Here is a 288,358-nt window from a genome sequence, read left to right as displayed (position 1 = left end):
TTGCTGACCATTCTGAAATGAAAAGCAAACTGCAAACATCTGAGTCTTGGTTCCTTGCAGTATATGGGATTTGTGGGATGAATCCATTTGTGAAACTGAATTCACCACAGTATGACACAAAACTCTACCCTTTTCCATAAAAAAAAAAAAAAAAAAATTACACTTAGTGCTTCAGTTCAGTGATGTGGCAGTCAAACTCCAAAGGATCCACCACCTGTCCCAGGCTACAAGCACAACTGGCTGCCTGGCTTTTTTAGAGGCAGCACAGCTGTCTGCAGCAGGAATGAATTATTCTTGACGTTTTGCGTGCATCCATTATCTTACTTGTGGGAAAACAGCAGGAGTCCTTTTGGGGAAATTGTTCCCTCAGTTCTAATCCTTGCGGAGGCATCAACAGAAGACTGATGTAGTTCTCTCTGAAGAAGCAAATGGAGCTGTGCTGTCATATCTCTGCTATAACATGATGCAGCACAGAGAATTTGAAAGGACTGAAGAGAGACTGCTGCATTGAGAAATCACTGTGCTGGATGGGTAACACTATAGACTGAGAGCAAAACATGTCCTTAAACTGTCTCACCAGGAATTGCTTATCTACAAAGATATCACAATATATTCACTTTCTATATTTATTTTTAGCAGCTTTCTCTAATATAACTTTAGACCAAAGCATGAAACAGAGATGCAAATTGCTTATTCTGGCTGCACATGTGTTCATTCTCCAGTCCACAATGATTACAATCTACCATACAGAGCTAAAAATCACATGAAATTCTTGCTTTGTGCCAGTACTGACATGTAGCTGCAATATAGGCAGCGTTGTTCACGTACCTGACAAAGTACTTTGTGTATACCCGAAGGATGAAAGCGCATGACCACTCAGAAGTAGGTCAGGGCCAAACCGTCTTTAACCATCACCAGATATCTCCCCTGAAAAGGGGGGAAGATCTTACCCTGCATTACAGAACTGCTGGGTAGAGAAGTTCATTCACAATTTGCGCTTTATTAAGTTTGGGCTCAGGAAAGATGTATGGCCGTGCTTTGCTGTGTGCCACAATGTCTTTTTTTGATACAACCTCTAGAATTCACAGGAGGTAGGATTTTCCATATGCTTCACATGGGGGCTTTCAATTTGAGTCAAGAAAATCAATAGGATTCATCAACACTGAATTCAACCCATTGGTTTTCCCAATGCATTTCTATAGACTTACGTATGGTGCTGCTCTGAAGCGATACACCTACATTAGGAAGGACATTTTCTCACAATGATATAAAACATAGCGACTGCCACATTATGTAACTGTATGTTATCTTGTGTGTTAGCTGCAAATTTAACCAGTAGCATGCTTCTGTGTACCAGCTTTGCTTTTTTTAGCTCTTCGGGGCTTCTAACGGTTGGCGGTTTGCTAAACGGTGTAATAATGACTCATTTGGCCCAGCTGTTTAGGCAACGCACAGAACTATTGTTAGTACTTTTCCTCATTGCCAGGCTCATGTAATCACTTGAAAAGCTAAATGATAGAGACTCTCCATAAAATCCAACCTTCACAGAACTATTTCTCAGGAGATTTTTACTGCTGTTGGGAGTGGTTTGTAAAGAGACTCACGGATAGCAGCTGTGAAGATATTTTTAATTTCAGCTGTTGAACTGAGTGCTCATAAAATGAAATGAACAAGTCAGCCCTCTTTGTTATAGCACAGCAGACTATAACACTGGTTTGATATGCATTACTTTGATAAAATAAGCATTTATATTTATGAATGCTTCTCATTCAGTAGCCTCATATATACGGAAATGATTTCAAAGTGCCTGTGAATGCACAGACCGCTGTCCACGCGCCGTGTTGTCAAGAAGCTACTGATGTAGTGGCAATGAAAAATGTTCATTTCTGCAATGCTATTTTCAGATGCCGTGTTCATATTTTCAGCCATCTCTGTAATAAATCATGAGGTCATCATGCCATGCAATGCAGAGAGCTCGCAGTGAGAATAAAGCAGTTCTAGTCCACACCGGACATGAGATGGTTTTAAAAAGATGGACTATGGCTGTTCCACGTGGTGCTCTTCTCTTTACCTTTTGGCCTCTTATTTATTTATTCGATGCCTGGTCCATACTAGCAATGTGTATTTTAAGAATAATAGTGAATGTCAGCTGCTCTATATAGATTTAAACATGTACAGAAATGAATTACTTGATTATTACTTGCTTTGATTTTATTATGATGTTTATTTATTCTTAATAAAATAAGACTTTATATCCATATGTTATTTCAGTTACTTTGCAGTAGCAAAACAAACTGAAAACACACCATATGATGTGTTGTGACCTTATAACCTTATAAAGTTTTATGTGTTAGTAAACATTAAGGGGGTTAAAGCACAAATGAGCTGCTGGACCCATTTAATCCCCTGTTCCTCCTCCTCTCTGTAGGCTTCAAGATCAGGTAATAAACCCAGACCCAACTTAAACCTTATCATGCCAGGTGATATTATGCTTTAGTAGAGCTTATTCCCATGTTTCTAGGCTAAGTTACAATTAATGAAATTAGCAGAAACCAATTGCTGCATAATGAACCTGGGGCTTGTGGGGTCTTTGTGGATCTGGGATCCTTTTACTGTTGCCCTTTTTGCCTATTTGATAGTCTGGCCTTGTCCAGCAGACAAGGAGCAGCATGTCATTCATTTGAGGTTGTGTTTGAGGCCACTGGATGAACATATGGCTTACATTCATTCTACTTGTACCTCTGGTCTGGTCTCCACCAACTCCTGAGGGAAGTATCTGGGTCTTTAGCAGCTACATGTTTCACTTTCTTCACCAGCTAGTTGCTAAATTTGTCTGTCTGCTATTTGGTGCAAGGCAGGTAGTGTACACTGGGTCTATCAGAGCTTTTACTTTTGTTGTAAACAGCTTCTGCATCTGGACACAGATGGATGAGAGAGGAAGGGCTGAGAAAGTGTTAATTAACAGTGTGTTAGTCAGTAGCAGTGACCCTTTTCACATTGCTCATAAAACACAAATGTTGATGTGGACCTTGGATCTCGGATTCTTACTCCACTTCTTTGGTGTATTCTGAGAACTCAGTGGTAGTTAGACTAAAGATGAAAATCACGTGAAATAGCGAGGAAGGAACTTCAGCAAAGACAGCGAGGCGATCTTTTCTTTTCCTAGCTTTCATATTCTAACCTGCCTTTGATGTATGTATTTTTATTTTTTCAAAGATGTCATCTGTCAATAGCAACTGTGCTTTAGGCCTTGTATCTTTGATGAGCAGTCAATGCCTGCAGGCTACAAAACATATATTACCAGGTACTTGAAGAAATGTTTGCAATTCATTTTTGAGTGAGAGTTTCATGTTTACATTTATAGAGTCTCTTGATGCAGTTAAGTGCTGTATGTTAAACAGGATATCTGCACCACGCAAACCTTGGTTGAACTTGTCTTTCGAAGTCTGACATGTCTGAAAGGAAGTTTCATTTCGAACTTTATTGCAAGGCTGTCTTGTCTGCAAAGATTTGTGATCTGGAATAGCAGTGAAGATGGAATTCTTTGTTCTGAAAATAATTAGACCGTCCCTTTGAGGCTGTTGTTTCTTGTGGTGATTGGCTCATTGTTTACAATAATTACCACACTATCAAAATTAATTTAACAATATCACACTGATGTGAAAATTCTGCATTCAACACATTAATTTTGCTGAGAAATTAGTTTTAATGACATGAAAAAGCTAACAAAATAAACGCTGTTGCAGTTGGAGACAGGGGTCTCATTCTGCTTGCCTTTTCATTTTGGGTGAACTGGGTAATTTCCATTTCCTGGAAAAAACCTTTGTCCGAGACTTAAACTCACAGGGCCAGTAAAGTACTATGAATAGCTTATCTTAATTAATTCGACAATATATTTACCCATAGGTGTCTTTAATATTCTTACAACTCCCTTGCCAACTCTTACATTGGTAACATTTATTTAATGCTGTGATGCTCAGTGCAGATCAGGTCATTACTTTGTTGTGAGGAGTATTTTTTATAATCACTTTTCTCATGACTCTCACGTGCAAGGCCAGTGCATGCCGAAAAGTCTGCATGGGCAGTAGTGGTGCAAAGACACAGTGCATGTGTGTGTGTGTGTGTGTGTCTGTGTGTCTGCATGTGTACATGCTGTAGTATTACATCTCTTCACTCTTTGAATAGTGCTGCACCACTGGGCAATGCGGAGAAAGAGGAGACTGATGTCCTTGTGCCGGAAGCTTATCTACAGCACAGAAAATGAGCCACTGAGGCCAGATGATGGTAAATTAGCTTTGAAGGAGGTAACAAATGGTTAAATGTGGCTCTGGCCCCACTCAAACAGCAGCCCAATATATGAAAAGATTTAATGACATGAGAAGCATAGCCGGAAATACGATGGCAGTAAATTGTAGGAGCAATTTGGTGACAGGGTTCCTCACTGATCTCACACAACTGCACCAACATCCCAACCCAGAGACTGGAGAGGTTTCCAGGAGGGAAGTCTTGTAAGAAATAAAATTAAACAACAGTTTATCAGTGGTGAGCAAAATAATGTTTATAAAGTAAAAAGTTATTAAACTAAAAACAGTTTTTGTGCTGCTTGTTCGCATGAAGACATTACATCTAATCCTTTTGTTCCACCTGAGGAACCAGCAGGGCCACAACAGCTTCAAGAAGAGAGGAAATTAGAAAGAGTGCAGGAGATTTATGTGACCATCCTTTGACCTGACATCGTCCTTCTGTCACAGTCCAGGGAAGAGTTTAATCAGTAAAAAAAAAAATGGGTGTACCATGGGTGTTTAGGGACTTTATCTGCAGGAAAGGTGACATTTAGATAAAAATGTATTAAACACGTGTGGCTAAGTTGTTAAGACTGCGTGAGTAAAATAAGAATGTGGATTTGTATAACTAACAAAACATCAAATCTCACATGTGTTGATCTCAGCTTTGATAGACTAGGTAATGGGTGGATGGTAGTGGTTTAGTCGTTGACTTTGATGCTTACATTTTTCTTTGTACAGAATCTGAGAGTTATACACCTATACACCCACTTTCTAACAAGGGTATTTCCATATTTTATGAATAAGGTTAAAGTTAAGAGGGCAGTAATAGTTCACCCCTTTGCTCCACACCTCAGTGATTTTACACATTGACCAGTGGTTCATCGTGTTTCATCACCCTCCACTACCTCAGTTCTGTGTTTGATAAGATGTGCTCTTCATTTGGCAACCTCTCAAAAATTCACAACCCCCCCATCCCCATGCCTAGAGTCCACAGTCAATCCATTTTTTTTCTAGCTGTGCTCTGGCTCATTTTGAACAGGCTGTGCAATTCTGACCCATCTTTCTTGAGATAATACAGACTCATCTGAAAAATCCTTCCTTTTTTTTGGTCTCATTACATAATACAGAATGTTGTCTGGACTTTTTCAGGAACATGTTTGTTTCTCTTTCTTTGTAAGGGAGTCTGAGATCTTTTGCATTTCTTTCTTACAGTGTCCCACAGGGATCAGTTTTTTGTCTTATCTTGTTTGACTCGTACATACTCTTTCTTCCCACAATCCAAAGACATGCTGATGAACTGAAGACCCTAAGTTGCCTAAAGTCCTGAATGTGACTGCTGATGCGTTAGACTTAAAACCACGACTAGCAACTTGCTCATGCTGCTAGTCTGTTTTTCACTTAGTGCATGCTGGGATGAGCTCCAGGCCCCCCTCATACCGTGAACAAATGGGTACAAATAATGAGTGGAAAGTTGTCTCCAACTGTGAAGATCATTAGTAATTTCACTTAAACCAAATCAGCCTGACAACTTCACTTTGCTAATTAGCTGCTTCCAGGGAATGGATGAGTATTGTTACAAGTATTGTGACCCTTTACACCACCAGAGGTAAGGCTGAGCGTTCACCCACTATCCATCCACACAGTCATCTATCAGAAGGTTATGAGTTGACTCAGAACTTGTATGCGAAAACTAAACCACATGTCAAGTTACTGACCTGTGCCTAGACATGGTTACGCCCATATATGGCCATAGTTGGGGGGAGCCAATGTAGAAAATGTAGAAAATATGTACGAGAATCTCTTACAGTAAATGTGACTAGATATCTTTGGTGACATTGAGTTGAATTGAGGAACATGCTGAGTAGGCCAATACTGTATGGGGTGTTTTAAGAACATTTAAGGCTAATTGGAAACTGACAGAATGTAGACATTAAACTTGTACAGCTATTTGTTTTGACAGTGTTTGTTGTATTTGCACAACATTATAAATCTGAGAACAAATGAGCAGCAACAGGGGAAATTTCAGCCATTAAACTGTGTTTTCCGTCAAGCCACACTTTAGACACCACCATTAATTTTATTTATCCAAGCAGCCAAAATGTGTTTCGTGTTTACACTACCATAACAAAAGCAACAAAGCAATGTCTTTTCATACATAAGCCTGCTGTTAATTCAGTTCTGAAATTAATCAGACAAAAAGAAACACTTGAGAATGACAAAGAAAATAAAATGGCAAAATATGTCTTAAATGCGTTAGGTCATGTTCATACTAACAATCACCCTCCAGCAAAACACAGCAAGGGGTTGCACTGGTATGGGTGCATGACTTCAGGCTACTGTTGTGAAGGTTAAATATGAACCAGGAAGTCCACTTTGAAGATTTATCAGATGCCAAGGCTATGCTACCTGGTGTGTACCCTTGCAACAAAGGGCATTGTTAGATGAAAAAGAGTGGCCCATATTGGTCGCTTGTCCCTGTACCTCGGATATGAGTCATGGGAGAGTACCAGTGGCAGGCATACTGGACCAATACCAAAAAAACACACACACACACACAGCTGAGGTTGTGGGATGGTCACAGCTTGATTAGGTATCGGGTTCACATGGGAAACAAACAGAAAGTCCTGTCGACCCATCCATCCACCCCAGTCTCCTCCTGACACAGACTTTCTCAATCGGTACACAATGTCACCCGACTTCCTGCTTTGTTCCTGTCATAATTTCTCAACTGAGGTTTCCTAACAATAAAACTTAACTATGGGTCGTTATAAGCAGCTTTCACAGACGACCTGTGGGCTGGTTTTTTACAGGACAGTTTTGTATTTCAGTACGTTTTGTCAGAGGACCTCAGTGCACCACCAATTAGCTAAGTTATTATTAGAGCTCATTTTTACAGGCTGAACATAACATTAATTATAGGAAACTGAATGGTCTATTGCCATGCTGTCAACAAGGTTTCACACACTCTGAGGGAAAATGGATGAAATGGATATGAAAGTGGAGTTAATGGCGTAGAGCTATTAGAAAAGGACTGTGAGGAACAATGGCAACGTCCTGCAGGTCCCTGGAAGCAGAGCAGTACCAGTGTCTCTGGAGCCTCAAAGGACAAAAAAAAACCACAGCACTGTTGTCACGGACAGGAGTTTTGTAGCAAAGTGGAGCAGAAAAGTGGAGAAATGCGGCATGAAAATGTTGAACATGCACATAATGTCACGACTTGAACAAGGACTTGGACCCAAACACACAACCCCACAGACGAAATCAAAAATAACAGATTTTATTCTAACAAAGTAGCAAACAAAGATCACCCATAAAGGGGGAAAAAGGCACAAAAACAAAAATACAAAACGTGAACACAAAATCACTCTTAGCGAGGAGGAAGACTGAACAAACTGAGGAGTGAAAAACCGAACAAGAAACAAAGTAACAAATAACACATGACCTGACTAGGGAAACGATGATAATACACAACCTGACATGTGATATGAGACAGGGGGAAAGACATGAGACAAGAGACAAAATGAACTGACAAGAACACAGGGAAACGACGAGACTTAAATACACAAGGAAAGGGGCAACAGGTGAAACCAATTAGGGCGGGGCAGACAATCACAAATGGAGGGAAACAAGACAAAGACAGGAAGTAGAACAAGAAAAGATACACAAGGGCCATGATTTCAAAATAAAACAGAAACTGTGAACAAAACTTAACAAGAGTCCAAGAGTCCACAAAAGGGTTCAAATGGTATGTTTTGGGCTTTGTTGGTAAAGAGGTTTATGGGTAAAGAGGGTGTGCTTGTGTAACTGTTTATGAGTTTTTATTGAGAAATAACAGTTTTTCTACAGTTTTTGGACTCAATCGGTTTCTTCTTTTACAAACTATTTCCCCAGCCTTGGAAAAAACCTGTTCAGACGGCACAGATGAGGCTGGTGTGTGTGTGTGTGTATTTATATCTAATGAATTCTATATAACTCTTTATCTATATCTATTGCTCTTTATACACTGATTCTCCAAAAATACACTATCAACACTACTAATTCTCAAAACACCTAACAAACGCAACAAACCGACCTACTCTGCAAAGAAAAATTCAAATGACCGCCACTATACAGAGCTATCCTATCACATGACAAACCGAACCAATCAGGTGATTCGTATGACGTCCGAAGCGCTCACCTGCTTCAGACGTCAGTGAGCAGACCACACCTGGGCAGAATAGTTCAATACAACTGCCTCATAAGCTACCGCGCATGCGTCGGAGCCTCGAGCGTTAGAGGAGCGTCACTTGAGGATTTCCACACTCTTCCAACCGAACCACCTCCCTGGGTCAGGGTGCCGTTTCTACATGCATATGCTGGTGGTGCATGCTGGGAGATGGGGACGGTTCGCCAATTTGCCAATTCCCCACACAGTAATGTAACAGAAAATAGAAACCAGCATAGCGGCGCAGATTATTTTTTTTTCACGTGGTTGTGCCCCCCCCCCCCCCCCCCCCCCCAGTGTGATGCCGCCCCGGGCGCCTGTCCGTTTCGCCCGTGCCAAAAACCGCCACTGCTTTTGATAGCTATAAAATGGCAGAATCAACGGTCGGAAATGCAGACGCAGACAAGGAGGAACACCCCTGACCTCACAGTGAAAGCATGTTTAGTTTACAAACACTGCGAAACTGCAGGTACATTATGCGGTGCATTCTGTGTCTCCCAGAGCGAACGGATATTTCAGCGTTCAAAAACTCAACGTCTAACTTGAGGAAACATGTTGCGGTAAGTTTGACCTAAATTTTATTTAAATGTCATGTACTCTTTTTATTGATATAGGTATTATTTTATTATTTATTATTTTAATTAATTTATTTTATTTTATGGATGAGAAAAACTCTCACTACTCTGTAATTTTGTCTGATTGAAAGTTCAATAAATAAATCAGATTTTACTCAATAGTCACTCAGTACTTTCAGTTTTTTCACCAAGTACTTTTTTTTACTCTTACTCAAGTAATTATTTGGATGACTACTTTTTACTTGAGTGATATTATTCTGAAGTAACAGTATTTTTACTTGAGTACAATTTTTGGCTACTCTACCCACCTCTGGTCATATGGGAAAAAGGTGTAATGTGTAATGAAATTGCTTGATGTTGTGATCACACAATGATGACTGAATGTTTAGATGCACCATTTTAATGGTGACCCAGACATACTCTGGGTCACATGTTCACTCTTACTTACAGTTTTTGTGGCGTCATGAAAGCCAGTATGTCTGAAACTGGAGAAGCTGTGTAACCCTAACTCTGAACAGCACTCTGTTACATGCAGAACCTCTGTATTTAGTCACATCTGCAAGGGAATTAACTAAAAAGAAAAAGAAGATAAAATGGAGGAGGGATTTAAAGGACTCAGGTGAACCCTGAATCTATATACAACATAAGCAGCTATTTTCTGACAGAAATGACCTTCAGTGCAAGTGCAATTTGTGCATTATAACACTTCAACAAATCTCTGGGTTTTGCTAAACAGTCTGGTGAATCATCCCAATAAAAACGAGAAAGCATTCATGATCATCTCATATTGTTAGAACCACGTGCGCAGCAATGAGTGCGCCTTTCTCCAGAGAGGAAAGAATGGGTTGTCTTATTAACCGTGGTACCTGAGCTGCCCTCGTTCGAGCTAATTATATAAGAAATGTGAGATGGTCTCTGGCTCTGTTAGCAGCTCTGTTACTGTGAAATGTTTATAAGCATCTGTTGAGGGGGCATGAGTGCAAGAAAAATGTGAAAACAAGTAAGTCATGGAGATAGCTACAGTTCAGGACGGGGCTGTGTGGGCCAAAAAATTCAATTGCATAGAGGTGTAAATCAGAGTGTGAGACCTGTGGGTTAGTCTGCAAGTCTGATGACATCGTCCACAGTTTTCACAGACAGCGGGTCAATAAAGAGGTAAATTCATTTATTTACAGCCGTTTTCCACCTAATTACACTTAATAGATGCAGCATTTGTCAGGAAATGTCCCTCAGGTTTTTACATCTTCATTTTAGAAATTTCAGATTTCATCCTGCCTGGTCTGCTTTGAGAAATCTGTTGATATTCACAAATTTTGATCGAAGAGTCTAACATCACAGGGGTCTGTATGTGAACTTTTGCTTTGAGATGGGAACACTGCAAAAGCACCGCAGGGTGGAAGTCAATATTTCTACAAGGGAATGCTTTCGATTTCATCTTGCACCATGTGGAGAGAGCTATGATAGTTCAACTTTTTAATGTCAGGACAGTCTTTGATTGGTCAGATGGATTTTTTTTTTTTTTTACTTTCTAATCCTTAATATTTAATTGATATTGTAAAAACTTGACTGTCAACAATAAGAAATATGTGGATTTGATCTGTCTTGGAAGCTTGCAGATCCAGTGGTGCTTGTTTTGAGCACAGTTCTTCTGCAGAGGAAAACACAGATATACTCTCTTTTTAAATAAATGCAGACAGGTATCATAGAGGCTAGAATAAAAAACAAATCTGTCAACTGCCAAATAGGTCCAATCTTGAACAATGGCATGCCCTAACACACGGTGATACCCTCAATGTAGAGAAACAAGGCTGTGTGCCACCACTACTTCCTCATTATGAGCCCGCAGGGAGGCTACGTCGTCACTTAGAGAGATAATGTGACAGCCCAGAACAAAGAAGCAGGTAAACAAAGGCAAAGCTTGAAAAACACCCATGCTTTCTCCCCAGGGAAAGTGGCTAAGGGAGGGACAGGAACAGCGAGGGAGCAGTCCTGCAGAGAAACAGAGAGCGTGTTGTAACATCTGAAAGCCAAACTGAATGGCACAGGCAGACAATCAGATCTGACCATCCGCAATCCATCATGCAGATTTTCTCTGCAGTTGCAAGGTTGCTGTAAATCATCATGACTAAAGGTTCTGTCTATTGTTTGTATTTATTACTCATAATGTATGCTCATGTTTGTGAGCACATGATAAATATAGCGGGAGGTTACCCATCTCTTAAGGGGATAATGTTTCATAATGTTTGTGAGATTTAATTGCCTACAGATATAATATGTGCTCTTGACATAAACTAGCTCTGCAGCCCAGTATCCAAAGAATTGAATTAATGTTGGACAATTCCATGGATCATGATTAATTTCCAGCGCCAGTGCTGGAAACAGTCTGTCCTTTCTTTAGAGAGGCAGAAAGTAAAGGTGCAAAGGACGGGACAGTGTTTGAGTGTGTAGCACATCCAGCTTTTATTTATGTGGGAGACGGATGTTTGCACCCCTCTCAGACCTCAGATTAACTAAACAGAGTCTTTGCCTAATCTTGACCTACTATTTCCATTATCCAACCTTAAGCATATCTTAACACTAAACAAATTTAAAGAAAGTTTACTCTGACCCTAATCTGGGGTTTTGCAGAAGTTGTGAGGACGTGTGTGAGTATGGTAGACTATGTACAGTGCATATGGAAATGTGTGTAAAGGTGTAGGGATGCTCATGATGTCTGTGGTGCATATATTGTTTCCAAGCATGAAGTCTTGTTTTAACTATGTAGTTGGAGTAGTTACAAACATACATAGAGATTATGACTAAGTTTGTCGATGACGGTGACATCAGTAGAAGAAGAAGAGATTGCTTTGTCATGCTAATTATGAACAAAGCTTTATTAACTAAGCAAATTTATAAAGCAATGTAAACGTCAACAAAATTTAGAGTCATGTGCCAGTGCTGCTCACACACCCATCATTATATTAACCAAAGTGTTCATGAGGATAATCACTTGACCAATTACGTTAATTAGGAGAACAGTTGTGGTGGCGGCCTGACTGTCTGCAGTTCTTCATGATATTGGTGTGACAAGCGGAGGAATGGCTCCTCAAAACCAGGAAATCCATGTTAATGTATAAGTCAAGCCATTAATGTTTAATTAATGCCCGAGCATTCCAGCTCACTTAATGTCTTCACCACTAAACTGTCAAATGCTAATTCTTGAAAATATTGTTTAACCCTGAGGCAAAAATAAGGGGAAACATACAGAGGGAAAAAGTACTACACAGCAAACTGAGTGTGGAATTCCAGTCTAATTTAACTTTCTTTTCTCTCTCTAACTTCCTTTAACTGTGAAACCATTGTCATTCACTGAAAAATCTTTTCACATCCATTTATACAAACTGCTGTTTGATTTATGGCTCTCGGTTTATCTGCTGCCTGCAAATAGCCACGCTCTCCATAGTTTTAAGTCGTCATCGCCATCCAGTGTGTTGGGATGCTGAAGCTGAGTCAGTCAAAAGAAAAAGCAAAGAAAATAAAGAGTTGCTTAAAATGGATGGGATTTTGATGGTGAATGACTTTTCAACAGGTTTTACTGACGTCTTGCAAATTGATAATTTCACTCTGCACATCATGAAGTATTTCTGCTCATTTTTCCTCCCTCATCCTTAACTTTGTTAGACCAAAGATTAAATGATGTGTGCTACAGCTGGGAATAAGATGGTAATTTTACATTTTAAAATCCTAGTTTGCTTGGTATTTGGCTTCAGTACTTCAAGGGAGCTTCTGCTGAGAAGAGAGGTTAAAACAAATAATGAAATGAAATAAAATCTTTCATTACAACTGGGAGTAAATCAGCTATGCCCCAGTATGTTGTTAAATATTATACAAAACATTACACAATACAAAGGCCCAGCTCAGGCCCAGTGTCTTTTGTCCAGGAGCAAAAACACTTCCACCGAGTAGCTTGAAACAGGGCTCTCCATTATAGAGACACAGTGAAACAATGGTGTTTCCACACAGCCTGTTCACTTTTTTATTCCCTGAAACAGGGTTTTCCACCCAAACTCTCTTCATAATTTATACTTGAAGGGTCAGATCACCCAAATTTAAACAACAACAACAACACATTGTTCTCTTACCTGTAGTGGTATCTTGCCATGCAGATTTACCTGCTGAGGATTTGAGATATCAGTGTGCCAACCCGAAACAATTCAGGTGACCAGAATTGCATTTATGTTGCTCAGAGTAACTCCACAGCCACTTGTGTTTGAAGAAACAATGTCCTGTTTACTCAGAGCCAAAATCCTCGCTGTGAACAAATTTTCATTGAAAATCTATTGATAGTGAGTGATGCTTGTCATTGGATTTCCCACAGCACTTCACAAATAAAGTTTAATTTCAAAATCAAAGATCAAAAGATTCCAAGATCAAAAAAAAATTCCCTGTCAGTCTTGATGACATGACCCAGCAGACCACTGCTTTAGTTTAGTGAAGTTGTTGTGGATTTCTGGAAATTTTGCATCTTACAAAACACACAAAACAAACAAACTAAAAAACATTGCAATGTTTAAATATTGTTGCAGACAAGTGACCACAAATCAAGTAAAAGGTATCTGCTTCGCCTTCAGTTCTCTGCCAGAGATCTTTCACAGCCCCAAAGCAGAACATACTCAGCCATGTTTGTGAAACTGTCAGCATCAATCGGTTGTTCAGATGCTTAAAGCACGCTATGTTTACCAGCTGAGCCAACTCCAATCACTACGTGAAGACAGTGAGATGTAGCTGAAAGCTCTGAAAGCAAGTAAATGGACATTTTTATAACTTTCAAAGACTGCTTTGCTATTACTCCGTTTTCTAAATTATTCCTTCCACACGACTTCTGCCTTTATCATGGCCTTGTCATCCATTCACATATTCCAGTGTGCTCGTATTGTGTATGCTTGTGTATCTGATGTTGACATATTAACCTGTAAAGTCTGCAGCAGCTCTGTGACTGATGTGTGAGAGAAATGAACTGAAGCGGAGGTTATTTTAGTGTGTGTATGTGTTAATTAATCATACACACAGCGTCTCTATATTTGTTTGTGTGATTACAGAAGAAAACAATTAACTGAACGAATTTACTAACTTCAGACTGACTGATTGCAAAGTTTAAAAACTGTTAGTGGAAGTACCCGGAGGACAAAATTAATACATCTGCTGTTAACTTTCTCAATTTTTATTTAACATTTATTCTGCAGTTACACATCCCTGCTACACTCTGTACAGTTTTAGGTCGACGTAGCTGCAGACATCAACACATCAGTTTCTAAACATGCAGAAAGAGTGAACACTGGCTAGTTCAACATTCAGTTCAAGTGGAGCAGGAATCAAGACCAGATAGAGACTTAGGAAAATCAATTGCGCTGTGGAAAAGAAAGCAATCTGTCAGACTACAAAACTGCAGCACAGTGATTTCAACACATCCAGTCAGGCAGAGCATGTTTGAAGAGTGGCTTCACTTGCTTTGCTATTGAACTACGCTGGCCTATCAGCGAATCTCTCCATCACTGAGGTTCTACAAACAAGAGTTCCTATCTGACTCTTTTGAACAAACATATATCTGCTGCGTTTTTTTTCTTCTAATCCAAATGCTTTGGAATCCAAATGCATGATGGATAAAACCTGACAATGAAAGTCACTGTTAATCAAACGATGTGTGATTTTGAGTGAAAGAATAACTGTCATGAATATAATGGTACTGTAAGTGTGACTTTCTCAAGGTCGAACTTTTTCCTTTATTATTGTAACAGTGCAAAGGAAGGCTGCGGTATTTAAAAACTACAGCCAGGTTTCATCAATTTTCTTCCAAATCAGCATGATGTCCAAAAATGCAAATATGGGCTCCCTGCCTGAGGACTGAAAAAAAAAGAGTCTCTTTTTAGGCAGAGATATTCAGTAAGAACTGAAGAAGCCTCTTGGATGAGAGGCGAAATGTCTTCAGGATCTACAACCAAGTCCAGTTGCCCTTGATTCAACTCTTCTTGGATGAGATGTACGTTCGTTTCAGCCTTTAATCTTAGCGAAGTCAAACATCAGAAAATGTTCCCGCCTGACTCTTCTTCAGTGCACGACAAACACACAGCTCAGCTTTCCATATTAAGTGGAATCACCTGGCTCTGGTAGGAACTATGCCCAGGAGCTCACAGTCTAGTCCAGTTTTATCTGACTGGAAAGGTCAGCAGGCTGCCCCAAACCACATTTGATTGGATGCATTTATGTATACTCCATAGTCCATCTGAAATACTTTTAACATTTACAGGAAGAGAAGAGATAGGGATTTTAATATCTAAACATTTAAATGCAAACTGCAAATGTGTTTAGTTTAAACATATTTGTCACAAGACAGACAATTAGCACAGGGAGCAAGGATTAGAACTTGGACAATGGATGGAGTTTGCTCATCCATTTGATACAGTGCATTTGGTGACATTTGGATAAGCAAACAAACTTTTGTCGTCTTCAGCTTGGACGCTCGTGAATGTGAAGACGTGGCTAAAAATCACCTTGTGGGGTCGAGAATGAAAGTTTAAGCTCATTTGCATTTTAATTCTGACATATGGGCACACTGGATATGTATAGTACAATTTGTAACCCTTTGTGTTAACAGTGTTTAAATACATAGACACTTCCGTACCAGCTAAAAGATCCTAGTGAAAGTGATGTGCGTGTTTTTACAAGCAGGCTCCTTGAAGCTCCTCCGTTTATTTCCCAGCTTGTTAAACTGCTACTAAATTACCCAACCATTCAGCCTCACACCTGAGGAGTTTACCTCCTGTCTGTATGTCCTCCACATGGTGACTGCTTGAGATCATTTGGCGAATGATCAGTTTCTTTCGAATGTGTGACCAGCGGTGAGCTGGCGTCATTGGTGTTCATTTATCAGTATCTACAGCGGTCTGTTGTTCTAGCTGACACACTGGAGACCGCACAGACAGGTTTATAAGGCAGGCCACATGGCTGGATGAGCATGTAATAGCTGCTTTTATTTTGTCATTTCTTTTAGTTAGTGCGCTATGAAATTGATCTGTTTCAAACACATTTTTATTCCCGGAGTTAAATCTACAGAGGCACACGTTTGAAGTCACAGCCTCCCTGTAGAAAAGAGCATTTTTCTTATGAAAGGTGTTCTTTAAGGTTTCTGGTACTATAGTGGGAGAAAAGAAGTAGATTGTTGATAATGTGAATGTAAGTGATGGGCTGTCAGGGGTATAAAGTGTGTAATAGGCAGACATATGAGCTTTCAGCCACCTGCTGTGCATGGATCAGTGCTTACCAACATCATGCAAAATGCTACGAGGATAAAGAGAGTAATTTCTGGGATCGTCAAGATCCGTTTTTTTCTACCTGTCACTTCAGATCAGATCTTTATCACTGAAGCTGAAGTGCATCAGTGTACATAGCATTCAGAACTGTTACGTTATTCTCTTTGTACATCAAGTCAATACTGCATCAGCATCTTTACAGATAATTCCAACCAAAACAAAAACCTGACCATGACTCGGTAGTTTGACCACAATAGCTAAACTAATTAAATGTACTCAATTACCAAAACCCCACCAGCTGAGGAAGACCATGAGATGTGGATGAAGGGTTAAGAAAAAGCAGTTTAGACAGAAAAAAAGAAAATATGGCACTAATGTCCCACTATTAAGGCTGTCAAGGTGAAGGATAAGCTGCATATAATTTGGGTCAGAGCATGCACTTTCTCATATTTCTCATATTCAGAGAAGAGGCAGAGAGAGAGAGAGAGATAACCAGGGTTGAAATAGAAGAGAACAGCAAATAAACACGACCTTGCGAGTAAGGCTGGACCATCAACCTGGCAAAGCGAGCAAATGCCCTGGGGCCCCAGCTCCTGGTTCACGGAGTGGTAGTTTGTGTAAATCAGATTAAGTGTAACTTTGTTTGTATAGTATAGGCAGGTGAACAGAGCAAATGCACAGTATCAGTTGACATGATAAAAACCTCCTGCCCTGTTTTGCTGACAGGCCCCGTTTCAAAATCTAGTTTTAAGACCTTCATTAATGGAGCTGGTATTGTGCTTACAGTGCATGATGCATAATCTTAAATTAATTTGTGCTAAAGAGATTGAGAATGACGGAGGGTTAATAGGAGCCCTGCAGCTCAGTTTTGCTCTCCAGCAGGTTAACTTTTGTTCCTGCTTTTTTTTTATTTTTTCCATTTTGAATAAAACAGGTCATGTTTCCTTCCTCTGTCTATTTGTAGGCATCAGCTGGCAAACACAGTTCAAAATGTACCACACAAAAATGTTTCATCCAGCTAAATAATAGCACTAAACCAGCACACGTGTATTCATGGTTTGTATGAATAATATGATGATGTCACTTACTGTACTCCTGATGAATATTTAATGTACACATGCTGCCAAAGCTTCACTAAAACAAGCAACGCAGCTCCGGACCCAACTAGTACAGGCTCACTGTTTCCCTGCAGTTAAATTGCCATGAGAATGTTACATTACTGCCACCATTTGGGCACTGCCTAAAATGTTCAGTCAATATTTAATTCAAGCTCGGTTCTAAACTACCTGAGCACATAAACCTTTACACCCTCTGCTTCAATAAAGTAAATTATCTGTTATTACAGGAAGGTGCAGAGCCTCAATATCTTTGGTTTGACACTCCTTGTGATCTTAAATACAACCACAATTTCCTACCTTGTTATCCCATAAAATTAAAATCCAAAGTGACGTGAGGCTCAGTATTAAAACCCTCTCACAGGGTCTTCATGTATCCACTTTCCTGATCTTTGTGGTTCCTTTATTCCATAACCAGTATTAACGGTTGGCTTTTTCAGCAGCCTTTGCATGACTAACTCCCCCAAATTACCGCCACTGTCACTTTTCCTCGGTTCAGTTTTCAGGCGAATGAAAATGTGTCTCCCTCCGTGCATCTTTCACGAGTGTACTAGTGATACCCAAACAACAATAACACTTTTCTGACATGTTTTGAGAGAACTTCCCTTGCCTTACAATCTCTCTCAAGATAGACTGTTTCCAGCTTCTCTTTTTCCATTCATAAATGTATTTCTTTGTACCACAGACTCTAGAAATCTCTTCGATCTTGAGTGGCAGGTCAGTATTTGACTCTGTCCTGTTTTTTTTCCACTTGGCTTCTGCTGCCTTATTCCTGATCAAACCTGATATCACAGACAGATTGGAAAAGAAGGTAGTCTTTACCTTTGCTATCTGTCTGCTTAATCCCCATGGAACATAACTTCATTTTCTCTCAACAGTGTTTTGTTAGCCACCCTTGACTCCTTCCCTCAAACACTCTTGGTGTTTCATCACTCCTAATCATTAAAAGTTTCTCAAATCCTTTCCCCTCTTTCAAATCCTTTCCCCTTGTGGAAGAAGTATATATTTTTTTCATCTTTCTCATCTAACAATAAAAAATGAAGCCTTCTCAAACAAAGAAGGACCTAAATCCTAGTCACTCGGTGCTGGTACCTTCAGAGCTTCAGGAGGATCACACTTAGACGGCAGTGATTCCGTAGCCTCTTCTTTATTCAAAAAGCCTAATGCTAAAATGTCATTGGAAAAAAAAACAAATCTTCACAATGGTCCAAATGTGTAGGAGAGAAAATATTCTTGAAACACAGATAATGCCTCCCATAATTCAAACAAATCTATGGACAGTCCGATAGTCCAGGTACAGGGAGGATTTCTAAATGCAACTAACTGAAGTTGAACAAGATATTTTGCTTTTTCGCACGTGGTTATACTACTTCACTTATGTTCCTGACAAACGAGTTATAATTCTTGTGGCTTCTCGAGGGCTTTGTCCTCTGCACGCAAACGTTTGTTGTTTCCGGGCATTTGCTGCTTTTCTTGGGAGGACTGTCTTGTTCAAATAGTCAACACATGCAACATGTAATCAGAATCATTACTCACTGTATCACTACTGATAAAAAAGACATAAATTACAACAAATGGGAGAAACCATTAAAATATGTAGTCCTGGAAAAAAATTATGTTTCCTCTTAAAAGTGCAGGTGTTTGGAGAAGTAAATTAATAGCTGGTGAGCGTATTCTAAGGAACCTATTACTCTCTGTGACACAAAATGATGAGGCTTTTGAAGATGTCTTTAATCCAGGCGAGCATTTGGTCTATCCAGCTCCCTAATATTGAGGTTATAAATCCAATAAGAAAACCTGTCCCTCTGCAGCAACTGTTTGGTTTTATTAACACCCTTCCACCCTGATACCAGTCTCAGAACCAATGAACTGAAGTGAAGCTGCTGAACCACAGGTCATGTTTACAGTTGCATGTTTACAGTTCCAGTTTACCATAAGACTCCTTATGTTCAGATATCCTACTTTTCTTTCCCCATGTACATTACACACGTGGACATAACTAAATCGTTTTCATCTAAAAATAGCTTTCACATGATGCTGTGATGTATAAAGATGGGCAAGACGAGTAGTGGACCTTTTATGGTACTGTACAGTTAAACTAACCAGTTAGTAACAGCAGTTGTGACAGCGTGTGTGTGTGTGTGTGTGTGTGTGTGTGTGTGTGTGTGTGTGTGTGTGTGTGTGTGTGTGTGTGTGTGTGTGAGGTTGAGAGTTTTGTATTTAAATTAGCCTTGAAGTTCTTGATTCTGTGGCTTGTGAGCCACGAGCCACACACAGGCGCTGATTTCACGGTTCCACAATTCACAAACAAGAGGTAACACTCAAGTGGATTTTGGATAGACTGTGCAGCAACAGCTTCCTAAAACCTCATCAGCAAAAACGTGCCACATGTCCATAGAGTGTCTGATGCTTTCCCTGTTTTGTGTCTAAACTGGTTCTCGAGCTTTTTTGAGATTTTTACCTGTTGCAATGAGCTCACATGCCTGAAGGATCTCTGGCATACGCAGCTACATCTCTGTGACTGCACCTGTACATGAAAAGTCTACACAGTCACATTCTAGCAATGTAGCCTGTTGAATATATTTGGAATTTAAAGTAAGGTGGCTGGTCAGCTGTGGTTCTTCACTCAGAGAGAAGTGCTCATTTTTTTTCCTTGAAGATATTTATTTTAGGAGGGGAGCTCTCACTTAGGATGGAATTATTGTATATAATGTGAAGGCAAATCACAGAAGACATACGACTGTTTTCACAGGCTGAGTGCTGAGCTACTCCTCATCGTGATTAAGCAAGCAATCTTCATGTGTAAAATTGGAGGAGTGCCCCTTTAAATGTGTGAAACGTAGCAGCCTTTACGATTTGCATTCTGATGGTTTATAGTGGCATGTGTTCACACCATCCTTGGTGAGATATTTCATCATAATGGGTCACGGAAAACAGTCCATTTAAAGTGCCAATCAAGTTACGTCACATATACCTTTCTGAGAATGATGCAAATGAAGTGGATCCTGTCAGATATCCATGTTCTATTTCTGTCAGTCATCCGTCTGTTTTTACTACACACTGATCAGAAGGTCTCAAGATAAGCGCTCAACTCCTTCTCCTTTTTTTTTACCCTTTCACTTTCAGACAAGCAGCAGCAGCTGGTGAGCCTCTCAGCATCCACCCAGCTGTACTCACAAATTTCTTATTTGACTGAACACTAACAGAAAAAAAAAAAAAAAATCAGAAAACCTTGTGGGGCTCAGGCCATCGTCCAACCTGATCCGTGACAGAGCTCAAACATCTCTGCCCTCCAAACAGGTTCATGAGGGTGCAGAAGCTCAGGGATGGGGCTTTGAAGAAAGAACGAAGCAGACTTGCTTAAGACTTGAAACCCTCACAGGGATCTTCCACCATTTCCTCTCAGTGCAGGGAATGAAACCTAAATGCTGTCATTTGCATATATTTCTTGTGGAGAGCGGAGAGAAAAGAGAGAAACACTTTGGGGAGTATTTTAAATTAGGAATGTGTTTATTTCCTGGACCGGCCTGTTTAGCATTAAATGAAATCCAATCACTGTTTAGACGGCAGCAAATTAGGCACAATTAATTATTTTTTGTTGTCCTGGGTATTGGGATTAGTCCAAGTTGTTTGTAGCCATCCCTCTTTACTGAAGCACTAAAGTATTCCAAAAAGGAGGCTGAAATGTTAATGTTCATGCTAACAGAGTTACTGTACGGTGGAGGGGGATTAAAGCTGTTCGGCACGGCTAGACGCAAGAAATGATGAGTAGTTCTTAGTCGGAAAGTCTCGCACCTAGCCAGAGTTCATTATCTCACTGAGGTGCTTTCCTCAGGAAGCACAGCTGTGTTTTCACTGCTTTACATTGCTGTTTCCTTCATTATATGGCTCCTACCTGTAGGAGAGAATCTTCAGCTTCCTCACAGGCAGTTGTTAACTTTTATTCTCACACGCCAAGAATCAGCATCAATTATTTAAAGATACGATAGTTAGCGCATAGCTCTTAGCCCAATCAAAATCTTACCATTTTTTACAGTAGAGGAAACAGGTCTACCACCTATGACTTACCTGATGTAACTGCCAGAATCATGCATGTAATGCAGTAAGTATAGATATGGCAAGTCTGATTTTTGTCTCACAGGTTTTATATGTATAAAATACAAATAAAAATGGTACAAATATTCATGTTCCCCACAGATAATTCCTTTAGTGATAAAAGGATACTGTGTTGGTCGTCTAGAGCTACGATATGTGTGCTTATATGTGGTTATGTGAAGCTCTTCCCAACAGTAACCTGAAGAAGAAATGCATGACCAGTGGATGAAACAACATAGCATTTACAGCATCAGCATGAAAAAGATTTCCCATAAGTATTTGAGTCTGACTACCTCCACCTCCCCACCCCCCCAAAACAAAGCTTTCCTCCCTTTTTTCGTGTGTATGCGTGTGTTGTCACTGATGTACACCTGCCTTTGCAACTTGTTTACACCAGCTCACTCTATAGCAGCAGGATATTCATCTCCGCATATAATAAACACATTCCACAAAGATGTCTAAGCCTACATTCACATTCAACAAAGACATCTCTTGTTATTGCAGCACAGAAGATGGGGAGCACTGCATGGGATACCTTCGACTTGTATTAGACATGTTTGCCGTGACATTTCAGTTCCTATTTATTAATCATCTTCACAGATTATAGGCGGCGTTCTTTCTAAAGTTCCTTGCTCTCTTTGAACCCGACAGGTTGGATTTCACCACATGCATGAAGACTGACACTCTGTTTAGAGATCAGCAGCCTGGAGAAGCTGCTCCTAAGTTCAAACTTGACCTAGTTGTACAGGAAATGTTTGTTAAGTTGAGATCTATACAAAATAAAAACAGGTTGCACTGCACATTAATGTATATTGTGTTGTATTGCAAGAGCAGATGTAAGAAAAAGGAATGAAATGCACGTTGTCAGTGACCACTTTGCACACATCTTAAATATTAATATTTTCTAACTTTGCAGGTTCCTCATTATATTGATACAAAATGTAATTTGAGCAGCATTACATTTCTCTCAATATATATTTCCCATTCATGAAGAAACACTGACCCTATTATCTCATAAATATTTATCTTTGGAGTCAAGAACATTTTCTTAGACCGTTTGTTTTAAAAAAGATGAGATATTAAGGTGGTGAGTATGTTGTTCATTTGCATATTTTTGGCAAGTCACACATATGTACAGTGATGCACCTTGTATCGCCACCATTCACACCAACTACCTCCAGGTGAGTTTACTGCCATAAATAAGTGTAACACTTCGTTCATTCCAGAAAAAAAAGGAAAGTTGCCTCCAAACATAATTCAGCCAACAATTCCTGTTCTACAAAATATATTTGCTGTTGCAGTTAAGTTCCATATAATTATTTCTCAGAGACAGAGTTGTACAAAAGCATTTGTCTGTTGTAGTAATAGATACAAAACCATTGGTTGTATGTTGTTCAAACAACATTATTTAAAATGGGACATTTGAAAAATATGCCATTGCAGCACAGGTGTGTGTGCACTGGATAACTCAGCTAATTTACCTTCTTACATACATACAACATATAAATGAAAATACCTTCAGGTAATATGTCATATGGTCACATGGTACAGGCTACCAGTACATTTATTTGGTGGAAGCCCTTCCAGTCCCAGATAAGCAAAACATTCACTGGGGTGTGGAGGTTGGTGTGTCACTTTAGCTTTTCTATTAACAATAACCGCAACTTTCCCCTGTATGACTTTAACCAGGAGCATTAGTTACCTAACCCCATGCTTAACCACAGTTTATGTTCCATAACCACAATCTTTCCCTAACCTTAAACGTACCATGGTTGCCATGTGCAGATGTTGGAGAAGGTGAGAACTTTAATAAGCTGCAGTGGGTGGATGTAAAAACATTTGTCACTGAATGTAACTGAGGATTTTGCAGAATCTTCCAATTTCGACATTCTTCTCTGGTGACAGGGTTGCCTGTTCACAAGTCCCCTCATTTGGGTCTCCATGTGTGTAGTGGTACAGTCAACCCCTTCACTGGAATCTGGAGCCGTGCAAACACATTCAACTGTCAGTCTCCTATTAAATATCCTAATATCCTATTTTTAGTATAATTATTTTTCATGTCAAATTGTACCAGTCCAATCCATCTAAGTCACTTACTCATGTATGAATAATGGGGTCATGATTTGCATTCTTTATTTATCCCCTAATTATGTACTTGCATTTCTTACTTACTCTGTCAGCTGCTGACAGTTTCTGATGCCATTCCAGTGTAGAGACACCACCGTAAGTGTGTGGAACTTAGCAGGCTTTCTAGGATTTCTGTGAAAAGGATTTTCTGGGATTGTTTGTCTTAACAGCCAAGCAGGCTGCCTTCCTCGCTCCCATGAATCCCTCCCTCTCCTTCATGATACCTTCCTTGGTCTTTCATTCCTGTGATGCCCTCCTCCACTGATAGAGATGTATTCTATATTTGATACGCTCGAGGGTTTCTAAAATGACTCCACACGAAACTGAGAATGATGTGGTTTTCCTTTCTTCCTCTTGCCTGATGGAAATGAAAGTGATTTAAGCATTGCATCCCGCAGAATGGGAATGCAGCACATATGCTAAAAAATAGGTCTGAAGACATGGAGAAATTGAGCAACTGTAGATCTCAACATGTATTCATCTCAGGCCCCATTCTTGGCCTGAATACATGGCCGACATTGACGTCATTGCCTCATCCATGGGATAAAGTTTATTGACAACTTCAACATCTTTTGGAACTGTAAAGACCACTTTAAACCTGATGGGATTCATCCAAACATCACTGGATCTACGCTACTTGCTGCCAACGTATGTCATGCCCTCGGGATCCCATACCCAAACAAGAATGTGTGGATAAGCACTAAGGACAGAGCACACAGGTAGGCAGCCTCTATGTTGAAGTTAGGTCATTAGACGGTTACTTTAAATTGTTCTCACTTGTATTCTACATTTTTTAAAATCAGACTTGATAATTTGAAAGAATTTCAAATTATCAAGTCTGATAATTTGAAAGAATTTGCATTGTATGTTTTTTTTTTGTTGAGACCCAGCTCAACAGCACTGCTGCTGTAGCAACACTGATAGCGGCACATCCTCTAAACCATAATTTGCAATCGCAGCCATTTTCTCTGCACAGGTTGTGTGTAATTAGTTTGACCTGGGTGAATCTACATCATTCGAACATCTTGCTCTTTACCTGAAAGCAGAATTTTATTTTTTATAATTCATTATAATTCAGAGGGTTTTTTTCCTGTCTTATGCATTTTATTTTCATCCTTATTTTTGTCTAATTTTATACTGTTATTATCAAGTGGGTTTTATTTTCCATCTCATGTTACATGAATTATGCCATTCTATTCCTATTTTTAAGTTCTTTTTTTTTCATATGAAACATATACATTTTTTACTATAATGCGCTTTGAGCTGTATTTCTTGTTTGTACATTGCTGTACAATTAAAGTTTATTATTATTATTGTTCTTATTAAGCCTTAACACAGCTATATGAAAATACCACTCAGACATTACTGATATGACACCTCCTAAAATTTGCAAAAGTAATGAAAATGAAGAGGCAGTAATTTAAAATTAGATGTTAATCCACTTTGCCTCCTGTACATTACTCTTTTTAGTATAATCTGAACAGTAAAAATTATCCTTGTTAAGCGCTTCTGCTGTTGAGAGGAACATGGCCTGGCCCTAATGTGCCCCAATTTGCATTACAGGGCTTATCAGGGTTGAGGTATTAGTTCTAGATACTACATTTATCCTTTGAAATGTTTTATTATGCTACTAAAAGAAGCTGTCATAGATTTTTTTTTAAACTAATGATGCAGCGGTTTCCTTTTTTCTTTCTTTTTTTGTAGCTTGCTCAACTTCCCTCTTCAAAGAGACTGCCTGTTCATCAATGACGTGACGTGGGCAGGTTTGTCACTACTACTACTTTGACATTATACAAAGTTGCTGGTGCTCCTTGAGGTGGACATACAGTGTCCACATGATGTTCCCATGCTGGTGGTTACCTTAACAGTGAGATTGGACTAAATGCAGCCTCCAAAACAAGAAGACTGAAATATCATTATGGAAACAAGCACCTATTTCTATCTGATACCGAATATAATTCAATGTGGTATATATTAGAACATGGAAAACTAAAGGGTATAATCATCATCATCTATTTATTTCGGTCTTTTCTCAATAAAGAAAAGAACAACTACACAAGTGCTGTTGAAAGTGTTTTTCAGAGACAAAATGCAAACAATAGCTTCTTCATACATATTCATATATTGCTAGCTATTCACAATCACATCACCACTGAACAAACCTGATGCAAAACCTTGCACAATCTCAAATTGTAGTGCTAAACGCACATTTAATACACCAAAGCAGGACACAAAGTATAAAGAAGTAAAATATATAAAGTCCTTGTTACTATAAAAGGTTCTCTGTGTTCACATTTGGTTTTAAGGTGTTACAATTTGCATGACAGTTAGGTCTGAATGAAGCAGGAGGACAGCGCAGGCTACATCCAGCCTACAGAAGTCCAAATTAGGTGCACCTGGTGAGACGGGAGGCAGGAAGGACTGATAATGGATGAGCCACAGGTGTGTGAGGCTTACCCTGATTCTGTGTGTTGAATATGTAGTGAGCCTACACTAGAACGTGACACAGTGAAGTACACTTACAGCAGACAATAGTGAAAACAAAAATCCCTGATCTGAATGGGGTGTTGATGGAAACTATTGTTTCACAGTGCAACACACAACAGGAATGAAGCAGCCACTCAAAGTTACAGACAGGACATTTTGTTTGCCTTGGCGAAGGCGTGTGCTCAGCTGAGTACCACCGTAGTTCTATAAGAAGTGAAAGGCTGTTTGATTTCTACAGTTAAGAATTACTACACCCTGCTGCTGTGGTGTCATACTTTTTATTTATTGTTGGCCATTTTTGTTTAATTGTTTGAGTTTTGTCCTCTCTGCTAATCAGTTGTTTACACAGGAATTCGACGATTCTCACACTCTGCCCTTTTTTTAGAGGAGATTTTCGATAGAAGGATGCAAGAGAAAACAGAGCACCAAGAAATGATCAGTGCTTCTTGGGAGGTCAGCTGGGTCGGTTTGAAGTCCAGAAAACTGTAAGCAAACCACAGCTTGCACATTCCTGCTGGTGAGAAAAGAGACAATATCTCCGACAAACAGGGTCTGAAGGGCAAAGGAAAAGATCTGAAGGCAGAAAGTTTGAGTGACATTGCTTTAGGCTAGTGAAGGGAGGGACTTGGAGTCAATGCTGATTTTAATGAAAAAAATCAGGAAAGAGTTTTGAGAGAAATCTGAGACTGTTTAAGGTTATGAGAAGAAAGACCTCAAAAAGGAAAGAAGGCACCCACACAAAAAAAGAACTCTAGTTAACAAAGGAGAACTTCAGCAATTACTTTTCAGCTATTTTAGAGGAGTCAATCAAGGGCACACTCCTCACTCAGAATTTTAGGGGGACCATATCAGCAACTGAATAGCAAATGTTGACATTTACTCACTACTGAATACCACCTCGGTGCTTCACTCATGGCTGATTGTGCAGCTTGTATTGTAGCAGTTAACAGCCCGCTTCTTCTGCTCGTAGCTGGAGACCCCTGTGTTCACAGAGACGGGGGATAACCAGCTTCATGACACTGGTTATCAAGTTTTTCATTGCAAAGTCTGAAAATCGCAAAGTCACGAATCTGAAAATATCTGAAAAGGTGTGTTTTGGAGAGTTTGAATTTCAGGGACAATCGAGGGAAGCTTTGAAAAGTTTTAGCTGTGATTCAGAGATGGGAGAAAAACCAGGTTATTGGAATTGGAATTGGAATCAAGTATGAGCTTGAACCTATATCAGTGGGGGGGGGGGGGGGGGATTTCCCTCTTTCATGGACTGGGGGCACGTCTCCTGTGGGAATGGTGCACATGAAAGCCCTGGTGCTCTGCTGTCACCCTAACACCTTAACCAGCAGCCAAACACCACATACCCCATGTTTTCAGAAAAGCAGTGCTCAAACACAGCGTGTCAAAAGGTACTCTTGCTGAAGTACAATGCACTTAGCTTCAAATAGGAGCTCTGTGTATCAAATTGGCTCCCTATGAGATAGTTAACAAGTGAAAATTTATTAGTGAGTAGGCACAAGAAAGAGCTGTTATTGGATGCTGGGGAATAGCAAATGCAAGTAGAAATAGGCCAGCAATTTATAGTCCCTCCAGAGTTAGTCTTCACAGCTGAAGACATAAAATTATATTATAATCTGACAGTCAGAGGCATCGTGGGCATAATTTAAAATAACCTGCTGTAAACTGTATTTTTCCTACAGGAAGGGATTTGGATAGTATCCGTTTCATCACACCCTGTGTGCTTATGACCTGCGTACTTGTAGTAATTTAAATGATCCCAGAAGAGTTGGCTGTCTCTGATGTGTCTTGGGATCCTGGTCTGTTCAATAGTTTGGAGGGATGAAAGAACAGCAGACACCTCTGGTGACCATAAAAAGCTGACAATCAAGCACACACGCCTCAAAGCATATCTCTGAATATCCACATCTCTAATTCTCCAAGCATATATGAGCCCTTCAACTTCACATGTAAGATTTCTGTTCCTCCTGTAGTGTGTGTCGTGAACGCTGAACCTAACAGGATGTCAAACTTTTAGGTTCATTTGCTCCTTGGTGTTGGATAAATATTTTTTGTATTTTTTTTTTTTACTTGTGTTTATGATTTTCTGAGTAAGAGCTATAATTTTAAAATACACAGAAATCCCAAGTAGAGTGCAGCAGTTGTTTTCATTTTCTGCAAGTCAACACACCACAGTGTCCTGGGTTGAATCAGTAATTGTTCAGTGATACTCGTGGTTGTTGTTTTTTTTTATATATCTGTTAATGTATTAACAGAATTCTGGGATGTGGAGGCCACAACAAACAGACTTGACCTTGAACCTAGATTCACACTGGGGATGCAAAATGTGTTATAAGATGGGTAAATCTGTGGGAAATATACGACCTTTGATCATGTTGTGGTATTTCGCAGTAAGTCATTGTCAGATTTCCATGTTACAGCCAGCCCCAGCGTAAAGGCCTTAATGAGACTTCTACACTTCTCAGCTGGTACTTTATCCCACTGTTACTCAGCAAATTGCTCCAGTTCTCTTAGGTTGATGGCTGCCTTCTCCCAGCTGTGTTTCAGCTTGAGTTTCAGTTCTTTTCATAGATGTTCAGTTGGATTAGGATCAGGACTCGTAGCAGGCCGCTTCAGAACAGTCCAGTGTTTTATTCTCATTCATTTTTGGCTGCTTTTTAGATGTATGTTTTGGGTCATTATCCTGTTGGAAGAGCCTCGGCCTGTGGCCGAGACAGAGCTCTCTGACACTGGACAGTGTGTTTCTCCTCAGAACGCTTCGGTAATCTTCTGATTTCATTGTTTCCCGCACAGATTCAAGGCACCCTGTGCCAGATGCAGCACAGCACCACCATAGCATAACTGGGCCTCTTCCATGTTTTACTGTGTGGACACTGTTCTTTTCTCTTTTTTTTTTTTTTTGAACCTGGAGCTGATGTGACAGAAAGCTCTACTTTAGTTTCAGCTATAGGAAAGACATTATCCCAGAAGCATTGTGACTTGTGTCAACATGTATTTTAGCAAACTCCAAACTTTGTTTCTTTCAAAATTTGGGGTTTGCCACGGAACACACTTTCATTCAGAAAGCTAAGATCAAGGTACAGTCATGCCTTGATCTTGGAGTTCAGCTTGTGTCTGTTTCTCTTGGTTCTTTTTCAGTCAGACTCCTTCTGTTCAATCTGGGGTCAGTTTTCACCTGGCGCCTGCATCCAGGGAGGTTGGCTATTGTCCCATCGAACTTTGATCTTCTTAATAATATTGGCAGCTCTGTCCACAGGAGCATCAAGCTGCTTGGAGATCGTCTTGTAGACTTTACCTCGACCATGCTTTGCAGTTATCTTTGTCTTTGTCTCCTCAGTCAGCTCTTTTATTTCTCTCGTCCATTTTCAGTGTGGTGCACACAATGATACCAAACAGCACAATCGGGACGTTTCTCCATTTAAATGGATGATGATTATATGATTGGAGACACCTGTGATAGTAATTGAAGACAATAGTCTACTTGAAATATCACTACAATCCATTTATCATCACTCCTAAGGGAAACCAATCACTGAGTCATTGTTTCAATTAAATCTAAGGGTACCAACACTTGTGGCCACACCTGTATGCTGCAGCTATGATATGAGTCTGACAGAGCAAACTCCTGGCTGAATTTCACACTGTTTTCCTTTTTTTTTTTTTTTTTTTTGCTCCCCCATGTTTATGCTTTCTTTTATTTTCTCCAACATGAAGATCAGTCAGAATTTCTACTTGTACACAGTGGAAAGAAACAACAAACGTGAGTGGTTGTGGGTATGACATGCAGTGAATGATATGAGCCCTACTCATGCAACAAATCAGATATGAGTAAGAGTATGTGCCTTTATAATACAGAGCCACAAGGAAACTAAAGATAAAGTTTGACAAACACAATTCTAAGACTTTCTGTATATTAAATAAAAATAAATAAATGCAAGTCCTTGGCAGGCACCTGGGAATGCAGTCTGACACAAGAATTTCATCATCTTGAGAACTGAAGTCACACTGAAACGTATTGATGAAATGTCTGATGGTCCCATAAAATGAATAGAAATGCTGGGTTGGTTTCTCTGTTTTGTTTTGGGGTTTTTTTTGGCAGTCACCTGCAAGACAAGGACAGCACATTTATTACAGACTAAAAACATTTACAGTAAAAAGTTGTGCTTACAATGTAAAAAAACAAAAAAACAAATCAAAGAAAGTTTGAAACATACTGAGCCTACAAAGGGCGAGAAAAGTGGATTATTCAACACGAGAAGCTTCTATGGACAATTTGCCTGTACCATACCAGCTCTAGGTGAAGTGCCATTGACACTTTTGTTTATTCATTTTTAGCCAATGTAATGTGTTTTGTTGGACTAAGCTATATGAGGACTGAAAATGGTAATGCATGAAATTTAAAATAGTTTTTCTACTTACTTCTCTTTTTTTAAAAACATCATTTAACAGGATCATCATGCAGCAGATACCGCAATGTGAATTTGAGAAAGATGTGTGCAGTGTATTCAGGAGTATCCCCACGTCCTCTAGTTTGAACAGATAAAGGAGAGATCAAAGCCTTATACTTAAATACCCAACATGCATTAAGTGGTGGATCACTGTGGAAGTCCTGATACGTAGGTGGCCACAAGCCTAAAGTGCTAATAGTGGTCTAGGTTGAGCAGTGGGAAATTTAGTTTGACATGAATAATTGAAGCAGACCCTTCGTCCCAGCCACTGCAATATTGTTCTTTTTTTCTCTTTCTAGCTTTGCTTGTTATTAAAGCTGCTAAAGGTGAACATTTTAGTATTAGTTGAAAATGAAACTCAGTCATCACAGCTAAAGGCAGACATGAAAACTCCTCCACCAGCTTCACCATTACACCTCTCCCTGCTATTACTGTGTCAGATTATTACCTCTTTTGTTGTTTGAAGTGCTCACTTCTATAACCCTTTTTTTTATGGTGGGGAAACGTTAAGTAACCAGAATTATTGAACAAATATATAATAATATTGAATATTGGGTTAAAGCAGGAAGCAGGATGACTAAACAGGTTGCTGAGATAGCCATGTAACAAAATGAATATATTACTGATTATGAATGTGTGGCAACGTTAGTGTATCTGATGTCTTTAAGTGACGTTTTAGGTCCACAAAAGCAGCAAAAAGCAGGTTCAACTGTCAGCTATCTCAAGGTGTCTGTAAACCCAATCTCAATTCTTCTCACCAGGTGGTGCTACACTGTCAGTATTTGTGAAAACAATGCTGCTGCATTTACAATAATGTTCTTAATAACTAAATAACATTGGTTTATGAGGTTTACTGAGGGTGCAATTGCAATAACTAATGGTAGAAAAGGTAACAATACTAACAATACTACTACAAATCTGAATTTATTGTTGATAAATTTTAAACCACATCTCACAATCAACTTTCATTAGCACATAGTATATGTATTATGAGAACTAGTCAAAGACCTCCAAGATGGTGCCATTCATTCAAATAAAAATGTGCTCACTCAGTGTGTGAGCCAAAAGAGTTTTCCATCATCTGGGTTTGTTTCCCGGTTGTCCTGTGGGGACGCATGCATTTGTGTTTCTCTCCATGGTCGCCCCTGCTGTGGGAGAGTTGTCATATGTTTCAGTATTTGGTTGTGTTTTCTCTATTTGCAGTGTGTTTCTGTATTTGGCTTGTCTGTGTTGTCAGATTGGTGAGGACTTTTTTTTTTTTTTTTTCGTTGTCGTTTCCTGTTTTGTCTATTTTCATGTGTTTTCTTGAGTTGCAGTGTGTTGAGCTCTAAGGGCTGCTGTACACCTCACTCTGAGAAAGCCTATTTCACAAAATCTGCTGTGTATGGTTTATGGTTTATGTTACATTCATGATATGTCTCAGCACAGTGTGAGCGCTGAAAGGATGCATCCAAATTATCTTTTGAGTTCATTTTGTGGAGAGTGTTGTCTTGAAGTAATTATGAAATTTTGAAAATATCATAGTTATAATTGAGATTCAAATAAGATGGAACATATGTAAGAAGACATAAAAAGAATATATTAGAAGAAACAAGATTATCTGTCTGTGGCTTCTGTTGTGAAACTGAATCTCCCACGCTGTACAGTACACTTGATATGAAACAACACTTCTCTTCCATCTTAGTCATGAGGGAAGAGGGGAATACTGACAGGAATGAGAGGTAACAAAGAAGAAGATAGGGGAACAAAAGAAAAGACGGAATCCCACTTCTCAATTCGTCACTTCTTAATAGACAGAGAAGAGACAGAGACAGGCAGTAAGTGCACATTTTCAAATACGCTCAGACACACTAACTGGATACCAAAAGAAAGACAACACACAACAGGAGGAAGTGTCAGTCTGAGTTTAAACACCAGCACAGCAACCTCCTCATGGTGCCTGGTCCACTCCACTACCTGCTTCACATCCATGCTTGTGCACAGTCAGTCATTTTAATTAGCCATCCTTGACATGGCTGCGATATATCACGTGTGAACAGAGACTGCATGGAGGGGCTACTTGTTAGTGATAACAGCAGCAGTGCCGGGGCTTGTAGTAGTCTGTGAGCTTTTCAGGCAGATAGAAAGTGAGTCACGGCTGGTAAAGTGAACATAATTAACCCCAAGGGAGCAGGACAGGAGGTCTGATCTCAGGCCTGGCAGCCCGCAATGGGTGAGGAAGTCACGAAATAGAGGCCTGCATGTGTGTGTGTGTGTGCACATTTGATTTCTCTCTGTCTTCATCAGCAAATGAAGCCAGTTTAAGTGTCATCACACGACCTTAGTGCAGAACATTGTTCACATGTTAACAGGCGGCCATGTATAGAAGGGGTTTGAACTCCCGTCTCTGCTCCAAGATGGTCTCTTGACAGAGACTTTCAGCCTTTGCTAATTCAAATCGTTTTAGTCAGTTCAGTTCAAAGGCTTGAAGTAATGAACAGTACTATGTAAAAATGTAAAACCCAGTGTACTGCTCTCTGTTACTGAAAAGGCAGATCCCAGCAGGAAGACACAACACGTAAATATCAATCCAACAAAGTCTGGAGGTCTGCACTATATTGTTTCCCTTTCTAATATGTGGGGCTCTCTCTCTGGGGTTCTTGAGATTTTGCAACTAACCTGCTGCATTTAAGTCAACAGCATGGATAGCGGAACTCAACTGTTTGACAAGAATATTGTACATAATGAGGGAGAACCATATATTATACTTCCCATAGGTACCTTTTTCTGCTCTACAAAGATTTTCTTTCTGCTGCTGTGGAGTAGAATAAGGATTTAAAATCTGCTTGCGGATGTAAAACCGTACACGGGAATGCAATTCATCATATAGTGAGCAGCTCTGTCACGTCAGTGTGGGCCACCCTGGTAGCGTGCATGATTCAAAAGCTTTTCACCTCTCAGAGTTTGAACAACAAATTGGTTGAAGAAGATACATATTCCTGGGTGCCTGAGTTGCAGAGGAAATGCACATCACTGGGGGCTCGACACACACTCTGGTGCTCCAGTTTATTCAAACTTTTGCAGCAGTTGTGTACTGTAACATCAGGCAGAGGAACTTTAATAAGACGTTGAACTGTTTTTATCCAATAATGCAATGTCATTCTCCGATCAGTGCTCTTAGCTGATTATTTTAGTGGAAAAACAATAACAAGAAATGGATATCAGGTGTCAAGTTCACTTCAATGCTTTGACCTTTTTTTCTAGACCACTAACCTGTAAACAATATTTTTTTCTTATCAGCCCTAACCACACGTGCAGATGCACATTTATTCAGTGACCTAAACACACTTCCAATAAAGGTAAAGATGGCCCTGTAACATGTTTTATGAGAATCAATTGTCAAACTGTGAAAATAGCATTGGACAATTTCAGTGGAAGTGATTCCAAACCAGAAAATAATGAGACTCCACAAATAAGAGTTAGACCAAAGGTATTGTAAAGGTGAGCTCGCACAGTAACAAGGAACAAAAATGTAGAATATTTGTGAAATGAGTTAGATTGTGCTTTGTGCCAGGAAGAGACACTGAGTTCTCATCCAAAGTATAGCACAATAATTAATCTAGTAAACATACACAGTCCACACCAGTAGCCTAAAGGTAAAAATGGTAAACTGCAAAGTGGTGATCCCAGCAGTAATTCAGCAGTTAAGAATGTATGGATCATAGGAGAATACTAAAATACAACTAAGTCACAAATCAGCAAACACAAAACAGCTGTGAATAAAGTACCTAATGCTCCAACAACGCCACTTGGGGAATTTATAAAAAGATGCCTGTCAATATTTGCTTAGACACAGATCTGACAAAGTGATGGATATAACAGTGTCAGTTAAACTGCTATGGGACTGTGCCAGTAGGGGTTGCCACTAGCAACAAAACACCCAGCTGAAACCAACGGCTGCTGGCAGAATAGTTTCTGTTGTTAAGACATTTAGATGTTGTCAGATGGGAAATGAATCATTTGCACATGAAATGTTTTATGGACAGTTAATTTTAAACATTAATTTTAATTAAATTTCTAACCTTATAGATACTGTACTTTGATAGGATGGAACTCTTTGACTTTATCACTTTTTCTTCCAAGCTTCCAAGCTGACTGGTTCCACAGGGTCTGAAATACAGATGGACAAACATTAGTCACGAGTAGGACATGGGTTTACTGTTAAAGTTGCCAAAGCAACTACTCAATAAATCATGTTCCAAAAGCATTTTAGGACAAATTGTTTACTATATGCAAAGAGCCTTCACCTTATTTAAATCCTTCGTGTCTTACTTGCTTTCTTGCAGAGTAGCTTTTATCTCCAAAGGCAGACAGCAGCCACAGATGTCCGCTCATTACTGTATCACATTTTTCTGGTTTACTCACATTCTTCAGTCTTTCAGCCATTCCTTTGCTCGCTGACAAATTGATAGAGCACTGGCTCTCTCTCACTCTCACTAGATACTGTAACTTTCACAGTTTGCACGGGAGCTCACATCAGAAGATGTAATGAGACACGTTTAATAAGTGAAATGTTTAGCTTCTGTTTGTACCTCAGTGCTTATTTTGTAACTTTGAACAGATCAGTGATTGATCTTGAATATGCAGCATTTTGAGGAATATGTATGTTAATAATGGGCAGATGGAGAACAAATAAGAGGAGAGAAAACAGTGAAGGTCATTGGCACATGCATTGTCTTTTAAAACTCAGTTAGTGACTCAGTCAGTGACTATATTACAGCAGATTTAACATTTGTAAGACAAATTTAACAAGAATGACAATCAGAATGATAAATAATGACATTATAAAAAGTGTTAGTTTCAAACCAGTATCGGCTCCATAGCTTGGTGATGGTTTTGGTAAGATTCCTAAGGCAGTTAATCATATGATCTCCAGAGTAAATAGTCTATTCAATACTAGGCTATGTTTTGGTGATAGCAGAGTTGTAGGAATTACAGCATTGTTGGGGTTCTCAGCCACTGAGTGCTAAACTCATCAGCAAGTCATTTCCCAACATGCATTTAATTTGTTCGGTCTATGGCGAGCAACTAGGGCATGTGGCTCTGAAAACTGCAGCTTCCTTCAGTCATGAGGCTGTCATTGCTCATGTCAGCACAGCAAGTCAAGTCAGCGTGCGTTTTGAAGAAATCAGTAATGATTGATTCCGCAGAGTCCCGGCTCATCTCGACCAAACTTTTTATCTCGGCTTCCAGTCTGTGTGACTGTCGGCCCTTTTCTCTATTGATCTTTTAGCTGAACACCTCTCATTTGACGATGAGATTAATGCCTTCTCCAGTCAGTGAACTGTTTTTTGGTCTTTTACATACAGCCTTTTCCTTTTCACCACAGGATGTTGTGCATAACGTGCAAACTGAGCTAGGAAGCAGCAGCACACCAGACTTGACTCATTTAATCAACTGATCTCAGTCTTCAGACACTTGATTGGTCAAACTGTGTGCTCTTGGTTGGTTGGAACAAAAACCTGCAGCCACATGGCCCTTTGTGGAACTCCTCTGGTGTGAGAGTATTTCTGGTTTATTTATTACAACTTGGATATACAGTGGCTGCAGAAAGTATTCAGACCACTTCATTTCTTGTACACTTTACCGTGTTGGAGATTTAATTTTAGATGTATTCAAATGACACTTTGGCCCATGAATCTAAACTCAGTTATCCATAATGACGACAAGTGAAAACCTGTTTTTAGAAAATTTTGCTAATTCATTCAAAATCAAAAACAAATTTCTCATTTACAAAAGCAGTCAAACACTTTGCTGTGACATCCTGTTTGCTTTAATTACCACTGAGATTTGTCTACAACTTGTTTAAATCTACTTGTGGCTAATTTAATTTATTCAGTATAGTTTAGAAAAGTTTGCAACATAAAGTTTGCAAAAAGTGGATGGCACTCTAAGCTACTTTCTGAAGCTGCTGCAAGTTTTGGCCATCACTACTGCAACCCAAGTCAGAGTGAGAAACCAGTGGTAGAGGAATCCCAAGTACAGTAGGTCAGAGCTGAACTGGGCAGTTGATTGATGGGTGCAACAGACAGTTTGTTTACAATATGTCTAAATGTCTGACAGCTGGGTCTCTCCTCCCATCTCCATTCTTTCTGGTGAAATCTCTGCAAATTTCATACATTTCTCAACACAGTTCAGCACACCTCTGTTTGTCTCTAAATTAAGGCCTTGAACTCTACGTCCAGGTGAAGTACATAAACGGTGACCTATATCAATATAACTGGAAACATATTAGACCTAATCGCCCTCTTCCACACCATCATGAGTGTCTTTTCAGCATTTATAGCTTCACATTCTGCACAATTCAACAGATACGTACATATTTTCAGTCTGATGATGCAACGTTTATCTAGTGCAAACATAATTGACTCATTAACTGGAAAATTAAGTCCACAGGATCAAGAACATACACCACCCACTCCTCCTCTGTGTTTTTTTAAAGACTAATTCTCACACAGCTGACATTTCTGTTTAATTTTGTAGTCAGTGCAGTGACTTTGAAGCTGTAGCACAGACAGTTATACTGCAGCACCCCCTCATGTCGAACCAAGGCTACTGCGATGAATGATCAAATCTGTAACGTGACTATTAAAAAAAAACAAAAACAGCCATGACGCAGCACATTCTCATTTCCAATTTACATGCTTTGTTTGGACATGGACAGTCACTGTGGGGACAAAAACTGAGGTGGTTTTTCAGGCTTAAGACTCGGTTTTAGGATTAGGGTAAGAATTGGGTTTTGGTTAGGGTTAGGCATTCAGTTGTGATGGTTGAGGGTAAGGGGCTAAGGAATGCATTACATCAATGAGTGTACCCCACAGCGATAGAGAAACAAGTGTGTGTTTGTGTGTTTTGTTTTCCCCCTTCATAAATGACATTGGGATGATGACATGGATTCTTCCAATCCTGTCAAGGATTGGACTGCAGACTGCCAGGCAGGCCTTATCAGCCATTAGTGGCTGACCTCTCTAATGCTCTAGACGCTGAATGGGAGAAAATCTCTGCAGCCAGCTTCCAAAATCTTGTGGAAAGTCTTCCCAGAACAATGGAAGCTGTTACAGCAGCAGATTAATGCCTATGGCTTTGGACTGACATGCTCAACAAGCACTACACTTTTAGCTGAAAAGGTCACATTTTTGTGATAACTAAGCCAGGATGAGGGGCAGAATGTATCACTCCTCTCTTGCCTTTTTGAGAGAGTAATTCTTTTTCTGTGTACTATGTCCCTGTTGTAAGAAACAGCTGTGGAATATTAACACCATGTTTTGAAAAATTGATTTCTTCAGGGCAAGAAGTTGTGGGGAGAAATGTAAAAAAAAAAAAATCCTCAGCCTGATTTACATGTATACCTCATACAGACAGAGATCCAGCACTGTGGTAGCCCAAACTTTATCCTGCACCGCCACCTAGAGGAGATCTTGCAAAATTGCAGTCAGGAATTTAGAGCTGAATCACTGTCAAATGCATGTGTAGCTTGAAGCTGTAGGTCTGGCATTTCCTTCCCTAAATAAACGAATTAACACAACCATAGCAAGTAAAAATGGAGGCATTTAACCAAACAACGGTAAACCCTCAAACTGTTAGAGGTAATGTTGACTAAGTGATCCAGCTGCAAATTGTAAGTCACTGAAGGAATACTGGTTATTGAGCAAATTAAATAACATGAAACCAATGAAATTTAGCTATTCCTGAATTTTCAAATTGTACATGTTTGTACATGGTTCAATGTCCAGAAACACAGGATGCTGCTAATTGCTAAAAGCCTATATGCAGTGCATAAATGTGGTTTATGTGTGCACAAGTATTCAACTGTTGTCTTTAACTGTCTAAGCTGACTTGTGTTTAGTGCTTTGCTGAGTCCAAGCGACGTCTTTTACCTTAACAGAGCACTTCTGTGCTTTATTTTTGCTCAGTCACTCTGGGGCCCTCTTACTGCCTCTGTCAGTTCACCCTGACAGTTAAATGAACATTAAAGCTATAAGACAACTAGCTTTGCATCTGGCAGAGGTGCCTCTTCTTTTTTTGCCACTGCCTCTTATCATCATAAATCTAAAAGCTATAAAAGGAGACAGTATGATAGTTGTTTGGAATACTGCAGTCACACTGATATTCATTCCCTCTTCATTTTATTAGCGGGGGGTGAGGTGCATTCAGTTCTTGCCACAAATCAATCCCTCCTCCTCTGTCTCACACAGAGCTCATCTGATTAAACTTTGACCTGCAGCATAGCAACTCTCCAGTGTCCAGACCATTTCGGAGGAAGGGTGGGTCTGACCTCACTTTCGGGAAATATTGATTGTTGTCATTTCTTGTTTGTATAACTGCCTGTCAAAAAGCTCCAGCAGAAGAGTAAGAGGGATGCTGTGAATGTGAGGACAGGGATGGAGGATGTGCATTTATTGTCACCGAATGCACCAACAGTTACAATAATAACAGCTGAAGGTTGGTGTTTATATCGTCTCACATTTTTAAAATGTCTTCATTCAGAGTCTGGGACTCAGGAACCGCAGCTGAGCATCTGTTTTATGTAGATCAAATATCTATCAGCATATGGGGTATTGAATAAAAGGAAAATAAACTCACAAAAGAGGGAACACAAAGGAAGGAAGGACAAACTAAAAACAGCAGGCCAAAACCCAACCATCAGAAAAACAGTCCTGCCCCCACAGAAGCCCTTCTGCCACGCCCTAGCCCGGTCGTCCCTGGATGTCCTCGGCTTGAGAGTCAACTTGTGTTTTAAGAGCAAACTATCAAAAACAAAATGTCCAAATAAATGGAAGCACACTTATTACTTATATTGCAGAAAGTGATTACATACAATTCTCAAAATTTCTCAACCATTACTAATCTTGAGTAGGAAGTGTATTCTTTCATTGTAAGACTGTGGTGGACATTTCTTTAACTAAGACTCTCAGACGAGAGAATTCCTTCCTGATTTTATTCATACACCTGCAGGTGGGCACAAACAACCATCAACAATGTCTCAGGCTGAATGAACAATGAGACCTGATTTCACTCTCTCTTTATGAGGAGCATGTACACGCATCTTCACTGAAGAGGGGGAGTGTGTGTCTCAATCTTAATGGGGAGGTTTCCCTTAGGTGCAGTGTTGCTCTTTGTTTTCTTAATTATACCACAAACCAGACACTGCTAAAATAAACAGCTCCATGTAAGGTGTATCCAGGAACACCTGAACATCGCTCAGTATATCTGTTTGTCATGTACATCATGAATCACATTGTATTTTCGGCTACAGTCGCCATCTTCCTCCCTCCATCCTAAAATTCCCATGTTATCCAAGCCCAAAACATTGCTAGAAAATCAATTGAAATGCATAGTGTTAAGTACTACTGCAGTTACAGGAGTGTGTATATCAGTCACTTTAAAGATGGATCACATTTAATAGCATAATAACATTTCATATGTGGACTGAAATGACCCCTTTTTGAACGAACAAAATAATATTCAAATGGAGAGAAAAATATAAGTCACTTATCTAAATGGAATTCATGAAACTGCTTTAGCTATGGCATATTTGTCACCAGTGTCACTCACAAGTCAGAGATGAGCATCCAGTCATAACCACTTCAAACCTAATTACATCAATGAGTACAGAACGATTCATTAGTTCGCATCTTATAGAGCTGTTATCTCATTAATTCAATCCAAGTAGAAGACAGTTGAGAGTTGACGATTCTGTGTTTTTGAATTCCTTCAATGGATGGCACCGCTTATGACTTTTTTGCTTTATGGTGAGAACAAAATTATGTCATAAACATTCAAGCCAGCATCTCAATATTTTCTCCCACAATCACAACACTCCCTGTTGTCTATTTCAATCCTGTATCTTGCTGAGATATTGCAAACAGTGTCCGGTGGCGTTATGAGCCTGGAAAAACATAAACAAAATGAAATGTAAACCATTTTTGTGAGTGCAGCAAAAAAAAAAAAAGGAAAAAAGAAAAAAAAAAGAGGTGAAAAGAATATTGTGCTCGTCTATGCGGATTTCTTCACAATAAGTTGTGAAAGAGAAATTGGTGTTTGGGACATATCTGTGATACAGCATTGGCATTATCAGATCAAGAGTTTGAGTTTTCAAAGGCTCAGTCCCTTTTCTTCCAGTAGAGGCTGAGGCTTGGGCCAGCTCCCAGTGCTACCCAACACCATAATGAACCTTGGTGGTGATAATAAGGGGTTGAAGGAAAAGATTAATTTTTAATGAATGACTCCCCAAATGATAATGGTTTCCTGAGGACTGTCATTAAATACTTTTAATGATGACTTTGACCATTGCCATCCACAGGGCACTGTGGAACAGTCCTTGGGGAATGCTGTCATTACAACCTAATTTGAGAAATGTCCTTTAAAAATTTGGCGATGTGGCAAACAGCGGTGTGTCATAATCATATGATCACATGCATAAATGAAGCTGTAAAACTAGTGTTTTTCAATATCTCTTGGAAATGCAAATGAGCGCACCAAAAATATTGGTCATCATTCTGTCATTTCACAGGAAAACTCTACAATCATAGTATGAATGACAAGAGAAAGTTGAACCAGGAAGATGGTGCCTTGACTGTGACAGATGTTTACAACTGAAAGTTTGAGTAGTACTTTTACCATTTGCCCTCTTTTCTTTTACCAGATTAGTCTGGCTAACCTGAAGGTTTGCTGCAGTGATGTGACTGCTTATGTTTCCTGCACCCTCTGACCTCTTTGTTAATGAGATTTCAGCTGTTAAGGTGGTAAGTACATTAACGTTATTGTTACTGATAAGAATGATGATAGCCATACTTGGGATGAGAGATTCGATCTCTCGAGTTGTCATACATTTCTATTATCCTTTTAATATAATCCCAGAATATATTGGCTGACAGGCAGAGACAGAGAGACAGACAGAGAGAGAGAGAGAGAGATTGGACAGGTTTCCACTTCATCCAGTTAATAACAGTGAGTAAAAACTTAAATCCCACAATGTAAACCACAACAGAATTACTGACTCATACAGATTGGGGGCGCTGTAAGTAAAAACTTCGTCTTCTGCCAAAACGTTCGTGCCACTCATAACTATTCATGTCTCTGAACAAGTAATCTAGTTTTCATTTTGTATGGCTCAGTCCTTACCCGTAAACGCCCCCCTCCCCCGCACGGTTATACTTTTTGAGCGTACACCTGTTTCACGCCCACTGACGTAATCTACGTCACAGCCCGAGTCGATACATTTTGAGTATACACCTGTTTCACGCCCACTGACGTAATCCACGTCACAGCCCGCGTCGATTTGAAAAATCTGTCCAAAATGGCCGCCCTCGCCGGCGACACAAGACATGGAACATGGAGCGACATGTAAGTACAGAAAAGAACAGCTCTGTAACTTTGTTTGCTTGCCGTAATTTTGTAAGGAGGTTATAATGAGGGAAGTGTTTGGTCGTTAGGTCGGTCCATTTGTACATTCAGGATAGCTTACATAGCGTGGCAGCCTTTGGCTACATCCTGGCGTTGTTTTTTGAACGGTAACGACGTTACTACGTTACAAGGAGCAATGTGTTGTCTGTAGCTGCTAGCCTCTCTTCAGTCACCGGCAGTCTTACTGTTTTTAATACTGTTACTAATCAAGGGGGGAGTTGTAGGTTTCACCAGTGAGGATCACTTCCGTGTTCAAAAAGCTGAGGGTGAGCAGTTCTCCATTGACCCCCATGTTAAAATAGCCAACTTTACAGCCTAAGAAACATATTTACAGCCTGGTACATTTTTTGTTTTTGGTCTCTATCGATAGTTTCCACCTCCGTGTTATTTAGGCTTAAAATTCTTACATAAACTAGGGCGTGGTTACGTTGAGCCACAGCTCCATAGACAGGCACTGGCAGTTAGCTCTTTGCTAAAGCATCGGCCGGGCTAGGCGGCTACTTGCCTCGGTTGACAGGGGCTGCAATGTCCGTGTTTGTTTGCCAATGGTCGGATAGTTTTTTTGTGGCAGTATGGCTTGTTGTAGTGGACACAGTACTAACCGACCGTCGAAGGAGTCTGTGTTGCAGTTTTTAGTAAGTAAGTAAGTAAATTTCTCACTGTTCTACCTGGATGTTTGCACTAATTAGCATGTATTAGCATATTTTGCCGCTAGCTTATGACTTAATTGCCGATTTATGGTCGCTGCTGATACAGATAGAGGACCGGAGCAGCTAATGTGAGGAACGCTGTTGCGGTGTGTTCCGTGCTCTCAGAGTTTATTGTGGTAATACTAGGCAGCAACATTATGATCTCTGTTGTATGCTGTGTGTCGTGGATGTACAGGGTCGATCTAGTCGGGTCGGACTCGGGGACTGTCCTGTGGTGGGTGTAGCTGCCGCTTAGCTTGTTAGCCTAGCTGATTACCTGATTAGCCTAAGGCTAGCTCGGTTGGTCACAAAACCGACTCCCTGAAACCAATGGGTGGCGTCACGGATGCTACGTCCATGTTTTATACAGTCTATGTTACTAATGCCGTTGTTAATGTTAAGCACCGTTATGTGGTAAGTGTGTTGCTGTTCCTGAGTGGCTGTGGCTATTTGTAACTTTTACTCACAGTTAAGTAACTTATAAGGAAGGCCTGAAGTTACTAGTTACAAGATATTGGATAACACCTTAGTTAAGGATGTCATCAGTTTGTAGTTAAACTCCTTCAATTTTTACTCACGGCATGATTGTCAATAAGATTCAAGGTAAATTAATTCTAACGTTAACTGCTTTTTTTGTATTTGTGTGTGGCAAAACATTAAGTTTTGAGCTAAAAGTTTAGGAAGACTGAAGGTAAAGGTGGTATTGTTCTGATTTCATCATGTCAAAGTAAAAAAATAAAAGTAAAGCATTAGTAATAGCATTAGTGGTTATGTCAGTACTGTTAAAAGCAGTAGCATTAATATTTATTTATCAAACCGATTTTCCAGTTCTCTTGTTAGTGTACATTTTGTATTTAATGTATATATAGATACATGTTAAGAATTTGAAGACTTATTGAAAAACAAATGGAACAGCTGTATTGGGAACTTAAAAAAAACAACCTTTGACTTCAGCACGTCTATTTGAGTGTAGGTTTTTATTCAGTTAAGTACTGTTGAATGAAGCAAAAACATCAAATGATTGAAATAATATTTTGAAGTACAGTGCACTTAAAGTTAAAAAAAGTGAACTTTTGATTTGATATTTTGATGTAATCAGTTTCAACATAAGTTTTGAGTACTCTGAACTTGTTTGGGTTTGCAGTGCAGTTTTACCTATGGCAAAGTTAGTTCTTTCAGTCTAAGGGTAAGTCACTAAAGGTGAACAAACAAGGTGTCAGAGAATCAAATTTGTAACTTTCTGACATTAAGGTCACAGGTTAACCACTTAGGACACAGTGACATGCAGACATAAACAAATACTTTAACCTTCTCTCTGGGCTGCCATCAACTCCTGAAGAGAAAGTAAACACAGTCAAGGAAACCTATAAATGTCTCATTGAGATTGACACCAGGAAACTGAATAGCAATATCTTTTCTTGTAAATAACCTGGACGCCCTTGTCAGTCTGACTCATATCAGCACCTTGAGGGACGTCTCACAATGTGTCTGCATCTTGGCTCGATGCCAACATAATAGAGGGCACAGCAGACCAGGGGACTGCCAGCCATTCGGTGAAGTGGAACTGAAAGAGGAAGAGAGAGAGAGAGTGAAGGAGAGGGGTTATTTTGAAGTTTGGACACAGTGAGATACTGACTCATATGCAGCCTCCATGACAGCCTATTGACAAGCTGCAGCTGCAGGCAGAAATTCCCCTGCAGCTCCGGGGGAAGCTGCAGGGTGAACATGGATGGAATCAACAACAGAATGAATTCCATCATTTCCTTGCCTGCCATGGCACACAGTTGTCTGATGCTTATTTGGTTTCTGCATCTGAGACTCTTAATCTTTCTGAACTCGTATACAGAACTTGTATACAGTAAATATGAAGCATCACACTTCAGAAGCTGCATGCATCAGTGAAAATGCTCACTGAGTCAAAACAAGTGGCTGTACCATGTAAAGGCCAGCATTTATTACACATCTCTGGACTGAAATCAGGAAATTGCTGCATTCAGTGTATTTGCTCTCAGAGGCAAAGTAAACGTGTGAGCTGATTTCACATAGAATTAAACTATGGCAAATTTTGATATGCAAATTTGTGTCACTGACAAATAGCAAATTGTCTTGGCTGTGCTGACCTTTGAAGGAATGAGAGAACCAAAAGTGAAGAACCTATCATTTCAGCTGTGCCTCAAAAACCTTTTCCCTTTTGTCTTTCAAGTAAAACAAGAAGCTTTTCTTCTTTGTGTCCATATTGCCACCAACAAAACCAGAGTGCAAGGATTTTTTTTCTCCTTAGTTTGGCAATGAGCTTCACTTAACCATGGCTCATTTTTCACAACATTTCAAATGTTAACACTCAAAAGGAAAACCTGTTTCAGAAATACATTAACAGTACATACATCATGCATGCAGTCCTTTTTCTGAGTTCCAGTTTCCAAGTCACCTTTTAAAGTCTTGAAGAATGTTCCCTCTGTGTGATGCAGGAAAACACCATTTATAGATCTGCAGACACTAATGAGGAGCAGCTGGTGAGGCAGGCAGCACGCAGGGAAGATGAGTGGATGAGCCACAGGTATGCATGGCAGGGGAACACAGTGGGGGCACCTGGTGGACAGGTGAAGTATGGCCGGGTCAGAATCACAAACGCACCCACAGGTTGAGTCCTCCTTCAGGAGCTGCCGCCTGCGTTTCAAGATCAAACATGCTGTAAAAGACTGATTGCACTGAGTCCTGGTGTTCTACAAAATGGATGTGGATGAGGACAGCACTGTGTGGACAGTGGATGCACCTGCTGCAGTAGGAATCAAAGTGACAACCCCTCAACAGTAGGGCAGGGGGTCCTTTGTTGTATTTAGCTGAACAAGAAGAAACAGTTTGAAGCCATCTTGTTGTCCTGATATTCCTTTAAACATGAATTATACAGATGCGGGAAGCAATGGATCTACTCACAGAACCTCTCTTCACAACACAGCTTGAGACAAGGGACTGGAAGGGACATAAACACACTCAGTGTTATGGATTATACATGACAGTGTCTGTGAAAGCAAAGCTGCAAACTCCAAAGCGACAAAATCAAAAGAGAGCAAATGAGAGAAAAGAGCTAGATAAGTATTACAAATGAGATGCAGCAGGGGCAGAGGTTGCTAACATCACAATAGCATAAAAGATCCTTAAAGGTTCAAACAGTTTTTTTTTTCTAAATGAATCACTAACAAAAATAAGATGGTACAATGTTGTGTTTTCTCTTTCCCTTTTTGTTCTGTGTAAATGCCCATATAATAAGTATGTTAATGCACAGGGAAGCAGCCGTCCTCCTGAAATGAGCCCTTTCATGGTGTTAGACGAACTTTACTTATGTGTGCTGGTTTTGTGATGATAGTCAATCTGGGACATATAATTGCTTATTTCTTTTGCCTGGTATACTTTAAACAATATCCAACAAGTCAGTAACACCAGTAGCACCTCTTACATATTGACTGTATTTCACTGCCATATAAATATGACTAAACGTCCTACTTCTTCATCTGAGGCTTCTGGTCCACTCTGTCTCTACTTCCTCCATATAAACAGTTGGGTCGCAACTGTCAGATGCCCCTCACTGTAATTTCCTGCCTAGTGTGCACACTGTACTTGAAATGCTAAAACTAGTGGCCCAGAGTTAATTCATGTGCTATGTAAATTGTGCTATCTGCTGCAGAGTAGCATTTCCAGCATAAAACAATTTAGGCTTTGATTTGCTCTTCTCTGCGTCCCAGACTTTCCTGTCATTTTATTTGACCGCTCTCTTTATCCATCTTAGTTTTTGCATATGTTAATCCCCTCAAACCCAATCAGGCTGCTTCAAGGAAAAACTTTTATCTTGCCTCCTGAGGATTGGCCCCTTTTCTCTGTGTCACTGATTGATAAAGTTGTTTCTTGCTGTTAGTATTACAATTCTAAGTTTTTTTTTTTTTATTTCATTACTGATGTACCACATCATTGCAGCTGTGGGGGCGATAAATAGATTAGTTTTCAGTTTGCACTTCGCATTACCTCGTTTTATATGACACAAGAGAAAAGAATTTGTTTCATAACATGTACTGTCGTGCCTCCTGTCCATTCCTTAATGTGGTCATGTGGAACATGCCAGTATGAGATCCATGTATAAAGCTTAGGAAGAAGATGCAGAGGGAGTCATTTTTATCTGCAGGCGCTGGAGTGGGCAGGGGCCATGGGCCTAGAACCTTTGTTGCTTGTTGCATCCTCTGTTTTTGATGTTATCTCTCTTTATGTTCTGAACTTTTTGATAAAAAGAAATTCTGAGCTATACTTTTAAAGAGCACTCTTTCAGAAATGCTGGGAGAGGCTAGAAAAAGCACTTGAGGGGAAAGACTTTTCAAAATAGGCTAGTGAGCTATGACCTTTCCAGCTTGAAAAGGTAATGTGCATGCATTTCTGACCTCTCACCAACCCATAAGAAATTAGTATAACATAGTGAGGTTTTTTTAATATATATATATATAATTCTAAGTAGGTTCTATATTGAGAAAGCTAGATGATGATAAAAAGGAACAGCAAAAACCGTTTGTCCTGTGTGACAGGAAAAGTATTGGGCCACTGCAGGGTCATCATCATTGTCCCATGATGTCAGCACCTGACCTATCTAGAGAGTGGTTTTGAAAAGCTCAGTTTTTTGCGTTTGGAAAAACTCTGGTTGAGTGTGGGTCGAAGGATACCACAGAGAGACAAATGTTTGTTTTCGTATTAAACGTGCTTGGTGTGACTGATGGTCTCAGTCTGCTCCATCATCCCTGGCACAAACACTCAGCTCGTCTACACCTGTTCAGCATGCGTGAAAACATGTAGAGTGTATGTGTGTGCAGAGGAACGGGGAAGGAGACCTGCTAAAAGGCCGTATTATGACAAATAATCCTGCAAACATTCGCATGCCAGACCATGACTATATATTACTACAATTGGTTTAACATTTCAGGCCATAATCCCACAGATGGAAGCTATGCACCACTGACTCCTCAGCTAAGCACAGCCACCAAATGTCTCACTGAATGCCTCAGAGAACTGATGCTAAATCACTTTGATGACCGGTCCTGCTGCAGATTTCAGGTCCTCCTGCCTTCTCTCACCCATGCACCTAAGACAAGAGAAATCCTTTTGTTAGAGCCAAATGTCCAGTATACATAATTCACACTGATTTAGTAGTGTCATCCTAGTTTGCAGTTAAATTTTACAACTAAGCCTGTACTTCTCATGCAGATGTAAAAAAAAAAACAGATAAAGCAAAACATTTGTTCTCTTCTTCAACATGGCTGGGATGGAGGGGGAAGCATTAACACACTTTCCTCACCAGATGTTAGAACAGTGAGAAAACTAAAAATTAGTTTTGAAAGTGACTGCCATAAAAGAAGTGGCATCTGCAAAAAGGAAATCAGTTCCACAGGAGGTGGGAAGTCCACCTTTTCAATCTCATCTGTAGTAAAGAAAATTTCCTCCATAATAGCTGACATTTTCTCTGAGGAGGCTGGATCATTACAAAGTGAGTTGTTTTTATTTTGTTGTTTTGTGTACTGGGTACAGTTTTAGATGACTGATGTGTTTACAGACAAACATGAGGAGGAGGAGCCCTTGGACTTTGTTTTTGTGTCAGACTGTGTTTGCTGTTAGATGACAGAGCGTCCACAACATTATTGTGTTTATTTCTTGTTACTGTAGATTCTAAAGGTGCTTCTAGAGTTCTTTCATTATTTGTGACTAAACAGGCGTTAATTGTGTTGGAACCATAAGCTCTTAAAATGTCACCAGTTACTTTAAATTGCTCCCAGAGTTTGTGTCTTTAATTAAATTGTATTACCTTTATTTCCTGGTTCCGACCTTGGGTTTTTAAAACAAGTGGGCAGTGATTTATCACAGCAAGAATAAGGGCCAAACCTAGAGCACTGCTTTATGTGGGTATCACTTTAGGTGTGTGTTTGACAGTCATTAGACATTTAGGTTTGGCTCCACCTATGTTTTGAGTATTAAATGATGTTGGCTTGCTCCCTTGCAGAGTCCTTGGCATTATCTGTAAATTAAAAGTATTAGTGTTAGGGTTAGTTTTAGTATTAAAAGTATTATCAGGAGCTTGAGAAAGACATGATGGGAAGTGGGTTTGATTCTGCTTCAAAATCTTTTGATCTGGGCTGGCTCAGGCATGGTTCGGGTGTCCTATATTTAATACTGTATTTTTTTAAATGATTGCTTCCTGTAGTCACCTTTGATGTTAACAGACTTAATGCAAATAATGATATGAAATAATCTGCAGATGCTTTTAGTCTTTTTTTGGGGGGATTTTCAAAGTAGAGATAAACTGTGCACTTTTGAGTTCAAGGAGACTTTGGTGTGACGCTGCAGAGGATGTCCTATTTTCGGAGGAAGTTCACTAATTAGGCTGTGGATTTGAGAATGTCTTTGTGTCCACATGATGAGACAGATTTCTTCCAGGTTATAGCTCCATAGTGAAGGGAATCAACAACCTTTATTGGTCAAAACTCACTTATACAAGAAATCCATGTAAAACTGAGACTTTTATTTTCTCGAGGTGAGTCAGTGTTTGTTTCATGTTCTGGCCCACGTATTACCGTACAACATAAGTGAAACATCTGTTTTATGCTTAAAATTATGTATTGTTTCTGGTTGTTTAAACTGTAATAATTACAAAGTTTAAGCTGTAGCTGTTACAACTGTGATTCTGTCTTCCAAGAAGTCCCATTGCTGTCAAAGTCACCCTCCATTCAAACAATGTGTCTTGCTTATTGTTGTTTTCCTTGGATGTTTGACCTTCACTGTGCTGAATGAGAAGCTTGAGATGGTCGTTTTCAAATTAGTTGGGGAAAAATGTGTGTGCGTTCACAAATCTGAGTTTAAGATGCCAGCCTACAGACATGATTCTGTGACATTATAAAGTTTTGAAATTAAGATTTGCATGTGGAATCTGGGTTTTTCAATGAAGAAGAAGGAGTAGATGTGATTTTTTTTTTCTTTTACATTTTTTTAACAAGGTAATTTAACTTTTTTGTGGAAGAAGACCTTTTCAGACACAGGTGATTATTCCAAGTATTTTTAAATTATTTTTTTAAAAGTCTAACAGGGATTTAAACCTGCCCTTCTTCTCCATGGCAGAGAAGTGGAAGAGCAGAAAGTGGGTGCTTGATACTAAAAGATATATTTTAGATGGAGGATCACTTTAAACTGTCACTGAGCTAATGAGTAACAACCTCTAGCTGAAGAACTTTAGCAGGAACTTTATAATTTACGCTTACGCTCTCTCTGGGGACCAACACAGACTAGAAACAAATTCGGCAGACATGACATAAGCTCAGTCTTGCTGCTGCTCTGTCACACACATTTAGCTGTTAGCTGAGCTGAGTTTAGAGAGGGTACAGTTAAAAGACTGTTTTAGTTTAACCCACAGCTGCATGCTCTGTTGAATTAGCTTGGCTCTTTGAAAACTCAGCAGATTCATCTGAGCCACTGCTGAACACCAAAAGAAACACCACACATGGTGGCCTGTGCTGCATGTTTTCTCAATTTCCATTTTCACATGACAAAAAAGAAACAGAAACTTGGTTTTCGGGATTCAGGTTTGGATTTCTGCCTGATTTGGCATGCTGTTTCATTGCCAAGGAAATAAGTCAAAACTAACATTTACTTTTAAGCAGTACAGTAGTTTTTTTTTTTTCCCTTTTAGGGCTATTTTCACTTTTGATAACCAAAAATATCAGTAATTAGTTTATGCTCCAAATACAAATTAACCTGTTGTACAAAGTGTAAATCCTGCAATAAAAATTCTCAATATAATTCCAATATACCTGCACCTCCATTATTAATAATGAAGCAAACTTCTAGTTTCTGACGATGGAGCAGTGGTTTTAATGAGAGCATGTGACTTTTCGCAGAAAACACAAGTTTAGTCTCTAAACAATAGTTTTACATCTAGCAGATCTGGTAATGAGTTAACGAGGTGCAGCTGGTGATGCAGGCAGTAGGGAGGGCTAATGAGGAATGTGCCACAGGTGTGCAGGGCAGGAGAGAACACTAAGAGCACCTGGTGAAGAGGTGAGGAACAACTGCTACTAAAAAACAACTCCTGTTATGTTTTCTTTTTTTTTCAGATGGCTTACTCCTTAAATTGAAATGGTAGTCTAGGTTTGGTTTAGTTTATGTGCAACTAGTAGGTTAGAGTTTTCATACAAAATTGAAAGAAATTTTCACAGTGGAGCTCATGGTTGCTAAATGATTAAACTGACTTATAAGTTGTTTCACCATGCCATTCCCCCAGCAACAGCCTAATTAGAGGTTTCTCAGGACGAAATGGCAGACAGCAGAGAGTGGACAGCAAACAACAGAGCAGCGACCCAGGTTGGCAGAGGCAAATATTTGTTTTTATTTAGAGGAGTAAAAAGGCTTTATTATTATTATTATTTTACACTTCTGCTTGCAGCTGAGGTTGAATCTAGACCATAGCAACTGGCTTAATACTTCAAAGGTAGGCTTTGATTTTTTTTTTTTTTTTTTAAGTCTATATACAACTCTCAAAAGCAGCATATAGAGTTGGGTCGATGTAATTATTCCAACTCACCATACTGGCTGTGAAGCAGTATGTCTTTCACTTTAAGTTCCAACGTTCAGTGGAGGATAATATCAGGCTTGATCAGCCTGAATCACTCAAACCGAGTGGCTCCTTCACATTACTGAGAGCCAGTGTATTTTCGTAGTAATGCTGGCTGCTAATACTAATAGTACTTGTCTCAGGTTGGCTGCTTCGACCAGTGACTTTGCCATCATGTCACCTTCTTTAATTAGTAGCTAGATTTGTGGTGCCACTGAAATATTATACACTAGTGGCACATTTTTGGCAGACTGCAAATACACTGTAAAGATTTTTTTTTTTCAAAAAAAAAAAATTCTGGAAGCAGATTGCTGGCAGTTGGTATGACTGGAGGATATAGCAAGCTATAGCAGATGAGGAACAGGCTGTGCAGGCTTGACACGCACATTAAGTAGATGAACTCACAAAAAGAGTCCTTCGGTAATTTGTTTTCGACAGCTGTAACAGGTTTTGACAGATTTCATGTGTGAATTTTGGGCTGAAATCTCTACCTTGTTTTTCAGCAGCAGCAACAAGCTGTTTTCTATATGACACCTTGCCCAACACACACACACACACACACACACACACACACACACACACACACACACACACACACACACACACACACACACACATTTATTTATATAGTATACATGCACCGTTCAGCCACAACATGAATAGAACTGGTTTTAAATGGTGTGTATCAATATGTTTTCCATTATTTATTTTAACTTTTAATATGTGTCACACTTTTAATTAGTACTCAGTTTATAATCAGTGTTTTGCTCTATGTGTTTCTAAGCCACCGTAAGCTGGTTTGTGAACTCAGTAATCCGAATTAGAGCCCCTGGTGACCATCTGCTGTCTACTCCCGCTGCTCCGCGCACTACTTTGTTACTGCATTCACCTCAGCCCGCCCCCTCCGTGTGCCTCTGTGTGTCTCTGTGTGTGTGTGTGTGTGTGTGGGTAAAGCCTACCGGGCGGAGTAATTCGTGTTGGTATCTATTGAGTGCATGCATGCATGTGTGTATGTGTGTGTGCGCAAGTGCGTGCTACGGCTGCTGCTTGTCACTCATTGTGCCGCGAACACGGGTAGCGACAAGGACCAAAAATCCGTCCGGTAGCAGTTGTTGTCCCTGGAAAGGCTGATATCTGTTTTTTTTTTATTTTGCCCCCCCGGCAGGAGAGACACCTCGCTTGTTTAAAGTGCGTCCACTCTACAAGGAGAATATCTGTGACACATTACAATGCTTCAAATAAGGGACATCATCTGGGGATTGCTATTCATTGGCTGTGCAGGTAAGAACCCGAGTTGTTTATTATTCATATGAGGGTTATGTGGAGATTAATTCTTTGGCCGTGGCCGGAGCAGCTCTGTGAGAATGCAGGCCGAGCCGTGTTGATTCTGGAGCAGCATCCTCTGGTCCCACCGGCGGCATCCTCCTCACTGACTCCGGACAGTGCCGTTAAGGTTGGAGCTGGTGCTCTACAAAAAATATATCTATGTTATACGATTATATCAAAAGTTTCTCCGGGGGAGTGAGTTTTTTTCCCCCCACTTTGTGCGGCGAATAAACAGCAGAGGTGCCTTTTATTCAGTTTGTGGGTGTTTTATTCTCAGTTTCATATCAGCAGCCGCTTTGCTCTGTGCTTTTTTGAATATCTCCGCGCAATACGGAGGAGTATGGCGCACACACACTCTCTCTCCCTATCTCTCTCTCTGGTCCGGATGGCACCGTGTCCCCTCTGAGTTGGGGCACACTTTAGGTTCGGGTCATTTTTACTGAAAACTTGCCCACACGTGTGAGGTTTTCATGGGAGTTCAGCTTTAGAGTTCATCTACGCGGGTAAAGGTTAGTGGAGACTGATGCTGGTGGAGATTGGAACTGATGATGCAGAGGGACGCTATGTGGTCCCCTCATGCCAGCAGATATTGCTCACACACCCAGCCTGTGTGCGAGCAAGTCGCCGTTTTTAGTTTCAGACGTTAAAAAAAAGCCAAAACAAACGGCGTATATATTCTGTTCCATGAGTCCACCTCGGGTTTCTCACTTCTGCTGGGTCAGCTGTGACGCACCGAGGATGGAGCGGCGGGAGCGTTGGCCGCTCCTCTCGGAGATGCTTTGTTTCAGTGCACTAAAAACGGCTTTAAGGACGTTTTTATCAAAGATAACGCGATATTTTTTTTCCTTCAGAAGCGAGCTCTTAAACTCTTTATGCTGAATAGATTAGATGCAGCCACCATCTCCGCCTCCGGCCGTCATCGGATTTGGCACAAAAACTGTGTTCAGCGCGATGTGCGATTTTAGAGTTTAACACCAGTGTGACCATAGAGATTAACTGCCTTCGACGCTTTTTGATGTGACTACTTCTGTTTCTGTTGTTTTTCTGTCTTGCGAAATAGAACAGTGTGGTTTCCAACTTAATACCGCTGTTCGTTTTAAGCGCAAAGTGATGCTGACATATGGACACAGGGTGATTTGATTGTAGTTTTCGATTTGGTTGGTCAGGATGAAATTCGTCATCCATTGAGGGCAACTGAATAGTCATTCAATGTATACAATAGAATCCAATCCCAGAGCCCCCATGGTTATATAGGGCGGAAAGGGGACCCGTTTTCCCCCCGAGACCCCCACCTTTCGCGCCTCCCACCTCCTCCTCCTCCTCCTCCTCTCTGCATCTGCCCCCTCTTTCTATAGACTGCGACTGTTCTTCAAGCGGAGTTTGTGGACCCCCAGGGGTCCTCGGAGAGAGGAAGAGTGGCTTGATTTAGTAATAACTTAAATTAGCAGACATTAGTAGCGTACAAGGATGGTTATTTTAACCTCAGAAATTGACAATTTCACATTCTTCCTCCATATCCTGCTCTGGTCTGCTCTTCTGCTGTTTGTATGTTCAGGAGAAAAGCATTGTTGTCCCCTCCCACTGAGGTTAAAGTCAGCCAATGATATGTGTGTCCCTAAAACCAAAGCAGTCCTGCATCCTTTAAATATTTAATTAAAATTGATCGATTTGAGTCTTTAAAAATCTTATAATGATAAATTGGCTCATATTCATTATTTGACAGAATTGCATCTTATAACATAGTTAAACTAAGAACCCCTTAGATTTTGTGTAGTTGAGAGGTGAGCTTGTCAGTGTTGTCAGCTAAAACTGACTAAAACTGCTGGTCTGGTTGATATACTGGTTTGGGTGCAGTGAGTTGTGTGGCCATGAAATGTGTCAACTTGCAGATCTGTGACTTGACATTATTTGCAAACTCTGCCGTATGGGCAACTGAACTGTTGTGTTTGTAAAGCACACACACGTACCAGTACAGATAAAGTTTCTTCATGACCACCTGCAGTACCAAACTTTTATTGTTACTCATCAGTTTTACAGAATATTTTTTGAGGTGTTCTAAAATTAACAGCATTTGTGGCCACATTTTACACCCAAACACTGTCATACTGTCACCGTTAGCGGTGTAGAGGGCGGCGTGGAACCAAGATCACTCGGTATGTGTTCATTTTTGTTCCATATGATTCATGATCCTGCCGAAATATTCTGACGCCCCTGCAACTCACTGAACCACACATGAGTGGAAAGTGAAAGGAACCGAGAGGGAGATAATTAGACATTTCTGACTTAGCTCTGCCCTGTTGCAACAGGCAAAAGAAATCCAAAGAAATTGATCATATTATATGATAGGCCCGAGGTGTATTAAAAGGGTAATGACAGTATCATGCAGTTTGAAGGCTGAGCAATTTAATTACTTTTATTGATTTCCAGTTCCTGTTCCAGTTCAGTGATAATTAAATTTTGAGGCTAGTAACAAACATCAGAATGGGGAACCGCACAACCTTCCAAGAAATGACTGAATAATGGCTGGATTAAATTGAATATGATTTTTGGAGGGGACACAGGCGGTGGCCTTTTGTGCCTTTGTCTGCCTGCAGCCAGAAGGATTGAGTCTAGTGTGTAGCACCAGTTCTGACCTTGTGTTATTGGAGTTATCTACCCTCTCCATGATCATCAATCTGCAGCCTGAAAGAGAGTTGATTTAGATTTTTGACCCTGAGTTAGTGATCTGCTGTTTCTGTAGGTGTTCGGAGGCTGTTCCAGCATTTTCTGTTTCATGTCCTCTGCTGTCAGCTATAGGAAAAACACAAAAAAAAAAAAAAACAGCGCAGTGTTAGCGGCCAAAGAAGTTGAACCTGGCTGAACTTTTACCACACTGCAATGCCATGTCATCCAGGAATGCATTGTTTTGGCCAATCAAATAAGTGCCAGTGGACATGCCTGATGGGTAAATTTGTAACTTGACCGAGGTACTTCCGCTGTTCCATTGTGATTGTTGGAGGATAAAATTATAGTGGTAAAGTTAGAAAAAAAACTTCCTCATGTTATTTTTAAACTGCAGTGCAGTGTTTGTGTGTCGGAGACTTTCAGACTCATGCATCTATTACTCAAAGTGAACTTCCTCAGTTGTGTTTCTTCCCTTCAATGGTACCTGAAACAACAAGCTCGTAGCAGTTAAGCCCCATGTGTTTTTCAAATGCTGTTTTTGGTGTGAGTGCCCAGTTACTGCTGCACCTGCCATCCTGTTTCTACATTTTTTTTTATGAAGCCCAAGACACTGAGTTCAAGAGCAAATCATATCCATCTGCTTCTGAATCTTTAGACAGGGGATGAGGACTGTAAATTCAAACACCGAATTCATTTAATGATCCTCTAGATCTAAAACAATGTTGTTGTGCATAAAGCATGGAGCAGAACTCCACAAAAAGAAGAAAAAGTCGAAGCTAACATTCTGAGGGAGAGAAAATACACAAGTCCTAAATGGCTAACATATGGGACTTTAACTGCTGTGGTGAGTTCAAAGCCGCTATGAAAATAATACAGGCTATTTTTGACTTAGGGGAACTGGAAAAAGCAGCCAAACAAGGGAAAATTATAAGGCGTTTTTAGTCTGCTCTCTGAATAAAACTGGATTCTGGACCTTTAGAACTTTTCTCTGTAAGCTGTAACTAGATCTGTGCTGCATTCAAAGTGACATATATGTATTTTGTGTCAATTTATTACATCTTATGTTGATCAGTACAGATGCTGCTCAGATGACAGCTGTACCCCCTTGGATTCAGCTCATATTCAGCTATATACTACATACGACTGCTACTGTGCAGTTATTATTGAAGCTTTAGAGAGCATTAGAAAATGACTTTTCATTGAGTCATAATTGCAAGTTTAGCTGATTTGCCAGCTGTGAGTTCTGTGCTAATGTTAAAGTTTACATGAGCATCTTTCATTAGTCTCTCTTTTTCCATCACTTTTGCCTTTTATTCTTCTTACTGTCATTTATGTACATCGTATAAAACTATGAACTTCTTTACAACTTTAAAATCGTACACATTACCGTTATGTTTCCCATAAACCTAACTAAAAATGCCCCAGACTTATATCTGCATCTGCACACAGATGAAACCGATGATATGGAAATAGATGAATTGGTGAAACTATTAAATCGTGTATTTCCCAAAATGATGACCTGACCTTAAAGGAATTTACAGTACTTTAGGTTATTGACAAATGGTAGGGTCTTCAACAGGATTAGTACACTGTAGAAAAATAGCAAAGTTTAGTTTATGAAAGTTGAAAACACTGAAAGAGAAAAGAAATAGCCTGACAAAACTCCTTCACTGTTATCTAGAGAACAGTCATGACAAGACTAGGTCAAAACCTAGGATATGGCTGGACTGCGTAAGGTCAATGTGTCACGTTGAGGATATCGTTGAAAGCTGTTGCAGAACAGCTGTAAACAACTTTCAATGAGAAACAGCTGAAGCCTACTCAGACAGCTGCTAAATGTCACTAGTTAGAATGTTATAATCCTAAAATGTATTGGTTTTATACTTCAATTGGAATAAAAATGAACAGATGAATAAACAGAGAGCAACAATCATAACGTCAAAAACATGTCAAACACGTAAAGACCAGAAAAATATTAGAAATGAGAGTGAAATATGGTTTACCAAGAGAGCTACTGTAAGGCAGTGGATTGTGATACATTATCCATCAATTCACGTCATCTCACAGTTCCTCTTCATAGTGAATGTACAAGCACTGATAGTTCCAAACAGATAAGTTCAGAACGACTCGGCTGGCTGTTATATTTCTTCTCTGCTGACTGTTAGATGAGGATGGGCTGTCTTTGCATATTAATCAGTGCATGAATAGGGACCGTGAGTGATTTGCATTGTGTGAGCTCTGAAGGCGTCCTATAGAGAATTGAATGTAGGGAAAAAAAAAAGAAAGCAAAAACTGGAAAAAAAAAAAGGAGATGGGCTTGTTATACAGATTTGGGACCCAAACCTCAGCTTGTGAATGAGTTTTTCTTCAGTGCAGCATTACCTTGCACAACTTGATAAACTACATATTCTGTGTACCTCGTGGGACAGTTGATAAAGTTTTTGATGGTTTTCAGTTGGAAAAAAAAGAGGCATTAACTGTTACGCTGCCCAATTATGTGCAAACTTGGACACATCTATGAAAGTTGCATATTTAGTCAGAGTTTAAGGAACTTTTAGTAGCTTGCCCTGTTCTAAAGGAGCATGACCACAGTATTAAGTCTTTATAAGTGAAAGTTAATGGACTTGGAGTCTTTACATTCTCTGCTGCTCCGTCTGTTCAAATTTACAAAACATGTCGAAATTGCCAAATTTACTGAAAACTTGTCTCATACCCTCTATGTTTGAATTGCATTGGCTCTTATACTAATAACTCACTTCTCTTCAAAGAGGGCTTGGTCATCTCAGCTGAGTGAACTGTTATCAGCCTCTAATGGATTTAGATATCCATTAGATCTGCCTGAATTGAACTGTGCCTGTAGTGAATGTGCCCTGAGATCACATTTAGCAAGGTAAAACATTTCTGGGAGTGGTTGTGATTCAGAACATTTAAAACAGCCTTTGAAGCTGCTGGTGCCTTAAGGCTAATAGCCACGGTCCTGATGGAGAATGTGGAAGGTGATGGAGGATGGACAGCTGTTTGCTGTGACACTCAGCAGAGTCCTTTAGCCCAAGCTCACCAGGTCCTCTACATTAGCACTGATCTGTGCTGCTTTTGCATCCGGCTTCCAGCTTTTTTTTTTTTTCCTGAGCTCTGTTTAAGAGAGGCTGCCAAGTCTGGTGAGGATGCCCAAGGTGACGATGGACTACATTACCGTGTAACAGAATCCCAGCATGACGTGCCTGTCCTTCTTGGACTGCCTGGAGAACTACAAACACCGATTGTATTTGGAATAGATTCTGTTTGTATTGATGTTCCAGTTTTCTTTATTGTCAGCACGGGGGCCCAGCGTTATTTATAGTCTCTCACTATTTTAACTTACTTCCACCAGGACTGGCACTGGTGAACAGATGGTATGTCTGTCTGTGAAAGTCAGACACTTCTGAGCTGTCTTGTGTTAATACTCAATTGGAAAAAGGGATGTTTTTACTTCCCTTCACTGAACACCTGACATGTTTCAGTTCACACACACACATATTTAAAAACTGGATATTGTTTGATCGACAACACCTAAATATAATAATCTCTGCTTCAGCTGCAGTAACCTTTATCAGGACTCGCACATATGCACGTCAGCACAGAATGATATGTAGTCGTAATGATGGATTACTGGCATTCTTTACTTTAATGAGTCACAAGTAGGGAGAGGAGGAGGTTTTGCTTGATTGTCCCTTTTGTTCAAGTCTTCCAGTGTTGAGATAAGATAACAATATCTCCCATGTGTCCCTGCTAGATTAAGGTTGACACTGCGGTGGCTGTGGTTTTACACATTACTGCAATTTAGCTTATTGTTAGTTCAGATTAGTGAAGTTTCAGTTTATTGTTTCTTTGTGAAGATTCGTTAGCTTTCAGACAAAACATTCACTTGAGCACTCGGCTTCTGGACAGTAGTCTTGAGTGAAAACAAAGGGCCCAAATTCACTTCAAAAAAAAAAAAAAAAAAGAAAGATGAGAGTTTTTCCTTGTCTCCCAATTAGATATGCTCAGTTCCCCTGCACTGTGGTGCTTGTCACTGCTTAGCTCAGTGTTTACTGGGGAGAGAGTAGACAGATGTGACTCATGGTAACACTGTCACTTTCCCAGTGGTATTTGATTTGAGATGTGTTTATTATTTAGCAGGACTGCATGAAAAATGTAACTTTAGTCACCCTCGTTTGAAAAAAAAACCAAAAAAAAAAGTAAGCCAGGTCACTTAATGTGTCTCAGTTTGGACTTCATTATCCGACTTGGGTGTGAATCAGTTACACTGACTTGTGGGGTAACGCAATTGTCACCTCAGCTCTTCCAAGATGTTCATAGTTCTTTACTGAGATACAGAGTGCCAGTTCTGTAGTTTTTTTGGCTACATCACCGGTGCTGCAGCTTAGGGACTTAGTGAAGTAAAAGTGTAAGGCAGTCTAAGGCAGTTTGTTCCAGGATTTCAGCAGCCTAGCTGATATCCCACCTGCTGTATTTATCTTCAATTCGGCAAGGATTTTCTGCACTGAAATCCTGCTTTTCAAACCACCTGGAGAGGCAGCTCATTTTCTTGTCCACCTGGTGTCTGCAGGGATAATTGTTGCTCATTTAAGATGCATGCAGTGATGTTTTTTTTTCCACAAAAAAAATCAGTTTCATCAGATTGTATATCAGTTTTTCTTTTGACATTTTACTCTTTTTTTTTTCACTGAATGACTTCTTGCTTTCCTTGATAATCTTTTTTTGTAAGTTTAGCTTTACCTGTTCCATCATAGTGTTATCATCACATCATTGTGTTTAAATGTCCACATTAACCTGAGTTTTTGGTATAAATTGGCGCTTGCACAGAGCAGCTTTCTTCATAATGATCGATGATTCACATAAATCTATATATTTAGCAGCGGCAGCTGGTGATTACTTTCCTGGGTGGGGCTACAGACACTTAGGGTATCTTCTTACACACAGCTGTCTCTTCTGCTTCGTTGTGTAGCAAGCAGTAAAAACATGTATGCTGCCATGAACTGAGACCGCTGAGATTTCATTTTTTTTCTTTTTTTTGCCATTTACTCAAATTTACACCAATGAAAATCCACCCAGAAAAGTAAATGCACCTGCTTTATCAAAACTGAGATAGAATCTAAAACTGACTAAAACTAGATTTCTTTAACAGCTCAGTGGAGCTTCTGGTATCCATGGTGACCCCTTTCCTCCTGTTTAAATCATCCACAGCATGATAGAAAACCTTGTGGCAAAATAAAAAAAACATACTAATCTTTTTAAGATAAAAGACAACAATAAGAGTAACAGAATTTTGTATCAGTACATTTTCTGACAGTACTAAGGCTCAGTGTTTGTTAGACCTGAAACACTGAAATTCTCCTCTATCCATTCACATACAGATATTTGTCGTGTGCTAAAAACTGGTTTAATTTATGAATAGAATAGCAGCACTAAAATCAAACAAAAGGCAAACTTAATATGGCTTTAAAAATAGGAATAACATTAATCAAGGCAAAAAAAAAAGTTGTCTAAGTTTCTCTCTCTGAAATGCTAGCTTCCCTGATGAAGCCGACGTGGCCTTCCTTGTTGCTTGAGCTTTTGATTGGCTCCTCAGGTAATCACTCCTTAATTCCTTTGTTTTCATTTTGCTTGTGGAATAAAGAGTTAAAGGAATTCACGAGTGCTCTCCAAACCCCCCCTAAAACAGGCATAGTGCTGGTCCATGTTCAATGCACACACATACACATTCCAGTTCAGCACACAAGTGGTACATGCTGCTTATACTGACCTGAATAGATGGCACAAAAAAACTGCTGCATGGCAAACAGCAGAGACCGGTAGGCACGTATCTTTATGTGCTTTGGCTTCACTGAATCCTGTTTGAATAGATGCTGTTCTTTCTGCACATCATCTGCAAGTTTTCAAAACATGATTGTTTGGGTTGACTGACAGTTGTTATTAGTTTTACATGTTTATATTGCCCTGATAATTTATATTTTTACAAGTTAGTTATCCACAGCATGTTTACACCTTGTTAACTCTACGTTCTTCCAGCATCATCTGCCACAATGCAGCTGCCGCAGCTCAATGACCGACCTGTAAATTATTCTGGCCTCAGTGATAAAGAATTTTTATTTGTTTATTTGTGAGCACACAGACGGACCGGGCTTCTTAGGTTTTTCCCACAATCAGAAATATATCATCCCTCTTTACCTTGACTGAGCTGTCGTAGAGGGGCAAAGCCATGGTGTGTTTGGGCAGGTGATTTACTGTCTCTTAATCCCAGGCAATGACTCACCATCATGATGTAATGCTTAGCAATGGCAGTTAGCTCATCCTAGGAACTCTGTGATTGGCTTGCTTCCTCAGGTGCTAAGATGCCTCAGTCTTTGTGTGAAAAGAAAAAAAAAAAACAGAAACAAGCACGTCTTTTGGGAGACAGGAACAAAGCGAGATGTGCAGCTTGCGCAGGGTTTTGTGAACTTGTTTACTTTCTAAATTGGCACAATTGTCAGTGAGCATATTCTTGAGACGAGCAACATCAGTGGTTCTACGGTGTTTTCAGACCATGCCAGCAAATGTCCAGAATGACTTATTTCACTGCGTGCTGTCAACAAGCCCTGGTGGCACAAACTCAAACAGTTTTTCCAAGCTGCAAGATCTCAGATATTTTCTATTCTGCCTATAGGTTTCATCTAATCTTAAAGAAAATGTGGCCATTATAAATAATGTAGAAGAAGGGTTCACAATTCTTATTCAAGACTGGTGGATTTCTTTTTAAGTATCCTTGGAGTGCATTCAAATGGCTGCGTGTGCAGAAACAGCACGCCCAACAACAGCTAGTGGATTCAGCTGGAAAGACAAAAACATATTAAATAGTAACTTTATTAAATTTTTCATTTGTGGAGAAATAAAGAGAATATTGGCTTTGTGTTTCCAGGTAATGGTCTTGTGATTGTGAGCTGTTCATTTCTGAAATAGAAAAACAGCTAAATCACTTAAAACAGAAATGATACACTTTGGTGTCTCATTTCCAATGAGCTGTTTAAAGAAGCCAAAGGTGAAATTATAACACAGTGCATGTGTGTATTTAAAAAAAAACATACTGCTATTCAGCTCTCTGTCAAATCTGCTGTGAGGTAATGCTGTGGAAACAAGATGGAACACAGAGACGCGTCCAGGAGCTGTTGATTTGACAGCGGATGCAGCAAGACTCTGCGGAGCGTTTGATCAAACTGATGTGTCATATATCATCTAATTAACTGGTAAAATCCGGCCCACAATCTAATAGGGGAGCTGCATATACCCAGAGCCCCGCCGCTGCTGTCCAACATGGAAATTGCATGTGAACATTGATGAGGTCAGACTGATGAGAATAAATGCTGTTTTTGTGTTGGGTTGGTAGCAGGTGGTTGCAGGGCAACATCATGTAGGTGCTGAGAGGGTGTGGCTGTTGCCATGACAGAAACACAGTGAGCTGGTTATCAAGTCTCAGCACTTTTGAATAGAAGAACTTAATGTACGTGTAGCTGTAGCATCAAACGCTTGATCAGGTTTCATCAGATAATTCCTGATCTAAATCAAGAGACTTTCTTTCTTTAGGACATATTTTATCACCTCCTTTAGTTATTAGGCATGCACTGAGCAGTTTAGAGTACTGTAAAGGAAAAAAACTACAAACAGAAAGTATTGTTTTGGGCTTGATATTGAAACTCAGGTATTGTATTCTGAACATTTTCAAATGGGACCAACTGTGCATGAGATCACTCAAAATTCAACACTGGAGTTATATAATTTACAGTTCTTCTTATTACATTACACAGAGCCTCTCGGGTGTCATATGGTAGAAAAAAGAAATCTGAGTGAACAGATTGATAAACAAAACAAAAGGATTACTACACCATGCGTGCTTTTTCTGAAGTAATTGTTAAGCCACTATTTTCTGTGCACACATCAGTATGCTGGCAGTACATGTGCACAGATAAAGAAACTTAGAAAAATAAAATAGTGGGAGGAGTGCTCTGTCAGGATGAGCTCATGGCAGCAATAGTGTTAAAGTAGTGTAATTTGATTATTATAGGTACTGAATAAAAGCACAGATAAAGACAAACCACAGGAATAGGATACTTTTAAACGTCCTCTCCAGTGTGCTGCACATAATACTGTGACCGTCAACCACTCAGAGGTATGTGGCCTATATTTTTTTAATGCATAATTTATAACTTGTGCTTCAACAATAACAGATGAATTGTACAGTGGCAAACATGCTGTGACTACAGTACAACACAGGGAATATAATAGTTATGTCAACATTTTCTGAGAGCATCAATCTGCGCTTCTTGAAAAGGAAATGCTGCTTTACGTTACTTTACATAACTCTTTTCTCATAACTCAAAACTCTAGAATCATGAAAGATGCTTATTTTGAAATCACATTTTCTCCATGTGACCCCCAGTTTTGTTTTTACTGCTTGGTCCTTAATATGAAGACAGCGCACCCAGCTTCATCTGGAAATTTGATGGCAATCACCCTGATTTGACCCAACGCAAACCCCTGTAAGAGGGTCTTTTCCATTATGTGTTTATGGTCAGGCTGCTGTGTTTGATGAGATCAGGAGAGGTCTGTAATTTATTAGGCTTTCACACTAACAGCATTGTCGAAGAGCTGCTCCTGAAGAAAAGCCCCAGGAGTGGCTCACTGTGAGCCGCGGAGGCAGACAAAGGTAGAGGGCGGCAAACGGGAGGAGGGGGAGGGGGGGTGAGAGGGAGGCAGGATACAATGCAAAGTGTCGTCAAGGAGGAGCCGCTGGGTCGGCAGGGCACTCCAACCTCTGGATTCATTGTTTCCCTTTCTGTCACTGGAGCGCCATTTTATGTAATAAAGCCTGCTGATCGCAGTAATAGTGTCAGACATGGGCAGAGGTGGTTGTTTTTTTTAAGATCTTTATTCCTGGATTTAATAAAAAAAAAAGAGAAGACACTGTTCCACAACTTGGAGATGACGGACAGTCATCACATAGCAGATCTAGGACATTGCTTAGAATTCCTTATCTTAGATCTTTTCTGCATTGTTCTTGCTGCTAAATTGAGTGAATTTGCATGAGTTGAATGAAACGTCAGATATCATGAAAAGAGAGGTTGCCTTGAATTATAAACCTGTGTGATGTGTGTTTTTCCTGTTTTTCCTCACAAAATAATGTCTAAAAATAAGATGATGCTATTCTGGTAAACTTACTGCCGTATAAGGAACAAATCTTTGCTCATGTATTGTGGCCTGATTATGTCTCTGGAATGAATAGCCTCTCTCCTGACTGACAGCTGTCTCATTTTATCTGCAAGGCTTTTCTGCATAATGCGCTGCTCTGCTGCTTTAATAAGCTACCGTAACTGCAAAGGTCTGTAACTGTGTAATTATTTTGCACTATTGACAGTTCAGAAATTATGCCTGCACACGAAAATGGATACCAAAAGACTTTTTGCCCCATCTGGAGGAGAGAATTTGTTGTGTTGATTATATGTGAATGTTGACAGTTGATAAAGAAATACTCTTAGTTTTTTTTTGGCACTCCTGTCTTGGCACAGTTGTTTTGTAGTTTCTCCTACATATTATTTGGCAGCTTGCAGTGATTTTGCCGCATGACTTATTGTAAATGCTCAAAAATTAAATGTAAATCCCCGGCATATGAATTAGAAATACCGCTAATCTGTGGCCTCCACTTGTTGCCTTATGTTTTCTTTGAATTTTGGCCAATATTGCTTTTTTTTTTTTTTTTTTTTTTTTTTTTTGAGAAGCGCGTTATTAGCAAATCAATAAACTCCCAACCACGCTCTCTAAAGTCTTTTAAATTTTTAATCTAATGCCAGCAGGATCTGCTTTCCCTCCCTGCTAAAGAACACATCCAGAGTATAGACACATATAACTTTCCCATCATGGTTGAAATGAGGACAGACAGACAATGTTAACAAGGTCTTATTATGCCGTCATACCTTTTGATGCAGCCTGAAGGTTAAAATGATATGACCAATTATAAGTGACAAGATCAAAATTTTGCCTAAAATGTTTGATGCCCTCATACTTCGTAGACGTCAGACTTATACGGAGGCTGTTTTATGGGTTTTGCTCCATTCTTATTTTTCCTCCTACGACAGATTTCGAGGTAAATGTCAAATGAAGACCAATGCTCTGTCTGAACACCAGAAGGATGAAATATGTTTACATTGCTGGAACAAAGGGAGCTTGTCATCCTGCATATGATTGATACTGGCTCACAGTGCAGGCAGCCAGATGGGCCGAGCTCAGACGATTCAGCATGAGCGTCGAGGGCTTGGCCTTTTTACCCAAGCCAACGGAGGCCTGAGAGACTGTGCTGCCCAAAGGCTCCAGCTCAAACACTTGTAATGTGCTTGGCATGCCTCAGTGGCTCTTTCACCTCACTGACACTTCACTGTGCTATACTGAATATGTAGTCCTGAGCAGCAGTATAACATTTATTAGATTCACACATTGTAAAGAAAAACAAACAGAGCGATAATTCCACATTTTTTCTACTTTACTCAGCGTAACCCTGCCGGGGAGCTAGCTCTAGCTAACAACTGTCTGCAAATATCAGTCCTGCCAACATGAACATTTAGGGTGAGACATGGGGAAAAAGGGTTAATAATAATATAATGATTAGAAATGATTTAAGATAGCTATAGCAGAGAATGGAAACGTTTGCTCTGGAGGGAAGTTATAATTCTCAGTTCTGCAAGACAAAGATTTGCTGAGTCAGGTGCAGGTGGATTTAAAAAAAACCAAACTTTTATTTTTACTCCTAAATTAAAACGTGCTTTCACTGGGCAGTAAATAGTGTGATTAATAAGCTGCTTTTCTTTTTGTAAATCAGACACAAGGAGCTATTATAAGAATTAGGATACAGCCACCCTGCATTTTTGTGCTCTCTGGCTGATGCTCCTTAAAATAGATACTCATCAGTTGTACAGCTGAACTTGATCCCAGAGGAAATCCCCACAAATAAGTAATAAAAAAAAGAAATAAGCAAACACATTTTTCTATGTCATAGCAGAGACACTGGAATTATTGTGTGTGTGTGGTAGAATGTCTCTAGTCTCCAGCCTTTGTTTCATATTATTTACCACTTAAGTGAAATATGCAACTTTTCGTCTTTGAATAGGACGTGATTGTTGCATATACACAGCAAGGCCCAAAAGTCTGAAATCCTGATCCTTTTGGACCCCACTGTAGCTGATATGTACAGTGATTTGTGGAAATTCCTACAGTATTATTTTGTATCTGTGCAATAACAATGATTTATCTCACAGTTGTTGCTATCATTATTCAGCATCACTGTGACTAGTGAGCCATAGGTAGATCACTTATCAGTGTCTGACCCACTGTCAGCATGAAAGAGCAACTCTAAATGCCACATCATGCTCCCATTTTCCACTGTTTGTTTCGCTGAAATGTTTTTCTCTCTATCTCAAAGAAAGCATACTCTGTTATGGCTGGCTAACACAGTGAAAGCCCACTGTTGTTTTTGACTGTGCTTCATTCAGCTCCACTGCGCTCTGTCGCCGGCCAAGCAGATCACTTAGTTTGCCACCCTGTGCCATAGAAACCTCCTGGGACTTTGTCGACTCCCACTTCCTTGGATGGAACCCTAAAGGAGCAGAGCAGAGAGGGAAGTCTTCATTAATCACTGTGTCAGATTTTCATGGAGTGAAGTATAGCTGAAATGACTCTGCCCTGCCTGTCAGGAGGTAAAGTGGACGATAATTTCCATGGGAAGTAGAGTACAGAAAATGAGGGAACAATGAAAATGAGGAGATTGAGGAGACAAACGAGCCTGTTGAGAATGGCCTGGTTGTTAGTCCTCAGATGCATGAGACTGGGTTTGGATACAGTGTTAGCTGACATGGCCAGCTTCCCAAGGACAGAGCCCCTTTACAGAAGTATTTGCTCATTAGAGAGCACATCTCGTATTGTTTATGGACTTTAATGAGCCTTGCCGCGACCAGGGGGAGAAAAACAAAGATGTGAAATTAGGGACCTTGCATTCAAAAAGCAACATGTCCACTCGCCCAGGACAGGAACAGAAAGAGCTTCGAATCCTGCCTCCTCTGCCTCCTCACTAATCTCTCTTTTCTGAACAGTGCACACTCCTTATGCATTTGAGGATGAGGTCTGCCTCCCCTCCCTCTTGCTTTTTTTTTTTTTCTCCCCCTCCCGTGTTTTTACCCGTATGTCTCTCTCTTTCTCATTACTGCTATTGCAGAGAGCAATCTCAGGGCACCATTTTGCCGAGGACATTGAGGAGCTTAATTAGTTCATTCACGGATATGGCTCCTCTTACTAGCCCAATGGCTTTGGTGCCTCTGGAGGGACTTAAATGCCAGCTCCCTCTTGCAGAAAGGCCTCAAACTGTACAGAATATAAAATACCTGTCAGGTTAATAAGGGAGAACCCCCAACTCTCTTGCATTTATTTATAACATTTGTACCTGCTTTGAAGGACTCAGGCAGTCTTTTAGCACTATAATGGCAGAAGAAAGAGAGAAATAACATGTCACTCATAACTGCCCTCATGGTTCAGTGTGTTTTATTGCTTCTGTCTTCAAGTCTTGATTTGCTTGTACAAAACAAGGCTAAATTGTATGAAGGGAGAACTGTCAGAGCGCGGGGTTCAAAAAATGAGGTTCAGTGCCGCAGAAGTGTGTTTAGTTTAATGAATATGCTTATAAAACCAATAAAGTTGTATTTTGTATTTTTCCTTAGGACATTTCACATGGCATGACTTTAATATTTTTCCTTGATAAAATCATACTTTGCTTACATTGTTTTGTAATATTAAAGTTTTCATATTTATTCATCTTCTTGTTTATTCAAGATGTAAAAAAAAATGTAAAATTTATGTTAACAGCCATCTAGCTGTAGAGGAATTTGATTTTTTTTTTTTTTTTTTTTTTTTTTCTTCCCCAGTTGAGGGCCTGAAAGGAACTAGAAAGCCATTTTGATAAACAAACAACCTGCAGATGCATTTGCTGGAGTGCTTTTTGGCTTCAGATTGACAAAAATGTCTGTTAGCTAGATTCTTGGTAAGGCTTGTAAACGAAATGAACTGCAACTGATAATGTGATTTTTAAATTACAGAGCTCATAACTGCATTGATTGAACAGAGGCTTAGGTCAGGCTCCACTGATGGGAAAATGATACCAAAAACTCAATAAAATTCAGGTTGCTCCTTTAGCAAAGGTGCTATTATGTAATTCTTTGCATCCATTCTTCACCATTCCAATGACATCTGAACTCTCATTAGAGAGATGGGCCCCACAAATTGGATGCATAGGAGCAGTATAGAGTGCTCAGACTGAAATGGGGAAATCAAATTTGGAGGCTTGGGCTGTTTGCCGTCCTTCCTGTAACACTATCCTGTTTGTGGAATGGGGGGTATTCCTGAAATGACATTCAGTTTCTGGGCAACAGAGCAGCAGCTGTGCATATCTTTGTATCCAGGGGGGTGCGGTGTGATAAAAGCCCATTGATGCAGCTGTGTTTGAACAGGGAGATTGCAGTTCGATCAGTGGCTCGAGGGACTCTCTGACCAACAGAGTGGAGGGAATGAACTTTATAAGATTCCTGCAGGGAGTTTTTTAACAAGGCGGAGTTAGTGGCTAAAATATTGTCAGACACAAGAGAGTCCGAATGAATGACAGTTTTATGTGGGGTTCACACTGGGGTCTAGAGAAGAAAGCAATGTTGGATGGCATTATGGGATATCTGTTATGTGCAAGGCCAGACTGGTTGGCATAGCGATTCTGAGAATTGAAAGAAGTTTACTCATTCAATATGAATTCATACAATAAAAGGCACAGTGTGACATTTTTTGTAAAGTGTTCATTTAATGCAAAAATGCATAATTGAGCTCTTAGATTAATAAAAAAAACAAAACAAAAACAAATATGCTGCAGCACATCATGTTATTACAAATGTCTGTTATCCAGAAATTCAAGATCTCAAACAAGGTGCAATTAACCCCAACAAATATTGGATTTTGGGTTGTGTTCACATGGTTTTGCTACATAAAGCTTTAGGCTTGTGCAAGGAGATACACAATGCCATGCTGAAAAATGTAAGAAGAGTGTAGTCAGTGTGTTGCATTACCCTGGTGAACTAAAAAGTCAGTAATGAATGGAGTAAAAAAAATGGGTTTCAAGCTCTGGGTCTGGGTCTCCAGTTTCTTTGTACCAGTTTGGTTAAGCTGAATCTTGTCAGTGAGACATGGGCAGAGGCTAGGTTCAGTGTCTCAGTTACAGGTTTGTGCAGAAAAATTCATAGGTGTGAGAACCTGTGCAAAACGGAAAACTCCAGCCTGCTTTGTGAGGTCCGAAGCCAATCTGCCATTGCAGCGTGCCTCCAGCCATGTTTTCCGGCACCATGCGAATGCGGCATTAAAGGTGATAAGGAGTGTGATGTTTTCAGGAAATGTATAACAGAGGACAGCTTGACAGTCATTAGTTACTTGTTGACACTCTTACTGCTGAAGCAGAGACAAGAGTGGAGGTGGAGTATAACGGAGCCACTCTCCACCGGTGTGGCCTCATTAATCACTGTCCTCTCACTCGCCATGGATGGAGGGGATCCTTTGTCTGTGTTTGGAGCCTTCTGTGCTGGATTTGATGCAGTGCTCAGATGCTGTAGCCTGCATCCCAGTTGGTATCCAGGAAAGGTCCCTGAGTAAGAAAGTGTTCTACCTGATTTTAGCATTTTTTGTCTCTATTCTGTGGATTCTCATCAAAGTCTAAATAAGCACTTCATTAACCCACAGCTTGCAGAAGGGGTCTTATCTGCTTCATGCTTCTGTCTTTCTGTGTTTCACCATTGTCTGATCAGAGCTGCACAGACTTACGCTTCAGGGTGGAGAGATTTGTTTTTATTGTTTCTTGTTCATCCAGACCGCTGACAAGTTTCTCAGCCAGTCCTTTCTCAAGCAGAGGTTTTCATAATGAAAGAGGAAAAAAACAAATTTCCACAAGAATTTAATTATCATTTTATGAGGCAAAAGTACCTTTTTGAGAGAGATTAATTTAATGAGAGATACAGAAACTGCAGCAGTCACGTCAATTTTATTACCAAATGAAACTTGTTTTTTTTTTTTTTTATGCAGACTTCACAAAGTTTAGAGAAGATGTATGAAGATAATGTCTCTGCTTAGCTTCATAGCTCTGAACAAAAGCCTCACTAAGACAGATGCCTTGTTGGTTTTCATACACTGGCTCCAGAAAAGACTAAATATTTCAGTGTTTTGTAATTGAGTTTGGTATCAGGGCCTTGGTATAATAACAGGCACATGTGACTGCTGATTTATTGGCAGCTGAACCCGCTCATCAGAGTGGTTTGTAATAATGAGCTTGAAGACTGAAGGGCCGCATTGACAAAGCTACAGTGTGAAAGCAGAAACCCTGACAAGCATGTAATGCAGTTCATTTTACATAGTGATCTACACAGTGTTATAATTGTAAGTAGGTTTGTATCTTGAATCTTTAGTTGATGGGGATTTTTTTGTTCTTTAACAATATAAATTTAGCTAAACAAATGGCAACAATCTCAGCAACAGGTAATTGGAATTGATCAGCAATCCTGTTAACCCCCTGTAGGACAGTTTTCCATGTTGATAGAAGAAAGGTTATAGTGAATAATTGCCTGTATTGTAGTAGCACTCAGGAACTTTCATTATTCTCCATGAACAGAAAAATAATGCTAATTCTGATTGTGAAACTGTGAGTGTGTGGTTTTTTAAAAATATAAAAATAACAATTTTGTAGTTCAGCCTCACCAATTAGTGATGATTTTAATTCTAAGTTAAATACATGACTCTTGTGTAGGCTGAATATCAGACCTCAGTGCTTTTTTAGCACAGACTGAGCACAGGTGCTATGCATCAATAAACTCAGTAAGTACAAAAAAAAAAAAAAAAAAGAAAAGATAACTTTAAGAGTGCAATTGATCAAGGGGATCTGACCCTTTCTACACTAGCTAGGTTTCAGACTCCTGGGGGGATTTGAGACTTATCTGCTGCATTTCACTTCACTTTTGAGACAATCCATGTGCTTCTTGTCACCAGTTTCATCAAGAGAGCTGAGCATTAGATTAACTACCAGTAAGGATCCAGCAACTTTCACCTGTAGTATCTTTGACACTGGGGTTGTGTTTGTTCCAAGTGAGCCCCTTTTGATGTCAAAGAGTGATTGCTTTGAGGCTTGAATCCACAGACCAGCTGGGAAAATCTTGGTGGGCAGTGTCAATGAGTAACAGTCTTCCTTCTCTCCCTTTACAACCACTGTCAGAAGTAGAAGACTGTCTTTATTGTGTGTGAGCCTCATTGTGAACGTGTGCATGAATGTGAGAGAAAATACTGCGGAAAAATTGCAGGACTCCTTGACTGCACAACACGCTGAACCCCCAAACAGACACACCTAATATCCCAGGCTTGCATTTTACATGAATTAATAACCTTGACCAACGACTGAGATTAAATGGCCTTGATATTGCATCAGCATAATACAGATATTATTATAATATTAACAGATGCTCACATGTCTTGAATGAAAGCATTGTTTACTAGATGACAATGTGATTAGTGAAAGTGAAGCCGGCAGCAGATAAATAGACAAGTTTCCCCCCCATTAGACTTTGGGAGGCAACAGTACCGATAATGCTGTCGCCAGTGATCACAGAACCCATAAACAAAATCCAATTAGAGATGTGGAAAAACAGTAATGGAGCAGGGGACATGGGTACTAATGGAGTGGGCGGGGCTGACTCCTATAGGACCTGCTGGGCTCCAGAGACGCCACAGATGTGACAGTGTCTGGACTGCGTCTGGAATATAATATAATTCTGATGAATTAATAATCGTGGAGAAAATGTCATAAATAATGAGGACCAATGACTGGTCTGTGCTGAAAGTGGAGCCATGCTGAGCTGTACTGAGCAACGATGTGCACCCCCCCCCCCCCCCCCCCCCCCCCCCCCTCTGCCCCGCCCCCCTTCCTATGACTGTTGGTGGCAGGAGGCAAGGCGCCAGACCGACATGCAATGTGATCTCAGAGGTCCCTCAGCAGACAGGGTGAAGTAAAGGGAATCCCTGGAGTGGGGTTGGGGACGGGGGGTTGTGGTGGTTAGGTGGGGGTTTGTTGTTTGTGTGTGTGTGTGCTCTGAGGGGTTGGGGTGGCCATGTCTTCTGCTTGGATTCACCTGAGACAATGAGGCAGCCTGGCAGATTTGTGCCAAAGGGGGGCTGAAGGTGACAGTGAGCCAAGAGGACTGAAAGCGCTGCAAACAAAGTAGCACACACCCAGATGTACACAATGTACATTTTTCATATATTGTGTGTTCTTAAGCTGCATCAGTCAGTTTTTGGTCACTGGGGAGCAGAAAACCATCAACACAAGCCGACAGACCCGTCGACCTAACATATAATTGCCTTTTTAAAGTTGTGATGACAAACACGTTAGCAGTGATTTGCCTTAATAATGCAGCTTTAAGTTTCACCCTTATAAGTGTGTAAAATATGTCAGGGGTTTCTGAAGGAGTAGATTGATATGAATCGATTTGACCCAGATTGTATGTTTCAGGGCGTCAGAAATCTGTTGGAGGACACAGCTCAGTTTTCAGTAAACAGGATGCTCTGGTGGTGAGGACAGTTCTAAATATTCTTACAATGACAGAAGCTGCATAAAGTCATTTATCTGTGGAACCACAGGATGTTTGTGCTGTTTTTTTTTTTTTTTTCACTCAAATTTTCTACATTTATTCTGTGTCAGAGGTGCAAGGACTGAATCCCTTGTTTGAAGTCCATTCACAACAAACAGGGAAACCTCAAATAGTCTGCTTGCCAGTCAGATAGTTTTCTATTTAAACTGTGCAAATATGTCAAATAAAATAAATTATTTGTCCAGTGCCACTGAGACGAAAAGTAACTGTATGAATAGTAAATTAAGGTTCATCGTTTGTAAAGTTTACGGTCATTTCAGACATGACAGTTCAACAAGGATCTAATAGACATAGGCCTTTTACTCACTGAAATGTTCTTTTTTTTAAAAAAAAATTTCCTTATTTCTGCCTTTCAGTCTTGTTTGTCTTTTTTATTTTGTCTCCCCCAGTCATTCTTACATTCTTTCTGTCTGTCTTTCTTTCCTTCCTGTCATATTCCCTCCACTCCAGCTCACTCTCTTGGTAGCCCTTTTTCCCGCTGTATGGCTCCCTCTGGCCGTGGTCCGTCATGGTTCCGCCATGCTTCATTTCTTCATTAGGGGTTCTGAGCATTTCGCATAATAGATTTCCACTATCAGGGATCCCATGCTGGTCTGGACGGATGGAAAGTCTAGACAGTTTGGAAAAAGTCTGACAATTCACCTTCACACTGTCGACTGCTGCCGTGAGGGTGAGAATTCCATCGGTGGCAATGATGGCACACTTGTAGGTTATGTGTGCCCTTTAGGGTGATGAAGCATCCGTCACCGTCAGATTTCTGTCGGTTTTGATGGACACTGAGGTCAACTGAGTTTTTCTTCTTATGTCTGAACAGCTTGAGTCAGTTAGCATTAAGCAAGGTTTGTTTTGGTTAAAACGGGGCCATTGCAGGAGGCTCTAATGGATACAATGCACGCCATTCTGCTATTTTGCATTATGATAAAAAGGATCTAAAAAAGCTGTTTAAAATCAACATTGTACTTCTGCTGTGAGGTACACTGTTGAACCCTTCTTTGGATCCATCCTTTCTTCCTTCTCATATTCGTGCCAAGTTTCAGCTACCCATCAGACAGAATCCTAACCCTCAAAAGCATACTTTTATGTTACTGCTGTCTTTGCCTATGGGGAGGAGTATAAAGCTCCAAATCAGCAGTGTGTGAGAATTTATCACCGGGAAAAGGACACTCAAGGCATATTGTTATAAAATTATGGGAGGCATCAGTCATTGGTGAAAAGGTTGGATTGTCCTGGCGGGGTGTCTGTGGCCATGTCTGCTCTTTCTAGCCCACAGTGAACGTGTGATGTAAAATCAAGCCTTCATTATCCTGCATATTGTTCCTTCCCTGTAAATTAAAGCCCTCACAATGCTTTCTTTGCTTCAAGACATTTTTCGAAAATGATTCTAAGGCAGGAATTGCATCTCATTTCTCATTTCAGTTCAGAGGGAAATTTTGGATCCAGTAGAAGCACCTGGCAGATTATTGGGGTTTCTGTTATTGACGGCAATTGTTGCAATTTTGAAAGCATAATAATGTGCCGCCATAACTGAAGTGACAATGATTCATTAGTATGAAACTGACATGGACTATGTAAAAGCTGTTCTCTAAATTCTATCCGAGACATACCTGTTTGCATATCCGTCTCATGCGCCACGCTCGTGTCTTTTGCATTAATTTTCTGCTTGCTACATCATTGATTTTATCAGTCGGTGTACCCGTGTTAATCCACACAATAAGCTTGACAAGAGTGGGTGTGGTACCGATCCCCAGGAGCTTTCACACCTCCACAGAGACCTGAAACCAGAGCTGATGTGTGAACTCCAGGAGATATTACCCACAACAAGTCACTGACTGAACCTGCACAGATGAATTTTCATGATTTCCGGTTTCTTTGTTTTAAATGAGAATACTCACTAATGCAGAGCCCCGACTTTCTCCTCCTGTAGTTCGACAGCTGCTGGAAAATTTGCAAAGTGATGCTTTACCGTGTTTTGGCGAAGAGTGTGGCTGGATTGTAATTTTAACAAACATTGCCAGGAACTTGACTCCTTGTGATTCATTATTTTGTTTATTTAGTTAACACACAGTTATGCCCATGACAAGTGATGCATTTTCTGCGTCGCAGGAAAGAAAGTTGGCTATTTAAAGGATACATTTATTACAACTTGTGTGGTACTATCATCCTTCCAGTTGGTGATAATACCACTTAATGCAAGAAAAACAGTCCTCAGATGGTCAGACAGGTTTTTGCCATACTGCCTTGTTAGCCAAACTTACATAGAAGAGAAAATCAAGGCAAACAGTAAAAAAAATATCACCCAGACTGTCTGCTTTAAAATTCTGTTACAGTTTACAGGATGGCTTTTCAGTTTCGCCCTATCCCACCAGTCAAAGTTGTGCATGGACTCAAAAAACCGTTTCCAAGTGAAGTGGTTTAGATAGTCTGGTTGAGCTGTTGGCTTGTTTACCGTTTGTCTTATCATCTGACTGCTGACAATCCTGCTTCATCATAATAATTATATTTATTAATTATTTCTATCGGTGTATTTATTTAGGGTGCAGTGTTACCATAACCAAACAAAAACTGGCTTAAAACCAAAATGGAGAGAGCATAAGGCGTCCTTACTTGAGGAGGAACTCACAGTTAGTCTCCACACCTCTATAAGCTCTTAAACAGCCAACAATTAAAACTTTCCTCTTTCTTCTTCTCTCTGTTCTTTGCATATTATAGCCCTCATGTTGCTCGCAGGTCTGACAATGAAATTGCAACTTTTGCTCCTGTGGAGTCACAATGCTTTGCGTCCCTTGGTAGCTCTGCATCCTTATGAGTATTTCCATCACTGTTTTTCTTTTTTATGACCAGATGTACGTGGCTTTGCCTGGGTTTTGGAGTCCCCTGGCAGATGGGCTTTCACAGTAGCTCCCATTATGTACAGGCAAAAAAAGGCATAATTTAACCTCTTATGCTCTCCATGTAAACATAATGCAAAGCAGCACAAACTCATCAATACAACTCTGTTTCCTTCTTCCTGAGCGATTAACTGTTTCAGGGCCTCAGACAGTGCCTCATGTGTACTGTCACAGCAGTTTACAGTAGTTGCTTGTTTCCTAACATCCCCTCTTTTTGTGCACATGCAAACTATGGGAATATACTGTATGTGCTGGTGACACAGTCCAGTGAACCTTAAAGGGATAACAGTCGCACCACTTTTCCATTAAAAATGCATTTGAAGAAAAAAGCCAGTCTCTTAGAAGAGACGCATGAAAGCAGATGTGCCCCCCCCCCCCCGCCCCCATTTTCAAAGAGTGGAGTGAAGGTATGGAATTTCTGGCAGCTTCTACCCAACAATCTTTTCTGTAAAGATAGCTCCTATTTTCCACAGAGTTGAATTAACTTTAAACTGCTGATTTTGCATCGCTGCAGATACACAAACCCATACAAAGTTGTTAGTGTTTCTGTGTGTCCGTTTACACTTTGTGCCTTTTCCTGGTCACTAATTTAAACAGGACCCGAGCCAGACGCTGCATTCCTTTCACTGTGACACTCCACTCAGTCAAACATTAGGAATCTGGTAAGAAAAGCCAAAATTGCTCCTGGGTCCTATCAGTGCATGAGATGTACCAGCATGAAAGGATGTTTGTGTAGGACCTGTATAAGCACACTGAGCTGCTATTGAAAAAAATATCACTTAGTGAAATTTGCCTGCTCCGTTTGCATAACTGTCAGGAGATGAGAGTTTCAGTTGGTGGTCCTTGCCATAGGAATACGGGAATGAGGGGTATGCTCTGGGAACGCGGAGTCAATGTGGAGGTGACGGGGGGTGTGAATATGTTGTTTGTAGTGGCAGGAGTTCTGTTTCACTGCACAATGTGCTGTTGGTATATTTATGCTGTCGGTAAGGCCAACAAACCTTGCCATGCACCCCTGTGCAGTTCCAAGTGCTGTCCACAGCTCATGCTTTGATATAAGTAATCAGGTTTTTGTCTCAGAGCCCTAAACCAGGCTGCTTGCTTTTCCATGTGGATTAGCTGTGTGTGTGCAGTGAGCTTCGTCTATTGCAAAAATGTAGTAATGTGGTAATTGGAGACAAGGCAACACGTTGGGCTTGTTACCATCAGAACTGGTATTTGTTTTCACCCGTCACCAGTGAATCAAAGTTCCCAAAGTTTGATTTGTTTGGGTTGTGTTACATCCAGAATTTCAAATTAATGTTCGAGATGGCGCCAGTAGGTAGTACATCTGTTTTGGTTTATTACAGAAGGGTGCCAAATTTGATATCTAGTCTTAACGAACAAAAGTCTGGGTGGCTTTTATCAGAATGGAGGAGAAATATAAACTTAGCAACAATAAACACATTAAATGGCACTCTGAAGCAAGTGGGTATATGTACGCTGGTTCTGCCTCTCACTGCCCTCACTTCCTGATAGCCTCTCTTCAGTAGAGAGGTCTATCATACTGTGAGTGAACGGCATTTACAGTTGTAGTGTTGAGAACAAATGGCATAAGTCTGTTTTGAGTTGCTGGGAAATAAAAGCCCTACTGTGCAGCCTCTTGGACATCCAGATAAATGGACTTGTCTCTGTGCAGCTGTTGTCTGACTAGACAGCGGCTGGAATTCCAACCCTGATGCTGTTTCCTCTGGTCTGGAGCTGTTTGTCCGGAGCACTTTCTGATGAAGTGTTGAACTCGCCTTAATCTCGTTCCTATTCTCTCTGCCTTGTGTCAGATCTGTTTTTCTGCCCTTGATCCAACTTTGTTGTGGATTATATCTGTGCAGAAAACGTGGCCTTTTATATCTTTACACTTCAGTGCATCTTTAGTCAAAAACCTCTGCATTAATTAATTGGATGTTGAGAGGGTTTTGCAGACGTCCTGCAGATACATCTGCACTTCAGAAGGATAAAGATGAAGCGCATAGTCAAATCTCTGCTTCACTGCCTGTTCGATTCCCCTTAACTTTAGGGTCATCAATGATCATTTTTCATTCACGAATTGAAAGGCTGCCCTCCAGTGATTCTTTTTTTTTGCTGTAGTCATTAATGGCTGTTGTCCTTAAAGAACCTCATTTATCAAGCATGATATAAAATAGCCTTGGAAACTACCTGGGAACATATGAAGCAGACGTAGACAACAGTTTTTGCAATACGAAATTTGAAACACACATCCCCAGAGTGTTAAGCACTGTAGCTCACTGTGCCATCCTCTGCATTTTTCTCTGAAGCTTTAACTGAAAAGTGAAGTGTTTCAATTAAAGTTCCTATTCAGACATTTATCTTTTTGCTCTTTTGTCTTGGAAAGCAAATGATTGCAAATCAGTTCAGACTGTTATGGCTGCCCGTTTAAATATGACAGGTAGTTTCAGCTCTAAGTATAAGCCTAAATGATGGTTGCACTTAAACCAAATTTCATTGATGTACTGATGTAGTGAAAATAGAAATGGATTTCTTTTGTTCTATGACTGATGAGTTTATCAGAGTTATAGTTACTGAGACGTGTTGAGCTACAAATGTGTGAGAGTTATCTGTGGAAATAGCACATACTCACAAATATGCACAAGAAATGAATTTTACATTTACTGTACAGAACACTAGCTCAATGCAAAGAGATGGATGAATGAGAGTCACTGTTCCTGTGCAGACGCACATCGGCAGCTGAAAGGCCTGGAGAAGTCGGTACTGCAGCAGGATCTACAGGGATGAATAGATGTTTTTCACATCTGCTCATCAACACATTCAACATTTCTATTTACAGACGTGTTCAATTTTCAAGGAACATGGTAGCTGCTTGAATACAGTTTGGCTTTAATTATGACATGCATTCAGTTGTCAGACAGGCACTTTGAGAGATGGAGTGCTCGGTGAGTGCCTTAAACTACCGATATTCTCATATTGTCACATTTCCATTCACTCATTGCAGTCATTCACCCGATGGGTTAAACTAACTCATACTATATGCTATTTTGTATGTGAATAGGTAATAGACAGTTATTTAGATTTATACAAATTTTTACGCCACACTGTTTACAAATTTTTCACAGACATCCAGAATATTTTATGTAAGTACGCATAAAATGACACATTAGAGACAGTTTATCCAGAGCAGCGAGTGCATCCGCTCACTCGAAAGCTCAAAATTGTTGCTTCAGTACAACAGACAGATATGAGAGGGTCCTCTCTCTCTCACTCTTTCCCTCTGTTAAAGGGACCTTACCTTGCTAAGAGCTTCATGCATAAGCATTTGCTCCTGATGGTATCCCTTCAATGACTTTTTAAAACCAAAGTTAGGTCTTATATAGATATAATTTTGCAAGCAAATATCTAATAACCATACTAAGACAGAGGTCTGGCTTTGGCGTTGTTTAATGTGTTTATCCAGCCAAATGTGTGGGTGTTTTTACTTCAGTATTTAGTCTGATGTTGTGTTTATGTTAACCCTTTACCTCAGTCAACACAGAGGTTGTGGTAGCGGTTGCTAGGAGTAACTGACCTAACATTTTTTTCATGTCAGTTAAAGACATATCTGATTTAGTTGTTATTGCTGCAAATCAGCTTATAACAATCTCATCAATAAGTATATCATCAAACCAATTTGTAATCCTGAAAATATTAGATGTTGACATTGGTTTTAGATGTCTGAAAACTGGCTAGAGGCAACCTAGTTTTTTTCAAAGAATTCATGTCAGACATACATGTAGAATTCATATCAGATATCCTTCCTCAACTCTTTGAACCATTTAATATCTGGGTTAAAAATCTGTTTCTGTATACACTGTGCATATATAACTTGATGATACAGTACATTCAGTTTCGATCATTAGTGTGACGGTAGTGGAGGAGAATCTCGGGAGTCATGAAAGTGAGAATCTGTCTCAGATGAATCATGGAACTTTATGAAATCTGTGGTTTAGCTAAGGTAAGACTGAGTCACAGTGATACGGGAACCTATCTCTGGAATGTTCCATGACTCACATCCCTGGTATTCTCTGGGTAAGGATCCTCCTCTCCCTGGAGAACTTTGTCTACTCCATCTCTTACACAGCGAGCTGGTCAAGGCTGGCATGCTCTGACTTTTCAAGACCATTATCACGACCACTACCGCATCACTACCTTCATCCGCTCTTCATTCATTTAAGTGTGATTGATGGAAATGTCCTGCCTGGCCTAGCTCCGTGTCATGGCGTACAGCCGAGGGCAAGGACTCCTGCGAGAGGGACAGAGGGGAAGAAGGGGGGGCAGAGGACTTGAACTCCATCGATGCCACTGCAAATCGGTGTGAGCTGAGTTTACACTTCACACAATATATAAGAGCAAAGTTGTCACCTTTGACAACATGATGCTGTGCCAGACGAGGCTATAATAGCTCAGGGACACTGCGACAGGGACAGCTACCAAGTCAACAGGGGTGTTAAAGAAATACAGTTATAATCTCGCAAAGTTCACAAAGAGTTCGCATTTAGGGCAACATGACAGCTGCGTTGTACAGTTGGACTAATTTTCAGAGGACTTCATGTACCCGCTTCTAAACCAGTGTGGGGATTTGTTTGGTCCAGGTATTGTGTGCGGAACCAGTCAAGACTCATGGTTGTTAAAATGAGACTCCGACCAATTCCAGTGGTGTGCAGTTGCTAAGTACATGTATTGTATTTGAGTATTTGATTTTATATATATAATTTGTACTTCAGTGGACATGTTGAACTTTTTATTCCAGTCCATTTATTTAACAGATGCACTTAATATTTACTACTAATACTACTGCAGATTAAATGCCCTACACAGTGTTCAGCCAGGTGTTGTCACTTATTGTGGCCTGTATACAGGACTCTTAGTGTGAACACACTGTGCTTCATTGAGATCTCTCTTACTCTCCTGTCAGCATTGTGCACTCGTTGGGGCGGGGTGACTCAACTAACCTAATTTTTATTTGGATTTGGTGACATTGTGTAACCAACATAGCTCAACCCATCTACAACCCAAGCAGGGGCATAATAAGTATAAAAGAAAGAGTCGTTGAAAACACCCAAGTGCTCAGGGCTAAGATTTTACATAAATTGTGGTCTGTTTGATCAGAAGAAGTAGCTCTGCCTTGAAAAGCAACAATAACCTCAGAATGCTGCTGAAAGCATCTGAATACTCCTTCCACCGCTGCTCAGATCTGTCCTCTTAAGATCAAACACGTAACCCCTGTACGGCTGTGGGTCTGTAAGCAGTTGAATTCACTCACAAGTGATTTCAATGCGAGTCCTAAAAAAAAAAAAAAGCAGCAAGGTCTGTCCGAAAATTCTTAAACCCCAACTGAACCGCTTCTCCTCTGTCCATCTGTGTGCTCAAATATGTAACTGATTTATGTTGTTGACAGATGACTTTAAAATGAGGCAGTGGCTGTAGCCATACTGGTTTGAAACCTATTACTTTTGGTACTGTTATTTACATCCATCACAAAGTCAGGGAAATGGAGAGTCTCCACTCGCCTGCGCATGTACATTGTAGACACAGCGACATTCAGTCCCATTCATTATTCCCGTGGATGAACTGTGACGGTTGCTTTGGTGACCCACATTTAGCCCCTAAAAGCCTTGTTGCACAACCTCCAGCATCAATGCAGACATTCTCCAAGGTTGTACTCTTCTGTGGATCAGTTGAGAGTCAGATGATCCACAGGAGAGTACAACCTTGGACTCTCCTGTGGATCATCTGACTCTAAACCTTGATTACACGCCATCTCTTTGGGAGGCACACTTCGCATGCATGGCCTGTGGGAGCGGCGCCTGAGCAGTGTGTTCCCTGACCCCCATGGGCGAGGTCACCTGAGAGCCAACATGAATGCGCGACATAACCGCTTCAAGAGCAGCTATTTTATTTAGATATTTATTGCACTGAATCGGATGTGTGCTTCGGCTGATCTGTGTGTGTACTGAACATAATTTGCTCTCAAATTGTACCAAGCATGGCACTGTGAGGCATTTGTAAAATATGTAATTTCATGTTGCTGATAGCCTTCAGTGCAGTGTAAGTTTGTGGCCTTGTTTAAAGTTTTGGGTGTTCAATTTCAATAAGCTCAGCACAAGAGGTTGACACCAGCAGCAAGTAATTGAAAACACTTTTCAGGGTCACGCTCTGTATAGATCTGAGGAGTAATTCTAGCCAGTCGAGATGACAGAAACAGAAGTCAGTGGAAGTTATTGCCCTCCTAGTGGGTAGTTCATTGCTGAAGATCAGAAAGGAGACGAATGACAAAGCAGAGAACTCAAGAAAATATCCAGCTCTTAAACCTGTGCCCGCCGTCTTGACGTAGAACTACAGGACTTTGTGGGCACAGACTGAACAGTGTCCACAACAGCATGTTTGGCAGTCTGTGAAGTACTTAAATAGGAAAATGGCGACATGGTGTCAAGAAAACACAAGCAGTCAGACAGGTTAGTAAAAAGCCAGTAACTGGGTCAAAGCGTCTAAACCACTTTATTTGAATGTAAAAACTGAAAGGGAGCTCTACTGAAATGTTAGTGATAATCTCTCACTGCACAGGAAACGTGAATGCGGTGCACCTGGGGAAGGCCATTACACACAAACCTGGGTAATGGGTCTGATGGTCTTCCTGCTGGTGTTCCTTTCCCAGTCAGATGGCCAAAACTATGCAAATAAAACCCTAATTATAATTACACTTCCTGTTTTCTTGTTAATCACTCTCAAAATTAGGTATAATCTCTATTTATTCCTCTTGTTTTTATCTATTTGTTGAATAGCCTGTTGTGTTTTGTTTTCTCTTTCTTTTATGCCTGTCATAGTCATTTTTATGGCCTGTTGGTTTGATTATATGCTGTGTTTCCTCTTGCAAAGTGACAGAGTACACAGAAAAAGCTTGGTGCAAACACAGCGCATAATGACTTTATTAAAGGCAGACAGTTTGGGAGAAATAGTATGATTGCTAAACAAAGCCAGACTCTCTTGGGGTTTGCCCAAAAATACTACGTTCATGGTTCATTTCATCTAATACCTCCATAGTAACCCCCCCCCCCACCCATTCTTCATCTGTATCCAAGGAACATCAGTAGTTTCTTACAGCTTTGTGTATATTCTTGTAAAAAATAACATATTCAGAACTCTCTAGGGTTGTCTGCAGTTAATTTTGTTGGTGATGGTGGAGCGGAGATCAATAGAAAAAAACTGGAATAAACATAGTGAGGTCTGCCTTACCAAGCTATCTTCATTGTATTTTGCTTGGTCAAGCTCTGAGCACATGATCTCTGGAGAGAGGGATTACAGGAGTACTAAGCTCCAGATATTTTTTCCATCTTCCATGGCTCTAATTAATCAGGGCAGGGTTCTACCAAGGGGCTTAGCTGGCCCCTTGTCAATTTGCAGCTATCAGCTTGCTTAGACAGGCCTCAACAGCACCAACCCAGTTGCCGTCCGCAGTAGATAGCGACCTTTAATGGGAAAAGCCTTAACAAGCAGATGAAATGCTAAGTAAACAAAATACAATCAATAAGGAATTGAGGGTGCAAAGGGGATATAGCAATTTGTGCCTTTAAATGGATTTAATGAGTGCTATGATTATAAAACATTAAAATATTATTGTGATATTGTGATTGCGCCTGTAAGAAGAGTGTTGACTCACATTTTTTTTTTTCAAATAAAGGCCACAGTTAAGAAGAATGATACTTTATCCTGGGCTATTAAAACAATAACTTTGGCTTGGCCTGATTTCTTTGGCTTTAAGTAGTGCATCCACTTGCAACTGATTCCAAGTAGTGTTAAAAAGTCTATTGAACTTTATGCCTTATGTCTTTATGTTCTTTATGTCCTACTTCTGTTATTATTTACTGAACAGTGCTGTGGAGCTGAGTCAAGTCATAATGCACAGTTACACTTGTTAGTATTGAAAAGCTGTGGAGCATATGTGCACTTGAACTGTCAAAACCCATGAACCCAAATGAATATCAGTATTTTAATGTCAACATAAGCTAGTTCAAATATATATGTTTTTTTAAACACTAGTCCTTCATCATGTTCTTCAGCTTTTCAAAGGGTGGCTCTTTTCCATCTTTTATATTTGGAGATCTGTGTCCTGATATGAGAATTTAAGATGAGAAAATCCAGGGCACCTAGTCACGACAGCTACAGTCTTTGTGCAGTGAGTCTGCGCCTCATTTTCTTTTGAAGTATACACTACCGCTGAAAGCAAGGCAGGGTCAGGCCATGGTCAAATTAAGGCAGCATAAAAGTTTGAGAAGCCAGAAGCTTCTTTGATCTTCGATCCATTGTATCCAAATACATTGGAATATACTGTAACCTAATAGTAGATTGAGCATTTTGTTTGAGCCAATATATTACCTGCGGCTCATTAATTGGCTTCTGCTCTAATACATCACCCAGACTATACAACTGCAGACACATTTCAGCGGCACAAGTGCCTTCGAAGCTGCGGACTGTGATAGCTCATTGCAAATGTTAAATCAAATGGTGCGTATTTTCTTTGGCACCACCCGCCTCAGGGATTCAGGGTCTATTGACAATCCAGTAGTATGTTTCAGATTTACTGGTCCGTGTCCAGCCAGCCCTTTTATTTACAGTATGTTGGATTGCGGGATCTGAGGCGAGGAACATCTGTGAGCAATTGAGACTAAAGGAGGACAGGACCTCATCAGAAGTGCCGCCGCTGACATTACTTTTCTGCCTTAGAACACTGCCATGTGGAGCATGCTAAGAGCTAGCAATAATTATCAGGATTGACTGCTTCCAATGCCAAATTAACAGATTTCTGATGTGCTGGGTAAGAACAAAGAGAGGTAGTTGGATTCAGCCTTCCATCTGTAAGAGCTGTCACAATGCTAATACTCAGGAAACTAGAGCTAATAGACTACTGTAGATGATAATGAAACTTTAACTTTCCAGATTCAGAGCACTATAAGCAGTGGTGTCCTGGTTGCTTAGTGGTTTAGATGTGCACATACAGTATAACTACAATGTCCAGCTCTCCAAAAATTAGATTTGATATTTAGTTTACAGCAAAGCTGGAACCTTTGACGTTTTTGCTTGAAAAATAAGTAAAAAAAAGAATTAATTATTGAAATGGTTGCTATTTTTTCTGCTGGTTGACCAATCAGTTAATCATTTTTGCCCTACAACAGAGACAAAAGGACAAAATATTAATTTTAACATTAACATTAGTTACATGCCCTGTCAAAACCCTGGCAAAAGCAGGTGTATTACTTGGCGCCCCCCGTCCTATCATCGCCAATATGTATCTTAACTGAGGTCTCGAAGATTTTTAGAGGGTTGTATTAGTTGTCAAAGCTTTGCAGACTGGCAGGAGGCTCTAACTGTTCACTGGCCAGCTGGAAAGGAAGAAAGCAAGATTGTGATTAAGTTTGCGTATGAGGTAGAAGTCATGAGATCATTTAGACATGATAAGCCAAGCAACCCAAGCGTTGTTGTGTACCAGATGGATAGAGATATTGCGAGAGGCTTAAGGCAGTGTAGAAAGATGAAGGGATTATAGCACCCAATCTATCTGTCAATAAGTGCTTTGGAGGCTGGAAAAATTTACCTACAACAGTGATTTCAAGACACAGAGGCATACACAAGCAGATTTAATTTTCAGTTGGCTCATCTCAGGACGACAAACTGCAACACTGGAAAGAGCCTGGTAAAGCAAAACTGAAATTTAAGGATAAACTGGAGCATGAATTTGGTAACATGTCATTCATTGTCATGATTTTCCTTCCTAGGACCTCCCAAAAAACAAAAAGCAAAAAACAAAAAGCAAAGAACAAACAATGAACAACAAAGAAGCAATTTTTTATTAGTCAAGACTGCAACTGAACATCATGTAATTACAGATAATTTGCAGCCTAGATGCATTTGTTTTGCCAGCATGCTCAAATAACAGATTTCCTACCAGTCGAAACCAAACAAACGAAAAGGGAAAATGTTTGTTTGAATGGCACCAAACAGGTTGTGTGACAGTGTCCTTAAAAAAATGTATTTTTAAAATAGAAACTATTCATTCTGAATATTAGGAAATGGAGAGGTAACTCTTTGACATACTGTATTATCACTGGGATTAAGTCTTCAACAAAAAACCTAAACGTCCTGTCTCATCATATTTTTACGCTGCTGCACAAATGAAATGATCATTATTGTTTACATTTCTAGCCCCAGCAGGGGTAACAAGGTGTTTGTTTACAGGGAAACCAGTTGTAACACAGCCCCACTGACTGTGTACCTTTAGAGCTATATGCCATTAAATGTGACAGGTGTATTGGAAATTATATTAGACTGGGGTTTTGGAGCCATCAGTCACTGGCTCCTGACAGGTTACTGATGAGAATCACGATTATTTCCTGTCTTCCACCCACAGGGATATGTTTCTTTGGGGGGGGGGAGGGGTCAGAATAACCCCAAGTGATTGTGAAGGTGGCATTGACAAAGAGCATTTGTTTTTGTTCTTGAAAACAAGTGGTGAGGTAGCTTTGTTATTTGGACTGTGTTGTCCTTTGCTTCCAAAAAAAATCTGAGTTTGTGGCCAGTTTTTTCAAACAGGAAAAAGATATTTTTTTTGTATTTGATTATTTTTTTTTAATTCCCTCTAAAAATTCACCACTTCTGAAACTGGTGCTGTTTATTTTCAAACGATGTTCATTTCCTGAACATCCTGTAACTTCCATAAGAAAGTCATTTAAGGAGCAGGCAAACACAGCAGCTTTCAAGGGTGTCAGTTAACATCGAAAAACATCCCCAGCTCTTCATTTGTGAGCACTTCTCTTCAGCAAGAGTGTTTCCTTTTAGAACTTGACGTTACTTGAAACTTGTTATGGTGTGAGAGCTTCTGAGACTTCTGGCACATTCTTGTGTGCAATGAAATGTTGTGGATTAGGAGAATTAGAAGTATTTTCAATTCTTTTTGTAACTAGTTTTTCGTTTTAGAATATTTGAGCCGATTTCTGTTTCCACTGGGCAGCAGTCCTATTGTTCATTGCTTCAAATGCATTGTATTTCTCCCCTGATTCAGTCATATCAGGGCCGGAAGCCTTACTGCAGAAATGATGGCCCAGTGGCAATACTCAGTCCTCAGCACTTCCAGTTTCAGGGGAGACGTGGCCTGTACAACACAAATCCGTCTACAGAGAGGAACTGCAATGGAAAATAAAATAAGTGTAGATCTTCGCAAGCCTTAAGGATGCCCTCAACAATTTCAGCCAGCAGAATCTGTTCAGAAGCTTTTGCAATTAAATTTTACAAGTGATTGGCACTATTATCTCTGCTGCTTGTTTAATTTGGAAAATTACAAATCTTTCAGCACTGGTTATGGCTGAAAAAAATGGGTCATGACAGGTTTTTTTTTTTTTCTTTTTTGCACATTGATGTTTCAGGAACTACTTTGACTACAGCGAAAGATATTAAACAGTCTTAGATTTTCTCACTAGCTTGACGAATTAGTACATTTCTGAGAACCATCCTATCTCAATGTGTATCTTGACCTATTGTGGTGCTTGTCCTAATGTAGAAGATAAGCTCACCCCTAGGATCTTGAGATCATTTATCGGAAGGCATAAGGGTCATTGCCTCTATAAAAGCCACTAATGACGTTACAATTGAATTCACTGGCATACAGAGCAGAAGACAGAGTTAGAGATAATAGAGGTTCCGATTAGGCATCTGGCAGTCCAGGTTATAATGACATTGCCTAGGTATGAGTTGATTATGCTGTCATATTGAAAAAAATAATTGCATTTTCCATAATCCCCAGGAGGGCTTGAGGTTGGGAGTTTGGAAAGTGATTTAATAGTGCAAACACACGTGCACTGTGGTGGATATCCTCTCCTCCTCCCAACGAGCAGCACATACCAGGCCTGTTGGCTGTAAAGGTCATCGACTCAGACATGGACACTGGAGAGTTGTTTGAGGATATCTGATGTATATCTGATGAAACACGTGATGTGTGATTATGAATTGTTATGGGTTTTTACCTGTGTTGAGAGTCTGTAGCATTGAAGTTTGATTTCTTACCACTTCCTCCACCACCAACCCACATCAGAGACACACATCTCTGAGAGCTTGAGTCCATATGTTTCTGCGTACGACTTCTTAGCCACCTCAATGTGGATTAGTCGTCTGGCAGTTTTGTGAGCTTAAGTAATTATTTTTGTTCGGTGGATGTAAAGATCGATGCAGTTTCTTTGTTTTTGATATCCTCTGAAGTGTTCCCTGGCAAACTTGACCCTGGAGACATTGTGTAATTTACACTTATCCTGTTAAATTGGAGTGGAATAAATGATTGTTAGTTGCACAAAGCTCTTACCAGTTTGTGTCCATTTTAAACAGCCACAAAGGGAAACAGAGAGTGATGTAGACTTGGCCTTACTTTTTTACTTTGAAGGTTTTGATTGTTGTTTCAGTGAAAATGCCTTATTCAGTATGACAGCATACACTAAAAGTGACTGCAGTACTCCGTGCAAACATGTTTAATTTATACAGATACACTACGCAGTTAAAATAATCTAAATGACTCCTCACTGGTTACAGTTTCTGCCAACATTATACAGTGTGCTCCTCTCCCATGTGCATTATTCCTGTGGATGTCTGCCCACCGTCAGTAGTTGGAGATATCAGAGCAGACTCCCTTCAGAGGAAGCCGTTTGTTGAAAATAGACCATACAAATCTCACCATACAAACTCTACTCAGCCGTGTCTTTTTATTTACCTGCTGTCCAAACTTACATAGCAAACCATTTTGAGCCTAGAATTGACACTGGGAAGTTTGGAGTTTGCAATAAAACAAAACAAAATATTGTATATACAATATCTTCTACAGTACACACCCTCTATTCCTGACTTCTGTGAAATGTAAACTTTAGATAGTAAGTACCAATGTCCATATGTAAGTTACTGTAAGCCTCATTGGTTTGTGTATGAGTAAAATGTAGAGTTAGAGTTAAACATAAAATATTAATACTGTGTGCACTAATATGTCAACACTGAGTATCGCACAGTGATTCAGTCAGGATGCAATAGTTCACAAGGAAGTTTTTAAACAGGGTGAACTATTTATTAATTGGTTCATTAAGTATTTGTGCTATTTTATTAAAAAGCACTCACTTCCCAGAAACATTAGGAATGGCTTCTTGTTTGAACAGCTCTCAGCGTGGTTGTTTGACAGACTGCAAACCGTTTTGATAATTGCATCTATAATTTGAGCGTTGGAAACTGTCCTCTCTGTGTAGAAAAACTAATGATTAGATTTCACTGACTATGAAACAGTAGTGAAAGAGAATTTGAGGTATTGTAGTGTAGTTTCAAACAGCTCACTATAGTTTCATGATAATTGAGTTTCTTTACTCTAGTTCTCCTAGTACTGTATAACCTGCATAGCAGTAGGACTGGTAGAAGTGGTAGGAGCATCAGTATAATAATTAGGAACTGAATATTTACCCATTTTGTCCACAATAGAAACTAGTCGTGCTTCTGGATGACACTAACTATAAATTTCAAATAGCAGTGGTGCATTTTACATACAGTACGTGGGAGCACCAAGTCACTAAAACACTGACAAGTAAATGGAGTGTAACAGGAAGTAGTAGGGGGTTGGTGTAAAACTCTGGCATGCTCTTCTAACCAACGGTACTTAATAAACAGCATTTAAAATTTGTCAGTTTACTATTGAGACACGTCAATATTTAATGATACTCAATGTGCTGCCTGTTTAACACTTCTTTCACAACATCTTTTTGCTCTGACTTCCAGCAGACAACTCTCAGATGTCAGACTCGTGGGCTGCTTTTCAGGCTGGATTCTCACTGAGACATCAGACACAAAGCAGCCTTACTTATAGCCGCTTACTTTCTTCTACCTCGGGTAGCCTGTTATTAGGCCCGGAAACAAACTTTGCTCTGACGTCCTGTTGATTTCCAAGCCTCTGCTGCCTGGGCTGAATAGTGTCTGTTGTTACCAGTTCACTAGTTGACAAGCTAGTCCAAGCTAACTTGTGACTTGCTGGCCTTGCACATATTGTTGTCCAGGTAGGAGTGAGAACGGAGTCTGAAACAGCATTAGTAACAAGTCCTATGCTTTCTACGAGGACATGCAGGACATGTGCCAAACAAACATGTCCTGAATGCCTGAGTGAAAGCAGACCCATCTTCCAGTAGTGTGCGGCTGAATTATACGCCTCAGTTATCAAAGGCAGCAAACGTCAGAGAGGAGAAAAGACCCAACACTGCTACATCTTCTCCATTTGCACATGTCATTAACATGTGATCTGTATCTGATTACATTATCAGGGTAATTACATCTGATCACAAACTTTTGCATTTACATCTCGTTATCTTAATTCTGCCTGCATTTAAATACACAAATAAAACAGACGGACGTGGTAACAAATCTAGAGGAGGTGGAGTTACACAACATGGCATGGCATGCAAGTCCAGTTAGAGCATCCAGGTTAAGTAGTGATCCATGTCCAGTAAGACCTTGACTTGGAGCAGTTTGGTACCAAGTCAGTGGCTTTGTTGGAGCAGTCTGAAAAAGTTTGTGGTCTTAATACTTCTCAGCCAGTGCTTAAGCCTGTTATCTGTGCCTGTGTGCTCTGCCACTGGCACACACTCTGCTCTGTTGTGCTTGTTTTCAGCAGTGAGCTTGGAAGCCATCACAGTTAGTTGGAGCTGTATGGAGCAGACATGGTTTTGACTCCTTCCAATCACAAAACAGAAAGCCAAAGGCTCTTCTTTGTTGTAGAGGCAGCAGCAGTTTAAACAAAGAATCGGTTTCCTTCTGATTTAACTGTCGTCGATTTCCAGCTAAGGTGGGCAGAGCTGACTCGTGGCCAGAAGCTGTAAACACACACTTGATTCTTATGACAAGATGGCAGCAGCTATCTTTTACATTGGCAAGCCAACTAGCTGATAACACCCTATCAGCTCTGATGAATGTGTTGGCAAAACGGATAGAGAGAATAAGCAGCCTCATTAATTTGTTGTTGCTCGTATCAACATTTCCAGAAAATCACTTAGCAAGTGTATGACCGTTCAAACGCGGATGCAGTGAAAGATAATTGTACAGCAATGTAAAATCTTTCTGAATTACATAATTTCAGTTTATGAAAAAAGACAAAGTGAATTCAAATTCTTTACGTTTGGTGTTTGTTTTGTATCTTTTGGAATATTGGGCAGACTCTTTGCGGTTGCAGGTTCATTGGCAGGTTACTTTACTCATACTGTGTGTGGCTGATATTTTTTTTTATTCAGTGTACTTGCACTCTGTAACTACCCCTAGGACAGGATTTTAAAAAGTGTATCCATGCAAAAGGGACTTACAGGAAATGATCCATGACTGTACCAGACCTGATGCACATGCGCAATGTTAATCATTGCAACTTACCAAAACAAACTTTTGGTTTTGTTGAGAAGTAGCAGTGACAGAATCATCATTTTCCAGTCAAATGAAGTAAAAACATGCTGATTCAGTTCTGTTGATATTGTTTTGTCCTAGAGATGAGAACCTTCAATATCTGCCACCTGGTGTCTTATATCTCCTAAATCCCTCAGTGGATTCAGTGAGCGCACACCTGAGCCAGCCACTTGGTAGGTTAACACCACCAGGTCGCCTAGAATTATAGGTTTGGCCGGGTCATGATCTTGGAGTATAGAATTAAACCTGCTAAACTGGAACATCAGGGTAACTCAAATGCTCATGCTATCTTTTGACTACATTATGTGTGGCTGCTAAGAAAAGCTGAATCATTCAGGATTCCTTCACCTCAACAAAAACCTTCAGAAGAGACGTAAATGGTTCTCTGTAATGTGGCTGTTGACATAAAGGGGACTTTCCGCCGAGAACATATGTTTGCAACTACAATTTACTTTAAAATAGCGGAATTAGTGAAATGACATGGCTCCTCATTTCTGTGTGTTTGCAGTCATAATGAAAATCACTCTCCGTGCCTTTTCCAAAGACTCTGGGCATATTCTACAAACATTCAGTGATTTATTCATTTGCACTGACAGGCAATCTCTAAACAGTTCATATCTCAGTTTCACAAGAGTCCACATGTTACTTTGTCAGTTGAAAAAGTGTAGACTCTTAGAGCTACCCTTTCTCAAATTGCTCAAACAGCGGCGATCGCTCTCCTCCCTGATGTTCTGTCCGTTTATCTTGTGGAACATGACTCACCACCATCATCTTACAAACAGTGGTAGGCTGCCATTGTGGCAACACAGGTCTTAATCAAATGTTCTTAATCTTTTTCCTCCACCATAAATCTGCCACCTACGTCTGTCCTTACAGAATGTGATTTCAGGAGTGTTAAGGGATGAGTCACGGGACTGATTTGATATCATACAAGAAAATTGCCAGATGATCTGTTGTCTACATTAAACTGTCAGAGTAGTAGTTATGATATCCAGTGAGGTACAATGACATCAAAAGGCCCAATATTAGAGCTCCACCGATACTTCAACAGGCCAATAAAAGCAGCCAGTATCAGATTATCACAGGTGTACTGGTCAATCAGCAAGTTGGTTTTTGTTGGTTTTTCCCAGAATTTGAAGAAAGAATATCCACAACCTTTTGTCTTTAAAAACCATTTACGTGTTTGTTGGAGTTTATTGATATAATAGTTTATTGAGTTCATTGATATAAAACACATTCTTGATAAATGTTATCTCTAAATGCAACTTTCAGGATGGTTCCAATGTGCAATCAAAGCTGTGGGTGGGCTCATATCAAGACATTTCTCTTTGAAAATCAGTGACCTTTTCAGCCTCTTGCTTATGCTCCCATCGCTTGAAACATACTTTTTCGCTCTCTCGTTTGCCCTTTACCTGCCCCCTTTCCTTGAGCACTCGAGAGGGCTGAGATGATTACCACTTTAGAAAAGTAAAAGGACATCAGGGCTTTTCTTTGGGTAGATTAATAAGATGACCTTGGCATTCGCTTTCCGCAGCCTTTTTATTTGTGCAGAATTGACGTGATTTGTTGGCTGTTGTAAAATATGAATGAGGAAGTGTTTTCTTGGCGATTTTTACTGGACCAAATTGTGTGAAAAGGAGACGGATAATAACCAACCCAGCATATTCTGTTCATAATACAGACACAAAGTATTTTGCTAATAAGAACTGTGGCTGGTTGATTGCATGCCGGGAATGAGGAAATGTGCAGTAAAGTGGAGAAAAACAGTCTAGTCTGCTTTTCTGTGGTCAGATTTAGTCTTTATATGGCCTGCACACAATGTGTTCAATTCACATGAAAAAGCCTTCAGTGTTAGTGAGTGTGAGAAGAAGATGTAGTCTTCTGAACCCTTTCAGATTTATTTGTGCAGTGTTTATATTAGCAGCCGAGGAACACTGACCCTTAACCAATTCAGACGAGATAGAATAAATATGTGTATTTAATTCCCCATATGACACCCTGATTATAGCATGACCTCGGTTGTAAAAGGTTGTGATGTAACCTGAGACAGTGTTAATCCTTTAAGCTGACTTAAATTAAATAGCAAACAATGTGACGCAGAGCCGTGGGGATTTAACAGTCTGCGTCTCAGACATCGCACCCTTCAAAGTAACTTTTTAAAAAGGTTACACCTTCATAATTTTGGCAATGCTTTACTCTGCTACACACCATCTCTGGTGTGTCGTTATCATTAATGCGAAAACACAATCAGCCGTGTGCAGGGTAAAAAGTGACGAAGAGTGAGGACCAGAGTTTCAGTTCACTCTCACACTTTGACTTTATTTAAAGGTCAGCTGAAAATAGTTGTGTGTTTTATTTATTTATTTACCTTTCTCCGCTCTCTTCAGGACATGATCCAGTTTTGTTCCTAAAGCTGTGCTGGTTAGACTTATTGGCATCTGGAAGGCTTTTCATGTGTGACTTTGTGCACTGTATGATCTGGTTGAAAGCTGTTTACAATGTCACTAATTTCTCTTTCTTTTTTTTTCTCTTTCTCTCCCTTCTCTCTCTCTGCTCCTTTTGGATCACTTGATGACTTCATTTTGCGTCTTCTTCAATAGGTGAGTTATCTGAGTACTTTTACTATATGTCCCCAAAGAATCCCGTGAGAACAACTATGTATTAAAACAAGGATAAAAAAAAAAAATCCAAGATGACTCTGTCTACTGGAAGCAGTAGAAAGCCATTATTTGTATAGCTGTTGCCAAAAGTCAAATTACCTCTTTATTGGTGGGCCTTAAAAATGGTGATTACAGTTGGTTCCTCTGCTTTCTGTTTAGTCTTTGGTCCAAAGCCAAATACCTTTACAGGGTATTTTAGGAGATTATGGCCAGATTTTTATTAACTATGGTGTGAATATTCATGGTCCCTAGAAGATGATGAACAAAAAAACATGAAAATCTAATGGGCAGATTTCCATGAAATGAAGCTGTCCATGGTCCCTCTACTATTGCTCCCTTCAAGACACACTGATACGACTCCACTCAAAGTCAAAGTCCTACACATGGTGCACCCTTGATTCGTCCTGACCACATTCCTATGAATTCTTTGTGGAAAACAAACATTGCATGTGCTTCACTTGAAATGTCTTTTCCATGGATTATTTTGCCTGAAGTATTTACATTTTCTAACATAGTTGGCTATATAAATTAGTGTATAAACGCAATTTCAAGGAGACAGGGTTTAGCGTATGGGCTACGTGCCAGTAAATGGCAATCACATCAATGCATAGCAGTAAATAATGCTGAAATGAAACTGTCAGCGTTTCTGTCATGGCTGGCTATGTTGTCAGCATGACAGCTAGTGTAGGATATAGGACATGACTGTAATGACTTTCTTGTGATAATGTTGCAGATAATAAAGCGTAGTTATAGGACACACACACACAAACGTACACAGCCCCTCACACAGTTGCAGTCTCACCTTCCAAAGACCTCATAAATTTTACAAGCTTCCCCAGTTTTGTTTTCATCTTAAATTTCCAAATCTGGTTGTGATTAAGCTGCTCAGCGAGAGACTCTGGATGCCATCCAAGCCCCCTCGCTGCACGGATCCCTCCTTAAACGCTCCCGTCTGCTCCCGGCCGTCCGCCACTGAGCATTTATTCAAAAGAGAGGGGCCCCATCAGCCCGCTAAACCCACTGTCCCAGGGTCTAGGGTCCTCTCCATGGGGAGTATCCAGTGTCAGCCTTCTGTTCCATGAGGTGATCCTTGATGAGGCTTTGCTCATAGCACAAAGGTTTCAGCTCACAATTTATCATGGTCTGCTCACAGCTTGGATTGCATGTCGCCCTCACAGGACCACATGAAGGCTATTTTAAACTCAGCTTCCCGTCAGGAGCACTCTCCAGCATAGCATTTGGAAATATATAAAAAAAAAAGTGCAATTTAAAGGAGCACACTAGTGTTTTTTTAATAATAGTATTATTTTTTTATCAGTATGATCTATTTTTTTTTTTGCCATTTAAAGCTTTGGTTTATTTATTGTTTCTCTTACTTCACTTCTGTCTTTCCATGTAGTTTGGTTGCATTTTTCTGTATTTGAGATTTCTGCCTCCACCGAACAGATGAGGTTAATGCAATTACAGCATTAAAAAAATGACAATGCATTCTAATGCAGTGGCCTTTGGTTTTTACAGCAGTGTGGCACAGTGGTATATGCTGGTAGAAAAACCATCTGTGCTAACTGCAAAGCCAGTGATTAAGAGATCGTACACTATGCAGACATTTCAGTTATCCATTGAGATCCATCAACATAACAAATATTTATATACCTACATAAATGTTTCCACTACGGAGTCTTAGTATCTCCCTTCATTAAGTGGCTTAATTAACCATTTAGTATTCAGTGCACATTAATATAACAAGCCCAAATGTGAAGTTTGTTATTGATTACGCCTTTTCATCATTTCATCAAGGCAGCAAGAGATGTGTTATATTATTGAACAGGACTGCATGGACTTTGGGGAAATGCAGAAATCTCAGAGACAGATTAAGCAAATTAAACCAAAACTAAAAACACACACACACACACAACCAAAATCTATGCTGTGAAAATACACTTTTAGAGATTTCTTAAAAAATCTGAGGAGATTAAACACAGCGAACATCTTGACTGTCGTTAGCTGTTGTCACAGTTATGTTACAGCTGCGTAGTCATGTAGTGCAACCTTTTAAATCTGCTCTGGCAATTTTATTTTAACTCTCCAATGAGTCAGTCTCCCACATATGTGTTTTTTAAGTGTGGAAGCATTTGCTGAACATCTGAGGAGAGAGGAGATAAATCCATCCGTCATCTCAGAAAACAACTTCTGTTTCTAATTGATTTAATTGGCGCACAACATTTTTCTTTTTACAGTAACTCTCTGTCACTGGTTGGAAACATTGCTGCTGAGTGATGTGCACAGGCAAGCTAACAAATGCAGTTCTGATTGAATACTGATCACATGTCCCTGGCATTACTGCATGCTGCAATCCAGGGCCAGGATCGACAGCTTCCTTTCAGGACCGTATCACCTACACATCATGTTGGCATGCGCTAGTGTGTTTGGCGGAGGCTGGCAGACAGGATAATTGTAGGAGAGGCTACATCCCAGGAAGGAATGAAAAACACTTTGCAGCATCAAAACAGCTTGGCATTTTTCCTTTCATGTCTTAAGAAAGATGACAAATGCATTGTTTAGAGGCTGTGATGGCTGATTTATCTGTTAGATGGGTATCTACTGATGCATCGCTGTTTTTGAAGATGGTCAAAGAAATAAGAAAAGTAAAAAGATACACTGCTTTTATCTATCAAGCTATTAGAAACATTACAAACTCTAATTTACTGAATCCTAATTTAGATGAAAAACATGTTTAGCAAGCAGTTGTGCTATTTTTGTATGAATTATGACTTTGGGTTGTTGACAGTTTTGCGTTGATGGCCTTCTTTATGTTTTGATAAAACCAAACTAAGAAGGTAAGCATTCAGCTCACATGGATGCCGTCATCATGTAATTCCTGTCTCCATAAATGCAAATATCTCTGAGTCCTCCTAATTTTCATTCAGTAAATCTTTTACTTCACCTTTCCTAAATAACAAATCCTCTTTTCACCCTGTAAGTCACACAATTGAAGTGATGGCCTGCCGGTATTATCCTCCCCAGTCTGTCTTTAAGCTATACTTTTTCATTGGTGAATAGTTCACAGTGGGATGACAAGGAGGTGTGGCTGTTGGGACAACTCTGCTGGGCAGAAAGTAGAAGTCAGAGATAGTGCCTTTTAAAAGTGGAAAACCTGAGGTGTTCAGGTAGGGGGCCCCACAGTCCCACCTCCCACCTGTGTGGAAGCGCTCAGAGGCCTGTCTAATCAGCCACGGTCTGAGTCCACAGAGCTGAGTGAGCCCTGCTGGAGAGTGAGTGATGAGAATGTTTATTTCTCATTCCACATACCCACCGTGAGCTCTTATGGGCCTGCCCTGCTATTTTTGCACGTCCTCGCCCTATTGGACAGCTGTGAAGGATTGCATCGACTGCTTGTGGCACATGGCATTCCCTTCCATCTGTCGCCCGCGTGCTGAGCCAGTTGCAAAGCAGGTCGACTCCAACACACCCCCACTCCCCTCCCACCAAGTCGCCTGCCCCACCCCTTCACGGCCATGGCTCTGTAATGACTCCCCTACACCAAAGACATCCGGATCATTTCCAAGTCACTCCCACTGGGCTGGCACACCCATGCCCAGCTGTCAGTCAAAACAACAACATGCCAACATGTTGTAGACATTCCACAAGACCTAAGATTTTCTAACAACATATTGCCGCGCTCCGTTTTTCAAAGGTGACCACACTCAAGCTGCCCCCCTCCAAAAAAGGGAACATGGGCTGCTGCCCTCAAAATTGCCCCCTAACCAGCCACAATTACAACCTTTAGGGGATGGCTGCGCCTGCCAGCATGAGGGAGGAGGGGAGTTTTTCAGAGAAAGGGGTCAGATGAAATGTGGGTGAGTCAAGGATTCGACTGATGTTGTGAGGGGCTTTCATCTTGGATTTAAAGAACATGTCATTATACATGCTGGACCATAAAATGCTAACTGTATAGATACAACAAACAGTAAAAAAAAAAAAGAAGAGAAAAAGAAAGTCATCACTCCTAATTTGACATGTCTTACGATTACAGAAATCTTAGCCAACGTTGTTCTAACTCTCACAGATGGTGCAAATGTAGTGTCACATTTCACATTGTGAACAATAGTAGTGTACACTCTGCTCAGTGCTTTTTTCATGTGCTTTAGAGTTAATTATTTTACTATCATTTTAATCCTGTTGTTCTTCTATTGTGTTAAAACTACTACAAGCCAATGCGTCACGGCTGCAGAGTGCGAGTTGTCACAGGCTTGTCCTCTCTGGGCATTTTCAGTGTGACTCACAGAAAGCTGTTTATGTCTCAGCCAAGTAAAACTGAGCTATGTCCCTTTCTTCTAAATAGATTGCAGCTCAGTCTAAGTCTTCGTGTCCGGTGTGGTCTAGTGATTCTCAGCTCTAATCTTCCTGCTGTTTGTCATCGTGATGATTGATAGTGTTAAAAGTTTCTTTACTTTACTACTCATTAGTTTCAGGTCTTAGTGCAGTTCTCAGAGAACACTGTGTCCAGTGTACGCAGACAGCACAGACAGCCTCCAACAGCTAATTTAGAAAAAAAAAAGAATAATAATAAAAAATATTATAAAATATGCCTGCAATTTCATATTTTCACCATTTGATATGAGGTTTTAACAGTACAAGGCTTGAAATCTTGAAACATATGTGAATATTTTGTGGGCTCTTCCAGCACGTCACAAACGCATCAACAAGACTTGGCCAAAACCTAGTATATGGCTGGACCACCATTTATTGGCGTGCTTGTACTTTGTAATTGTAGGGCAATGCTGGTGACTCTTCCCTACAGAAAATAGCAAGGGTTTGTCCGAAAAGTCTAGCGGCAAATCTAGCAACAAAGGCGAAGTTACTGCTTGTCCCCTCAGCAGGTAGTTCTGGTACTTTCAGCTTGTGGCTAAAATTTACTGTATTTAAGGACAATAGTTTTCAGCAGGCAAAGCTCTTCTTTGGAGCTCATTTTATGAAAATGAGCATAATGCTGTTAAGCTCTGATTATTCTTCAACCCAATACAATGAAACCAACACATTTCAGATGCAAATGTGAGGTAATACAGAAGGTTTTCTTTATAAATGAGCTGCTAAAATTAAGATTTTCAGAGAGGTCTAATTATGATCGCGGTGAGTATCTTTAGAATCAGTTGAATCCCCACAGCCCCCCATATATGTCGACTCAAGAATGAACTGACCAGAGCAGAGATCATGGCTGTCAAAATGTGTTGAAGCAGCTCAGCACACATCACGCCAGTTTCCTCTAAGCGTGGGTGTAGACTTTAATTGCATGGAGGCTAATATCAGGCTAATGGAAAACAGCTGCCAGGGGGCCTGACAGACAGCAAGCTAGTACACGATGGCTGCTTAGTCAGAGATACCCCAAACATTAATGTGAGAAGCCGCTGAAGAGTGCACTGGGACCTTGTCGGCCCTTTCGCAACTACGTGCCATGAAATTTTAAATACTGCCAGAAAAATTACAGGTAGTGGCAGAGGAAAGTCTCCTGCCACCAGCTGCTTTCCAGAAGAATACCTTAGATTTTCTTTATTTTTCAGTTACATAATTATGTCCCGTTACCTTTGCTTGGTTCTAGAGAAGCGCTGTGCTTTCCTCACTTAATGCCATATTAAAATATACTTAGCAGCATTACAGATTAGGTTGCAGATTTGTTCAAGGATTTACTCTGAGTGAAGTACAATTGTTTACCTCTGGATGACCTCTAGATGACCTCCAACTGCACCATTAATGTAGTTGGAGTGACAGGAAGCCAAAACAAAGGTAGTGAGTTGTTCTGGAAGCTGGATGCTTTCTCGTGCGTGGTGAAAGTTTGTGCTGTTCTTACATCCTGTCTTTTCTTTCAGTCAGCTTTCTTGTGAATGTCATCTATATTTATCTGTTTGTTTGAGATAAGTTATTGAATTTTCCTTATCTGCTTGTTTAATACTGATAGATAGAATGCCCTGTTTGCAGCACCTCTTTGCTTTGCAGTTACTAGATTTCTGCAGTCTGTTCTGCAGGTTTTTGGAAAACCAGTAACACAGGAAAACTCCAGCTGAATACCTGGATGGTAGCAAGCAAAATGAGCCAATCAGCTTGCTCTGTTTCCTTTTGAATATGTGCTGTGAGGATGGCGGGAGCCATGCTGATAGCCTGGGCCATATGGTGCGTCTGAGAAAACGGTACGAAATCAGTGTATTTGGGAAGCTACTCATCTACCATCTTGTGCCTACACCTCGGAGAGTGATGGAGTAGGGGAGGCGGTGGGCGGGGGGTGAGCTGGAAAGTTGGAGCACCCAATCCCACCCACATTCATCATAGGGAGACCAGTGTCTACATATAATCAGATCTCTGCTAAGAGCCCCACCAAAACTTGATTAAAGGCTGGACTCTTGGCGTTTTACTAGCTTTCTGCACCACTTAACCAGCCTTTCACCACCTGCCCCTGTAAAAGTATCCGCTGCTGTAATGCTTATTTATGTGTTTATTGGCTTTGAGCCATTAAGGAAGCTGTATGTCTCTCTCTCTCTCTCTCTCTCTCTCTCTCGCTCAACCTCTGCACTACCCGACAATTTCTATCCCATAAACGGCATTGCCTGTGGATGAAGAGAGGCTTGTCGGAGGTTGTTGGATAACTGTTGTCTTACAAAAACCCAGGGCTGAACTGCCTCTCTTTTCCTTCTAGCTGGGAGTTCTCATATTTCCAAAGAAACTGATAATCTTCTGTTTTTCTCTCTTGAGCTTTGCCTTTCTCTCCAGTTCTGAACTACATATCTACACTGCAGGTTTTGTACTGTAAATATTTTTAATATAACTCCAATGAACTAGGAAAAAAGGAAAGCATCATACCTGTCATTGCAGTCAGCCACACCTACTGTACTTTGCTGAATTGGGACTACTTGCTAGTCACAGAGAGTTTTCAGAAAGCTCTGTGAGTATTCTCTGAATGATTGTGAATATGGCCCCTGGTCTTTTAAATAATTGAAGGGAGCCAACTTTATTTTCCCATTCACAAATTGTGTCCCGTTTTTTTGGCTGACTGTCAGCAGGCTTTGGGCATTTGGGGATCAGTACTCAACAGTCTGGAGAGCACATGGATGTCTGCATGAGTTGAATTTCAGAGGAATATATGTAGGCCTATTAATTAGCCGTCAATAGAAGGTCAGTGACGTGACATTTCAGCTTTTTAGAGATAATGCCATGGATTCGGTTAAAAATAATTATACTGATAATGTGCAGTCCAACTTGGTGCTGTCATAAGAACAGATGGCAGGTAATCAGCGTTTCATACATTGTAGTCAAATAGAGCAAGGAAGAAAGAGGCAGTTGCCCTCTTGCTGAAATTTAATTTGTCTGCCACAGTATCTGTAATGGTTGGGAGTCTCTTTGAAGAAATTGACAGGTTCTCTTCAAAATGGGGTTTAAGGCTGGGCTGTCTTCCTGCTGTCAGGAAAAGTATTTCTGTGCACAGGAAATTGTCTCCTGGGTGTCCTGATATCTGCTCTGTTAAATATTTGAATTTCCAGATTGAGGTGACAACAAACCATCTACTTCTGTTTGTTCCGCTGGCCCTCGTCTTGGTGCTGCACTGGCTGCTTCCTCTTCAATATCTGTGGCAGTGGTGTTGTGACTTTCTGACTCAATTCACAGAAGGCCGCGGTTTGCACAAGGAAATTTGAGAGTAAGATGGCCTTGAAATGGAGTCATTCTGGTCGAGGTTATAGAGGGAATGATGACCATATTTGTTCCATTTAAGTTCTGATTCACAGAGCAGCTGAAAGCTTTCTGAGAGATTTTATACACTCTAAATTTACTGACTTAAGTAATCTTCAATTCTGATCTGTATCACAGGAGTTTGTGGTTCAAAATCAAAACGTAAGGCAAATAATTTATGTGACGTTTATTTAGATATTTAAATCAGAATTGGGTTGAGATGTAATGACTGTGGGGGCCAGAGTGTATGATCCACAACATTTTCAGATTCAGCCAACCATTCAATCACCTATGGAAGCACCTGTGTTCATTATGTTTCTTAGCCGTTTGGTTCAGGCTTTTATTTTCATGTGTCGGCCAACTGTTCATCCTAAAAGATGCTTCAAAAATCTCTAAATCTGTACATGGAAATCCCCCCCAAAAAGCAATAAAAAAAGTTGTATAAAGTTTATTGCTGCACACACAGATAAGCTAGAGAAGTCCACAGATGTCTCATGTCCTTACTTTCAAGAATCTTTACAATTATTGATCTTGACAGTTGAGGAAAAAATGCTGGATTCCAGTAGTGACAGCAGATCCCCAGGGCTGCTCATGTCAGGCATTGACTGCACCTGAACTCCTGTGGAGGTGTTAGTGTATAAAGGTGAAAAAGTTATTTCAAGCTGGAAAAGTGCTTTAAGACACAAAACCTGTCCCAGGCTATAAATCACACACAAAAAAACAAAACTTTACTTTGTTAGATGGATCGTTTTGTCCATCTTATTTGGACGGGAAACTCTTTCAGGGCAATGTATATAAAGTCATACTTTGGACATGGGATCTAATAATGATAATGACTAGTTTGCACAGTTTCCAAGATCTCTAATGACTTACTACAAGTAAACAGTTGGACTACATAGATATCATGCAGCAACATTATTCCTTGACATCTAAGTAGTAAACTGATAAATTGCAATTCTTTTAAATTGTAATGAGGTTTGTGATGTCAGAAGCCAATACCGTTGGCTTTACACATACTGCAACTGATCTTTCCACATGAAGCCATACCATGGCTGTGGATCTCAACTTTGTTATGTTGCAGCATATCACAATCAATATTTTTCAGATTTTCTTGCATGAGATTGCTAGCTGAGAGTCTGTTTGTGCTTGCTTGTGGCCTGGTGTGAAACTGCGGGGATTAGAAGGTGGTTAAAGCTTTACATCCGTCATATGTGGTTAAGCTGAGGAATTGTAAACACTAATCCAAGGGCTTGCTTACTGACCATTGAATGTGTTCTCCTTAATGTGAATCACACAGTGAAGAGCCAAACCCTTGTAGGTCTACTACAAAGGGAGAAAATAACAACCCAGTGTATAAGGAAATTCACTGAATTACTGATTGGCAAAATATCACCATGAGCTGATTATTATACGATTTACCCAACGGATTTTTAACGGAGTCTTGGGAGCTTAGGTGGAAGGCAAAAAGGCTGATGGCTATTTTAGTTCTGGCTGGTGGGTTAAAGTGAGGGATTTTAGAAAAGTAATCTCTTAGACCGTAGTGTGAAGGATTGTTTCATAAATCAACAATCTGGGCTTGCAGCCTTGCCAACAATAATATCATCTATCCATCACTACGGAATATTAAAAATGACCCTTGCTTAAACAAACTGCATTAATTTAACTGGCAATCCCCTGCTTTTAGTCGTCTGTCTGCACCAAAGAACTGCTGGATTATTTGATTCCGCTCCGTTCAACAAACACTCTACAAAGGCTCTTTTTTGAAGTTCCTGTGGTTTCTGTTCCGTGGTCATCTACAGTACATGTCAGTGAGATCACATTAATGCAATCACACTTGAAAAGGGAACAAGATCTCTCCTCTTCCACACTAACGAAGACAAGCAGATGATTCGAGTCTTTCCTTTCCGCCACTTGGCTCCAAGAACAAAGTGAAGGAACCTTAGCTGGCTCCTAGTGTGCAGTTTCCCAGTGGCTGGGAGCTGATAGGGCGCATGATAAACATTGAAAACGACTCCAGAGCCCAGAGGACAGCTAAAACAAAATGAGCTGACAATACTCATTTTCACGGGCCCAAATTTAGATTGTTATGATTTCAGTAATGATTTTCACTCAGCTGTGGGAAAGTAAGTAATTAAACCTAATGAGGGAAATGGTAAGAACTCAAAATAGGCCTGCTTCTGGGCGATTATTTTAATACTTTGTTTTAGACACAGGTGAATGTTTTGTTATCTTAAGCATTTCTGTGCTAATGGGATAAATTGGCTGGATTCATTATCCACTTTAGTTTGTGGAGCTGCCCAGCTAAACTCTTTTATGTACATGTAGCTGTTTAGTAAATGTGAAATCAAGTGCTTTTTTATATCTACTGCAGCCATTGATCTTGTGCACACTCTTTACTGTTGTTTACATTTCCCTCTGCCTTGTGAGGAACAAAATGAAAAGCACTCAAAGTCCATAACTAACAGGATCAAAATGGTGGTGCAGACTGCATGTGGATAAGAGCCTGGGATAATTGAGTTTGAGCACTAAATCAGAATGTACTCATAGACTTGCAACTGAGGTTTCAGAGTCAGTAATGTCACTATCTGTTGATCACTATCCGTGACCGCACGATGTATAAATTATATCATAACCATTTAAATATGTACTATAGGCATCCAGTGAAAACATTTCACTCTTACGCTCAGCTCTGCAAAAATAGATCTGCACCTTTGTTCTGGTGTCATTATTTGTTTCAGTCAACTGAGAACATACTGTTCTATAGTTCCAGCTCACTGACAGGGGGCTATTGTTTTTGGGTTACATACTTAGTAGCTGGTCCACTGTTTTGCTATTCTCTTTCATGTGCAGTGTTATTGTTCACACAGGCTAGCTGCACTGCTCCATCCTCATCCAACCCCTCAGCCCCCCTGTACAGACCGAAGCCTAGAAACATGTGTTGCGGAGTAAGGTTTCAGTTTTAGGCCTCATACTTCCACACAGGTCTACAGAACTCTTTTCAGTGCTTATTGAACTTTGCTTTAGGATGGCATGTCCAGTTTAACTTCATTGACTTCATTGGCTTTTTCCCTCCAAGTCTTGCTTGCTTTTGTCTAGACAGCTGTGCGCTGCTGGCGTCTTTGTGTTCTTATTCCATACAAGTGTAGACGGGAGAGAGACCCCATATGCTACCAGCTGCTAGACACATTTGCTCTTACTGCTAGTAACTGAACCCACCGAGGAGGAGGGAAAACCTATTTCAGCTGCTGCCATAACTGAATTAAAGGCCCATACTAGCAATTGCCGTGTAGGTTATATAATGTTCTAAAATGCTTCCTGTCATTTGGAGGTATATACAACATGTATAACAGTTACATTGGTTGGGATGAAATTGTCAGAATCACTATAAATTTGTTTTACATTGATTGATCTGCTGTCTTGCTCACTGCTTTCACTCCTCACCAAAAGAGAAATTTAGCCTCAAGGCATGGTTATATTCAGTATATTGTTTGCCTAGGGAACCAGGCTCCATATATGGTAGCATTTGCCTGTTTGTAACAAAGAGAGCCAGCTGCATCAACCACACTCCCTTTTAAGAGGCTCCTTTATGGTTGAAGACATCCCTCTAATTTATGTCCCTGCGTGGGCCCCTTAAGAGGCATATGAACCAGAGGTACATGGTGTGGATAGGGTGTTCAGTCCTCCCCCACCATGGATGTAAGACCCCCCCCCCCCCCCCCCTCTCTCATGGCTGCAGGGAAGAACACATTAGTCTGGCTCAGGTCAAGGACAGGTTTAAAACACGTCAAATCAAATCAGGCCTAAAACCAGAGCAAGTCATACATGTACATTTAAGGATCAGAATGTTCTTCTGTTTGCAGCAACTCTGTACTTTAGCCTTCAATCTAAATAACTCATTAAGGAAATATCAGTAAATATAACTTGGGTGTTCCTTCCAACAACTTCTCCAAACTAAATGACAAAATACATACTTTCTCATTGTCTTTAAAACCTCCTATATTGGAGTTTTCAGATCTGATGCCTGTATAGGTGGAAGCAAATCATGGTCACAAATACCCTCATATTAGTGTTTTCTAATCTGGTTGCATTTCGGCACAAAACCTGCTTGCCCTGTTAAGGTCCGGGAAACATCGTTTTCAGAGTTTAAAGAAATCAACACTGACTGTTGGTAGGAAACAGGATACAAACTACAGTCTCCTGGTCAAAATCGCATGCTTTGTTACCCATCCATTCACCTGACCTCCTCCCTACGAATATCAATCTATATCAGCGACATGATACATCCTGACAGACAGACAGGCACTCACTTTCAGTTTCACCCCTGAGTAGAATTGTTTGGCTTGTGTACAGCCTGCCTGTCTGATGGTCTGACTGCTCATTTGACCCGTTACAGAGATTTCTCACCGTTTCCAAATCTCAGCAATTACTTTGATTGGTACAAAGCCATCATAACTGATAGGAATGATGACCAAACTACTAAACCAAGTTCCAAAAAGCTAGAATTTAACTTTAGTCCATAGGATCAGAGGTTAAAATCCTTGAATTGTTTGGTAGCCCTGGGGAAATTTATACCATCTTTATTTATGAGCTTTCATAAGTCTTTCAGCTGGATCTGTTTATCCCAGAATAAAAACAAAGGAATGCACAATGGATAAAGACTAGGTATTCTGATCAAACCCTGCACATGGGGCATTTCCCCTGCTGCCTCATGCATTTTTAATGATTAAAATAAAACTAACAGTGTTTTGCAGTGATAGACATCATGACCTCAACAGAGAGAAGCTTTTATTAATACCCCAGCCATAATGTGCTTATTTCTGCGGGCAGCGAGAAAATTAAAATAAAAACTTCACTCCATTTGTTTTTAATATCACAAGCCATGGGCCGACATTAATAACAAAGTTATTGCCAGCAGTTTGTATAGATTTTTTTCCCCTTTGTGCGTATCACATGGCGTCGGCACATACAGCAGGTAGAACAGCAGACCAACATCTGTAAAGTATTGAGCTATTTCTGGAGAGCTTTTCCCTCTTCTTTACCGAACTATGTGCATCCTGCATCTCATTGAACTAGTGAACAGTAACATTCAGGGCTTGTTTAGCTACTGTCAAAAATGGCAGCACTGACAAGTGGCAGTAGGTAGCATAACACTACAAAATGTTCTTTAGCCACAGGTCTAAGTGTGTGTGTGTGATGTGTTGTGGTACTTTCATCAGAGTCTGCAAAAGCTTCCCAAACTGTCGAACTGGCCTTAGCAGAACAAATGAACAGATACCTATTTACATATCAGTCCAAAGTCTTTTGTTGTTGTTGTGAGGAGCATGATTATGCACATTGTAATGATGTCCATGTATATTGAAAGAGCAGCACCGACTGGAATGCAAAATCCACTGAGGAGCACAAGGCTGTTGAATAAAAATGCCTTTGCTCTGCTTCTGTATTACGGCCTTGACAGCTCTCTCATATAGAAACCAGCTGTGACCATTCTCAGTACCAGCTCGCCTTGATGAAACGATTATAGACCCCTGGCTTTGATGTACACACCTCCATACTGTAGTCACCGTCTGCTCATGCCGAACCAAGTGTTCTCCACTGGTCAGCTTAAAATACAGAGACTCCCATTTGAATTCTAATTATAGGGTATTGTTTGCTCAGATATTTTACATTTTCCTCAGCCCCCTCCACATCTTTGCAGCTGTGTACACTTAAGAGGATTTTGAAAGATGTCATTCATTCACCAGACCCCAACAGACGTGGTTTTTATATCGTGCATGACAGAGTCCTAAGGGATGAAACGCCTGAGAGAATTCATAGTGTGAAGAGTTTAACAGATGACACAATAGAAATGAAATATATGTCTGCTCCACTGGACCTGTAGACTCAACTGGGAGTTGGGGGGTTGGGGTGAGTGTGGGGGATGGGGTTGACTTCATACGGCAATGCTTGCCACCAATTTCCATGTGCTTTACAGCATAGTAGCTGACTGTCATTTGATCAGCCATGCACAGATGGGGTTCATCTCTGTTATTCAGACAGACAGACTCTTCTACATTAATGTAAACACACAGTTTTTCTTTGTCATAATTTTCATTGTTGTAAGAAGCGAAAGATAAACGTCCTTCAGATTTATTACTGTATGCTTCCTATTTAAGTATTTTTGCCACTCTTTCTCTTAGTTATGATGTACTCACCAAAGTAAATTATCTGGGAACACAGTGAACCAAATGAGTGTTGGTAACTAGAGGGTTGCCAGGCCAACTGAGAATGGAAACCTTACTTTTCATTTTGCACTTAAAATCCAAAGAACTCAGCCAACTCAGCAAATATCTGGGCTTCCATGCAAATGCCCTTTTGACCTCTCTTGATTTGTTTGGAGTCACATGCTCTTTGACTGATAAACTATTCATGGGGCATTGAATTTCTCAAGCCTTCACACATGCAGGCCAAACAGATAACTGGTATGTAGCATTGACTTTATGGATTTAGACAAGGCAAAGAAAAGGGGGGAGATCTTACAAATAATGGATGGAAAAAGAAATGGGGAGGGGGTGGGTTCTCTCCCCTATGGAGGCACTTGGAAAGTTATTGGTTACTTCCTAACCTCTGTCTAGACAGAGTTAACAATCCTGGAGTGTCATCTGGAATATATGTACTTGCCACACAGGATCTAATGGGGATTTTAATACACTGTAAAAGATATTTCAAGATTTGCTCACTTGATCAAAAAAAAAAAAAAAAAAAAAGCATTTACAGTGGCTCATTCCTAATGAACTGGATCACTGGTTTCCATCTGGAAATCTTTTAGGAAAAATGAAATATTTTTAGCCTTCTTACACAGGGGAGTCTGCCTCTTGAATAATTCATGTTGAAAACTGGTGCCTTATGCTGTGTGTTATCTTAAACTGTTTAGTTAAGAAATAGACCAAGACCAAGTTGCAGCAATATAACCATAATCTCCATGTCGACTTCTGAAGAGAGAGTATTCTGTTAGTGAGGACTCCCCGAGGCATGCTTTCAAAGTCTTTCCCTTCTTGAAGGCGTTATGAAACAATAACAAATCAAGACACCCGAGAAGCGAACAAAGTTCCCATGGCTGATAGCACTTGTCACACTTAACCTCGTTGTCCTGACAAATTTTTCTGACAGAGCATTGTCAAACAGCCTGTGAAAGCTTCCCATGCTCTGGAGCTCCTCTCATTCACTTTTGTCTAGTTGGCATAAAATTAAGAGCCAGCCATGTAAAAGCTCCCTATGAGCCTAGAGGATGAGAGGTTGTTTGGAGGTCAGTGTGGAAACCTGCAGAGCTGAAGGGCGCCAACAATCTCTGGGAAAGTGGTAGAATAGAAGCTTGGTCATTTCAGAGGCAAGACAATGAACCCGATTGTCACTTCAACTTTGACCTATGGTGCGTTTTGCACCAACCATTAAGACCCATAAATTAATCATCTTGATAATGTCTCCTTTCATGCAGTGGCCCTAGAGTCAAATCCATGGGCTTGTTTAAGTTAGTGTACAATGCTGTCCATGTTTTACCACCCTCACAAACCCTGGCGTCAGGTATTTAAGGTGCATTTCCCAAGATTACAAATGTTCTATTTTCATGGATTCAGAAGTCTGTGTAGGCACCTGTTGGAAATGATAATGTCAGAATAGAAACACACAACAAGAGCAACACTGTAGAGAAACTGCACTCCACACCTTTGTGAATGATTGATCAAAACCAGTATAGAAGAGTGTCTCTGAGCTGGACAGGTTCAATGTACTTTGTGATCAAATATGTAGTCCTACGGCTGATGTTAAACATGGACATACTGTGGTTTCTATAGATCTAAGAAGGCGGATGCTGATATTTTGGGATTTTAAGCCATTATTTGTATTTCTTAATCTCTTTTATGCAAAAATTACAAACAAAAAAAGGGCATTTATTCCCTATATTTAATATCCTGGAATATTACCCACGCAGGCCGTCATCTCAGTTGTTTCCAGTATGCCAAGACCTCTGAAGAATGAAATGATTAACAATATGGGAAAGATACAAACACAATTAAAAAAAATTGTTTTTTTTTTTCAGCCTTTGCTTTTTGTGAAACACTGGACAGCTTTAACTAAATTTGCCTGTATAAATTATTCAGTTGAAAGAATATGAGAGGGGATAATGATGCTTTAGTCTTTGGCAAACTTTTTAACAAATGAATTTAGAGTACAGTGTGCTCAAAATTCAGCCACTAGCCACCGATGCTATTCAAAACAAACTGCCTCATTAATTGTTAGTGCAACTCAGGTATGTGGCTTTGTACCACATCACTGAGCATGTATAGCTTACTCAAAATGGTTGGCCGGAGCTTACCACACAGGTCTCTGCCTCTCACAGAGGGAAGGGCAGAAGTAGTTCTGGGTTTTTTGTTGTGAGACTGGGTGAACATGTGTTTGCCATAGGAATCTGTCTTCTTCTCCCCTTAAGGTTTCAGTTGTTCAGTGGAAGAAATTCTTAAATTCTAGCCTTCCAAAGTCGTGTCAAGCCTAGAAGAAATCTCCAAATACTCATTTTTTTTCTGACAGTGTAAGCTGGAGTGGATTCATTTGTGTTGGTCAGTACTTTCCTACTGTGAGGGCTTGTCCGCTTGAACGGCTGTGCAGGGTGAATGAAGTGGTAAAACACAGCCAAGGCACGAGATTTTTTATGTGATTTCTCATGCCTCACAGTGTGAAGTACGGAGCACAAACAGGATGTGAACACGCTTCAATTCAGAGATGTTTAAGCAGGGGTGAACACAAGGCTTTTTGGCACGGGTCCCAAGTCAACAGGGCATGTTGAAAATACATAATAACAGCCAACACTGAATATCCAGAACATCCAGCTGCTACACTACCCAGATGTGCCAGTGCTGAGACTACTCCAAGAAAATGATTTTGTAGTCAAGCAAATCTCTGCTTTTTTTTTTTTTTTTTTTTTTTGCCAGTGATTTGATTTTTTTTGTCATCTCTTCTGGGGTGAGTTGTGCTTGCCAGTATTGCCAGTACTGAGAGTTTCATTCTCTGCCTCTTAGTACAAATACATCATTGCTTTCATCCTTTATAGCACTGTGAACCTAAGTGGCTGCTCATTGGTTGTGGAATTTATCTTGCTTTAGCAGGTGGAGAAGGGAATCCACGCAAGGATGGCAGAGCCTATACCAAATTTTTCACGGCAATGTTTAAAATGGCAATCACATCTTGTTGTTTTTGTTCCTCCTTTGTGCTATACTCAAGAGGTAAATAAACCCTTATAGTGAATTACTGCCTGGTTCTGCTGTGTTTTCCCATAGTCTGTTATACATTTGACATACATGATTAAGAGTCTAACAGTTCTTGAGTTACCCCCTGCTACTGGATGAGTTTATTCCCCTGATGGATGACCTATTCTTCAATACCCTTGCCAAACTCTGGATTAAGTGATCCCTTGGCCCAATGGAGCTCTTGTTACCTGTCATCAACAATCATAATTGTAAATGTCACAGCTAATTGGCCGTACAGTGACCTTTCCACCAAGTATGCGTGTTGAGGGAAAGGCCCGCTAGCCCATAGACAAATGGAGCAACATATTAACTACAGTGAAGTCTGTGTTTTTTTCCTTTCTTTTCCTTTCTAACAACACGGGACAACAAGTAGAGATACAGCCCAAATTCAGGCATAAGCAGTGCTGTCTGAAGTTACACGATTGGTGATAATGAAAGAATTATGTTGACACATAGTGCAACCAAAAAGCAGCATAGCAACATTTGTTTACTCATCTTGTTGTGAGTATTTTAGTGACATAGTGGTAACTTAGATATCACGCAGTGGTCAAAGTGAGCTGTGTCTAGTTTTGTTCATGGCAAAATGGAATCAAATAAGCAAACTTTGCCGGCATTGTTTCTGACTAGACAGAGCAAGTTGGCTATAAATGAAATTGGTGGTGCAGTGGAGCAACTTTGGCAGTTTCCTCAGTTTCTGACTTGTAGTCTGTGTACAGAGGTGGGTTTGGGAAGTGCTTAGCCTAGCTTAGCACAAAGGCTGAAAGGAAAGTGCTACCTTATTCCATCACATTGCACACAGAATTCTTATGTTTACCAACCTGTAAGTTTCCATTAGTCACTCTTTGCAGGTAGGAAGCACTCACCACCAGTCCGAATACACATACACTACCAGATGGTAATTTGTGCAAATAGGGCTAGGTCCATGGCATTTCAGTCAGTAGTATCGCTGCTGTTTCTGTAATACAGCCTAACTTTGGACTGACAAAACAGCTGTAATAGTACTCTCAGGAGAAGCTATCACAACATTTCTGCTTTCCCAACCACGAGACTCCTATTAACATGTTTGACCAGCATCTACCTGAGGATTAGCTTGCCTCCCACTAGGATTTAGAAATGTGCTCTGGAATGGGCACAAGGCGAATAAAAATCCACATTTCATGTCAGCTGCAATTTTTCAACATGCTGAGCAACGACAGAGTTGATCACGAGCCATCAATACGTAGACTTGTCTGTGAGATGCTTTTGATCCATCTCGTCTGACATGGCGTTGCAGGATGGGTAAGACATGATGCTGGGATTCACTCTGGCCACTCTGTGGAATTGATGCTGTTTGTCCACAGTTCACTTCTCCCTGGTTAATGGGTGATTAAGTTGACACAGGAGGCCGCATGACTGATGAGGCTGCATGACTGAATTGCCAACTACAGTGGGAAGTGGGCTGTTTTTATTTTGCGGAGTTGTTCCTGCAGAGCTGCCTGGGGTCAGAAAATTAGTTAGTTAAAAACTCACTCAATAAATTGCTTACTATTATGCAGCAAAACCAGTTAAGGCAGGATTTCGCTATAGAGCTGGGGGATGTAAAGATGTATTTTCAAACAAGATATAGGATGAGACAATACTGTTTCAGTCCATATAGTCTAATGTTGTGTTACATAACCTGTTTCTTCTGTAAAGCCAGGCTGTGTTTCACCTTGCATTGATTTCAGATTATTCTGGCCTGTCTATCATTCTAATGTAATAAATATCATATAATGTAATTGTGCTAATAGATAGGCATGAAGCAACTTATCAGTGTGGCAGAGTATTGCAATACATTGTGATTATGCTATCAATCCCCTTTATGATTCTTTGTGGTGGAGCTTATAGTAATAACCCATGAAAAAAAGGTTAAGTAATATCTGCTGTAGAAGAAAGACCCAATTTAGAGGCACCGTCACCTTGTAAGTTGAAAGTCCTGGGCCCTTTTTGGATTTAACAGCACTGATGGGATAAAGTTGATAAAGGTTATGTAATCTCTGAGAACTGTCTAATAAAAGTACACGGACATCTCAGCGGATATGCACCTCCACCTCGCTCAAAATCCTCCTGATCATGTGGGGAATTTTGCACAGTCTTGCACAGATTGAGGCGTATGAGGCACAGGTGTTCCCATCTCTCCTGCAGACATTTTAACCCCAAACTTATTTGTGAAAAATCCCACATTAAAAATGGTAAAATGAAAACATAATAGTTCCCTATTAAACTATAAAACTAATATAGCTTCTGGCAGATTTTAAGGCAGTTAATGATAGTTGATTTCTTCTCCAATTACAGATATTGCAGTGATTTGCATGTATCACTATCAAGCCTGATTTTATAGTGAAAAGAAAGAAGGTAATGCTACCTTAAGGCTGTGATCCTGTGCCTACTCTAGCAATTGTTTTCATACATTGTACTCCCAGATGGCCCTAAAATCTGTTCCATACTTGGCCAGTATGTGCAGGTTTATATCTTAAGTATTTAAATCTGAACACCAGGGATAGCTTTGATGATAAAAGGCAGCAATTGAACCCTTGAACCCTGCTACCTCACAGCACATTCCTAATCTAATTCCAAAAATCCACAGGCGAGTGTTTCCCTCCAGTACCGACCACACGGAGCAGAGCCAGCCAGCAAGACTTCTAAACAATATGAGTGTGTGTGTGTGTGTTTTCCCTTGAACACTTCATACACACCGCAATCCCCATAACCCCTCTGACATTCACTGGAGATATTAGGCAAAATCAATAGCTGACTTCAAAGTAACCTTCATTTACCATAATATTTGCAACACACAGTGCGTTCAGAGGTTATTAAATGGTTTCAGTCCACGCATTCCTCAGGGAAGAACAGCAGATGAAGCAGATAATCTCAGATCCAACCTCAATAAAGACAACTTTGCTTTGCATCAGAGGTTCGTGCAAAACTAACACCAACTCCTTCTTTGCTATTACAATGACAGCTGTTTATTTTCCTGTGCCTTTCTTTCTGAAGATAACTTTGGTTGAGTCTAACTTTTTTATGAGGACATAAATCAGGTTTTATGAAAGACTTTACATTTATTCTATGCATAAAATATATTTGACTTGCTGTTGTCCAGTTACTAGTGGAGACCACTGTCTGTCCAGATCAAGATATCTCAATAAGTGAGCTGACCAGACTCATCAAGCATCTCTTGTGGGATGTTATGAACATTACAGCCTGCATGAGCTGCTAGCTGGCTTTTATACTTTTAAGTATTTTTGGATAAATATTTTGTCCCATACATTATCTCTACTTCAAAACCTGCATTCACTTCATTGTAGCAACTTAGTAGTTTGCTTTGAATTTTGCTGATTTGGTTTTTATGGGCCCCACGTATTAGTTGTTCTTTTGTGTCAGGTTGATTGCAAACTTAATAGTCTGAAAAGACTGTAAAACTTACTCAATAATTATTTTTATGTATATTTTTGCTGTTATGATGATAATCCCAGAAAATAATGTTAATTCCTTTTTGCTGAGCAGCCATAGCACAGCCAGCACACTAAGTCCTTGCTTTATTATAGCTGATCGTTATTGTACTGGATTTGTTCTTTTCATTTCACAGCACTTTTTAACCTTGTTTGGGAAAGTATTTGTACATCTTCAACTGTAATCCCCACTGTATCTGACTTATAGACTGCCATACTGTTCTATTCTTAAGGTGCTTCTGAGTTGTTTGTTTTGATCAGCAGTCAGTGTTATGTCTGCCTGATTATATAAGTCAGTGCTGTGTCTATAAAAGTGAGATTTATAGTTGGAGGAACAAGATTTCAATTCCCCAAAGCAGGCTTATTTATAAAGTGCATTGTTTATCCTCAGCATACAATAATGATCATTAAGCCATATTCCACTAAATTTGACGTTGCAGACATTGGTTTATAAATTGTAAAGCTCTATATCTGGGCATGTACAAAAGTACAGCCTTTGCCATAAGACCAGGAAAGATCACAGGTTCAAGGCAGCAAACACGTTAGTAAATTGCCTAGTGGTAAGTCTGACCTGCGGGTTGATTATATTCAAGTAATTGTTGCACCCCTTCCACCCACTGATCCACCCATTCAACCTCTTTCCACTCGCCCATGTGTGCACGGACACATACACACACACAATCACACACAAACACACAAAAAAGCCTTTTCTGAACACCTTCTTTTTTCAACCATTGTGCATTAGAAGGTCTAAAGGACTCATTTGCATATTATGCTCCTCCTTCTCAGCAACCAGACCTCTCTGATTTATGATGACCCTATAAAAAGCACAAGCGTCAGGGATAGAAGCAAGGCTGACAGATGCAAATTGCTGTGAAGATTTATTGATGGACCACTGCTTTACAATGTTTTGTTTGTAGCTGTCTGAATGCATTGTAAGGCATCCACCAGTTTCAGTTTTAGTAAAAGGGAATCGATTTGAATTTATAAAGCTGGACTGAGCGAATTTTGGGAACTTCAATACATGATAATTTACATTGTTGCTTACTTTTTTTTTTTTTTTTAAAAAGCAAAAAAAATGTTTATTACAGTATGTAGTTATGTTGTAGTTAGGTGACCTCTAGCGGCCTTACTGATTTTCTCTCTGTAGCTACAATGATTAAGATCCATGATCTTTCCCTAAACTTAACTGAGTTGTTTTTGTGCCTAAACCTAACCAAACCATGGCAAGTGGATATGTGGATATTGTTGTAACCATGACAACAAAGGTCCGATATGCCACTGCTGGTACACTCCATGTGTTTATTATTATAACCATGATGACTTTCTGATACACCAGCCTCAGTAGGGTCGCCATTTCAGGAGACTCTTATGGGCTGTTTCAGAAAGCAGTGACAAACGACTTATATGATTGTTCAGGCTGGAGGACTTGTTGGTTTCTATTAATTTCACAACTCTATAAAAATAACTTACACATACTTGACACTTGCTTGACATAAGTAATCTGTCACTTGGTAATTTACATTTTTGTTAAACGGTAAAGAAAGTGGCAGTCAGAGGCAAGAACGGTTTTGTTTAAGAGAAAGTCTTGGATTCAAGAGTTCTGATGTTAGAAAATCAAACCCAGAAAAGAAAGAGTAAGCAAATGAAAACACTGTGAAAAGAATAATGTGAATTAGATCTTTTTTTTTTTTTTTTTTTTTTTTTTTTTTACTAAAAAATTAATGTTCAGCAGCAAACTCAGATGCTCGAGTGTTCTTGAATGCACCAACAGAGGAAGTGTTTTCAAAATAGTCCCTGCTCACAGCTGATGTACTACATTATGAATGTAGAGCGTTGTAACAATAAGTACAATACGTTTCTAGTCTCTGCAAGTTGATTTTTATAGCTGAAATAAACCAAACCCTGGAAAGCTGCCTGGAAGGTAAGAAACCAATCTAAAGAAACCTCAAGGTGTGCACAGAAAAATGCTCAGTGGGAATATATGTGATTTGCAGTTAATGGGCTAAACCATGGAAAATCACCACTATGGTCTTATTATTATTATTTTTATACAGTACACCACAAGTGTTTAAGTCTTCACAGTGGATGTGCACAGTGAAGGAACTCAGCCAGTTTCTGAGTGTGTGGTGTTGTATGAGCTATAGTCTTATGCATCGCCTAATAGTGATGAATGATTCAGGCCAGCATGGCACACAAAGGCTAAAGGAAATCAGTAGCCAGTAAACACAACAGAGCAGCACTGCAGTCCATGAAACCAGAAGCTCTCCATCTAAGTTCGGTTGAAGTCTCAAACCTTATTCGGGTCGGTTCTGTCTTGGTTTTTGGCATATTTTTATATGTTGTTCCTGTTACACACCTGTTATAAAGATTTAAACTAGAGTATGTGTCTCATGATTCAAATGTAAAAAGTACAATCAACACTTGACTGTTTGAAACTTCTTTGTAAAAGTACCAATCTTATATTTGGCTCAGAAAATCCATCATAAACCATCAAAGTCTTGCTCCTTCGCTGAGGAAGGTGATGCATGAACCACTCTGTCATTTAAAGTCCACATGTCCAGACACAACATTGCTGACTGATTAGATTAGTCACTCTGATTAAAACCCTCTGTGACGGTCTAATCTATGGGTATGTAAAGATTGTAATTTCATTAATGTGCTTTCTTTTTTTTCTTCTCTTTCCCCATGTGGCCACCTGAAATGTCCTGTTTCATCTCTTATATCAAGGTAAGAGAACTTAATCATTGTTCCCATAAGAATTTTGTTTTGTGAGTTCATAAATAATTTCCTGGAGCTGAGAACATGACGTAAACCTTTACATATACACGGACAAAAAAACGCCAGAATACTACATCACACATAGCTGCTCCAAGATGTCCTTGTAAGCACACAAAGTCTGTTGGACATAACATTCAGACAGTGGCCAGTTCAGTGTGTGTTGGGGTATTGATGGAGGAAAAAGGTTGTTATCTCTGTTCCCAAATCTGCCTCTAAACCTCTCACACATGTTCAGAGAAGAGCATTTCACTGTGGGTTCGGTTCTGGGCTCAGCCTTAAAAGAACAATGTACCCTGAGCGTCTTCATCCTGCTGGCTCTGTGGGAATTTATGATGTTCAAAGGAGTCCTGCTTTAGCTGCTCCTGATTCATTTTAAGCAGAAAGGAGAAATCTATCCTCCACCTCTGTGTTGTTCATCTACTTGTCTCATCCTCAGTGAAATGCCACAATTTGACTGTGAAGAGTGGATAGATTTTTTGATTAGCATTGTCTGCATGGTAGTGTTTTTCTTTTTTTTTTTCACAACACTGAATAGTGAAAAACTCCAGTTTTTCCAATGCATAACAGGTTTGTTTACACTGTGGTGGTGCAAATGTCTGCTTACGCTTGAACATCTGTCATTAGGTGAAGGAAGTTTGGAAGTGTTGTAAGTGTTAATTAAATGTAAAACATCTGTAATGTTCTTAAAAAAATATTATTCAAAAATATTCTAAAATTTAAAGTTTAAAACGACAACTTTCCAAGTTTGTAATTGCAGGGGGCCATTACCATTTTTTTTTTATCACCTTCAAACAGTGTCCTGAAAATGTCCAGAAATTCTGTTGCACTTCACATTTCAGTAAAAATCAGATTAAGACTTGTGGGGGGGAAAAAAAAAGTGTACCGTGTTGAAAGAGTGTGTTAGAGAGAGAGAGAGCACATATGGCCTCGCATGACCTAGTTGTTTGTCCTCCTTTCCAATTCTCAGAAGGTTAGATTGAAATTCAGGTTAGGTTTTCTTTTGGCTAAAGGCAAGTGAGGATTCATTGTCTCCAGTCTAACAACTCATGGTTCATGCAGGGCAAGGCCACTGTTGGTTTAATATTATTGCAACACAGACTGGGCAGTCAAGCTGGAACATATTGCATTACAATATCCACCTCCATCTTCCCCACATTCTCAGAAACATGAATCCCACATTTTTCCTTCACTTGTATTATTTTGCAATCTTCTGTTTTAGAATTATCATAACCATAATCACATAATGTCCTGGCTTAATGAATCTCCCCAGTAGGCAAACAACATGCCATTTTAAAAATCATAATATTTGAATGCAGACTAGTGGTGTGTCTGCTGTATGTAACAGGGAGCCTTGCTGATGACTTACAGGGTTGTATTTCTCTCTCTTTGAGGAGATGGGAGAGACGGTAAGGACAAAGAGAGCAGGTTAGAGGACATGTTAAATGCAAATATCTCTCCTCCTGTCTCCTGTGCTCTTGCAGAAACAATAGGCTATATTCTGTTTGACATGGATGAGTAGTACTCTCTCTCTCTGTCTTTGCCTCTGTATTCCTGCCTCTGAATATATTTCACAGCTGTCCAAGAGGGCGGAGGGGAACTTATTGCAGATATTAGCAGTCTGTAGCTGTGCCTTTTGTGGCAAACTGTTCTAAAGCCACGGAGGCCTAGAGGACAAGACAGAAAAGCAATCCTAAGACTAGGTAATACAGATTTGGTAATGAGTGGAGGAGGAGGAGGAGGGTTGAATTAATGCCAGCTTCATGTCACAGTGCAAGAAGTGTAACAGGATGCGTTTCATGGCTGTCACTTGGAAAGATTCAAGTGTTTCACTTGTGGGATTCATCCAGGTGCGAGACAGAAGGCTGCTTGGTTAAATCTGACATGACATGATGTGAAGGGTTACATAGATGGTATTCATAGTCATGTAAGGGGCGGGGCGGGGGCATTTCCTCTTTACACCCTGTAAAATGTAAGTTATGAAGAGCTTTGTTACCCTAAAATCTGTCAGACAAGAAAATCCAGATTGCACTGAATTCTTAACAAAAATCTCAACTTCTGCATCAGAGAACAGTCTGGTCTAGTCCTTGTTCAGGTTGATGGGAGTCATGGTAGGGCTTTTGGTAACTATTGTTCCATTAAGTAGAGCCATGGTGGTAGTTGCTTGCTTTTCTAAGTTATCAGGTCTCACTCACTTTCATTGAAATGAGAAACGAGCTTAATTTGTTGGCACAATTTCAATTTTTATCTTAAATGCTGATCATTTAAGTTTCTAAGGCCTAACAACCTGTGATTGTTATTTATGCAAAAGAATATAAGGAGCAGTTTTTACTGTACACAACCAATAAAAGGAAATGTCGCATGACAAACTTTCCTCAGCTTCAGCAGATGCAGAAATTCATACAAATGAAATGCTTAAAAGGGCAGTGGAGAGTCAGCATCAGTTGTGTTTTTTTCTGGTTAGTGCTTCTCGTTATCTTTACAGTAAATATTTAGAGGTGGTGTTTTTTCATCTGTCGATTATTCAAATACCATAAATGCTCTAGACCATTTTTTGAAACTAGATTATTGGCCATAGTGCACCTACGTCGAACTCATGTTGTACCTGGTGAACTGTGAAATAGACTTCACGATGGAAACAAACGTTTTATACCTTTGCTGGAAGAAAGAAATCAAGGTAATTAGGCAGCACATTACTTCTCTTGCTTCATAATTACTGGAAATGAATTTTACTTCATTTGGTGCCCATCTTTCATCTGGACACGTCTCCCCTCAGTTTAAATTGAAGAGACCACATGTAGTTGTAATTTAATGAACCCCAGGCTTCAAAACATTACACATTTTAAGGTTATCTGATGGCACCTAATTGAGAAAATATTCTTCTAGCCCAGGAAAGCAATCTGAACTCAAGAACTAAAAGTTACAGTTGAAATGTACTGCTCAAAACTTTCTAAATGAATCTTTGTGGTATGTATTTCTCTGATGTTGAGTTACACGATCTCTGGATTGTGACGTTTTTGCAGTTTCAAAAATGAACACAGTAACGAATGCAGTCTATACAGCTATATTCTGACTGCAGCTCTCCCACCACCCAGTGACTCTGCAGGGTCTCTAACCAGTGAGAAGCTGGGGTGAATACATTAGGAGACAGAATGGAGAAAGAGAACAGCACAAAAGATGTCTGTAATGCAATAAGAATGAATAAAGGGCTTTTTAATGAGGAGGCCTCCCTTCTGCTGACGCTCTCTCTGCCAATCCAATTGTTTCATTATTGTGAGAGGAAAGTAAGAGCAGCAGTGCTTCAAAGCTGCGTTTGCTGTAGACTCAGGTTAACAAGGTCAAAGCACAATCAAATCATCTGTCAGAGGGACATGTGTTATGATTTTACCTTATGTAAAGGTCATCCTTCACCTTGTACCAGTACTGCAGCCAACAATGCACTGGTTAATGTTTATATTTTTGAACAGTGGTCCAGGTCCATTTGAATAGATGCTAGTTGTTTTCAGGGAATGCTTGATCTTTATTAACCTTAAAATGAACCAAATTTGTCTTGAACATCAAAACATATACATTAGGTCAAAAAGTCTGAGACTACTTTCCCATTGTGGTCTCAGACTTTTGGACCCCAGTGTTTGCAGCATCTGTGATATCAGCCATAGAAAGCAGAAATTGTAAACTTTGTCGAGTGGATGCTCTAAATGAGCTGTGATGAAATCTAGCATCTGTCAAACAAGCAAATACATCTCCAAACATTCTCCTCTCACTCCTTAACAAACACTGGAACATTACCACCTCTGCTTTTTCTTGTGTAAACCATGCATTCACAGGACTAATTTCATGTCTTTATCAAAAGCCAATTCTGTCTTGTTTGTATAAGTCTAGATAGCTCGAGTTAAAATACTACTTTGAAATCCTATATTCTCCCTTTATTTGCTTTGTGTCAGTTCAAATTTCAAGATGTTTTCGAATGCAAAATCAAAGCCACTGAACCTTCCATCTATCACCGTTTTTTGGGACTCTGAGATTGAGTCTGTATCTCTATTCAAATATTTAGAAATTGTAACTGATCATTCTCTCTTTCACGCCTCACATTGAGCAGTTGGTGAAAAAAACTGAAGTTGAAATTGGATTTTTATTTCTGAATCAAGTCTCGCCTTTCCTTCAAGGCTAGAAGGAGAGTTGTTGCCCCATTTATATGCGTGCTGGACTATGTCTATGGACTATATCTGTATTATGTACATGCATTCATCTTCACAATTCTGGATACGGTCTACCACGGAGCACTGAGGTTTATTACAAAATTTAAAGCTTTTACTCACCGTTGCTCGTTGTGTGCTCCGGTTGAATGTCTGCCTTGTCCACCTGTAGACTTAACCTTTGGTATATTCTTATTTATGTAGAGCTATACGTTTGTTCTGCTTCCATCTTACCTTGCGGATCTACATTCTTCAAAAAAGTACGGTTATTGCCTTCGCTCCATCCATCTGGCCCTAAAGCCCATGCAGATGTACTGATGTAAAGTAAGCTGCTCCCTCTGCTTGAAATCAGTTGCAAAATTACCTAAATCTGTTCTTAATGGATGCATTTAAAGTAATTTTGAATGACTGGGAGGCAGGCACATCTGGCTGTCAATGTTTTGATTCATATTCGCCCCTGGTTGATCCCTGAATCCCTGATGACTTGTGACAAACATTTAATGAACATTTTTTGATATTTTATGATTCTGTAATCCCTCCTTTATTTTCATGTAAATTGTTATATGTATGTCTGCAACCCTGCACCTGGTCAATCGTGAAAGTTTTCCAAAGAGTCCCTATAGAGCCCTATCAGGGCTTTAGCATGGCAGCATCATTTTGTAGATACTCACCTGTGCAGCATAACAGACCTGCACATTCACCTCACATGCAATGGGTTGTTTGAGTTCATCTTTAGTGTACACAGAGGAATGAAGCATTTCATTTTGGTAGTGTGGCTGCAGGGCATGGCGGGTGTTCAACTGGATTGAGTTATCAGCCATCTTTGTCTAGTTGCACACCAGAGAGGGAGCTGCATGAATCATGCTATCACAGATCATCCTCGTGTGTAAACAGGCTGCATGTGCACGTTGAGTTCAGTGCATTAATTGGATGCGCAGCGGTGTTTTCTGTACATGAGTGTTTCCATTGCAAGATATGCTGTGAGACCAAATAGGAATGGATTTCTAGAGCAACAAAGTTTTGTCAGACGATTGTTGTATGTATTTGCTCAGAGCTGCTGAGCTGTTACTGACTTGGGTTAAAACTCACCAGACCAAATCCTGGGCCAATTTTCTGTGCCGTTTCTCCCTCACTTATTTTTATTTCATTTGAACTTTTAGAGGGTCAGTTTGATTAGAATTGGTTTTGAAATTACTTTTTTCTGGGACGCTTGCTAAGCATTCTTGAGTAGGTTGAGACTACCTGACTTATTTACCGCAATCATTTTGTTGAAGCCCAAACTTTCTGTGTTTAGATTTGTAAAGTTTAAGGATAAGTTTTTTTTTCCGGCCAAGTCCTTAATATAATGCTCTCATGCCATGTGTTCATTGAAAGAATTAGTAGCTGCTGCAATTGCAATCATTGCTCCTTTTCTGTGCAATGCATAAAATCCCTCTCTAGCGCAACTTCACTGTAAGAAATGGGAGACAAAATCCAGTCCAGTCCTTGCTCCGTAGTCCTTGTCCTTCTTCAGCTGGAGATAATGAGGCTTCAGTAATCTTGGATAGCTAATTCAAGTGGTTATATTGGTCCTCGCAGTTGGCATGTAGGTTCATTGTCAGTGCTGTGAAAACATAACTTTGGTCTAACCCAAACAGCTGAAGCCTCATACTAGTTTTAGCTCAACTCCAGAATTATTTTTTTTACAGAGAAATAGGACTGTGTATTTTGTCCCCTATTTTTTACAGTGTAGTCACAGTAGGAAGGGATCTCTTCACAGTCAGTATGACCGGGAGAAACAAGTAGAGAGTCAGTTAACTCTTTCAGTTTAAACATGGTGAGTGAGTATTTCATTAAGAAAGACGTGAAAAAATCCAGACCTGTCTTTTATATTAGGCAGAATCCCCAAGACGGTGTTCCTGAAGTACGCCAGATTATGAGCTACAGTCTATTGCTATTTATGAGTTATCCACTTGAGCAAGCATCCAGTTTAACATGTGCCTATTTAAAGTCTTAAGTAATGAGATAGGGGTGGGTATATATGTGAAATAAATTAGAAGACCCTATCTTTTAAACAGGAAAGTCTTAGATTTTGGAATCAAGGCATGTTTGTGTCCTTGAAAAATTGATGGCGCCGCTGTAAAATGGATCTATTCACCGTATGAGGGGATTTATTGCATTTGTGGTGGATGATTTTTGGCCAGCAACCAGAATAAATTAAGCTCTGCGGGGATCCCACATAGTGTAGTATCTGATTTACAGTATGTAGCTGGAAAGGCAATATTGTGTTTATCATTGCTTCCCATGTGAGGTATCTTCAGTAATCGCTCCCAGTGGATACGACTTCTCCTCTCATAAACAGAACATTTAAACAGCAAAAATTGATCACCACTTTTGTTTATGTATCCATCTCCTAATATGGCTTTGTTTTTGTAGCCTTAATGCACTTAGACAGTTCACTGCAAGGCACTTTGAGGGATTTTCGTTCCAAGGTTGAGTTTTGCAATCAGATAAAAATCCTTCTTGAGCTCTCCAAAGGTCAGTGAATACTTTGATGTTGTTTGACAGCAGCATGCACAAATAACCCCCACCTGTCTTAGGCAAGCCCATCTGACATTTTCCTCAAGCTATAGTGATGGATTGTCTGGGAAAGCAAAAATGCATGAGCGTATCATTCCTAGGTGAATGTCTGACCATGACAAGGTGATGTCTGCGCAACGCTGCAACACTGAACCGGGCATTGTGGGAGAAATATGGAGCTACAGAATTATGGATGAAAAATTACCCAAACTTATTTTGCTCAGTATTGAGATGACATTCTGTTGTTTACCACAGTTGTTTACCACTGTTATTCCTTTGTTGTGGGGAATTATAAACTGATGGCACTTCACTTTTCTAAATCAGGTTTTTTAATTCACAAACCTTTGCTAACATGTGTTTTCTAATAATTAATGGCTACCCAACAGCTGTGATTGTTGAGACAGTTTATCTGGGAATAATTACTGCTACAGTGTGAAGTGCTTCATGCATGGCAGCACTATGAACACAAAGCATCAAAGTTAGTTTGCTTTTGTGGACTGTCATAGTATAACTAGTCTTTACAGAAAAAATAGGGAAATGCTGTCTAACATAACCTACAGCGCCACCTTGATAAAAATTTTCGATCTGTGACTTCATCCACTGATTTCTGAGGGGAGGTTTTTAAGTTTGATTTTTGTTGCTTATCCTTGTTCAGCCAAAGCTAATGAGTCTTCAGCAGTCTGAGTGAGAATAATCAAGTGGTTATCTTCATCCAGGCAGGCGCATGTAGGTTTATTGGCAGTGTTGCGCTCGCACATTCTCAAAATCATAATTTGAGCAAAGGAGAGAAAAGCTGTGGGGAGCTGACCATGACTGACTGTGATAGACTGAGGAACCTGTCAGCACTGTCACTTCCTCCTAACAAATTACTCGCAAAAAATTTTGAAAGCAATTTTTTAAAAAATATTTTGAACGTTTAGACCCACGTTCACTGTTCTCTTCCTCCCAACCTTGTGTTGTCACACCACCTTTACAGAATGTCAGCAGACAAGAAGGTGTTTTGCTAGAATTATTATTCTCCGAGGAAACACGTAAACCTCTCTGACAATCTGCGGAAAGATATCTGAGATTACAAAGGCTTGTAGATGAGCAAACGCACTCACCTCCTGCATCTCAACGATGCATTGAACAGCAGGTTGACTTTAGCGGATCACTTCTACACTAACATTAGAAAAAGGGACACCGAGACCAAATTTCTTGAGGAAAAATTGTAATGATCGTATAACTAGGGAGAGCGGAGACTTTTTGTGAGGTTTCAATGCAGTCGGAGTTTTCTTGAAACCTTGTAACCATTAGCTACCACATCTTGGACGATACACACTTACTTTGACCACTCAACCTGTGGTTGCTGCTTGGGTACAACATCTGAAAATAAAGCTTTCATGTTATTTCTTGCACCGTCCTACACTCTGATATGCTCTAATTTGGCTTCTTCCTTCTATTCCTTTGAAAGAGTTCCTTTGTAAATGAATTGCATATGTAAATGCTGCTCGCAGTGGGTTTATTGCAGAGCCTCAGCAGCATACCCCTGTTACCTATGACAAGCAAGAAGAAAAAAAATGCCAATTTGGATACTCTGAAATCCTTCTTCTTCAGGGAAAGCTACATCTGAGAGTCTGAGCCTGCTTTCCCTTTCTTTTATCATCGTTCTCTTTTTTTTAATACAGTATTTCACCTCGCCTTGCATTCCCTCCCTCTTCCCCTCTATTGCTTAGTTTTCTCTCTGTCCCTTTGTTCTTACAGTCTTCCTCTGTACTTTAGCTTAGACTTTGTTCAATTCTTTCTTCTGCTGTGTTTTTCCTCTCTCCCTCTTCGTTTCTCTGTCCCTTGTTTCCTCTCTCTGGGGGAGTTTTGGATCAGAGAGGCGTTTTGGTGCCAGGCTGCGACAATACTTCACGTTAATAAAAAGAATGGTTGGAAGCACAGTGGGAGCAGCACAGGAACATTTTTCCAGCTAGTTTGCCATGCCTCGTTTTGTTGTGGTGGGAAAGGGTCCATATCTTTTACAGAACCGCTCCATCATCATCAGAGGCAGCAGTTTGTGGTTGTACTTGCACTTAATATTTTAGCTTCTGTTTTAGCTTTGTTTGTGAACTTGAAAATGACCTTCTGGTAGTTACATGACTATAGTGAAAATGATGTAGACTTGAAATTGAAAACAGAGGTAGACAAATTCACTAAATTGGCCTTCAGCAGCTCTTATTTTCAGAGAGGTAACCAATGGGCAACTGCCTGCAAAATTGCCCCTGTGTTGCCCCTGTTATTGAGTTAGTGTAAAGTGACGTGAGAACATGTGGAGGCAGTTCTTTAGTCTGCTAAACCGCAACTGCTCCCAAAAAAGTACAGAGAATTTTTTTATTTATTGTTAGGCAGTTTAACATTATACTGTACATGCATTGGTAGTGATTGTGAAAGTTTCCGTTCCTTGAAAGATGCACATTTTTAGTAAGTTACATGTTTTTAGTGAGATGTGCGTTATTGACGGGGTGTCTCAGGTCCACCTCTGCAGGGGTTTCTGAGCTCTTGCATAACCCCAGGAAACCTCTGAAATTCTGTATTCATTCCTCGCCTGCCGACCCGGCACAGGCCTCCTGAAATTTTAAATATCCCAATCTGGCAGGATTGTGCGCAGTTGCTTGTCGATGATTGGCTCCTGGTCAGTGTGATCTGCAGTTTCAGTTAGCTGGTCATCTGCAGTCTGCTTCTCGATGAGAGGACTAAACAATATAGTAGGTTTCATTCTGACGCTCAGGGTGGCTCTTCAGAAACTGACTGACAATGTCACTAATGCTTCATGGGTATTTTCTACACAGTAGTGTGTAAACATAAATACTATAATCACATTCACAAAAGTAGAAATTATCCTTCTGCTAAATGTTTTAGCAGCAATTTTGAGATTTATAAATAACTGTAAGCTGGAACAACACAGCTTCCAACACATGCACTCACAGTGGAAGTTCACCAGTATATTTGAGACATGGGAATATGACAGGCCAATAAGGGCGAATCTTTGTTTATTCTTTCAGTGTTTATGATTAGTGTGATTGTGAAATCATATCAATAGCAATAAGCTGAAAGACATTAACAACAGGATAAGTCTACCAGTGCATCAAGCAGCCCTGAAACTGAGAATGTAGGTGCCAAAAATTCACAAACATTTTCTCCTCCTTAAACTGCAGAGCAGGAACACCCTGTCAAAGAGGCAGCCTCTCTGTGGAGGGTACAAATCCCATGGTCATTACTTAAAATGATTAGCTGTGAGGAAAGGCCTGCTGGATTTGGTCATTCTCTGAAGTCAGCAGCAGCACCGGGCCATATTGTTATTCACGTAGTGTGTTCAGCTGCTGAAGACGTCGTCATAGCAACCAGTAGATCTGTTGTCGCTGATGTTTATTGAGTGTGTGTGTGTGTGTGTGTGTGTGTGTGTGTGTGTTCGTGCGTGCGTGTGCAAGGTGAGTCTGATGTCTAATTGTTGGAGCTGCTGACCTCAGGGGCTTGTCATCCAAACCGCTGATGACACACTGAATCACAACAACGCAACATCTCTTTTCTTTTCTTCGGGCTTCCTATAACATTCAAATCACACAGACTAGATTGTGATCATTAATTCTTGAAAAGGAAGACGTCATGGAAGGAGAACAGAAGCCTGTTGTCTTCTGCCTGAAGCAGAAATGTGTCTGTGATCTAAAAACTGAATTGCTAAAAAGTACACCAGGGGAGAGTTTGATGTCTTGCATAAATTTGCATTCCAAATTGTTTGTGCTTGGTTCATAATCTTTAAGTGAGCCACTTATCTAGAAAGCATACAGATCACTTTTGTATATGTTTTTATTTGTTGTGTCTGCAGCAGTTAGCAGTTACCTACAAAAGTGCATTTTAAATGTCAGGCTCTGTTTGGTGTGGCTGTTTCTTACATGACAGTAACAACAGTTGGCTTAGTTCAAACCAAATATTTGTCTAACATTTAAAGAAAGTAAAAAGCATCTTTTTTACCTTTAAGGGTAACTGTCAAGTGATCACTTGAATCTTCACATGTATGCACACTTTCTCAGGCAAAATCCTGTATGAGTGAATTTAAACATATGAGTATGTGCGAGTCAAAGGACTTCTGACGAATGGCTTTTATTCTTATGCTTGCAAGTGGAAAAAAAGTGAAGGTTGAAGAAATGTTCCATTAATGTCCTCAATTTCACTTTCACAAGACCACAGGCTATTATCATCTCTTCAACAGCATGTAATGTGGAGGTTGCTATGCAATACAAAGCTCAGCCAGTGGAAGTAGTTTACTTTGACATGCTAATTAAGTACCATCCTTACCTACTGTTGCTATGTTGGAGGCATTTCAGTCAATAATAAACATATATTGAGTAACACATCTAAATCCACAGCTTTACAGAGCTTTATAGCAAGTTCATAGCTCATTGTTTAGCTGGCTGGCCCACAGCTTTCTGTTTTAGAGCAAAAAAACTCTGAAAACCCCTGTATACCACCTGCTCGGCACCAGATATATCCCTCAGCAGTTGGTAGAGACCAAAAACAGAGCTAAAATAGTGTGAGTGAGAGAATGTCCCTACCCTCTGATGTGACTCATAGTAGCGTTTCATAAAGTGCACCAATGGCAGCAGGCATACTGGACCTTCGCTGTCATGGTCACGATATAAACACATAGTTAAGATAATGGAATGATTCTGGTTTGGTCAGGTTTAGGAAAAGTTCGTGATTTGGGTTAAAATCGATATCTTCATTAAGGACCTTCAGCATCATGGTTACAATAAGGACAGACAGTCTCCAAAAAATCAGTCATAGCAGGTTTAACAACATAATAGTGTTGTCAAAAAAAACCCCAAACAAACTACAACACATCCAATCAAAACAAAGCAGTTAAAGCCAAGGCACAACTGATTTTGGAGGTTAAGGGAATACAAACGTCACTTATGCACTTCAGTTGATGCCTTCCCCCCTCAGGGTGTACAACAGGTGTGAAATTCTGCTGCTCTCCAGATGCAATTCTTCACCTGGCTTCCCTCATGACACCGTATGGGTTTTGAGACTGATGGCTGTGTGACACAGCCCACTTCACCCAGATTGTTTCCTGAAACTGTAATAGCAAAGGTAGTTTACATTTACTGCTTCTCCAGCCTTGAAATCATGCAGTCTTGCAGGAGGGAGGGGTTTGGGGGTGGGGCATTGTAAAGATATTGAATATGTCAAAAGGCTCAGCTGAGCAGAGGATGTTTTTTTTACTGTTATGTTTAAAAATGTAAAGTCGGAATAGTGAACGTAAATAATTTAAAGAAATGTGGACAGCGACATGGCTGATAAAGGATCAAACAAGTGTGGTGGGCTGAAGCTTGAATATTATAACTGTAATATATAATATTCAGCTTTGATGTAAGAACAGAACCTTTGATCTGTTGGTTGAGGATTTCAGCCAACACATATAAAACAAGTTGCACCAATTACTAACACAATATTGACCCAAAGTGTCCTTTTCAAACGTCACAGATCTAAGGTATAATAACAAATGTGATTAAAATTTGAATTATAGATGACTGAAACTAATGTTTTGATCTTGTGTGTGTTGGCAACTTGTCATAGAGCCACAAAATATTGCAGCTGAGGTTCAAAACAAATTACTGTAGTGGTAGAGAAAGGTGTAGACTGAAGCCATAGTTTAGAAGTTCTGTCCTAAGTTGACAATCATGTCATGTAAAAATGCGTTTCTCTACTAACTGTTATTGTAGACACTGTGTGTTGTGACCTCAGTTGTGTCAACAACCTTTTGGATTATAGGTCAGTTGATAGATTTATTAATGACTTTTTGTGCTGTTAGTGTCTGTCCTGACTATCGATTTCCCACCAGGTTCCAGTGCTGTACTTTTGATAGTGGGGTGGTTTACATTTAGGTCATGGATTGTGCCTTTAAAATGACTGTACTATGTGTAACCTTACTGAACACATTGTAGATCAAAGAGCTACAAGCAGACTATTGCCAAAAAAAAAAGGCCTGTGGTGCATGTGAACATGTGTGCACCTCATGCATGATAATGCATGACTGTTTAGCACTTCTGTGGCCTCTCAGAAAGGAGAAACATGGATTAGATCAGTGGCCCTTTCTTCCACACTTTTCTTTCAGATCTTTTAATACTTTACCGAGTTGCAATATGAGACCAGTTTCACCCCTGACGTGACGGCAATGCTGAAAACCTGAGCCTACTTGAATTTAGCCACAGTGCTCTTGTTTTTCTCCCAAGAAAACAGTGCATCAAGTATGATTGAGTTCTGTTGCCTTGTTTGAGGTTAGAATAATATTTTGTTTTGGCATTGAAGTTGAGCAAGCTGAGCAATGCTCGCCCATAATGATGCACTCCACTTTCTTCCCCGGTCCCTACTTCACAGTGTGTCAACACGGCAGCTCAACATCTGAAAGCACAAAGCGACATCAGATGACAGACAGCATCCTTTGTCGGGGACTTCCAACACCTTTGCAAATTACTGTAACAAAAACAATTTACATGAAATGTGGTTCTACTGCTATAGTTAATGTCTGGTTAGGTTTCAGTTTGATTAGGGCTAGAGAAATATGGTGGTCATGGTTGAAAAAAAAAACTGCTTGTTGATAGGAGAAAGGATAGAAACAGTGGTGTCTGTTGTCAAAGGCACGCACTTCGTTGAGCCATTCGTCCACACTGATCTCCTCCCTATGAGGTTTAGCGGCGTTATAACAATATCGTGCTACTTCCGCTTTTGTTTTGGGCCGACAAGGGCCGTAACTCACATGGCCACTAGAGGTCCTTGTCAGGTAAACATAAATATAGATTTTTACAGCCAATTGAACAAATGACTTATGCTGTCATTTTTCTTGTGAGGGCAGTCTCTAAACCTCCCAGAAGGGTAGGCAAAAGCAAGTTTGTATTTGCTTCATTTCACACTCTTGCAAGATGAAAATATGCACCAGGCAATGACATTTTTAGAGGTTAGCCGGTAAATCAAGCTCTCAACCTGTGAACACAAATATAGTGCCGTTATAATATGCTTGCTGATACGCTCATGACCCTCCATGTATTAAATCAGTCACCAAAAAGGTTTTCTGCCTCAGCTTACACATTGCTCAGTGGATTGTGACTGATACACAGCATAGACTAAAGCAATACAGTGCTCTGTTAAGCAGAAGGACATCTAGTCTGGTCAGATTTAATTTTGTTTCCTGATTAATAATGCCAGCAAATTTAACCCTGCGCTGTGTTGTTTTCATAATTGCATGAGAGGGATCAGGAGCGTGGTGATGGAGATGGTGATGGCTGCGAGTGATTAAAAAGCAAATAACATAAAAGCGGAACCAGTACCTTGATGATCTAATAATTGAGATGTTCCCATATGGGGTCATTTTGGGGTGTTAGGAGGTTTAATGGACTAGCATAAAAGCCGGCGTCTGGGCCGCAGGATATGGCTCATAAGCCATCGGCAAGCCCTCCAATGTCTGGATCAATGTGGAACAAGGCAGCACAAGCCCATTAGTGGATCACTGCAGCTTCAAGCTACTGTGAAACACTTTCTAGGCTCACTCTCACACACAAACACACACACACGCCTGATGAATTGCCAGCTTTATTTATCTGCTCTGTCAGATGAATCAATAGTTGCTGATTTGATAGCAAAACTGCACTGATCATCATCCATCCACACAAGCACGCAGACACGCCCACACACACCTTCCATCCTTTCACTTTTCAAGCCCCAGGAGAGCAGCGTGTGTGAAACCATTCAAACGAGAAGTGGATCATGGCTGTTCCCGAATTCTGTGCAGATATTCTGTACCTTTACAAATTCTCGTCTGAACACGGCTTGAAGAGATATTTTGACATTTTGAATTTCTGTGCTGTCAGTGAGGATCAGTAACAAAAGCTAATAAGTCATTTTGGGGAAACAACAGGACAAAAGCTGAAACTTTCCCCCGGTGACTGTGGAAAAAAGGGAACTGATATTCAGAATACCAAGCTATTACATGAAGGGCTTTTGTGCTTGATTGCTGCCTCCTTTTTCACCCCTGTTATGCCTGATTCTGTAATCTAACCAATTCCAGGTGTAAAAATGATAGATGGACATGCAGCCTGGCTACAAATATCATTTGCTCTTTCTTCTTTATTTTGAACCAAGTGAATATAATACGGTTATTTGATGTAGATATAAGCAGTAATTGCATTTTCACACTGCATTACCGATTAGTTCTTTGATTGATGAGAACTTTTTCAAAAGTCAATAAAAGTAAATGAAATGAAAGAAGGATGAAATATATATTTTGCAGTAATAATGACACGGTTTATTTAATGGCCAGTCTGTACAGGGTTTGGCCCAGAGTTAGCCCAAGCAGTTGGTCCAGCACTGGCCTCACTTATTGGCCCAAAACTGCCTTCTCAATGACATTATATTGGCTCAGCTTTGGCAAGGATTGCTAAATTTTTCACCGTTGCCAGCACAGGGTAAACATCATTTTAGTGTTAACATTTACCTAAAAAACTGGCACACAGGTCATTGTTATTACAAAGTTGGCAGAATATTACACATACCACTAAATGTTGCCACCCTTGCCAGTGCTGATAAATATGCCAATATGCTGCCTCAATTTGCCGCAGCCATCAGCATGGAGAACACCAAAGCTTCCCTATCTAGACGTGCTACATCTGGCTGGACTTGGGGTCTCACAGACTACCTCACTGGTAGTTGTAGTAGTAAATAGGTTGAGTTCCTATCCTTTGAAAAATCTCATACAATCTCTTTTTTATGTGTAAACATATCCAATATGTGAAAGGAACCAGTTTCTGAATAAATAACTTTCTTAAAAGCCTGAAATGATATGAGAGAGCCTGAAAATCTTAGATATCCTATCAAGACAGTTATTGAAATCTGTGTTGAAATGCCTCTTATCAAGAAAAAAAAAGTCTTGTGCTCACAAAAACCCTGCATAATCTTATATACATAGCATTAAAGTTATAGTGTCTCACCTCCAGTTCCCTGTGCATTTTTATATATGATGGACAAACATAAGATGCAATGAGGTGTTTAATGCCCCTGAGCTTATTGTTTGGCATTTCAAGGCCAGGCCAATGAGTAGGTCACATCCACCCATTGGCGCCTGACAGAAGGTTCAGTTGGACAGAGTCCAATTGGCAACTGAAATTGTGCTGATAGGAATAACTGTACATTCAGGATAACGGACAGTAAAACAAAGGATGAGATTATGATCAGTCTCTGATTATCTGTGATTGCGTCATTGTATGTGAGGGTGTGTGACCAAATGTCTCCCACCGGGTGACGTAGCTCGAATTATTCCTTTTAAATCAACATATCACATCAGGTGCATTCAGGCGCTAACGGGACTTGTTTAGAGACTTTCTATTGGCTTATGAAGACTTGAACATCTCCAGAAGACTGAAAAACAACTCTAGCTTTTGTTTTCTCATTGAGCATTAGCCTGGCACTTGTGTATAGAAACCAGTTTTTTACACAATATATAGAAATTAATACACTGCACACAGACACAAGGCTCTTTGTGTGTTTCAGTATGTATATGTCTGTACATGGCTTCTCACTGTGGATAACTATAAACTTCAACAGGCTAATTTAACTTTAATATAAAGTTAATAATTATTAAAAGTTCAACTGTTTTAATTATCTTACTGTTCAATTAAGAGTTCAGCTGCCTTCAGTTCAGTTCTGACATTTGAGCTGCCTACAGGAGTTAGGATACAAACTGCGTACTTCTCTGCCAATAGTGCCTGTGTTTGACACTTCAGCTTCACTTTTTATTTTATTTTCTTTTTTTTTTTTTTTACTTGCAAGCTTATTTGAGTGCTCACAATATAACTTCCTTGTCTGCTTTTATCATTTACACTTTAACTGACATCTCTGCTCCTGGTGCCTACACTTCATTTGACACCTTTTTAATGCTTTGAATTTAACTGGCACTTCAACTTCTCTTGGTGCTTCTACTTCACCTGTTTACAGCATAAGCAAACAAACTTCACTTCTCAAGTATGTTGAGCCCTTTTTTGGATGATGGTTATGTTGTCATATCACAGTTTTTTCTGTATTCGAGACATGAGTTATTGTTGTTCTGTTCACACTTATCAGATCCGATAGGAAACATGTATATATCATTTGATGTGTAATAGACATGAGTGACTTTCTAACCTATTTATATATGAAAAATCTAATACAATCTAAACCAAACTGCCAAAGCAAATTTGTTTGATAGGAGACATAACTGTGATCAGATTATGTTTTTTTTTAACATAATGAGAATTTACTTTTAATTTACGTTAATTTACATTTTGGCAAGTGGCAAATATGTTGAGATTGAACATACCAGAAAAAGTTAGCAGACAACATATTTGTTTTCTGCCTAACTTTTTGTGGTTTGATATCCACTTGTAGTGACCACAGAATTAGGGTTAGGTTAGGGAAGGATCATAGTCTGGTTTATTACAGAAAAAGTTTGGAAAAATACTGTTGCTGTTGATACTGTTGATAAATAATTGTAGCGCTTCATGCATTACTAAGATGTAATGTAGCCTCAGAGATGTGTTTGATCTAGTTATTTATAGTATTTATATCCTTCATTAATCATTCCAATATTAATGTGTGGAGAGAACTTAAACCATCACGAGTCTGATAAATCGTGTATTAGTAAATTATGTCAGCAACAGGGAAATTTATCAAGTTAAATCAAATTTAATTCTGTATGTGATGTGACACTTCTCCTTCAACCAAAGCATTCCTGCAGCTTTCTCCTCTCAGTGTTGATTTAGCTCCAAGATCCTTTGTTGTTGTTATTGTTGTTGTTGCTGTTGACTTTTCCCAGAGCTATCAACCCCATCTCAGGTCTTTATCAGAAAATGGAGTTTGCTCAGTTTTCATGGAGTCGGCTCACTTGCCATCAAGCTCAGTAATTGAATACATGTACTTTGTTATGTTCCACCCTCCACCACTATCTCATAATGTGGTCTTCCTCTGTGTACTTTCAGCTCCAAAACTTAACTAGCTCCCCTGCCTATAGACTAATACTGTACATCATATCAATACATCAATCTGTCATAGCAAACAGAGGCAGGGCTGCAAATGTGGGAAGTATTGACTCTATTCTACCTCTCACTCTCTGATGGGTTTTTTTTTCCTATCTCTGAATATGGAACAGCCAGGATCAATATTTTTCCATTAGCAACAGCATGGAGATTGGATGGCAGCATGGTAACAGCTGGGCGAGCTGCAAAACAATGGGCAGTGGCTACAGCCACTTAGTTAATTACACGATATTTGGTTTAATTCCCCCCTGAGGATGAAAATAGTGAAGGTTGGGTTGACATCTCTTTGACAAACAGAAATACTGCCTCTGTTGAAAGCCTTTTAACATTCGAGCAAGGAGGAGAGAGCACTGGATTAGTTATTTATTTTATTATGATCCCTGAGATTCCAAAAGGCATAGACAGTTGTTTCATTGCAGCCAGGCTATGGCGATCTATTTTAAAGGATTAAATGAGATAGAAAAAGAAGCAGAGAAGAAAATAGAAATGTGGTGGGTCCTAAAAAGTCTAAAAGACGCGTAACCTTTGCAGCACATAGCTCCACCCCTGCGGTTTTCCTAGCTTACCTGATCGTACACTTATCAATTCCACACAAATGCACAAACACAATCAAAGAATTTTGAACACCTTCAAAGGTGGTCATTAGTGTAGTCAAGCATAAAGAGCTTCCACCGTCCTACCCCAACACAAGAAACCTTTGTGCACATGTAAACATAGTCTCATGGTGAACGGGAACCTGAAGCTGGAGAGGAACACTTGTCTTTTTATCTTTTTTTTTTTTTTTTTTTTTTTACTTAGAAGTCATAGAAAAAAATGTTCTCAATTTGCTGTTGTTGATGGTATGACCTTTATGAGCTACAGGAGTGACTCATCATTCAGTTGTATTTCTGTAAAGGTTTATTGGTTTTGTTTTGAAATCATCTTTGACTTTTATAAATGAAAGCCACAAATATACAGACAGACACTACATGGACTGCACTAAAAAAGACATAGCAACCAGCGAGAGAAATAACCAAATGTACAAGAGATTAACAATAGGGGTTGTGAAGTAAGAAGGCCCATTGTAGGTCTTGATAGCAATCGAAGGACAGTCCCACAGAGACATCCAGAGCACAGTTAATCCACCAACCACTCAGAGCATGGTTTCCGTCGTTGCATCAATTTCTTTCTTTACTATCTGCAACATTTGGCCTTGTTCTACAGTATCTTAAAATAATGATGGCACCTGCTATGTTCACAGTGACGACTGCATGTTTGGTGTGTTAGATGTGATCCCTCATGAACAACTTAGGAAGCAATGGAACTGTTGAACCAATTAGCCCACCGAAGGCTTTGGCCCAAAATGCTGTGACCAGTGCAGCTTAGTGCTGAAATGTATCTGCTTGACGCTTCCAGCATTCCTGTTTTCTCAGATTTTCAGTAGTGCAGTAGTATTGAAAGATTTGAAGATTCAATGCTTGTAATTGGAAGATCTGAAGTATCAATAGGGGGAAGTAGCGTCATGCTTTGTGTTTGTGGCATTCCTTCAATAATTCAAAGCAATTTATAATGCTGTGTAATAAACTGCTGTATTATTACACAAATTACATTACCCTGTCCATTATTATTTACATGTAATCTCAGTTATTTGACACTTTAGTCTGAATCAAAAGCTGTCATCCAGGAGATGAGGTGCAAATTGGTGTCCTAACGAGGCACCCGGGTTTGAAATACATGATAAGAATACAGAGCTGGATAACAGGGATTCCAGGCAAGTCACAATTCACTGTCCATCAGCAGCCTCGTATAACACAAAGGTACTTGTCATTAGGACAAAAGAAGAGAACGCCTGCCCATGTTATCCAGCTGTTTCAATGGGGATTTTTTTTTTTTTTTTTGGAAGGGGGTGGGGGGTGTTAGGAGTTTCTTGAAGAGTGGAGATAATCTGATTAGTAACGTGATATACCGCTCAAGGGAGGGCGGAAGCAGCAAGGCCTTTTGAGGATAGAAAGTAGTGCACATTATTCTTCATATCTTTGGAAAAAAGGAGGTAAGTAGCTAAGTGTTGCATTATGGGAATGATAGACTTAAGAGGGTTTTGTAATTTCTCTTTCCGGGATACTCCACAGCAGGTATCAGCACTTCAGCTGTTTTCTATCTTTACATGAATATTTATGAGGTGCATAGATCGTATTCTGTCATCAAACTGGTAAACTGCATCATCTACACCACCCCTCACATTTTGGCGTTCTATATTGGCGTGGAGCATCAAAATGAAAACACAAAAAAGATTGACACTTTCCTTTTAAGGCCTTGAAGCAGTGGAAAGCGGAACATTTGTAACAGAGTACGAATGTTTGATGCCCACTAACAGTTTTGACTTTTCCTGAGTATGAAGTGTAAGATGCTACTTTGCCATTTTAGACAGGAGAAAAACTTTGGCATCTGTAGCTGCAGGCCTTCTCTGAGGCTGTCATACCAAATGTTATTTGCTCAGTCTCTTATTTTTATTAGCTTTGCTCGGCCACAGGAGACCTCAACAGGACAACAGCACTTTAATTCTGCGCCAATGGGGACTAATAAGAAGTAGCTGAAATCCTCAGCATGTAAACCATCTTTGTCTTGTTTGTTATCAGCTCAGCACACAAGGCCTATGTCCAGTTTGCTCTGTCGTCCATTATTTATTTGCTGTGGCATCTTTATTTTATTGTTCATATAGTTTTGTACATTATAATTTTTGTTAAAAGGCAGTAATGTTTCCCTGTGTTTCTGTGGCATCAAATTTAGCGTCCTTATAGAGCTGCTTAGCTTCATTTGTCATTATCCCTCATTTGGTAGTCCTCTTTGTCGTATTCCTAGTGTAGAATTGATTTGGGTTTTTGGCCGTCTTTTTCTTTTGTTCATAATCATAGTTGACGTATTATTGTGATGGCAATTACCATTGTTGTAGGAAAATTGTGAATATTTGTTTTTGTGGATGAATAATAGCACCTTAACATCACCTCCCTTCTCTGTGCAAATTAGCCTGTATTTGTGTGGAGCTTAAACCAGGTAATAAAGGTCACGGTTGCTCTGCATAATTGTTTGGATTTGGCTGGTGTCTGTAATGGCCCTAGACTACACCACAGGCAAAACAGGTCTGCAGGTTGGTTCAGGCTGCTGTGCTGCAGGCTTTATGGAAGGACTTGTCCCCCAGGTGGGCTTATAAAGTTAAAAGTCTGAGTGCTTGAAGTGTTAATGTTTGCTCACACAGACCTTTTGTAGAAATTTTGTCTTCATAATTGTCTTAATCTGTCATGTTTCCTCTGCTCATTTCCAGGCTGCATCTGTATAATCATCTGTCGAAAAGTCTATTAAGATTCAAGTCATTGTGTAGATAGAATTAAAGGCAACCTGACAATGTGGTCTGAAAAATGCATCAGAACTCATCCGATATGCGTCAGTACATTTCAGCGACTGGGAGTTGTGACTCATCATTTAGCTGTGATTTCAAATAGTCATAGTACATTTCTGATAAATTATTCTACATTAACCCTGTGAGACCTGAACTATGAAAGAATGGTCAGAAAATTCTAATTTTTCAAATATGAACTCTTTATTTGTCCCTTTGACAAAATGTAAAAAAAAAAAATTAAAAAAAAAAAATTCTAAGTATATTTTTTGTTTGTATCACACATGTCAAAACATTTAGAAAAGTGAGGAGTGTCTACCAGGAGTCAGTATACGAGCATAAGAGTTCATCTAAAAGGGTTAAATGCAAAGTTTATGCTTGATGGTGATGCAATGAGTCCCAGAAATGTGGGTATCATATATGATACGTACGGGCTCACAGGGTTAACATTAATTCTGCATTAACATAGGTAACAATATCATGTCACATGGTTGCAATGCCTGGTAGTCAGCATTAAAGGACAAAGACTGTGTAATGCACCTTTAAAGTCATAAGAGAGAGTCTTCCCCATATTGTGTTTATATGTTCTTCAGAAAGGCAAACAATTATTGATAAATTGTTATTCATTTTTTTATAATTGACTTTATGTGATGTATTCACTGAAATTTCCCAGTCATTTCACACAATATTTTACATAGAGATTCATAGAGAACCTTCTCTAGTTCAATCGCAATATATCGAAGAGAAGAATTTAGTGAAGAGAAGCTACAACACAAGCAGAGGCAGATACACAGAGAAAGCTTTACTATCTATGAACAGTGGCATTTTTAGATTATCTTGAATTATTAAATCCAGTGTTTTTCAAAGTTGTTAGCTGGTCTGTCCCAAAAAAAAAAAAACCTTTTATGTTTATAGGCCAAACATTGCTGCACTACTTTGAAAAAAAAAAATACCACATTAGACTTACTGGCTGTGTTTCTTCATGTATGTGTGCAGGGCAGACTTTATAAATTCATTACATCTCAGGAGTCTGTTCTTATCAGATGTGATGAATCGCTTTGATAAATTCTGCCAGTTCTGTACCACAGTTAGCTTAACACTGGCAGCCTAATAGTGTTATGCAGTTATTGTCAGCTGACACATATTTCAGCAGAGATTGTATATTGAATAGATGTTGAGGCTGAAAGAGTAGTCTGTTGTGTGTTTGCTGTTTACTGTAAATGAGAGATATTTCATGTTGTCAGCTGTGGTGATTGCTGCTAGTTGTTCCCACCTCAACCAGTTTGGCTTCCTCCACTTCGCATAAATTTAAAATTCCTGGCTCCATTATGTGACAAAGATGGCAGGGAGCAGTAAACCCAAATCCAGGGCTGCATTTGGTTCCACATAAAATGTTTGCTTCCGGATGTTGTCTTCCCATAAATGAAGGTGGGAATCCCCAAAATACTCAGATGAAAGATAGCTACCAATTTTTTTTTTATGATTTATTGAAGCAATGGGAGCAATATCCTTCTTCGATTTCTGCCCTTCCAGCACTCCAGAGGTGTGTGTGGTGATTTACCACAAAGCGGTATTGGAGTAAACGTGTTATGGCAGGGAACTGCATGCCTCTTTTTATACAATATCTTTTGCAAAGGGAAAAGACATAATTATGCGTTTTTTGATTTATTTGAAATTATGAGCTCTGTTATTGCAATTATGTGATCTTAATCTAGTTTTAATGGGAAGCTTTGTCGTGCAATGCAACACACTTCCATATTAATCATGATTTTTTTGTCCTTTGCCTTATTTGCAGAGCATCTTTTATGAATTTTGTGACATCTATCCGTGAAGTTGACCTTGAAATATGAAATACATAAAGTCACCTGTTTTAATTCTATGGTTCAAATACTCAGGGAGGCAATTTAGCACCAAGCTAATCACAGCTCATCTTAAATTGTGAGTTTGTCTTTGAGGAAAGAGAATTGTTTAAATGCTTTAAAGCCATTAAAACTGTACGAGGTAAGTTGCAGCAAAGCATTCAAACAGTTGTAGCTCCCCCATGTCTCTGTCTCTGGAGAAAACAGTGGAGCCATAGTTATGTCACCTTTGCCAGGATTCTTACATGTTGTCTTACTCATATAAGACCACCCCACATATGATTTTGTTCTTGATGAAATCTGTTCCTGTTGTCCAACACTGTATATAAACTTCAGTGGACAGGGAGGCTTTGTCCGAGTACAGACCTGAATTGGTTTGAAAGCTATTAGTATTGATCATCAGCCTCACCAATATATTATGCTCATTTAGTGCTATGACACAGTGAAAACCTTTACTTACAAATGTGCTCTGAGTGCCAGTTCCACACTTTATATGATAATAATGAGAATTTCAAAGGGCCGCTTAATTGGTGCTTTCGGTGTGTGAGGGGTGAGGATCCATTTACAGGACCAGCGTTTAATTTCCCAATCCCCGAATATTGGTTCATGGTGGCAGTGAAAAAGTCTGGGTGTCTTTTCAGAGGCAGTGTGCTGATGCAAATGCATGCTGGCATTTGCTGACAATGGAAAAAATCAGCCTCTTATGTTGGCTTGATGAGCCGTCCTGGGAAAAAAGGGGAGAGCTTGCAGACTGGATTCACCAGTGCAAGCTGCGACTGCACACACTCGCTGTTCATCACCCCGAGAAAGCATGATTATCTCCCCCTTAGTCATCTTCTCCCCCCCAGGTCTCAATTAAAGTTTGTCACTGAAATGAGCACAAATGGGCGCCCACCAGTTTTACCAAGCTGCATTTCAGTGATCTGGTGTGAAAAAGAGGCGCCGCGTCCTCTGTTTTTTTTTTTTTTCCTGTCTCTGGGGCTTTTTCCTCATGTTTCATTCACAGTGTGCTTTGGCACAGACAGTTATTCTTAAAACTTTAAAGACCCCATGTGAAGATAAGTTTAAGACATCAGAACTTCATTTGGTAAAGGTTTTGTTCCAGCCAGGCCCACTGACGATGTTTTCTTCTTCTTCTTCTTCTTCTTCCTCTTCTTCTTCTTCTTCTTTTATTTTAGATAGGTGGGAAGATAACAGTGTCAAGAAATGAACCTCTGATTAGAGCAGTCATGTTGTCAATTGTGCAGATCCCTTTGAAAACTTAGAACTTTGGTAATAGAACACACTGTGGTGTCCAGCAATGCGCCACCCTCCACAACACATCAGACTGCACCACACAGTAATTAGATTTTTGCTTGGGAATCGCAGTTCTCTGAGCCCCACTTTGGCAACCCCTGCTTCAGCAGATGAAAATACCAAGTTAATACAACCATCTGTTAAAATACAGTTCTGGAAGATTCTTTTCTTCAGCAGACGTCTGTTACCGTAATGCCCACGTATTATAAACGCAGATCCCCTTAATTAGAAACAAACGGTTCATGAAATGTGGGAACGAGTTCCTTAAATTTAGCCTGTGATATGAGTGAACCCTAATCCCAAAGATGGGGAAAGGCTTTCATTGGCTGGGAGAAGTACCTGTCTGTGTGTGTGTGTGTGTGTGTGTGTATTGTGTTTGTGTATATTTCCCAGCACCATTTATTTTTCAAAGTGGGCTGGATCGGCTTTGTCTCCAGCTGCTGAGAACACATGTAGTCCATGAAAGGTGTGTTTATTTGCCATATCTGGTGCCCCTCAAGATTCCAGGGTCTCTCTTTGCCTTATTCGCTGTTTATCTTGGTGCAGTGTTTCAAACCAGTCTCAAAATACTCATTTTCAGACAGCCTTCTGTTCCTCTGTTGCGGTTATGAACAAAAGCCCCTGGCAGGGAGTTGCCAATTAATTTCGTTGGCTTGTAGTTTGGAAGTTGTCAGAATGCCAAGGTTAAAAGTTAAAGTTTTGGTCACTCATGACCATAGTTTTAAAAACATTTCAGTAACTATGTTCAAATGTGTGGAAGTTCCCTTATTGAACCTGCTACATCTTGGTTATAAGCTCTAAAATTGGTTTTTCAAACTCAACCCACTTATAACCTAAATGCTTAGATGTTTTTTTTTTTTTCAATTGTAATTAAGTATTGAAACAACTACATTAGCACTGGATCAAGTCAAAATAGAGAGCCATGTTCAGCAGAGGCGTTCACAGAATCAAATCAAGGTATTTGGGGATGATAGGGTCTGACATTAGCAAGTCTCACATTACCAATTTTCCTTCCATGACTGCTCCTCTAAGCAGAATCCAGGATGGAAACCAGCAGCTGCATTTGCCAGCTTTGCACGCTTGTGGCCCCACACGGCAGTGAGAAATACCATAAAAATTTAGACTTCAACGGTCAGAAATCCTGCAGGCTGACATCAGTTACTGTAACTGCACACTCACAGGCAGTCTGTTATTCACATGCCAGAGGATGCCAAAAGCAAAAGAGAGGCTAAGGATTGGTCCGGCTCTCACTTGACAAAGTGCTCAGCCACTGCTGATTTGGAGGCACAGTACTTGACCATAAAGATTCAATTCTTTGTGGGTGGGGAAGTAACCATGCTGACTCAAGGATTTCTCACACTGTTCCCTGGGGAAGGCCCACTCTGTGATTCAGGCTGATAAAACAGATGTATTCTTTAACATACCAAAAAGGCAAAGTTTGTCATTTAATGTCTGGTTAAGTTTAGACAAGGGTCATTTTAAAATATAAATCAATGACTGTCAGTAGGAGATCGAGCACAAGACGTCTCTTGCGAGGAAATTGTAAACATAAGACACTGGTTTTAAATATTTAAACAAAGGATCAGTGCTGTCTTTTTTCTGGTGGAGACAATCTCATGTTCTTACATGAAACTTTAACTTCATACGGGTTCAGTCACAAACTTATTTATGTAACCCTAAGGCTACCAAAACCCAAGACTTTGAAACTGTCTGCGAGCGTTATGCTTCACTTTAAAGGACACACATCCTCACTGTAATTAGTGTGGGCCTTTTTTTTTGTCTTGCATGGAATGTATCAGATTAGAGCCAAAGATCAGTCACTCCCTTCTCTCAGTTCATTCATATTCTTTTTGAGTTTTACAAGGACTTCATCTCCACTTTCCTGCTACAAAGACAAATAAATCTTGCATGCCTCAAAATAACTCTTTAGGCTCCAGTCATAATATTGTCAGACTGAGTCCAGACTGAGTTCTCAGGAAGTTAGGAAAACACTCAGGGAAACAGTGCTGTATTTTCTCGTTCTTGTGCTGCAACCCAAGGCGTTTTCAGAACTCGCATGAGGAAACTTTGAAGAGCTTTGTGGCACGGAAGCCAGGATAGTATTGTGATTTTGAACAGCTTATTCAGATTTGCTTTTGCACAGATATTGAATTTTTAAAAAAAAAAAAAGTTTTTCTGCAAGCAGCACTTGCATTAAAGGGGTAAAACTTTCATTTAGCCTCTCAAGCTAAGGGAACCAATAATATGTGAGGCCATAGAAGAAGCAGAGGAGAAATTTCATCCGGAATACCTCATCCTCACTTAGAATTTCCCCTTTCCTCCTTTGTGCTGTGTTGACTTTTCCAGTCATAGAGGAAAACTTGGTGCAGTCTGGAAATCTGATGATTCCACGTGGTTACCGCAAGCGGTCAAACCTTTCAGCCTAAGCCGGTGCTCTCACCCTTCTGCTATGTGCATTTGCATAAGCAAAACCTGTATTAGAAACTTTCTGAATCAGCATTAGCAGTAGCTTCTGAATGACAGTAATATCTCAGGGCTGACGAGTGTTAGTGCATATGGAAAAGCTTCATAACAAAAACTCTTCAAATTCTGTATGCATAAAAACGCTTACACTGAGGTAATAATAGCAGTAATAAAGAGGGCGTAAAAAAGAAAGTCCTTCCTTGACTGAAATAAACAGTTTTTTGACGTTACTGTTTTTATTAGCAATTTTGAACCGTTTCCATATGTTCTGTGTGTCTGTTCCTTCCACATAATCATATTGCTGTTTATAGCTGCTGCGATAAAATTCCCCTCTGGGAGATCAGAAATGTTTCCTTGCTCCTTGCTGATGGAACGCTGGTTCTCGGTCACCACCTGTCTGCCAAACCATATGCCAATCATATTATGCTGTCAGTATTTTAGAGAAAAATTCCCAGCAGTCCATCTGAAGATGAATTATGTGCTCCTAGTCTTATATAATGAATATGCAACAACCTAATGGGTTGCAAATGAGGGGGAAGCCTGGAAGAGTGCCACCACAGAAATAGCTGCGAAAACTTTTGCCATCTCCTGTTTTCTTATTACCGGCTCAGGCTCGTGATTTAGCTCACTATTCAGAGTGTATTTATTGTGCACGGACAAGACGACCGGGCTGGCACCGTCTACACTGCGAGATTATTTCTAATCAGGTTGTGTGTACTCTTATTTACAAATCAAAACTATTAATAAAATGAGGCTTAGCAGACAGCTGCATACCACACACTGAAGCGTATGGAAGGTTTTCTGTATTTCAACCTGGATCTTATTCAGGTGTTGCACTTTTTCATGGCTTATGGCACTTCAATGCACCTTTTATTAATTTTCCATTTCTCCTGTTTTGTAACGATATCTATGAAAAATAATGTTGTATATTTGTAAAACATGCTTCGTATTTGTCGATCAGTGTGCAGTTAGGACAGTGGTTTCACTTTCTTATTTTAGCTGAAAAGATGTTTGGCTATATGTGAACGTCCTCTTATTAAAAACAAAATTTATCCTTGGTTTATAAAGCTTAAACGACTGGAGAGTGAGAAGCTGCACAAAGAGGTCGGGTTCTCTCATCCAAAGCTATGTGCAAATTTGTGCAGTGCACATTGATAAATGACGTGAAGCAATATTTTAATGAGCTCTGGGTTGGAAAATAGTGAACCTATCATTTAAACCAGCCTGAACATTCCTCTGATCTTTTGTCATGTTCGCTATTTTCTTTCCCAGGAAAGAACAGCACACATTTGCAATGCAATCTAAGATCTGTGCAGTACATCATTTCTGTAGTCCTTGTGTTGCTGGCTGATATTGCTGTGTTTAAATCCCAACATATTACCTTGACAACATCATATCAAAGATATATTACACAGTCATTGACTGAGTGTGTTACCCCTGGCCTCACTTTGTCCTTGATGGCAGCACTCTTCCTTAAACTGTTATTTATTTGTTGTTCACTTGTCACTTGTGTTCGTCATCAACCATGCATTTTACCTCTAGCGATAACTCATCCGTTTAGCATTGCTTAAATAAGAAAGATGTTAGCTGAGGAGAGTAATCCCTTCAGCATGCACAGGATGAAATGCTTTTCAGAAACATTGGGGCTATTTTGCTGATAAATATGGGCAATATAAAGTAGATTAAACCATGCGTTCAGCCAAACGAGCGAGGGAAAGAGGAGGCACACAGTAAACAGTTGAGATTTTGAAATACTCAGCTGCAGTCTACAGTAGAGTTTACACGACTAGCATTTTCTGGTCAGTAAGCAAGCACAGAAATTCAAATGTCAGCTCCATCATCCATGTTAGAATCGTTCACAGCCAATCAATAACTGTACATTTCTTCATTCCTTCTCTAGTTTGTTGAGTATTGATGCCATAAAATAGCCCCACCCTCCCCCTCCCAAACAAAGAAGCACACATGCAAATTAACAAGTAAGACATGCATTCAGTAACAACACTGTGCTTTTATTGCACGGTATGTTTTGGAAGGTGAGATTTGGAACCACTGTAGTTATGGCAAATGTTGACTGTAGAATAGGTCATTTTTCACAATTGATATGTGACATTTTGTGTTTCCAAAACCATCACAAAGCCTCCTCTGGGGATCATGAACCATAAGTTTCATCAAGTCAGACTTAAGTTCCAAAACTGAGGACTTTAGAGTTGAGTTGTTAAAAGTTTGTACCATTTTCATGGTCAGCATTCAAGAACCCCGATGACTTGCTGCTGACATGCAACTCCTCCTGCTTACAATTTGTGAGTTGAGAGTTGTAATTAACAGACCTGGTACTTAACTTGTACTTGTCTCAGATGATTTGAGACATGATTTGGATTTTTCCTAAAATACTTAAAAACAGCATTGCAGTCCTGCCAATAGCTGTCAGGAGGTGTTACTGCAAATACAAAACAAAACAAAACAACAGAAAAATCTATTATAAATGTCAGTGACGCCCGAGAGCTTGTGGCTTTCCAAACAATGATTTCCTCTTTATCTTGTGTGGGCGATTAGATGGTGTTTTACAAGTAGGACACCTCACAGAGGAATTGATTAGTCATCTTTTAAGTCTAACCCCTACACAGCATTTGGGTTTCTCTCTACAGATCTGCTGATTTCCCTCTGTTATACAACTGCTATTGACTCTAGGAAACTAAGGAAACTGTGCTTGGCTGTGAATGAGGCGTTTTAATGAATGGAGCCCTTCAACACAATGTATATTAAAGCTTCTCCCCTGGGTTTAGGTTTCCAGGCTGTGATAATCAATTAATATGCGTGCCTTAGGCCAAGCCTGGAGCACAGTGATCACAGATTATTAGTCTGTGTGCTAATGAGTTTATTCTCACACAGTGCTCATCCTGCTCCTGCCCTTATATGATCTTATGGTGATACATAAAATGTTCCACTTTGTAGGGTTTTGGTTTTAGAATTCATCAGTATAAACAAGAGAGATGGCCTGAGAGGACTCTGGGAGGAAGTGATAAACTTGGCTGGTGTTTGACAGCATCCAAGGGTAAATAACGCACCCTCATCACAACAGGAAGCTGCTTCTGTTCCTTCCCAGTGTGCCACTAAGGCAGCTGCCTCATTTATATGGAGCAGAGATGTACTGTAGATTCACCAGGGCGATGCTTGTGTTTGCCTCAGGAATGTAAAGATGACACCCACATCACACCCACCCTCCACAGCCAGACTGATGCCTTGGGAAGGCCCAGTTGTCATTTGTAATCTTTCGTAACGGCAGCTTCAGTCAGCCTTCCCCTTTCATTCGATGTTTATATGACCTCCAGGAATTCTGACAAGTTAATCATCTGTAATTGACACAAACAATCAAACCACATGTTCACGAGAGGTGGAAAGGAAGGAAGGAGTATGCTGCAAATAAAATTAGTCTTGTTAAGAATTGTTAAGTGTTGTTGACTTGGAGTTTAAAACAACAGTGTGAGCAAATGTTAGTATACCCACTGTGACTGTGTGTTTGTTTCATGCACAAGATGAGGAGCTCACAAGTGTTAGGTAGAGATACTGTGTATCCCGATCAGCTCTTCTTGCATGGTCATATGAGCCCATACTCACTACTTCAGCAACTCTAGCTGTGCTCCGATTCATCCAGGAAATGAGCAAAGAGGAAAGAGAACTATGTATGAATTGCACATGGAATGGAAACTAACCAGAGATACACAGTCCAGTGGACGCACATGAAAATCACATCATGTGAAACTGCTGACCCAGATTTTGGTATTGGTATGTTGGAAGCTGTGAAGAAGCTGTGTGTTTTTTTTAGTTTGGCCATTTGGCCTGTGTAGCTAAGCCGATGAATTCATTTGGTTGCAACCACAAAGATCTAAATATTATTTTTAATAGCAAGATCTTAAGGAATAACTCAGGTCTGATGTTTGTAGTGATCATTTCTACAGTTATGACGACACTCAGTTCACCAAAGTAACGGCGAGTTTGGGCAATTCTCTTACACTTCACCTTTGTTTTTTTTCTCTTTCAAATAAGTTTAGTACATGAGGATCTGTGTACAACCTCATTTTGCTTGCCCTGTCAGATCTCTGCTCCAGACAAGTAATAACTTCAGCACCTTTAATAACAATAATAATAATGATGATAATAATTGTATTTATTGGCTCCTTTCAAAATGCTGAAAGATGCCTAACAATACAACAAGAACCCTGCAGAAATCTCATGGTTTGTTTGTGCTATGGGCCCGAATGTTACAGTAAGGAATCTAAAATCTGAGCATCAATTTAAATTACTGTTAACATATTAAAATTATTTATTCCTATGGGGCCGACTTAGAAATTCAACAGCAAACATGTTTGAAATCTTACTGCGCTCTTTACCCATGCGAAAAGCCCATTTCTGCCTGTATAATTAGCTGCGCTGCTACAGCAATTTAAGAGCCATGGATTGATTTGTGACCCATTACATAAACTCCGACATCCCTTGGAAGTAAGAGGGAGAGAAGAAGAAACTTGATGGCCTCAGTGAAAGGCTCTTATCAGTGTTTTCATTAGTGCAGTGGCTACTGCTCTGCTGCCCTGACTGGACTGCTGCCATAGCTGTTGGGATTCAGAGAGAGAGAGAGAGGGAGGCTTTTGGTATAAACAGGGCATCTTCCTCAGTTCTTTGTGGCTAGCTGCTGGTTATTAGCTTCATCAAGAAGCACGCTACAACTAATGGAGCTTCAGCAGAGATAGAAGCTGTACTTGAAAACATTCTACCCATATCCCATGCCATCAAGCTGTTCCTTGGAAATGTGTAATAGGGTGAGAACATACGCTCGTGTCGTCACCCTGGTGCAATGCAGGCGTTTGCTGGTTGTGTTACATATTATTAATAGTCGAGGAAGATGCGGGTACGGTTCAAACTGTGAATGTATACTGTGTATATCACACTTTCAGCAGCTCGTAAATCACTCCCTAATTATCCCACCAGGCTATTTTAAGACAAGACCCTTTCCGCAGTCAGTCGGCGTTTACAGCTTTTGCATAGTTCTTCTGCTTTGGAAATTCGACTGTACAATTTGCAGTGATGCATATTTGTAATTACTGGAACCCAATCTGCCGTAGAGGACACAGCATTTAAGCATTTTATTTCCAATGATTATAGTGACACTCGCTGAGCTCTCCTGCATTAAATCAGTTCTAGTTTCTTTATTAGTAACTTTCATCCTGTCTTGGGTTTTGTTGTGTCTTTTCATGTGTCTGAATTGTCAAGCATTATATTTTTCCTGAGTCAGGCCCATAGTATATTGTGTATTTAACTTAAATGGTTTTTGCTGTTAAAGTAAATGAAATGAAAGAACACTTAACTTCCTGATTTCCCCAGGAAGACCTTTGAAATAAGGGAGCTGAGCAGTCCCCTGGTCTCTGACCACCTTTAGCAGAAGTAAAGCACTATTAGGCAGGGTTCTTCACGTCATATTTCACACTATAAATATTCCATTTATTAGAATGCCAATATATCCCTCTTTAACACGACTCAAAGGACTCCCATCGTACTATATCATAATGATTGGACGCTCTGGAAGACTGATTCACTGCCCAAAATGTGGGTACTGCCACAAAGATGAAGATACAGTTTGGCGTATTTTGACCAGAGAGTTCATTATTTATTCTTATGAGTGCTTAAAAAAAGTTCCTTGACATATGGGAAAGAAATAGAGAAATGGAAATATAGAAGAAACAGAGAAAACCAAACTTCATTAGGAAAAGTACTGTAGTGCTTTCATTGTATTATAATAAATGTCCTCTACATTTTATTTGGGAGGACATGGGATGTCTTTGTAGGTCAGGACAGCAAATGCTGTGAGTTGATAAAAGTCCAGATACGCTCGCCTGTCGTTATTCCATTTCCACCCCTCATACCAGAAGCACCTTGAACATTAGAAATTGTATTTGTGTTTATTTATTTTGCACTCACTTTCATACAGCACAGTGTTTTCGACACAGGTTACTGCTGATACCAGTGATATTAGTTGATGGCTTCTGAAATTATATTTCACTTGCTTCTTGGATTGGAGTATTGCACTAATGTTTAATATTTTCTGTGATGGAAGTTAGAAATATAACATCATCTGAATCTGAGCTCTATAAGGAGGAAAGGAAAGTTGAGAGTTCTATAGGTTCAACCCTGTCTCCTTGAAATTATGCATATATATATAACTAAACTGTAACCTGAAATGTAAATGTTTTAAGGCATTTTTTATTTATTTATTTTTAAAAATTGTTTTGTTTGAACGGATGAAGCGCTACATTGATTAATGGCATTGGATCTGCTGGGAGGTGGTTGAGGTGGATGGCTAGTGAGCGTACAGGGTGCAAGATAGACACTACAAGTGGATATTGTACTGCAAAACTGGATATGTTGACACAAAGTAACACCGGCTGTGAACATTTTACTGATATGTTCAGTATCAGTGTTTTTGCGACTTGACAAACACAGAAATTAACATGTCCTCACTGCTGTAACAGAAAACATAATCCGGCCGTAATCATGTTTCCTTCAAAACGTTTTTGCTGTTGCAGTTTGCAGTCGGATATAAATGTAATCGCTCGGAGACAGGGTTGCTAGGTTTAGTGTCATTTTTTATTTAGCTTCCACTGTTACGAATGAATGAAGCATTATGACTAATTTAATGATGATGTTTTTGTCAAACACTTGTCATTAATGTATATAGACGTGCAGGAAATGGCATTTATGGAAAATCGCTTGTGAAATCACAACATATGCCTCGGAGCGTAAATGACAGTGGTGTTGATGCTGTTTTTAAGTTATGAGCTCAGAGCATAACAGAGCCCCCTGACGGCGTGAGCGAATCGATTCCGCAGATGATCAGACACACTGGACAGGAGATGGCTCTAGCCATTCATCATTTAGCCGAAGACAGCCTGTGCCAATTTAACATCATGTCATTTATCATAAACATACGTAGTCTGACTAATGCAAGACAACATAATGACTTTATCAATAACTCATCATCTGTGACCAGTACATCAGAAACACAGTTTGCCTTGTTTTTATGAACAGGGGTCCATTATTTTCAGCACACAGATTACAGCTTGTCAAACAAACGACCTCAATTAGTTGATCGGAACCATGTCTTGTCACTGGAGCGCATGTCACCTCTAGACTGTAATATCTCCCGACAGAATCGACATTAAAATCAGGAGTCTGTCACTGCTGTGTGCCTTCAGTTACCTAAGAAAAGCAGCAACTATATGCTGATGAAATCACAATACAAATGACAATTTACAATTGAGCGAAGTAAGTGCTTGTTTGTTGTGCAGCACATGGTCAAGAAGGAATACTCCGGCGGGACATCTCGTGGTCATACAAATGAGATTTTCAGTCTGAGAGATGGGATCATGGAGCTTCGAGCCATTTGTCATCTCCTTATTTGTACTCTCTGGCTTTCTTCTCAGATAGAGCTATCTGTTAAATTGCAAAGGAAGTGGTCATGCAGCAGAAACAGAAGGTGATGACGGCTGCTTCCTCTAAGCGATGAGATTTCACCAGATTAAAAAAAGCAGTGTGCTGATAATGGAGCAGCGGCTTTGTTCAGCACAGACTGTAGCCAAGCTCTTCTACATGTCCTTAAGGCTTGCTGTTGCTAAGCATCTTGGAGCAAAGGTGTTGCTTTTTTCATTCTCTATTGTCTTTCTTTGTCTTTCTTTGTCTCTTCAGCCATGGCGACTATTGTTGCTCATGCTGAGCGCCTCATTTTTTCTCGTTGTGTACAGCCCAAACAAACCACTGTTGCAGCTGCCAGAGACATTAAACACATCCCCTCCTGTGCACCAAAGCATTTTTCAGCAAGAAGATCTCCCTGACTTCACAAAGCTTTGATGATCTGGCTAAATGTGGAATCGTATGAGTTGCCAACAGAGAGCAACAAAACAGACATTTATTCATATGTGGGTAGAGCACTGGGCTCAGTGCTGAACAAAGTAAAAATGTGTGAAGATCCAAGATTGCACATACAGTGATGCACAATTGCACAAGATGTTTGTTGTCCTTCTCTGTGTCTTGTATTTCAGGTTCTCATGAACACAGTTCATTACGTAGCTGTTGTTTTTATTTAAAGTTTTGTTCATGTCCAGATCTTTACACCCGGACAAACATCTCAGGCAGCAGAACACAGTACAGTTTATACTATATAATGTCTTAAAACATCTGAGCACTGTAGCTTTTAGCAAATGTTACTCATACAGGAGCAAATGGTGCATTTGACGGGGACACAAAATGTCCTCCCTGCTCACTGTAGTAGGTTTTGAAATTTTGTGGTGACATATGCGAGTGAGTGTCAATACGAGCCGGTGACACTGTGTGATAGATGTGAAAATTAACAAAACATCAGTGCATAAGAGCGTCTCTGATTATCACTACAACAGTGTTGCAGGCAAAATGGAAATAAACAAAACCTTTAGTTATCAAAAACCAAAACAAAAATACCATGTGCTCATTAAACTATAATGACTTCAGGCTTTAATAGACTTTGTTCTGTCTTTTATCTCCGCGCTGCTCTCATAGCCATCACCTAAAAAAAAAAAAAAAAATTCTTTCACTTAGGTAATTGGTGTTATTTTTGCAGCTTTTATAATGGCCTAAAATGGCCAATGCACTTTGCTGGAGAATGCTTCTCTGATAATGGACAACAACTCAGACAGGGCAACACTCACACTGTACAGTCTGTCTCTTTACCAACCGCAGCCCCTCCCTCCCTTCCCTCTTACCATCATCCCTCATCCATGTTTTTGTGGGAGGTGGAGCACTGCTGGCTGTGTAGCATCTGTCTCTTCTTAGGTTTGGGATTTTCTTCCTCCCTATCTCTTTCTTTCCTCCCATTGATCCCATTTCTTGTCACGTATCCAGCCCTGCTTATCCCTCACTTGCACAAACACTCCTCCACTTCATATCCTTCCTTCCCTCCATCCCTTAGCAAATTCTACCTGCCTCCTGCCTATCAAGACAGAAGTGATCCCAAGCTTTTCCTGTCAATGTAGAGGGGAGAGAAAAAGACATGAGTTGAACCACAACAACATGTCGCTGGATTAGCAACCCGCAGAACATAAAATGTCAGAACAAAGCTGTTCATTAGTATATTGAGATTCTGCTGCAAAACTAAACACTGGAATTAAACCCTGGAATATATGCATATTTACTTTGGGCTAAAACCGGTTGTTTCATCTATTAACCTGTTAGCTACACATTGCCCTGTGGTTTACAGAACTGCCAATTATTTTAAGTTTGGTAGATTGATTTCCCGCCATCATTATAATCACTCACTCACTTTTCTCACTTTTCTTTACTCAAGTTTATTCACGTTTTGTAGCTGTAAATCTATTATGCTTACTTGTGCTTTTAACCAAACTGTACTCCATGGTGCATTATGTGATAAGTTTGGTAAACTATATGTCAGTTTCTCTGTCTGTCTGGTGATTAGTGATTAGCTTTAATCCCGCTAATTAAGTATTTATAGCATCATAAAGTCCAAAGCAAGCATCTTAGCTTCATTTTTTCTAAACAGCCATACCTGCCAACATTTGAAGTTAGAAAAAATGGAAGATTTGTATGTGATCTGCCAACATGTCCCTAATTACCCCACTAGAGCAGAGCATTGACTCCACAAGGCCTGCCAACTAAACAAGCCTCTCATTTTTTGCCTCCAAGGCCCTAGAATCTGTCCACACTTTGTTCCTTTGGTATCTCAGTTCTGTCTGAGACTAGTTCCATCCTTTGCCAGTCGGCATCAAGCGTCAGCTGAGGGAACATGCTGCTTTAGACTTGTCACTGTAAACTGTCCCAGATACACCCTTGGGCAACAGCATTGTGGCAGGTGCATCTTTCTGTGATGCAGAGGTGTGTTTATGCCCTGTGACTGAGCCTGCTGACCAACGTAGTTCCATCCACTGTGTCTGACATTAAGGTCTGCCCTCCAGACCTTGCTTAAGGCATGAAAGCTCCATGACAAGAGGGAAGTTTCCAGATTTATAGGTACATACGGCTATACCTGTACCCATGTTCGCTTTCTTTCATCGAGTATCATCACTCAGTTGACAGCAGTTGATAGGCTACAGCAAGCACTGGGCCACCAGTGGAACCTCCATTTTTTTTTGTCCCCGAAAGTGAGCGATTTTTAAATTTCCAGGTTGCGCTGGAAAAAAAATAGCACAGGAAGAAATTTTAACAAAATTCATGTGAGCTATGCTTATATTATGCCTCAAGACACTAGCCTCAAGCAGAGAGAGCGAGCTACAGAGGTCTGGTAAGCTTACTTCTTTCTAACCCCGCACCCCCAAGTGTCATCATCATCGTTTCTCTGGAGCCGCAAAAGGTTTCTTTTGCTCCTTTACAAGTTCAACACAGTATACGGCAGTCCCTCAAGAAGCCATTGATTGGTTGGTAGAAACCTTGAAGTGTGAGGAGGATATTTTTTTTTCTTGGCCAGAGAGGCAGATGTGACCAAGACCGAGCTGCTTTTCTCTGCTCGTTAAAGCAGTTTTCACATATTCTCCGGACACTATCCGGAGAATCGAGGCCAGACATTGTCCAGAGTTGCCCTTTCACACATGCAGCACACAACCGGAGTCTGTCCTTGTCAGAAGCGTTGAAAACAGCTTAAGCAACTTTGTGTTGGCCTTCGTTTAAGGTGTAGTGAGTCTTATTGACTAAACATGAATGGAATTTCTGCTTCACGTTATATGAGCAAATTTGTTTTCAGAGTCTGTGTTAAATTGACCCAAACAGCCAATGCTAGCTGTAGTTTGCTGATAATGCATTCACCAACCTTTATGTTTGGAATATATCTGTCTCCATTTCGTCTTCTTCATACGTTCATGATTTGGAGTCATAAAATCTACAGTTCCATCTTAGAGATTTATAAAGTTTTTTTAGTTTTTTTTTTTTAATCCTCAAAATGCAAGCAACTTTTTCAACATTTTCAACTTCTAAATTTTGCTTTGTGTCTTAACACACCTTTAGACATAAACCCAGGCTTTTTCATGCTACTTAACTAGGTTTAATGAAACGAGAGTCTTTTTCACAGAGAATCCATTTTCCACTGTCCCACAGTTTACATCCAGTCCCTCACAAAGGTCGGATAATGAAAATACAGTCAACTGGAAAAAGGTGTATTTCAGTGTGAAAGTGCAGTCAGTCTGAATCACCTGTGCTGGACACCCTGTTGTCAAGGCTGGCTCTGGGATCTGTCTGGAGAAATTTGCCAGTGCTGCAGTTGTGTCTGACATGACAGTTTTCCTCCCAGGGGTTAAGCATCATTCATATTCATGAGAGCAATGTTAGAGAGCTGCTGGGAGCTGAGCACTCTGTGAAACAACTGCAAGGTTTTTTTTTTTTTTAGCCTGGGTCCGTCCTGCTCAACATTTTTGACAGAATGTCATGTCTCTTTTTCCCCACTGATATGTAACCAATTCAAACCCACATATTCCACGTTGAAATTCATGAAAATAATCAACAGCTGAACGACTGCATTTTGAAAGGCCAAATCAATACTTCAGAGCTACCTCAATCTCAGTTTTCATTTTCTGAAGCTGATGTTTCCGGGAGAGAGGCACTTGTAGCAGACATGTTAACTGTAATCCTTGATCTATCAATTTTGTGTCCATCTTGAGAGCTATTTGTTCACTGATGTTCTGTGTCTGTACTACAAACATCACCTGTCTATCAAACACTTTCATGTTAGCTCATGTATGTGTCTGTTTAATGTTATAGATTGAGCATTTAATACTATAGCAGACAAACAATTCTCAGGTACACATAAGGTTTTGATGTGGTCATTTGTTTTACTTCAGGATATGAACACTATAGGATATATTTGTGAACAAAACAAAAAAAAAATCTGGGAAATTTCAGTACCCTCAACCAACTCCTATCCACCCATCCTGTCTGTCCATATAAGATATTTGCATGTCCAATTACAAGGCTGTGCAGCAGCCAGTGCAGGACACCATCCAGGCCTCTGTGGGGGGTGTGGCACTTGAAAAATGAGGTATAATGAGGTATCCACAACAGAGATTTGTAAACAAATTATGTGAATGCTAATCAAGGTTATTTGGCATGGAATGTCAGAAAAAGAATTAGATTTTGGCTCACAGACCGTTAACAGTAATTTGCTGAGGTTGGTTCAGTCTTGGCAATGTTCCACTTTGCTGCAGGTTTCTCTAATTATGTTCTTAAACATCTATAGCATCAGGAGGCCTGTTGGCTGAGTTGCTTAAAGTACAAATCCTGTTACTAGTCCTGCCTAAGCCAAGTCCAGCTTAATCCAGCTGTTTGATGTGTGGTGTCCTCCTTCAAATACAGTCTTTTCTCTTTTTACTGTAGACTGCTAAACAAAGGCAATGACGCCAAACACCAAAAGTCTGAAGCATTGTTGGCAGCCCCTGTCGAGTGCAGTGCTCTTAAATCCCATAATATGAATGTGTTAGATGCAACAATCAACATACTGGGGATTTTGCTGTTCTTAGAACTGTGCCAATATTGGAGCTAAACGTGTGAAAGAAAAAGAAAAGTGTCTTGAAGATGCAGAAAGATCAAAATCATTAAAATCAACAGGGTTTATCTCTTTGGTGCCTGAATATGTTTAGTAAATTTTATAGAAATGTTCATATTTGATATCTTGAGATGAGTTTAAAAATTGTCATTATTGTGGTGTGTCCAAAATGGAAAGTGTTTCAATACCTGGGAAGCATGAATGTCTGTATTATTTGGTGACACTACAGGAAAACTCTGGGGGTCACCATAAGCATTAGCTTCCTTCTGGTGATTACTGCACATGCTCGCCTAAAATTTCAAGGAAATTCGTCCGTCCTTTAAAAAAAAAAAAAAAAAAAAAGCTTTTTCATTCTAAGAAAACAGAGAGCAGACTTTTGCCTTTAAGGCACCATACCTGGGCACAGTATGGTACGCTCAGCTGGAAATGGAAACCCTTAAGAAAAAAGACAGTTTTGTACAAAAAGTTACATCTGGTTTCCTATCAGGGCCACAAACGTCCCAGCAGTGGTACATCTGTGAGCAGTGTACTGCAAAGCTGTCCCCCACTGTTTCCAGGAAATATTACTCATTCTCCATTTACCATTAAGGGGTGAGAAACTCTAAATGGCAGCAATGAACACTTGAGCAGACTGTTGGTCGGTGACAGCTACAGTAACAAGATTCACTGGGTAAGCATATTGAAAAATGACAAGGCAACATTAAAGTGAAATATTTCCTTAATCCTAAGAATGATGACTCATCCTGTGATTCAAAATGGCAACAGAATTCAAAGGGATTTGAGCGTGGTTCCCCAATTATTAAAATTAAAAAAAAAAAAAAAACTAATGTGTGAGATGTTCAAGGCACAGTTGCTATACTAACAGGCCAACCAGGCAGACTGTGGTAGAATTGTGGAATTCAATAATTCAGAGAGAAATTACTCTTCAGAAGGGAAATGTGAATAATTCAGGGTATTATGACTTAAAAGAACCGCATACAGAATGGAGTGGAATTATGATTAATTCAACATCTGGATTAATAGCGTTTCAGTCAGAGCGTCAGTTTACATCGGTGGGTCTGGCTGTCCACTTACCCTTTTCCCACTTACAGAACGGAGAGAAGAAAGGGATTATTTTCAGCGGTAGCCCTTTGCTGCATTTTCGGCTCAGTGCCAGTTCACTTGCTGTGCTGTGTGCCAGCACAAGAAGAAAACAATCTGGTGAGCTCTGAGTCTAGGAGTTTGACTTTTGTGGGTGATGGCACAACATAGCGAGTGCAGTCTGCTGTTAAGCAGTCGAGATAATTGAAGGAGACGCAGCTAGTGTGCTGCCCATAATCACTTGAAAATGTGCAGGGGGATAGATAGTCATCACAGCCAGCTCAGCAAGAGACCTGCTATTCTAGAAGCTGTATATCATGAGGGTAAACACGAAGAAACACTAAATCAGTCATGTGATGAAAATGTACAGAAGAAGGAGAATAAACCTAGAGGTTAGTGAGCAACAAGTATGGCCAGAAGGTCAAAGATTCAAGTCAGCATAATGATCGGAGAGAGTCACTGAGTACCACTCTCCCATCACCAGCTGTCTGAGTTGTATAGTTTTATTTTTCACAGTTTTCTCTCAAACTTTCCTGGTCTTTTTTTTTTAAACCTTTTAATTTTGAAACGAAATACCCTGCATAATGAGGCGTTTTCTCTCTCCCTGTTCCATGTAGGTCAGTTTCACTGACTGACCACTGCGCTCTGACTGGCAACAAGAGAATTGTTCCATTTCCTCACTGTGCGGTTGAGAGTTGACAGATTGAGTGTGACACTTTGGTTTGAAATAGATTCCCAAAGGCCAGAACTGTGCTCAGCTTTATTTGTGTGACTGCCACTAAATATGCAGTGGCAAAAGGACACAGGCACATGAACCGAGTCACAATTTCTAATGCAATGGGATTTTGAAATCTGATAATTAACTTTGCAAATTACTTAGTCATTAATTAGTTTGATGTGTTGATAAAGTGTAGCTTAACTTCATTTACTTCCAAGATATATGAAGAAATGAAATTATCTTAAGAGGTGAAAACTCCAGCAACACCTGCAGCTTAAGGAAGGATTTTGGTTATGAGGCCAACATGTCGACTGTTAACAGGGTATATTAATTAAGGAAATTGTTCGGACAGATCTGGCTAAATGACATCATGTCAAGTATTGATCCTTGAAATGCTCCACAGGTCATTCTTAGAAGTAATATAGATAATAATATAAACAGTAATATGAATAGTAATAGTATGTGATCTAGTGGTTCAAAAGCAGCATTGAGATATGATACCAGAATAGAAATTTGGCCAGAGTCATTAAACATGCGAAATTCACTTTGAACTCCCCCAAATAAAGGCATTTTTTTTTTTTCCATGTTATCGGTCCAAAGGAGACAATGGAGAAATTGAAACACTTACTGACTTAACAGAGATAGTCACACTCTCAGTTGAGCTTTTGACTTGGGTGGCTTTGTGCCATTGCTGTGGGTGTTCATTTCCATGTTGGCTGGATTCTGTTCATATTTTGCTCCTTGCACGGGTTTGTTCACCAGTCATATGGTGGACTGTGATGCCGTGGAAGTTTCTTTCAGTGTTTTGACTCCATCTGTTGCAGTTAACTGTCATAAACCACGCTTCATATTCAGTTTACTGTTGCAAAGACTTTTGACAGTAAGCAGCAAGTCTTGTCAGAATCTAGTCAAGAGCTTCTTATTTTGACCAGAAAGCAGAACCAGAACAATATCAGCAGGCAGACTATATTGTGCTATTTTGGCTCACAGACTAAGTGCATTGATATATCTTTGTCACAACTCATTAACAACAAAAAATTCAGGGAACACTGGAAAAAATATTCACGAACAGAGGGCATATTGTCAGACACTGAAACCGGATAGTGTTGTGTTCTACACAGGTGATAGAATTTGCAGCCTTTGAACGATGAAGAGGCAGCTGACCTGTCTCAGACCTGAGGTCTCGTATTTTAAGACTAATTTGGGTCCTTTCTATCCCTCTTTATGACTCCAATTAACGTGTATACACCCTCTGAAGGTGACATTGAACTTCTGCTTTCAGACCACATGATCATAACACTGACCCTGAATCCTGAAATACTGAATGTAATCTTTCAGAACGCTGCTTAAGTAATATTAAAATGTCTGTGTTCATAATAACCGCAGCACGGCACATGCAAAGGAGCTGCTGACAATGGCTAATTCATCAGCGCTAATTTGTTGTATTAAAGAGAGATTGCCTGCGGTGGTTGTTTCAGCGTTTCCTTTTTCTTTCCATTACCCATTGCTCTTTTCTTCATTTCTCTGCTTTCTCTCTCCACATCCACACTATCTTCCCCATGTCTTATTCAGCTCCTTGCATATGCTTGGCAGACATGCTTGGCTTGACATCTCATCTGAGTAGTGTGAGTTTTCAGCTGAAATACAGGTTCTTAGTACATGTGTATTTATACATATGCATAAACACGCACACACACACACACTGAGAGCACTTTCCCACTCACTTGAATGGTAAGGGGAAAAAAAGCTGTTACTACACCCACTGATGCATTATTAGGACAATACTGTACTGTAGGAAGTAGTACTGTATATTGCTGTCAGAATGGTGAGGAAAAAGGCAAATAACAAAGGAAGACAGACTGGTTGGTCAGGGGTTCATCCTGCAGCAAGATAATGACCAAAAACATTAGAGGAAAAGAACTAGGCGGTGGCTTCAAATGATGGTAGACCGGCACAGTCTCCAGACTTAAAAATCGTGGAGCTGTTGTAGAAATGTCTCCATATTCCCAAATCTCAGCATTCGATAATCACTCTGGTGAATACAATGCTATCAAATCAGCAGAAATAATGGGCAAAACTAGGAAGACAATGAGAGGAAGACTCAGCTTGTAATGAACTGTAATTATCCTTTGAACCTTGTTGAAAAAAAGGACTTCAGCAGTTGTTGTTTTAGGGAAGGGAGAGCGTTATTTCCCTTCCCCGCCCACCTCCTCCCAAGCTATCCAGGGATTCAAACCAGCAGCCTTCCGCTCTGACCTCCAGGCATCCCACATACAGGGCTTCTAGAAAAGACAGGTTTCCTTTGTCTTGACTTTCCTGAGGTTTTCCCCCGCTGAGTGTGTTTGCTCTCATGGTGTGACACACAGTATGCCGTTTCTACACACACCGCATCCCACCATCAATATCCGCTGCTCATCTGGAAAGAAAGTTGAAGGTCTGTGCAATATCTTAGGCCCTCACATTTGCTGAGAAGCAGGCGCTACTCCACAATTGTTTTATCAGAGGAAAATAAATAGCTGTGCTTCCAAAAAAACAAATGAGATTGCCTCAGGGTTCACAATACATTCTCATGCAAAAAAAAGGGTTGGATTTCAAGGTACTATGTTCCTTAGAGGGACAAATGTTTGAGTAACCTTTTCTCTTCATTTATTCTCTTCCCTCACATCCGGTGAGCTTAGTAAGGCTGTTTATCACCTGCAAAAGCCTTCCTCCCACTGTTTTCTGCTTTTTTTTATTTTTGGTTTGTGATGTCGTGGTTGTGTTTGGATAGGATAATGCTGGATTTTCAAAGGTAGTGTTAAAACTGTGACTCAGAATAAACTGAGGAATGTGAATTGTTTCTTCTGCTTGAGTTAAATTAAAACCCAGTCAGATGGAAAATACTCAAAAGCCCAATTTTAGAGATCAGGAGTATTTGAAGCCAAAATAAAACGATGTTACCTAGACAATGCAAACCTCCAACAGGGGAGCACAAGCCTCCATTTTGTTTCTTTTCTTTTCTTTTTTCTGAATCTGAGTTACCATCACAATACATGTGACAGGAAATGCTGTTCTCCTAAGGTCAGCCATTATTTTTGGACATTCCTCTTTTAATTTAATTCATTTATTTATTTATTCATTCTACAGCATTAAAAACAGAATAAATTTATTTATGTTAAGTTTTGGGATCATCTTATTGGGACAGTAAGTTACAGTATCTTGCTCCTGACCAAACTGTTAGACAGACAGACCACACTTTCCCCCTCTGGCCTTTTCAACCTGTGATAGTTGTATTTACAACTTTTTCACCTCTGTCAGTCGTTGTCTGTCAGGTGAGGACTCAGCAACCCTCTTTCTCTCCTGCTTCCTGTTTGTCCATGGGAAACCCTAATGTTTAATGTTTAATAATTGATTTGAGAGATTCAGATTTCCCAGCTATCCTTTAAGCCTTCACCATGTCTGTTACATTGCTTCACCATCTCACCACTGTAGAGGGTTTCTTTGTTTTTGCAATCTTAAACAAAACCATCCTGCTTCGAGACTGGGCCTTTGCTCTGCTGTGGCTTTGTGTAAATGTCCTTAAGTTTCCTTTCTATAATGAATATACTTTGTGTGTTGCCGGTGTTGTCTCATATATAACTATGTGGGGTTTGTTTGTAACTGAACTTCAAATACTATCCCATCAACAATGAAAACAATTGCAGACACAAATGGTTGTGTTTACCTCTGTATATAAAAAAGATGAAATATTTCCTGTGACATATATGTATTTGCTCGCACTGTCTTTGCACCTTCAGTGCACTCCTTTACCTGATCTCCTTGTCTTTTAGATTAGATTTAGCACTTAGTACCTACTTAAAGGTCTCCTTCTGCACTGAAGCTGTAGTGTTGTCCCTCACTTACCAGTCGCTTTGGATAAAAGCATCTGCCAAACGAGTAAATGTAAAATGTAAATGATAAATTTACATTCTCCCTTTGTTTTTCCTCTCTCTCTCTCTGCCTGGATCCACATTGCTGCTTCCTGGCGATTTCTAAACCATCTTTGTGTTGCCTCATCACTCCATGTCTACATAAAGGTAAGAATTCTATGAGCCTTGCCTTCTATTTGTTGCTGCTATAAAGGATACTAACTGGATATGTGAATAAAATAGTCTTGGTTTTGATTCTTTTTGAAAGTAGCTGCTCGGTTAAATCATTATATTGCATTTAAGAAATCCACATGGATTTGTTAAAGTGGAGTCGCATCAACTGTGATTGAACAAGATTAACTTTCCTCTAAAGAAAGACACCAGAGAGCCAGGACTCCTGAGCAATAGTCCTGAGCAATAAGCGTATTACTTCAGACTAGCAGCTTCTACACTCTGCATGAAACCCCAGGACAGAACTGAAAAAGAACTTGTTTTTGAGGCATCCCTGTTATTAAGAAGTGAAATATTCTTAAATGAATTCTGGGAAGGTTTGAAGTTAATCTCTCTAACCCCCAAGCTCCTCCACAGCCATTAGGAATCAGCCATCAGGCTTGCTGCCTTTGAAAACAATCAAAGCTTCTCTTCTGCTTGCGTTGCTGTTGCATTGGCGTTTTTCAAGCTCAAAAACTGAAGAGATTAATTTATCAGGACCGATTATCCTTCTGATGCTGCTGTTTGGGTGAAATTAAATGCATGTGTGAATGGTGGTTCTCATCTAATGCTTTTGATATTAGCTCTTTTTTGAAGATAACAACTTACTTAATGGGAACACCATTCAATTAAAAAAAATCACAGAGTTATGTTACAGCATCAGCCACATCAGACTCAGAGAACATGATTAGCCATCCTCTAAAGCATGAAGTCAGAAGACTCCTGGGATTCATTCTGTGCTTTGTTGCTGAGTCTTTGCTGCTCTTTTCTTTATTCATTCTACATCGAGCTCTACATCTGTGACAGACCGTGGTGCGGGACAAAAAAAAAATCCATGCTTTTGTTTCTAGCTATGAATGGAACTGAATGTGAAATGAAGAGGGAACGCTAAAACAGACAAAACTAAAACGCTAAAGTTGGAGCAGCATCTGTGAATGCAAGAATCAGCGTGATATGCTTTTAAGATACTGTACCCTTAGCTTCGACCTACCACATCTCCGGCATAACTGTGTAATTTGCGGTGGAGGACGACAGGAAGTCATAAACAAAATAACTGAAGCACTTAACTCCCTGTGCCAAGTACAACAGGCTTCCCTTGACTCCAAGTAAACACTTGGAAACAACACAAAGTAAGCACACAGGGTTCATCCCTGTAGTTCATTCCAATTTCATCTGTATTTCCTCTCCTGTTGGATCAGACATCATTATTAAACAAAGCAGATTCAATTAGACAAATGCAGGAATAGGAACCAGGAACACAAACATGAAAAGAAAAACAGAATATTGCTCTCCGTTGTGCCTTATCTCCCAAGAGGGTGCCACTGCAGTCCTGGGTCTAATCTCCTCTTTGTTTTTACTGGCATTGTTTTCCCCTGTGTCCATCAGTCTTTCCTGCTCTAACCATTTATCTCAAATCCAGGTGAATGTTCATAAAACCACCTTAAGCTGTTTAAAGTGGGGACTGGGGGGCACTGACAATGTGGACAAAAAGGCCTTTGGCCCAGCTAAATATCTATGAGCCTCTCTTGACAGAGCTTTGTATTGATTTTCAGAAGGGTCAGCAATGTGTTTGCCATTACCAATCCTGGCACAGGAGTCCGCATTATTCCTCTGCACAATCATAAAAATGTCATTCATGTCAGCTTTCAGGTTATGCTAGCATGATATTAGCAGAGGGAGCAGCCTGCAGTCTGAGGCTGGTTCTTTACATCAGTGTCGAGCTGTAGATTAAAAACCAGCCCGGGATAGACCCCGGAGCAGGGGAGTACAGGGAGAACTTATTAATAAGAAAAAAAACATCCTAAAAAGAATTGTGGGGAAGTTACTCTCCCTAACCCGCAAACTCTACAGCCACCGGGAGGCATCAGGCATGGAGGGACTGATTCGTCTGAAATCGATCAAAGTTGCCTCACTGCTGCACTGTGTTGCACCAGAATCTCCAAAGTTAGAAATCACACAGTCCAGTTATTGCTCTCGGGTGTTTTCGATTGTTTCTGATTGCCGAATCAGCTAAAACATCAAATCCGCGGTCCACACAGGCTATGATGAACAATTGAAAAGGTTTGTGTTTGTATTACACAAGTGCCAGCCACAACACTTGAGAGGTCATGCAGTCCCATGATTGCATCTAACTGTTACAAAGTACTGCTGGCACAACGTGTACTTATACATATTTGATTGTGTGTTGCAGAGTGACAGTGCATTGTGAGGCTGTAGAAGTGGAGCCAGGTTCTTTCTTTTCTTTTTTTTCTTTTTTTTGTGCCAGACAACCCTGCATTTTTATGCTGGAGTCTGTGCATCGTGACCCCCACTGTGTGGTCCGAATGTGGCTATATTTTCTGATGTGATATTAGAGTTGGTCTGAACAGGGCTTTAAGCTGCATTTCCTCTATAGGGCTGCTTTATGACATCTCCAGAAAGTCCAGAGTAAACTGAGAACGTCTTGAAACTGACAGTGATTTGAAAATCGTAGTGCCGTTAAGGAAGTGTTAAGGTATAAACGCAAGCATGTTGTCAACCATGTTTTCTTGATGTCTCAGTTGATAACAGTAAGCTGTCGTAGCTACAGTTTGCTTATCCCACCCAGGCTTCCACTCCTTCGAGCTAATAAGGTTTTTTCGCTTTCAATAACTGACTGACAATAACTAGGGAGCTGACTGACCGACTGACAGGGTGAGTTATGCTGTTGGTTGCAGCTAAAAATACGTGTGCTATTCTTAAGCACATTGATGGATATGGCCCAGATGTTTTTCAGAATAACAGGTAAAACACTGCGTCATTGTGACACAGCACAACATTGAGTTTGACAGCAATCCCCATTTAAAATTGAAATGAAGCCTGAAATTGTTGTTATCATCTTTTACAGCAACACAAAGACTTGTTTCCATGAACAAACTTCCTTTCCTCTGTGGCTCTTAGAGTCGTTCCTCCTCGTCCGATCATCAGCAGATGCTCGGCAGGGTCGTTGATTGGTGTCATGGAAGCAAGCAGTGAGTGCGGACCGTGATGGGGAATTAGCAAATTTCACCAGCAAAAGCAATAGCAAACTCTGTTGTCTGCAGCCTGGCCCCGAAAGGGATAAGTGTCTGTCATCGCCAGCTGACACCTGACCAGTCCTCTCAGAGAAAGCCAAACTGCAGAGTCCAATTAAGAACATCCTGTGCCTGTACTTCAGTCTTATCCTCATCATGCTTCCCTCTCTTCCTTCTCACTCTTCTTTCCTTGTCTTTACCACCTTGTCTCATCTTTCTCTTCCTAAGCTTCCTACATGCTCTTTTCTCTCTCTTTTTCTGTGTCGACTGCTCCTCAGGCTTTCCATCCTTATTCTCACTCTTCTCCCCACCATTTCCCACTTCCCCTTATCATTCACCAACCTTTTCTTCCTCAGTCTTGCTTCTGAGGTCACTTTCACACCTGTAGTCCAGTTCCCTTGTTCCAGACCCAAGAAATAAGTTATACATTAATGCTTTTTAATTCAAATATTTTAAATTTTAATTCTTTAATACAGGAAAGAGACCGGCAGAGGTACAGTGCAGCAGCAGCAGTGCATTAACAGCAGCCACTTTTCATTTCTTTGACAAACCCATTGACCTGTTCCAAAGGCAGATGGAGGCAAAATGACGGCAGTAAATTATAGTGGGATGCTTTTAATTTGCAAGTCTGTTCTCCCTTGGAAAACAGCTCTGTTTATGGAGTATGTGGATCTGCTCTCCTGGTACTGAGCCAATGATTCTGGGTGTCATTTGAACAATTTTAGAGGTGAGAAGAAAGAGACAACTTTTGAGCACTGTAGTTTTTGTTTTAGCTTGATGGCAGCAATCTGGGAGCGCAGCGTTTGTTTGTTATGGTTGAATGTATTTATATCTGCTTTTACAGTGAATACCTTGAATGTAGTGTTTTAACAGGCTCATTGGGAATTTGAAATGGAACCAAAACTTTTTTTTTTACATACAGTTTCAGAATATGAAATATGAAATGGTCCTCACTGTGTCAATCAAGATTGAAATGAGACCTCTGTAACCTGGAATCTGTGAGGTTTCCATTTCCAAATTTCAAAAAGTGACTATAATGATAATAAGAGAATTCCTAGTTGACCCCTGAACTATTAAGAATTAGATAAACTCACTCGCAATCCATGTGCTTGTCAAAAACGTCAAGTCATTCTCAATTAAAATTGCAGAGAAAAGGATTTTAAAATTCAAAAAGGTGGACATAATGTATGGTGAATGTTAGGCTAAAGGCCCTGGAGGCAAATTAGAAAATTATACAAAGCATCTCTAAGTAACTGGGCTGCATACATAATAATAATCTAAACCCAGAGTCTTTTAATTGCTCTGCCTTCATATTTTAGTCCACATTGGACGTTTGATTACATTGTCAGTGTTTTATATCTCAGCAGTTTTCCAGCAGAAGTGGGAGGATGGCACTTTTACATCTGTTGTGATGTATAAAGCATGTATGATACTGTTGATTGAACAAAATAAAAAAGAAAAAAAGAAAAAATGCAATTTGAAAATCAGACCGATACACAGCCAGCATCTACGCATAGTCATATATATTCATCAAATGGTCCACCCATCCTGGGAGGACTAAAATCACCTCGGTTCCTGCAAAGAATAGTCTTATCATCACAAAGTGATGTGCTGTGCACTGTGTAGGTGTTAGCAGCTATTCAGTCATGGGGCCAGACCTGATTTCGTCACTTTGTGATGAAGACAAATGTCTGGCCACATCTAAGTGAACTTAGACTTGTGAATGCAGCTGATAAAGCGTAACGTTCAGGCTTTTCTTGCACTCCCAGCCCATTCTGCAAGCACACTGAAGGAGGGAAGAGATGTTGCTCATCTTCATTATATGTTGAAAGTTTTATGATTTCCTAAACAGTTTGAGGCTTTTACACCTTCTTACCTTACTACTTCACATGTGTGTGGATCCATCTGTTTTTTGTTTTTGTTCACAAGCCAAAACCTTAAAGGAAAACAGGCTTATTCGCTTTCTCACTGAGCATTGAGGAAATTGATTCCACCCCAATGTCTGTGCAGTTAAATGAAATTCTACCGCCAGCTAACTTAGTTTATCAAAGAGACTGGAAGCTGAGGGTAACAGCTAGTCTGGCTCTGTCCAATGGTAACAAAATCTGCCTAACAGCATCTCTAAAGCTCAGTGAATATTCTGTATTTCACTTGTTTCATCCATACAAAAAACAAAGTCTAAAAATGTGGCTTGTATAGCTTTAGCAATATCAAAGTGTAATGACACTGCTGAAATAGGCAGAGTTTCACATCTTTGCGACAAGGTTCTCCCATAGCAACTTAGGACAATGCAAATGACCACTTGTCTATATAACTGGTTTAAACTAAAGCAAACAACAGTGCATAAGAAGAGCCAAGAGATAGAATAGATGTGGCCAAAATATTTCTTTCATGCAAAATGTTGAAAGCAAACTGGAGAACGAAGGCTTAGTATTTTACATAATGCAGCTTCAACACCAGATGTTTAGAAAACATGAGAAAATCCGAGTCAAGTGTCCTTTTGAGTGACATGCTTCGGTTTACTGTCTCCACCTGCCACCATGTTAAGCTGTTTTCCCCCCTGAAGCCCTGCTCATTGCATCCTATTCATAGGATTACTAGAGATGCAGGTGTTTCCATAGCAACTGCAGTGCAGGCAGTGGCAACTGGGCTGTGGTGGCTGTAATGTGTGTGTATGATCGCGTGTGTGGGTGTTTGAGAGTATTTGTGAGAGAAAGACATGGCAAGCGAGGAAAGACAAAAAAAAAAAAAAAAACACTTGAGAGTTTGTGTCCATTTTTACAACTGAGATTAGGTTAATAGCCTATAGCTCTGAGTCTGTTCACACACACACATATACACACTAAATATAATTCAGTATTCAATGCAAGAAAACCGAGTGTGACATCTGATGTAGTTCAACAGGAAGCTGTCTCTAACTGTATGAAAGTGGTGGGCTAACTCTAAGTTTCGATGTTTGTGGATATAGCACTGAATCGTATTCAGTCTGTTAACTTTGTGCGTAATTGCTTTCTTTTGTTGCTACTAACCATTATTGCTCTCCGCCATGTGACCAGTGATGATGACATTACTACTTGCCAGGATTATCCTGAAGAACATGTGGTGTTAATCACCTTAGCAAACAGGCAGTGTGTCTGGAAAGAGGTGTACTCGCTGAGACAATCCTGCTCCTGAAAATGCTGTCGAGGCATACAGGGAATTAGCAGAGGGTGACATCACCATTATGGATAGCAGCTTTATATTGTAACGGTTATACTACAGCTGGTAAATACCACCCTGGTTATAATTGAGCTGGAGAATTATTCTCTGTCTTCTCATTATGTCAGTGTTTTCTTGTTTTTCTTTCTTTTTTTTTCTTTCTTTATTCCTTCAAACAACATTCAGACAGTTGACGAATAAAACTGGAGACGCATAAAAAATGTGGATGTTTCCATACGGGACAGGAGAGATGCTCAGAAACTGTTTAATGAGTATGAAACTGGTGTGAATAATATGCTGCGGCCTTCACCGCTGCCATATCTCAACCCAGCTGAAGATACAGTATGGGAGATTTTGTAGACAGCGCTCTCCATCCCTTCAGAGTTCCATACGCTCAGAGAGTCTGAGCCACTTTATGTGGGCTGTTCCTTTCATTTGACACTTATCTGCACATTCAGATATAGTGCAGACAAACAGCATTGGCAAGCCTTTGGCTACACTCTTCTCAATGATAAAGGCAGATATAGTGTGACAATTTTACGCCACTGCAAAAACTCCTTGGGAGGAGGTCAGTTTGCCCTGATAACCACAGGCAGCATGCTACTTCAATACTGAACGTAGCAGTTCTCCTGCCATCAGACAGTTTATTAAACCTCTACCTCAGTTGTTCCCCACCCTTTACCACATAAGGTTGGTTGTTTAAAATGAGTAGGTACTTACAAGTGACCTTTCATGTCCTAGATAGATAGAAAACAAGGTTAAATCCAGTGACACTAAAACTTTTGTTTTGCTTTTTTACTGACCCCCAGTCACTATAGCTACAATATAGCTGTTTCTTTTTTTTTTTTTTTTTGACTTTTGTCATTTAATGTCACCATTAATCAAAATGACTAAGCTCATTCTGTGAACCATCTGTTTAAAATAACTCACAAAGAATCCCAGAATAGATGCAGCTGTCAACAGTAAATGTTAACAGCACAGATTCAATGAATGTGACATATTCCTGTGCAGTCCAAAACAAGTGACTGATTTTTTTTTTCATATTTTGTATTTACTTCCTCAGGCTATACTATCAAAACAAATGAAGTGCATATATGTGAAATGTATTTGGTAACAGCAGGGAATCAGATATGAGTGAGGCACGTTGTCTCCCCTAGTGAGATGTATGAGGTGGATTCCTCTTGATGTGAGACGGTATCTGCTCCCCACCAGTGGATTTACAACGGGGACTCTCTCAAAGACGCAGAGAGATTAGATGGCCCACCAGCAGATAGAAGCAGCGATAAGTAAAGTAAGGCTCCAGTTTTAACCGCTGCTCTAATTCATTATTAAGGGTTTTGCAGAGTACATGGTTGGATAGAAACTGACAGTAATCACACTGCATATATAGAAGTGTGAATTAGCCTGCGAGGGGCACATTTCAAACTATGTAATCGTGTTATTGGTACAGGGGGATTTTACTGATTTCTACAGAACAGAGCAACAAGGGCACAATCCTGTACTGGATTCCCACCTGTAAACACGGGCAGTAGCATTCAGCGGGGAAACAAACTGGATGCACCTCAACCAGAATTAAACCGGGACTGCTTTTTAGTGTGCACCACCTTGATCCTCTAGAATTTTCTGCCTCACTGCCCAACCCTATCTCGTAGAAATTATATTATAGAAATTATAATACAGAAAGGGGACACTCAGTTGGCAGTTTATGAGATGTACCAAGCTAAAACCAACGGCATTGCACTATATATGGAGGTTATTTGGGCTATGCTCATTGATATGAATGAGGTGGGCAAAATTATAGAAATACCTGTCCACATGACACAATATAATTCAGCAGCACTGCAAATTGCAAGTTCCAAATGGCCATAAAGCTCAATCACTACCCTCTCTTAAACCATCTGAACACAAATTAAACGTTACAACCATCATGAAGGTCACATAACAGTTTTACAATAGTACAAACGTATTGAAGAAAATGCAGTTGTGACCAGGTTACATTCTCAAGGCAACGCAAGTTGCAGATATGTTGATGAACATATCTGTAAAATGTTCACAGACACCATGTTTGTTTTCTCCAGGAGAGTCGAATCAAGGTCATATTCCTTTTCCCAGAGGACAGCCACTTTTAGTCATCATGTAGACACTCCGTGAGCCTCTTTTGAAAACAACATTGTCCTTGAATGTCTGTTGTTGGTGCAAGATCAAAGAACTTTTTTTTCCTTTTTCTCTGCATCAACTCCTCACCTTGTGCTGCTCTATCAGTGTGGAACATCCATCTCATTGTACCTTTCTACCCATCTGTGCAACAAGTGGCATGAATATACCAAAGAGATGGAGAATGTCCAGATCAAGGCCAGGAAGATAACATGTTCATGCCATGCAACATTAATTTGTGCTAAGTGAAATTCCTTAACTATAAACCTTTAACAATTTATTTTCTGCTCTTGAACTGTTTATATTATCAGAAAACCCTTTATGCAGGTAACCACTTAGCTGGCCTTTATCATTCATATTTCTTTATTTTGGCTTTTGACTTGTCTTTAATTCAATACCAATAGAAACAGAAATTTAAAATTTGGTTCTCTGCAACACAAAGATACTCCATTTTGCATTAAGATACCTTTGGATCTTGTTTAAATTACATCAGTGTAAATGGCTTTCAGAAAATATCTTCACCCTTAATAGCTCTACCAAGCACTTCTGAAAGAGTGGGGGTAGGAATATTAGGGCAGTATTAAAGAAATCATTAGGGTAAAAAAAAAAATGATGAATGAACAGAAATCATTTTATAGCAGGTGGTCTGCGTCTCCTTTTCTCTGGTGCTAATACCGACCCAAATCATCACACAGCACTTGTGCCTGGTCAGCTTGAATTTAAGGAAACATTGGACCTCCGATTGTTCAAACACGCAATGCCTATGGAATGTGGTTTCTGTTGGCATTCTGGCTCGGTTTGAGCAATAAATCACAGTGAAGAGGCCGGTGCGCAAAGGCAACAGGGTTAACTACCTGGCTTGCTACATAAAAGGCAGAGTCTGAAGGCCAGAGCTGCTTAGTGAGGAGACCCATTTGGCATCTATTTATCAGGTATCCCCTGAGCAGCTTTTTAGTCATTTGAGTGGGTGTAAAATGGACCAAATGGAAAATTCCACCCACCCTCATATCCACCATTGGAAAGCTGTCTGTGATGTGTAGGGCACCCTAGGAGCCATTTTCTGATGAGTAGTTCTAGTGCACTTTCATGCTTAAGGCATTTCCCTCAGTGTGTCTCGTTTACATGAACCTCGGTTTCTGGTTTCGCAGGATGTCTAATGCATGTAGGAGCGACACCAATGCGAGAGTGATGAAGATAATCAAAGCAACAGAGTGAGAGTTTTCTGTCAGGAAGGGGTGAAACTGGCATCCCTTAGGAACTCAATGGCTTATACTCTTTCTGAAACCCCTCTGAAAATCTCCTCTGATCTGAACTTGTCAAATCCTTGATTCCTTCATGGTTTCTCAAAAGTGTGGGATCTGTAGGTGGTTTTAGCAGCTAGCCTCATACAAAAAGCTGTGGAAGTCCCCCTCAAACACATACGCACACACTCCTCAGTTGAGGAAATCAGTCACTTTACTGAAGTCATAGTATCACGCTCAGAATATATCTATACATCAGTGACTTCTTTTGGTCTGGTTGTGCTAGATTTTGTTCATGGCAAACTGGGGGCTAACAAGAAAGTATAGGTGTTGCTTCTCATTCAGCTCAGCAGCGTTATAATTAGAAAATCATACACAGCTAATATTATATATTTCTACATTTTGGACTCTGAGGTTTTTCTTTTTTTTCTGTTCCCTCAAAGGTCAGTGTTGTCGAGACTGTTTATAAATGGTCAAAAGCATGAATGTGTGCCAGAGCTTACTCAAAGTAAGTCTACATATCAAATCAACAACAAATTTACTGGCCTCACCCGGCTAATCCATGACTCCCTTTAAATGGATTGACTTCAAACTTTCAAAATGTCACTTTTATAAATGCTGATGTGACTGAATCCTAATACCACCCAGCCTAAGAGCTTGACCACATGTGCTAAGCTCCTTTGGTAATGAAATCTTTTAAAAGTTGAAGAAAGAGCTGTTGTTTAAGAACCCAGAACCTTTTGGATCCCTTACAGTTTGCTTAAAGGGCTAAACATGGAAGCCGTTCTGGGTTAAAGATAATAATGATCTCACTGCCTCCAAAACAGCAGTCTCAGCTGTGAGCAGTGTGACTGCAAGCTGTGGTTGGTATGTACACAGGGTTTGTTGGGTTCCTAGCAGAGACAGCATGCTTGACATCTGCTCAACTGGACAACTACGGTTTGATTGCACTAGTGATGTGAAGTCTTCATCAGCTTTCATCAAACACCGTCTATAGGCCATCGGAGACTCATTGAGACATAAGAAGCCATTACTGCAAATTGTTATAATGCTTTTAGCAGAAACATCAGTACTGTAGGTTATTTTGCATAGCCTAGCTGGTGGTTGCTGAGAGGTTTTTATATGACACGTGTAAAAATGAGTGAAACTGCTTAGAATGGAGGTCTTGAGATTGAAGCTTTTGAAATATCTCTTAATCAATCACACTATGAGGCTGATCTGACAAAATACAAAAAGACTCTCGCCTAAGACAATGCGAGGATATGGTTTATGAATATCTCTATACACTTACTCTCTTATTTTAGCAAACAAACTTATTTACAGCTTTATTTTTTATTGTAGCTTGGATTGATTTTTAATGGAGGTATTACAGAGAGTGAAAGTAAATTGCAGCCTCTGACCTTCTTCATTAACATCCCCACAGTGACCGCAGGTGGTGTGGCCATTTTCTGTGACAGTATATATTCTATAAAACATGGAAAGAAATGAAGTTTTTTTTTTTTTTTTTAAATTAAACTTCTCATCTTCGTCTTTTGGAAAATGTCAAATGCCTGCTGGTGATGAATTTGTCACATGGGGTAACCCACTCAAACACAGGACACAGTCATTCTTTATCTCTCAGTTTCATGTCTCTGAACCCACATTCATTAAAGGATTATAAAACAGATAATAGATAGGGCTGAGGGATAGAAAATATTATTGTAATAAGGAATCCATCATGTCTGTGTGCTGTCATCTTGGTGAAGCACCAGTAATGTTTGCCTTAAAGATTTTTTTTTCTTTCTTTTGCATAATTGAAAAACACACAACAAATACAAGCCTAGTGTACACACTATAGGGTCTACAATGTTCTGTCATCCCATAACAACTTACCCTGAAGGCTCTCATTACTTTATTGACACATGAAATTTATTTGAACATGACAGACAGTTCAGGACATATGCTGCAGTATATTGTTTTAATTATGGAAAGACCTTGTAGCCATCCTGAACAAACCTACATTATATAAACTTTTCTCAGTATGGCAGAGGAAGTTTTCATGTTCGTTGGTGCTGTCTCGGTGTCTGTGAGGTTTGTCCAGACAGCAAGTTTATGAAATAATCAAGCATTTAGCATATGGTATAAAAATAAGTCCTCACTGATTGGAAGGTGTAGGTGGATTGTTAGAATATATAAAATTAAATAAATAATAATAAAATATTTGTTAATTATTGTCCTTCGGGGCTGCTTCTTTTGCGAGGCAGAAGTCACTTCCAGTTGCTTCATTTAAGAAGGAACAGTGCACATTTCTTACTGCACATAGCATGTTGAGGGCTTCAAACAGTAATAGACAGTGAATGGGGAGTTCATTACCCAGAAATTCCATGAGGCATATCCTTCTCACTGTATAGTTTTGGTGGTTGTGCTGTAGAGGTGCAGTTCTTTTCAGTGAACATTCTGCATTTTCAATTTGGTTCTTAAATTTTGACTTGTCATTTCCTATATTCCACATAGATCTTCCTCCAGTCTCCACTGATGCTGTTACTTTAATATTACATTTGCCCTTGATTTACCTATTGATTCATTTATCTTCGTTGTTGCGCAGAGGAAATCTCTGCAGAGTTCTGTTTAGCTTTTCACAAGAGGAAAAGAGAAGGTTTTTTAGAAATGACTCCACCATCAAATTGCTGCATATGAGGAATAATAATAATGTGCTTACGTTGTTGTGTTCACGTTTTCTCTGAGGAATGTGACTGTCTCAAAAATAAGAATGTCTTCCTCCCCTAAAGATGGAGGAACTAAGAGACAAGGATAATACTTCAGAAAATATATTTTTTTTCTGCAGCACTTTCTCATATTACGATTTAACTGCATATTAGCACACAGCGACCACTGTGTTGTACTTGAGCTGCTGGATGGAATGTATTGAATTCTGCCCCAGCAGTAATCGATAATATTCTGAGCCTGATATTTTTCATCTCATTACAATACTACAACCTAGACATAAAAGACAGCTTACTTATTACACAGTCTAATATTGTACTGATTGCACATTACGAAAAGGAATCTGTGTTGACCTGGGAACACATTAGCAACACTACACTCCACTACAAAAGGTTAGCTAGTGTGTGTAAATGTCTTTATTTTGAGTGAATGCACCTGACATGTTGATAATGATCATTCAGTGCACAGGAAGACTGCACGTCGAACAGTATAGGTCAAATTGAAGTCGTGAAGACTGTTCACCTTTACTTTCTCTTTCAAATAAAAATGGCTAACCTGATGTTTGTTTAAACCTCATCAGATTGCCTGGCTGCTTCTGTTTCTTGTCCTACTGGGCTCCTAACAATGTCTCAAGATATGTTTTACCCAACCAACCAGACCAGCTCTGCTCCTTTGGGTGATTTAGAGGCTTTAAGAATGAGCCAGTGGCATCTTAGTGGGAATGGGTCAGACTTATATTTAGCAATAGTGCTTTGACAACATATTAAGAATGGAATTCATTTCCTGGTCAAATGAGCTGACTTGGATAAAAATAATGTCTGTTGACTCAGTCTAGAATAACTCGTGTTTATGTGTCAGAGTTTGTGTTTTGTGTTCCTCCTCCCTGCTTTTGAAAGTCCATCCCTCCATTTCAACATCTCATAAAAATGCACGAGGTGTTGTAGCTGCTTTTGCATGCACCACATATTAGCTTTTCATTTTGAGTTTATGAGAATTTATGACCCCTTAAATGGATTAGCTTTATTATCAGAAGAGCCACAAGTCAGAGGGACCATGGTTTATGCATTCTGTATCCATCCTCATAATATTTCTCTTCCAGCTATTGCAGACCAGAATAGCTTAAAGCAAATGAACACCATCCACACTTTTTTCCTTTCTTTTTTTTCTAATTTAATGCCCATCAAAGAGAAAACTTTGGCCAAGGCACCGAGGTTTTTTGGGGACAAGACCAAAGAAAACCACACAACAAAGAAGTCAGCCTCCTAAATAACAAACCAAACTGCTTCAGTCTATCAAAGTGTGTTTTGGTGGTTTTAAGTTTCTTCTCATCCTGCCTCTTTGAAATGTAAACCTTGTCAAAAGTGGGTGCATATGGTAGGGCATGTTCATGTCTGGAGGGAGTAACCGATTTAAGAGCACAAAAATTAATTTCCCTTTTGTTTCATATGCATACATACATAATTGGTGTAGGAGGTTGCCATAGAAACCACTATAACTCAGATTAATTCCTGACAGCGGTCGCAGTCAAAATAAATGGCTTGGGGAATTGGGGCGCGCTCCACATAACCAGAGAACTGGGGTAAATTTAGCTGCCCTCAGAGAAGAGGGAGCTGCTTGAAACTGAACCTAAAACTGAGGGAAGCAATGAGCATTCATTCGCTGCGTAAAAAAAAGTGTTGGTAACTTGTGCATTGGTCTGCTAACAGGGAGACAGCTACAGCCAGATTACTGTCCATAAAAGACGGCATCAAATTTAGGCTCCACTATACAATATGCTGTTATCAGTAAAGTAGAGATATTGGACCTCCGTGCTCAGTGATAGATGGAGACAGAAAAACTGTGCTTTGAGCAGAAATGTTTCATTTGAGTTCACAATCTCTGTAAAGCAAAAACAAAACTACACACATGCACTTTACTGAGATGCTGAAAATTTGTCTATATCAATCTTTCTCCTCTTTAGCCTTTCCAGAGTGTCCAAAATGACTCTGGGTTCATCCTCTGTAAATGTGAATAGTTTTTGATATATTTTTTAAGGCTTCTTGTCCTAGTTGTCTTAAAAGCTGTGTTTTTCAAAGTTTGGTCTTTTATTTAGATACTTAAAATGCTGTTTACATTTTCCTGATATGCAGCCTTTTGTGGCTGTGACATAATGACTGCTCTCTCTTACAAGAGGGGTGTTGTTAAAATGCAGCAAAACTGAGACTGGGATGCCGTTAGGCGTGAAAGATGTGTGACTTTGACACCAGAGACTGTGGCATCTTGTTACAACAGTCAATGTTGGTGACCACAGCCTTTTCCTAATCTTAACATTGTTTTAGTTGCCTAAACCTAGCCGAACTTTGTCAGGTAATCCAGTTTCATTTTCTGTAAGGCACATGGTTTCCTAGTGCTGATTCAATTACTGTACCTCCTACCAGCTTCTCCTGATTCATTGTGTTGCAGACAGTCCTTACTCGCTCTTTGTAGCAGTGGTTGTGGGTCACTCAGTCTGTTGGAGCTGTTAACCTACATAAAGAGAATCCATTGGTTTAGCTTTCACTGTAAAGTGTTGTTGTCTTGTGGTTTAAATTCTTTGCTGACGCTCCTCTGCCCCGGCAACAATAAGATCATGAAAGGGACATTTTTACATTACACCCTTCCAATAAAGGGTGGTGTCTAAAAGCCAGTTCGTATCCATGACCAACTGCATTCTCTACCACCTTGCACAAATGTATTGTAGTGTTGGTTTATGGGAAATCGTTGTTACTGGGTTGTAGACTACAAAACAGAACAAAGGCAGAGAGCGCGGAGGGACACAACATGTGGATGAAATGCTGTCCGGCTAAATTGAGCTCCAGGTTGTGCTTATGTAGACTGCCCCTCTCAAATCTTGGCTGCTTTTACTATGTACATCTGGACCCATGGGAGCCTCCCTTTGTTTCTGTGGCCAGAGGAAGACAATAGATACTCCGGGTAAAGCACACTAGCAAAGGTCTCTGTTTACCATGACAAAGCTGAGGGCCACGCAATGGTCGCCACTGCCACAGGCAAAGCAGCCCGCCAATATATAAATCCTTCAACTGAACACACATACACAGCTTGTGTGTACAAACACATGCGCATAAACATACACACAAACACAAACCAAAAAGAAAAATACAGAAACACACACACACACACATAACCCGCTCTGAAACACACCACCCACAGCTGACCACAGCTATGCAGCACACAGGATGAGAAACTGGAAGCATTTGGGAAGTTGCAAACACTGTTTCTTTTGTTTCTGTCTGTTTTTCTTCACATAACATTTTTAGCAAGTCTTTTGCAAGCAGTGCAAAATTGAAATCATCAAAGTTTTCACATTTCTCTTGCTGCTGAAACCTTTTTCAGCACTGGGGAGGCTCCTTTGAGTCACATCTTACTGTATGTTGGCTGATACCATCTCCTGCACCCCTCCTTATCCTTTCGCCATGTCGAAGGGTTTCTTGACATGAACATCCATGCCATTTTGTACTTGTAAAAATCAGGCCAAAGAGCTTGAACTAAGAGCACAGGAGGTTTTAATTTCCTTATCCAGAGCCTTCTGTTTTACCCTCCTATCGCTGGAATCTTAGTCCTCCTCTTATAGCAGTCATGTGTGGTTTGTGGCAAGACAAAGGGAAACCAAAATCAAACTCACACTAGTCTAAATGCACTGGATCATTTAATGCAATATGCACTGCACACATTACTAAGATTCCAAGATTTAAATTGTTTTATTTTCATGTTCTTTTTTTTTTTTTATAGCTAAGCTAAATCTAATAATACTGATAGTGCTTAAACGTTGTCAAGATTAGGTCCTATTTACCATAGTTTGTGGATGATCCTTGGATGTGATTGGACTGGGGCAAATGATTCCCAGTTGATAACCAATTAAAGTGAACCTTGGGACCTCAAACAAACTTGCTTTACAGGGTATTAACAAGAAAATAAATTCCCAGTAGTTGTTATAGTCTTTTTCTGTGATTGCCTATTAAATCAGCTACCTTCAGAATGGAATATTTCCCTTTGCATTCTGGGTAAGGTGAATGCAAGATTAGGGTTTTGGTAAAATTTTAATAAAGTAAACACATCCTGTCTCGTACTTCAAGCCAATGTCAACTTTTTGAATTATTAATGAAGCCCATGATCTTTCCCTTACCTTAACCAAGTGCTGTGAGTGCTTAAACATAACCATAGAAAGTTGTATCGTGCTTCAGTTCCTGTGAGTGGCTATTGTTGGAAGACAAATGAAATATATTTTTCATAATTCTTTGCTTTGAACAGTGCTAAGCTTTAAGCTCTCATTTTGCTGCTCACAGTAAGCAGAGCTTTAGCGTCTCTAGATGTTTGCAATATTATCATGAAATTACAAGCGAATGCCAGTTCTTGGGTTCTTCTAATAACACTTATTCTGAAAGGCATTAAAATGTGGCTTCAAAGGCGTGCTGACAAATGTAGAATTTTATATATATATATATGTGTATATGTACACACTATGTATTTATCGTTTCATTTGTACAAGTTTACACCGTGACTTCACAGCATAGGATGATAGCAGTTGTTTCTCACATGCGGTGCAGAAGATGGTGATTTTTAGGCCAGCTGGAGTGGAAGCCTGTTTACCCCTTTAGAAATGATCTGAGCTGAAAAACAACATTAACAAACCAGGAAGAAGGAACAGTTTTAGGCCACGGAAGTGCTCTGGCTTACTGATGAAAGAGTATTAAAAAGTCATGGAATTTTTACATCTCTGTAGGTTTTTCTTCCATCCTACCATATAGACATAAGAATATATATTTTATTTTCACTACCACGTGCTACATTTAAACATCTCTGCTTTGGTATGTTGCTGAGAATGCTAGAAAATATGGTAATTAAAACTAATTTGATCCTTTTCAAAAAAGTCCAGCTACCCCTTGAAGGCTTGCTGCATACCAACGGTTACATTTATCAGAATCTTCCCTCCCATGAGGATAAGCGGCCAGATAGTGTGTTGCTGGCTGCTTTGTTGATAACACTGGACAGGAGAGACAGCCAGGGTCGGCACTCTAGGCTGCAAACAGCAGATTGAGGAGATGAGGCAGGTAGCAGCAGAACAGTTGGCTTCAGGGGCAAAGGAGGGCACTCCTATTTAAAATGTTGCTTCAGTGCTTCGCTTTCTGCATTCTAAGATGTTAGTTGGGGGCTGTGTCTGTGCATGTAGGTGTGTATTTTTGTGCATATATTATTCAGTATAGATATACCAAAATTATATGTCCGCTATAGAAAATATGGATTTAGCGTTCTCACATTTTAGTCAACAATATGTGCCCTCCAGCTAACTGCTAACCCACTGCTTTCTGGAGAAAGAAAAATAAAAAGTTGTCACCAAGCTTAAATGCCATATGCCTCCACATCCTTACTTTCAACAGTAACACTGTTGCCCGATATAAACCACGATCTGCTTAATCGTCCAATGTAATTCCCAGGATATAGGACCGCAGAAGCACCGGAGAACACTGTCAGCAATACAATCCCCTGTTCTGTTTGTATGGAAGACTCACACTTCAGGAGACAGCTGAACTCACAGTTTTAGTCTTAATGATGCCCCAGCTCTCATCCAACAGATCTAACTGAGAATCTTCCGATACTGAGAATGGAACTTAAATCAAATCACTCTTTAGGCGAGTAATTGATGAAATCTTCACTTGTTAGAATGACAGTTACACTTGCATGGTTCTTATCTTCTCCTCTTTTTGCAAAAGCATATAGTGATGAAATTCAGCAGCAAAGCATGGTTGAAATAAATCATGATGAGCCATCCCTATATATTAGTCAGAACCACCATATGTGCTTTCTCATGTGGGAACCAGAGTCAGCCTAGTTCTGGCTGCTTGTCCTCATTTTTCAAGGGCAAGGTATTTTTTCACACCAGCACCAGTGGGCTGCAGTCACCACTTCTCTCCTTCTTCTTTCTTTGTCTATTGCTGTTCCTCACTCTTTCCTCCGTTCCTCTTTTATGGCACTGGCTCTGTCTTCCCTCGCTGCCGTCTTATGTACATACATTATTTAACAATCTAAGGAGTGAAAATGCTATAATAGAGTGTCTCAGCATCTAGCTGGACCACAGAGACATGTTATTTCTACCAATCTCCTTCGCCCCATTCAGATGGTTAAATAATGTATGTGTTAGCGGCACATCCACTCTGTTGGATGCAGGGAGTTGCAGATGGGAATCATCAGTATGCCAAGTGTGTCATTAGGATGACACCATCCACTGACAGATTGCGGATTTCGGACGAATTTCACCATGGGGTAGTTGCAGTGAAAATGAGATAGGGTGGGATAGAGAGGTGGTACAGGAGTCTGATTTCATTTGCTGTCTACCACTCCCCTCTCCTTGAGCTTGTATTCCTTATCTTGTGTGTATTTATTGAATCCTTGAAAGTAAAAGTTCAGATGTTGCAGCTCACTCAGATCTTTATTTTTCCCTTTAAACAATCAGATTTATTCTCCAGCATCGCTGTAGAGGAATGGCATGCCTTCACCTCATTTCACAGAAACCCTTTGATATTCCTGTCACCACCCACTGTTTATCCCAACTCATGGTGACTTTATGCACTTTTCAGCAAATTAGCAAAAATTTTCGTCGATCCCCTGCCCCCAAACAGCTGCATTGTGCTGCAATCAAAAGGATATAACTTCCATAGAAAATTCACACAATATGCACTTGTATTGCCAAAAGACTGTGAATTACAGCCTAAGTCCAAGTCTTTTTATCAGTAAGAATACACTGGGGGTAATGCTGAGCTCGACTCTCCTCATTAATATTCATGATTTCACTGGAGTCATTGTGTTTACTGTAACAAACAGACCGAAGGGCAGGCGTAAGTGTCTTATATAGTATATGACATAACGGAGAAGCAGGTAAAACATTACTGCACCCGATCAAGGCCACGTTGGTCGTGTGACAAATAACTTTGTCAACATATTTAGTGTGACATGAACCTGCTGCTTTTGTTGATGGTGTTGTTGTGCTGCTTATGTGGCTCACCTCACTTTACTGACTGCAACCCTTCCTGACATTATGCAGCCTGGGGTGGTGGGCCACTGATGCAGGCCGTTAAAATGTTTGCTGGAATAGTCTGAACTGTTGCTCTACAGTTTTAAATCAAACTTCTTAACCTTCCCCCAGCGTTCACTTGGCAGTGACATCAGTCCATCTGTTAAGTATGCAGCGAGCATACTAAGTGCATATGCACATTTTGTTAATTACTGTTATTATTTATCCATTGTCTCCAATTATTACCTCGAGCAACAGGTGTAGAGCATTCACTGCCACTGCTGTGGCCTTTGACTGAAGAATGGAGCCATTAATACTAAACACAGTAATTTAACGAGGAGCGGGAATAACTAATCACATCACTTATTTTAGTGCCGTGATGAATCATGCTCCAGAGAAGGCTCTTCATTTCAATCAATTAAAATTAGGTCTCAGAGAATAAGGGGAGCATTTTTTTAATTACATCTATGATTTTCAAAGGATTGAGTGATAATTTTGTGGTAAAGCTGGTATATGGCAGTCAACACTCTAACTATATATTAATATCAGTATTGGTGGTATTGTAAAGTTAAAACTGAAGCTTCACTGATCCCTAAAAAGCCATCAGTGAGTGAATGTATGAATGGACATTCGTCATTTTAAATGTACAAAATAACTTTATCAATAGTGCCCAGTAGTGATAAAATGAATTTGGCATTTTGACCATGCCAAGAATAACTTAAGTAACTCATTGTTTTTCCAAAGAGACTGGAAGAAACTGGTATAAACAAGGTATAAATTAGTTTAATATCAGTCTAACCCACCTTAAAGCTTCCTTGAAGGACTTTGTTGTCCTGTGTGGGGACACTGGACTCAGTTTAACCTCCTTAATGAGGTGTGGTAACCTGATGGAAACAAGGCTGGCCTTGAAAAGGTTAATTAGATTAGTAGATTAATGTCTGATGGGTTTTTTTCTTTTTTCTTTTTTTTAATTACGCAACACCTCTCTGTAATATTGAAGAAATTTGAGAACATACTGGAAAGTGCTACCATCATCCGATTGAAAAGGGCATTAAAGGGAAAAAAAAAACCGGGCACTATATTTCCCTTCTGCATTAGAATACAACCAAGCCACAGGAAACACTGCATTTCCAGCAGAGGCGAGAGCTATCAACTGTTTAATCGATGGTTCTCTGGCCTTTGTTGACGATGACAAGTGTCAGATCAGGTGTCCTTTTGAGGAAGATTTATTCCAGAAAGAATTGGACAGCGAAATCCAATTAAAATGGAATCTGTCAGGAGCAAAATCTCTTTAGATTGAATATGGGGATTCAGACCGACTCCCTCTCCCTCCATATCTCAGACTTGCCAGATAACTTGCAGATCACACATTTTCCTCACCAGACACCCGAGCAAACCATCTATTCTCTGTGTGCAGCCTTCCAACCCATTTATAGGTTGAGTCAAATGCCCAGCAGCGATCCACTGAAGTTCAAACACCAGATTCTACAGCCAGCTGTAGGAGTTGCATTTCCAGTGTTCATAATCATGTTTAAACCAGACAAATTTATTGGGTAACAGTGAGGGTGGAATGTTTCAGGGGGTGGGGGTCGGGGGGGTTGAGAACGAGGAAATATGAGCAAAATGCACTTAAAGCACTGTTATAAATTAGTTATCATATTTTTCATGGTGAATACATATTCCACTTGTACATACTCCACACTATGTTGTCAGCGTAAGTGGAGTTTATTTTAAGGCAGAGGCATTCTAGGAGAAAATCTCTGGATAATAATGATGGGAATAAAGTGCTGCGGCCACACTGATTACACAAAAGTTAAGTACAGCTGCATGGCTAATGAAGTTGACATGGCGCTAATGCTCTTGATACAGTTCCATTCAGTTCAGTTGTCAATGGTGTAACAAGCTTAAGTTCATCACAGTGCTGTATTCAACAGACAAATTCAAAACCTTTGAACTGCCTCAGTGACGGATGCATTGACTCCACGTATTGTGAATGGTCAGTACGGACACTATACAGAGGCATTATAATCTTGATGTTTTATGGTGCTCTGTGGAAAGTGACACTTGGTGACACACTTTAGAATAGTAACGAGATCAGCGCTGGTTGCTGTGTCCCATTTCTTTTTAAAACACTTTGAAAGATTATCATGTAATTCCTCTGCAAAACCAAATGGATGACTGAAATCCTCTTCAGTCCTCCTCTCACCGACCTCAGCTCTACATGTTGGACTGGACATGTTGTGCTTTAGAGGACTAACTGTGCACCTTTGAAATTCACCACCTCTTTTGCCATTGCTTTTTCAGATTTAGTATTTTTCTTGTGAGGATTTACACATTTGCAACATGCATACATGGACTTAGAGAAGGATGTAAACATGGATATAAAAAAGGGTGTTTGCCTTTTCTGTGAAAGCAATGAGATTATGATACAGGAGCAGCGTGTGACTTGATAATGTAGTATGAGTATATGTAGTGGAGTATTTGTTAAAGTTTTGTTCAGTCACTTGAAACAAAACTTTTAGTCATTTGGGGATTGCTTTAAAGCAACAATAAAAAACTGCACTGTAATGTACAGACAGTACATTATTTTAGGTTTCATCTCCAAATTTTAAAGAAAGGTTTTTTTTGTAACTTAGATTATTTTCTCCCCTTTTTAAATTACATATATATTCTAAAATGCATGTTTTGTCGTGTGTGTTTTGGGTGCTTTGGTATGCCCAGCCACACATTGCTGAAGTTATCTGTCTACCTGCATGTCTGGGTGGCTGCGTTGTCTTTTTTTTCTGTCTGATTATGAAAACAGATTGATTATCTGTTCATAGTTGCTGCAAATCAATTCAACTGACTCAAAAGCAACTTCAAATGACTGACTAGATTTGCGAAACTGTGACAAACCCATTTTTGTGATAAATGCATTTTTTTTTTGCAAATCTGTAAACATCCTCCATCATCTGTTCATTCATTTATATATTGTGTGCGTTTAAATCATCACAAGCAAATTACTAAATTCAACAACAAAGTGTACTTTCTAAAGAAAATGCCAAAGTGATTTGTGGGTTTAGAGTTCATTTTTCTCACAGCTGAAAGCAAACAATGACAACAAGCACGCTGTCAACCTTCACAGGTGCACAATTAGTTCTCAAAAGCACATTTACACCCCAAGGTTATCAATGAATTATTGAGTATTTACACAACAAAAATAGCAATTTTCATTTGGTGACACAGTTGTTTTTGATTTGTTTTAAATTGTTGAATCTCAGTTTTGAAAAGGGCGTTTGATCCAATATCTAAGAGCAGCAGTGACATGTCTTGCTGTTTCCCCCTTGATTCTCAATATTTTTTTTCTGGTGCCTTATCATTTTATTATTAGTCTCTCAGTAGGCTAGAAGAATAACAAGGGGGGATCAAATGCAAATGACTTACAATATTTAGGAAGAAATTACATGGTAATAGAGGAAGAGTTTGCTGATTAAACTCCATTAAAGTGCATCAGCTTCACAAAATGCAGACCCATGAAGCAAGGAGATAGAACAGGATCCCCCCAGAGTCTATGTGCTGCTGCTGGTGAAAAGGCGACAAGTGGATAATGGGACGGAGCGTTGCACAATACTTTGTCTTAAAGATATTGTATTTAAAGAGCAGCATTTAACAAACAATACATTTGTAGAAAGTGGGAAGAAATTTGACTGTGAAATGTGGTGATGTGAAATTTGTGAATGAGAGGCTCTTTGACCGAGTGTGAAAGTAGAACTGTAGTAAGACTGATTCTCTGTAGTGATGAATACAACTTTATACTCTGCAAACAGTCTTATATGGCTTATAGTTTGACCTCCAGATTTCACATTCCCATTGAGCAGGCATTGTGAGCAATAAGTACTTAGAGGTCATATCAGAAAAGCCCCAGCACTTTGAAGAAGTTGTCCTTAAGAGGAATGGTAATCACATGGACCAGAGTGATATTTTTAATATTTTCTTATATTTTTATGTGGCCTTTCAAAAAAGGTCAGTAGGGTGCATCCTGTCCAAAGGGGCGTGGCAGGGTCTCTGTACAATAGAGTTCCAAAGTTCATGTGTGCATCAGGGTGGCACAGTGATTAGGGAAACTGAAAGCCCCTTTGAGCAGGACCAGGACCATGAATGCTGCTGTGTGGCAGACAAAGCTTTGACCTTCCTGCGGAGGCAGGCGAGTGAAAAGAAGAATTTCTCCTGCAGATCAGTGCCTCACACAAAATACAGCATAGAGTGCTCATTATCAGCGCTCACCTGATCCCCTACACGGAGAAGAATCAGACTGAACATGAATTCGCTCAGAAAAAAACAAGAAGTGACGGCAAGAATCGTCTGAGCTTTGTTCCGTAACTTTGATTCACAAAGCCTTTAAAAGAGCAGCATAGCATTAGCAAAATACCACACTAGCACAGAAGGCAATTATTGATATAACAGCTTTATCGATGATGAATATATTAGCAGACAAACCAATATTGCTTTATAGCTACTAGATTAATCGTTTTTTCCACGTTGAGTTGAGAGATTGTCTTTCAGCATCTAATCTGCTTTATAACTTTATACAGCAGCAAAGTTTGTGTCCCTCTATTTTCCAGCAGGACACAAGGTTTTCAATACATAAATACATTAATGAATATGAAAGACAGAGGAGACAGTTGGTCTATAAGGGATTAAAAAACAAAACATGGCAATGGGACATTTTGATGCCTGTGTTTTTCTTCATATAGAGTCAACAGCAAAGTCTGAAATTAATCAAGACATATAACATTTTTTTTCACACATTTCATTATTGTTCTTTATATTTAATTTCTAGCTTGTGACTGAATCTGTATGCAGGAGCACACTCTCTCTACTGTCTCACATGGTGGCCTGTTTGATGTTTGCTGTTGTCTTTGATTGAGATTACAAATGCGCTGTGGGAGCTCAGCCCAAGTTGAGAGGAGGATTAAGGTCCCCCCTTTTGTAGCTGAAGGATATCCAAGTTGCAGCTGTGTGTGAGTGATAGACAGTGTCTCAGTTGCGTCGAGTCGTCTTTCAGGGGATCGGTATCATCGCTCTGCTGCGTGATAGACAGTAAAGGCTTCAGGAAAGGTTACAAGAAAGTTCTGTAGCTGACTCTCAGATGTACCCTGGTGATGTGTATAAATGCTTACAGATGAATGTCCTTTTGTTTGTGGAAGAGCTGTCAGTTAAAGCTTTAATCACAGCAAGCAGTGCATGGTCAAATGGAAAGGCTCAAGAGGAATAAATTAACAAGCCACTCTCAATTATGTAAAAGAGTTTTATTCTATCTCAAGTGTGGAGTCCCCATCAATTATAAATCCAGAACCACATCCCAGCGGTTATGGTTTCTGTTTCTTAATATCTACTCCGACTCCTTATTATATCATCCTCTGGTATGCAAATGAGAGTTTCTTTGGTATGCGTTTACATCTATGGGGGTATGATTGTGAATGTGCCTCTGGAGAGCAGGAAGTGTCTCTGGTCCTGTGAGGAATGGTGTGTGGAATAAGCACAGAACCGACCAGAGGCTGTAAAGCGATTGCAAAAGATTCAATTGGATTTAAGGTTAGCCTCTGTTCATGGATCCTGCCATATCCAATCCTCACTGCAGGCTCACTTTGATTCAGTGGGCTATATAAGCTGAGGTGCCTGTGCCATGGACACAAGGCTCATGTTATCCTCCCTCCTCCACCTCAGGTCCAACTACTCCATTCACACGTATGCAAGCCACCCCCACTTTTTTTTTTTTTTAGAAGTCCTACGTTTAGCATATTTAAACACCCATATATCACTGTCAGATTAATTGCAATACCTCTGTATAATTACCCGTAACAAATGAGAACATGCCTGAGAGTATTTCTCACACCAGGGGTATTGTTATTGCTAGTGTTTCTCTAAATTAAGATCACTCGCTACGAACCACATTGCTTCGTGCTGCAAAGAAAACATTGCTACTTGCTCTCCTCCTCCTGCCGGGTCTTGCTCTGGGTGTGTTTGTTTTAAATATTAAGAAGAGGGATAACAGGCTAGCTATTCTATCTGCATTCTAATTATGAACCAGGAAGCACAAACTGTTGGACTGGAACAACAGCACCTCTCTCCTGTTTTGTGTTGTAAAGCGAAAGCATTTATAGATTTTTATGACTGATCGTATCTACTTTATTTTGTTTTGTTGCTGGGATCAGTTAACTTTTTCATGACCATCGAAGAAGAACTGTGTGTCAAACAACCTGTAGAGCTTTGCAGGAAGCCGATGTCCCCATTCTTAATCCCGCCTACAAAGCCTTGATCAACCAGTTGTTTGTCTCACATAGGAAACAGCAGGCAGTTAACACAATGCCAGATCTATTTGAATCGCTGAACAAATCAGAGATTAGTGCAGCAATTCAGAGGCCTGGAACCAGGATGCGATTTTCAGTTTTTCACATTGTTTTTCATTCAATATGTGAAAACCTTTTTTTTTTTTTTTTTTTTGGCGGATATACACAAATCTGAGTTGTTTGCAATCAAAAACAAGAATAGCTAGTGACCCTCTTTCCCTGTTTTTATCCCTACCATACCACCCACCACCAACAATGCTGACGTTAACATCACCCAACCCAAATGTCTCTTGCCTTGCATGGCTCATTATCAGGCAATAGAAATACAAAATTGAAAAGGAAGTAATCGAGCCAAAAGACCAGACCCTAATAACAGAGGGCCATCCACTTCATGATTGTGTTAGTCTGATAATAGTGAAATCTCTAATGGAGGTCAGCTCCCCCTCTCTGAGAAACACAAGATCAACCTGACTCATTTTCTCCCCTTCCATGCTTTTATGGTCTGTAGAAAATACTGTCCTCATCTGGCAGGGTGACAGAATTAATTCTGCCAGTGTGAAAAGCTTTTGTACAGGTCACTCTCTTCTTATTTACTAGTCTTCATTTGGGTCAGTTGTTTAATAGTATGCACTTTTGGAAGCTGATGATTCTCTAAGATTAAAGTTTCCCTTAAGTTGTGGTTATGACAGGAACTTTTAAATGGGTCTCATAGCGCTATATCTTGCCTATCGTGTTTTAAGACTGCTGCTAAAAAATTGATCCCAGATTTGTACATTATCTGTCAACTCGTTGTGTAAACATTTAAGTTTGACATGTATCTATAGAACGGTGTTTTGGAATTAGAGAAGGCGATAACTACTCGACCCTGGATTCAGGGGGCTCTCAGAGGTGCCTTGAGGGGAAGCTATGACTGACTCCATTTCAGAAAGTTTATCTTAACCACTTGCTGCCAAAAATGCCTCTCGGGTCATTTAGCCACTGTCAACAATTCAGATGAGGCTGCTGGCCCATGAAGGATAAAACCACAGCAGCTCCTCAGACACTCAGTGTGTGAGGAAAGCTTTTAGTCCAAAGATTCTTGAAAGCCAGTAAGGTCAGAGTTTTAAATAATATCTGTTTTGGATCATCATTTATCTCCTTTGCTCATATGGAGGAATGTTAAACAGTCTTCTTCAATAAGGGCTCACAGGCCACAGCTTTTGTTTTCCCATGAGTGTTAATCTAGAGTGGATTATTTTAATTAATTAAAACAATTAAAACTGATTGTGCAGTTCTGGGGAGCTTTAGTAGTAAATAAAATGGGGCAACTCCAAACTTGTGAAGAGTATCACAGCCAGTGTAGGCCTGGATATTTATCTGTATAATTTATTGCAGGTATCTATACAGCTTTTATCCAAGGCAAAACATAACCTGTAAAGAAAGCAGTCTTGGAGCCCTAAGCAAAAAAAAAAAAAACAAAACAAACAAAAAAAAAACGTTTATAGAACAAGCTACAGCACAGGGTGCTCTGTTTCGCCATACACTGGATTGATTTGGGATTTATTCAAAGTTTCTTCATTGCCGCAAATAGCAGAAGTAAGCAAAGTGTGGTCATGATTCAGTAAAAGCTAAATAGAATGTGATGAGAAAGGATGAAATCTCAGTTGCACGTACCGGTTGTGTTTCCCCTGACATGTAGAAATATTCTTGCGAAAAGTTTGCCGTAAAAAGAACAAGACCTTAATGTAGTTTAGATGATATAAGCTGACTGCTGCTGTGCTTGGTATATTAGTTTCTCTGCCATTAGTATGCCAGAGAGTATTCTGTAGCTCTGCAGTCATTATCAGTTTGGTGAGATGCAGGGCCACCTCAGGGTCAGAAAAAGAAGAGGGTGGGGGGTAGCGGTTAGGCCCTTTTGGCCTCATTAGTTCATTAGGGTGCAGACAAGCAGTTTCACTCACATTGGCCTTTGAGCATACAGAGAGAATACATGAAAAAAATTGGATTCATGGTAGAACTGAAATAAAACTTGGATGGGAAATGTAGACCCGCTCTCTGTCACTGCCTGACTATATTTCCATTTACGCATCAAGTGAATTTTACATACAAACTTGAATTTGCTTCTTGGATGTCAAACTCAAACAGTACTTTTTCCAGCAGCACTGTACTATCTCTGAAGCCTCAGCTTTTCCACTTTTAATGGTGCTTTAGTGCTGATTCGTTCTTTCAGAAACCACTGCTTCAAAAGATTATGTCCGTTGTGTGTGTTCTTGGAGCAAGCATTTCTAAGGATTCCCTTTTCTTTTTTTCTTTAGTCGTCAGGTCTCTGCACAGGAATCAAGAGCTAACACCTTTTTTAATTTGCAGCAAAGTATAAATGATGCAAATAATAAATAAAGCAAATGCTTAGTGAGACAAAAAGGCACGTCACTTCATACCTTAGTAGGATTGTTTTTTCTTAGTTTGAAAAAAGGCAGCAAGTTGCCAGCAGTCACCACAGCAGTTTGGTTTTATCCCTGGTACAGCTGAGCCTAGGAGTTATTTTAGCAAATGTTAGAGCCAGCACAGACAAGAACAGCCAGGCTGACTTCCTGCATGTACATATGTTTGGAAATACTATATGAAGTTGGTGGTAAATAATCAACAAGTGAATACAAAATGAAGCAAGGAGGCAGTAATTTCATTTTTAGGAAGCGAGTTTGTCGTCATTTGAATTTCTGTCTTTCTCTTTTGTGGGGTTAATGTGATTATTGTTTGGCTGAAAAAAAATAATTTCCAGCCCTACAACATTACCTAAAACATACTACATTCTCTTCTTCCACATTATGACTTGGCCTCAGGTGTATTTCTGTTAATTATAATGTGCCAGGGGATTTGACCTTGTGACAGAAAGACCCTGCAGGAGGTTAATTGGTAGGAACTGAGGCATATTCAGGTCAGACCTGGTTCAGATTACTCAGAAGTACTTTTCATGATCTTCTTTAGCTGAGAAGTGTAATGAGTGGGGATCGTGAAAGAAAAGATAATAAAAGAGCCAACTTTTTAACACTGACCGGCTGCATGCCACTGTTTGATTTTTTTCTAATTGGGTAATGACCACCAGTCTCGTATATCATGCAGGTCACAACAAAATAAAAATAACTTGCAATTACTGATTTGGCACTGCAAGCTGCACTGCTTTATAATGCTGATGCCAGTGTTGGTCAGGGTGTTTGGCTGTCCATCCAACATTTTGGTCTAGAGAAAGATACTCTGGGCCAGACTGTAATTGAAATTTTGTATGGCTTCAGGTTCCCAGAGGAGGATTCCTAAATTTGGTCACCCCATATTTTACTCCGGCACTGCAATCAGTTCAAAATTTCTCTCCAACCAACATTTGGTCTCATGAGATACGTGAGGTGCAATAAAGGCAGGATTTCCTTGAAATTTAATGAAGTCATTCATGGTCCTGAATAGCTAACGAGTGAACCTTCTGCACTTTTTCTCGAGCAACCCGCCAGAATGTTCACTTATGCAAAAGAAATATTACATTCATGCTCATCAAAGGAGGATCTATTTCCATTCTGGATCCTTCAAAAGCTTTCATCATGTACCAGCACATTTCCCACCGAACTCTCGGTCTTGTTCACAAAATGTCTCCTAATGCACTGGGCAGAGTGCCATGGAATTTCCTGAGCATAATCTTGCTCCTCAGAAGATGAACCTTTGTGTTTTAAAATACCCCCTGTCCTTCCTTTTAACGTTGCCCTTAGGACAGGTGCTTTAGATCTTTAGTCTCACTGCCGACAAATCACTTTACTGCGGGGCATGATGAATACTGCAGCTTGTAGCAGAGCTTTAGATCTTTGCTTTATGTTTTATAATCTTTAGTCATTCCGCCCTTTACCCTGACTGGTTTTACATGTAATCTGTTCACAGCCAGATTTCATGCTGTAGCTGTTTCTTTCTCCTCTGCTGCCCTTTTCAGCCTCTTAGCCTTTTGTGTAGCACCCTCTCTAGGTTTAGTAATTAGGTGCTGTCAAAATGAGAAGGCTCAAATTAGTCTGAGTAAAGAAGGACATTTCACTGTTTTGCCTCTGTTCAATATCCAGATATTAATAATGGCAGAAGAGGAGCAGCTATTGGAAATGCATCTGGGAGTTGTTTATCTGGAGAACATGAGGTGAGACAGCACATATTTGATTAATAGAGGAAGCTGAGCATTAGGCTTTAGGAAGTAGCCCATGTCACACCATAGTTAGTTTCAAACTTTTTACACTGTGAGGTCAGTGGAAATAAAAGCACTTAAAACTGCTGATTTCTGCACCTCACATCTGTGCTCTTCCAGATTCACTCCTCTTCCCTGGTAATGTGCTTGGATGACAACTGAAGTGGTAGCGGGTTGGGGGAATGATGGCAACAACCATAATCCTGACGAAGCTGTGGTCGTGAATGACTGAAAGATGTGAAGAGAAGGAGCTTAGTAGCTGACACGTCTATGTCAATATGATTAAGGCCTGACACCCACACACGCACAGCACATGGAAACGGCTGCTTAGTGCTTTGTGCAGTGTCTCAGGGTACAGCAGGTTAATGATAAGTGGTGGAGACAGTTTGGAATGTGCCTCTGAAAGGCTAATTTATCTGACTCTGAAACACAAATTGGAAACATAATGCTCAAAGTAAGTTCTGTTAGGAGGCTGAATGTAACAGCTGTTATGTATATTCACTGTTTACCTGCAAATTCATTTCCACTTTAAGTGCAGATGGGCTTGAAGGATTTCTATGGGTAAGATGCTACTACTCCTGCTAATATTTTATTATCAGTACTACTGATGTTACTAATGCAACTCCAACTCCATGTGACTTTATATGGATACAAACACAAGACGCATTATATGTGAACACACACAAGTGGAACCCAACAAAGTCACATTCAGTTTTTCTACATGATGAAATACATGTACAGGCCTGAATGTTTGGTGTGTGTGTGGAGTGAGGGGGGGATTTACTGAGATTGTATTTAAATACAAGACAAATGGCAAAAAGGAAGTAATAATAACAGTCCATAATGTTTTTGTGTAGAGATCAAACTGAGAGTAACAACCTTCCCTGTGTAAGGTGTAGTGATAGTGGCTTGTTGGTGTTTGTGCAGTGCTGTAAAGGATGTAGTGGAGGCTTTGAAAATGCCCGCTAGAATTCTTATTGAAGGTTGTGGAGAAGTTTCTGTAAGTCTTTAAGGGTTAGAGAGAGGTTAGAGGGAGAGCTCGGGTGTGGGTCTGTGAAGTCCGTGGAGACATCCTACTCGTGATATCAGGCAATACAAGCGCGCTTGACGTGACTTGACTGACAAAGCTTTGAGATGGGAGGAAGCGGCTTTGGTTACATCTGACACTCACACTTTATTAGTGATTGACACTTGGTTTTTCTGTGTGGTCTTTGTAAACCTTGTCTGCCCCGAATTCCAAGTTGAAGAAGCAATTTATTTGATTTTAATTATGAGATTAGTATTTTTGAGGGCAACATCACTGTAAGTGTTAAAATATTTGAAGGTTGGAGGGTTGCTAGTTGAAATTCCTGATCAGGGGGAGTAACCTTTCCTATCACATCTATCTTCTCTTTGACATCAGCATCAATGAATTTACAATATATGCTTCAGTGCCCCCTTGTTACAGGCCGTGTGAGGCGAATACTTGCATTAGAAAATCCCATTGGATTCCAAGAATAGATCCTGCACAGCTCACTTCACGTGCTCTGAGAGATGGTTTTCTTCGACTTCTCAAATTCAGCAAGATAAATCGCATTTTGAAGAGCAGCTTAACATGGCTCAGTTTAATATGGCATACCACAGAACAACAAGTTTTCAAATGGAGCCTGGGCCTTCTTTCAGTTTTCCCCATCTTTCACCCCTTTCAGCCTGTCAATGGCAAAAATGCTCCATAATATTCATACAAAATGGAATAGCATCAATTTAAGATCAAAATTGCCTCATAATGTCTCGAAAATTCATTTCAGCATTACCTCCTACTTACTGCCTGTGGGGAATTAAGGAGGAACCTGTCTACCCAATTTTCTAAGAGATGGAAAAATGAGATTTCTTTGGGAAAATGGGTTTCCTGTTGCAAAGAGAGGGTAACACTAGGTGACTGATTTGTTCTTAGACCTTGCTCAGGTCTTTGTCCTCATTGCTAACATCTTGATATTTTGTCAGGCCACGGTGATTTATGAGCAGCGGCCCTTCACAATCAAATCCACATACACAGCAAGAAAAGTGAACCTTAGATGCGAAATATGTGTCTTCTGCTGTAAGTCCTCAGAGAGTTGCTTTCTGAGTGTATGTGCTGGTGATGTATGCATCCCAGTGTGGTCCTACACAGAGCTGTCAGCCCCTGCATAGTGTGTGCTTGCTCCATCATGACTTGCATGTTAAGCACCCACAGCTGACTGTTGTAGCCTTCTTGTAATGGAGCCAGTCACCACCGGCTGCCAGGCTTCAATTAGGCATGCAAACCTCCTGATCCAAGACGGGAAAGAAGCTGCCTCAAACTTCAGGTTTTCCCCAGCAGAGCCGACTGCTTCTTGTTTGTGTACTTCACAAACTCGCGCATCCTAAAATGAAGTAATGATGGCCATGTGGCCTGTATAAATATTTGTGCTCTTACATAATTTGGAATTAAAGAACTCTGCGGTTAAGATGCTAAAAGCCTATTTACAGTAGCAGGCTGTAAAATCCATAATCCTCTCGCCAGAGAATGGTCAGTGCTCATATCTTCACTCTGTGGTTTTGGTCATTGTTACTAAAACCTCACAGGCGTATTTGCTTCAAAGTATGGAGGGATTATCAGTAAATTAATACACCATTGCTAATATCGCTTCTGAGCTTACCATGGGTAGCTCTGAATGTGCTCTTCCATCTAAGTTCTTTCCTGACTTTGTCAAATTAATATCTTGAATAATCAGTCTTCTTGGAAAGCTATTAACTGGGCACATGGGGTATGCATGTGATCATGTGAGCATATGGATGTACTGTATATGTGAGTAAGGGAGTGTTAATTGATACTTTTCCATTCCTTGAGCTTTTATAAAAGCTCTTTCCTCTCTTAGTTTATGGCAGAATAATATCAGTGTAATTTAATTTTGATCCTATTACCCTAAATGCTTATGAACAGTGAGTTTAAAATTTTAATAGGCGAAATGTTGAAAAATTGAAAAATAAATTAGCTGGTTGCAGTTTCATTGTTTTCATATGAATCTCTCGTTTTACTTAAAACCTGCAAGGTGATTTTATTTTTATAAAGCAGTAACAAGAATCTAAGGTGGTAAGGTTCAAATGTTCTGTTATTGTGCTGCTTTATGTTTGGAGGAAATGTAATTGCTGCCTGACTTTATGAACTCAATATTTCTACAAAAATACTCAGTTTATGTCTAATTGTGATCCAAAAAAACATAATTCATGTGCCACATAATTACATGTGGCACGTTTGTTGGGTGTATTTACTCCTGTAAATGAGTTACATATGTAGTTTTTAGGACACAGGGTTTTGTAAGGAGATATTAATGAGCAAATGGTACCTGTGAGGAGAAAATGCTGGTAAAGGTAACTGTGGGATACCGTACTCCATGTGGATACAGTGAAATAACTTTTGTTGTCTTGGGTTGCTGTGGCTTCTAATTGTCTCTGTGGATAGTTTCAAGGAACAACCTGTCTGTTTTTTTTTTTACCAGAAAAAAAGAACAGGGTGCACTAAGGTTTGAGGGTGGAAACTGTCATCTCTGGTTATGCAGTTGTGCTGCCCTCAAAAGCTGGAAATACAAGGGGACATGGCACCGAAAGTCTACAGAGAGCGAAAGGCAGACTGGAGTTTTATTTAGAGGCAGAGCTGCTGTGCAGACAGAAATATTCTCAGTGGGTGAGTTAAAGTACCACAGGTGAACCAGATAACCCAAATTTATCCGAGGTTTCTAAGGTTAGCTGCTTGTCCTAGCTGATTTTCCAAGTTCAAGCTAGCCTATAGCCCTGGTTCAGGATGTTAGCTTGACTGCGTGTCAGTAGCGCCCTCTCAGGGATGATCACAACATGCTGCTTCAGTTTCAATTTCCAACATTAGTACAGCATTCACCTCTGCCCACTGCTCAAATTAGCGGGAGCTAGGTCACTCTTGTCCGTGTGCCAGATGTGTTCAGATCCGCTCTCTCTGTTTCACTCACCATCTTCATCCATACTGGTGTGCTGACAGTATTTTAATAGAATATTCCAACATTTTCAACTTAAATTCTACTGATGTTGCTGCTTTGACCACACAAATGTTTTTACTTGAGTGAGTGGTATGAGTTTATTAAAGCCAATTATTGAAGTGCAGTACATGTTCTCACGTTTGTGAAATAAGGCAGACTCGAGTCGAGTCTCATGTCTGCAGCACTGCTCTTTATTAAGAACACGCTCCTCTTGAAAGAGCACAAATAATAGTTGTGTGGCACAGACCGACATTACTGTAGGAAAATGCTTATTATGTTTTGCATAGATCAGTGTTGTGCCGAACGTGATATAAATGAAAGCATGCGGCCGTGCATATGACAACAAATGTGATGTGATTCTGAAAAATATCCAGCGGGCTTTTTCTCCGAAGTCTAGGTTTACAGTGATTTACAGGGTTTTCTTTCCCACATACCCCCAGTACCTTAATCTCTGTGAAAATATGCTGATCTAAATGATAGTGGAAGTGCTGTTTGTGTAAGTGCACAGGGTGACGTGACTATAGGTGTCTAAGCGGTGGAATGAAGAGTACAGAAGGACTCTTGAGAGTAGACAGAGAGGTTTATGAGTCTGTAGAAAGGACTGAAAGTGAGGGACAGGCTTAGTGGATAGATATTAGATTGGTGTCATAAGTGAGCACATCAGGGCACAGATAGCTTCATCCTTTATCTAAGCTCTCTCTTCACTATGCCAAGCACCTCTTTCTATCCGTTCTGTTAATATACACCTTCTTCCCTCAAATCTCCTTTGCTTCTGGGCTTCCTCATTTACCTCTTTTATTCTCACAATCTAGGTCAGGTCTTTCTTAATTTCAGTGCTTTAAAGGATCGTTTTTGTGCATGTTTTAGCATATTTACAATAAATTGTATATAATTTACATTGCTGATGACCATTTTCTACAGCATCAATACAAGTTCATCCAAGTCACGCAACTCTCAAACTCTTAATAATACACTACAATAGATAAAGATCATATAATACAATATCACAACTATTATCACAATATATCACTTTTTTTTTTTTTGTTTTTTTGGAGCCCAAACCAATTCCCATATTTGTAAACCAGTCTATATTTGACAGCAGCATATCACTCTATGAAAGAGCTACATAACACCACAGTTTACCTTGGACACCCCGCTTTTACAGATTCAAAGAATGCATTCAAATCCAGAGTGCCTTTTCTGGCAGTTCGGAAGAATGGAATAGAACTCCTCAGACTGCCGAGTACAGACTTGCCTCTTTATACATCTTAGTGGGGTGTTGCTCAGATCATGTGAACATGATGTTGTCTTGTATTTCCTGGGACATTTGACAGGGATTGACAGTGCCTCCCTTTTAAAAAAAAAAAGCACCCTCTCAAAGTTTCTCCATCTTTTTTATTAAAACAAAACAAAACAAAACAAAACAAAACATATATTTAAAGGAAGATACAGAATGTTTAACTTCCATAAATATGTGCTGTTACATAGAACAGTACATATGTGTTCTGCTGCACTCCCTTGAACTGTTTTACCTGTATGTTGATGACTGAACTGAAGTTTGTTTTGTTATATTTTTACACTGTTTATAATTCCCATCTGGCATTAATTAGGTTTTGATGGTTGCTCTCTTTACAGTTTTTAATCAGCTTGTCTTTGTGGGGAAAAAAAATATGTGTGTGCTTTTATTTTTTCTCCAAAGCAGCCACTGCTTTCAATTCATTTAAATATGGTTTGAAAATCAAGCATTAGAGAAATTTGAAACTTGCTTCTGCCCATAATACGTTATAAATAACACCATGGTGCTTTTGAACATTAGTAAGAAGACAAGTTATGACCATATATTATGACTCTCTTGCACTCATTTTACATGGTCCATTAAGATGAAATATCTAGGACAATGAAGTGTGAGTATATATGATTTAAGTTTGAAGAAGTTGTTAAGATGTGGTATCAAACTGTCAAACCCAAATTGAATTTAAAAGAATTTGACCATCATCACGTAATTACCTGGAATCTTATCTAAAGAAGACTGTTTTTGACGAGAGTGTTATTTTAACCTGTACATGTTAAAATAGAAATATGATGGTTTCTACTCCATTTGGCAGTGGAAGGAGCAGAACGACCAACTGCCCAGCAAACAAAAGCAAGTGTTATTTTGAATCTGTTCAGTAATTAAACCCGATGACTCCTCTCGTTATTACGCCTTCATTTTATTACTTGCTGTATGCTCTCAGCAGAGACACAAAGTCACGCTTTTGCTTGATGCATTAGTCTCAACAGCCACTTCATCATGGAGACACTGCACAAGTGGCCATTTAGAAACATACACTGAGAAAATGGCTCGGGGAATAGCTATCTTTCCCACACCGCCTGAACCCCTTTTTGTTGTCTTTAGCATTGCAGATATGATCAGTTGATTTTTGGCCAGTTGTCTTAGTCTTAGGAGGCATGGCTGGGGTTTGCAGCATTGTATCTGTGATCTTACCAGATGAGGGAAGGAAATGGATATGTTGTTTTCTTTGTATCTACATCCAGCCTGTAGAAGCAAACATACTGTGGGTAGTGGTTTTCCTTACCTCTAGGGGCTGCATGCTAGCCTAGAACAAAGGCCAGGTCATTCATGTGAGGCAGTGTTTTGCTGCAAATCAGTATTTGTATGACTTTTTGACTAAGCCGTATGGGAGATATTATTCTCTCCTTGAACAGTTCGATGAAATCAATATTTGGGACTGTCAAACAGGAAAATTACAGCATTTATAGCCTGTTCAGATGCTTCACTTATTTGACATTTTCCTGACAATCAACCCATTGTAGTTGTGTCTTTTCTCCTTAGCAACAGTGGTAATAATGTGATGCTATTAAACCATCACAGAACCTCTTAGATAACTTATATTCCTGCTTTTAACAGTACTTAAAAAGCAGGAGGCAGAGTGCCAAGTCAGTGTTTAGAGCTTCCAATTTGCCCAACATAAGCACGATTGAATACTCTCAATGAGGTTACAGTTTTGTTAAGAAAAAGCAGCACGAAAGATCATAAGAATGTGGGAAATTTTGGAAAAGCTCTGTGCGTATAACTTTCCTCTTTCCCCCGTCGTTCATGCGCTTTAGGGTCAAAATATTATGTAGTACTTTGTTGGTATCTAAACCCAAAAGCTTACTGTGTATATTTTTGCAGCTCTAAATGCTGTAAATACCTGCTTCGGCCCAATATTTTGGCTGAGGTTCAGCGTGCAGGGAAAAAAAAGAACAACAAAGGCCTCTGCTGTGACTGCGACTGTCTCTTCTTACTCATGGATATAACTATGAGATTGTCGTATTATGAAGCACCGACGGCTCATTGCGCTGTGACGATAGTTGGCTACCTGTCTTTGAATGACAAGTCCTTGCAAACCATTCTCTTGAATTTCCTGGTGAGAACTGGGCTGAGACTGACTCACTCGTTTGTGTGAAGTGGCGACATGCTGAAGGCTCAGTGGGATTTCTCTGTCAAGCTCCGGATCACGATTCAGTGGTGTTTCTGCTTCGCAGTCTGTGCTTCACTCCCATTCCACACATCACTAAAGATAGGAGTCTCAAATTAAACCATGTCACATTTAAAAATCATCACATCTCTTGTCATTCTGGCTGCACACTTGCAAGTGATGATTCCCTGATTAGGCTTTGAGGACTATTACACATTTTGACACTTTTCTTTGAATATGCAAGAGTTTTAATTCACATTTGTTAGCATGCAGGAAGGAACAAACACCAGGTGTTTCTCTGGGCTCTTTAAATATCGTCTGTGTCGCTGTAGCTTTAGCTGATGCTGAGAAATAAAGTGCACTGGAGTCTCAGAAAAAGGATATTCTTTGATTTATGGCATTATGCCTTCTAAATCACCTGCCAGGAGAAGCGGGGATAGGGAGAACGAGTATGAGAGCACCCTGGAATGACTCAGTCAGGTGGTTTTTATAAACACTGAGTGCAAAAATAAATCTTTAGATAGTGTTACTGAATATACTTATTCATTATACTTATTTAATATTGCTGCTGCGGACTGAAGATCAGCTCACCTCTGACCAATTAAAAATGCAAAACATCCAAAATACCTAATTCCTCAGATAATTTGCCTCACAGTTTCTTTCTGCACTATGCCGTCATATTTTTTCCAATCAGTTTATGGCGAGGTGCCTACTGAATGTTTTGACAGTGTATCCTGTCAGACAGTTTATTATCACTGGGTCACAGGTATACGATTGCACTTTGGAACTGTATGTGGCAAAAGGTATAGCTTCTTAAGAGTTAATCCCAAGGCCGAGGATGCCATCAGCTAAGTTTTTTGTGATACAGCAAACGACTCAAAATCCAGCCCAACAGTATAACCTTGCTCAGCAGTGTGCGGTGCAGCTCACTCCACTTGTCTAGACTGAGACTATAAATAAAAAAGAAAGATATGTATTATTGCTGTGTCTAGGCTTAACGAGATGGCCAGCAGTCGTAAATCAACACCATCGCCATACTCGCCTCATTTCAACATTGTAAGTAAAAACTCACCTAACGGATGTAAATGATTGCACAGTTATCAAGGCCTTCTATGTACAATATATCCTCAACAAGAAAGCCTGCTAACAACCTGGCAGTTCAACAAGGTCCTTTCAGAAAATGTAGACGCATAACCCATCTGCACATGGAGATGTTGCACTCCAGTGAGCATAAATATTTCATCCCAGAGTTTCATTCATAGAGGCTATGCATGAAAAATGGTTGCTCTTTTGAGGAGGCAAAACAATTTGATTTTGAGCCTTGCCTTATTGTGCTTCGCCCCTGTGTCACCATTTGTCTCGATGGGACCACAGACTAATGTATATTTTGTTCTATATTTTTTCTTTTACCCATGCAGCCTCCATCCAGGTGCAGATCACCCCAACACAAGGAGAGATCAGCATAGGAGAGTCCAAATTTTTCCTCTGCGAAGGTAAGAGTCATCTCAAACATGCATCATTTAGCGCATATATATATATATATATATATATATATATATATATATATATATATATATATATATATATATATTTATACACAGAGAGAGAGAGATTATTTGATAAAATAATGAGACCGATGGACATGTGAATATACCCCCGTCAGGGGTTAAGCATTAAAGTTCTAGACAAGACAAGACACTGCTAAAAAAAAAAAATACAAGGCTGGCAGTTTATTCTGAGATCACAGTCAGGTAGGGAAGAGGGCTTAGGAGAGGTGGGAGAGAGGTGCAGTCTGAAGAGATAATGTGAGAGAGAGGTTTTTTTTTTTGCTTTCCCAGTGTTTTTAGTGTCGAGTGTATTTCACATGTGCAGTTGTCTGCTTGTCTGAGATCCAGGTGGTATTTACATTAACTGACTCAGCTGTCTGACATTATAGAGCACTGCATACAGGAATAAAATCATGTCAGGCACATTATAGACTTTGAATATTATAGAAGTCTATCGGGAGAGTTATAGTAAATTAACTATAAACCCACATTATGAATAAAACAAAAACATATCTAGCCACGCAGATAGCTGTGATCTTTTTTTGTTCAGGTTTTGAAATGTGTGCCTTTGTGCTTCTAATGCAATTAAATAAAAGTAAGTGAACATGTGCTTTTGGTGCTCACAGCAGTGTATAATTACTCTTAAGAAAATCAGTATCATTACTAGAATCAGTGTCCCCATTACTCCACAGGATAGACTAGTTTTGGCTAAAGTTTACCTCACTGCCTCGCTGAGCTGGGACAAAAATTCTCAAGTCAGCACAGAACCTGCACATCATGTCGGTTCGTCTGGTTTGACCAGTTCTGAAACGTGTCATGACCTCATTGTTGGCTGTCCCTGACACTGTGACAGTTTTCTAACGTGTTTGATTTTCTCATCCCCAAAAATAAGATGTGTTTGTGGTCGCAGCACCTTAGAGATGTGTCTGAGCGGTGATGATGAGTCATATCCAAAGAGAGTGCAGCAGTAAACTGAGGGTGGGGACTGGGGGAGGCAGCTGAAACACACACACTTATAGTTTTTGCACGCTGAAGTCATCATAATAACAGAATGAGACAAATAATATTTAGTAATGGGAGGCACAAGCAGAAATGGGTGGATGCTTTAGATCCTTGACTGATAAAACCAAAACTATCTGCATAGCTACATAACGTTAGAGGTTATTAAAACGTATATGTATGTAATAAATGTGGGTAAACTGAACCTTGAAAAAGTTCATTATTATTATGTTGAAAGTATCAAACTGATTCCAGCTACTGTCTGGTTGCTAGACTGCTGCTTGAGGAAAACTTTCTGTGAAGATAAAGCCATAAGAGCAGAGCTCAGTGTCTTTGTGCATGCAGAATATGAAGCCTTGAGATTTGTTTTATTAAATTTTGCTTCAGCTTGAACTGCAACTCGAATTCTTTCGTTGAAAAGAATGTGAAAATACATTAAGGAACCTTTGTGTTTGTTAAGACGGAATTACTATATTTCAGGGGGACAAAAATGTCTCAGCTTGCACTCGTCTTCACAAAAAAATGAATGATTTTTTTCTCTCTTTTAGTGAAAGTTGCCTAGTAATGCTATGTCCTTCTGAGCAGAAATTATTTACACCTTGAAAAGACATCTACTGTAGGATTTTCGATTCAAAAATGTCTAAATCAAATAGCCTTCTTCACAACAAGAATTCTTGATTTATGGAGTGTAGATATTTTATGTTTCGACTTGTAGAATAACAGTAATCATTTTCTGCTCTTCAGTGGTGGGTGTTGCTAAAGACATAGACTGGTATGCTCCCAGTGGTGAGAAGATCCTTCCCAACAGGCCAGACATTTTTGTGAGCCGCAGTGATGAGAGCACGTCGACCCTCACCATTTACCACGCCAATGTGGACAGCGCTGGCATCTACAAGTGTGTGGCAAAGAATGGGGACACGGAGGCGCAGGCCACGGTCCAAGTGACCGTCTTCCGTAAGTCTTAGAGGTTTCTTTTTTGTCTTTTGTAAATACTGCCTTCAGTGTATCTTCACATGAATCACATAAAGCAAATCAACACTATGGCATGGCCTGCATTAACTCAGCCAGGCACCAGAATGAAAGCAAAGAGCCATTGTTAATATTAAATAAAAAGAGTTTAGGACTACTTATCACTTTCATATTGTGTAAATCAGATGTCAGTAGTATTAATACTTGAAATCCAAGTTGAAATTTGTGAAACAAATGCAACTGAAGTCTTATTATATTTTTCAAAAGGCTTTGGCTGCAGTGTTATTTTGGTTTGCCTCTGTGGGCCAGTTATTCTTATTGCTAAACCAACAAAAGTATGAGTGAGGACGCCTGCAGGGTTTTAAATGAACGGGTTGCATTCTGAAACTTCTGTTGACTTCTCGTTTTGTCCATTGTTTGAAGCCATACCTTCCAGTTGAGGTGGACAAATTCAAAGGTGGACGAGGCTGGATGCAGCTGGGGTCAGACAGGCAAGCAGCAGCCACAAAGGCTCAGAGTGATAGCCTGAGCAACCTGTCAGTCAAAACAGATCCACTTCACAGACATACCCCACTCTAATAGAAACAATTTTCAAAAGTGCCAGCAAAGACTCGCATTAGAGGAGGGAAATTGGACACTGAGGTCCAAATTTCCTTCTTGAGGAAAAAGAGAATATTTATATTGTATTTTGAAAGATGCAATCCAGTTGCATTTGGGTTAGGGTTTTTTTTTCTTCTTCTTTTTGTGAAACCATCTACCTACGCAACAGATGAAACATAAAGTTATACTATGTGTTCCAAGGCAATTTAGTGTTCTTGGTTAAAAAAGTTCATTAATTTGTCCTCTTAAGATAATGAGCGGCTCTGTGTTGGGAAAAAAAAAAATTTGCAAGGGCCTTTGGTGCCTCTGCCATGTCAGTAGACTTGTCCTATTGAAATGACTGAGATAGACAACAGCACTGTTGTCTATCTCAGCGAGGACTAAGAGTCTTTAACTGAACTGCCTTCCAGACCATCTGTGATTACATAAAAACTAAACCAACAAAACCTTTATTAGAAAAAGCAGAAGCTCAACCGTATGGTACCCCGTTATGCTGCAAATCAACTACAACAATTTTTCCTGCAATATAAATATCTCACATGAGAGTTAGATATTTGGAAACATGTGTAATGTGTGTGTTTGTCACGTTTCCTTACAGAAAAGATCACTTTCCAGAATGCTCCGAGCCCACAGGAGTTCAGTGAAGGTGATGATGCCAACATAGTCTGCGATGTGGTCGGTTCACCACCACCCACCATCATTTGGAAGCATAAGGGCTCCAAGATCCAAGCTGCCAAAGATGGTGAGCCAGTCCAAATAAAAACGTTCCAGTGCTTGAGCTGCTTTCTCACCTCCAGCCCGCCATCCCATGTCATTCCCCGGACTCCCTCAGCACTCACCTTACCTTCCTGCCAGTGCTGTCGGCCAATTCATGCATTCCAATCAATTTGCTATACTCTTCCTCATCTCCTTCTCCTCCTGCCCATCATCTATGAACAAAGCTATGCATTTTCAGCAAGGAGCGAGTTTTAGACCTCCTAGATGATGCGTGAAGGAGGAGGTTAAGTTCCCCAAATAGAGAGAGAACTACTCTGGAGGCTGAAATAATCCAAACACTGAAAAAGAAAAAGGGGAAATGGGAAGGGAAAGAGAAGAGCTAACAATTTAATTTACAGTGTAACTGTGCCATTACTGTAAACAAACAAAAAAGAACAGATGAAATATAGACCTACCAAGCTATGCAGGCTAAAGAATACAGTCATTTTATGGTTCTGTTTTTTTTTTTTGGCAAGAATTCCTTTGACTCCATAACACATACAGAAATGTAAATTGTGTTTCTTTCTAACCATTTGACAGCTTGACAGTTACATGTAGTCCTGTCCTCACTGTAGAACTGCCACGTTTGCCCACGGTTGTAACTGTACTATTAAAGGTAAACTCCACCTGACATCTTGTGAGCAGATAAAACACTCACCGAATTTAGGCTTGAAAGAGAAGTTTTGAGAAATGTTGCTCCTCTACAGAGGACAGAAGCTTTAATCAGCTTTGATTTGCAGCCGTTACCATGGCTTTCATTGGTGAGTCACTGTCACAGCATGAAAAGACAAAACAGAAACATCAAAAGGTCCATGGAAACTTCTCTGTATTATAATCCTTTTCTTCATTGTCAGTTCCTATGTTCCAAACAATTGTTGCTTTGCCAGTAAACACGCTTTGGAGCGACGAAGCGTGACACAGAACTAAGGTATTTAGCTCTGTTGTGGAGAAACCATTGAGTGTTTCAAACATTCGGAGCATAAAAATAAACATGGTAGAAATGAGTGGTTCTGCAGGAGACGAATAAGACATTTTTGATAAATTTGTTTGCCGTTGTGACTCTCGATAAACCTTGGTATCCATTGTAACTGCTGTGAGTTGATTTCAGCCGCAGTCCTCTGAATGAAAGTAGAAACTTCTCAGCATGGACCACTTCTGCCAGTAAGATGAGGGGGACATAAACAAAGACCTCATGCAAGTCCAGCTGTCCTTGTATCGCATCTAGAAAGACATAAACGGTGTAGTAAATATATTCATGTACAGTTTTTATGAATAATTTAATCTGGCAACTTCAGGCAGCCAGTAGCTAAGTTCTGTGGGAGAGCATCTACAACACTGGTCCAGAGCAGCTCTGACCATAGAGAATTCAGATATGAAATGCAATCTGATGTGTGAGAGATGGAAAAGGTGGAGATGACACGGCAGACTGGGTTTTGTTTTACACTTGGACTGGGCCTATTTTAACCTTACAGTAACCCCTCCCTTGGTGACCACTGGAGAGCCTGGAGTCACCACAGTGTTGTGCTAAGCCAGCCTTTATTCTTGGACTCGAGTCAAGGAATGTGTTTTTCACTTGAAAAACCACTAATTGTAACCGACACTGAAAACTGCAAACTGCTTATGTAACTTTCCTCACAGCAGCAGTTGACCTAACCCTTGTGCTGTATGTTTCATTGTTAAACTCCCCATCAGAGCTTCGTCATTGTAATATGTGTCAATGTAGCATGAATTAAGAGGTGGTAAATGAAATGTAAAACGTATGTTTTATTCAAATACCACACTAAGCCATCAAAGTTTTGACTTGTTTTATATATCACTTTTACACTAGCCGAATATTTCGTTGTTTTGTGCTTATTTACATGTGCAGGAGAACAAAAGCACAGCACTGACAAGAAAGTAGATGATGTGTTGAGAGTTTTCACACAAGTTAAAGGTGTAACAACACAATGTTCAAGTAACAATCCTGCAAAATTTTACAACAGCAAAGCAACTAAATGTGTTGGCATCAGTAGTGAAAGAACTCATTATGCAGAATGTACCCTTATTTTTGCTGATGCTTTAATACATACTGTATAAGCAGAAGCACAAAAACGATGTAGACACAGGAAATTGGCCTAATTTTAACTACTGTGTATGTTGGTTAGTTTAATCTACAACATACTTATGGATGTGAGTGGTTTTATAGCACATAGACTATCTTTAGTTTACACAGTTAGACTTCTCTATTAAATAGGCAGAGAGACTGAAATCTCATACAGACTCACTCACTAGCATGGAAATTGAACTGGCAGCATTGGACTCCTGCAGAGGAGTCCTTATCTCCAAAGAAAGTTGTGCTTAACAAGTAAAACCTAATTGGCCACAATTTTTTAACTCAGTGAGTTTTAAAGACACTGGTCAATCACAAATTCTGGAGAAGTGCAATAGTTGTCCAATTTGGGATGTGTAGTGAACAAACCACAAAGTTACCTGCCTTAAGGCTGTGAACAGAGACCAGATTTTTAATAAATGTTGGGTACGTTTCCCCAGAAATGTGTGAGAAATGACACTTGGTTCCAGTTAAGACAGCTGACTCTGGTACTGCGTGTTTATAGCTGGTTTCACTAAAAGTGCAACAGTTTGTCAGGCTCTATGGTCATGTAAAACACATTTTTTTCAAATTTTAAATTGTTGTGACTTCTAGGAGTGAAAGTGTATAATATACCTAATGTTCTTAATCCATACAGCCCACACTGACAGAATTACTCTTTTGTTGTGCCAGTATAATCTTAATAATCTTGAATACTATATTTATTAAGTTATTGCTCTGTGTTTGACTTTTCTGTTTTAGTGCGGTTCAGAATAGCTAATGGCCACCTGCAGATCCGCGGCATCAAGAAGACAGATGAGGGCATGTACAACTGTGAGGCCCGTGTCACGGCCAGGGGAGAAATTGACTTCAGGATGATCAAGGTCGTTGTTAATGGTAAGCACTACGTCTCTGTCACCTTTGGCTTCCTGCCTGTCCTGTTGTTTAAAAATGAGCCGTTGCTCAACAGAGTAGTGTACAGTACTGATAATCTCAAAAGGAACAGAAATGTTCTTTTTAAAGCCTTAAATATTGTTCATATACCCTTTTGCCCCAAATGATGAAAGCAGTTGTTCATCTCATCTGTCCAACCTTTTAGTCCAGACCAAGATACCCAAACAACTACACGCCAGACGGTTGTGAAATTTGGTATTGATATTCATGGTGCACATGATTTTATTGATTTCACTAGCGCCACTCACGACAAAATCTCAGCTCTGTTTACATTTTATCATCTCATAGTTCTGTAAAGAGGCAGACTACTTTACAAATTGCTCTGAAGATTTTCTGCAGGAAACTGGCGCTCCAGTCTAACCACCGGCATTAGAGAATGGGTGTGTAAATAACTGGCTATGGTCATTACAGTATATATCAGTCACAACAGGCAATAGCAAAACAGGGATGTATTCACCCACAAGTGTGGCTATAATTTATAGTTTCATCAGAACTGTATATGAGATGTCATTGTGAAAAGGGGCTGTGATGATGAACCCATGGAGAATTATCACCAGAATCTGCGGCTGGCTTTACTGAGCTCTACTTTACCAAGTCCAGCTCATTCTTTAGCTGTCTGGCCACAACTTAAATGTTTTTTCTTCCCTCTCCTCACTCCCATAGCAGTGTTTTTGGTCGCAGCAGGCAGCTGTTTTCAGTGAAAAAGCTCTAAAATCCCACTGCACACTATCTGCTCAGCCACAAATGTCAGTCAGACACTGTCTGTAGCTGGTGAGCATAATGGAGCAATTAGTGGTTAAAGAACCAGATATTTGCCTCAGAGGTTGGTAGGGACCAAAAACAGAGCTAAAAGAATGAGAAAATTGGGCTTGCGTTCACCACGTGGACACAACCACAACTCTAAATGAATGATAATGTTGCTCCATAACTACTTGTGTAAATAAGCAACAGTTTGCTTGTTTCCAAGGTGGCCAAAAAATAAGTTATTGCATGTTTAAATCTACATGTCTATATAGAATCTCTTCAAAATACCCTTTTAAAAATTTGTTACGTGTACTTAATATTTACCTGGTATTTATTTTTTTTAAAACTCTGTTTCAGTGCTTCCCACCATCCGTGCCAGGCAGTCAGAGGTCAACGCTACAGCAGACATTGGTAGCTCTGCTTTGTTGGCTTGTGATGCAGACGGCTTCCCTGAACCCACCGTCACCTGGGCACAGTACGTCATCCACTGTTGTCATAGGCCTGTTTTGATGAGTAGGATCATAAGTAGGGTCTCTTTTAGATCTACCCTGGATCCTTAGATCCAACTGCAAAAGGTAATAGTAGCCAGATAAGATAAAGTTGTCTGACCATGAGTTAGAGCAATGCAAAGACATGAAATGATTGATGCACAAAAAACAACATCATATGTCCCAGTACTATTCCAGTATTGTTAGAATTCTAAGAATATAAAGTGTTTTGTTTGGTTCTACTTCCTTCACAGCCCAAGTCTGTGAAGGAATTTTCAAAATAATGGTACAGAACATGTTCTTTATGTGTTTCCTGAAGCTTCTTCCCTAAGAATTTAGAATATTCAAGGAACTCTTGCAAAGACATGTACAGGTCAGTTCAGTCAGTTACATTCCTAATCTTATTATTTATTTATTTTTATCATTTTTGTAGGAAAGGGTTTATTTTTATCAGTGGCACTTCAGTAAGGGCGAGGCTGTGCCCTGTAGAAACAGAATGCACTGTAAAGCCCTTATCACAGCTGAATTAGAGGAGAGTTGCTGGGTTGTTGCTGCCCTCTGTCTCCAGCTACTGGACACAGTGACAATGGCAATGTGCTGACAAACCAAGGACATGACACTGATGTGCAAAGATGCACTTTCATAGAAGGGGTCCATTAGGTTACTGTTTCACATCAGCTGTCTGCATGTGACCCTCAACATAGTGAATACGCAACAAGACACGTAAGATCCTCTGTCCATGTGATTTTTAACATGCAATGCAGACACTAACATATGATGTGAAGTGTTCGCACAAAGAAGGAATGCAGTCATGCAAAAAAAGAGCCTACTGACAACAACAGACACTAGTTAAGAACATAAGTCCTTTTTTTAAAATTACATATGAATTGATTTTATTCAGTAAAGAGCTTGTTCTCAGTTCAGTCTGTGTGCCCCATTATTTCAAAGGCAGCACCTCAGTACAAAGACACACGCACACACATTTTTCAAAAAAAACAACAACAACAAAACAAAACTACTGCAGGTCTGAGTGTCCTGCATATCAACTGGAAGAACCAAACTTTTTGAATTAACTTGTGGCTTTGTAGTCTGAGTCATGTTGTTTTTTAACTGGCAGAAAAAAGCTGTTAAGACGTCTACTAAAACTTAAACTCCCTGGCTGGGTTAATCACGCACCTGTCCACCGTAGCCATGCTAAGAATGCTCACCTTCAGATTAAGATCCTTAACTTGGTTTCCTGAACCAAGAACATACAGGTTTTATTGTGTTCCTTAGAATATATGGAAATCAACTTGTGCACCAAACAAGCCCTCTAAAAGGGCAGTTCAGTCTCAGCTCGAGTTGCAAATTGCATGTTTCAGGTTTAGCCATAATCCACCAGGGCCACAGCTTTTGTGCCTGTTTATAAATTGAGCCTTTTGATCAAATCTGAGCTAAAACAAAACTAAACTCTCTTGCTTGCTGTTGATGCTGCCTGCTTCTTGCAGCCTTTCCGGCCAAACTATTTGTTGAAAGTGATTGTGCCCCCTTTGAAAGAATTGCATATGCACAACGTAAATTTCAGGGAGCTGGTGTTGTAAAGTGTTTGTAAATAGGGCATAAATATCAATTTCCATGGCCTTGCCTACAAATTGTTATGTGGGAGAAATGATGAGATTTACATGTATTTACATTTACATCACTGTAACAAGGGCAAAAATGCTTTGATGAGTATTATTAGGGAGGTTTTCACACATGCTATTTAAATTGCATACCGTTTTGATCTGGTTAGTGTGGTTATAGAGCTGTCACTCCTGCATGTGTAAACTTGTAGTGAATCTAAGGTCTATACTAGTTAAGACGTTCTGTAAACATGAGTGGAAGTACTGGAGTTAGGGTTCAATACCATTTTATTGAATCCGAATACAGTAATGAATCCACTGATCCGGGATCCTGATAAGAACTGCTTATTAAATCTTTTTAGTTTTAACTTAATATTTGATAAATAAAATTCACTGGTACAATTGGGATCTGTAATCATACATGTAATCAGCTTATGTTGGCATCGACAACAATAAAACCCATCACTTAAGTAGTACTCTAATAAATATTCACAACCTGGAAATGTAACCTACAAATTACAGTGTAAGATATGAAATGTTTGTTAGGTGTTATATGACAAGCTGAAATACCAGTTAGCAGACTTATTATTTTGCATACCTTTGTCTTTCCCACATCCTCTCTAAACTAAACAACAAATTCTCAAATCTCAGTGTCCTTAGAAACAGTTCAGGCACCCCCCATCAGATGGATGACGTCGTTCGGCAGCTTCACTCACCAGTGTCAAAGTTACATACTTTGTTGATTCATCCACCCACACTGACATCCTCTGTATGAAGTCATGAGGCTCTGCATCAGTGTTGCACCTTTGTTGCACCTTTGTTCCTGACAAACAACAGTCACGATTCACATGGCTGCTCGATGTTGCTTGTCAGGTTAACATGAACATAGTTCGGTCATGAGAACATACGACTGATGGCGCTGTTTTTCTTAGGAGGACAATCCAAGTTTCACAAGCTACTGACCCTAAATAATAGAGGTCTTAATTAAGAACTATTAAGCTGATAAAGTTAAAATATCAGTATCATATGGCTGCAAGTTTTACTGGACTCAGCACGTCATTTCAACAAAAAAGAATCACCATGTTGTTCAAAACTGCATCCCCAAATCTCTGTATTGAACTTAACTAGAACTTTCTATGTAGTTAGTGATGTCTTTACACAACCTTAATAATGGATTTGTCCTTAGCTGGTATAGTATATGTCATGTAACTTTTTTCAGTGTGAATTGGTGATAACTCCGTCAACCCTCAGTTTTGAAAAGTTGCACCAATAACCAACGTTTATTTCTCATCATGCAGCTGTTTGCTCAATGTGCTTTCATTGATATATCATTGATATATCATTCACCACTGTCATGCAGCAGCAGAGGAATCTTTAAACAAGGCTTTTTACAGACTTGTTAGTGGATAAGACTATTGAACACCCTGATGCTGTTCACAGCTGTCTTCCATTCAGCAAAACCTTTTTTGTGATGTGGATGTAGAGACAGAGGGAGATGCAGCTTCTGGCCAGAAGAGCGTTAAAACAGACAGTGAAGTTGTTGGGAGGACATATTGGTGAGGCAGTGAAAAAGCAAGAGGGGTAAAGCTTATTTGTTCTGGTTTCCTAGGGCTGCTGACAAGGCTGTCATTCACTGTCTGCCTGCAAAATGCTTCAGGAAGGCTGCTACTCAGGCATACACTTAATTCTCCACAAACAGGATTCTAACCTCTAGCAAAGTTCTGGTTCTCAAGATTTGAGGAGTGTTTTCTCAAAAAAAAAAAAAGAAAGAAAAAAACATGCATCATCAGATTGGTGTATGTCCTTCTTAAAAATACTGATGTAAGGGCTAAAGGGGAGTTGAGGCAAACAAAAGCTGTGGAAGTATTGGAGATGTTCTCAGAAGCACGCAGTTCAGGACAGCTTTTGTCGTCTCCCAGCCTTTTTTGTGTACCAACTGCTCTCCACCTAGGATGAAACTCCAAACCTATCATTGTCAGCAAGTTAAGAAACATATTTGTAGGCCCCTCAAGTAAGCAAACACTTGTGATGTGAACCTCGCCATGTCTTTTTCCTCTTTTTTTCCCCCTGTGCTACAGTAACAACGTTGTCCTTGAAACGGGTGATAAGTACAGCCTGAATGAGGATGGTTCAGAATTGGTAATAAAAGACGTCAAGAAAGTGGATGAAGGAGATTACACTTGCATCGCCAAGAACAAGGCAGGAGAGAAAGCAGAGGAAGTCAGCCTGAACGTGTTTGGTAAGAGAATAACTCCATTCTGTTATGATGGCATAAAGAACACTGTGGCTCTTTTTCTTTCCTTGGCCTTTTCTTTTGTACTTATTGACATTTGCTGTACACTACACTCCTCTACAGCTTTTCCACTGACTGGGTGCAGGGCTACACAGCATGAAGCTTACAGTTTAAAGAAATGCATGTCTCATTGAAAACTAATTAAGACACCCCTTAGGACATTCAAAGATATCACACTAGAGTTTCTGCTCATGAGGAAATTTGCTCCAGCCTTACATAATCAGCTCTATTATATGTCAATGGGGTATAAAACTGCAACTCTAATGAAGCCTGTATGTATACTTTACTACTGTAAACCTGCACCACTCAGTGTTTCTTACATAAACAAGGCATCAAATGACTGCGGATAATGTGAAAGTTGTCACTCATGGTGACGGAAACCATGGAGAATTATCAGCAAACTCTGCTGCAGCTCCACAGAGCTTTTTAGCTTCTTTTAGCTCATTGTTTTGATTTTTGGGCCCACTAACTGTCTGAAATGTCTGAAAACAGGCAGCTGTTTGCAGCTCTGAACAACAGACAGAGTTAGCATCTAGCTTTTAAAGAAAGCCGAACCTCTTTTGTGTGGATATTTCTGCAGTGTGCTGATAAGTATAAAGGTACCTTGAAAGTCGTGTCGAAGTAATGCTTTGGGGTCTTTTTCCTAGTGCAACCCAAGATTACCTACCTGAATAACATGACTGCCTCGGAGTTTGACGAGCAAGTCACCCTGACCTGTGAGGCCTCGGGTGACCCCACACCCACCATCTCCTGGAGTTTTGAAAACAAGGTGTTCGCTGAAGGACAGCAGGTACTGTTTTTTTTTTTTTTCTCTTTTTATCTAGACTTTCAAACAGTCTGTTTATTCAAACATATACAGGATTTTGGCAAACGAGATAAATCTTCATGTCCTTATGTGAAAACCATTATGCCATTAAGACCCTTAACTTGACCCTCTACTGAGTCTTGGCTGAAACTAAATTCCACTTTTGATATCATGAAATAACAACAGAAGTCCTTCAAACTCACAAGTATCTTTGGGAGTACAGGCACTCAAGATAGAAGGGTCAAAGCGCCCTTTAATACTGGCACACTCCAGAAAGAGAAAAATGTCTTTATGTAATCCATTTATGCAAGAAATTTCAAATATCCTATGGTGTTTCATGGAACTCCAGTTAATAGTTCTAAACGTTTTAATGTTGAATGTCTGCACTACATGAAAAGCAAAATACAAAGCATTCATCCACTTCCGGAAAAAAAAAAAAAATCTTAACATTTTTAATATAATCCCTAAAGGGTTCAGTTGGTCAAAAGCTTCAATAAACTCCTGCATGCTACAAGATTATACGTGCCAGCTGTCCATTATGACCTGCACAGTTTTCAGCAATGCACAGCAGACCCGGGTAACCAACTCTATGCTCGTGAACTCCTCGAGGAGCTGCTGTTATTGACAAACCTCTACTAAACTGACATTTATTTCAGGAAATCAGTGTACGACTCCAATCCATCGCAGAGCTAACACATACACCTACAGCATATTAACATTGATATGTGTGAACTATTCAGTGACTTCTCCACTAACTTGCATTTCTCATTCATTCTTGAAATGATTTCAGTTGACTGATTCCAACCCTTTCCATCTCAGATCATTAATATCCAATCACTAGACCAATCACTTGAAACTGCTTACTATGCTTCTTACACTTCAGACTTCATACTGAATTGCATTGCCACCTGAATCTATTCTTTGTACAGTTAAGTTTGGATTCTACCACCTCTCTTAACTTTTGACAGTCCTCTCCAATACGGCTGGGATTGCATTAATGATTTTGTACTTTTCCATCATCAATGCTAGAGGGGAGAGTGTGCAGACTGGCATAAAACCAATTTCCAGACAGTGTCATGCCATGATATGCCCCAGTGTTATTAAGAGCATATGTAACACTCTACTTCACTCGCTATTAATCATTAACATTTAAAAAGGAATATTATTGTGAAATTGCTATGAAAAGGGCTCAAAATTGACAAAAAAATTAAGCGTGAATGGGCTGAGAAAGTGAAAATAATTTCAGTGAAACTAGTTTAAATATTGCTGTGTTACAAGCCAGAAGGCCTGAGTCTTCCTTTATCTCACAATCAGATTGTTTTGAGCTCAGTTATGCTACTGCGGCAAACTGCTGTGATAATCCACTGTGGAAATGAATGGGCACTTTTTCTCAGAATGAACATGATATAAGAGTAAAGTCTTTGCACATTAAGCCACATGAGGGTTATACATCTTTGTCATGTTTTACTGTATACACTCATTTGTCTCTGCATGTCCTTCAGGAGAGCAGGATTTAAGCTTTGGCTAGAGAACATGTTAAAAGGCTTCTCCAGACCTGTGCTATGAATATCGTCCTGGTGCATTTTCTCTGTTACAGTGGTCTCAGCATGTTGGCAGTTGCCAGGCTAAAGAGAGAATCTCATCCCAAGTCTATTGTTGTTCTCTTATCAGCTCATTAAAAAAAAAAATGGTATAATTTTGAAAAATCCATCTTAACAGCCTATTCTGACAACATGCATCATGTGAGCAGTCGATGGATTAGTCACTTCAGAGAGTAATTTTCTGCTGTGAATGCAGTAAACAGTATTTAGATAATTACCTCGCTGCCTCTAGCAGGTTTGTGGATTCAGGAAGAACATGTAGAATACGTTGAACTGCAAACATAATAATATATCTTCCTATTACTTCTAATAATGATGGAAGTTGATACGTCCAGAGCCTTGGAAAATTTGCTACAGGGCAACAAGGGCATGATATGATTTGGCACGTAATAGCCTTGAATATGTCTGAATCTGTGCTGCTTTTTTAACCACTCCTTATAGTGTTCAATATACTATTTCTTTATTAGAGTGGTTCATTGCACATGAGGTAAACAGTCTGTTATCACTTTTCAGTATTGAAGGGTACATGAAATCTGTCTAAGGCTCTATCTGGGTGTTGCTGAGAGGCTATGCTTTTTAGCAAGTAAAGGTTTGACTTGTAGTTTCAGTTTAATGCTCAACCACTCTCTCTGCCATGTGTTCTCATGCCTGCGCTCTCATAAAAAAAATTGTCAGTATAAAAATGGTCAGTTGTTATGCAGTGTTATAAATGATATATGCGTATAACAGTAGGTGTACTATTCTTGGAGACACACGCAGTAAATGCAGTGAAAGCACCTGTCCTATTTGATCCCAGAGGACATGAAGAGACTCCGTTGCACAATATTTGGGCCACACTGGCCTATTTTACTTCATGGCTCTGTCCTGCTATATTCAGCGAGTGCAGTGTAATGAATTATGTCTTAAAGCTGCCATGTGAGACACTTTTTAACATCAAATATATCACTGTGAATTGTTCTTTCTTGGTGTAGGAACATTAAACTAAACGATCATGATAAAGAGATTTTGTAACATCTTTGCCAGGAAGATTGTAAATATGAATTCCCTACGATAATAAGGATAAAGATATCACATGTTCTCATACTGGTTTAAGAGATCAGCTCATTGACATTTGTGTCGTGGCTTGATAGGTCACCAGAGAAACTGATGAGAAAGTGAAAGAGAGATAAAACACAGCAGAGGTCATAATTAAACATTGCATCCATATTTCCTGTGTTTTTTCCTGTGGATTTCTCAGTGAAGTGTTTAACAAGTCAGAAAAGATCAATTCACCAGTTGCATTATTGTGGCAATGCATTATCCCTCAACATTTCTCAAAAATAACAGTGTCAAAATATCAACTAAACCATCACGTTTAACAGCCGTCTCAAGGTCCACCCATCCATCTGATGCTAATTAGGATTTTTTCCCATAAATTTAAAGCCTTCATGTCACAATCTGTGTCACAATCTGCTTCTTAATATGAGGGCTTTCTCCTTGACTTCACTCTAAGTGCTAAACATCATTTAAGTAATTCGGCCTTACTTTTACTCCTTCTCCCATCTGCTATTACCAGGACCTCTGAAAAGTTTTGCTCTGTTTGCCTTTAAATTCCTTTTGGGGCAATCAGCACCATTTTTGTGTGTTATGCCAATAACCAATTATGCAGATTTACACCAAATTTTGTGGAAGCGAAGATTAGCAGTGTTTGTCATTTATCAACTGGGATAATGCCATTCCAAAAGCACCACCAAAAATCTCTCAGTACTTTGGCATATTTACACCACAGCAAGCCCCCAACACTACTTTGCTCAGCAAAAAAAAAAAAATCTCAGATTAATTGTTTTAAATGAAACAGTATTAGCATTTTAACATCAAGCTGAATTAGTTATTGAAGCACTTTAGCCACAGTGAAAAAAGTCAAATGAGTTGAAATTGAAAAAAAAGAAAAAAAAAAACAACTTGGGATGTGCACAAAACCACTATGAGCAAGGATGGATGAAATCAGGATTTTCCAACCTGCAGAAGCTTTACTTTTACCTGAGTCTGCAGCTCAGCCTAATGCCGCCTTGTGAAGCTGGGTCTTGTTCCAAAAGTCGAAATGCATGCAAGTGTTTCTCCTGGTGGCATGTCTCTACCTCAGTTTCATGCCAGGAAAAACAAAACATAATGGCATTGCTGTGGTAAACATTTCACGGACTTACAAAGAATGAGAGTATGGTCTCTGTAGTGTGCTCAAGGTACGTTAGCTTCACTAGATTCTTACTCTGATTAAATGCGCTCTTTTGATTTGAATGAAATCAGAGCTAAACAGTACAAACGTTCCATTTTTAGCTCTTACAACTGAGAAAGTTCTGCTAATTAATAAAATCATCACTGTGTCAGACGGAGTGTTTGACTCTTCCACATTCATGCTGGAGGATTATCAAGAGAGAATTATAAATTTGAATCAGCTAAGATGTCCCCAGTTTGTCCTATTAGCTGTGCCATTTATCGCCGTCAATCAGTGGAAGCATTCATACAGCACAGCGTATTCATGGCTGTATTGCAAATTACTGAATCCAATCTTCCACCTGCAAGACAGGACTTGCCCGTTGCAACTCACAGTTGTCACCAAATATATTCTCACATTCACAGGCTGTCATCGTCCCTCTCTTTCCTATCACTGTCAGATCAATTTTAATTTAATGCAGCTGTAATCAAAAAAAAAAATCCCGCTGATCATTTGGTAATAGCTGTCACTAATTTTCATTGGCTCGTCATTCATCATTGGTCTAATTTGTGTTTGCCACGCTCTGTCCTCCATTCACATTCTAGCTCCACATCACGCCAGCCAGCCTACAAGAGCAAAGAGCACGGACATAATCATAATGATGTGCAATGACAGAACAGTCATTTCGCTGGCTGCCGCTGCCTCTTTTGAATGTCGCTGTCTTGTAAAAAGTTACGTGGATGGTATCACGGTATATCAGTGTGATGCGGAGGTTCTTTTCAGATTAAATATAATATATACTTTTTTACACTATGAGATTAGAATCATTTGTATGTACTTGTTGTTAATAAAAGACAAATAGTGCACGCCAGTGTTCTGTACATAAAGTAATGAGTTAATCAAAACACAGAATGTCATGATGAGAAGGGCACTGTGTAGGAAAACAAAGTCCCTCGATAGCGGTAATGGCTCACTCATAATTAGCTTCAGTGCCCTGTTTTCCTTAGTGCGCCTCCAAATTCTCTCTTATTACAGTAGATTAATTAATAACTGACTGAGAAGGCCCCGTGCTGCTTTAGGAAAATATGCTCCAGTTTGGCATTTTGACCAGCCCTGTAAATTCCCTGACCACAGCTGAATTGCCAAGTCAGAAATAATGACCTCCATATAACAGTGTGTTTCACCTTAAGAAAACCTTGAACTTAATGTCATGGCTTGTTTTGAATGTTTTGATATATTTATGAAAGAATTAATCATAATATAAGTTGGTGGAAAAATTATTCAGTCTAATCCAATGGGAAAGCAAATCTCTGTCATCTTCATCAGTGTTTCTGCTCATTGTATGTACATTTTTGGATTTGGGAACAAGTCCAGTGTTTATTCATCTTTCAGCCCCTTAACTATAAATCATATGTTACTGCTGCGTGTTCCAAAGCTTGTTGTAGTGCTGTAAATGTTAGGATGTGTTATCCTAACTCTCAGGCAAGCATTACACAGGCTTGACAGTTGAGTTAGGTAATTGAACCCCAAGGCTCAGTGCTATGGCAGCAGCTCCCGACCACCTCTGATCCTACCAGCCTGTACAGCACAGCCTGATGCTAACCACTGTCCACCTGGTATGATCTCATAATGCAGTTAAAATCATAATGCAGTTAAAATGAAAGCACCTTTATGTCTGCATTAGTTTTAATCAAAGTAACATTACTGTTGCCTGGTTGGTCATTTTAGCATCAAACAACACACAGCCAAACCAGACACAAAGATCACCATGATGGATTACCTGACTCACCTGGCAATTTTAAAGTCACTGTAAGTTGTTCCCTATCTTTTGAAAATGGATGTAAATCAAAAACTACCTGCAAAACAACAAAACAAGTCTTTGTAGCTAATGGGCTAAAACTCTTCAAAATCACCGGTACGCTCCTTCAAAAATGAAATCATTGCACATCTCCTGCAGGTATATCTGGTCTGCAGTCACTCTGTGTGTGTCCTTTACAAAAGCTTACTTTGCTGCACTGTGTTGCTGTTTGTCTTTGCTTCCTTTGTGTTTGTCCTTTCTAGGCTTCTTGGACGCGACCAGACACATATGAGGTATGGCTACTAGATATTGTAGCCTGACTCTAGTTGTAACAGCCCAGCCTTACACAGTAGACTACCCTCTTTTTATTGCAGAGCAGAAGTGTTGTCGTTTAGCCCACGTTTAATGTGCACTGCATTTAGTTGTGTGCTAAATATGTAGACGATTAGACACATAGTACAGTACATTAAATCCATTTAGTTCCAGTACACATTTAGACTTGCCCTATTTACCCTGTTTATTTTTGTCGACAAATTCCATCTTGAGATTTAGAGACAATCACGGCATCTCAAAGTAGATGTTCCACTTCTTTGGCCATGTAGCATGCTGTTATTTCCTGTTGCATGGTCTGGTTAGTTGTCGGACTTTGCTTGATTCAGGGAAGAAACAAATTCAGCAGCTCTACAGCTCCACACAGAAAACACTGTCTGCTCTGCTCTGGGCCAACCATGGCTCTAACTCACCGAGCTATACTAAATCTTAACAGCGTGGTTTGAAATGGTGTAGCCTGCTGTCATGGCTCAGGAGTCTGCATGTTTGTACTTCAAAACACTGGGGGCCTCATTTATTAAAGGCTTTCACTGGGTCAGTTGATGCAAATTTTCTCAGTTACCTGTAGTGGTATGCAGCAGAAAGTTTTGATTTTATTTGTCCAGGTTTCGAGATATCTTTCACTGAGATTTCTCCATCCAACCTATGATGCAGTCGTAGCAAGTATTTTTTAAGAATAAGACTTGAGCATGCCATGGGAGGAGATAACAAGCATATTTAAATTATAAATCCAAGAACTCTTTTATACATGAAGTCCCTGCTCTAGTGTTTGACTGGAAGGAAACATGCAAACTCTTGATCCTACACAATATACACAGTATAACAAGCTAACTTCACTCACCGTCACACACATATAATAAGGGATGGAATTAATTTGCCTGACCAAGTTTCAGTGTGAAAAATAAGAATTTTGTTCTCACAGCTTGTGTTCTAGTTTTGTGAAATTTATTTCAAATAATGCCTCACATGAGTCTGTTTAAAATATCCCAGCATGTGACCACTGTTACGTCACATTGTTGAACAGTCACCTGGATTTCAAGCTGTGTAACATTTGTCACTGCAAAACACAGCTGCAGCATATTTATTATCATGCAATGGTTTTATTTTGTTATTTTTCTTTTTGTAGATTTAGTGGTCATCACGCAACACTGCTAGATCTAGACTATTTTTTTTCTCAATTTAGATATACAGTACAGTAAAAGCAATTACTCGTAGATGCTTTAGTTATTTCAAGATGGTATTTATCTGTAGGTTTTTTCCTGCTTTTGTAGACGGCCCACTTTTAGTAGAAGTAAAGTGTAGCGTTTAATTTTGCACTTAGTAAGTAGATGGTTGCCAGTAGAGAAGGGTGTTTGTAGCTTATGTCCGTAACAGTTTACTGTTCCCATCTGTTTCCATTCTGCTCACTGGTTCCTCTAAAACTGCTCGTTTCTACAGGGTGGAGGCAGTTAGAGTGAGAGAAATGGTGTGAGAGAAAAAAGCTATCTGATACAGCCGCTTGTACGTGGCTGTGTAGATAAAAGTCATGACGACAGGAATATCACAAAACGTACTCGTCTCATGATCGATGACGATCAGTCTTCATAGTTTCTGTATCTGAAGATATTATCGGTCAATAGTTGCAGTAGTATTAGTCTGCAGTAGCATTAAAGACAGAAATATAATCATGTACAATATTTTGATGTCCCCATTATAGAAAATCAGCTGCTGATGAATGCCCATCTAATAGCATGGCATCAATCAAACTAATCTGTAGTCACCAATAATAGTTTTTGCTTGCATTGGACACTGGCTGAGCTCAGCTGTGATGGGCATAAATCATAGGCTGCTAACAAGCAGGCATTATATGATTAGTCACGATGATGAATGTAACCTGAAAGGTAATATTATGCTGAAGAGAACCGCTAAGTCCTTACAATCTGTCTTTATTTCATTGAGAAGTGCACTTCAAGAAGCAGCTTGACAAAACCAGATCAGGGTCTGATTATAATAACCTGCCTGCTGAATGGCACTGATGTTAGCAGTGCTGAATAGAGCATGCAGGCAATTCTTATCTTGTCATAAAGTCCAGAAAAATCACATGACCTTCTTGTCTTCTTTCACTTTATTTTGTATTTCAGTGTTCATCTCTGTTTGGTAGACATACTGTAATACTTGAATTAGACCAAATGCAAGGTGTAAATAATGGAGCAAAGGCATAATCCTTGCCGTTTGTTCTCATTAGCAGCTTGGATATCTGTTAAGTGAAGGCAATTGCAAATATTTACTGCCTGCTTATCTCGTGTGTGTCTGTAATGAAGTGAAGAGCTGCATCAAAACCTGTACTGTATAGATAGTAATGGAGATGGGGAATGAAGTGCAAAACGAAGGTCCAAAGGTGCAGGGCCAGCCTGGACCTGTAGCTATGGTCACAGGATCTGCTTTTGCTCCCTCTTTAGGTTTATGTTAGCCACAGAAATAATGTGATCATTTTGGTGATCCCCCGAATCATCATCTAGCGCCATCCTCAGGTCAAACTTTAAAATGGTTCAGTACTTTGATTTGTCAACACATACCTTGAAAACTAATGACACTTCCATCAGCTTCAGATGTACTGTGTGTTTAGTGCTAATTAGCAAATTTTAGCATAGCATTTGCAAATTAAACAAAGATGGTAAATGTGGTAAACATTATACCTGTTAAATATCAGCATGTTAACATTTTCAGTATTAGCATATTAGTATGCTGATAATCGCATGTCAGTGAACGCACAAGGACACAGAGCCACAAGTGTGGCTGTCGACTCTTCGTCTTTTCTGTCATAATTAATCTTTTCACAGAATCAGTAGAGCCGTAGCTGGTGTAGGCTGAGATGTGCTGACAGAAAAAAACAAATTCCTCCTCCTCAAAGTAAAAGAGGTACTTACATGCTGATTACTGAGACCCTTGTGTCAACTTTAATTTAAATTTAGCGAATACATATAAGGCAGCACATATAAAGAGTGAACTGGGTTTCCTCACTGCGTCACTGACAGATACAGCTTGTGCAGCGTCGGGCTGCCAGTCTCCCCTATGTAACCGCTGTAGGACAGAATATATGACAAGTGAAACACATGTATTGACAGGTTATGTAACAGAGTGTCAGTTCTGCCCCGCAACGCAAAGCAGCGGTGACTATACAAACAGGGGAAACTGTGAAAAATCATTTCCATGAGTTCCATTACAGCTCTATTGTCTACTGTATAATGAATCTGATGACGAATTAGTGTTGTATAATTAAAATGATTCACTGGAATTAATGAATAAATCCTGTTCAAAGGTCTGCCTGTTCACTTGTACCTCTGTTGTATCATTAAAGCATTATTCTCCATTAACCCTCTCCCCGTTTACATTCCAGTAGTGTGCCCAGAACAGCTTCTTCCTGTGTCACTGCAGTAAGACAAGATTAATGCTGCCCTTTCAGAATGTTCCAGGACACTCCCTCAGATGTTCAGTAAACTGCAGAAATATTTCTGCCACATCTGCATCGTCCTGCTCTGTAAAGGATAACAGTTCATTCTACAATGTTAATACAACAAACTTTCAATTATTTATAAAACATAAATGCTGAAGCACCTAGAATGCCTGAAATATTAATAGAAAATCATGGCAGCTAGGCAGAAGATGCATGTCCCCTTTTGGTTTGAACTGAACGCCCAGAGGAAAGAAAAGCTGTTACTGTATTTTTAACAGCCAGAGCTTTTATAGGGCCTGCTACATGGCTCTTCTTCGTTATTGATGTGTTTTTTCCCCCTGCTACCTTCTGCAGTGTAATTTCAGGCCCGAAAGCATGTAATAATAAATCTGAATTTATTTTATTGTAATAAACTGTGTGTGAAAATGGTCAAATGTGACCATAAATGCCACCAAGAGCAAAGAACAGAGCAGAAAACATGGTACTCTGTCCTTTGGCCTTATCCCTTGTATTTGGTAACATGCACAATAAAGATCAAGCTATTTGCAGTGTATGATTTAAAAAGACAAGAGAGGCCACTGGATGAACTCAGATGTCAGGTGCACACCTGTGCTGAGAGCTCGCTCTGAATAAGGCGGGTCACATCCTCAGTGACCCGGCATATTCACAAAACAGCGGGTTCAACTAAGAAGGCAGAGCAATAAAGGCAATCTGCCGAGGAAAATAAAAACAAGGTTTAACAAGCCATTTGTCCCAACTGCAATTACAGAGTTCCAACTGCAATTAGACTGTCTGTAAACCTGCAACTAGACTGCTAAATGGTAGGAACAGTAATCGACATACTGTAGGAGTCTGCAGTTTATTGGACAGGGCTTTATGAACTTGCTGAGTTCCAGGCTGATGCAGGGACAGTTTCTCAGTGCCCGTGATGTTCAAAGTGCTGCTGTTTGTATATGTGTGAGACAGAACATATAATTCAACAAATCAACAAATCTGTCTTTCTGAGCTTTCCAACTTCATCATTCTGTCTTCACAAAAAAAGTAGAATAACGCCAGTCCTATCCTTTTTTCTTTTTTTAAACATAAGAATCTAACACACCAATAGCCGATTTCTGCAGCATTCTCTTATTTTATATTCTGTCTCTGTGGTATTAAGAGCTCATTGCAGATGTAATTTTATCGCCTGTTAAGCAAAGTGTCCATCACAGTTTGTCTGTATTTGTTATTAAAATTTGTATTCACTTTGCAGTTCACCATTTTTGTGATTCATTATGTTTATTCCAAACCAGAAACATAACCCCATCATTTCCCCATTTTCTTTCTTTCTTTTTTTTTTTTTTTGTAGGAAACTTCTACCATTTACACCAAGAAATACAGAAACTCTGATGATCAAGCTTTGGGAATCACAGAGAAAGACATGCACTCATTTCCACACAAATGTTAGGCTTTATAAGTGTGAATAATTTCTTTCTCTTCTTCTTCATAGAGCCTTGATAGAAACATTGTGGTACGCAGCCATGCACGTGTATCCTCCCTCACCTTGAAAAACATCCAGTTCACGTATGCCGGCCAGTATCTCTGCACCGCTAGCAACTCCATCGGTCACGACAGCCAGCACATGTACCTGGAGGTCCGCTGTAAGTCACCCTGCACCTTCTACAGTTGTTCTAATGGTTTATCAGTGCTGGCAAGAAACATCACATTTATTTTGCTCTGGTCTAATTCACTCATGAGTTAATTAAGATTATTAAGAGCTGTTGTTAATGTTGAAATTTGCTAAATAAATTAACATTTTTATATTTCATTCCAATCTCAGAAAGAGAGCAAATGCTTGCATCTCCCAAAATGCTGACCTGGCTTTTGAAAAAAAAAAAAAAACATTAAAGAAGGAATTTAAATGCTTGAGGTCCAACATTAAGATTAAATGAAAGGATTCTTCTCAAGGAAACTTTGTTTGTGCTCAGGCATTGTCTTAACATTTTTGACAGCATCCTGAAAACTTGTCTAGTCTTTGTCCATTAGCTGTTGATTTTACCTGTAGGAAGGTACGCAGAGAAATCAATAACAGTAGTAATATAACAGTAAGAACAAGTAAAAACAAGTAAGCATTTCTTTCCGGTCGATAAAAGCTTTACACTTATGCCCTTTATCTAAACCGTGTCTGTCTTGTGGAATCCTTGCATGTGTATATCTTTCTCCCATCAGCCTCTAAAAATGATTTCTCCTCATATCATTGTTTAATGCTGGTGCAAAGGAGATCTCACCGTTTGATTCAGATCGACTGAGCACAGAAAACAAAGCTGGTTTCACGTTGACAGACTGACAAACTGGACACACATTCAGCCCGCTGCACCAGCTGAGCCTAAGCTTGGTTTTAAGTTCTAGTGTAAAGTTAACATCAGCAATCACACATCATCGCAATGAGTGAAGTTTTACCTGGTGCATAAAGCAGATAAAAAGGCAGAGGAAGATACTACCATAACTGAAATGATGACACTGTATTACCTAATTACTACATCAACAGTTCTTTATCCATCCAATCTAATAGTTTTTCACTATGGTGGCAAGGACTGTATCAAACATAAATATTGTCCTAGATAATCACAACATCAGCAAAAGTCTTTAGAAAACTTCCGTCTTAGCGAAAGGATAAATAAAGTATAAATAAATAAAGGATGGTAAAGCCAGCTCCTTGATTGTTAAAAGTTCCTCTTTCAATCAACCGAGTGGTACCAGCGGCAGTTCCCATCTCAAGTGAGATGAAGCAGAACAAAGTAAAACTGAGCATGCATGTCACTGTCATCATCAGTGTTACGAGATGTAGTCACAGGAAATGTGCTCCCGGTGTAAATATCAAACAATATGTTCCTGTGGCTCTTCTCACATTAATTCTCACCATCTTTCTAACTGTTCAACCATAGAAAGAGTTAGTAAGGAACAACTTTCACCTGCTCCAGGGAGGTGTAAGTTTTATCTTACCTCTTTGTTGTAACTTTTTATTCTAGGAAGTTACAGCATTAATTACAACACCGAGCTATGTTTGAACCTACACATAGCTGGTGCAACTGGCTGCTTGTCATCAGATTCACAAAACTGTCTAATTTATGACTATGTAAATTTTGGGGGGAGTAAATTAAAACTCAAAAACATTTCGGATCAAGCCACAGCTTCATGCCACGTTTACTTTGCAAGCCCTTCTTTTTTAAAAGCATTATAAAAACGTAGCACTGGATAAGGAGAATGAAATGTTTGAATCAGAAACTCCTCAGACAGGAGGAAGGTCAGAGGAAAAGCTTGTGAGGACGATCGAAATGTTCTGAAGATACAGCGTCCGGGCAGTCACCTCTATTTCTGGGGATAAATAGTAGGTGAGAGAGCAGAGTTTGTTGGGTCAGTGGTACCACTATGATTTGTTACCATGGAAACAAAAGTCTCAGTTCTGACATAGCTTCGGGGGGTGGAGGGGACACAGTGACGCCTGAGACGTGACATTGTAGATATAGTAAGGGAAGACATGCAACAAACCCGAGCTAGATTTGAAAGGTGGGCATTTTGGTCATGTAATATGTCCTGACAGGACAAGAACGTTCTTTGAAGGTTACAAGAAATGTTATAAGGCGTATCTTTCCACATCTGCTTGACCAAAAGAGTCATCAAGGGTAATTTTGATTGCTGAATTATTTTCTGCTATGCTGCCAAGTGACTACAGTCCAAAAGTTTTAGGAGGTTAATGTTTTTTAGTGTTTTGCCAAATTTCAACTGTAACCATGATTATGAGGTTAAATTGCCTGGATGTATCCGTTCATATCCATAGCCATTCAAGGTAAACAGTTCAAGACCAATGGGCTGTTTTACCTTTGGGACCATGTGTCAAAAAGGCTACGGTTTCTACACGGTTCATTAGTTGTGGGTAAAAACACCCTCAAATTAGTCTCTGTTTTACTTCAACTCCAGTGTGCTGGAGTACAGAGACAAAACAAAACTACCTTAATACTCAGAGATCTTAACACAAGCTATCCTCAAGGGAAACTAACACACTGTACCATCAAAAAGAGCTACAGACTCAGAGATGCCAATTATATGTACCCTGTGTTTTTGTGTGCATTTCCCATCAGCACCTAACTCAAAACAAATGCTTGGAAAGATTAGATGTGCATAATGGAAGCCAGTGGAAGCCATACTTGATCTCATTTTGAAATCTATCGAATGTTACCTGGGTAAAAAAGAAAAAAATTAAGCCAATGAACACTTAATTGGATTAATATGCCCTGGTCTCAATGTGCCAGCAATTTGCTCAGAGATATAATCACAACACAGTGTTGATAGAGTTGTTTGAGGGCTTGCAGTTAGCTAGAGTAATCAGAGAGTAATCAGGTAGCTGATTCACTGTTGCCAAGCAATTATCGATAAGAGAAGGTGCTTTGTCTCGAGCAGAGCTCTCGCTCTCTGTCCTTTCTATCACTACTCGCCCACTCACAAGATGAAGACGTTATCTAAGCATGGAACTTCCTATCTGCCGCACAGCATGATCCTATTAGCTGGGCTGAGTGTGTCTAGGTTTTGCTGCTGAAGGACTGATAGGAAAGCGTTAAAATCCTCTCTGTTTGAGTTCTGTTTCATCAGGGGTCGAGGTTTGTTTAGGATGTCACATGAACACACTGAGTAGGAGACAGGTCACTTCCAATGTACTCATCTCAATCCTCCAGTTTCAAAAACATTTTATGTGACGTTCTCTGGATCCGCAGATATTAACTGTTTGAATTGCAATGATGGCACCTACATTTTAAGACTGAAACCACAGAGAACCATTGTTTGCTGCTAATAGATATAAGACAGTTTATCTGTCATGGTAGGCATGCAAGAAAATTGTGTTTGGTAACTCAGAGACCAGCAGCAACGGAAAACAAGATAAATAAACAAGATAAATATGATGAGGTAGCGTCCTTTATCTATGTATGATAAATAAAGACACTTGGATGAGGCAGGCAATCAGTGACTGTGCAAACAGCGTAGTATATAAAGGTATTGCACAACAAATTTAGAACAATATAGAGACATATGAGCAAAGAAGTAGTGTCCTCTATCTATATATAATAAATGAAGGGCACTTATGCATGGCAGGTAAACTCTAATAGTGCAGTATAACAAGGATTGCACATTGAGCTGCATTTTATTACTACATTGATGCAAAGTAGAATGAATATTTTATATTACAGATGTGATATGTATTGTCATGAATTCAATGTTTAGTCAAAGAAGGAGGGAGAGCACATCCTGGAATCCAAGATGAAAGTAACATTTACACAAATTAATCAAGTTTGGAAAGAACAAATGAGTAAAATCAGTAATGCAAGGAGTTCATGGATGAGAGAGAGAGAGAGCTTCCTGAAAGAGGAGGGGAAGAAAAGAGCAAGCCAGACAGGCTGAGCAGAGCAGTGAAACAGGAGGGGGTCACCCTCCTGTTCAAGTGATAGAGATGCAAGAGCAAAGCCTCATCAGATGTTTGTATTTCTACATAAATATATACGATATACACATATAGAGTGCTTTACATTTTATGAAGTTGTGCCCTCCAAATATACTCCATGTCTTCATAGTCCAGCAGGTAGCATGGAAAAAAAATGAAATAAAGAATGTTTGATTAAAAATTACTAGTCAGTGGAAACTATTAATTATTCAGTATATCATGTAAAACAGATTTTCATTTCTTCAAATCCTTAAGGTATGAATACAAGTATTCTTACTGCTGCTGTAATTGTTGCTAATCTTGTATGTGTTTTGTATGCGATCTACATGAGCGCCACTGGCAGACGCATTCCTGTTATTTTGCAAATGTATTAATAATCTCACCTAGACCAGGCTAGGAGGCTACAGAAATCACACAGGCAGGTCACAGGCACTGTAGTGAGTCAATAAGGCCCAAAAGCAGCATTGATAAAAAAGAGTGAGAGTCTCGGGGCTTGAGGTGATGGAGCATCTATTGACTCAGCCTCGTCCATCAATCCCAGCGACAGTGCACCGCAGAGTTTTCAAGGATCCAGGGTCAGGAGTAAAGCCCCAGCAATATCAGGGGATACAGCATTTACCAGCACTCAGGAAGCAAAGCATACTTCACTGCATCCATAAGCATGGCCCAGTAATGTGAGCAGGATAGAATAAAAGGAAACAACACAGAAAACAATCATCTCCTGTTTATAGCCTCTTACTTCTCAGTGATGCTGCCAAAAATTAAGGCTCAGGGTAAAGACTTTTGACCATGTGGTATAAATTCAACTCAGTGTGCTTGTCAGAGCTGCTTGCTAAATGGGGTAGACTATAGCATGAGTGGTAGCAGTGTTATTGGTGTCTCTGCAGGTATCAACTATAGAACAGCAGCAGAGAGAGGAAGAAAACTCTAATGTCCATGAAACCCAAAATGGACTAGCTGAATTTTCTGTAGCTGTCAGGTCTGATGGTATGCAGCACTGTTATTTATGTTGACTCGGTGCTCGTGCTTACTCATGATTGTTAGCCTATTAGACTTACTTGTAATAGTGACACTCAGCCCTGTGAGACATTGAAGTTTTAGTAATTGCTGAGCTGGAGCATCCTGCAGCAAAACATTGCACACACTTTTTGTCAAAAGTAAAAATGGGGGGAAAGTGGCAATTTAGTGTTCCAGAAAATCAGGACAGGTTGTCTTTAAAACTTAAATGGATGTTGTAAAAGACGTCACACAGACATGTAGAAGTGAGACAAATACAGCCACACAAAGCATTTGTCTACCATTCTGTAAAGTGGCAAGTTCTGTCAGCATTGCCATGAGGGCTCCATCTGCTTTCAGGAGTATGCTTTAAATGTTGTTTTTTTTATTTTTTTCTGAAAGAAAGATTTCTAAATGAAGTATCTCACAGCCAAGATAAGAGCGGCTGTGAATGCTGAGAAGAGGAGCTTGTGGCCTTTCCCTGCTAGCTGATTCCTATCCATGCTGGGGATTTTTCGTACAGAGATTTGATGGGTTTGATAATAGTACATATGTTGTGTAAAAAGGGGTTTGGAATCAACACAACATTTATACTTTCCCTGTTCTCACACACCTCTGGAATGAATTCAGGGGTTTGTACTGGGTTATAAAAACATTACATTCAGAGCCCTGTTAGAGGAAAATGAGAGTATTGTGTTTGTGAATATTTTACCCTGTTTGGCAACATTATTAATGCATAAGCTAAAGCCTTGTGTAGACTGCTGTGCTTTTGCCATGATTTGCCTGTTCTACTATGTGTGGAGATCTGCAAACAAAAGAATTTCTACGTACCAGTCACAGCAGGTCATCGACTTCCAGCAGTTCCAAAACTCATCTTGACTTCTTCCTTAGCTGTCCTAGATGCTACGGTAGTTTGCCAACATATTTTACTGTATCCAAATCCAAGATGTTATATGGTTTATGTACCCCCATGTCACCATGGTGACATTCTGGGACAAAAACAGTCTGCCTTCTGATGCCTGGTGTGATGTTTACCATCTCCACTTCCCTATGTACTGCTGCAGATGCTCCAAAGATCCTGGGTGTAGTGACGGCATACACATGGGAGGGGAACCCAGCCAACATCAGCTGTGAGGTGGAGGCTCACCCAGGAGCCTCAGTCGTTTGGTTCAGAGACGGCCTCCAGCTGCCCACTGCCAACGTTACCAACATCAAGATCTTCAACACACCAACCATCAGCTACCTGGAGGTCTGCTCCACCTGCCATCTTTATACTCACAAATAAGGGCACAAGAGTTGATCAAACAGCCTGTGTTTTTAATACTGAAAATAACTGTTTTGTCCGGGCATGTCAGCTTTCAGATAATGTCAGATTCCGTATCTGTAGTTTCAGCTGTAGTTACTTAACAGATAAAAATCAACCATCAGAGGTAATTATGCCTGGTTTTTGTTCCACTTTACTGTGATTTGACCTTCAGATTTCTAAACAAAGCTCTATTGAGGCTTTTTCTGTCTTTTGTCATTTCTAACTGAGTAATTTTTAATGAAAAAGAAAACAATGTACTGAAATGTTAATATTTATTTTTTCATGAATGGAACAGGTACACTCACTTGAGTTGAGAACAGTGCGTGTCATGAGTAATGACATGGATAGATAACAAGTAACAGCTCCGAATCAAGGATTATAATAGTGTGCTAGATTCTGATGCTAATGAACCAGTGGGTGATGATTAGTTCCTACAGTAGATGTCTGTGCTTCTGCATGACCACTTTCCAAATGAATCACTTGTGATTAGCCATGACTGAGCTGCTAAATGGCACTAATCCAGTAACTAATAATTACATCCTAATGACATATGATATATGTCACATGACAAGTTCTTCAGGGGTCTACTCTGTTCTTAGAAGTACTTTTTTCTTGTGGAGTTGAGCACCTAACCACATTACCTGATGTTGTTTGCTTTTTTCTGCCCCTCAGATTACCCCTGAATCTCAGAATGACTTTGGGAGCTACAACTGCACAGCAAGCAATGTGATGGGCACGGAGTCCAAGGAGTTCATTCTTATACAAGCAGGTTTGTTAACTGAAAAGTTTGTAGCATTTGTTTTTTAATTCAAGAAAAGTTTTACAAAAGTAATTTAAATTTTAATTTAAACTTGATGACTTCGTAAACCCCCTAATTATGTGACATATTGCTATACGTTTACTTATCAGTGTTACAGTTTATGTTGAATGAATAACACCTGAACCTCCACCCTCTGGTTTCAGTTGTTACCTAACCAAAGTCATGCTTCCCAGTCCAACCACCCAGAACCAAGTGATTGTTCCAAGGTCAAAATTAATCCCTAGAGGTTTAACAGCTCAGCAATAAAACCTGGAGCAAGGTCCGTTAGAACTTACGGATAAAATTTTAAAGTCAATTCTAAGGCAGTCAGGAAACAGTGTAGGGGACGATGTGTAAAATAGACACATACACACACACACATACACACACACATACATACATATATATATATGTTGCCCAGTTTTTAACAAGCTGCAGATAGTAGACAGGGATTTCTTTCTTTTCTATTCAAGCTGTGGTGAGTAACACAATAAACCAAATCTATTTAAAATACATGTTTTTACTGTGGTAATTATAGCAATAACAATAATTGGAATCTCTTGTTTGTATTTACAGTAATTGGAAAATAAATAAATGGAAAATGTAATGCTTGTGTATGAGATGCCCCAAAGGCAGCATATAAATGAAACTAAATTCAGACCATGCAGACAAACCAGAGACACTCCACGACACAGACCAGACAGGTAATGAGCCTAAATTCAAATCACATTGGAACTGTCCTTTAAGTCCTAAAGATTGGTTTGTGTTAGCTTCATTTGGTATGCAAATTGTTTTGGACCCATTAGAGGAGGTAGGTCGCTCAGGACCTTGACTAAATACAGTGTACTCAAATTAATTGTACTGACATCCTCTGCTGCCACTGTGTAATACACTGTAGGCCCTTTGAGGTGTCTTCTTTTGGCTTTCTCCTTGCCTCATAACTCGTCAGTATGCCTAAAGCGTCTCCTTCCAAACAGAGCTGGACAAAATAAACCCTTCAATTATTTTTTCACACCTTATTTTCCGCGTTGATATGTCAATAAAAAAATCCGACAAGTAGCACGAGGCAAAGAGCTCCAGTGAACAAAGTCATTTCAATTTCAAGGGTAATTAGACAGTCTTTGCATCACATAATAATGGTACACAATCCAGAAATGATTAGGCAGGTTTATCATTACTAGAGGATCATTTTCAGGGATGGTTTCTGTTTGTATGGGATGTTTGATGACATACACAAATGAATTGGTGATTAGTTTATTCTGTCACCAGTGTTACTTACCAGTGCTGAGGTTTCAGTACTTTTATTCTAAAAGTCTAAATGGCCGCTAATGACCTCCAGAGCATGATCGTGATTGGTTGAACACATAACCTACTGATGCTTTTGTTGTTCTTAGAGAGGTATCAGTAGTGGAGCTATGAACGAAAGACTGGGACTTCAGAAGACTTCGGAAGACTGCTAAATTATGTAGGGTGCTCCGTTCGGGTGACCCTGTGTCTTATTTTCAAAGTATATCACAGACATGATGAAGTAGTCTGTTTAAATTGTTAACAAGGGTTCTGACCTGTTTACATTGCTAAAGTATTTATTTTACATTAATTTGTTTTACATTGATTTTGGAAACTGCCATTTTTTCAGTGCCAAGTTGTTTCCTTTACACGTTGCAGAGCAATTAATATTTGTGTACTTCGTATGTTGGAAGATCAAAGCAGTTTGTACATGGGCATATTTCATGCCTTTCATGGGATTTTTTTATATTAGTGCTAGCTTTTAAAATGAGCTTTTGAAAAGAACAAAATAACGTTTTTTTTTTTTATCCGTTCTCCATTGTAGAGGTGCCAGCATCGCCAGAAATTCAAAAAGTGGAACCCTTCTCGAGCACAGCAGTGGTAGAGTTTGAGGAGCCCATCGCCAACGGTGGAGTGCCCATTATCAAGTACAAAGTGGAATGGCGAATGCCTGGCCAGGACTGGACTGGCAGGGAGTATGATGCTGAGGATGGTGAGTCATACACCTCTCCTGACCAAAGTCCATTTGATGGCGGTTTTGTACTTTGCCTTGGCTGTCACGAGCAGGTGTAAAAATCAGAGCGATAGACCACAGATTAAAAATCTGTTACATTCACAAGAAATGTTATTCTGAGCTTTTTTAAGGATCATATTTTTTCATTGATAGCTGATCAAAAACACCTGCCACGATGTAGATTTCTGCTGCACAGTGTGATTAAGTATTGAATTAGTCCTTAACATTATATATTGTGCAGCATACTCTGAGACTCTACATTTATTCAAGCAAAGTGAAAGCACCTCCAGCATCAGCCACTTCATAGTGTCTTTTAAGCCAACTTCAGGCAAAAATATCTATATTTTTTTGTTGTTTTTATTAACATTTTTATTATTATTAATATTTTATGGGCTGTGTCTTTAGACTGCAGTTCACACACAAAGGAAATATGGGCCAAAACTGCAGAAAACATCTCTGCTTGCAACAACAATATTTAATCCAAACATGACAGCAGCTGATGTCAGGAGGAGAGGTGGAACACAGTGCAGCCTAAATGACAGTCAGCTCAGACACTGACAGGCCCCAGATAATATCCCTGTCCCGCTGAGGGTTTGTGGCTCTTACAAATCTGGATGGTTCTCGTCCTGTCTGCCACATGGGACGTATCAGTCAGTGGTTGACAGGCTCCACTGTCAGCTCAAGGCCCAAGAGCCGCCCGTCACGCAAGCGTATACACAAAACAAAACACAAGCACCCACACACCGACAGTAAATGTTACCAAAAATACCGCATTCAACTACATCACCTAATCCACCTCTGATAAATAAACACCAACAGGACCTCCGTTGCACTGTACAGTGCATACATTTCAGGTAGTATAGTTGTGAGATTATTTTGTAAAGTTAGAAATATGAAAGGCTTAGTTAAGCTATAGAAAGCACATAGCGTTACTGAAATTATTAAACGGCGGAAATGTGTCAATAAAAAGTCAGGCTGCATTAGACAATGTTATTACCAGAATTAACTCATTGTTCTTTTAGGTTTTGGTCCAGACTTTATCGACAATAAAAAATTGGAGCTTTATCCTTTAATGTTTGTTGGCCGTCAAAGTTGAAATCGACACAGACAAGGCAGGACAAAAAGAGGTCTTCTATTTCAGGGAAATTCTTTGACAGTTCACCAGAGTGTTTTTTTTTTGTTTTTTTTTTTTTTTTTATGAACCAAGTCTCAGTCACCTATTAACTTCTCAAATGTTAGTACACATTCCTTGATGCTGCAGTAAGCGTCCACAGCAGTAACACAATGATTAACAGAAACCAAAGTCAGTCGAATTCAGGGAGTCCAACGATTGTTATGATTTGTGGAGATAACCTTTTAGAGAAGCGGAGGAAACCAGCATGTGGTAATCAGAGGCAAATTACTCCGGCTGGAAATCTCATCTGAACATGAATCGTTTCAGCAGCGATATCAGTTTTACTGATGCTGGTGGTGCTAAAAGCCCAGTTGTTGAATATGTTTGGCCTCATGCTTTTTAGCTGTGTTCATACAGTTTCCCCAAGCAGTCGCTTATGCATGAGAAAGTCTTTCTCATTGAGACATTAATGTGAAATGCATTCAGAATTTTCTCTGCGTCACAGTAATCAAAAAATGTTTCTCAGCCCTTTTGCACCAGGGTCTAAATTTATTTTCATCCATGAAATTATTGTTCTTTGTATTACACAGTGAGATATCAGCTAGGGGCTTTTTATTTTATTTTATTATTATATATTATTATTATTATTATTATTTATTTATTTATTTATTTATTTTTTACAAAAGTCAGGAAATACATGTGTGTACAGAGTATGTTTGTATCCTAATTGAAATCTCAGTGGTCCCTTGTTACTAGGCAAATGACTTTGTTTAATGAATTTTTTTCACATTTTAATCAAGAAATGTATTCTTATCTGTAGAAAAAACACCACAGGTTCACACTTTAACATTTTATTGAATTAGTTATATTTGAAGCTATCAAAATTCAGACTCTTTGGGTGATTTCTATGTAAATTGACTGACCTTCACCTGTGAAAATCACATTTAAAGATAATAGTAGCAGGCTTTCCTAATAGCATTTTTTTGTGTTCTATACTTGGCACCCTTTGTGTTACAGCTGGTCTTTAATGTTATTTTCCTACAGTATAACCAGTAACCATAAATCCCAGAACCCCCGCTGTAATTAGAACTTGTCCTCTTCTTGGCTTTTCACCTTCATGATGTTGGTCTGCTTTGCCCCTGTGCTCACTACATGCAAGTACTTACCCTGTCATTGGTAATATTCTGTGTATATGCAGCTTTGCTCCCATTTGTTACTTTTTTTTGTTAGTCTCCATGAATAATCCCATCAGGAGAATATTCCAGCCACCCTGTGGTGACCTGCCCAGTGATAAAACATGCTGCGTATACAGTGTAAACATAAACCGCTACAGCCAGCAGTTGCCTTCTGGCGACTTCTAATTCAATACAATGTGAAAATACAGAGCTTGACTAACCAGATTAAGTTTTAATTATTTCTTACATTTGTGTCTCCGGAGTAAAACAACATGAAATATAAAATACATGGCGTACAGAATACTGTGCATGTGATGGTAATGGATGTAACAAGATCAGGAAGAGAAAGCAAATAGGAAGCAAAAGGGAAAAAACAAAAGCAAAAAGCAAAACCAGAAAAAAACACAAACATGGGCAATCATTATAGCATGTTACAGTGACCAAGGGAAGTACTCATACCCATATGAGTTAGACATAAGAGAGACAATATGTTCTTATAATCATTATTGGTAAAAATAAATAAGGCTCTGTGTAAACACATGTTTCTGTCTCTTTATATTTTATTTAGGTCATCATTAGCTTCCACAAAAATGACTCCTATTCTTCCTGGAGTCCACATAAAATAATAAAAAAATAAACAGGGCAAAACAAGCCAAACACAAACACTAGGAAAAAAAGGAATTTCATTAATGAAAAGCAAAGAAAAAAAATAAAACAACATCAGTCACGTGCAAATTCATTATACAACCAGTATATATATATATATTTGAACAAAGTCTGTATTTTAATGCATCCTACACAGTAAGCATCAACAGTCATTAATGCATCTCACACTTTAGCACATGACAATCAACAAACATCTATTTCCCTTAGTCTTGATTCACAATTTCTTGTTTCCCTGTATACCTGCATGGAATGACACCATCCTCACTTCCAACAGACATGATCAAGATCACCATCATTGGCCTGAAACCAGAGACCACCTATGAAGTCAAGATGTCCGCCATCAACGGCAAAGGCGAAGGCGATAGCAGCCCGGCCAGCACTTTCAAGACAGAGCCAGTCCGTAAGTACTGTCCTCACTGCTCGTGTCCCTGCTCTCAGTAAGCTCTCCTCTGACCCCAACGCTTTGAACCTAATGCTCACTCCACCGCTTGCTCATGTCTAGCTGAGCCAAGATGCTTTCACTCCTACACTCCTCTATTCTCACGCCAAGCCCCAGTGCAGTCCTCTTCAATCCAGGCTAGAAGGAATTCACGATGCCACTGCCACTTCAAAATCCATCCCGGTTAACAGTGTTAACTTTGTAAAGCATAACCTCTGTATCCTTCATCACCGAACAGTATTATGTGCTTCTTTCCTCATGAATTTTTGCAGTGTATGAGGCAGACCTCGCTTCCTCCCTGACTTCTTAGCCTTCAACTCAGGTGATTTAGAGAAAGCGTTCTGGAAAATACTTGTGCATACTTAAGGCTGATTTATACTTCAGTGTGAAGTGTCAGCTCTGTATTTATAGTTCAGTGGCAGTGTGCATTGTTAATATGACAGCCAGAGGTCAGGCCCTGCTCAAGATTGTTTATATTTCATGAAGGAAATGGCAGCACAAGATGAAATGTTGGATATTTTGGAGGTGGAAGAAAATTACAATTTAACTGTGTTTGAATGAACGGAGAAAGGGTCACCTTAAAGCGGGAGAAATACAAGGAGGACACCTGCTTGTCAGGCAGATGAGGGAAGTTTTGACCATGTTGCATTTGTTCATCAGCCTTGATACTTGCACCGCATAGCTGGATTTTCTGGGGTGACTTGCTGTTGCCCTCTGTGTACGCACCATTTACGTTTTTCTTGTGAATAGTGTGGCTTCAAATCACAGCTTTGTTAGTCGTATGGCAGCATCTGCAACCTTACAGCAAAGAGCAGGTGCGTAGCACCAATAAGAATGTGTCAGCCTGACAGAAAATGTGTCAACTACGTGTTTATTTATATACAACAATGTGTCAAGTGATTCGTTCTCACTGAAGTATAAATGATGCCCAGTAGAGGTCCAGAGAGCGCTCTTATATTCAAGCTGAGAGTGCCTGTACTATGCATAACAGAGATCTCTAGGACCTAATTTACACTTATCTAGCAAGGGTAGATAAAATCACTCTGTTTCAACCTAATGCATTATTTCACTGCCACTGCTTCGCAACCAAGCAGCACGTCTGCTATCGAGGGTAAATATCCTATATTATAGTAACATTAGCACCACACAGGCAGGCTTAGCAGATTTTAGGTTTTAAGAAAACTTCTCTCATTTTATCCACTTTAGATGGTGACAGACAGACTGTCGCTGCAGGTAGCTCTCAGGCTACAGCCTGCGCTCAGAGTCAGTGATAGTAAAACAGTTGTCTTAATGCTGAAAACCTGTGTAGGCCTTCTTTTTTCCACACAGAAAACTGATCAGGAATTGGATGAGGATGAATTCCCATCCTCAGGAATAGTTGCCCAAAAGAAAATAAGTCTCACGTCATAAGAAACCAGAATTATCCTTTAATCTGTCTAAGCTCTGTGGAGCTAGTTTTTTCCAGGCTATGTTCAGGGTCATGAAGAAATCTTTGTTTTTGTTTGTAGCAGCCTCCATGTCATGCTTCCATCTGTGCTTCATCACCCCACTGCTTCTGTAGAAAAATCCCTCCTCTGCATCCTGCTTATTTCCCCTGAATCCCTGACGTCAAAGGTAGAGGCAGTGTCTGATGTATTTATTCAGACTAGTTTAACTAGAACTTAGTTTTTTTTTAATGTATGAATCTGAGGTTGAGCTCAGTTTCCTTGATGTATTATTTACAGAACTGAAATGAAGATGGACATGAAGGAATCGGTTTAGATTCTATTTCATGTTGTCGTTTAATGTGTTAAATTACATCAGAGTAGCTGGGGGAGATTGTCAGCCAGAAACCCAGTGTCCTGCTTTGACACTGAACACCCACCATGCCCAAAGTCAAAGCCGAGCCTGAAGTCATTTAAAAGACAAGTTTCTAATTTGGATGGTAATACTGTACCAGGATTATGAAAGTCAAAGTCGCCCGCAGAGCAAAGAGAAGCAAGAATTTCGGTGGATAGAAAGTCCAACGAGAGACAATAACAGTGTGACAGCGAGTAAATGATGTGGCAGGACAGAGCTGCCCTCTTTCACTGATCATATTTCTCATTTCATTGTCTTTGTTTCTTCTCTTTGTTTTGTTGTTTTCTCATCATGGTTTTCCATCTGTTCTGTATTCCACTGGACTTCTCAGAGTATTCTTTCACAAGTAAGTTTCTTTTCCTCTGTCTTGTCTGCTTCATTTTCTGCTGTAATCATTTCCATCCTCATTGCATTCATCTGCTTTTTTTTGACCATCCTCTCAACATTAAAACGTTCCTTCAATGACTGAGGAAACGTGCTCTAATAATGTAAGTCTACTGTAAAAATGGTCTTGATCACATGATATTTTACTTGGAGAGTTCCACAGAAATCATCACCAGTGCCCCGAGTGAATTTTCTTCTCTCTTACATAAATACCAGTACTCATCCGTTACCTGTTGTACTAATTTTCCAGACGGCGGTCCACTTCTTTACTCTAATGTGGTTTCAGGCTTGTTTGTAGAAGTGTGATAGACTGATACAACAAACTTACAGCCTCTAGCAAGTGAGTAATTTTGTACCGTATCCTTGGTGCGACCTGTGCCTCTTTAGTATTGCTTGCTCGTAACATCTTTATTTTGGAGTCTCTCTTGTGCAAAGTATAGTGTACAGTGCAGCCAGTGAGTGTTATATAAGGCCCTTAAAGAAGCTATACTGTCTTCAGAGATAAGCAAGAGCAATACAGTCATATTATCATAGCAGTTAATGTGAATTAAGCATACTTGCTGGTAATAATGTTAAAAGCTGGGCATCTCATATGACTCTGTGTGGAACCATAAGGTTGAAATATTCAGGCTTTCAATTCTCAATCTTAAGGATTTTCATTAGTGCTGATGGTGTGTGCGTTTTCGTGCCTTTTTAATTTGGCCCTTACACTTGACGACAGTTGTGTCTCAGAGGTCACAAGAATGTATATCGAGAAAAGTGGTAAACAGCTTCCCAGTTTCTGCTGGGTTGCAGGTACTGGGGAACTGCAGCTTTCTTTTGACACAGTCTATGCTTACCTCTGTTCAGGAAATATATATATATATATATATATATATATATATATATATATATATATATATATATATATATATATATATATATATATATACACACACTTTTTTGGCATTATCTTGTCTTGAGGAGAGTGATAGTCCGTGTTCTGCTTCTGTGTGTGTCCAGCTTCAGGAGAGTATAAGCTAGGCATTGTACAAATCTGTCAAATTAAAGTAACAGCCAGTTGTTGCTGTAAATGAAACCAGAGCCAAAAGGCAGTTAGTATGGGTACAAAAGGAAAGGAAGCTGACACTGTACATTCACAGATGAACAAGTAAGAGCACAGCATAAATACTCAACAAGCAGCTCACTGAAGTCTTAAAAGCACTGCAAAACAATTCAGGGAATCATTGTTCTTTCTTATCTTTGTGTCAGTGAGAAGTGTCTCATGTTTACAGGCATTAGCTCTAAAATCATAGGGAATGCATTTTGGGGAAACCTGTCCTCAGGATTATATGTGTCCTAACTATTGAGTGGGAAGCCACAGTCCGCATTCTGGGATCAACTCCAGATCTAAGGCCAGTGATGAATACTATGGGATGAACCCAGAGCCCAGGGTCCACAACTGGGAAGCAATATCGTAAACAAACCTCAGGCCATATTTTCCTTATTCCTTAATATAATTTCTGTAACATACAGTAACTAGTGCCTGTGAGTAAGACAAAATAAAGTTGTTCTTCATAGCTCTAAGACAGACAGACCAGACAGTCACTCATCTGTGGTTGTCCCTGGTGAGAGCAGTCTTGTCTCAGCAAGCACTGAATTCTCTACAGCTCTTTAACATAATAAATAATTCAGGTGGTGTCAGTCATAATCTCATATTTGTTTGTGACAGATTGGTTTGGCTGAACACAAAATTATCTTTCACGTTTTTTTGGACAGTTAACATAAAATAGATCCGCTCCAGAGCTTGCCACTACTTACTAAAAATTGACATATTGACATATTTCTTTGTTATAAGGAACACAAACAGACACCATATATTGATTTACATATTATATTTCTACATAGAAATATTCTTTTTTTTATTAAATAAGGCCTCGCGATATGAAACAACAAGCTGTCAGCTGTCTGTGTTGTCGCATCACAGTGGTTAGCAGAGTGGACATTCAAACAGATGCCAAAAAAACCAGAGGATTTCAGGAATGTTCCAGAGAAATTCATCAAGACGGTATAAAAACAAACGTGACCCAGCGCTGAGTTGCTCCTGTTGTGGAGAACTCCAGCTCCTCTCACCATGTTTTCACCATCTTTCAGTTTCATCAGAGATTCCACCCACTATTGCTGCTACCAGTATGGCCCGTAGTGAGTATGCCAGTCCAGCAGTGTGCAGTGTGTCTCTCTTCATGTCTCTCTCTCTCTCTTACCTGCTTGGCCTCACAGTTAATGTAGATGATCATTTATTACTGGTGTGGCTCATAGGAGGGCACATACTCCCTCTATAGAGTACAGCTGCAGCAGAACAGCGAAATGTGTTGGCAGCTTACTAGCTTTGCTAACTGTCCTGAGTATCCATAGGTTATGATTTTACTAACAATTGCCAAGGACATGAAGGTTGCGTTTCTAACAGCCTGACTATAGAAATGTGTGAGTTACATAATTAACATAATGTGCCTGTTCATAAAATCACGATATAGACTCTTTTGATTGTGGTGTAATGAATTTGGAAAATTTATATTAAGTTATATATAATATACTGTGTTTGCTGTGACCTGATAATTTGTGAGAATGCAAATGTCAAAGTGAAGGTCCTGGTAGATGAGTGGCTGCAAAACTGATATGTAGACGCTCTTTATAGAGATAGTATCGTGTTAGCATAAAGTTAGTTCTTTTTCAGTTAACTTATAACCCTGTATCACACAAGATGTTTATGCTCTTGTTTGGTATAAACATTGGGTGATAGTAGGCTCCATGTTAACACTGTTCTGTATGTGTTTGTTTGTGTCATGTAGAATATACAGTAATTAGCATTTTCTGAGATGCAAGTACCACTAGTGTCAACATCAAACTTGTAAATCCAACTGAAAACCCAGACCAGGTGGCAGACAATACAAAAGTGTACAAATATTTTGACATGGATACTATTTTGGCCCCGCCAAAAACACACCATGAGAATGTATTCAGTGTGAAAATGACACTTGTAACATTTGCAGTTGCCATCTTGGATTACACATTGGCAGAAGTGCTTATAATCGTAACCGACTGGTTAGGATATCAGCAATTATACTCAATGCTTTTGTTTTTCATTTAAATCTAATGGTTCATTAATAAACCATTTTGACAGGTACCTTAAACGCATCGCTGTATTAAAAAAAGGGAGGTATTACCCTGATAAAATGCTTTTTCCTCCATCTTCCTACTACCTACAGAACCTATTTCTGCCTCTGTCATATCAACATATTGTAGTTTTTATCAAAGTCAGTCTGTCTCTGCACACTTTGAATTTTCTTGAAAGCCCCCTAAATGTTTCTCATCATGTTGTCCGTTCAGCTCAGACTGAGTATCAGATCATCTGACAGTTATGGCAGTACAGTTCACACTACTCTTGAGGCTTTGCCTTGTCTATGAGGAAAGTAATTTAGAGGAGATCCTTCTACTTGTGACAGCGTGCTCCTGGTCAACACAACCAGGAAATACACTGAGCCAGACATGCTTTGCTTTGAGATAACAGAAGGGTGACTGACACTGATCAGCAACACATGCAAACCCCTGCTGATATTTTATGATTATCTCGCGCAAACAACCGGTGAAATTATTACTGATTGCACTGTTAAGACACCTTATCAATCTGACTCCTGATTGCTTTAATTTGTGGTTCACACAAAACCTAAAGCAACAACTGAGATAACGATGTGTAAATAAACACGCTTTGTGTTTTTGGTACAAGGTCACTGGATTAAATTGTCATATGTCTCCTGTTGCTCCTTTTACTTGTGTTCGTGATGTACTGTATGAGAAGTGTATGTCCTCGCCGTGCTCCTAACTAAATCTCTCCCTCTGAACACTCCTTTGATAACATTTTGTCAGATACAGCCTTGGCTTTTCATTTGGTTCTCCTGTGATGTTGTTGTTCATGGCAAATGCATCACTCAACAGCACATGTCACAAATGCTTTTTAAACCACCATCTGATTCAGACGCTGTTTTTCCTGATGTTTCATGTGTTCGTACTGTTGTCTGCTGTGTTGTGTACCATACTTAGTTGGCATGGTTTTTATACCCAAAGCTGCTTCTTTTGACCTTGATTTCTTGTTTGTTCCAGAAAAACCAACTGATGTATTTTTCTTTTTTTTTTTATCTTTAATTTGTCTTTAATGGCAGTCATCACGACTGCTGGAGCTGAAGCGTAGTTCAAATTCTGATTGGACAATAATGTTGTCACGTAAAATACTGAAATATATAAAAGAAACAAAATCTGTGAAAGGAAATGCTGTTGATTATCTGGAAACATGAGGCAATTCTGGGTTCACAGGTTTGGTTGTATCTTAAATCTATAAGCTACAACCAAAACTAAGTCTGCAACCGCTTCATAATTTCAACATATTTCTTATATGTATTTTTTAAAAATGCGTTTATCAATTTATGTATTTCTTTTTGATGTTTATGTTCCTTTTGTGTCATGTTGTCTTTAACATATTTATTTGTTTTGTTCATTATGTTGACATGTTTTCATCATATCAAAATGTTTTGTATGTTTCCCATGTGCCCCCCTATCCCCCACCCCACCCCGTCGCCTCTCCCGCGACCCCCCTACTCCCACCCTCCTTTCCCTATGTTTTCCTTTCAACCAATCATGTGCGTTCACATCATGTGACATTGTCATGTGGCTCTTGCATGGTGCTGATGATGTCGTCTTCGCTGGCCAACAGAAGGTAATTTTGTTTTTTTCTGTTTAGTCTGAGATCATAAGATCAGCAATGATCAATAAGAAAACTTTTGTTAAATTAGACCTGTAGATGACACATTAGAACGCTTTCAGTTTTATTTGGCTATTTTTCATCCATCTTGAGGTCATTCTGTAAATATGTAGAAAACACTTAGTGAACGTGCAGTGTTTCACTCCGTCATCAACTCCATTCATCTTTTTCCTCCTCCCTTCCTCCAACTACGATGCTTTTGCCCATTTTCCATAGTAGTCACAAACTGTGCAAGACTGTTTCCCTCTTAGTGCCTTGTCAAAGATTTATACTATAGAGACATTACAAGAAATAAACACCAGGGCCGCATTCTTTTCATTGTGGCTAACAGAGCTAGCTTAATGCTATTCTTAACCTGCATTTGTTCTTCCAGATAGGATATGTACACACAGATCACATGTTAGTACCAGTGGAAAATAGGGCCTTTGACTTCAGAGCCAGCTAAGATGTATCAGAAGCAGTTTACCAAAGCATGCCCCTTCAGTTCACAATTTGTAAAAGTGCAGGCGGATTCAAACTTAGCTACACAAAGAACAAAACTTTTTAATGTTACACATCTGTGAACTTATTTTCAAATGTGGTCGCTCCTCTCCGTAGAAGCGCCACCAAGCTGTCATTTAAATTCGACAGATTACTAAACTTGTCTAACTGAAAAGGAAATGTGTACTTTAAAGCACACCAACATGAGTGCTCATTGTAGGTGTAGTAAACTGCAATGATGCAACATGTGCTACACATTGGCCTCACACATTTCATTCCATCTATCTTTTAAAATCTTGCTTTGTTTTTCTTTCTTCTCACTTAGGTTTACTGAAAAGCTAAGATAGCTAATGCTCTGCCAGCCAACCATATGAGGGGCTGGTTTAATTGTTTCACTCTTTTTTCTTTTCTCTGAAAATCTAAAGTATTGGAGAAACCTTAAACCGAGATTACAAATATAGAACTGGATTAGCTGGATGAGAATTCACATGATAATTTAGCTTCGTATTAGCCTGGATTAGTTGACAAACAAAGAATTTGGCACATCAGGAACAGTAGTTTCATTTTAATCCAAACACACTCCATGCCTTTTTATGTTTGGTTCTCTGATGTGCATTTTCTTGTTATTGTTTATATAAAACTCTAGAGGAGTTAGAAGTTACATTTTTATTGGGTTCGTTAGCCCTATGTTTTTCTTATTTTGGCTTTAAATTGTGCCAAAATTCTCTTCCAGTTATCATTAAAATGTCTTTAGAAAAATCTCAGATCTGACTTTGTCCAGCAGATTTGTTATTACATGAAAACCTTCCTTTTTGGTTATTTACCGTTTTGTTATAAATCACATTTAACCATCATAAGATCAGCCTCATGAAGTGCCACTGACTGCAATCTGCATTGCACACATTAGTAAACACAGTCCTCATACTCACCCACAAAGCTAATTTTTCTTATTTTTCCAAACGATGTACCGTAGCTCACAGTGTTTGACTGTTTGGACTCGCAGCATTGCATTACTGCAGCATGCAAGTTTATTTCCTCTTTCTTGTTGCATCCTTCTTCTCATTGTTCCGCTGTTTCCCTATGAAAAGGTCAGTCCTGTCTGCATGTGTCTCTGTCTTTGGTGTCACGTCTACTCGGTTCTTCACTTCACAAATATACATAAAATAACTGAAGAACTATGTTCATAGCTTTTAATTAACTAATTGCGATAAACATTCAGTATTTAAAAAGAACGGGAGAAGACTTGATGATGTGGACCAAAAAAAAAACCCCATTTAAGTTCTAATTTTAGAAATTCCCAGAAAATTATCTGAGAAAATAGGTTTGTTTATTTTTTCATGTTGCCTTAATCATGTTCCATACAAACAACATGCTTATAAATTAACACTTTTGAATCCAGGTTACATTTAAATCAGTTACATTTTTGTGTAATTTATAAAATGGATCTGATTTAAAGATGTAAAGTTGAACAGTGTGGTGCCTCACATTATAGTAGTAATTTGAATATGACACTTTTTTCACATTTTTTCCTCGCAATAATTAATATTAGTATTGGCACAAATAGTACTCTTATATAATGATTCTCAGTATTAAATATTGTATCAGATGGAAATATGAACCCACATAATTCAAAAATTACAAAACTGGAATAAAGGATCCTTCAGCATGCTCTTTTTTTTTTTCTTTAAATTACTCTTGTTCAATTCTAACCACTTATCTCCCAATGTATGCTGGAAGATGAGGGAGGACACTGTATTTGGTCAGGCTTCATGTGGAACCATGCCCCCTACCTGCGTGTCAGTGTGAGGTAAAGGGAAATGCTCCACATGTTGCACCCTCCTCGTGTGTAGCAGCCCCCAAAAATTCCAGCCTGCATGGTGGAGCCTCTCATTCTAACCACTCCTTTCTCTGTTTTAGCCTCAGAAATTCTCACCTAACCCAGAATGATGCTCGCGGATAACAATACTGAATGTACCGATGTCTACCGGCCACCGTGTTACTGCTGTCGCTTACTAACTGTTTTATTCACTTCCAGCATTTGCCATGTTCACCTCAGTCTAGTGGAATGCAGTTTTCAGGCAGTGCGCTCAGATGATTATGTATGATGAAGAGAAAGTGCCTTCATGCATATTCAATCAATTAATTACAACCACTAACTGTCATGTTTGAAATGTTAAATATTGGGTCTGCCGTTTTGTTTTTTTTCTGTGTCCATTTGAAATGTATGCCACTGTTATATTTCCTTACCCACTCAATGAGTGAGTGTATGCAAAGGCATACATTTAAATCTGCATCATGTTGTTCAAGATATATATATATATATTTATTTATATATAAGTTTCTTTTTTCTGCCACATGCTTGTGGGTGTGTTATTATCATATTGTTAGCACAGGGCAAAGGCTTTAACATCATGAGGTAGTCAGTTTAATAACATAGCAACATGGCTAACTGTGTGTAGCCTATATGTACAGTACATAATTTATGACTTTGAGTTGTTAGTCTTCTAACAACGAGAGTAAAAGCCAGCATCACTACACACTCAAAACACCTTGACCCTCTTTCCGGCAAGACTATGTAAATGTTATTAAAAGTAATAGAGTAACATGTCCAATCAAGGCCTGCGGGCTCATTATCCAACGACCCAGCAGTCATTACTCAGGAGGACAGAGCAGATAATGGGGAGTCTCAAGGAGAACAACACCTCAGCCAGTGGTTCTGAGGCAGCCACGCTGCTCGCTGCTCCTTTGAGCTGCCCTTAAAGGAATATTCTACCCAAGGTCTATCTTTGACAATCAAACACTCTGCTGGTTCCAACAAGCCCTCCACACTAAATGGCAAAAGACACAGTCATTTCTGTTTGCTGATCTGACAGAGGTATGGAGAGGAAAGCGTTGTTTGTCAGTGCCTTCCAGAACCTTTGCAAATCACTGTAACAAAAAGGATTCATTATTCCAAACTCCATGGCTAAAGTTTGAATTAGTTTAGGCACAAAAACTGCTCTAAAGACTGTGCTAATGGTTAACACAAACTGACACTCTGTGACCCATTTATCAACTCCTTTTTTGAGGCACTTCAACAATATCACACTATTTCCAAGTTTTCTCCTCACAGACAAGAGTCATAATTAACGACTGAAGTGCTTTGTCAGGGAACGTAACACACATCATATTTAGGCATTAGAAGAAAGACTGATGCTTGTGGATAGTCTTATTGGTTTTCATAGATTTCAGTACTCAAAAGTTTACTTGACATGCACAGAATCAAAATGTCTATAAAATTTCAAAATCAAATTTCTCCTGCAACAGCTTCTCTGCTGTCAATTTGTTTGTTCTGGAGAATTAAAAAAGTGATATTTTTCAAAAAGCAGAGCTAGATACACAACTTTAATCCCAGTCCTTTTTACAGCCATTGTTTATGACAGGTTTTGTGACTTTAATGAGAGATTTACGATCAAAAGACAGATGTGGGTGGAGTATTACTTGGAGAGTACCACACCAAAAGGGAGTGTTACTTAAAAAGGTGTTATTTAACGAGAACACGTGTTCGTATGTTATCATGGAGTCAGTCAGCACATGGTAGCACCGAGCGGTGGAGCTGATGATGAGCAGGGATTTGAGCTTTAGATTTCTGTGTTCTTATCCCTGAACAGATTAGTAGAGCAGCGTGACAGCACAAAAACTCTCTGTGTTGCATTAGGCCAACAGAGGCTACCTCCACATCTGCAATGTCCTCTGATTGCAATGCTTGTTACATTTCAAAGAAAAACATCTTAAAACTGCACTTGAACTGACAATCAGTGCCAACAGTCAAACTAGCAATGAATTTAAGTTTCAGCTTAGTTGACCTTGAAGACACAGGCACAGTAGGAAGGTTTGAAACACACAGTATTACTTGTGTGCAGAGGCCAGGCACGTGATGATGCAACAACCATATTTACATGTACTAATCAGAAATTCTTGGTTTGTCCTGTGTAGGGGAACCCAGTGCTCCCAAACTAGAGGTCAAGGGCCAAAACAGGGGCAATTCTCTTAAGGTCAACTGGATCAAGCAGGACGACGGCGGTTCCCCCATTAAACATTACCTGATCAGATACAAGGCTGTGAGTATACTGGGCAAGGAGGTAACCTGGCACCACTTTGCTGTTCTGCATTTTTTTTTTTTCCAGTTCATTAAGGCACGTTTTCTGCAACCCCAGGCACCCTGACAATTTGCACCTTCTAAACTATAATTATGTTCAACAACTGGCCAGATTTAACTTTTAAACAACAGCATAATACTTGACATCAGTGTTATTGTGTTTTTTCTTCTACCAATTTGGAAAGAACAGTTTTCACTGGGGAGGTTGTCAACAGAAAAGATGAGCGTAGACAGACCAACCAGTAAGCCATGATTCCTCACTGACGTGAATACTGACGACTGTCTTTGATTAAACACCATGCCACAAGGACCACGGCCAGAGACTAAGCCTAGTTTAGTGGGTGTAATTTTTTTCCCTTGTGACACCCAGCCTCAATCAGTGTGCTACTTTCACTGACTTTAGTAACTGTAGCTTCAGTTCAGGCTGCGTTTAATTGCTTGTTTAATGCTTGTTAGCTCAATGTCTCAACTTATGTTTCTACAAATATTGTAGAAATCATGTGAATTAAAGCTCAGGAGTTGTCGGAGGGCACTCTGTGTACTAAGAGACCTCTGTACTTAATGCAAAGAAATAAAATAGATATTGATCTTGTAGCCCAACTCTTAGTAAAACAGCAAATATGCAAATTTCCCAAGATCTTGACGCATTCATTTAATGCCTGAGAAACTTCATTTCCTCCTTTAACCTCCTTCCAGGCAGAAGTTGGCATGTCTGGGTTTTGTTTCCCCCCGAATTCAGATTTTAACAACAAATTTCTCACTGTGTAGCTGAACTGAACCATCTCTAAGCTAACTGGACACCAGTCACATTTACTGTTTTTGGAACTATTTACAAGATAATTGGTGATTTCTATATTCTTTTTGGACTTGTGGTGGCAAAAGTGTAGCTGCCAAACATTCTGTAAACCCTCAGCCTGTGTTGTTTGTCACTTGTTTTATCTTCGACAAACAGCTTGAAAAATGTTGTCATTCTCAAATCATCTGAACTCACCCTGTCCTCAGTGCTTGTTTAGAATGACCGCAGTCTCACTTGGTTACCCAGTTTTAAGGTTTGCCCCTCCTACATTCCTTTCTCAGAAGCATGTATCTGACTGGAAACCAGAGATCCGCGTCCCCCATGGCAGTGAATATGTGGTGCTGAGCGGACTGGACTGGAATACAGAGTATGAGGTTCACGTGGTGGCAGAAAATCAGCAGGGCAAGTCCAAGCCTGGCATCCTCTCCTTCAGAACAGCTGTAGAGCCCACTACAATCCCAGGTACTATTCCCATCATCCCACTTTGAGCATCCACACACATCAGCCACAGTGTACAAAGGCTTCCACCGTGACCAGAAAGGCTCTATTATTGGATTCTTGACTCTTAGTAGGTGCTTATTCAAAGCCTACCGGCCTCAGGGTCTGACATGGATAATCTGTCTCTGTCTATTGTGTGGGAGAGGTGTATTGTTTATACTGCACTTATTAGTGCAGTTGGCAACAAAAAGGAGCTACATGATGCAAGCCATAAAGAGTTCCACATATTGTGGCCTTTACAGTGGGTTTGAAATGACAACAAACAGCACAGTCTCATAACACTATGTGAAATGAGCACAAACTCTGAAATGCATATGATGTGTTGATGACATTCCCCCTGCATGGACGGAGTGTATGATAGCAATATGAGTTTTAGATCGGGGAATTTAACTGTAGATGAAATGTGGGCAGTGAGCAGAGTGAGGCTCGTTATTTGGCTTAATGTTTTATTTCGGCTTAATGTTGGTTCTTTTAGAACCGTTTTGTTGTTCTTGTTTCCATTGTACCGAGCAGAGAGACATTTGGAGAGATGGATGTTCAGCAGACTGAACATTAAAATCAGAATCAGAATTTTAACTTTATGGGCCAAGTAACTTTCCCCATGCAAAAAAAAAAAAAACACAAGAGGATGTAGAGAAAGAAACACAGAGTTGTGTAAGCAAACAAAGACAATGACATCTGCTCTTGTGCAGTCATTGTACAGTTACAGTGCCATGTGTTTCTCAGAAGTTGGTGACAAGTCAAGCTGTTGAGGTCAGTAGAAATACACAACCAGCATGAAGCTGGGTCATCTGAAGTTTATGTTCATTTTATCCTTGGCCTTTACTCGGTTTCTTTGTACTTTTAATGCCAAATTCCTGCTTTTCTCCAGTTATATCTCCTCCTCCTAATCCTTTCCACTTGGAGAAATACATTTCTCTGTTTTTTTTTTCATGCTCAGAGCCCATTATTTGCATTTTAAAACACTGTGCTCACTTCACAAAATTTCAGATACCAGGCTGCACAAGATCAACAATAGCTACTGAATCCATATGAAGAGTAGAGGCATACTCACTGTACTTCTCCTCCTCCTTGATGCTCTGCTGCTACAGATAAAACTCAGCATCATGGTATTCTTCTCTCCCGGTTTTCAGTAGCTCCTATAAGGTAGCAGTTACTGCTCAAGTTCAGTGAGCAATAAAGTCGGAGCAGATATCAGTCAGGCCCACAGCATTTTGTCCAGTTCATTCTAAATGCATCTCTACCCAGGCAGTCACGGTCTTCCTTTGCTCTGCTGCGGTGTCGTGTGTAAGGTGCACATTTTAACTTGGGCTGCCTCCCCATCGCACTATACCTGAGCTATGTAACAGGTTAAATTTCTCTATCGTCCAACTATCTTTTTATCTTCTAGTGAAGAATAACATCAGGTGTTCTCTCTGTATCATCCTTTCTCTTCCATTCTCACCTTCAGTTTCAGAATTTTCTTGCCTGCTCTTTTCTTTCTTCAGAAAAGAGATTTCAGTTGCTTGAACCATGTTTTCTTTCTAGTCAAGTGAGCATCAAGGAATCTAATAATATGGCAAAAAACAATAGCAAACAAGATTTTAAGTAATTAGTCTCCTGCCTATCAGAAACACAATTATGAGCAAAAATTAGAGAAGAATGAGTAACTCATAATATTCAACAGAAACTTAAAGACAACAATTGAACTGCGATGAAGAGTTGCACATGTTAGAGGAAACACAGATTACATGCCTACAAGTGGTGGACAAAGTTTTTAGATGAAAAATTTTGGAATAGGCATTTTTTTTCTTGCTTTGAGAAGAACAAAAAATAAACTACAATTGCAATAACTGAAAGAAAGAAGACAGAAAATAAATGAACCGAGTAAAACGTACAATACTGTAATAATGCCCCTAAATCCCAGAACTAATCTGCTGCTCAAAATAGTCTCCAACAAATTCACTCTTTACTCTTCTTTGAGTAATGTATGCTAAAAACTACAGCACCCAGCTGTTTTCAGAGATTAGTTGGTCTCTTTTTAACGAAACTATATATTTGTGACTTGCTACTGAAGATTTACGTCTTCAGTAAGAACCAAAAAGTTTGGGGCTGAGGGCCACAGGGTAGGGAAGTCAGAAAGTAATGAGACAAACTGGCACAGATGTTTGGTTTGGTTTTTTGTCGAGGGATTTGTTGACAGTAAAAAAAATAAATAAATAAATAGCTTCAGCTTTGTCCTTAACAGTTCCCACAGGAGAGAGTCTCAGCAGAAAGAAACAGTATAGACAGACAATTAGGACAGAATCCCACGGAGGCGTCCCGCTTTTTGGCTTTTTAATTTTGGAAGAAAATAAATCAACTGGATAAAACAATACATTCCTAATAGCCCCTAAAACTTTCTTTATGTGTATCCTTAATGTTTGAAAATAAAGTTCACAAATGAGTTTCAGAACACTGAAAGTGATAATTTCCTCATCACACTGTAAACAAAATAAAACAAATCTCGTAGTTTGGCCTCCGGTGGCCTTGGGGCTCTGCAACTGCATAAACTCTTTGTTTATGCCTCAGGCCAACTATCCATCACTGTTTGTTTCAGGATATCTTGAAGAAGCTATAAGGTTTCAAACAAGAACCTAGAACATTTAATTAAAATATTACAATTTCAGGCCTTTTAAGCATAATATGTCACAATTTACCAAAAAATGAAATCCTTTCAATGAAAAAGTAAAATTCTGATAAAGTCCATTTTTATTTCACTTTTTATTATCATTTTATTATCCTGTCCCTGTTTTACTTATTGTCTCTTTGTTACGTTCACTCTCTCTTTGTTCATATTACATCTGTCTGTCTCCTCCTACTCCTTGACTGACTTATTCATTGTTTTTTTTTTCCACATTATCTTTTATTCTTATTCTTTCTCTCAGCCTCTACTGTATCTTCCTCTTCCACTGTCTGGTTTAGTGAGTCTCACTTTTCAGGGTCCATGAATATACAGTGCGGGGATGCAGCCCTTACAGTATTTGCATGGTGCCACTTCCAACTGGATTAATTTTGTCTGTTCTTTACTGGAGACCCTAAAAAGGCAACGGCTGCCAGTGCATGGCACATAAAGAAACCAGTTATTTTCTTTTTCATGCGCTTGCTGGGCAACAGCCATATAGCAGTGGGAGGTTTGGATCATTTATAATACAACTAAAGCAGAAGTTGACATGGGCTTCATCCAAGTCAGTCCCCCTTTAATTCTCGCAAATACTTTCATTTAGGGGTTTTTGGTTTTTTTTTAGTACCGTATTTATTCCAAGTTGCTGCTGTTTTGTTTTGTTTGTTTTTTTCTTCTCTTTAAGGCACATGGGAAATTGCTGAGGTTTTATTTTTAGCTACAACATCTGCATTTAATTACAGAGGGTTTCACAGCTGTTTTCGGTAACGTTAGCCTAAAACAGCTGCTCTTTTGTAGGTTTATACAGGCTCTATGCGTTAAATTGGCACTGTGACGCAAATTGTGAATGCAGTGTTGATCCAAGGATGAGTTTCAAGCTGTTTATTTTTTTTTTGTTTGTTTTTCATTTTTCAAATACATGTTCAAACAGCTGTCACACACACAAAATGCCACAAAACCATATTGATCCAAGTGATCCTGTAGCATTTTAGACTGAAGTATCTTATGAAAACACATCAGTGTTAGGTTACCTCTTCTTTGGGAAAAGGATCTGTTGAATCTGTTGTGTCAAAAACAAATCTCTGCGGGTGCAGCTGGGCAGCATTTGCATGCCTCAGACTCGCAGAAGGCAAAATTCTGCTCAGCTGTAAAGAGATAAAACATCATAATTCTCTTGCCTAAAGCGTTGGTCAGAATAAACACAGGTTTTAGCAATTTGCCTAAACGGAACACAAAAGTGGCAGGTGTTGACAACTGATCCATCCAAATCTCCCCAGCTAAGGTTGACATCGGAGTAAAACTACAAAAAAAAAAAAAAATGCTATTAACTTCTGCAGTTTTTATAACATGAGATCATCCTGTCATCCATGTCATAGACTTGACCTTCATAACCAGCTTCTGTTTTGGATGTGTGGTTTTGCATGGGCCATTCTCCCGTCCATGACCAGTGGTGTAATTGTAGCCAAAGAAGTGGCTTTGCTGTGAATAATGCCCCACCTTCCCCTCTCTACGTGTGTGCGTACATTCACACCAACCATCTCTCTGGGTATAGGTACTTACAGTGGTACAATTCTTAGTGCTTGTACGACTGAAGAACAGTGTGAACATAACAGAAGTCTGTCAAAATAATGGTTTCCTTTTTATTAAGCACAAAAGAGCTGCCGTATTTGTTTAACAAAACTCTTCTTCTTTGGCTTTTTGATCTGTGCTCTTTTGTTAAATGTATATGTAATGTGTGTATCTTTTAGCTGATGAGTTGTTTTTCTAACCTCCTAGAACTGTCATTTATATTCCGGTGGCTTGCAACAGCAAATATGTTTTGAAAGAAACATAATGCCGCTTGGATTACTGTATGAAAAGCATGATGAGGAAACATTTCTAATGAATGTGTCTGCAAAGTTGCAAAAAGTAAATCCTACCATGAAATGCACCTAATTTCTGAACATAATGCTGTTATTTTGTCAGTAATACATGAGTATTCTAAGTTACAATTTTACAAAATTAATTCATCTGAGTAAATACATTTCTATGTGATGCTGCTGCTTTTGTAAAGCAAGTCAGTGGCTGATGCTGCAGCAGCAAACCAATCCAACATCATTACTCTACAGGCTTAGAAGGGAGCTGCTGATTGGAAATTGGAATCATAATTTTTTTTGTCAGTCAATATACCAGGGTTTGGCTCCCGCTCCCGACGACACACATAACAAAAGCTAAAGGCCCTGCTGTCTCCATAATTTCTCCATAAAGGACCTAATGGATGAATTAATGAGGCCTTTGGATTGGCTTTACACATCACTGGCAAGTAAGCATATACTTGCATTTACCTTCCGTTACACCACTGGCCATTATGAACGAGAGATAATAGCTTGACTCATGTGGATGTGTTCTCGCATCCAGGTTGTCATCTATCTTATCCTAAACTCTGCCACTGATCTGCGCCATGACTGATTAAAAACTCCTCTTGTTTATATTAAACATTAGAACAGAGCGGCTGGACTGCAGTGCGTTTGAAATGTCGTCCTTTCTGTTGTCATTCCCCATTACCTTCATTTCTGTGACCTTCCACCCATGCCTGCCATGAACCATGTGTCATTTGCCGTGCTACTAACATGTTGTGACTTCTTTTTACTTTGATCCTCTAACTTAGACTTCCTTTTTTATTCCTCAGTTCAGTCTCTAATAACCTTTCAGACTTGTATTTCTGTATTTCTGACCTATTTTTCAATCTCTCTCCCTCTTTTCCCTCTTTCTCTCCTGCTTCCCTTTTCTCCGTGTCCTCTTCCTGTCTTCATGTGTGATCTTCTTGGGCACCTATGGACCATGACATTGTCATACACACAAATTTCTTTCTCTGTTTGTGCCTTTATTATGTTTTTTCTTTTTTTTTTTCCTATTTTTTTTCTCTTGTCACACCGTATTGCTATGATTATCACTCAAAAAACTGTACGGATATTGATATTTGTGTATTGTTGCTCAATAACCTCAGCTACCCTCGGTTGCCGATGTGTGTCGTACAGTCTGGCAGCTCTTCTGCTGTCCATGCTGACTGTGCACTGGCTCTCATAAACTGATTTTGTTCAAGGAGAAAGAGGATAGCCTGAGCCTTTGAAATCTTTGGGCCCAGACCCCTTTGCTTTCTATGCCTTTTGACCCTTGTGCAGCCACACACAAGATTAAAAAAAAAAAAAAAAAGATGAAGAGTCAAGACATTGGTTTCATGATGTTATTACAGGGTGCTCAGTACTTGCATCATTCTGAAATTTTGAAGATTTAGATTCTGTTAATTTTTTTTTCATCTTTTTTTCATGTTGTAAATGAACAGATACAGAAAGGGAAACTTTTAGAAGGTTTTGTCAGTGTTACAAGTTGGACATGGTTGCTCCAGTGTGAACAAAGTATTGCGGCTTTGTTATAGAAACAGTTAGCACATTCATAATGCCTTAATCTGATCTTAAGAGGGGTGATAGAATAATTACCTTACACTGTTTCATTATGTGTCTACAATGTTCTAACCGGAAATGGCAATTGTAAAGAGACTTTTATTTTGGAATTTATTGCCTATTAAATAGACACATCATTCCACTGTAATGTCACAATTGACATAGAAGCATGAAAACTGCATGAAAGCTGACACAAGGCATGATCCAGTATTCATGAATGTGCTATGCAGCTGCTTTGAAGCTCCCCAGTCAAGCATTATGAATGTGTTAACCAGGTGACGAGTGCAAGTGCTGTGCCTAATTTCTGTTTTTTGGACACAAGCTTGAAAAGTCCTGTTGTACAAAATGAGGAAAGATAACATTTGCAGAGAAATTTAACATTGATGGTCGGGGTATTCATTTTTCAAGACACTTTATTACTTGTTAGCATTACATATTATGCTCACTTTCATATACATTGTTATGTAACCACCTTGTGAGGAGAGGACAGAAGGTTGTGCAGAAAACGAATCATGTTTTGTGACAGTGTACATACTCTTTTCAAACTGATCTTCGAAGAAAAAAAAACAAGAAATCAGCTATTATTTTGACGGTTCATGTTCTCTTTTTACCTGAAAGCAGAGAAATGTCTAAAAACACATAAATGCAACAGCTGTTAAACGCTAAAAATTTCATTTTCAATAATGTGAAATTATTTTATTCTCTGAGACATTTTTGTAAGTACATATCAGTGTATTTCCATGTAACCATTGTAGGGTTGAAATAAATTGTGTTTCTTTTTCTTTCATGAAAGTAATGGCTTTCTGAAGCTTTAGCTATTATACATATTAAGATGTGTGACACAGTGGTGACTTGTACTGACTGTTCATGGCCTGGATTGTGAAACTGATTTTAGCCCCCCCTCCCCGTTTTTTTTTCCTCTGGAGCTTTAACAAAATGTCTGTATTCTGCATTCAGTGTTGCATTACACCACACCACACACGACTGTTAAACCCAGATATTGAAAGATTAGAAGCCTGGCTATAGGCTAACTGAAGAAGATACAGTATGCATTCTGAAGAAAAAAGGAACAAATGGTAAACAGTGTACATTGTATAGTGGCTTTGCAATTATACTTGACTAATCTTTGTGAAAATCTAAATTCTCTTTTCAGTTCTGAGCTAGCAGAACTTCTTGTACTCGATTTTTTTTTTTTTTTTTATGGTTCCTTTTCTAAAATCAAAGCTTGGATTGGAGTTTTCGGTCTATAATCTTAAATTAACATCAACTTTTGGCTACTACAATATAGAAAACTTACTGTGGCAAAGATACAACAATGTTCTCTTTGTTAGCAACCAACAACGTGTTAGCGACGACATCTACTCTTGAGCTCTATTAAAATCTCAAGGAACCTGTAGCTTTTCAATGTTAGTGAAAACAACATTTTAGTATGCAACTAGCTAAACATCAGATGTGCAGCACCAACATGACACTGATGGCTTGCTGAGCAAATTTTAGTTTTAGGCTGCAAACAAGCTTGCATCTAAGCATGAAAATCTGTGTCTTCAGTGTATATAATTTGTATATCTCCTAATTAAAGGACAAAATATGTTGTTTGTAATTGACTTCCAAAGTGACCCATGTTAGTTTTCTGATTGGACACCCCTACAGGCAGGATGACATTGTTTATCAGGGCCTTCCAAAACCTTTACAAACCACTATTTCAGAAAGATCCTTATTAGCATTTTGTGATTCGTCTCCAATTTGGCCAAAATTGGGTTGGTTCAAGGCACAAAAATCACTTGATTAAAATTGCTGTGGTTTGAGTATTTTAAAAAAGCCTAGTAAAAAAAAACTTTACTAAGGCTAGAAACCCTTCATCATCATTGTTAAAAGAATAATTATTTGGCTTAGTTTAAGGAAAGGTCACATTCAAAATCACATACTTTGTTGATCCCCCCCCCTTTGCAGTTTTGTGGCTCTGTTCCAACTTTGCTCCTGACAGATAAGAGGTTTTTGTCTGTGAAATGTAAACACATGTTGTTTTAGGCATCTGATCAATGGCAGTCTTTGTGGAAGTCAAACAGCATCTTTAGAAAATTTTAAAAAGCTCTTATTTAACACTGGTAACCGAGAGCTACAGATCTCAAAACCGGCCATCAGCGTCTGGGTTACTCAAAGTCCTCTATACAGTTTCCATTTGTTCAAACATTTGTTCCACACTCTCCTCTACAGTGCTTTAAAGTGCTGCAGAGTCGTGAGAGGTGAGGGAATGCAATGCATAAATGAAGAGGCTCACATCACCTACAGCCATGATCAACAACAGTTCAATGTGAGAGAATTAATAAAGCATTGATACATTTTCAGTAATCAGACAGATGTGAATGGTGACTGGTTTCTCTGTCTTGATAATGAAAACACGGGGGAGCCTGCATTATGCTGTCCGGTGATAAATATTTTAGGATCTTCTTTCTTTAAAGGCCAAGGACCAAACCTGAAATGGGCTTTTCGGCTACTCTTCGTTCATTTTTGCTACCTGCTCTTTTCTTTATTTCAACTTGGTGTTGAAATACAGAAAACTGGATATCGTTCAGTATTTCACTAAAAGAAGACTTTTTTTTTGTTGTCAGTTGTTTATCAAAGATGTTCTCATGGATTTCTATTTGGAAAACAAACTCATAGGGTCTCATTTGATTGCTTGCTTCGACCTCATACACCTGGAGGCTTCCCTTCCCTAACCCTTGCATGTAGTAAAGGCCTGTTTACCCAGTCAGGAATGAGAAGACAGATGAAGAATTATATTGGCAAAGAGGGAAAAAAATAGCTGTAGATACTCCTTTTTTTCTCCTTTTGATACTTTCCTTTGAGCAGTTTTCATCTCTAAAGCGTGGCCTTCTGGCCTTTCTTATTTTCTGGTCTGGGATCTAAAATGAGACTTGCATTCCTTCAGTTTATTATCTCTGACACCGCCGTTTCATCTCCACTAAGTTCTGTCACAAGGATAATAAGAGTTTTCGACACCCTTGAGGTGTTCTTTGTCACTTGTTGCCCCCCCCCCCCCCGCTGTTCATCAGAGCCTACTGGGTAATGGTAGTGCTGATCAGTTCCTGAGTGTTTTTCATTTTTGCTAATCACGATCTTTGTCTAAATGTGTGCATCAGACTTACTTGCATTGCATATAAACAGAATATTTTCCTTCCCTGAAGCAAACGCTGCAGTCGCCCGCTGCATACAGAGTGCAGGGAGAGCTGCTGTTATTGTTAAGGAATTTGAGAGTCACTCTCTTTGCCAAGCCTAAAACATTTTCTCAGATTGTCAGCTCCATGTGATTAATGAGATGCATATATGGATAGAAGTTAAGATCAAATCAGCAGAGCTGGATAGGAAATGAAACCACAGGTTGCATTTATTCTGTAATCTAGAAATGTTCCTCCACTGTCTCTCATGTCTTTTACCTTTTTGTCATTTCCCACAACTTATTTATTGCAGAGGACTTCATGATTTTTTGTTTTCTTTCGCAATCAGATGAAAATTTCATATTCTAATTCTCACTGAAGAACTTGGTACACAGCTAAGGCATAAAACAATTTAGCAGCATTGTCACTGTATATTAAATTCGTTATACAGTTAAATTTTTTCCTAATGCTTCTCCCCTTCACCCTTCATTCTCTACTTCATCAAAATGAGGTGGCACTTCTTATTTTTCAAGCCAGTATACACATCAGTTTGTAATGTCTGTTGCCACGGTAGTGAATGAAATCTTCATTTAAATGCTTGAAATCCCATCCAGCCACACACACTCCTTCCTGCATGAAGAATTTCCAAAGATCTTAATCAATCAGAGAGGGAGTCAGTTGTCAGCATCACTCTGCTTCCTTGTGCCAAAAAAGAAAACAGCATCCGAAGTCCGTGTATTTTAATGGTGGTGCAGTGCCACACTGTGGCAGAGCTCTGATGGAGGAAACAAACATTGGAATTGCTTAAGGAATAATATCGAGCCAAATGTGGTCAAAGAAAAAGAGTAATGAGATTAATGAATCAAACAGTGAGGGTTGATTTGATTGATATTATATTGCAAGATATGCTATCAACATATATTGGTCTATTTACAATTCTTATTACCAATTTGAAATTGTGATATATTTATTAGTGGCACTATCAAAGATGTTTTCCCCGCTGAAGAGGTTTCATCAGTGTCTTGCTCTTGGCAAGTCCCTGGATTTTGAAACCTGTCAGGGCTGCTCATGTCACAGTAGTCCCTGAGAATCCTTAAAGGTCATTTGGCAGTCATGTGACAGCCATCAAAGATGGAGGATAACACATCCTTATTCTAAGCAGGTTATGAGTATGTAGTGTTTTCAAACTGGAAAAGTGACAAAATGAAGTATGCTCAAAGAAGACAGTATGCATGTACGAAAAAGGGTGTGCTGTTGATGTGCACAGTTTCTTTACCATAATGAAAAGCAGAAAGGAAATGGAGAAGCTACTCATGGCTACATAAGATTAAAACAATTTGCAGGTGGGAGTGAGAATTATTTTGGAAAACCAAAATAATTAATGTCTCTCACTGCATATATTCCATCATTACTCTTAGTATAAGGTACTTTTATATTTTGTATTCTGAGACATACAGTTTCATAGTTTGTACAATTAGTGTAGTGTATAATTGGGGCCCAGCAGGTACTGGTTTAGAGGAACTAATGGTAATGGGTCTTTTAGTGTGGTGATGATGCCGGTGACAGCTATGCAGGGCTGCTGGATATGTTGCAGAAACACAGAGCAGTGTTTTTATAGCATTAGTGTGGTGATGCTGCAGTTCCCAGAGAGGGTTGCTTATGTTTGACATATATGGCCTGTTTTACACTTCTGTTGTAGCTGGAATCAAACCATCTGTCCTCTCTGTCTGGGTAGTAAAGTTTCCTCCACTGTCGATGGGTGAACACTGTTTGCTCCTGTACAATATGTTGTGTCAGACACTTGGGGGTCTTCGGTCTCTGCAGCCAAGAGATCTGATTAATTCTCTCTGCACTTCAGTGCAAAGAGAATGTTCTTTTGATTTTTCAGTATGTGGTCCCTCTGGTGAAAAAAGCATTGCCTCACTGTGTTGCCAGGGTGAGTGTCAAAATGCCTTTAACTCTCTTCTTCTACAGTCTAACGAACACTTTCATTTAGATTTTACCACGTTATTTATGGCTGCGCCAGTACCATGCATCACATCATTTCATAGCCAGTTTCCTTAAATTAATCCTGACAAACTGTATTTGGTAATTTTAGAAAGATGTTGGATTTTATGAGGATTTAAATATATTTCTGTCTTTAAACAATGAAATTGTAAAGTTAAAGCCACCAGTGGATCAGGAGTTTGAGAGTTTAAATATAACGGTCTATATGCATTCTGTTTAAGTTATGCATCCCAATCAGTGTCCACTATTTGGATGCATCTTTCAGTGCTATAATTATATGCAAATTAAGTGCCTCTATAAGGGTTTTTCATCAATGTACTGGTACACAAATGTGGCAGATTGCCTATGCTGGACAGTAACCAGTTATTGATTTCTCAGGAACGTGTGGTTTTTCAGTGAAATTGAGGCTTATCACATGCAGCCTGTTATCAGCAGTCTTCCGGGGAACAGGCGCGGTACTGTACCTGACAAGCCTGCAAAGAGAAATATTTGTGTAGTCCATCCTGACACATAGATTTGTGCTTTCTCTCTCAGTGAGCACTCAGTGAGACCCCACCAGCACCACCACCACCACCACCAGCACCACTGAATACATGCCACATGATTTATTGTACCTGTTAAAATGCAAATGAAGCAATAGGCAGAGGAAAAACAAGTGTCGTCTGCTACACCTTAGTCACCTATAAGTACACAGTGCTGGCACACTCCTGCTATTTTGATCACAGCCATCAAAGAAAATTAAGGATTGCATACTACAGTGCAGCCAGTAACAGGAAGGTGGTGAATTTAAATTAAATGTCTAGGTTGACCATAGGCTGTGCTTTCACGTGAAAATGTATCTGTCATTCAAGTGCAGTAAACACAAACATAACATGTTTTAGGGGCGTGAAAACTAATTTAAAAAGAATCATTATCAGTCGTGACAGAGCCTGTGCCTCAGTGGCTGCGTGCAAGGTTTTAAAGATTTAACAAGTACAGGAGTGCAAATTGTGTGCCATGAAAAGCCAAATGTTTACAGGATTCACTTCAAAGGCCAAGAGAATTGTGGCCATCATTTGCCCTAATTTATGTCAGTCACGTGTTTAATGGTGCATTCAGGCAGTCATCTCGTAAAGTCTGGAAATTTTACATGTCAATGGTAAATATGTCACATAAACTGGACCAATGAAAAAGTAATAGCAGGATGTAAAAAAAAAAAAAAAGCCAGGGTTAAACATTAAGTCACAAAATGGACAGAGAAATGCAAGTATGTCACTTGTAGCTGTTCCTGAACATGCTAATGTTTTTTTTTGTTTGTTTTTTCATTCATTATTACTTATAATCTTTTAAAATGTGCTGAAAAAACTGCAGAACATATTTATCAGTAGCTGTTCGCTGCCCCTCATTCCCTCCCTCAGGTATGTGGGTATAATCAGTTTACAAAAACCTGCAGATGGTCCTCAGACTGTGAAGTGCTCATGTTCTCCTCAGACAGTTTGAGGAGCCCTTGATTCTTTACAGACACTGGCAAGTGATATCCACCATCTTTACCTCCTTATAGTCTCACTAACCTATGTAAGTGAAGCGTGAAGACCCTTCCTGCCTCAATGGATTCTGAAAAGACTATCTGGCATTGTTGGGCTCTGTTAAGTATTATACTTCTATAAAAACAGTTTCAGAAAAAAAAAGTTTAATACAAACAGGCAGTGGCTTGTGATGATTTGACATTGTTGGTTTAATAGGGTGAGATGTGGTGATATTAGACTGTACATAAACACGTGTAACATTATATTGATTTGAAGGCACATTTTAAAGTCAAACCTGCATCTGGCTCCACCTTGATGTTGTCCCTTTATTCCCTTTCACGGGAACAACATCAAAGTTGCCACTTGATACTTGAGCTGCGTTCCACTTGTCAAAGACAGCAGCACCCAGCTGTACACTGTGGGTAAGTTGAGAAAGATTTAGCTTCATGCAGATGTCTTCTGACGCTGGGTAGAAATAGCCACAATACAACCAATCACACTTGTTTTGACTTCCCCTTTAAATAGCAATGGTTGTTTCAGGACAGGACTTGAATAAGAAAAGAAAATGTACTTTGGAAATTAAGAACTTTGTCAGGTGCCAGTATAGTGACACTGACAAAATATACTTGTCAGGGTCACGTGTCAGGCATTGTGAGTCAGTAAGCATTGCAGTACAAATGTTTTTCCTCTTGGAAGTACTGTGGTAAGTAAGCTTGTGTTTTGTGCCCATGAAATGGAAATGTGGCCCCACGCTGAAATGTTTTCAGACAGTTCGATCGATTTCTAAAAGTTGTGATAACCTGACTGAGGTCACCAAAACATTTCATGGATTCTGTTTTGTTTTTGCTGTTGTTGTTGTTTCAGCTAAAATGCTCTCGCATGTTGCATGCAAAGATGGAAATTTGGCTACTATTTATTAGTCTGGGTTTTATAAAAATCTCATCAAAGGCTAGATTGAACAATGGCAGCTAAGAAAGCCGTTTGTGAAATTAAAAAAAAACAAAACTGCAAAGCCTGAACTACCTTGGACCTCCAAATCCTCTTCATTCCATCCTGTCTATAAACTGCATGTGAATTTTTTTATGTAAAATAATCTTTGTGAGAAAATAACCTGCATTTGCACTTTGCCCTCAAATTAGAATTATAAACGTGATGACTGCTTGCATATATTGAGATAAACAGCTGCTCACATAACCCAGTTTCACCTTTGATTTTTGGAGGCAGCTAAAAAAACAAATTGAAAGGGAACTAAGGAAAAATCATAAAATCTGTTAGTTTGGTAGATTTGTTTAGTAAAGGGCTGAATTATGAATCACGTGACTTATATTAACTTCACAGAAAACGTCTGTTATGACTGTTGTTTTCCTGTGGTATATTTCCAGTGATCTGTCTCTGAAAATCTTGGGTAAGAACATGAATGTTTGCAAGACCTTCTCTCTTAACGTAAAGCAACATTTCCCAATAATCGAGTTTGTTAAAATTGACCATGTGGCTTGATATTTAAAAAATACATCAATAGCATTTTTTTTAAAATTCTGATACAAATGTTGATAATGGTGTTTAATCTATGGATTATTATATGTGTTATTTACACTGTATGCTTCCATGTTTATCCATGTTAGACCAGTGAACCTGAAAAACCCCGGGCAAGTTGAGAAATCTTGCCCAAGTTTTTCATGTGAAAGTCTTCCAGTGATTTTTTTTTTTTTTTTTCGATTAGAGTTTCCAACTTTTTTGAGGTCACTATAATCCAGCAAGGATCGAATCACTTTTCATTTTCAAAAAAACTGATGAAAATTAATATCCAAACTGCATCAGTCATCTTAGCTGCGCCATAAGAAATAGTTTTAAACAGTGGACTATATCAATATGGTTTGGGGCAATATTTGCAGACAATGTGTCCTAACCACCCTGTCTCCTAGAAATTACTTTTATAGTCTACTAATTTGCAACAGCCAACCCCAGCCACAAATCCCATGGAGTACAATAATATGGCACTTTTCTCCCATTGAACACAATCCTGGCAGCAATTATGTTTCCTGAAAACACAACTGGTTTATAACCATAATTTCCAGGAGACAATGACTTTGACTAATGACTTTGGTGATCCCCTGGCTTTTCCCCTACTGCAACAACTTCTGGATGGATTGCCATGTAATTTGGTACAGACATTCATAGCCATATTTTTCATATGAGAAATGTTAATAGTCAAGTCATGAATGTTTCAGAACTTGTCACAAGCCTGCTGGGGAAGGGCCACGTGAGCCCTGTGACAAACAAAAGGGTTAGCAACAGAGATTTAAAGTACCAAAATGTAATATATTATCTGATTTGTATGACGTATACCATCACCCACCTCTTGTTTAAGAAACTTGCATAGAACCATAGATGTTTTATAGTTTGTCTTCACGTACTGATTTAGATGTGTGTTTTTAAGTGATTGTGTGTGAAATTGAACAGCTCAAGTGTGTCGGCCATGATGACTTTAAATATCAAGTTACCATAATGAAAGCGGAGATGAGAGTTTTGTTGTCTTTCGGCATATTCATTTCCTTGTGGCTCTGACATGGTCTACGTCCAGATTTTCTTGGAAAAAGGACGACACACTTGAAGTCTTGACAACTGCAAACCTGAAGCGTTTTATTTAAAGCTTGACTGCATTCCTCATCATCTCTCTCCCTCTCTCTTTCTAACTTTCTTTCTATCCCCTTTCCTTCATGTTAAACCCTTTTCTCTCTCCTAACTCCTCTTCTCCCCCTCTCTTTCCTGCCTGTTTTGCTTGCGTATCCCCTTTCCCTGTCCTTGCCCTTCAGACTCCATGGACGGTGTCTCAGGCCTCGGCACTGGAGCCATCGTAGGCATCCTCATTGTTGTCTTCTTCCTGCTGCTGGTGGGCGTGGACGTCACCTGCTACTTCCTCAACAAGTGTGGACTCCTCATGTGCATTGCTGTTAACTTCTGCGGGAAGGCCGGCCCTGGTGCCAAGAGCAAGGACATTGAGGAGGGCAAGGCAGCATTCACGTAAGTGAACATCATTGTCCCTTAACTTACTAGGCTAAACACATCCTGGAACAGTTGCTACTGATCTTCTGTTTTTCACTGTGCATTTGGGGCAAACAAGCATCTTTCTCAAAATGGAAGCAAGTAAAAGGTTATTTATTAATCAAGTTTCCCTTCACAACTTCCAGTGCTCAGATAATTTTGATACTTCTGTGATACAGAAATATTTATGTCAAGCTACAGCTCAACTGCAGCTGCTTTCATTTAGACTTCCTGCCTTTTCCAGATGAGACTAATTATCTGGTTGTAGCTGTACCGTACAGGGATGCTTAGACCACGTTTTGATCACTTAAATTCAACTACTGAAGTTGCACAAGTGTTAAAACGTACTTTTTTGACTTTTGATTGACAATAGAGCATTACATTTAAAGTGCATAGCAAGTGTTAACAGTAAAATACAATGTACTGTATTTAAGATTAACCTTGTAAATATTTAATTGTGTCGAAATGCAGTTATTGCATGCTAGCCTGTGTTTGATCAAAAGTTCTGCGCAGTATATTGAACTGTCTGTCATCACACCGGCTATGAACTTCAGAACACAGCACAACAAATAAATATTTCACCCAAACAGCTCACATGAAACAGATTTATTGAGAGGGAATCATGATATATACAGAGCTGATATCTTACCTTAGATCTAAACATGTCACCCCCAGCAAGCAAAGGCTTTAAAGCCGAGCTCAATCAGAGCAGTGTGATGATAACAGACAAGCCCCCGGGGGAAACCTACAATCAGAGCCTGTAGGTGGATGCAGGTGCGGGATGTTCTGATGTTGGAATGGGAGGATGAGAGAGTGAGTTTGACAGCTTAAACGAGTTTACCAGTGTGTATTCATGTTTCAATGTCCCATTAACTACAAATCGTATTTGTTTTACATCGCTACTGATCACCAGAATATTTTTTTAAACAGATTTTCCGTCACATGGTTTGGGTGGTACAAAGGTAAATTGTGTCACTGTGTGTTTCTGTGTGAGAGATAACACAAGCTGCCTGTCTGACCTAACGTGTCTCTGCGCTCTGCTGTGATCTGTCCCCATTTGATCCAATTAAAAGCAGCAAAAAAAAAAGTTAGCGTGTTAGCTTGCTAACTGTCTGTTGCCATCTCACAACAGGAAAGATGAGTCTAAGGAGCCAATTGTTGAGGTGAGAGCGGAGGAGGAACACATCCCAAACCAAGAAGGAGGGGGTCCCACTGAGCCCAATGAGACCACGCCTTTGACAGAACCTGAGTGAGTAGGCTAAGGAACAGCACCACTTAGACTTAGGCCTAGCTGCAAAGTATCTTGATAAGGAGATGAATCAAATTATTGGATTATTTTACTATAAACACACTGTACGCCAGGTCAAACCACACTGAACTGAGTATGCTGTACAATACAAGACAATTAGTCACAGCTTAATACCAGGTCAGCATTCAGTAAGCCCCAGCCCCATCAGTCAAACTCAACAGTATTTTGGGAAAAGGTTCAAGTGGCATCCCTGGCTCAGGTCATCCCTCGTACGGACCATTTAAAGATTAAGTTTTGCTTCTCCTTGGTTCTTGCTTTATTGTGAAAAGCACAGTAGCATCCTAATCCTGAAACTCCTACATTCCTTCTATAGTTTATTGATGTATTATTTTTTGTTTACCCCTCCACAAATATTTTGTTGCTAACATTTTGATTGTGTAGATTTTACTTTTTCACTGCAGCATAGTAGCACTCACTCTGCCTTGTTTATGCCCTGACCTGCACCCTCCCTCTACCCCTTTATTTCTCTCGTCCTTTTTATTTCTTTCCCTCACTTTTCCGGTGGCTCTGTGTTTCCACTCCTGTGTCCACTCCCCATCCCTCCCTCTCCTCTCTTGTTTGTCCTGCTCCTCCTCACCAAACAGGCCTGCTGCCGCAGACACCACCTCCACGGTGGTAAACTTGCTCCCCTCCACTGCCACTAACTCAGTTACTGAGAGCTTTAGCACGGCGCACAGCAGTCCTGCTAGCGAGAGCACCACGCTAACCACCAGCGCCTCCAGCCCAACCAAAGTGGCCCCTGCCAAGTCCTCCCCCCAAAACAGCCCTGTTGCCCAGTCCAGTTCGCTTAAATCTAACACCCAGCCTGATGTTGGGCCCCTGGTCGACCTGAGTGACACACCTAAAGTTCCCACCTCATCCAACCCAGAACCCCCTGTCTCAGAGCCAGTCAGCCCACCCTCTGCTAATGCCGATGGCCCACAGAGCCAGTGTGACCCAGTCAAAGCCCCTGAGAGCACCCAGAATAAGGAGTTACAAGTAGACGGCCCGACCAAGGATGCCCCCAATGCCCTGTGCACAGACTCGACCACACCAGCTCAAAATGAGTATGAACACTTCAATTTCCACATTCCTCTACTTGTCACCTATATTCTGGTAGCATCCAAATAGACCATAAGTCTGCCATTTGTAAAGTAAAAATTCACCCTAAAATGCAAATGCTGTGGTTTTAATGTCAGATCAGTTACCATTGTTTCTAAGCTCAGTTAAATTTCATAATTCGTAATTTTTCTGTTTGCAATATAAAGTTTGATAAACATAAGTAGTAACACGCAGCAAACATAACAAGCAGTCAAAGGACAAAATGTGCAGCTAAATGACAGACACAGATGAATTAAATGACCTTGCTTTCATTTTATACAAGTACTGAAAAGCATACCTGAACACAAAAACAGAGGCTAAAAGCCTCAAACAGTAATGTGTCTGAAATGAAAACATTTTCATATTCATTTTATTGTGAATGACCTCAAGTGAACAAACAAAAGTTAGGTTAAAAATGATAGCAAAATGTGTCAGTCCCTTAAACTTTCATCAGTGCTTCAAAGCGCTGCTGCCTTTCAGTAGATTTTGACAATGTTCCCTGATCACCCACTGAAAATATGTTTGGCTTTGGGCTTGGCACCACTGTTCAATAAATATATATTGTAGGAAAAGATCCAGAGGCAGAGATAGCAGTGTCTCTGCCAACAGTAGCCTCATTATACCTGAATGAATGCAGCCAGAAATCTAGTTGCAGTTTGAAAAGGGAGCACAGCTGTGATTGTAGACATGCCTCGGTTTTCAAAAGCTCTGTGGCCATCCAGTGGTGTGTTCCACCTTTTACTGACGAGGTTAAAGATGACATTCTGGAAAATATAAACTGTGAGCAGAAACAAATGAGGCTAATTAAGTGAAAGTGGGGGACACAAAACAAAGTTATTTGCGACACTTGATCTCTGAATGCTTCATGTAATGTACTGGACATTACAGGTCGATGATCATTGCAGGGACATTTAAGGGTGAAATTTTCCTTTAAGAATGCCGGGTGCCGGCCATGCAGGTAAATGGCACAGAAAAATGATCTGCTGGGATGCCACCAGTGCATGCCTGCCGTCAGTCAACCACCACCTCCATCCTCTGCCTGTTCGTTTGCTACCATACAGCTTCTTCATATTTCACCCAAGTCATCTCTGTGATTAACCGGTTTCTGCATCATTATGGGAAACATGCAGCTGAATGATTCACATTCCAGTTCATCCAGCAATATGTACATGAGTATTAGCGGTACCTGCACATCAACATTAGTATGTTGGAAACATTTTAAAGGATAAATCCAGTTTATTGAAATCTGGCTCCTGTTTGCAAACTTATGGCCATCATTGGTACCAATAAGATGCACTCAAAGTTAAATGCTAAGATCAGGGAACATAAAGACGCCGCTAAAATAAAAAGTTAAACACAGCAAGGAAAATAAGCAGTCAGATGATCAGACAGTTTTTTTTTTTACCCTACAAGTAAACAAAATCTGTAGGTTAAGAAATAAAAAGTCCAGCTGCACACCAGAAGTGAGAAGTTCTTGTTCCCTCTGTGAAGGAGTAGAGACATACTGTAGCGTTTTGTGGAGAACTCTGAAGAATACAGTACATCTCTGTTGTGCAGGGGTGAATGATCGTGTTCAAGTAAATTAAATACTTGTCACAGAGTGACTTCCAGCAGTTGTTGTTCTGTGTCCTTTTCATTTTGATAAAGGATGATAGATGTTGAAGACAAAAAAAAAAAAAAACAATTTCAGAAACTCTCTCAGACACCTCTGTTTTCTGTTTTAATTCCTGTTTTATTTCAGTGGCGCTATGAAGGGTTATTATTTAGAGTTTTGCCCCCAGGAGTTTGCAGATGTTTCTGATTCCTGACAGCCTGTGAGGATAATGAGAAAGCTATGGCAGAAGATGAATTACAGAGGCTTACTGACAATCACTCCTCTCCCTCTCTCTCTCTCCTTCATCTCATACTTTTCTCACTCTGATGGCCAGAAGAAGATGTCAGTGATGAAGTATGGGGAGTTGAGAGCTAGTTGGAAGCAGGGCTCTTGTCAGCTCAACATCACCTTGATATAACCAAACTTGTCAGAGGAGGGATTTTTCTTCATAACTCCTTGACAGGACTAAAGCACAGCTCTCCCACAGATCTATGCGGTGATCCTTCTTCAGCATCCCAACACTGAAATGTCTTGTCATGCTTCTTGTGGATTTATTGGATTTCTGAGTGGCGTACTCCTCCCCAGGCCTGTTTTCCTCTCTTGAGTAGAACTATCTTTGCAGACCATTTCCGCAGACTACAGACCCATACATATCACATATGTAAATGTGCTTCATGATGCTGCTACACAGCACATGCAACTCTGAATTGATCTAAGATCATTTTTATATGTTTCAATGAAACAGTAGCCTGGATAGTTCTATAAAAAGTTGAAAGTAAAAGTACAGTGGTTAAAACTATAATGAACTTCCATAGCGATGTAGTGCTCATTGACTTGAGAGTACATAGTTATAGATAGTCCAGCATGAAAGAGTTTTGCCATTTAAAGGTCAGACACTTCAGCAAGTAGGTTGCAGAGGAGAGCGTTGAATATGGATTCTCTCAGACTCTGTATGACCTATGTAAATGTGGGGTGTTATCACTTGTTGACTGAACCAGTCCATTATGCTGTGATACTGCTGTCTTTGTAAACCTAATCTCATAGATTCAGACTGAATTTAGAATGAGAGTGAAATGTGTTGAGAACATTTAAAGGTAAACTGCCTGTGACAAAAATCGCAGTGAAGTCAGCCCCCACACCGGCAGATTAGAGTCTGACAAAACAGCACAAGGTCGGTACAAAGAGGAACATCAGCTTTGTGGAATCATTTTAACTAAACTTGTCCAGGACATATCAAGTGTAGATTAACCTTGACATAGCTATAGCATAGACATGTCAACTGTTATCAAGGTGTCTGATTAGCTGGATTTGAGGGGGGCTTGTGTCTTCATCATGTGCTGTCAGAATTGTTGCCTGTATTGTACAACAGATAAGTTTAAGGCATTTAAATTGAGGAAGTTGCAACATTTTCTGAGAGCAGTTAACTTCTGGTCATGTATAATAAATGAGAGCTATTCGGATTTTGGTTGGTTAACAACAGAATAAATACAAAAGTCTGCGCCACTGTCGATTCAAAAGATCCCAACAACATCACCCCCTGGGTTTTTCAGGCCCAAATTTCCACCTGTACATTGGAAAAATCTAAATTTGCAGAATATCGTTAAGTTTTCCGGGTGCGTTCATGTGCCCCAGAGGATGAGCCCTTTCTATTTCGGCCCAACATCGCCATCAGGCACAAGTGTCAACTTTGTACACATGCAAATGTGACATGAAATTTGCTGACAACTTTTATGCTCCCAAGGGGATGGACCCATTTGTTTTCAAAAAGCATGTGGCCGTCCCTCAAAGATCAAAGTTTCCACAGATCAGATGTAGTCTGAAAACATTCTTAGGCAGTCTGTTTCACTTTAAAGGCTGCCAGGCCTGGATGTATTTATGGATCCTGTATATAGGACAGTCCCTGACCTAACTCAGCTAAGCCCACAGAGAGCGAATATGTGTGTCAGCAGGATTGAGGAATGTATTGATTAAAATTGCTTTTTGAGAGTTGACACAGAGGAAGAGATGAGTGTATGTGACACAGCAGCGAAGTGCAACGTATTGCACCACATTTTCCGAATGGAATCCCCAGCAGCATTACAACAACAAATGTTTCCAACAGGGTTACATATGCTAACAACAGAAAACGTTAGACTTAAGTGAAGTATGGCTTTAAAGTCTTTTTCCATTGTGTCCTGGCTCAGTCCAGACGGTGTGTAATCCTCTTGTGCATTGTAGTTTGTGTTGTAGGTTATGCCTCAGTCTTTCATTCCTTCATGCATTGTGCCTACTGTACTGGCCCTGTCTCATTCCACATCGGCATTCATTGTTCCTTGAAAATAGCTGTGACATCCATGTACTCTTATTTGATGTCTGGCTAGGATAGCGAGCTTGATCCCATTATGTGTGAAATGCATTCAGTTCCAGGAGGGAAAACAAATTCCCTCAAAGCATCTTGCATGTTTTCCCCAGATTTTTTTTTCCATCTTTCTTTGAAAAATGACACAAAAGGCAGCTCAGAGCAGACAGTTTAGCTGTGGGAGAGAGACTTAGTGAATTGTTGTTAACAGAATCTCCTCTCTTTTTGTCTCTTTTTGGTTCTCTCTTGCCTCTGTGTTTGTCCCCATAGTGGTAAGACTGTGAAGGATGGTAACACTAAAGGAGAGACAGAAGTGAAGAACGCCACAGCCGAGGTGAAGACAGTTCCCAACGAGGCTCCCCAGATGAACGGCAACGAAAGTAAAGCGTAATTTCCTCGACCAAGAGCACCAGCAAGAAAAGGGTGGTTGGGGTTGGGGGGGGTGGTGGTAGGGTGTAGGTTTTTAAGGTTAATCGATGGGGGTCACAGTCACTGAAACCTCAAAGCAATGTCACACACCACCCCAATGCATAAGAAAAAAAAACAACAAAATCAACAGAAAAGCTAAAAAAAAAAAAAGAAAAAGAAATCATGGGTCTCTTTCTACAGTGTCTTCTGACCAGGAAAATGTAAAGACCTCATGCACATGCCTTAGTTCCTTTTACGTCAATTTCTATTTGTTTAATTCTCACAGAAAAAAAAAGCTAAATTCATGCTTGTAGTTCACCCTTTCTTGTATGTAATATTAAATTCATAAACTGTTAAATACAGAAATTGAAACTATTTTCCTCTAGATAACCATGGTTGGACTGTAGCTTTACTTCACAGATTACTGCCTTCATCATGTACACACATGTAAGACTGGTACATTACCAATAATACTATTCTTTATGCAGTATGGTCAACATCGTGGTAATGGATTATGGGTCTTTTTTTTTTCCTTTGTTGATATTTTGCTGTGTTTAAATAATGTGCAGACGTTACTGCCTATTTAGCTTTTTTAATGTGTTATTTCCAGGGCTAGACATTAGAACATTAGCATGCCTGTTTTTGCAAAGTTACTGTATTTCTGTACACGTTGCTGTCATTTGGTTCCTCTTTAGATGTTTTTTTTATTGTTTTGTTTTGTTTTCTTAAATGTTGTCTCCATATGGTTCTGGTCCTGAAATCATGTAGCCTAAACTATGAGAAACGGAAGAAGACACCGGAGAAAGATTTATCATGCTGTCTGGGTTAATGGATTCCAACCCTGTCTCCTTACAAATTATGTTTATATACTTTTGCCTAATATGTTTTGGAAGACATAATTGCTTCATGGATTATGATCACAGGAAATGTTTTTTTTCCAGTCCACAAAGTGCTATGTTCTTGTGCTGCACAGGATTTGAAGGGACATGGGTGTATGCTGCACAGGACTTTGACGTGGATAATGCAGCTTGTGACCTGTGTGTTGTCTGGTTTATCCTGCTAAAGTAGCTTGGTTAAGGTTAGAGAAAGATCATGGTTCAGGTTGAATATAAAGTAAACACAAGCACAAATAAAATACACTGTTGGTATTCATGTCGCAGATATGTTCAGGATTTTCTAACTTCAATATAAATGTTTCCCTATTATGTTGAGAAAGATTGTGATCTAATGACATTAGGATTCCTTCAAAATGTATTTGCTGTTGAAAATGAGCTGTGTATGAATGTAATTTTTAGGAGACAGGGTTGGGTTGGGTTTAGGATAAGGAAATGGTCACATTTGATTACAGTACAGCTGTGTTCCTTCTCAGGGGCCACATCCCTCAAAGTCCACTTTTATCACGTAAATGGTGCAGGATGTAAATAATGGAAGCCAGGCTTAAATTTAGCTGTTTCTTCTTGGTGGTAGCTATGTAGTCAAAGTTAATTAAATTATATAAATAGATTTGCCAGTTATATCTTACACTGTTTGCCAGTTTTCAGAAATGAAACGCCAGAGCTGTGCCTGAGCTATGAGCCACCCTGGGCTGTTCAAGGGAAACTTCCTGTAAGTTTTGACCTTCGGAGCTGACGAGAAACACCCATTAGTTTAGTAACTTGGGGTGAGAATTAAAAATGATGCTATGGTGAATCCTCTGTAGACTGTCTCATCTCGTCTCAGCCCGCTAACTTCCAGTGCCATCCCTTGTGAACCACACGCTTTGAGGGAGGTGGCGCCTGTAGTGGGACACAGCTTATGTGTGTGTTGTTAATATTGCCATTTTCTTTAGTTTTCTTTAGGTTAATGTGAGAACACGTTATCTCCTTCTCTCTCACACCCATGCTCCTCACCTTTTCCAGAGGTTTCCTTTAAGCGTTTTGGACCAGTTCTTTACCTGACAGGTTTGGGCTTAACAGTGACTTGAAAAGGCCACGTGTTCTATCAAAGCAATTTCAATCATCAGGTTTGGACTGAGAAGTAGATGTGTTTGTTGGAAAAAAAAATAGCATTGCTTTTAGCCTTTGCAGGTTTGTTGGTCAAACTAGCTGAATTCTTGACACACCCATTTCTACTGCCTACAATTGGTCTTGAATATCACATTCGGTTTGTTGCCATGGGATTGACCATCTCTACTCCTTTGTCTGATCCGTAAGCTTTGTATCCCTCTTTGTGCTAACCTCTAATGTTCACTGCTTCAAAATGAATGGTCTGAAGGCTCAGCTTTCTGAGATTTCTATACCTCTGAGTGACCAAACATCTGATCCCGTCAGCCATCATTTTCTCACTTTCACCACAGCTGTTGTCAGTGTGAGTTTGTGTCACCGCTGCTGCCACCATCTTGCAGTTAGGTCTTTAATTAGTTTGCGCCTGCAGTGATGTGACATGTACTATAGGTTTTGTACAGTTTGCCACGTTATTTTAAACTCACTTTTTCACTGAATTCTTAGCACAAAGTCCACTTACTGTTGGACTTGAGGTCTTGTCTTTACCTGCTACAACTGGCCAGATATTGAAGACTCTCTAAAAACAGGAAAATCAGATTTGCTAAGTTAAAGAAATAATGCAAAGAAAGCCACAAAAAGAATACACCCCTTTGTACGTAGGGCTCAACATTAGTTTGGAGTTTTGATGAGTTTGATTTCAGTTATGTTACTTTAAATGACTAGACTTATTTTATTTGGGCAGTTTGTTTACTAAGACTGAATCTATGATCAGTCTCTGTGTCTCCAATATATATTTCTGTTTATTATGTATGTTAAATACCTGCAGACAGCTGGCATTATGCTAAACATAAGTGTGAAGCAGCTGAGGTCTTTTGTGTATCCAGTTTCATAAAATCATCATCATTTTATTGGTTAAATAATAAGAAAACTACAATAACCACGAAGGCAGGCAGGAAACTGAGCACGCGACTCTCGTGTACCAGCATCTTTCTTCAGCTTTCTCCCACTTTCACCAGCACCAGACTATCAGACTGTTTTTGTACTTTCAGTTTATAATGGAGGTCATTAATGATAATGCTTGCGGTTTGGATAATGCCATTTGCCTGTGGTTATTTAGCATAATACATGCCAATATTTTAGTGTGTATACTGGACAAAAAATACCTAAACAGAGGTGACTTTGTTACCAAATCTCATTAGGTATTTGTCGAGGTAACCCCTTGTGTTAACCTACTTAAAATAGCCAAGTTCTTTAAAACAAAATTCCCAAACTATTAAAGGTCATAAGGATTCCTGTGTAAAAATGTGCTGAGTAGCATAACTCAGAAGTTTGGCTTAAATGGAAAGATAAATACTGGGTCAGTGTCTCTAAGTGAATGTACACACTCAAGCCATTAAGCATAGACTTTCAGTGGCTCTTTTTTCAACAAAACAAAACTGAATGAAGATTAAATTTGGCCTCTTTTAACTTGGGAGGAAACTGGTCTGTGGTGTTTAAAGGTCTCTTCATGCATAGAAAGGATTTCAGAATGTTTTTCTCAAGCCATAGTACCCTGCTGTGGATTTGGAAGATAAAAAAGAATAAGTCTGACCAATTTCTTTATTCTTTTCTTTTTTTTGTACAGTGTTCCTCCTACTTTAGACTGCAAGCTAGTACACTGTGAATGTGTGAATCCATTGTGTCCTTTGTCATAGAGTTGAGCAAATAGTATGTAGCTGATAGCTTATAGTATGCGACAGAATTCCCAGCTCCAACGTACAGAAATCTGACAGCAGCCAACTGGAAAGACACAGTGCCTTTGAATAAGAAATGGTGGCATACATTCCATTCTCCTCAGTGTCTGCCCATTAAAAGTTTCACATCCCCATCTTTCTGCTGATGTGCTTTTTCATTTACTATATTTCACAGTTGTAAATTAAATAATGCTTTGTTTAAATTGTCTTGTATATTCTGAACGGCCGCATAAATGTGTTTCGGTATATGATGGGTTCTTTACACTGTCCCCTGTTACAGGATCATTCTGGTTCACCACAGCTTGGATCTTATATACACAGGTTTGGCCAACATTTCAGTCTTTATGATGAACATGGTACTCACCAAGTCAATTGCGGAAATCTGGGGATGCATAAATGCATTTTCCTAAAAAGGAAAACAAAAACACTCAATCTGAAAGACCCCGGCCAAAATCAACATTACCTATATTTCCAGTGCACTCGCTTTCAGTTTCCAAATAAGTCACCTAGATAACCTGATTAAGCTGTGTGCTTGTTCACCACCTCTCTGACTGCTTCTGTTTCTTGTCAGATCAGACTTTGTTGCAGTGATGTCGCCATGTTCCCAGATCTTGCCGGTTGACTTGGTGCGCACGATGCCATCGTAAGTAATAGAAATGATTACCAAAACGACACAAATGATTCTCAAGTTGTAAAAAAAACTGGACTCATAAGAAAATATTTAGACATTCAGGCTCATCATCCTAGAAAATGACCATCACATGAGAACAACATCTAGCAAACCATCACATCAAAGTACAAGACACAGAGACACCTTGCTCAGGTCCCATATTCTCTAAAATACCTGAAATTGTTGCATTTGTCAGATGCAAGCATGCAAAATATATTAGACATGGATATAATTATCATCATTTTTGATATGGAAAAAAATTACTAAAGCTTCATGTATTGTATTGATCTGAAGTGTTGTGAAACTTGTCCTGTTTCCCAAAAATTTTATGTTTGCTTCAGAAGAAAACTGTTTTTGCCTCATAAAGCTCTGAAATGTAATAAAACAGTGAGGGGTGTCATAAGCAAATTTTACTGTTTCTGCTGAAATATAGTGTGAAAATGTACAAAAAGTAACGTGAGTTTTATTTATTTATTTATTTATTTTGTCCAAAAAAAAAAAAAAAAAAAAAAGAAAGAAAAGAAATGCACAGTTGTGTAAGTTTACATGAAAACTTTTTCTACTCATGTCACAGCTCCTGAAATCCGTTTGTGGAGGATATCGAGTGAACCAGTCCCCCTTGTTCAGATACCTCAGAAAATCAAGAATGACACAGAGGCAGCCTTGTGTTTTTCTGTTTGAGGCAGGCACTTGATTCAACCCAAATAAAGAAATCTAGCAGAATTTTTCATCTTGTTCAGCATATGTGAGGAGGAGATACAGCAGTACAGATTTTTTAGGGGTTGAAAGAGAGAAAAATAAAACATTCTGCCTAGGTGCTCTGTCTCACAGTAACAATCACCAACACGTAACTTTATGACACCCGGCTACTTCATATTCAGTCAGACAGGAGAATTGCTCCTCCATTGCCTGTCGCTGTTATTGATCCAGAGCTCCCTGCTCCTACGCTCTTCTCTCTGTAAACAACAGCGCTCATACTGTAGGTCAAACATTGGTAGGCTACCACTCCTCTGTCTGTCTGTCTGTCTGTCTGAAATCTAAAACAATGACAACTTTCAGTAGATTCCTGTTCTTTTATTCTGAAAATCATCAAATTCCAAAACCACTTATTTATGACACTAAATACAACATTTCAGCTCAGCATTCAATATCAGCACAGAATCTATGACATAAGAGAAGAATCTGAATACAATTTCATTTCATCTATTAAACTCTCAGAAAAAAAGTGAGACATGCAACTACAGTTCTGGAGAATCTGATCTGACTGTGGAGTTGTGTAACATTGTACTGTCATGTCATTGTTCTTCAGTGTTACATGTAGACATCATAAAAATGAGTAAATAGGAGCTACATACATACATAAATACACTAGGATTTACCAACACGTTTAACTGACGACGCAAGAAGCCTATATTATGCAGTTCTGTGTATTGACCACTAGAGAGCAGCATGTTCCCAGTCAAGAGACAGACTCAGCCTGATCCACAATAAGAGCCAACACCATGTAACAGCTAAATCACAGCACTCACATCTTTTATCAAAGCAAAATGACTAAAATGTCTTTAATGATTTAAGCCATTTATATGAAACTCATTCTAATTTTATTTAATTATGTTTTAAGTGATCCAGTTCAGAGAATGTACTAAAAACTAGAGCATCGTCTTCCCACATTAAACGTATACAATCACATCCATCCGTCACTGTGATGCACTGAAGTTAGTGGAACTTGTGTTTGTGTTTAATTCGAGGTTTACAAAGACCTTATGAAAAGTTTTTATCAAGCTTAGGTAATCTCTGAGTTGTCCAAAAGGTGGCAGACTAACTCAGTTAAACAGGAATGTCCAAATGTTCTATGGTGGAAAAGTAGTCAAAGGTTAGTGAAAGTGACTTTAAATTAGGAATATAAGGTTATACACACACTTTGCAAACCACACATATCTGAATGTGGTTTTATAAACATTTCAGTCAGTCACAGAAAAAAAAAATCAATGTATACAACCCCAAAAAAATGCATAGGACACCTAGACAGCACCATGAAGCGTCACTTTGGATCTGCTCTGCATTTTTATCCAAATGCCTGATAACACTGGATCATGATTCATTCTGTGAGCCGTGACACAGAGCTGGTGGATTTCAGTTTAAAAATTGTAAAGAGAACCATAATATTTCAAAGCTAACGAAAAGCCTACATAATTTCTGCAAATTCCTCAACTCTGTCCTTCATCTGAAAGGAATAATTCCACAGCAACAAATACCTTTTACTATTGATCTTCAAGTATGTTTAACTGGTAAAACCTCTGTACATGTGCTGCCTTTTAGAGACTTTAACTTGTAATGGAGAACTTTTACACTGTTTTACTGGTATTTTCACTCAAGTAGAGAAAACAAAAACTTCTCCCAACAACAAACAAAGGCACAGCATAGATTTATGTGCCTGCACACCAATGAATCATGAGAGTAATCAGATTCAACTATTTATATGGTTCAAGAGTCATATAAATGATCTGACTTGGTGCCTGCTTGACGTTTAAATTGCCATTTAAATGTCCTCAGCGCTTCCCGTCATTCCTCTTCCCCTCTGCTGCAGACTTCGTTTCATTGCTCCACCACTCTAACCCCCAACTTTCCACACACCAGATTAGGGTCCTTTTCGAAGCAGCCATCCCTCCCCCATGCTATAACAATGGTCCAGTGTGGTTGTCTGTGGCCTGGGATTGATCCTACACACAGATAGCTAAAGGCACAAAGCCCGGCCTCATGGCTCTTACCTGTCTGAACACATGTTTACTTCTGCAGTTACACACACACACACAGCTGGATTGAAACCTTGTGTTAAGCTGTTTGGTACACACCTCTCCTGTTTAAAGGAGGTATTACTCAATGTATAGTCATGAGTTAATTAGTAGAGTAGTTGGACATTTGTGGAGCTTTTTGTCTACTGTTTTTCATTATCAAAGGTGCAGCATGTTTTTTTTTCTACTGTGATTGTAGAAAAACAGCTTGTGTGACCAGTTTCTGAGTGGACATTCTTGTTTGGAGCCAGAAAATCAAAAGGCAAAGTGAATAGGGCCTGGATAGAGGTGAGATGGGAGTAACACAAGGAATTCAGTAAAGCTAAAGGCGAAACATTGAGACAGATGTCAGTCAAGCAAGAAAAATGCCACTTATCTCACTCATTTTAGAAAAAACTAATATATTTAGGTTTGCGATGGCAAATATTTTGTAGTGTGACTGATTGTATTTCTTGAGACATTTTGGGAATCACCCACAGTGAAATTTCGTTTTTTTTTTGGTATGAACCGTGTATTATCCAGCCTGGCAGAACATATGATAAGTGAACTAACGAAGCCAGACTTCTCAGACTTCTTCATAAAAATAACTCATCTGCAATATTGCTTTTTATTAGAGTTTATCATTGCTTTTAATGTTAGAACATCTGGAGTTTCGTCAAATTAAGACCAGATTTTCTGACAAACCCATGTGCCACGCAGTGTAGAGTCTGTGAGATATTACCAATCCTTTCTGCAAGGCTGTGGTATTTTTGTTGTAAACCCGTGCAAAAAGTCGTGAAAACTCACGTTGTTTTGAACCCTTGCTGTTTTTTTAACTTCACTATCACTTGTGTCAGTTTGTATTTTATGATAGAACAAATTTTCCTGTATGTGACCATGTTTTTATGCTTTGAAAAGTTGCAAGAATGAAAACATCTGCTTTGTGTGAGAGAGCACAGTTGTAAATGTCACTTCAGCATGAGAAATAGGAAATGTTGACATGTTCCCATGTAGCAAACGTATTTTAAAAAAAGCATGTGTAGTGTAAGTAATTGCAAGGTTCTCATGTAATTTTCTTTAAAGGTAATAACTTTTGTATTGAGATGCAGAAAAAATACAGTGCAGCTCAGAATAAATGGTAAATCATTCTTTATGTGAAGTGCTGCAGTCCCCGTTTGCTATAGATTTCAGCACTAGGTGGATCTGTGGACTAACAGTGTTTTCTTCATCTGCCTGGGGAGCCCACACTCAGAATAAGCGCCACGATAATATTCTCCAATACAGTGGCGGCAATATTTTGTGCCAAACGACAGAACAATATTCCACAGTTAAAGCCTGTAAACTGCTGTAAACAGTCAAATGCATTCAGAGAAGCTGAAGTGATTTGATGAAACAGAAGGCCACGCTTCCCATCAAAGTCAGCTTTGCTGAGGAGATTAGAGTGCAGTCTGAATATACCTGAGGCTGAGCTGTAGTTTGTTTTGAAATATACAGAAGCATGTTTGCACAGCGGATTCTCTCTCTTTTTTTTGCTCTCTCCCTCTTTTTTTTTTCCAGATTGTTGAGTAATATTTGTTTTTTCATGCAGAGCCACGTTTCAGCCTTCTCATTTCCAGGCTGCTCTTGTCTTGTCCCCTTTTTTGCTTTTGCCTCAGCACAGACCCAGCCAGCCATGCATTCCTATCCAGAACACTCTGCTTCATCTCTGCTTCCCAACCTTTAAATCACATCAGTGTTACATCACAGCACACACACACTCATACTTCCTGCTGTGGCCGCCATGCCAAAAACTTTTTTCCTCACACAGTGTTGTTCCCTCTCCTTTTCCTCTTTTTGTCCAAACTTCTCTGTAGCTGCAAAGAGTCACCAAAGTGCATATTTATATCTGATCCTTAACTCAAGAAGAAACAGTTTTTAATGCGCATGTACCGAAATGTTCTGGACGGATATAGAGCCCCGTTTTTGTATAGATTCACTAGTGAAAAGGTACAATCAGATGATTGTTTGAGTGATTGCATTGTGATTCAAGTTTTATAAACATAAACTACAGAAATACTTATACTTTGACAAAGCAACTCACTCTCTCAGTGATACCATCTCCAATGTCCATTCAGGAAAAATGTAAATAAATGTAATTAATGTAAATAAATCCACTTAGAAATCATAGAAAATAACCTTGAGGTCATGTTATAATTATAATCATCACATTTAGATTTTTTCTTTAATATCAAAAGTAATCCAGACGAATGTTCTGCAAACAGAAATTTCAAGTAACCAAAGCACCATTATTATTATTTTTTTAGTTTCACCAAGATGTAAACAACAGGCTAAAAAACATGTGCTAGGTTTGGTGTGGTCAATCCTCAATCATTTTTGAAGAAGATCATCAGTTTTCACTATTTTTATTGTGCACTGAGGAATAAACTTTGACAGATGTTACACGGTTGTTGTTTTTTTTTTTATATACCCCTGATCCAATACTGAAGCCAGACACAGGAGGAAATGACAAACTAAAGTCAGGGATTGTCCACAAAGTGCGTGGAATATGGCCAAAAGAGCTTTACAGATTTCTGTCAATAGCTTTATCATTTTTTGCCATAGTCACTCTAAATCATTTTTATTTATATCTGGTCCTTTCCCCGTGACATAGTATTATTTCATGAGTATCTCATTTCTCTAATGGCCTGCAGAATATACAGTATAATATTTTTCTTTCTTTCTTTTCTTTTTCTGCAGTCCCTTAGTTATACACGTCTGTTCCTTTTGCGTTTTTGTGCTGTTATTCAGGGTGGGTGCTGACCCAACATACTTTAATGATAAAAGCACTGTATAGAGCTATACTGTTTGTGAGGATGGACTCTTTATCTGTGTTTTGAAAAGCAATTGTTGAAACTTTCATCACCTAGCTACAGGGTTGATCAGTAACCATAGCTGACAGAGCAATTAGCACTAAGCAAACAGTTAGGTAGTTAGTTAGTTAGGAAATTTAGTGTACTTATTGTATGTACAGAAACACTGACTATTCATTTCCTTTCCTGTTTTAGCATTCCCTTATTGCACTGGACCTTTCACAGAAATACACCAGGAGTTCCGGCAAATTACAGAACCTTCGGTTTTTGATCAGCAAATCTTCAGAAGGAGGCTTCTTCAAAGAAATAACTTCCCACTTCACTTCTTAAGCTGAACAAAAACTCCTCTTAAATGAATGGCTTTTGCTCACAGCTTGTGGCCGCAGCTGGCAGTATTGTTGCCCACTCTCGCCCTCTGGCCACAGAACAGACAGACAGGGGATGAAGGGCGATGCAGGGGGGTGACACAACAGGTACACACATGAAACGACTGCAATTATTTCCCTCCCTCCTTCTCATCACCACCGTGAACTTGACAAGGTGTTGGTTCATTTATTTATCTTTTTCGTTTAATTTTGCTTCCTTAGTTGACTTTCTTTTTTCTTTTTTTTCTTTTTTTTCTTTTTTGCCCAGACTCACGGTGAAAAGCTCAAGCCAAGAAGATGTTTGATTTCCTTTTGTGCTTTAATGAAGATCACAGAATACCTGAAAAGCACTGCAGACCAATGATCATCAGCAGAACAAAAAACAGATTTTCAAACAATACCCTCAAGAACACAGGGTCTAGATAGATAGATAGATAGATAGATAGATAGATAGATAGATAGATAGATAGATAGATAGATGTTGTGGGGCCAAGTGCTGCTGCTACCTTCAGGTTTAAGATGAATTCTCTTTCTCTGGCTAGCTGCTGTGAAATGTAGCCTTGAAGCACAACACATAGGCTGGTTCATTATGTAAAACCTAACTCACGCTGGAACCATATTTACCACGGAAGTGGACACATTCTAACCATCAAAGAGACAAGGTAGCCAGACAAGGTAGTGGGTGTGTTGTGCTTCCACTGCTCTGTTACATCACTTTCATTAAGAGCAGCTGTGCGCTTCATTCATTTTCCAATCAGCCAATCAAGTGGCAGCAGTGCAGTGCATAAAGTCATGCAGATACAGGTCAGGAGCTTCAGTTAACATTCACATCAAACATAAGAATGGAGAAAAAATGTGTTTGAGTATTTCTGAAACTGCTGATCCTGGGATTTTTATTCACAACTGTCTCCACAAAGGTGTAAAAACCAAAAAAACATCCGGCGAGTGGCAGTTCTGTGGACGGAAACGCCTTGTTGATGAGAGATGTCAACGGAGAATGGCCGGAACGGTTGGAGCTGACAGACAGGCTACGCTAACTCAGATAACCACTCTTTACAACAGAGGTGAGCAGAAAAGTATCTCAGAATGCACAACACGTCGAACCTGGCACCTTGATAATTCTCGTTTGTTGCTGTTTCTGCCTTTTATGGCATCTTGTTGTCTTTGCTTGTAAATTTTATCACTTTAATGGTTCTCAAACATCTTGCCAAAGGGCTGCAGTTGAAAGCTACCCAGCTGGCCAACACAGAAATGTTGATTAATGTGTGTTGTCCTTATTTTAAAAAAAAAAAAAGAAAAAATCTGGACAATTAGCACCAAAACAATTGTGCAGCCAGAATCTAGAACCCTTTAGAGGAACAGCAGAAGGATGTGATCATATATATGATCACGCCCTTCTGATTTATGATGTAAAGCAATTGTTTTCTTATGGTACAGCACACTTGGTAGTGGTCCTCTCTGTTGATTCCCACTGTATTTACCCAGTTACGTTTTAGTCGTGTGTAAAAGTTAGTACATTGTCCACAGTTTGGTGAAAGGCACTGTAATAATGTCACACTGGGGCCAGACAGCCCAAGGGACCCTGATATATTCAGAGGGGGCACAGCTGGGCCCAGGAAAATGTTCTGTGTCAGAGCTGTTGTTAAGTGGAGTTTTTGTGGCACCTTTGGTCTGTGTGATTGAGGCACTTCCACATTTGTATCGCCACCCTGTCGTGGTTATTGCCACTGATCTTAATGTAGATTGTTCTCTTGTTTTATATAACAGAGGCATTTCATGAAAGTGACTTTTTTTGAATTTAGTAACTTGGTACTGCTACAAATATGGGTATGGGCTGAATGCCATTTATAGGTATTTGTCAGGCACTTATATTGTTGTCTGTCTTTTTTCTGTTGATTAGGTTCAACCTGGGACTGCTTTGGCTCCACTGAAGCTGTTAGTCTGTGTCTGACATTGGCTGTCAGGGTTTTTCATGGTTTTTCCTTTTGACATCAAGTCATCAGCAGTTACTGACATCCTTCACACATACTGTTGATTGACTGAGCTCAGATTATGTCCCCTTTGTTGCTGTGTTGTCCAGTATTGCTTGGAAAACTCATATATCAAAGTGCTGATTGCCAGACAATTTGAAATAACTGTAAAAAGTGGCTAAATTGCAGTGAAACACAAAATGCATTACCAGCTGCAACGGCGTGGCCGGTACTGTTATCACCTTGTGAGTCTGCTTGGTGTTCATAAGTTTGTCTGTGGACAGAGGCACCAGAATTACCTACAGCGAGTTGGTTAGGATGCATACAACATGGCCATTTTTAAATTAATTTTAATTTTAATTACTTTATTGATCCCTCCTGGGGAAATTACTCTCTGCATTTTCCTGTGGGCCTTAATTGTCCCTTTCAAATAAAGGCACAAAATGCCTAAATAAATAATTAAATTGCATTTAGTTAAGAAAATAATTTTAATAAAATAAATTAAATTGAATTAATGTTTTATTATTATTATTTCTTCTATGCCTTTTACACCTACAAAATCAATTATTATTGTCAGTTTAAAAAAAAGTTGTTTTTTTTTAACCCATTAACTCTGTAGTTTAGTTCACCTTTAACTCATATTTTGCAATATTTTTTCAGCTGCTACTTGTTCCACAAACATTACAAAGATACTGTCTTTACAAAAAAGATTTGTCAGCTGTGCTACATTTAGTAACTGGACAGAACACTTGGCCCCACTCTTCCATTTGTTGATGGTTCAGTGTATTTCCCATATAAATGTACTGTGTATATCACAACTTACTGTCAATACTCGGATATTGGATTCAGGAGAGCACAGCTGTGGAATAAACACCACCGTATTGCAACATAATCCTCCTCTTTCACAAACTTTAAATTCAGCCTTAGAGCTTACTTGGTGAGCCACACAACTTGAATTTTGTATCTTGTGGTCTCATTACTCACATATTCTGTCATCAACAATATATCATTGAAAGAGGATACTTCACATCTGATGACGTATGTAAAGAGCTTGCTGGCTCAGAGTCGACATAAAATATTACAGTCCAAAAAGCTAATGAATAACAAAGTATTGATGGAATAATGGTTTCTGCTACAGTGCTTGAGTAGAGTAAGCTAACTTCATCAAACTGTGTTCTACAGCTCAAAGGAAAGGCTATCTGACCAGCTAAGTAGCTCCGATCCACCAAGAATCACTATGGTTTGTTGCAACTTGGGTTAAATTTATGTAATTTTGTCCATCATCAGTCACGACGACAGTGTACCCACCAAAGTAACTGCTGAAATCTGTGAAATATAGTGAAATCACTGCAACAAGAAAGCATAGTTAAATTGCAGCGTCACAGTTGCACATGTTTACTGTAAACCAATGCATGTCAGAAACGTAACCGATGGCTCTGCTCTGGTTAGACAACTCGTCCACATTTTTTAAAAAAGTAGGTTTTTTTTTCTTCTGAAAAACTTCTGAACTCCACTGTGTCCAGGTGAAGTTCTGAGACTTTCAAACACTGCAATCGCACCTTTAATAAGATATAATAGAAGAAGTGATGAGAGTTTGGTGGAGTGGTTTCAAGTTAAATTGGGTTGGAGGATAAGCAAACCAATGTTATCCTAAGTGATTCCTGCACAGATATTGGAAACAAGAGGGAATAGGGAAAAGGGGGAAAGAAAGAGAGAGATGTGCTAAAGGATTAGCTGTGAGGAGCTTCCCTGTGGCGAGCAGGCCTTCTTTTTCCCAGGGACACCAGGAACACTGTAAGGTGATTACTGTGTCGTTTGCCATCGGTCCAGTGGTTAAGCACTATGGACACTAGAGCTTGACTGCCTCCACTCAGCACAATGGGAATCAGTTAAACTTTTTACATGCCTTTCATTCAGCAAATGCTAAAAAAAAAATTAAAGTGTACTCACTTTGTGAATGTTTAAGTTAAATATGATAAGCTGAGACTTTTACATACAAATGACAAGAAAAACAGGGAACAGGCAGCAGGAAGGATGTCAGAGAAAGGTTTTTGGAATTCTGCTCCAAGAACAGTTGGGTTCCTACATTTTGGGCATGTGTGTGTGTGTGTGTGTGTGTGTGTGTGTGTGTGTGTGTGTGTGTGTGTGTGTGTGTGTGTGTGTGTGTGTGTGTGTGTGTGTGTGTGTGTGTGTGTGTGTTAGGATGGGGGAAAAGATCAAGAACTGTGTGACGAGGGGAGGTGAATCTTTTCTTTCCTCTGAATGAAAGGCAGCTGTGGCCTTGCTGGAGGAGTGGACAAGAGGTGGTGGGTGGTGTGGGTGGACAGCATACATTCAGACACGTAAACACTATAAGTGTGCATACAGCTGTTTGGAGTACACAGATTTGATGCTTTACCCATACACTGCATATATCTTGACTCAGTGGGACATAAGTTCCAGTAATCTGTGGCACGTTTGTGTGAAGACACTGTGTGACAGCATTAGATAGCACATAAATAAAACTGTATTCTGCAACTACATTTAGACAATACTCTTAGTTCTACTATCATACTCTTACTAGTAGCACAGCTGTTTCTTCTACTAGTAATGCTTCTACTACTGCTGCCACTGATTAAACTGAACCTGATCACACCGATTTCACCATATTTGATTGATAACTACGAGAGAACACCAGCAAGCAAATATATTGCTTACTAAACACAACACTGTGGCAGAGGAAGCACTGGGCAGCACCGTAGACTGGTGAGGAGGAAGCAGGGGGATATACTCATCTAAACTTAACTTTTATTTCTGAAGACATTTCGTCATTTTCCTTTTCATAACTGAGGTGATAAATTTGTTCTGTTCCTTTGCTTTTTTTTTCCCTTCGTTGACAAAACTGTGCATCCACCTCACAGATATTATGATGTGTCACATAATATTACTGTATTGCTGGGTGACATAGAGTCATTTTTGTTTTGTATTTATAGAGCACTACACTGAGTCTAATACGATATTAAACCAATCATTGGACCTACATTTTAATCTTTTTTCCTTTTCCCTCGCTCCTCTTTTTTTCTCCTTACTGCCTGTCTTTCCACATTTATTTCTTCACCCACCATTTCACCATTGAGTCCTTCCCTTACTCATTACAGTGATGTGAGATTAATTTAAGTACACGGACTTCGTACTAAACTAGTCTATCTCTGGGCTTTTTGGCCCTTCCAAGATGTCCATGCAATCTCCTCTGAAGGGAAAGAGGCTATTAAGCAGCCTTCAAGAAAGGATGGAGGGAATCAAACCAAGGGCAATTGAACACAGGTAGACAAACAAATTCACACAGTGACACTTGAAAGAAATTGAGG

General features: G+C 39.6%; 1 protein-coding gene across 1 annotated transcript; it reads left to right on the top strand.

The window, feature by feature from the left end:
• The first annotated feature begins 52,489 nt into the window (after window positions 1-52,489).
• On the top strand, window positions 52,490-272,885 carry ncam1a (neural cell adhesion molecule 1a). Its single transcript, XM_041051207.1, has 23 exons — window positions 52,490-52,676; window positions 201,485-201,559; window positions 203,357-203,566; window positions 204,780-204,923; window positions 207,768-207,902; window positions 209,061-209,178; window positions 212,871-213,031; window positions 213,733-213,875; window positions 219,744-219,773; window positions 224,730-224,880; window positions 230,771-230,955; window positions 231,685-231,781; window positions 233,643-233,810; window positions 237,061-237,186; window positions 239,396-239,410; window positions 241,582-241,629; window positions 244,193-244,195; window positions 248,696-248,820; window positions 249,936-250,116; window positions 265,714-265,921; window positions 267,075-267,191; window positions 267,836-268,297; window positions 272,534-272,885. Exons 1-23 carry the CDS (start codon window positions 52,625-52,627, stop codon window positions 272,652-272,654), a joined length of 3,075 nt encoding a protein of 1,024 aa, XP_040907141.1. The 5' UTR covers window positions 52,490-52,624; the 3' UTR covers window positions 272,655-272,885.
• Window positions 272,886-288,358: the final 15,473 nt, after the last annotated feature.

The sequence above is a fragment of the Toxotes jaculatrix genome, chromosome 12 (assembly GCF_017976425.1).
Source record: "Toxotes jaculatrix isolate fToxJac2 chromosome 12, fToxJac2.pri, whole genome shotgun sequence".
Lineage (NCBI taxonomy): Eukaryota > Metazoa > Chordata > Actinopteri > Toxotidae > Toxotes > Toxotes jaculatrix.
The sequence above is the reverse complement of the archived record's forward strand: the minus strand, read 5'-3'. Positions and strand labels throughout refer to the sequence as shown.

Excerpts from the sequence above, each read along its gene's own strand:
- ncam1a (XM_041051207.1), top strand. The coding sequence starts at position 52,625 with ATGCTTCAAATAAGGGACATCATCTGGGGATTGCTATTCATTGGCTGT. Across the intron at positions 203,567-204,779 it reads GGTCCAAGTGACCGTCTTCC|AAAAGATCACTTTCCAGAAT; the intron begins GTAAGTCTTAGA and ends GTTTCCTTACAG. Across the intron at positions 265,922-267,074 it reads GAGGGCAAGGCAGCATTCAC|GAAAGATGAGTCTAAGGAGC; the intron begins GTAAGTGAACAT and ends ATCTCACAACAG.